Source organism: Halichoerus grypus, chromosome 4 (genome assembly GCF_964656455.1).
Source record: "Halichoerus grypus chromosome 4, mHalGry1.hap1.1, whole genome shotgun sequence".
NCBI classification, from domain to species: domain Eukaryota; kingdom Metazoa; phylum Chordata; class Mammalia; order Carnivora; family Phocidae; genus Halichoerus; species Halichoerus grypus.
In genome coordinates, this window is record NC_135715.1 from 186,870,851 (window position 1) to 187,155,253 (window position 284,403).

At 50.2% G+C, this 284,403-nt stretch overlaps 4 protein-coding genes and 1 long non-coding RNA gene across 12 annotated transcripts; 3 read left to right on the top strand and 2 right to left on the bottom strand.

Moving 5' to 3' along the window:
* The first annotated feature begins 6,146 nt into the window (after window positions 1–6,146).
* SNORC (secondary ossification center associated regulator of chondrocyte maturation) lies at window positions 6,147–12,700 on the top strand. Its single transcript, XM_036109579.2, has 3 exons — window positions 6,147–6,308; window positions 12,304–12,486; window positions 12,564–12,700. Exons 1-3 carry the CDS (start codon window positions 6,236–6,238, stop codon window positions 12,671–12,673), a joined length of 366 nt encoding a protein of 121 aa, XP_035965472.1. The 5' UTR covers window positions 6,147–6,235; the 3' UTR covers window positions 12,674–12,700.
* Window positions 12,701–14,604: 1,904 nt separating this feature from the next.
* NGEF (neuronal guanine nucleotide exchange factor) lies at window positions 14,605–52,922 on the bottom strand. Its single transcript, XM_036109561.2, has 13 exons — window positions 52,644–52,922; window positions 51,786–51,928; window positions 45,690–45,994; window positions 26,060–26,220; window positions 24,611–24,763; window positions 23,325–23,454; window positions 21,016–21,090; window positions 19,322–19,411; window positions 18,167–18,330; window positions 17,774–17,929; window positions 16,995–17,074; window positions 16,137–16,241; window positions 14,605–15,584 (listed from the first exon to the last, which is right to left on the bottom strand). The coding sequence occupies exons 1-13, from the start codon at window positions 52,748–52,750 to the stop codon at window positions 15,394–15,396; spliced, it is 1,860 nt and encodes a 619-aa protein (XP_035965454.2). The 5' UTR covers window positions 52,751–52,922; the 3' UTR covers window positions 14,605–15,393.
* A 366-nt stretch (window positions 52,923–53,288) lies between these two features.
* NEU2 (neuraminidase 2) lies at window positions 53,289–132,932 on the top strand. Of its 5 annotated transcripts, XM_036109562.2 has the most exons (10): window positions 53,289–53,711; window positions 55,776–55,858; window positions 84,924–84,989; window positions 113,920–113,992; window positions 115,480–115,660; window positions 118,840–118,941; window positions 122,410–122,551; window positions 124,830–125,124; window positions 129,608–129,812; window positions 131,133–132,932. In XM_036109562.2, exons 8-10 carry the CDS (start codon window positions 124,895–124,897, stop codon window positions 132,066–132,068), a joined length of 1,371 nt encoding a protein of 456 aa, XP_035965455.2. In that variant the 5' UTR covers window positions 53,289–53,711; window positions 55,776–55,858; window positions 84,924–84,989; window positions 113,920–113,992; window positions 115,480–115,660; window positions 118,840–118,941; window positions 122,410–122,551; window positions 124,830–124,894; the 3' UTR covers window positions 132,069–132,932. The 5 variants fall into 5 exon arrangements, with proteins under 5 accessions (XP_035965455.2, XP_035965459.2, XP_035965456.2 ...); XM_036109563.2 differs by lacking the exon at window positions 53,289–53,711 and having other exon boundaries at window positions 55,643–55,858; XM_036109566.2 differs by lacking the exons at window positions 113,920–113,992; window positions 115,480–115,660; window positions 118,840–118,941.
* Window positions 56,991–116,577, bottom strand: LOC118546682 (uncharacterized). Its single transcript, XR_013447432.1, has 4 exons — window positions 116,409–116,577; window positions 86,734–87,074; window positions 83,297–83,411; window positions 56,991–57,269 (listed from the first exon to the last, which is right to left on the bottom strand). It is a non-coding gene; the product is annotated as an uncharacterized LOC118546682 (long non-coding RNA).
* A 14,060-nt stretch (window positions 132,933–146,992) lies between the features above and the next one.
* Window positions 146,993–259,824, top strand: INPP5D (inositol polyphosphate-5-phosphatase D). Of its 4 annotated transcripts, none has more exons than XM_036109581.2 (27): window positions 146,993–147,247; window positions 162,627–162,690; window positions 193,931–194,081; window positions 196,332–196,503; window positions 199,978–200,118; window positions 209,852–209,939; window positions 214,246–214,326; window positions 214,492–214,563; window positions 215,566–215,689; window positions 221,976–222,082; window positions 224,491–224,593; window positions 226,649–226,845; window positions 227,306–227,423; window positions 230,351–230,447; window positions 230,976–231,114; window positions 232,359–232,467; window positions 232,628–232,716; window positions 236,443–236,524; window positions 240,189–240,278; window positions 242,575–242,688; window positions 243,873–243,955; window positions 246,760–246,847; window positions 249,205–249,354; window positions 251,176–251,272; window positions 252,991–253,257; window positions 257,235–257,841; window positions 258,681–259,824. In XM_036109581.2, the coding sequence occupies exons 1-27, from the start codon at window positions 147,114–147,116 to the stop codon at window positions 258,681–258,683; spliced, it is 3,567 nt and encodes a 1,188-aa protein (XP_035965474.1). In that variant the 5' UTR covers window positions 146,993–147,113; the 3' UTR covers window positions 258,684–259,824. The 4 variants fall into 4 exon arrangements, with proteins under 4 accessions (XP_035965474.1, XP_035965475.1, XP_077927594.1 ...); XM_036109582.2 differs by having other exon boundaries at window positions 147,001–147,247; window positions 196,335–196,503; XM_078071469.1 differs by lacking the exon at window positions 146,993–147,247 and adding an exon at window positions 154,786–154,804.
* The last annotated feature ends 24,579 nt before the right edge of the window (window positions 259,825–284,403 follow it).

Consider the following 284,403-nt stretch of genomic DNA (forward strand, 5'->3'; position numbering starts at 1 on the left):
AGGATGCCTTTTAAAAAAAGAAGAGAGTAGGGGCACCTGGGTGGCTTTTAGTCAGTTAAGCTGCTGCCTTCGGCTCGGGTCATGATCCCAGGGTCCTGGGATCGAGCCCCACATCAGGCTTCTTGCTCAGCGGGGAGCCTGCTTCTCCCTCTGCCTGCTGCTCCCCCTGCTTGTGCTCTCTCTCTCTCAAATAAAATCTTAAAAAAGAAAAAAAAAACTACATACAATTATCACATTAACAGTGTTGATAATACCTTAACCCAGTCCATATATGATTTTCTCAGATTGTCTTAAAGGTGTCTTTTTTTTTTTTTTTAAGATTTTTATTTATTTATTGAGAGAGATGATAGAGAGCATAAGAAGGGGGGAGAGTCAGGGGGAGAGTCAGAGGGAGAAGCAGACTCCCCGCTGAGCAGGGAGCCTGATGCGGGACTCGATCCCAGGACTCTGGGATCGTGACCTGAGCCGAAGGCAGTCGCTCAAACAACTGAGCCACCCAGGCGCCCTTAAAGGTGTCTTTTTACAAAAGTTTGAATCAAAATCAAAATGAAGCTCATGGATTGCATTTGGTGCAATCTAGTTCCTCCTCAAAAACAAAGTTGAAAAAACTGGGTCATTTATCCATGGAACATCCCGTATTTAGGGTTAGCAAGGAGCATCTTTATAGTGTCCATTTGTTTATGTCTCTCACGTTTTCTGTAAATTCGGAGTCAGATCTAGAGGCTTGACTACATTCAGATTCTCCCCTCCCCCTCCAGGAATACTCAGCTGCTTGCCTGGCGTACGTCCTGCTGTGTCGCGTCCGCAGGCGGTATTACCTGCCTGTCCCATTCTGACTTTCCCGTTATGACCGTTCTGTTGACCATTCATGTAGCAGTTTTAACATTCCTCAGTGGTCATTGTCTCGGTCCTATGATTGCATCTGTCATTGAAAAATAGTGACTTTTCAGGGGAAGAGGGGACCTTATTTTGAATAATTCAAGACTTAGAACTTGCAAGAACAGTAGAAAGAATTCCAACATGACTTTCACTCCCATCTGCTAACATCTTACCACATCTGCTTTATCAGTTTTTTTGGATAATCCGTTTTTCTCAATAAGGACTCTCCGTAACTATTTTTTATGAACCGTTTGGAAGCAAGCTGCAGACATTATATCCCTTGCTCCTAAACATTTCAGGGTGTGTTTCCTTGAAACAAGGACATTTTCTTACATAACCACAGTGTAATTATTAAAATTAGGAAATAAATGATGTAATACTAAATATTCAGGTTTCATTAATGTTTCACCAATTGTTCCCCTAATATTTAAAAAAAATTTTTTTTTTTTTAAGATTTTATTTATTTGACAGAGACACAGCGAGAGAGGGAACACAAGCAGGGGGGAGTGGGAGAGAGAGAAGCAGGCTTCCTGCTGAGCAGAGAGCCCGATGCGGGGCTCGATCCCAGGATCCCTGAGCCGAAGGCAGACGCTCAACGACTGAGCCACCCAGGCGCCCCCCGCTAATATTTTTTAAAAGGAGAAAACAAAAAGATGCAGGATGCCATCCATGATTATTTTTTGTATTTAGTTGTCATGTTCTTGAGTCTCCTCTAATCTGGAACAGTTCCTCTGTCTTTGTCTTTTCATATCTTGACACTTACGGGTGCAGGACAGTTGTTTTGTAGAATGCCCTCAATTTGGAGTTGTCTGGTGTTTTCTCAGGATTTGGTTGAGATTATGCAATTGGGCAGGAATAATACAGAAGTGATGTTACGTCCTCGATGTACCATATCATGATGGTGTTGGTTTGAACCATTACTGGTGATGTTAATTTTAATCACTTGATTAAGGTGGTGTCTTCCAGGTTTCTCCACTGTAATGATTTATTTTTTATTTTTATTTTTTTTTAAGATTTTATTTATTTATTCATAAGAGACAGAGAGAGAGAGAGAGGCAGAGGGAGAAGCAGGCTCCCCGCTGAGCAGGGAGCCCGATGCGGGACTCGATCCCAGGACTCCGGGATCATGACCTGAGCCGAAGGCAGACGCCTAACCATCTGAGCCACCCAGGCGCCCCTGATTTTTTTTTTTTTTAATGGGAGATACTTTGAGACTTTGTAAATATGCTTCATCAGACTTTTTTTAAAGATTTTATTTATTTAAATAAAGAGCATGAGTAGGGAGGAAGGGCAGAGGGAGAGGGAGCAGTTAGAAGCAGGCTCCCGGCTGATCAGGAGCCCAACATGGGGCTTGATCCTAGGACCTTGTGACTATGACCTGAGCCGAAGACAGACGCTGAACCGACTGAGCCACTCAAGTGCCACTCCTCATCAGACTTTTATCCACTAGTTTTAGCAGCCATTGATTCTTGCTTGAACAATTAATACTTGCCAAACTTTCCTTTTATATTTATTAGCACTCTAAGGAAGAGCTTTCCACACACACACGCACACACACACACACACTATCGGTTACAATCTGGTAATATTTTTCATGCACAGATTCTTCATTAGGTGCCCCTCCAAGTTGTCTTTTGTGTCCTTTCGCTATGTCCCCATCATTTTTTTGAGCACTTCCTTACTTTGGCATGAGATGTTCTAGGCTCATCATCTACTTTTCCTTTCCCAGATTTGGAATTAGCCATTTCTCTAAGGAGTCTGCTGCTTTTGCAGGGGAGGCCTGAGGATTTGTGAGTGGAAGAGTCAGATTTGTTTGAGTCTACCCAAATATCCCCATTCCACATCTCAATGTCTCACTCCTTTCCAATCAGTGCCATAGGCTTCACCTAAGAGAACTGGCACAGCTGTGAATTCAAGACTGTAGTTCTGCAGCTCACACAGACTTGGGGCCTGGTTTGCAGCCCTGTATCCACAAGAAATAAGAAATAAGATACCTTTTTTAAGACTGCCACAGAAGGACTCCAGTATTCTGATCATGACTTGGCTTTCAAATTTAAAGCCTGAACTTGTTGTTTTCTGTGAGCACCCGGTGAAGTAAAAAGTAGCCAATTCATTTCACTCTCCTGTTGATCATCATCACCACTAAAAACATCAAATGCATTATCTACTTGGTCTCTTAAGCCTTGTCTTCAATAGGCATTTCATGCAAAAACAACCACAAGTCTTAACATACGGCGTGCCATACATTTCCAGATCAGGTTTTCCACTGGCATGAGGTCTTTCCTGCCATTCAAGCTCAAACATGGTGGTGAACCAAGCTCAGAAACACATCTTTGAGGGCCTGTTTCTCAGGACGATTCCAGGGGCAAAGCTCTGTACAGGTCAGGATCTGACTGGGATACAGAGTTCACTCTAGGTATTTCAGACAGAAGAGATTTAGTGCAGGGATATGTTTTAGGATGTCTAAAGGACTAAAGGAGCAAAAAAGGGAAGGGAAGGTTGCTCATAAATTGACAACTGCACCTAGGCAACTGACATCAGCCAGGGCTGGAGAAAGATTCCTCAGAGGTCATAGCACTGTCGACTAAGGCTCCTGGCAAGGACCCAGAGCCTGGACTTCCAACTTGATGTGGCTGCCCTTGAAGCTGCCACCACATGACCCTGAGTCCCTGATGTTCTTACAGCTGTCAGAAAGGGTCACTTCTCCCCTCCCGCCTTGCATCTCACAAGAGCGCCTCCCATTGGCAGATGCTAACAGGAAGTCAGCTAGGACGGAAGTTTCAAGTGTCATGTGGGGATCTGACTAGTTATGCTGCTGCATTACACTGCAGGGCACAGAAAGTTGAGGATGGGGGACTGGGAGCAAAAAAGCAACACAAATGAATAAACAAGTGAGAAGATGCTCCCTGTTAACTCTATCCCAGAAATCCCAACTGATTGAATCCAAATATTGAGTTCCTGTTGCATACTGGACATGGTGGTGCTAGGTTTTAGAAATGCATTGGTGAATAAAACACAGCCCCTGCCGTCCTGGGATTTACAGTCACAGGGTGGGGATAGATAATCTACAAACGCTTCATCTAACGGCACCATTACTTATATCTGACAAAGGATGTTTATCTTCGATACACACACTAAACAAAATAAATGTAAAAAGACCACTCTAATAAATGGGCAAAGAAAACTGAGCAGACCATTCACAAAAGAGGATATTCCTTTGGTCACTAAATATGAAAAGGTGCTTAACTGTGTCAGTCATGGAAATGCATCTGCAATGAGACACCATTACATACCTATCAGGATGACTAGAAAACCAAAGACTCGCAATGCCCGGTGTGGGTGAGGATGCGGAGCACCTGGAACGCTCACGCTGCTTATAAAGTATAACCTTTATAAACGAACACTTGGGAAGACAGCTCGGCAGCATCTACAGAAGCTAAACTCTGCCTCCCCTCCGACCTCGCAATTCTGTCATTAGATTTATAACCAAGAGAAGCTAGTGGATATGTTCATCAAAAGACATGTTCAAGAATATTCACAGGAGCCGGATTCATAGAAGTTCTAGGAAGAACCCAAATAGACACAGATAAATGGCAAAATGGATAGAAGAATGATTAGGTTGTGACATAATTCATATAATTGAATACTATTCAGTAAAAACAAATGAGCATCTACATGCAGCAATGTGGATGAATCTTACAGAATGTTGAACAACAACAAAAAAAGCCAGAAACGAGTTCATATCCTATGATTCCATTTATTTGAAGTTCAGGAGTAGACCAAACTCCTCCATGGTGACAGAAGACAGAATCATGCTTTGGAGTTACTGACAGGATTGGGGGGCAGGAAGGATCCTACTGGTGTGCTGGAAATGTTCCATATTGATTTGGGTGATATTTGCCCTGGTGTATACACGCATAAAAGTTCCTCAAGCTGTAAACATAAGATTTGTGCTTTTCACAGTATATATGTTATTCCTCAGAAAATTCACCAAAAAAAAAAGAAAAAGAAAAAAGAAAGAAAGAAATGAGAGTTTTATGTAAATATAAGTGCCAAGAAGAAATTACGTGATGTGATGGGTAGATGGGAGGCTGACTGATCAGAGCTGAGACCTGAATGGTGATGAGGAGATAGCCACGTAATGAACTGAGGAACTGCTTTCTGGGAGATGGGACAGCAAGTGCAAAGGCCCTGCGACAGGACCACGTTTGGTGTGTTGGAGGAACCTAATCAAGACCAGTGGACTGGAACACTGTGAGCAGGACCAAGGCAAGCCTTTAAGGTGGCTTTTCTAAGAATGGGGGTGGGGGGTGGGGGGCACAAAGGGTGTGAGGTAAGGGGTGCTGGCAGTACTTTCTGAGAGGTTCGACGAGTGAGGGGGAGACAAACCTATGATAACTTTTAATTATGTGTCTAGGACATCTGGAAGGTCGGGGGCTGGGGTTCCACTGACTGAGCAGGACTAGGGAGGCATGGAGTCAAGGTCACTTTGGACACATTAAATTGGACATACTTTTTAGATACTCATGGAGCTTTTGGGGAGGCCGTGGGTGGTAGGGCTGAAGTTCTTCACCAGACCTACCTGGGCTGGACACAGATGCCAGGAGCACACAGGTGGTGTTTCAAGTCTCAGGCATCTGGGAGAACAGAGAGCAAGAAGAAACAGGGCATTTAATGACATGAACTTTTCTGGAAAGAGACTAGAGCTGCTGAGGGTTTGGATTGAAACTGCTTTAAAAGTGCTTCTGTTATTAACAAGGTCTGTTGAGTATTGTCTCCCCACCAGGCATCAAGAGCCCAAAAGTGAGCAGACTGTGCGGCGCTGACTGCCTGGGCTTCAGTCTCTTGAGCCAGGGCCATAGGTACTAAAATGCAGATCCTGGGCCTACCCATGGCCCTCGGATACAGAGTGCTGGAGGCATCTGTATTTTCCAAGTTCCCTGAGTGAGTCTTTTTGCACATTGAAGTTTGAGAATCTTACTTCCAGCGGCTGAGGAGCGTGTGTTTGGGGGGGCGGGGTAGAGACAGAGAGAGAGAGTGAGAGGGCTGGGGGCAGGGAGAGAGGGAAAGAGAGCAATTTCCTCTTTCTTTCCCTCTCTGAGGGTGGGGCTACTTTGGAGTTAGGAAAGCAGTCCGTTCTGTAAGCTCTGCTGTGTGTGTATGTGTGTGTGTGTGTGTGTGTGTGTGCGCGCGCACACTTATGTGTGGGGGGCGGGCACGGTGTCCCAGGAGGACAGAGTTTGCATTGATGAAAACCCTTCCCAGCCCTTTGATACCTCTTTCCCGCCGCTCTGAAGTTAACTAGCTCAGTCCTCGGTGCATCCCGTTCTCCAGCCGCGCTCCCTCACTGGCCAGGATGGCATTCCGTGTGGCCCTGCGCATGGCACTGCTGCTCCTTTCCGGGGCCCTGGCCCCTGCAGTGCTCACAGGTAAGGGTGCTCCCTTGACTGCTGCCACCAGCTGCCCGGGGCCAGGAAGCACCGTGTGGCCCACTGGGCAGAAGCCCTTCCCAGGAGACGGCCGCCGTTTGGGGTGATTCTGCGGAGGGCTCCTATGAGATTGGCTGCCAGGAGCCAAGTCGATGTCCTGGGACTTGCTAGCTGTGGGGACGATGGCCCCTGAAGCAGGGGGGTGATCTAGGGAGCAGGACCAGGGACATTAGCTGTCTGGGGGACACGGGGCTTACCCCAGCATGTTAAAATCTGAAGGCTTCCAGATCTGGGAGTCAGGAGGGGGCACTAGGCATAGGGCAAACAGCTGAAGGACCAGAGGCCCTGGGCTCCTAGACAGAAAACCCCAGAGCCCTGCTGTTTCACTTTTCAACCCTGTAAGCCCTTCTGTGCTGGCTTTCTGAAATGACCTTCCAGACTGAGGACCCAAGTACTATATTCCCAGCCCAGGAAAAATTCCAGAAAGAGCACAGGGCCTGAGACTCCTTGGCAAAACCGTGATGAGGACACTGGACTTAGCCTCAGTACTGAGGTCAAAATGGCTGGGTCTGGGGTCCGGTGAGAAGGAAGGTCCCAATAGGCTCAGGGTGGCAGGCTCCCTGGACCTCAGCCCCAGTCCTGGGCATGGCTCTAGGGCCCTCTGCTGGGAGGGGCTGGCCCAGTCCAGCTTCAAAGCCTGAGAGAGAAAAAGCTCAGACAGGTCGTGGATGGTCTTTCTCCAGAAGAAAGCAGTCTCTGTTGGCTGTGGGGTGGGCCAAAGGAGAAGTATTTCAGGGCCCCTGTGTGTACGTGTGTGTGTTGGGGGGGGTCCTGGGGCTGGAGAGAGGTGTGGGTGGGGAGACCCCAGGAGACCTTCTCTGCAGCATGGCTTTGGGGGAATGTCTGTGGATCTGTAGGGGTGGCACCTGGATGCCAGCCACCTGAGCATGGCCCTGGGGAGAGGTGCTGGGGGGTGTGAGGCCCGGTGGACAGCCACACACTCAGGCACAAACACCGGGAAGAAATGGGTGATGGTGAGCTGCTTGTGGGCATGCAGGCCCCTCCAGATGCCCTGGGGAGAAGCCGGGCTTTGCTTCTGTCTCTGTGTGCTAACCGTGTCTCAGCCTCTCTGTACCTCTCCTCATCTGTACGTGGTGATAACCGCAGTCAGGAGCTCTGCCTCCCTTGTGGGGGACTGCGGGCCTACCGACTTCAGACACATGAGCTTTCAGGGTGGGCCGGGCATCCTGGAGCGCTCAGTAAATGTTGGGGGAACCGTGAATAAATGTCCCCAGCCCCTCTGGGTGCAGGGTGGTCTTGGGGCAGAACCACCTCCCCGTATAGGCTGGGGAAGTGCCCAGCCCCCCTTTATGTGGGAGATGTGCCAGCTGGGCAAGACGAGGGGCTGATGGGATGCCCCAGGAATTGGGAAAGTGACCTGAGTGTCGGGTGGCATCTTCTATGGACTAGATCTTGGGACTGTGGTCCTTGCAGATCCCCCACTCCCCACCCCACGCCCCACTGCACCCCTGCCTGGTGGTCAAAGTGGGTAGAGGTGAAGGTGCTGGCGCCTGGCTGCCCAGGTTCTGGGGCCGCCTGGGGAGCTCTGTCCAGTTTCTCGTTCCCTGAGTAGCCAGCTCTTCCAGCCCAGGATGCTGGCCAGAGGCCCTGGATCAGACTGTGCATACACAGCCTGGGTGGGTGGGCTTTGTCCGCTGCCACAGGAATGTTTGGGGACGTGTTTGGCTCTCTAGGACCTCACCTGGCCTCACCTCCCTCCACGTGTCCTACCAAGAACAGGCAGGCCAACTCCACCCCGGAGTCTTTGGGGTTTTGGCTGGCTGTGGTTCTTCCTGCTGTTCTGGGAGGGAGGATGTTTGGGAGGCTCTCAGCCACCCCACTCTGGGCTAGAAGCTCTGAGCAGGTGTGTAGAAGGTCTGGCAGGCCCCCTGACCTTTGCTTGGTGGGCTGGGGTCCTGTAGCAGGCAGGCAGGGAAGGAGTGGCCCCGTGGCTGAGGTCCAGGCCCGGCCTGCTGCCCTCCCTGTCGGTTGCCTGTGGCTGCAGCTACTGGGGTAGGGGGAGCAGGCCAGGTTGAGCAGGCGGGAGGCCAGGGCAGGGATGAAAAGGCCCTTCATAGCTGGCACAAAGGCAGTCTGTGAGCACGGGTGCCTGGCCTCGGGGCCCCGCGGTCAGAGGGAGTGTTAAACAAACCTATTTACCGAAAGGCAGGGCGGCTGGAGGCGGCGGGCTGGGGAAGAGCCCACCGTGGCCCAGGCCTGTGGCAGTGTCACGGGCCCCCCACTTCTCCTGGTTTCCTTGGTCAGAGTCACAGGACGTTGCTAACTCTGGTCCTTGGACTTTAGGTCTATCACAGGTCCTCCTTGGTCCTACCCGCCTCTCTGTCCTCACCTAACATCCCCCTTGGGGCTCACAGCTCGCCTTCCATGCCCATGGGCTCCATCCTCCCTGACTTTGCTTGTGCTGCTCCCTCTGCCTGGCTTTCTTTCCTTCCCTCATCTTCACTCCTGCTCAGACGGGCCCTCCTGCTGGCAAACTCCCTGGCAACTGCTTCTTTTTAGGGCTCTCCAAGGCAGATTTTGGGGGGGAGGTGGGTTATTGCCTTTAAACTTTGTTTTCCCCTTTTATTACAGCAAATTGAGAAAATACAGAGACATGTAGATGAGGATCAGAAAAGCTTTGGCCTCTTCCCGGCACCTGCACCCCCTTGGCTGGAAGCTGGTGGCTGAGTCCAGGCTGCAGTTCTGGGCTGCATAAGCTGCAGGGAGCTGGCAGGCCTTTGGGGCCCTGGCTGTTTGGGTGCAGATGAGCCCTTGGGGGTCTCCCGTGATGGTCAGCTGCAGCAGATGCACAGCACACAGATCCAGCTGGCCTGTGTCCGGCTGGAGAGGCCCTGGGGCCGAGGCAGCAGCTCACGATGGCAGTGACAGCACAGTTACTACTTGTGGGCCGAGAGAGACATGGGCCACTCCCATTTCACAGGTTGGGAAGTAAAGTCGGGGAGGGTGGGAGCGAAGTCAGTCTGCTGGGGTCCTAGGGTGACAGCGTGACAGAGCCAGGCTTTGGACCCAGCCCTTTTGATTTGGAAGCCTGTGGGTTCAGCCCCTCAAGCTTTAGGGACTGGTTGAGTGTTGAAGGAGGGGTTAGAGGTGGGTACACACAGCAGGGATGAGGTGGCCTGCGCCACTGTGTCAGGCAGGGAAGATCCAGGCTTCTGTGGGGAGCAGCAGAGTAAGGCTGGGTCACGGCGGCGGGGGTAGAAGGGGAGAAGGCCTGGGTGCGCCCCCGACTGCCCTGCTCAGAGGGCGGCCCACTCTTCCCCAGAGATGGCTCCTGGGCTCTGGCAAAGGGCAGAAGTAGATGCTTACCTGGGCCCTGCTAGCTGCGGGCAGCTGATTCCCCAAATGCTACCCAGGTTGGCCCTGTGGTGGCCTCCTGCCGTGGGTGTATGGGGAGCGAGTGGGGGCCAGTGGCTTGTCCATTTACCTGGGAAGACAGGCAGTCTGTGAGCCCCAGACTCCAGGGCCCAGTAGCGGACATACTCAGGCTTTTTCTCTGGCCCAGCCCCTGGGAGCCTGAGGCAAGCACGTCTGGGGCCTGGCACTTTCCGTAGCAGCTATGAGGCTTGCAGACCCCTGCCTTCCCAGGCAGTGACAATGGAGGACAGGGTGGTCTTCGCAGTTGGTGGGGGGCCAGGGTGGCCCCCAGACACCAGCCTTTTGGTTCAGCTTCAGGCCCTACGAACAGAAAGCTTCACCTTTTGCCCGTGGGAGGCCTCCTTGCCAGGGCTGTTTGCTGAAAAGGGATGCCAGCTGGGGTAACCCTTGGGAAATAGGACAGGGGTCCCTGCCTGCAAGCTGAGCCTCAGAACTGATCCAGCCCAGGCCTGGGAGAGGCTGCAGGGGCAGGGCCTGAGGAGTCCTGTACAGTTTGATTGGGAAGAGATTCTAAGTTTACATCGAAGTTGCAAAAATAATCCGGTGAACTCCAGCAGACTCTTAGATTCACCTTTGCCATATTTGCTCTTCTTACTATCTCTGTCTACCCATTTGACCCATCTGAATGTTGATCACTTGAGAATAAGTTGTAGACATCATGCCTTTTGGCCCCTAAGTGTTTCTAAGAACAAGGATATTTACATAACCAGTCAGTTATCCAAATGAGGACATGGACATCGATATAGTACTGTTATCTAAGCTACATATTCATACTTCCCCAGTAAACCCCATAGCGCCCCCCATCCCCCATCCAGGAATACATGCTGCGTTCAACCTCCTAGGTCTCTAATCTGAAACAGTTCTTCAGCCTTTCTTTGTCTTTCTTGACCTGGATGTTTTTGAAAGCACAGTTATTTTAAGACTGACCCTGAATTTGGGTTTAGCTGATGTTTCCTCGTGATTTGCCCCAGGTGGGCACTGTTAGCAGGAAAGACCAGAAGTCCCTTTGTGTCTTCCCAGAACAGCCCCTCTCTGGAAGCCGGCGAGTCCGAAAGCAGCTTGGCTCTGGCTTGTCTGGGCCAGAGGGAGCTCTCAGGGGTGAAGCCTGTGGAGGGAAAGGTGCCCCAGGGACCTGTAGGCAGGCTGGCTAGAGCTGCAGGAACGACGCAACTTCCCTGGTGGTTTCTGGGGAAGTGTATCCTGCTACTTCATCGTCTGGGGGCTTTAGAGTCCCAGCAGCGCTCCTCCCAGTGCCCCCCCGCCCCAGTCTTGTTTTTCTCAACTCTGAGGCAGGGATACAAGAGTTCCTAGCAGCTGGAGTCAACAAGATGGTGTGTCATGATGCCCGCTGAGCCCATTCTAGGGACTGCGTGGGGGCTGAGCATCCTCGGATCACAATTGAGATTAGGCACTGGGGAGCCCTGACGCTGCTAAAGCCAATGGTCAGGGCCGGGGCGGGGGGCGGTGAGGGGTAGAGCCTGGAGACTGTCTGCCATTCTGGTCTTTAACTGGGTGGCTGGGACCTCCTGTCTGGGAAGGATGGATGGGTCCAGGGTTAGGGTAGTGCTGTGGGGCTCCTCAGACCAGGATCCTTGGTGGGGAGGGGAGTGGTGTGGGGCTGGGGTTATCAACACACAGTCCTCTCAGTCTTAGCCTGCCCCTATTCCCTGAGGTCCCTGGGTACTCCAAACCTTGCTAACTCCCAACCCATGAGCAGAAATGCAGAAAATGCTGCCCAGGGACTGATGTGCTGATTGAGCCCCAGCTTGTGGGGGCGGGGGGGGGGGCATCGTCCCTTTCTTGGGGCTTCCCTTACACTGACCATAGACACCCCTGCCCATCCCTCTGGCCCTGTTCTGTATGGAAGCAGCAATATGCTGGCATCACAGTTTCTTAGGATATAGAGTCCCCTTGGGGTTTAAGCCTCGGAACATGGATTATGTGTGGGTGCTGGACCCCACGTCCTGTGGGCTGTGTGGCTCTGCCCAGGTTAGGCCAAAGGAGGGGGACCAGAGGAGGAGTTTGCCTGTCCTCCCCACCTCCTGCAGCACTAGCCCCTCATGGGGCTCTGGGTAGGCAGGGACCCTGGTTCCTGAAGGGAGAGCTGCCTCACCTTCCTGGCCTCTTCTGCAGGCTGAAGGCTGCCCTGCCTGCCTTGCAGGGGAGGGGTCTCCGACAGGCGTCAGGTATCCCACCCAGGCCTGCAGAGCCCAGCAGTCCAGATGAGGGAGGGCGGGCCGGCCGGAGAGAAGTGCCCTGCCCCTGCCGGCCCGACGCTCTGCTGCCAGCGCAGGGTCCTCACAGTGTTTTCTGGGAGAAGCTGTTGGTCCCCCCGCTCCCCCATCAGTCTGTCTTCACTGGGCTCGGGAGCAGCCTGGCCACAGTAGGGGTCCTGGAGCCCCTGTGAAAGGGGAGGCCTGGCGCAGTGCTGACCCCAGAGGCCCGCACACAGCGCCACCTCCGCAGCCGGTTGACCGCGGGGGCCACGTCCCCGTCGGCCCTGCGGCCTGCGCCCCAGCGCCTGTCCTTGGCCTTGCAGCCGAGGGCCCGCAGGAGCCCGCGCCCACCCTGTGGAACGAGCCCGCCGAGCTGCCGTCGGGAGAGGGCCCCGTGGAGAGCACCAGCCCCGCCCGGGAGCCCGCGGCCACCGGCCCCCCGGCCCCCACGGCCGCGCCGAGCCCCGAGGACAGCACGGCGCGGGAGCGTCTGGACCAAGGCGGCGGTACGCGCGGGCCGGCCGGGCGGGGGGCGCGGGGCGGGCGGGGGCCGCGGGGCTGACCCGCCCTCCGTCCTCCGCAGGCTCGCTGGGGCCCGGCGCCATCGCGGCCATCGTCATCGCCGCCCTGCTGGCCACCTGCGTGGTGCTGGCGCTCGTGGTCGTCGCGCTGAGAAAGTTTTCCGCCTCCTGAAGCGAATAAAGGGGCCGCGCCCCCACCGCGGCGCGACTCGGCTGCACCCCGGGGGCGCCCCCGTGTCTCGAGTGTGTCCGCGCGTGCGTGTGTGGGCGAGCGGGGCGGGCGACAACTCGCAACACGTGCGCGCGGGGGCGCCAGCGGGAGCCGCGAGTGCGCGGGGTCCCCGCACGGCAGCCCACGCCCCTGTCCCCGAAGTGCCCAGGGCCCGCCCCCTGCGCTCGGGCGCAGACTAACGGGCGCAGGAGAGGCGGCCCGAGCCGTGGGGGCTCCCAACGAGAGTCTGCGTTATTTGCGGGGGGGGGGGTTAGGGGGGCGGCGGCGTCTTTGACTTGGTCAGCCAGGCCCCATCTGCCGCTCGGAGCGCCAGACCCGTCCCTCCAGCGCCCCCGGGAACCCCTCCACCCCAGGGAGCCCCAGGAGCAATCGGACCACAGGCCCAGGCAGCCTCCCTTCAACCCCGCGTTTGGCCCTGGCTCTCCTTTCTAGGTCATGTCTTTTGTTTTGCACACTTCCCGGGAAGCCTAGCTTTTACAATTGAGAGAGAGAGAGATTTAAAATAGTGGCTGAGCTGCTCAGGGCATGGCCGGGAAGAAGCCTGAACTGCATCCCTTTGGAGTGGAAAAGAAGACTGGAGACCTGGAGGAGGGACTGTCTGCACACCCCGTGATGGTTTGATACCCTGGGCCTAGGTGTGGGTGCTGGTGGAGGGAAGCTGTTCCTCTTCTTTCACTGTTTCTAGCAACTCTTTTGACCTCCTTAGCTTCCCTGAGCTCCTGACCACTCCTGCTCCAGCTAAGACCAGTTCTCTCCTCCTGCATACTCCAGATGAGCCCAAAACACACGAGGGTTAGAAGTCTCCACTTAGGAAGGGCTGTTCTAAAACTGACCAGTTCTCATGAAGCTGTTTAAATTACTTCATTCCACATAACCTCTGCTAACCAAAGCCCTAGTTAGAGCGATGATCCAAATCAGCATGCTGTTTACCAGCTTCAAAAAGATAAACTGGACAAGGGCCAGGACCAATGGTCACCCCCTCCCCTTTGTCCCAGAGTCGTCCCCCCCCCGCCACAAGAGCAGCATAGGGCTCAGGAATGGCCCCTCTCCCCCTGCCCCACTGCTGGGGGACTTAAGTATGGGTACTCCTCCTGGGGGTGTAGCACAGAGGCCCCATGAGCATCAGCCCCTCACTGTCGAGCCAGAGTGTTGCGCATGTATGCATCTTCCAGAAATCCATCCAATTCTCACAGGGTCTCAGGTCTCAAGAATGCCAGGAGCCATGTGGCCTGTGGGAAGATGCTACGAAGTCCCACTTGATCCAAATCCTGGGCTTCTAACGAAAGGCCTGTTCTGGCACGGAGAAAAGAGTGTCCTGGCAGAAAGAGTGTGGTCCCAAGCATGCAAGGCTGGGCAGGGTCAGATTCCAGACCCTCCACACTCCAGGACAGAATCAAGGGTGGGGGTGGGGTATCTGTGAGGGTTACCTGGCATGGGCGAGGAGCTGCAGTCTTTGGGTAACTTGCTAGCACCAGAAGTGGGACGAAGTGTCCAAGGTAAGAAGGTAGGAAGGCAGCCCCAGCCCCATGCCTGGTGTTAGATCTCCTGTGGGATCACCACCCACAGACAGCCTCTGTTGCACTGTGGTCTCCCCAACCTGCGTTCTCACTTCCACTGCAGCAGAAGGGTGTCCCCAGCTCCCTCAAAGAGCATCTTCTGTTTCTGGAATCCTTCCACAAGTTGAGGTCCAAATCTTCCACCCTGAGGTCCTAACTCTGGCTTTTTCCTGTCCTGGAAGCCACCTTAACCTCCTCCTTCAGGACATGCTACTCCCTTGGCCTTGAAAGGAGTTCCTCTTTCCCTGCCCAGAACCAAACACCTCATTCCTGTGTGCAGCAGAGCAATAAAGAAAGAACAGAGCTTCACCTCCGTTATTTTATACATGATGCTTCTTTTAATGCAGCCAAAAATGATATTTGCTTTTCTCGGAACCAAAACCGATACAGGATGCAGTGGCCAATTCATTCCTCACAACACCTGGGCTCCTGAAGGGGCCAGAAGACACAAGTTACATCCAGCTTGTCAGGGAGCCAGAGGTGGCATGGGCCCTCGGCCAAGCTCTGGTAGGCCTGCCATGAAGCAGGGCCTGGCCGTGCAGCCAGAGGCTGGCAGAGGCTTGGGGAGGGGGGAGGACAGAGGCATTTGGTCTCTCGGTCCTTTGAATCGGAGACCAAGGGCTGCTCAACAAGCTCAGGCAAGGGCGGTCCATCTGCACGCCTGGGGGATTCTAATGGCTTCCAGGGTAGAGAAGGACATGTGCAGGGGGTCATGACAATCCTTCCAGCCTGCCCTTGGCCAGGGACACCCCGGGGTCTGGGGCCTCTTCCAGTGCCTGGGAAGGCCCCTGGAGCATGCCAGTCCACTTCCACCCCCTCTAAGAGACAAGAGGGACAGGTGGGAGAATACTGTTTAAAATACCCTTTCTCGTTTATAAATGCAGCAGAGGAAAGACGTAGGCGCCCTTCCTCCAGTTTGCAAGCGAGGGGGCCAAGACACATGAGCACTCAGCACGCGGCAGGGAGAGCGGTGGGGGTGGCTCCTGCACGAGGCGCCTGCCTCCCCCCAGAGCCCCTCCACCGTTCGTCGGGGTTTGCCTGCCCGGAGCTGCTCTGGCCTGCCCACCCACGGCTTCCCGCCTGGCTGGTGACCCAGGCCGGGGGTCACTGCCGATTTCGGCTGCCCAGCTTCCTGCGATCCTTGTTCTGGCTGCGCTGAGGGTCGTCCATCTTGTGGACTCGGAAACATTCCTTGAGGTTCTGGGACCGGATCTTGGGATTCAAGATCTCCTCAGTCATGGAGCTGGGGAACCAGCCTCTCTCCTGGTCGTGCAGACGCTCGCCAAAGATCCACCCTGTGTAGGGGCGGGTCGGGGAGGGTCAGGCCGTGGGGGTGAGGGCTGAGGGCTGAGCCTCCGTCCTGGCCAGGGCTCCCATCTGTGCGGGGAGTAGAGGTGAGGGAGATGCAGGAGCCCCGCCGGCCTTTCCAGAGGGCACCTGCTTGAACAACTGCTACTGGACACACTTGGATTTTTTTCTCCCCAGGAGCCGGGAAAGCACTGCCCGGACCTCCTCCTGGGGAACGCGGTCCTGGGGCGCCACGGTGTGTCCCAAACGTATTGGCTTTGGAACCCATTCCTGAGCCCTTGGCAACTCTCTGCCTCTCAGCATGAAGCCAGGAGACCCCAAGGCCGCCCCCAAAAGGGAGAGGTATCCAAGCTGACCACCTGGAGTCTGGAATGCCACCATCACCCTCTTGCTGGGCAGCCTGTCTCTGAGCCTCAGCCTCGTGATGTCTGCTTCTGCCCATGGGGCTCAGGCACCCCCCATCCCTCAGACGGGTGCAGAGTCCTAGGGGTGGGGAAGGGGTGGTGCGAGTGGGAGAGGCGCCCAGCCCCAGGCCTCACCGTCTTCGGTCTTTTCCAGGATGTTCAGGATGTCGGCCAGCTCCAGGGTCAGCTCGTCCGGCTGCTGGGCCACATACGGGTGCACACACTGGACCTGGGGGCAGTCTGAGGGAGGGGAGAGGGAGGTGGCACGTCCTCATCCCCGTCGCCCGTCCTGCTACGGACCCGGCAAACCGTGGACACCCCCGGGTGAGCAGGGCAGGCACGCCTAACAGAGCAGTGCAAATTCCCACGGCAACTGGAAAGGGTCTGTTCGGAGAGGGGGGTGTGGTTGCAGAGAAAACGTGGTTAAAACCGCCAGGGGCGCTGAAGGAAAAACGATCTATGCATAAAGGGACGAAGAGGCTGGGAGGGGGGCTTATTTCCGACGTCAGAGGGCACTTCTCGGACCGGGATGTGGTGCTGGGAGCAGTTGTGGGAGGGCCAGGACTTGGAAAGCACATCAAGCCCATCAGCCTCTCTGGGAGGCAGGTGGGCCGGCACCCTTTTATAGTTTATAAGGTTTTCAGACAGCTGGCAACCCCAAAAGAACACTGGCGTTTGCCTTCTGGGCCCAAATTCCTCTTGGTTTCCTTGTGGGACCTGTCACTTAAGACCCAGTGACTTATTTCATTATTAAGCATCCACGTGTTTGTGAAGCTCAGTTACACTGATGTCGTCCATCCGGGTTGGTTCAAAGCCCCTCGGGCGGGGGAAGCCATGTGGCCGGTGGGACGGCTGGCTCGTAGGCACTACCCTGTCAGAGCGCAGAGAGCCCCCCCCCCCCCCCCCCGCCCCTGCCCTGCAGCGCCCCCGCCCCTGCCCTGCAGCGCCCCGCCCCGCCCTGCAGGCGGCCTCCCCCTCCCCGAGGGCACTTACCCAGCAGCCGGGAAGTGAAGGAAACAAACTTGGTTCTCCGGTTGGGGGCCAGTGAGGTCATCCAACGCTTCATCTCACTCCTGGGACATGGAGGAGGACACTGCCGAAACCACAGAGCGACCCCCCCACCCCGGCGTGGTGCCAGGCATCCCACAAGGCCACAGCAGGACAGCTAGGGGGTGCCCAGAATCCAAGGGAGAGGCATGGGGAGCCCTACAGAATCTCCTTGACACGCGTGAAGGTCCGCTGGTGAGGGAGAGCCCCCCCAGACACCCCAAACAGCCCTGAAGCCACAGGCTCTCAGACATGGAACCGGGGAAGGCTGTTGTCGTCCCCATCTGGGTGGTAGGAACTGGACCTAGATGGGGGGCGTGACCTGTGAGCTCCGTCCGGTGGGGACAAGTGCAGGGCACCCCACGGGGCTCCAGCACCTCTGTCCACACTGACCTTGGCTGTCCCTCACAGAGCCCTGGGGCTGCATGGCAGGTGGCCTGGCCGCTCAGAGGGGTGATAAGATGGCCCTGGGACCACCCAGTGGTGTGGGGCACTGGTCAGCGTGGCCCCAAGGGCTCTACATCTCATCAGGAAAGAGAGGCCCTTCCAGAGCCTGAGACCCAGACAGGACACACGCAGACACCACCCCCCCCAGTTGATGGCGGCCCTTGGCGGCCGGTGGGCCACCAGGTGTGTGCTGAGCCCCGGAGCCTTGCTCCACCTGGGACGGAGACTCGGAGGCGCCTCGGGCGTGAGGGGCAGGGCCGGCGGCGCGGGGCACTCACTGAGAGGACGCTTTCAGCATGTAGGTGGCCTCCCGGTCGTCCGCGTTCTCCAGCAGCCGCAGGATGAACACGTTCGCCAGCGTCTGGCCCTGGTCCTCCAGTTCCTCCACGCGGAGGAGGCCCCGCGGGGCCGAGTCAAACACTTGGTACTTGTCTCTGCGGGGACCCAGGATGGCAGGGTGAGTGTGTTGCTCCCAAGGAGGCCCCAGGGTCCCGGGGAACCCGCCACCCCCAGTCCTGCTGGCCCTCCTGTTCTGGCCACTCCTCACCTCCTCCTGGAAGCCCCCCACCTGAACACCGGTCCCCCCGGCCCCCCAGACTGCCGCCTCCCACGGTGACCGAGGGGCTAGCACTGACGCAGCCGCCAGGGCAGGGGCCCCCCCGCCTGCTCACCCCGGGATCTGCCGGCAGATCACCAGCAGGTCGTTGAAGAGGAAGAGGTAAATTTCCCGGAAGAGTTTCTTGGTCCGCAGGGTTCGGGACGTCTTGGGGCCGGACATCTGCTGCAGCTCACCCTGCTTCAGCAGCCAGCGGGAGTGGGAGATGATCGGCACCGACTGGCCGGGCGGGGGGCGGGGGGGGGGACGGCGTCAGGTCGGCTGTGTCCCTCCAGGCCCCGCCTCCCTCCCCAGGCTCCCCTGGCCTCACTGGCGTGCTAACCGGAGGAACGGCATGGGGGGCCGCACTGGGGGTGCGGTGGGGGGGACGGAGCGGTGCCGGGCAAGTGCGGAAGGGCGCGCGCGCGTGCATGAGGGTGCACACTCCCATGTGTGCGGGCATGCGTGCGGCCGTGTGCGCGCCTGGGTGCGGCCGTGCATTTGTCTGTTGTGTGTGCTTGCGTCTAAGTGTGTCTGTGTGGACTCATGTCTCTACACAGGTGTGTGTGTGTGTGGGGGGCCAAGTTCACAGGGGAGAGGGGAGAACCGGGTGCCATGGGACAAGCAGGCCAGTCTGCAGGCGCCCGCTGTGCGGCTCCGGGGGAGGCTCCTGGCACCCAGTGGTCGGCGCGGCAGGTGGAGACACGGGGGGAGCCCAGAAGGCCCCAGCTGGGGCTCAGTTCCTCAACACAGCAGGACCTCAGGGACCCTCAGTGGGCACGGTGTGCTCATGCGCTCACGTCACCAGAAACCAGGCCCCAGGGACCCTTGGGGCTCACTGATGCCTGAAGCTTGACATAAAGTCGGGGGAGGTCGGTCACTGCTTCAGATTTTCAGTCCACCCGCCCGCCCCCCATGTAAGAATCCCTGGAATGGTCCTTGTCACATGCTTCATGTCAACTAAGTGCTCAAGGTCACACAGCCAAGGAATGAGAGCAGGCAGCTCCAGGGTCCTTGCACACTCAGAAGATAAGCACAGGCCACTGCGATGGCATGTTCACGGCGGCGGGGGCGGGGGGGCAGGCAGGGGCAGCGAGGGGTGCCAGGAGAGGTGTCAACGAAAGTGCCACTGTACTGAGATGCGGGGTGGCCGATCACGGAACCTGACCAGGGACAGATGCCCCCGGCCAGCCCAGCTGGGCTGGGGACACATGGACGGGCGCAGGCTCACCTTGATCTTAAACTCCATCTTCTTCTGAATGCTGATCATCTGCTCCGTGCGGCTCATCTTCCTGACACCCTCGTTGCACGCTTTTACCACCTGGCATAAGAGGGGGGACACGTGAGGCCAGGGGCACCCAGCCGTTCCTGGCCACCGCCTCTGTCCACGCAGGCCCCAGAGTGCGCGGACGCTGCTTGCAGTGAGACCGGCCGGCCCGCTCCTCGCCGCGGCTCTCTGTTCTGGGGGAGATCGTTAAAAATTGCAATAATTTTACATGCACTAAAGTGGAGCGCAAAGCCAGCTTGGAAACCACAATCGCTTTTTGCAGAGATTACATGTATGAGCAGGTTTGCAAGGGCGGGACCCGGATGCCACCAGCGAGGTGTGTGAAAACTGGCCGTCTTTACCCTCTGCCTTTTACTTCTGGGCACTTGCTCAATTTTTTTTTTGTATTGAACATCATTTCTTTTACAAACTAAAAAAAATCCACCTTTATTTTTATTTATTTTTTATGGATTTTATTAAGTAATCTCTACACCCAAGAAGGGGCTTGAACCCACAACCCTGAGATCAAGAATCGCATGCTCTACCGACTGAGCTGGCCAGGTGCCCCTAAAAATCCACCTTTGTTACGAAAAAGGTAAGCTATGAGAAGCACAAGTAGAGCTTTTGTTAGACAAGAAAGAAAGGGAGGTGACAGCAGAGAAGAACTTAAGAAACAGAGAGCCTGGCCCCCGGCACATGGGCCTCTCGTGGGTGGAGACGGTCACTGGACTCACCCTCTGGGGCCCAGTGGGGGTCGGGGTGAACCCCCGCCTGATCAGGTGGCCAACTGGTAAGGGACAGGAGGAGGGGCCGGCCAGGGAGACAACTGTGAGAAGGAGCCCTCGTGGCTCCAAGTGGCTTAGAACTGCCATCCGATGGCTGCTGAGGCCAGTCCTTTCACTGAGCTGCTGCCTCCGGTACAAGAAGTGGAAAGGGCCCCCCAACCCCAGGCTCTCGCCCATCACAGTCACGGGCACGACAGAGCAGCCCCCGCCCCTCTGCCAAGAGCTGGCTCGCAGCGAGGACGGACACACCTGCTGACCCCCCGCACATCCCCTACTCTGCTGGCAACCCCCAGGAGGAACCGCCTCTCCAAGGGTGAGCCATGGACATGGCGTCTTCCCTCTTGGGCAGGAAAAGCCCAGGGCAGACAGGAGGGGAGCAGCCTGGGGTCGGGGAGAGGCGTGGGGAGGAAGGCACAGGGCTGGGCTATATCAGGGCACAAGAAGAGCCAGATCCAGCCCCCTCGGGCGTCACAGGAGGGAAGACACTGGAAGCAGGCAAGGACAAGCGTGGGGCCGCCGGTGGGGGGCAGCAGAGGTCACCACGGCTGTGGCCTGGGCGCACGGTGACATCTGCTCAGGCCACACCCGATCTGTTTTGGGAACTCAGTGATTTTTCTTTTCTTTTTTTTAAAGTAATCTTTACGCCCAACGAGGGGCTTGAACTCGCGACCCTGAGCTCAAGAGTCACCTGCTCCCCCGACCAAGCCAGCCAGGCGCCCCTCAATGACCTTTTTCGATTGCAAAAGCAGATATTAAAAATGAATTTGCAATTTCCAAAGACACAGCGACAGAGGAGGAGGCAGGACCAGAAGGCAGGTGTCCAGACAAGGAAAACAGTTCATTGGGAAGAAAGAAGGAGGAAGCACAGCTCACCATTTCCAGCTCTTTGTGGGCATCCAAGGCAGTGCACTCACGCTCAGACCTTTCTTCCACTCTCTTCAGAATGTTCTGAGCACAGGAAAATCTGCGTTAATTTGATCCTGTGTGGCGTTTCCTCCCCACCCCGCCCCCATGCAGCGGTGACACAATGAAGAGCCCAATGGGGCGCAGGAGAACCCACAGCAGGCCCAGGACCGAGCATCCTGACCCACAGGGGGGCCCAGCTCTAAAACGATGACCACAAGTCAGGCTCCTGCAGAGAGTTAACCATGAAGGCTAAGCTGCAGCCCGAGATTTCCCTGCCCCCCCGCCCCCGCCGGGGGCTCAACAAGGAGACCAGAGAGAAGCCGGTGGCCCCAGAGGGGGTACGGGCATGCGCAGGCCTGCCCTGGCCCCGTGGGGCGCACATCACTCATGGCAGGCACGGGGCAGGGGCGGGGGCGGGGTGGGGGGGCTTCCCTGCCTGGCCCCTAGGACTGCCGTTTGTAGCCGAGTCCCAGTGACCCTGAGACTTTGTTAATTCTGGTCTTACTGATGAAAATGCCTTTTTTCCAACTGTTTGATTTTCTTGAATTAACAAAATGAGGCTTTTGCTCACCTTTGCCTCAGACACGCTTCCTCGGACCACTTCCCTGACGGCTCCAGGCTGCCACCCCCTCCCCTCGCCCCCATGCTTCCTCAACACAACACTGAGCTAGGTCTTGATCTTACTTTCGTTGGTTTTCATTGTATAAAAATTAAGATTTTCATATAACCATATATGCGCTTTTGCTATGATTTCTTAAATGCTCCCCCCTCTGTCTTCTGTTTCAGTTTTTCCAAGTTAAAAAAAAAAAAACTCACACATCCCTTCATTGACCGGCGCCCTGTGACTTGGGTTCGTGCTCCCTGAGTTCTCGAATAGCGCCCTCTCGGGCTGTCCAGGGGGTGGGGGTTGCTTCCTCTGACGCCCCTCTCTTTGGTCTCAGGCCTCTGGGCCCGGTCCCCCCCTCCCCTGCTGGGACCTCTCCTCCTTACTCTGCTGCCAGGGACTAGCTAGCTGCCCCAGGACTTTGGTCTCTGCCCCGTCTGACCTCTGAGCTCCCCTAACTATGGCTCACAGGTCACCTGTCAGCTCATTGCCCACAGAACCACGGCCAGATCCACACCATCCACTCCCTCTGCCGGGTGGACCCAACCCCCCCCTTAGCCTGCGGCAGGCACGGGGTCCCCTTTCAGGAAATGTCCCCCTCTCCAGGCTTCCCTGGCCCCAGCCCTCCTGGGCTTCCTCCTTCCCCCTACTCCTCCTTGGGCACTGTGTCCCAGGGCTGGGTCTTGGGACCCCTTTCTCTCCTTCCCTGATGGTCTCTTTTACTAAATGCCACCTGGATGCCGAGAGGCTCTGTGCTGACTTCTCCCTTTAACTCTGCACTCGGAGATTCGCGGGCTCAGTCATCTCAAGCTCAGCGAGGTCACATGGAACCCTGATGCTCCCCAGCCTGTCTCCCCGCCTCGGCAGGGGCTGCGTCATCCCTCACGCTGCTCCAGCTCAGACTCTTCCTCCCTCTTCCCCGGAGTAGCAAGTGGGCATCTCAATTCTGATTTCCCTCCAGGATCTCCCCTCCTCCCACCTCCCACCCTCCCCACCTCTCCCCCAGGCCAAGCTGCCTTTCTCCCATAGCTTCCTGACCCCTTCTCCCATTTGCCCTCCTACTCTCCTGCCCATCACTCTGCACAGGCAGCGTTGTGTGCGCTCACCGAAGGCAGTCAGATCAGGCGACGCCCCGTCCTCCTGAAGAATGAAGCCAGCATCTTACCTGGTCCCTCGGGGCCTCAACTGGCCTCACCACGTCTCTGCACTCACTCCTGTCAAGTTCCCTCAGCTCACCACTGGCCCTCCTGCCTGTGAGCCTGGCTGCCCCAGGGCCTTTGCATAAGCAGTTACCTGTCACCTGAATGGCTCCTCTCTGTTAGCCAAGTCTCAGCTCAGATGTCACTTATCTAAGAGTCTTTCTTCACCACCCCCAACTGGCGGTGGCCAGGCAGTGACCCCCGATCATGTGCTCCCCCGTTTCACTGTCCTCACAGCCATGACCACTTCCCACTTGTGTGTGCTTGTCGATCTCTCTCCCAGACTATGGCTCACCGGGAATAGGGGCTGAGTCCCCCACTGCCTGGCACACAGTAGGAGCTTCGTTAGGGTTTGTGGAACAAATGGACTTCCTAGAAAGCTAGCAGAGAGCTAGAACGACCAAAGGAAACGGTCTGCAGCGGGAGAAGCATACGCAAGCCCGGTCCGCACGTCGGGTGGGAGAAGCTGGTACCTGGACCAACAGCTTGAGGCGCGTGATCCTCTGGAAAGGCAGGATGAGGAAGGAGGACAGGGGCAGCCCCCGGCACTTGGGGTCCAGCTCCAGCTGCGCAATCAGCTCCCGAAAGGCTGCCTTCTCCTGGCTGGGGGACACAGACATGAGAGTGGGTCTCTGGCTCGCAGGTGGCGTCAGTCGGAAGGAACCAGACAGCCCACAGGCCCGGAACACATGCCGAGTTCTTGTCTTTTAATGGAAAATCGACTGTTCATGTGCAAGCCAAATAACAATAGTGGCTTCCCATGCCCGGCCTGTGAAAACTTAGCAAAATATGTTGTGTGTGGGAAGGTAAGAATTCCTCGTGCGGCCAAGTCTATGACTCAGACGCGGCATTTGGTGATTTACCCAGCAGGGATCTGTGGCAAGGTGACCCCACATAGTGACAGCAGCGGCCACAGGCTGGGGACAACGGCTGCAGGGCCCAGCGCCGCTCCTGCCAGCAGACACAAGCCGGTGGCTCGGCAGTGGGGAGCGGGGGCCGCCGTCCCCTCGGGCCCAGACGCCCTGCGCTCGAGGGGCGCACCGTGCACCCTCGGCCCTGCAACGCCGGCATCCTGTCCTCCTGTCTGCTCGCTTGTCCTCAGAGCTAGCGTCCCGATTCCCTCGAGTCCCAGTTTTCAACCCCCGAATGGAAAACACCAAACCCCCGAATGCTCAAATTTTAAAACCTCCACAGTCAGCGATGAGGCTGGACGGCCAGGCCCGGGGGAGTGGAGCGTTCAGATGTCACTTCTCAGGGAGGCCTCTGGCGCTCCTGAGCGCAGCTAAGAACACATCCCGGGTTCGACTGTCACCGGAGCGTGGCACACACGTGTGAGGTAGGCAGAAGAGGCAAACTGATGGGAAAATCACTTCATCTACCCGAACCCCAGGGAGGCTGACAAGTGGGCAGATGAGTAAGGAAGTCAGGGTGTCGCTGGAACACCAGACACACCCCCCGCCCCATCCTTGCCTTTGGCTCTAGTTCAAACCATCCTCCCGACCTCCTGGGCCCCGAGGGGCCCTCCCGGCCTCAAACTCTCTTTTCTAAGCTCACAGAGCTCAGCCCAGCCGTTCCGGACACGGGTCCGGTGGGCGCCGTGGCTGGTGGTCTTGGGGTCAACATTCCTCTCGTGACCCCGCAGCCCCCGGAACGTGCCAGGCGTGGAGACTGTCCCAGGAAAGCAGAGGTCCCAGGACGGCGGCTTGGTGTCCCGGTGGGAGAAGCGACAGCCCGCAGCCGGGGAGGGGGGTGCACTCACAGCAGCTGTTTGTAGGTCCTCTCCTGGTAGGTCTGGTTGCTGACGTAAGTGATGTACACCGAGAAGTGGTTGGCCGCGTAATGGTACACGATGTCGCACACGTCCGAGATGACGATGTTCTCCTCCATCCGGCGCTCCAGCTCCAGGAGAAACCTGCGGCGGGGCAGCGGCTCGGGTTAAGGGTGCCTGGACAGGGACGCTCAGGACACACCGCCACCACCGGGCCTGGCTCGGGCAAAGCCACAGACGCGGCAGGACGTGATGCCCACACTGAGGGCGCGCTTGGTCACATCAGGGAATTACTCGTCCAGTGTTTTTAGGTGCGTAATAGCGTTAGGAGTGTTTGTCAAAAAGAGAGAAAGGGGCCTTATGTTTGACGTACATACTGATGTGCTCACGATGAGGTGACGACAGGGATTCGCTTCAGCGGGATCCCCCGGGCGGTGGGGAGGGTGGGGACGCGGGCAAACCCGGATGCCGGGCTGGCGGTGGGCTCGCCACTCTGGTGTCTCTACTTCCGCGTGTTTGGAATTCCCCACGAGAAAGTATAAGTAAATACATAAATAAAAAGACTCCCTTTCCCCCACGGGGTGAAGCGGCAGAGGCCGAGGGGTCTCTCAGCCACCGTGCACCCGAGCCCACTGGGTGGGGCTGCCGGGAGGAGGTGGGTGTCCGTGCGGAGGAGGAGGGGCCCACGGGGGGCCCACAGAGTGCCCGGGGCGCCCCAGGGGTGGAGGGGCCCCTCCTGCCACACCGCGGCTTCACATGTGAACGTGTGCGGTTGGACCAGCGCACCCATTGGCTGAGTTTTGCGCTTTGAGCCGCAGACTCCGTGGCCCAGCGGGAAATGGTCAGTGGAAGTTCTATCCTAAGAGTATGATTGGCGTCCCTTTCCTCTTTGCGAGAATCAGTGAATAGTTGTTTATTCCTCCTTCAGTTAAGCTCCTCCCATCCTTCACAGGCGAAACCTAAGCACGGTTCCAAAGCCACTGCCACAAATTATTGCAAACCCCATCTAATCGGAGGGAGAAGGCGTAAGGCCAGGACGGGGCTCTGCACTGGCCCCCAGACGGTCTTGGGGCCCTGCGCGTGCCAGGCCAGGGTTTTAGGACACCGGGATAAAGAGCAGCTCACACGGACCCCCCTGGACCTGGTCAGGATGCCCGCCACACACCTGCCTGATGGTGGGGGACACGTGGAGCACTTGTGCTGATGGGAAGGGTCTGCACGTAGCAGGCCTGTCCAGGGGGACGTGATCTGCCGCCCTGCTGGGAGGGGTGGCAGATGGTTGGGTTCACGTGTTTGTTTATATCTTACTACAGATAATTCCGAACACACACAAGCAGAGAAACCTGTGCAAGGAGCTCTTGCCACCAGCTTCAGCCATGCCCCAGGTGAGGAGAAGCTTCTAGAAGCTAGGCCCCACAAGGCCCAGAGCAGGTGGCTCACCGCTCACTGACGGCCATGACGTCCAGGACGTTGGAGAAGAGGATGTGAGCCTCGGACGGGTGCAGGATCTTCTTCAGACGCTCATTCTCCATGAAGTGAGACACGAGCAGGCTCAGGCTTTTATAGTAGGAGGCCTCGGAAGTGACCAGCTCGAACATGGCCTGTGTCGGGACAGACAGGCAAGAGGAGGGCCAGGGGTCACCTTGCAGGGGGGCGTCTACCGCGCTCCCAGTTAGAGACGCAGAGACAGGCAGGCCCGTGTGCGCGGGGGCGTGTGGAGTGAGGGCGCCTCCACACACTGGCAGCGAGCCCCCTCTGCACAAAAGGCAGAGAGAATGTGCTCATGGCTCCCTGTATCCAACACTGGAGACCACCCAACGCCCGAAACACAGAGCAGGTGAAAACCCAAGAGGTCAGTCATCTATGGGAGGCCCAGCAACTGCCTAGGGTGATGCAGATGGTGTCCTGGTGCAGGATGGGTGTGAAAATCCTTACGGAGGGACGCCCACCCTTACACGCCCCCAAGGCCGGCTGGAAGGACACGGGGGGCCACAATGTCAACCACACGTATCAGCAGGGGGAGCAACTTATATCTTTAACTTGTCTGAAAATTGAAAAACGAGCATCTATCATTTCTTTCACGGTCTAATTTTATAATGTAATCGATAAAACAATTTTTGTTTTGAAAAAGAAAAAGAAATCCAGAATTAATAAGCTTTTTGGAGGCACCCTTATTCTGTGTCATGACTGCTACCTGATCATTGAGCCTCTGTGCTCTCCGGTGAGGAGCTTCTCTGGAGTGAGGGCGCTAGCTTCCGGCTCACCTTCCTCCCTTGCTCACAAGCAAACCAACGACCCTTCCTGAGGGGGGGATTCAGGTCCCACAGTGGTTGCCCAGAAGGGACCGTGCAGTGGGGTGAACCATGGACCCCCCAAAAGCTCTGACACCTATGAATGTGAACTTATTTGGAAACAAGTACTTTACAGAAGGATGTCAAGGACATCGCTGGGGATCGGGAGTCTAAATCCAATGACAGGTGTCTTTAGAAGAGAGCCATCTGACACGTGAGGGACATGTGACGCGGAGGCATGGGGAGGAGGCCGTGTGAAGACAAGGCAGAGCTGGATATGCTGCCCCACGCCGAGGGCCACCTGCAGCTGCAGCTAGAAAGGGCAAGCGGCTCCCCGGAGCCCTCGGGGGCAGTGAGGCTCCCGCCACTAATTTGTTACAGTGGCCCCAGGAAACGATCACAGCCGGAGGAGGGGTGGAAGCAGGAGGGGGAGGAGCACCGGGACTCCGGTCCTCCTCGTGCCCCGACCACCCCACATCTCACTGCAACCCTCCCGCCACTGGCCAGAGCCAGATGCAGGGCTCGAGGCTCTAGCAATGCAAGCCGGAACTCCAGGCTCTGGGAGGCCGGGCGGGAGGAGACAGGGAGGGACTAGCATTTGTTCCAAACGCACCAGGAGTCCTCCCAGGTCCCCCAGGAAGGGGCATAGAGGAGCTCCCGTTTCACCACAGGAACCAGATGCAGGGGCAATGTAATGCCCCCCAAGGCACCCATGGATGATGGAAGAGCAGAGACTCAGCCCAAGGGTCTCCCGAGCACCACGCTGCCCCGTGAGAAAGAAGGGACATGTTTGTAAGTTGGGGTCACGCGGTAGCATAAACCTGCCCAGCAACAGTGACGAAGTTCACAGGGAAGTCACTCCAGGGGTCGTCCACCCATCACAGAGCCTGGGCCACCGCAGCAGAGAGTCCCCCAGGTGCCCTAGGCTGACGGGAGACGCATCCCCAAGTCACGGGGGCCTGGTCCCCTTAGCGGACGAAGCCACAGAAAGCACATCCCACCAGCCTCGCTGGCGGCCCCAGCGCTCGGCTGCCGACGGCTACGCACCGGGACGGGGCTGTCATCAAACCGCGTCCCCGCTGCTAAATTTAAGTTTCCTAAGAAAATGTCAAGCCATTGCAGCTTGCGAGCTCTAAGCAACTATAACTAAAAAACCCCCCTAAACTGAGTGTTGCAGAGAGGGCACAACACCGTGTCCAACCCGCGGCCCCGTCTCCCCGAGTGATGCGCGTCAGGCCCGCCCGGGGTTGCACCTGCAGCCCCAGGCCCACGGCATTTTGTCTGCGGGGGCTCAGGGGGCCGGGGGCAGCGGGGCCAAGGCAGCAGGGCCTTTCAGCGGCTCGGCCTGACTCGCTGCTCACGGACACCAGCTGAGCCCACCGCCCACTCCCCCTCCTCCGCTGACAGGCCATCAGTCGGCCCTGAATTCGGCTGTTTGTCTTCGTGTTATGTCACGTTATTTACTACATCACTATGCTTGCCTTTTCCTTATCGATACTCCTTTTACTCTCATTCAAGCCTCATGGTGGCAGCGCGGGGCTGACGGGGATCTGGGCCCTGTCTGCTCTCCAGACTCTCACTCACTCACTCACTCACTCATTCGTTCACTCACTCATTTGTTCACTCACTCATTCACTCACTCACTCACTCACTCACTCACTCACTCTCCCATCTGCACTGAGTGCCTGTTTAGGCCCCGGGCATTCAGTGGCGAGCGTGGCCAATTCCCTGCCACCATGGAGCTTGTGTCCAGGGGTGGGGACAGAGCAGACAGGAGTACAACACTTCTGGTCAGGCGGTGAGAAAGGCCACGGAGCAAACGGGGACAGGTGTGAGCATAAGAACGTGCATGTGAGTGTGTGTGTGTGTAAGAACGTGTACGTGTGTGTATGCGTGTATGAGAGTATGCATGTGTGTATGAATGAGCATAAGAACGTGCATGTGAGTGTGTGTGAGTGTGTGTAAGAACGTGTGTGTGTTGCTTACTGCAGGGCACTCCTTCCTGATAAAACCACTGCTCTGTGGCGGGGCTGGGTGAGACCCCCCTTGCCCACCACCCGGCTGAGACCCGTGGCCTCTGGGAACACTCAGCTACACTGACCTGAATTTTATCAATCACGGCTCGTCTCTCGATGGGTGCTCTTAGCGCTCAGTTCAATCAGTATTCTTTGATTTCTGCCAATATTCCTGTTACACTTCCAGTTTTTTCCAGCCCTGCCACTACCAAGCCCGCTCCTGCCTGGGTTCTTTTCAAGGGGTAAGAGCCGCTCAACTCTGGACGCTGCGTGGGAGGGGCTGGGCCATGTGCTTCTGCAGTTGGCTGGGACGGTGGTGGGCCTGGCGCCCGCCCCGGGCAGCTGAGCAGCGGAACAGTCAAGGCTTCTGCCTTGGAGTTAGCCAGACCTCGGCCATGAATGAGAATTGCTTTATCCAGCTAAGCCTGTTTCCATGCGCACAAAATGGGAACAACAGTCCCCAGCGGACAGTCCTCAGCCTGGAGCCCGCCCATCTCAAAGCACCTGCCGGACGCCCAGGGTCATTACCAAGCTGACATCAGGGCGCTGCCCTCACAGCCTGAGCTTCATGGGATGGAGCTCCGGCCAGAGGGGTTAAGAGGGGCTTGTACTAGGAGGTGACACGGGATGTGACAGCAAGCCCATTCCCAGGGGCGCAAATGTTCATGCAGAGAAGGATGTAGGCACCTGGTGGGACAGTGGGGCTGGTGGCCAGGCCACGAGAGAGGGCCACAGAGGAAAGAACAGGCTCCTGTGTGCATTTCTGAGTCTGTCCCCCTGCCTGCCGTATAGGCCAGAACCACACAGCCCTGTTTTCCAGTGTCCGGGAGGGCTGCTCCTGAGCTCTGAGTGTGTTCACACCATTTCTCAAGCTGGCCCGTGGATGAGAAGCCCTGTCCGGCTCCCTGCAGCCTAGCCCATCGCGCTTGGAAGGCACTGGGGCCTATCTTTCTCAGTAAATTCAGATCGTTCTCCAAAGAAAGGAAACGACAGAGAGAAATCATTGGTGTCCCAGCTGGGACCATCACGGTTCCATCTCACACGAGCCGGCCAGATTTAGCTTCAGCCGACAACATCTCCCCTCCCTGGGGCCGTCCAGAGACGTGTGAGACTGCGGCCCCCAGAGCAGCACTGCACCCCTCGGATACAAGACACTCCAGATGCACAAAGCCGGGACCCCCCTCTAATGCAGTGTGGGCCACGGGGTCTGCTTGGGGATCGCTGGGTGTGCAGGCTGTCTCAGCACGGGCCGGGGGGGCCCAGAGTTAGGACCACTGGCATGCTGTCCGAGCAATGCATTTGAAGAAACGAATGAGACCCCAGCCCAGCAAGGGGGATGAAAGGGGAGGCATGGATACCAAGAAAATCTGGGTGATTCCCTACCTTGGTCTTCACCTGCACCGTCTCCTTGTAAGTCAGGATGCTCAGTGGAACCCCCACGCGGTGCATTCTGTATGGCTCTGGATTGTTTTCAGCATCCCCTGACCTCAGTGTTCGTGAATCACAGCTGTCTGAGGCCCTCACCTTCCCTTTATCACGATGTGCTCATGGGACCTGAGTCTCCAGGGTGACCTCTGTGGAGGTCAGAGACTAAGGCCGCCTGTCTCCGCTGCCGTAGTTGTCTGGTGGGGCATCGGCACAGCCAGGACGCAGAAGCACCCCCCTCCGCCACAGTCCCAGGGTGGGGGTGGGGCTCGCGTCTTCCCAAGTCCCTCTTCCCAGGACAGGCTGTCCACAGCGGCCGGGTCTGAGCTCCCATCTGAGCGGGTGAAGGGAACAAAATGGATCTTCTTAGGTAGCCTGCGTCTTCCCTGTTATGGACTGAGTTGTGTCCCCCAAAACTCATATGTTGAAGCCCTAGCCCCCAGTATGACTGCATTTGGAGATGGGGCCTAGGAAGAAGTCATTAAGGTTAAATGTGGTCATAAGGGTGGGGCCCTGATCCAATATGACTGGTGTCCTTACGAGAAGAGACAGACCCCAGGGATGCAAGCCAAGGACAGGGGTCCCACGAGACACCAATGCGGCTTAATCGCGGACTTCCAGCCCCGGAGCTGTGAGAAATCCATGCCTGCTGTCCAGCCACCCAGTCTGGGGCAGTCGGTGAGTGCAGCCCAAGCTGGCCAAGCACCACCTGATTTCCCATCCAGCTCCAGGAACTCTGGTGCTCTCCATCCTCCGGGCCTCCCTCGCTCGCCATCTGACCCGACCTGGACCGGAGGCTGGGGCCAGGAGCCCCCTCCCGACACGGACACACACCTCTCAGGGAACCAGGGAAAGTCGGGCATTATTCCAAATCACCGGAGCGAGGCCTGGGACCAGAGTCAAGAGAAAGGAGACGACCTCTGCGTCACCAGGGCCACAAAGACCCGACAGATGACTCTTCACCGGTATTCTGTAACAGCCCGTACTTCTTCCCAAAAATCACACGGGAGAGAAAGTTCATTTTGCAAGAACTCAGGACGTTCCTGCTGCCGCTCCCTCGCCAGAATGAGGCATCTTTCTCTCTCTAAATCCAGGAAACGCCTGGCCACGCTTCTCTCTTAGTCACTACGCTTCTGCTCAGACACACAGGCGGGTGCAGCCCTCACCCAGTGAACGGAGGTCATGGATGTCCTTGTTCTCTCCACCTTGTCTGCGCAGGGTTAGCAGAGACAAATGGCCCCAGGGTGCTCGTCCAACACCCGACAGGTGCCTGTCACCTCACCCGGTCCTCACTAAAGCCCTGGAGGTCTCCCAGACTGTCCCCACCGGGCAGAGGCGGGTGCTAAGGTCACACGGCCTGTGAGCGGCGAGACCGAGGTTTGTCCTTTTGACTCCAGGGCCCCGTGCCTCCACCGCTCTGCTATGGGCCAAGGAGGCCTTCCACACAGACACCGAGGTTTCCCCACGAGCCCAGAGGCCAGTGGTGCCCGGCCAGCGCCCTGTCTCCTCGGAGGTGGGCCTGCTGTGATTTATAGAGGAGCCCCCTCCCTCCTACACTGGACTGCAGACTCTCTCCAGGTCCTTAATCATCTGCTTATTATGTGCTGCTTTCAAGTAGGTGCTTCATAAGACTGTTAAAGGAAAAAACCTCCAAACTACAACTCAAGCGTGAGCCAGTCCTGGTTTATGGGTGGGTTAGTAACGCCTGCCCACTGGTAACTTCCACCCAAAGGTTCTGCTCCCCAGGCTCCTTGCTCCCCATGTTCGGGGCAGCCTGCCTGTCTGTTTACAAGGACACCATTAGCCGCATCTTATGTTCATCCTTCTCTCTTGGCTCCTGCTGGCCTGGACGTCCAATGTCCGTCTCCTTTCCTGGACAGCTTCCTAAAGCGGCTTGTACAGAAAACTCAATGCTCCAGAAGTTTACTGACCACCTGCTATAAGCTGGGGGCCGCCAGACACTGGGGACCCCGAGATGACCAAGGCCACCCCCTGCCCCCTTGGAGACCCTCAGCCCAGGAGACCTCAACCGCGGGGGAGCCCAGCACCTCAGCTCACTTGTTCCACAAACATGTACCAAGAGCTACCTCCAGGATGTGCCTGGGCTCGATGCTGGGGACATAGAGAGACAGAGGCATGCTGTCACCAAGGATGCAGCCAGGGCACGGTCAATGACAGCTCAGCAGCGATCCTGACAGTGAAGTGGGAACACAGGGGAGGGGGCCTCGCCCCAGCAGTGGGGAGGGTTCTGGAAGGGGCTGAGTCAGAGAATAAGAGTTAGCCAGGCAAAAGGGGGGAAAAGCCAACATTTTTCAACCTGGTCCCCCGACCACAGGTGGTTGTGAAAATGCAGATCCCCAGGCCTCACCCTAGACCCACACACAACCTGTCCTGTAACAAGATACCCAGGTCCAGGGGCGCCTGGGTGGCTCAGTCGTTAAGCATCTGCCTTTGTCTCAGGTCATGATCCCAGGGTCCTGGGATCGAGCCCCGCATCGGGCTCCCTGCTCAGCGGGAAGTTTACTTCTCCCTCTCCCACTCCCCCTGCTTGTGTTCCCTCTCTCGCTGTGTCTCTCTCCATCAAATAAATAAAATCTTTAAAAAAAAAAAAAAAAGAAGTCCAGGTCCTTGTGAGGCATGGCAGTGACTGAGGGCGCTGGCCCCCAAAGCTTCCACAAGCACCTTTCTCTCTTACTGGTGCCTCGGAGTCCTAAGTGTCAGGGCACATGCCCGACGCCTCTTTCCCGTTAGTACATTTGCTTCTAGCTGGAAGGTGGGAGGGGACAGAGAGAAAGCTGGGCCATAATGCCAGGGGCTTGGGGTGTCCCTCCTGGAGCACCAGACTGCCGCAGAGGCTGTGGGCATGTAACCCATGGACAGCTTGGTTCAGACCCCACGGTCCAGGCTCCATGCCCCACAATGTGCCAGAGGGAGTTACGGTACCTTGTTCTGCCGAAGGCCGGGCCTTGTGCTCCAGACGCTCAGGCCCCGTGCACAGATGGCCACACACTTCCTCTCTCCTCGGGGAGTGCTGCAGGAGTCAGGAGAGGGGCGGCTAGGCCCTTCCGTCAGAGACCGCACCTGCTCTCGGCTTTGGGGCCTTCAGAGTAGCCACCCCGGGCAGATTCACCTCCACGCTCCAGGCTGGTCCCCGTGCCCCGTGATCCGACCGGAATGGCACAAGGCTTTGCTTACTTCTGTGGCTAGCGCAGTAATTCACACGTCACAGGCATTAAGGCGGCCGGAAGTGACTCAAAAAGGGCTCTTAGTCAAGAACAAGCCCCTAAGAGTGTCTCTTTCTTCCACGAATGATGACGAAGTCAGATTCCAGAGCCCACGCCTTGACCAGCTGCAGTAGGTCTGGTCCACGTGGGAAATACAAGGAGGGACAAGACTGAGGGAGATCACGGTGTTCTTGGGGGCCTAGGGCTCACATATGACATTTGAGCTTGTCTGCAGCCCCTGGGGGCCCAGAGTGCCCCCCACACCACCAGCAGTCCAATCCCAATCCTCTGCAAGCCCACACGTATCACAAGCGCCAATTGTTAACGTTTTCTCCAGATGACCTGGTTAGTAAGATGATTTATGAAAAAATTTATACTAGGGGCGCCTGGGTGGCTCAGTCGGTTAAGTGTCTGCCTTCGGCTCAGGTCATGATCCCAGGGTCCTGGGATCAAGCCCCACATTGTGTTCCCTGCTCAGCGGGGAACCTGCTTCTCCCTTGACCCCCACCCCCAGGCTCATGTGCTCTCTTTCTCTCTCTCAAGTAAATAAATAAAATCTTTAAAAAAAAAAAAAAAAAGATTTACACAAAAGTAGGTAAAAACTTAAAATTTGAAATGATGTTCAGCCTCACTCACAGTAAGAGAAATGCGAATTAAAACCACAAGATATCACTTATGATCTAGCACGTTGGTCAAGACAAAATGATCAACTAACGTACAGCGGTGATGCCGAGCCAGCTCCCTTACACCACAGTGTGAAGACAGTATCTTCCCCAAATCTAAAAAACAGGTAACTTTTTTAACTCCACAATTCCACTTGGCAATTCCCATGGTACTCCACTGTGAGGGTTTCAGTCTTAAATAATGCTGCACTGAATGTCCTTGATCCACATTTTTTTTTTTTTTTAAAGATTTTATTTATTTGAGAGAGAGAGTGAGAGGGAGAGAGATCACGAGCAGGGGGAGACGCAGAGGGAGAAGCAGGCTCCCCACTGAGCAGGGAGCCCGATCCCAGGATCCTAGGATCATGACCTGAGCTGAAGGCAGTCGCCCAACGACTGAGCCACCTAGGCGCCCTGATCCACAACATTTCTAATTGCAAATGCCCATCAATAGGGGGTTGGTTAAATAAATTATGGAACATCAAAGACAACAGAGATCCATAAAGCTAACAAAAAAAAAAAAAGAAAAAAAAAGAATGGGTGCTCCATTTGGGTTGATGTAGAAAGATTTTCAAAATGTTTTACCAAGTTAAAAAAGAAAGCACGGCACGTAACAATGTAACAGCAGGTTCACCATTTGTGTGACACATGGACACTAGTCCTGGAGGCCAGGCGTGGAGGAGACGTTTTTTACTGTAAATCCATTTTGCACTTTATATCAGGTACATAAATTATTTTTATTTTATTTATTTGACAGAGAGAGACACAGCGAGAGAGGGAACACCAGCAGGGGGAGTGGGAGAGGGAGAAGCAGGCTTCCCGCCGAGCAGAGAGCCCGATGCGGGGCTCGATCCCAGGACCCTGGGATCATGACCTGAGCTGAAGGCAGACGCCTAACGACTGAGCCACCCAGGTGTCCCTCAGGTACATAAATTATTTATCTAAAAGATTCCTTTTAAAAATGACAAATGCTAACGTCTCTCTGTTGGAAGAGTTACAGGTGTCTGTCCTAGGACAGGAGTTATGTGACGTTCTGTGTGAGGGCTACTGTCCATCTCAAACCGCAGGCCAAGTCCCTCCCCCTCCCGACTGGAGGCTCATTTGCTGAATGGTTAAGCTTTATCCTAAAGAGACAAGTATGTGGTTCAGTGCAGGTCGGTGAGCAGAATAACAATCACGATTTAATTTCTTGATAGAAGTACATCATATTAAAAACCCATAATTTTCTTCTAAAATGGGTAGTTAAAAAAAAAAAGTGTATTAAAATTCGAAGTTGTGAAAACAAAGAAAAAACCTGTCCTGTTTCCCAGGCTGAGCAGACTCAGATTGAGGTAGATCCTGACAGATCCCCTAGACGGCCCGCAACGGAGAACACTGGGTCCCCTCCCTTCTTGTCCCTGGCAGGACGGAGCTGAAGGTCCTGTCTGGCACGTCGGGGCTGTCCTGTTGCTGGTAAGGACCAGCCTGCGCAGGCTGCCCCACAGGAGTGTCTGTGTGACCCTATCTCCTTGGAGACACTCCAAGTATCCTTCCTTGCTTATTTTTCAAGCACACCCAGCTCACCAGGATCAGGGACCAGAGCAAGTCTGTCTTTTCTATTCCCTTTGCCTTGACAGGTTCCTGGTGCTCGCTGGGGACATGAGCCACACCAGTCGCGGGAGTGACCGCTTTACGTGGCATGCTGGGGACAGCCCCTGCAGGTTCTCCATTATTTCTCAGGACCCCGGCATCAGCCTGGTGAGAATCAAGTACTATCTGATGCTTCCTCCAGGGAGGTGCCTGTCCCCCCTCTCCAGTCCTGGTCCCTCCTCTTTGCTTTTGAGTCTCTTTTCAGGATCATTCCATGGTCCACCGCATTGCGGGGGCGGGGAGGCCCTGCCCTCCCCCCGTGAACGTCCTACCCCCTCACAGCCGCCTCCCACCCAACCTTGTAATTTGAATGTATGTCTGGTTATTTTCTCAAACTGTTGTGTTCTTGGACAGTAACTCCAACACCGTTCCAAATAGGAGCGTGGAAACCAAGAGCTTCAGAATAAGTTTAAAAAAACAAAATTGAAACCAAGAAAATCCTACCCGACGTCTAAGACAACGCATTCCAATTTCAGCTACCTAATTTTTACTTAGAAAAAGAGGAAAACATACAATTTTATTCTTAAATCCTGATTCTTCAATGACTAAGACTTGGGCCTACGAAAAGGCCATCACTTTGGGGTATTTTCCTTGTGCGAACGGTAGCTCATTGCAACCTGCTGCTTTTGTGGCTAAGGAGAAAAAGATGCTCCAGCAACAGATTGAGCTGGCGGTACGAGTTACCTGACTTGCTTCAATAAATGAGATCTACTGCAGAAGTCACTGACTTGGAAAAAAATCTGAAGATCTCACTGTTGTGTCCCTTGCCAAATATTAACAAAATAGACACTCACATTAAGCTTTTAAAAATAAATATGGAAAGTCAGACCAGGGGCACTTGGGTGGCTCAGTCAGTTAAACATCTGACTCTTGGTTTCGGCTCACGTCATGGCCTCAGGGTCCTGGGCTTGAGCCCTGTGACAGGGCTCTGCACTCAGCAGGGAGTCTGTCTGAGATTCTCTCCCTCTCCATCCGCTTCTTCCTCCTCCTTCCCCAAGAGCTCTTATATGCATGGTGGGGGCATGTGTGCGAGTCTCTCTCAAATAAGTAAGTAAATAAATAAACCCTAAAGACTCAGCGAGACCCATGGAAGCCTGTGTGCCCGTGTGATTTGCTATTGTATGTGACCACAGTATTTATTGTTAGGTCATCCTAGTTATTTAAATATCTCTATCAGATCCATTGGAAATGACAAAAATGTAATTTATTATGTCTCTTTATTTCCCATGCCAGTTCTACTATAGATGGAATGTTCTATCCTGCCTATTTTTTTTTATTTTTTTTTTAAAGATTTTTATTTATTTATTTGAGACAGAGAGAATGAGAGAGAGAGAGCACATGAGAGGGGGGAGGGTCAGAGGGAGAAGCAGACCCCCCGCCGAGCAGGGAGCCCGATGCGGGACTCGATCCAGGGACTCCAGGATCATGACCTGAGCCGAAGGCAGTCGCTTAACCAACTGAGCCACCCAGGCGCCCTATCCTGCCTATTTTTTAAAAAAATATTTTATTTGTTTGTTTTAGAGAGAGAGAGTAAGCACAAGCAGGGGGAGGGGCAGAGAGACAAGCAGACTCTGGGTAGCCCAGAGCCCGCCACCATGGAGCTCGAGCCTACGACCCAGAAATCATGACCTGAGCAGAAACCAAGAGTCAGACGCCCAACCAACTGCGCATCCAGGCGCCCCTCTACCCTGCCTTTTAAAAACTCAATGTGTCGTACATATTCACCCAGTCTATTCTCTGAGAACATGTTTTTTACATGTTTTGCCTTTGCACACTGTCTTACTAAGTAATTCCCCTATCATGGCACATTTCAGGTTCTTCCTGTCATTCTTCCCCTAATTTCTGCTGGAATGAACATCCTAATAAATAACTGTGCACATTTCTGATTATTTTTCAAGATAAATTTCTAGGAATAGTAATACTAGACCTGTGCAAACATCCCCTTGTAAGGGTTTGATACAAATATTGCTATTTTCTTCCTATCAGCTGTGTTTGAGAGTACTTATTGAAAAATCCCCCAACACCAGGTTCTAAATATATTTATATTTAAAAGTCTCTACCACTTGAAATGCTTATACCTCAATGTTGCTTTAATTTGGACCTCTGATTAAACCACTGAGTTTGATTCCCAACACCCCCCCGCCTTTTTTATTTAATCACTGGCCACTTGCAGTTTTCCTGAGAATTGTTTTGTCCATTTTTCTTTGGGATAATCATCTTTTTCTTATTGATAGAGCTCACTAATTGATCGAGGCCTGGGTTTTGCTGATATATACAAAAACAACTAAGTTTTACATGTTTATCTTAGAATCAGCCATCTCCCTGAAATGCCTAATAAAGATCCAGTACTTTCGACTCCCTCAAGATTTTTAAGTAGGCCGCCATCGTTGGCAGGTAAGGGTGTCTCTGACTGCCCTTCTTTATGGTTATCTCTTATTTCTTTCCTTGTTTTGCAGGACTGGCTAGAACTTCCAGACCAACATCAGCGTTTAGCAAGCTTCATTGTCTTGCCTTTATTGTCACCAACAATTCTTCATGAAATGTGATCTTGAACATAGACCTAAGATATTCTTGAACATAGACCTAAGATATTCCTTATAAATTTCAGAAAGTATCCTGAGTTTTGTATAGATGGAAATAAATGTGCTACTTCCCTTTTCAATGTCTTTGACGATCAGGGTATTCTCCTCCTCTGGTCTATTGATAATGAAAATTTTGGCCCCAAACTTTACACCATCTTTGCATTCATGCATAGGTCCTCGATGTATGTTCTTTTTTTTTCTTTTTTAAAGATTTTATTTATTTGAGAGCGCATGTGCGTGAGCACGAGTGTGGGGGAAGGGGAGGAAGGGCAGAGGGAGAGGGAGAAGCAGACTCCACATTGAGCCAGGAGCCCAACACAGGGCTCGATCCCAGGACCCTGGGATCATGACCTGAGCTGAAGGCAGACACTTAACCGCTTAACCAACCAAGCCACCCAGGCGCCCCTCAATGTATGCTACTCTTTTAATATATCTCCAGATTTGATTTTCTTGTGTTTTATGTAAGTTTTTGCCTTATGTCACAGTAGACAGATCTAGATTTTACTTTTTGGGGGGTGTGGGAAAGAGTGCTTATTTGATTAGGTTGAACAGAATGAGGACATTCAATCTGTTTCTTTTCCTTTTTTCTCCACTTTTATAGAAATGTTTTAGTTTTTAAATTAAAATGCAGTAAAACTGACTTTTGGAGGCACGATTCTATGAATCTTAACACAGGTATAGATTCTTATAACCAACACTGTCACCAGGACACACAATGGTTCTATCACTCCAGAAAAGTCCCCTGTGCTCTCCTGTTCTAGGCACACCCTCCCCGCCCTCATCCCTGGTGACCACTGATCTGGTCTCTGTCACTGTAACTTTGTCTGGTTCAGAAGGTCCTCGATCACGTGGTGTGCAACCTTTCTGATTTCTTTCGCTCAGCAACGTGCCTTTGACGTTGACCTCAGCTGTGTACATCAATAGATCTTTCCAGTACTAAGTCGCGTGCCATTGTACAGAGCTTCGAGTCTCCTTATCTGTCCGTTAAAGGATATGTGGGTTGTTCCCAGTTTTTGGCTATGATGAATAAAGCTACTATAAACATTCATGTGCAGGTTTTTGTATAAATTGTAAGTTTTTATTTCTATAGGACAGGGGTTCTCAACCAAGAACTACTTTTGCTCCCCAGGGGGACATTCTTCAGCTAGGTCTAGAGACTTCTGTGGTTGTCACAACTGGGGGTAGGAGTCTATTGCAATCTAGCAGCAGGGATGCTGCTAAACCTCTTACAATGCACAGGAGGAACCTCCCCCGCCCCCCCACCCCGCAACAAAGAATGATCCAGCTCCAGACGTCATAATGTCGCTCTTGAGACACTGCGCTAGGTAAACACCTACAATTGGGACCACTGGGCTGTACGGTGTCTGGTCACTTATGAGAAACTGCCAACTCTTCTCCAGAGCAGCCAGACCATGTTGCAATCCCACGAGCAATGTACGTGAATTCAAGCTATCCCACATCCACACCAGCACTTGGTATCGTATTTTAATTTTTTTTAAGCTAGTGTATATTATCATTATTAGTTTGAAGAGGGCTTTTTTTTTTTTTTGGTAGATTTCTTGATTTTTCTATATAGACAATCATCATATCATCTGCGAATAGGGACAGTTTATTTCTAACTTCCTGGCAGACTTTCTCTTCGACTCAGGGATTATTTAGAAATGTGCCCCTCGATTTCTAAGTGTTTGGAGATTTTCCTGTTATCTTTATGTCACAGATTTTCATTTTAATTCCATTATGACCAGAGAACATACTTTGTATGATTTGAATTCTTCTAAATTTGTAAAAGTGTGGTAAGGTCTACCTTGGTGAATGTTCTGTGTGCACTTGAAAAACAATGTGTACTCTGATAAGGTGTCGAGTGGAGCGTCCTAGAAACGTTATTAGTCCCAGTTGGTTGATGACACCCAACTCTTCTATATCTGACTGATTTCACGTCTCCTGGTCCCACTGATTACGAAGAGAGGGATGCTGAAGTCTATGAACTATGTGGATTTTGTTTTAATGTGTGTGTGCACTACTGGATCAGATTTGGTTGGTAATATTTTCACTTGATTTGTGTATTTCCCTCTTTTCCATGCTCTAGACCACAGGACAGCAAACCAGAGCCCATGGGCTGGCCAACTGTGAGCATAAAAAAAGTTTAACCCGGAATGTCCATCCCTTTACATGCTCTTTGCGGCTATGACATTATAACAGTGAGCCGAGTGGTTCTGAAAGAGGCTACAGGGCCCACAACACCTAAAATATTTACTATCTGGTCCTCTAAGAAAGGATGACCCCCACTCTAGATATTTCCTGACCAACACAGGAGACACCTGTGGCTCCTGAAAGGGAAGTTAGTTTTTTTTTTTTTTTTTAAAGATTTTATTTATTTATTTGAGACAGAGAGAATGAGAGAGAGAGAGAGAGAGCACATGAGAGCGGGGAGGGTCAGAGGGAGAAGCAGGCTCCCTGCTCGGCAGGGAGCCCGATGTGGGACTCCATCCAGGGACTCCAGGATCATGACCTGAGCCGAAGGCAGTCGCTTAACCAACTGAGCCACCCAGGCGCCCGGGAAGTTAGTTTAAATCACGCAGAATTAAACGTTCAGTTCCTCAGTTGCACCAACCATATTGCAAACACTCGGCAGCCACATGCAGCTGGTGACTTTGGGGGATGCAGCCATGTTCTAGACTAGCCCAAGGGACAAGAAACTTCTCTGTGCTTTGACCACTTGGCACAACTCAGCCATCTGGGTGCAACATCTCTTTTGTAGACTTTTTTGGTTACCTGGTATATTTTGGTGTTTAAAAAATTTTTAGTTCTGAGTCAGTTTTTGGTAGCTTCTATTTTCCTAGGAAGGCATGCATCTCATTACAACTTTACACGGTATCTTTTGATCTCCGCTCCATCTGCTTTCCTTAGGACTGCCTTTGTGTATTTCCCCCCGAATGTCTCAAAGCTGACCTCTGAGTTCAGTTAATTCTGTATTTATTCCTTATTTAATAATTAAAGCATGTAAGGTTGTGAATTTTTATCCAAATGCAGCTTTGGCAGCATTCCACATGTTCTTAAAATGTAGCATCCTCCTCATTATCTTTGAAATAATCTGTCAACATAAGATTTACTTTCTTATCTCAAAGGTTAGGAGCATTTTAAACATTTCTGATTTGAGGTTTTTACATTGTTTACATTTACTTTCTTGTTTCACTGCACTATAGCGAGTGATTATGACCAATACAGTTTTAATAAATATTTATTGAACTTTTTCTTATGGCTTAATATATGACCACTTTCTGGTGGTATTTATGGGCACTGGAAAATAAAAGATTGCTTCTCTTAAGAGCACTGCTGTCCAAAAGAAACAGAAGTCTCATACACAATTTTAAATTTCTTAGCAACCACTTAGTAACTATTAAAAAAGGTAAAAAGAAACAGGAAAATTTTTAACATATCTTATTTAATCTAATATATTCAGAATATTATATCAGCATGTAATAGAAAAATTATTAATAAGGTACTTTGCTTTCTTTTAATTTGTGCTAAGTCCTCAAAATTTGGTGTGTATTTTATACACATGCCACGTTTCCATGAGGATCAACCACGTTAAGAGTTCAGTAGCTACCAATGGCCTGTGGCCACTGCAGTGGGCTGCACATCCTCAGTGACTTCAAAGTTCCGTAAAAATATTTTAATCCACCTCATTACGTTTTGCAGATTGCTAATATCCATGGATGTCCTACTCTTACAGAAAATACTATAGCGTGGACGGCAACGTCTGCTCACGTTTCTACCAGAGTCCACTCTATCTGGCTGCCAGTTCATAACAGTTTGTAATATTACCTTTTCATTGTAAAGTGTACCTCTTAGGAATGGCTTTCCTAATCACAGACATAACGTCCAGGAGCCTAGGTTTCAAAAAAATAAAAAGCCTGGCAGATTTTCTATAAAAATGACCAAATGTTTTTATGTGGAAAAAAGATACCACAAAGCAGAAGCCACTTAAGCGCTCGATTGAGGTCGGTCTGTCCAGCTCTTTATCTTGCTAACTCATTTATCTTCACAACCCTGGGATGCAGGTACTAGGATGAGCCCAGTTTTACAGATAAGGAAACAAAAGCAAAGAGAGGTTTAGTAACTTGCCCAAGGTCACACAGCTAAGAAGCAGCAGAACTGAGACTCAAACCCATACTACATCACTTCTCCTGTACTACAGGATGGAAGAAAACATTTTAAACATATTAAAAGAATGTAAAAGCCAGAATGTATAAAAAGCTGCCATCCATCATGAAGAAAAATATAAACAACCCAACAGAAAAAAGGGCAAAGGATAAGAACAGGCAATTCATAGACAAGTGGAAACAGCATATGAAAAGATGCTCAATTTACAAGTCAGCAAGGACAGGCAGGTTAAAATGAGATAGGATTTTTCATCCAACAGATGGGCTGATGGGAGCAAACACCATGAAGTCTGCTAACAGGGCTGGGAGGCTGGGCGAAAATGGCGTCCCTCCCACCCCGTAGTAGCATGACATGTGTCCTGCCTTTCTGAATGGCAACTTGGCAGTGTCCACCACTTATTTTTTTGAGAGAGCGAGAGAGAGCGCATGCACGAATGGGAGGGGCAGAGGGAGAGAATCTCAAGCTGACGCCACACCGAGCATGGAGCCCTAAGTGGGGCTCGATCTCACGACCCTGAGATCATGAGCTGAGCCGAAACCAAGAGCCGGACGCCCAACTGACGGCACCACCCAGGCGTCCCTGTCCACCACTTAAACTGCACTTCTCTCCTGACCAGCCACAGTTTCCCTGCTTTACAAATCCCAGCTCACAAGTCCCCAGGGATGTCAAGTGGGCACACCGAAGCTCCCCCTAATCAGGGTCCCCACATGGCCACTTGCTGAGTCAATGGCACCGTTTCCCTGCAAAGTTGAGCGGGATCCGCTGAGTGCTCTGGGCAGCAGGCTACTCTCCAGGTCAGCTGCATGCTTCCTCTCCTCCCCCGCCCCACCGCGGGAGCCCCCTGTGTTCGTCCTTGCTCTCATTCAAGCCAGCGGCACTCAGGACACAGGGAGTTCTAAGCTAAAACTAAAACTAAGCTGAGGCTCTACGTTGCTAAAAACCAAAATCAAAATCAAACTGCTGTTGAACAGAACAAATATAAATATGGGGGGAAGCCTTATAAAGATTTGTAAGGATTTTGCACCTAAGAGTCTTCTTAAATGTATGAACCCCAAAACCAGATGGTGCATTATGACTATCCTTTATCAGGAGAGATAAGCCAGACACAGCCCGTCCTCCGGTGAGAAGCCGGGAGCCAAGGCCAGCACATGTTTGTGCTGCATTTTTTTAAACAATGAAAATCTATTAATGAGTAGCTTATTTAACTTTAAAACATTTAAAAATACAGCGATACCTTTATCAATGTGAAGGATACCTTGAATAACACAAAATGACCCGTTTCCTTCGTTAACTTATCCCAGATTCCATGCTGTCCCACAATATAATGGGTCTAGATTTCCAATCAATTGGAGGAGTTCTGTCTTTCCATGGAGGATGTAAGCAATTTACACTCACTGTAACTGATACGTTTGCTATTGACTCTGCCCCCTTATTTTATGCTATTTTGGGGGCTTTTTTTTTTACTGTTTGCTTTTACTACAAAGGCCCCCTTCTCTCTCTGCTTTTAGCTTTGCTTATGTCACAGAAGGCTTATATCATGTTTTAAGTTCTACTAGGGTTTATCTCCAAGCTTTCTAAAGGACTTAGAATCTTTACTTCTCTAATTATCAAGGTAAAAAAAGAAGTATTCCCCCAGAAACTGGTCTTTTTTCCTTGTTCTGGGGGCGAAAAAAAAGGCCCTGTGGTGGTGATACTGTGTGAAGGAAGCCAAATACAAAACAGTATTGCATAATTCCTTTCATATGGAAGTCAAAGTTAGGGACGGTGGCCCTACCAGTGGCTGGGGGGAGCCCCAAGGTAGGAGGGATGGACAACTGCAGGGGGATTTCTTCCACGTGCTTGCCTCAGTGGAGATATCCCCCACATGTGTCTTCATTTCTGACTGGGGGCAAGGGGCATCTTTATGTCTCCTCCAGTGTTTTTGTAGAAGCCGCATTGGGAACAGGTGACTACACGTTGTTTCCATCAGATGTTTCATTAGAAACTCCTGACACAGCCATTTACAAATCCCTGCTCACAAGTCCCCAGGGATGTCAAGCTGCAACCGATCCCTCCTGATCCTCCCAGACACAAATCCAGCCTCCCCAAGCCTCCCCCAGCAGCCAGCGAGCGCACCCTGGTTAGCAGTATCCTCAGTCCTGGTCGTGAGCGGTGCGCAGGTTACTTTGCCTTTTAAATACACGAGAGGAGCAAATGTTTCTCCAGACTCCAGCGCGGGAGGGAGGGGCGGGGGTTAAAGTGAGGCAGATCTGGGGCTAGAACAAGTTCAGGACAGGTCTGAAGGGGTGTGTGAGTATGGGGGACAGGACACGGATGAGGACATTGCACTGAACCAAATCTCTTCCTTTCCCCCTCTATCTCCATTTTTGAAATTTCACGGTGAACACACATGTGCACAATCACCAATCCTCCCCACCGTTCTCTCCCCTTGCCCTTGATCGGCCGCGCTCCCGTCCCTCTAGACCGCGGGCTTTCTCTCTCCACCTTCGCTCCACTGAAATGCACACGCCGATTTCTTAGCCCCGTGTTTCCGCATGTCCGTGACTGTGACTTTCTCATGGATCACTTCTCCCGCTAGCAATACACCGTTAGGCAACCCAGTGCTCTTGCCTCGGCCTAGCTGACGGGCAAGGTCTGCCTGGACCATCAAGAGGAGCCGGGAAGGCAGAGCCCTCCATTTCGGCACCATTTCGGCAGGGTTCATGGGACTCCGGAATAAAGCGGTGGACGTGAACCTCAGGGGACTGACTTCCTTCGCAGGCTCAGTGAGCTGGGTGTCACCGAGGGCACCAGGCTCACGTGTGCCCGGGGATACCCAACAGTCGCTCTCTCCTAATACAGCGACGCCCAAACACTCCCGACTGGGCTGAGCTCTCCTACAAGGTAACGAGCTATTTTTGGTTGCCTGTGAAATAATGTGAATTTCCCTGCCTGTTCTGGATGGCTAAACCCTGCCAGGGATTCTGGCGAGCTGGCGGGGGCGCCTCCCTCACGCAGGAAGCCTCAGCCGAGCGGGTTAAAACACCTGTACGTTCTGAACGGAGCTCCCCCCCCCCCCCCCCCGGGGTGGCCCTTTACCTCCTGCAGTTTGATCTCCTCGGGCTGGAGGATTTCCAGCACCCCGCTGCTCTGGATCTCCGGGAGGTCCTGCCAGAGGTTAAATCTCGAGTGGGGGTTACTGAGTAGGCAGATCTGGGGCAGAGCCTTCCTCTCAGGTGGGCTTGCTTTCTCGTCCTCCTCCTCCTCCTCCTCCTCCTCCTCTTCTGGAGTCTCCTCGCTGACCGGGGAGCTGTGGGCATTGGTGTGTATCTCTGCATCCTGCTGCCTCCTGGCTTCAATTTCTTGGAGTGTTGATTTATCTCGGTATTCCTGATACAGGAGTCCTGAAATCAAGTAGAGTTGTAATGAAGAAAAGGGGAAGATTTCAGAGGAAGCTCTTTCCCGATCACTAGGTCAAGACTTGGTCCTCTCATCAAGGGCAGATGCTGTGCCCAGGAGAACAGAAAGCAAGCCAGCCCGCCCACGCCTGTCCCCGCAAAGGGCTCTACCAGGCCCAATGAATGTCTTCATTCCTTGGGAATGATCAGCATATGGAAGTTCTTTCCAACAAATAAAGAAATCCCTGAACGCATTCAGAATCCAGTCACACAAATATACGCTTTCCGCGCACACACACTTGGCAAACGAGTCTAGAACTTGATGTGTTAATAACCAGTGTGCACAGTTGATGGAAATGTCCCGATTATGTTTCAATATCCCAACAGTATGCTTTCCCTAGCCTTAAATGCTTCAGTATTAAAACTCAAGTATGTTCATTTGTGAAATGGGAGTAGTTGTAAATTCTCATTTTGAAGGGAAAAACCAATAGTTCATCAACCTTATAATTCAAAAAGGAAACATTCCTTTTTTGCTTTTACAGTTTCAAACTTACTTCCCTGACCAACTGTACTTAAAATAAATGCATTCTAAGTCTTGGGGGCACATATGAATCAGCACAAATGTAGCATCTCCGGGGGGGGGGGACCCATTTCAGACATCCGGTTTTGGGGTGGAGGGACTGTCTTTTTACAGCAGGAAAGCCTCAGGGGGAAAAGGGGGGTCCTGGCCCCAGGCAGTGGGAGGAGGGGAGTGGGGGAGGAGTGGGGAGGGGGTCAGACCACTAAGGTCTTGTCTGCCTGCCATGCCATGGAGGTGGCAGTCTATTCCGTGGGCAAGAGGGAGGTCCCGAGAGACCTCAGGCAAGCAACTCTGGTCTCCATCTTTGGGTGGGTGTGGATAGGAAGAGAGAGGCTGTGTTAATTCCCCAAGGGGGTGATGATGGACGCCTGAACTGCAAGGGCGGGGGAGGGATGGAACCACGTGCCTGGTTCAGGGAACAGGGTTAAGGTAGAAGATGGGTCCTGGGGACTGCCTGGTGCTGGGGGGCGGGGGGAGCAGAGAGATCCAGGTGCTTCAGAGGGGCCCCCAGCTGGAGAGGTCCAGCAGGCAGCTAGCTGGACACACTGGTCTGGACAGCATTCGGGGCCCCTGGACATGTCTACTTATATAACGAAGAATTTTCCCAGGAAAATTCTAACTGGGATAAATGTACCACTTGTAAAGCACTCTCTCTTACAATGCAGACAAACGTTAGCGATTGTTCCTTTCTTATTGCATTGTTGAATGTATCTAAACAGGAGACAAAGGAAGGATAGAAAACCTGAATGTGGCCGGATCACGTATATTCATGAACGGGAGCCCCATAAATCCGCCCTGTGGAACTAATTAGTTGGCTTCCTATGCCCCATAACGCAAGATTATAAAGCCTTTATGGTAAGTACAGCATTTACTTTAAAAAATTAAGATCCTGTGATTTTGCAATGTTACCATCCAGCAGAATACAACAGGAAGGCAATCTGACAAAGGAACGAGAAAGAGAAAAGCGAAGTCTCTGTCAAATGCAATCCGGACTGAAGATCTATAAAGACAGAGGTTTAACGCCACTGCGTCCACCACCACCAGTCATGAGCGTAAGACACAACTGTTGTGCTGACCTTGAACCAACTGTTCTCCTGTGATTCTGATGCACGGTGTTTACAGAGGTTTAAAGAAACCAAGTTTCCACGAGTTGACTTGGATTCACTTTTCAGTGCGAATGAGCCTCCCACCCAGCAGGTACTCAAATATTTGTTGCATTGAACCCCTTTTAAAAATGCAGCTTTGGGGCGCCTGGCTGGCTCAGTCTGCAGAGCATCAGACTCTCGATCTCAGGGTTGTGTGTTCGAGCCCCACACTGGGTGTGGAGCCTACTTTAGGAAAAAAATGCAGTGTCGAAGCTTCGCCGAGGTGTCTAATTTGGCATCTTTTTGACAGTTCAGAAATCTGTCTTGTACATGCTATCATGGGCACATATGGGTAAGTACTATCTCCAGCGTCTCCGTGTGATACATATGGTGAAAAGAGACGGAAATATCAGCGTTGTGGGTAGCCGGGCTGGAAATATTAATTCTGAAATCACATTGTGGCAGACACTGTTGGCTGTCTCTCCTATATCCCTCACACCCCGGGTTCCCAGCTAGCAGGGGAGGGGTGTCCTCTGGGGGCTGACCCATTCGGTGCTCAGGGAAGTGGGTGAACGCTGACTGATCAAAACCCACTGTGACGTTATGTAGTACACGTGAAGCTACTGTTACACTGTATGTTAACTGGAATTAAAATAAAAAATTAAAAAAAAACTTTCTCCGGAGGGAAAACAAAAAGCAACAAAACAGAACAAAATAAACAAACAAAAAAGAAAATATTCTTTAGGGAGCTCTCAGTTGTCTCAGTGGTATAATGGCTTAGCCTTAGGGACTCCCTTGACAAGAGAAAAATCACAGAAATTAGACTCAAGACTTAGAAAATAAATGTCCACATCCAATGTAAATTTCCCTTAAAATCTGGCCTCATATGCCCTATAAAATTTACAGAGAGCACTCAGTCCTAATCTCTAGGTTCAAAGTGTATAGGTTGCTCATATATATGCTGAAAGCCAGGAAATAAATTTAACAGAAGCACTTGGAAAAAAAACCATACTTCCCTCCCTCTTGCCAGTGGTGGGTTCAGACATGAGCATGACACAACCTGGCCAAGGAAAGTAAGGGGACATTTTACATCCTTGAGAAGGGCTTCCCAGGGCGCCTGGGTGGCTCAGTAGGTTAAGCATCTGACTCTTAGCTCAGGTCTTGAGGGGTTGTGAGTTCAAGCCCAACACGGGGCTCCATGCTGGGCGTGGAGCATACTTAAAAAAAAAAGAGAGTGAAGGGCTTCCCAAAAAGACGTCCCTCTTCAGCAGACACCTGAAGAAAAACTTTTCTTTTTTGCATTTACATGTGGCTGCTTGGGGATGCCATGCCTGGAGCTGTGGCAGCCATTTTGTGACATGAAGCACAAAGGCCAAGAATGGTAGAAGGAAAGGAGCTGGGTAACTGCTTGGCTGAATGAACCAAATTCCAGAATTTTCTACCTCTAAATGAGAAAAAATACTGCCATTGTTTACGGTCATTTTTTGCCGGATATTCTGTTACTTTTAGCCAAGGACTCCCAACACAAGTAACTTTAGAATTTTCTTAAAACTCTTACTTCTTTCTGAAGTATTTAGAATATGAATTTAAATACCAGTTTTCCTGGAATTACTGTGACTACAAACAGTTATTTGACACACTGTGTAACCATTTTTCAATGCCTGTTTATTTTTATTGGTCTTAAAGTCAGACTAATAGCGTAGCTTTACCTGAGGAGCTACATGTTAGCTGATTAAATTTCTGTATTCATTGTTCTCTTAATATGTTTTCCTATCTTATATTTTGTACAGTCAGCAAGCACAACTTTATATGAAAATGAACTTTACTGGTAAAATCTTGCACCCGGTATAGTATATTCGTGCAGATATACAAGACCCAGTTCCCATCTTCCCTACTTAAAATGTTTTGTACCAGGCTGGGTGTACTGCCCTACAAAAGAGGGTAAGTCCCCAGCTCCTCTTGCCAAAGCCCCTGGAGTCATTCAAAAATCTCACTTTCTGAAGAGAATCATTTTTTTCTTTGAATCACTCAAACACAAACTTCCAAAGGGCGGGGGATTCATTTATTTTTTAGCAAGCACCTTCTATGTGCCAAGCATTTGTCAGGTCAGAGACAGCGACAGTGGGCACGGGCACACGAAACCAACGGCTGGGGCTCAGGGGCTGTGATCTGCAATGACAGCTGCGCACCGTATCGTGCACAGTCCCGGAGGAATTCTGTTCCGCCCTCCATGGGAGACACCGCAGACTCGAACACGGGGTCTGCAAATATGCCCATACGCGTTTCCTACTTTCTTCCCTGCTTCATTTTACTGTGGTTGTAGGAATTGGTCCTTTCCGGATAACCTTCATTTTACTGTGGTTGTAGGAATTGGTCCTTTCCGGATAACTTCCTTCCTAGAGCTAAAAGCAGGGAGGGCTGTTGTAGGACTCTGCTTAGCACAGTCCCCAAGTCCGTGACGAGGGAAGTGAGAAGGTGCTGACAGCTCTGGGCTGTCATCCGTCCGTCACAGCTGGTGAGCAACTACTATGGATCCAGCCCAGGAGCCAGGAAAAGATATTCACCGATTATACCAGCAGATACTGGAAGCGGGCAGTGGGAGAAAAGACTCAGAATGTCAGTCTCTACACTTTGCCAGACGAGGGATGGGAGGGCCAGCAGGTGTGCGGGCCAGAGCCCAGCTTCAAGCCTGTGCCACTAGCCTAACAGGACCAGCCGCCTCCAGGAGACGTGTCTCCACACGCCCCGATGCAGAGGAGAGCCTCTCTCTCTGGGCAAGGAGGTACGGAGCTCTCCACCCCCACTCTATGTCCTTCCCAGTTACGACACGGATGTGAGCCGTGGGAGATCCCTTCCAAGAGGGTGGAAGTCAAGGTTTTCAGCGTCTGCCAAGGCAGAGGGGGTTGTCCTCACCACAAAGGACAGCGTGGCAGAGAGGTGGGAGAAAAAGGTTTGAGTTTTTGTCTTCAGCTCAACCCCCCTCCGCTCCCCCAGCAAATAAAGGGCGAATCTGCCACCATCACGGCCACCAGCCAGCCTGACGCCAACCAAATTCCCGGAGTCAGCGCTTCGCGCGGCACAGCGGAGCGCCTCCACCCCCTTAGCTGTGCCCGGCTCGGCTCCTGTCTGGCTTCAGTCTGGAAAAACCCTCCCAGGGGAGAGGGGGCTGGCCCCAGAAGTCTCCGGAAGGCAGGGTCTCCTGGGGCAACAGAAGCTCTACTTCCACTTCCCATCTATCTGAACGTCTGGGATGGAGGACGATGGCGATGTATTTAGGGAAGCGAATTTCCAAACCTAGAATTTTAACTTAACGGATAAACCGTCTGCTGCACTGACAACACTTTAGAACGAAAAGCTTTTCTCAGCAGCTGGTACCATTTCCCAGGGAATGGAACCCACGTGACCCATTCACTACCACCTCTGGTGACTGTGATGGGAACTAGCTGGATGTCATTAGCAATTTTTGACTTTTAAATCCAAGTGCTCGGGTTCTTGGGACACCTTCTCAATCCGCTGTCTGCGTTCACACGGTACATGAGCCGCAGTGGCGGGGAAGGTGCGCACACAAGGCTGCGCCCCACACCTCCGGCCAGTTCCTGGAAAAGCAGGGGAAACCAGGCTTGCCTTCCTAACCCAGGGGCCTCTGGGGCGCCCACTTTCTCTCCACTTTCCCCTGTGCCAAGTCCCCCATGCCTCTTCTTGCTGAGCCTGGGTCTCTGCAGAAACCATTCTCAGACTTTGCTGTCCTGCAGGTCTTCCCAGGGCCCCTGGGGTGGGGGGGGCACTCAGGCAGCACCCCCTCCTGCAAGGCCCAGCACCTCACCCCTGGTCTTTTTGGCAAAAATGACAAGGGGACAGAGGGCCCTTCCCAGGAAGGGGCTGGGCAGGTACACCTCTTCGGAGAGCAGGACAGAAATCCATTTGCTGAAGCCCAATTATACAGCACTATTGAAATGTGGTGGTTTTGCCGATGGAACCATTTAGAGCCAAATATGTCAAAAACGTTCCTTAGTCACATCAGATACCTTTGCTCACCGAAATGCAACGACATCTCAGGAGCAGGGGGACCCTCAGAGTCCGCCAGAAACCCGCCTTTCCCCAGCGAAGCCCGGCTGCCGCCAGGGACACCCACCTATTTGTTCGATGAGGTTTCTCCAGGAGTCGGCGGGAATGGGGTGGATCATCTGCAGGGCCTCGGTGAGCGTGGTGGGGCTGTCGGCGAGCGCCGGGCACTCCTCGGGTGTGGCCCCATTTCCCGGGGTGGAGGACGACTCGCTGCCAGAGAGAAGGAGGGGCAGGGCCTGTTATTTTTAAGCAATGACACACCTTGGCCAGCTCGCGAGTGGCGTCCGCACAAAGGGCCCTGGCCAACTGGACCCTACCCGGGACGGTCCAGGCCGAGCGGCCGTCGCCCCTCCCGGCCAGGCGGGCCCCACAGACCCTTTTTGTCACCTCACCAGGGAGCGACCGGGTGATTCATTCCTGCACCAGCCCGCCCAAAACCTTCATGTTTTCGGAGCTCGCGGGCAGGCGTCGGAAACTTGGCGCGCCCTGCCTGCTCCGCGGCGCCGACCGGCCGCCCCGACGGGTCCGGCGGCCGAGATCCCAGCCGGCGCTGCTCACCCCGCGCCGTTCGATGTCACACGACCCCCGGCCCCCGACTCCCTTCGGGCTCCGATCCTCGCGTCCCAGGGCCACGCGGCGCGGGGAGGGGGGCGCCGAGCAGGACGCGCGCGCCTAGGGCGCTTTGGGAGGGAGCGCGGGAGGAGCCCGGGGCAGGGGTCCCGGCGTCGGCGGCCGGAGCCAGGGCGCACTCCCAGCCCCGGGCGCGGGGGCTGCACGACCCGTGCCGCGGGTGGGAGTGGGGGGCGGCGGAGCCGGGGGCGGGCGCTAGGCCGCGGGGGGTCGGCGTCTCCCGCCGGCGCGGGGGGGGGGGGGCAGAGGCGCGCGGGGGCGGCGCGCGGGGGTCGCGACGGCCGCTCGTTCTCACCTGCCCGGCAGGTGTCCCGACGCCGAGTCGCGCGCGTCGCTCTCCGAGGTGGAGCTGTCGTGGTCCACGGCGCAGGCGGCACTGAAGGCTGCGGCCAGCAGCTCCATGGGGGCCGGCGGCCGGGCGGGCGCTGGGGCCGGGTCGCGGGCCGTGCCGGGGGCTCGGAGCCGGGCCGGGGGCGACGAGTGGGCTCCAGAACCGGGTCGCAGCGCGCGCCGCCCGAGCCGGAGCTGCCGCCGCCGCCGCCGCCGCTGCCGAGCGCTCCCGCAGGCGGGCGGACCGGCGGGCGCGCGCCTGGAGGCTCCGGGTTGCCACGGCAACGGGGGAGGCGGGAGGGGCGCGCGCGGCGGGGGCGAGGCCGGGCGGCGGCGGAGCGGGGGAGCCCGGACTGGGTGCGACCCGGGCCCCGCGGGCGCCGACTGCAGCCCGGGCCTCCCTCCCGGCCCGCGCCTCCCTCCCCCGCCGCGGCCGCGCCCGGCCCAGGGAGACGGGCAGGATGGGTGGGGGCCGGCGACCAGCGCCTTCACCTCCCGCCCCCTCCTCGTCGTCTGGCGGCCCCCGCCCCGCCCCAGCTCGCACCGCGAACTTGGAAGGTACGGGTCACGTGACCCTCTGCCCCACGCCCCCTCGAACCTCCGCCCGGCCCACGCGGCGCATCCTCTGCTGCCCCCCCCACAGGCACCGGCCCGGGGACCCCCGCCTCTTATGCCCCGGACCCAGCTTTAGTGGAGTGCGTCCTCACTGGACGTCCTCACTCTGTCTGAGGGAGCCCGAGGTAGAGACTGGGGTCTTAAAGCGACCCTGCACCCCTGCTCCTGACAGACTATGGAAAGGGGGACCGCTGGAGGCCTCTTCCCTGCGGGGCTGGCCGCCCTCGGAAACCCCGAGGGTCTGGTGGCCGGGGTTGGGCATGGGGGAGCGAGAAGAGGACAAGTGCCCTCAAACTTCCACCCGGTTTCCCTGCCTGCTCACATTGACCCTTGCAATCTGCTCCTTCGGGTTAACTAGTTCAGTCCACTTCTGGATACACAAAACCAGCAAAAAGGGCTAACTGGAGTCGAGTGGAATGTGAGTGATCCGGTGTGATGGGGAAATCTAGAGGGATTTTCATCAAGCGAGACCACTGGCCTGGTCCTCGGTGTCCTTTTCTGAGACCAGCCTGCCCGCTTCCCCGGGTGGGACCTCGGTGACAGCGGCCAGCTTCTGCAGGCCAGGGCGGGTTCCTGGGGATGCCTGGGGGCGTGGGGAGTGGCGTGCAGAGCAAAGTGAAAAATCTTCCTCTGCACATTGCCCTGTACCTTCCACCCACTGGGCATTTATTTAAGTTAACCAATTCCTCCTTTTGGGATGCAAATAATCCTGGTGGGAGGGCTTTAGTTACTGGTTAGTAGGTTGGCTCTATTGGGTTCCTTAGCCAGCCAGCTTGAACACCGAGGTTGTGGTAAAAGGGAGAGTTTGGGGCGGAACGAAAGAAAGCAGCTTGAGGGGAGGCTTGTTGCCTGGAAGGGAACTCCCCTCCCCAGACACTAGCAGGAGAACCCCCATGGGCCTTCCCCCAGTTCTGACTCTGGGAAAAGGACTCAGGTTGACTGAATCCCAATCCCTAAAGCTGCCACTTCGCCCTTGGTCACCTCGAGGGGCCACGATGGAGGGGTCTGACTTCTTGCTCTTAAGGCCGCAAATTATTTGCATGACAACCACCTGCTCTTTTTCCAAGACAAACCCTTTCCTTCCTTGACTCATTCCACAGATCCCAGAAAACCCTCTCCTGAACTCCACATTTTCATCCGCTCTCTGGCCATATTTGCCGTGATGCCTCCTACACATTCCACTATGGCACACGCATGTCCCCACTGCTCTCAGCAGCCAAGCAGGAGACCAGGCAGAACCCCAGAGCTGGCCTCAACCTTCTTCCTGTCACCCCACGCCTCAGGGCCTTGCTGAGCCCCCTGGATCCCTAAAGTCCTTCAAAGTAGTACTCCTCACCCCCACCCCCTGCATTTGGACCTCTCCCCAGTCCATCCTTCTCTCTGCCCCTTTTCTAAATTATGGGTCTGCTTTGGTCCCTTTCCTGCTTAACAACCTGCATTGCAGTCCCATCACCACCAGCCCCCTGGCACAGTACCAGGCTCTTCAGCAGCATGCCACTCCTTTTCTGTTTCCTTGGGGCCACTGCCCTTGCCGGCTCCTCTGGGGCTTTAGCTTCACCACGTACTTTTCCAGGCTCTGGGCTTTGCAAGTGCTGTTCCCTCTGCTAGAACTCTGCTCCCCTGGTCAAGTCCTCACTCCTGCAGGTCGAGGCACACGGGGGCCTCCCCACCAGGCCCCTTCCCCTGAATAACCAGTGGCATTACCTGGCACCGTAATTCTCTGTGAATAGAGCCATCCTTACACTAAGCCATGGTTCCCTCCATGGCTCATTTTTCATCAGGGCCCAAGGAAGAGCACTGTGTGGACAGTCCGTACGACCTACCTCTTAGGATGGTTTCACCAGCCCTTAAATTTGATGTAACACTAAGCTGGAAGCTGTTACTTTCACACTTTGCTTCACCAAGGGGAAAAGATTCATTTTTTTTTTTAAATCAGAAAATACTCAAGCGAAATTACATATATTAAGATGAGCATAATAAAACCTTCCATAATAAAAAGAAGCTAAAAATATCCTCCTAATTATAAAATCGGTTTAGAAAGTCACTGAGTTCTGAAGGCATATAACTTTAAGCTAAATCCTGCACATTCTCTCTCCTGTCAGATTTAGTGCTCATCAGGCTATTACTAAAATCTCCATTTAACCAATATTTATTCAGGATCATTCACAAAATATAGATCAATATTTCAAATATTTATACCTGATTAGCACATGGTAGGTGCTCCATATGATTTGCTAAGATATTAATGGCATATTTTTCAAAAATATTCAGTTATTTTATATATGTAGCCTAAACATTGTTTATTTCTTCCTTTGCATTATAAAAGGTAAATATTGGAAACAAGGGGGATTCTTATTTATGTAGCAATCTCTGGTTTGAGGAACCCTCATTTAGATTTACAAATGTTACTTTATTCTGAGAAAGAATAGGGAAAACCAGAGGAAATTTAGAAACGATCTCATCCAACACTTTCATTTTACAGAAAAAGCAGCTGAACCCGAGGGTTAAAATGACAAGCCCAAGATGACACAGCTGGCTAATGGCAGAGTTTTGAAGTATATGCTAGTAAGTATGCTATATTGTGTGGACAAAGGAAGTGCACATTTCTATTGACTTATTCTAAGTGTTTTATAGGGTCACATGGCATGTCACCAGGCTCTCAAATGTTAAGACACATTTGCATTTTTAAATCTAGTAGGAAAACGACTTGGATTTTTTTTTTTTTTTTGGTAGTAAGAGGATAATCTTTACATATACATTGGAAACGTCAAGAAACAGGTGCTTGATAGCTTTTAATTAAGTTACCTGTATCTTCTAAAGCCATAAAGACAATAGTTTATTTTTGTCACCCTCTGAAGGCTTTTTACTTGCTTTGAAAATCAACACTTTTAAACCACACAGGCAGCCCCAGCAGTCAATCTGCAAGGGGTTACTGCCTCGAGGTTAACTGAACCCCCAAAATTCAGGGAGAGAGTTAGGAAAAGGACAAGATGTACCCTTCTCACTGTACTGCAGCTCCGAGAAACCTGGAAATCCATACCTGATGGATAGAAAGATTTCTCCGCTTCCGGAAGTCGATTATTCTGTTGGGTGGTTGGAAGTATTTTACTGGCGAGGTGGAGTTCTTTCCTTACTTTTGATCATGAAGATAAATCACAAATGTGGGGTTGTAAATGTTACAGAAATAAGTTAAAAGCAATCAATTTAGCTCTCTGTAGTGAAGAATTAATCTTACCCAAAGAGAGATTTAGCCTTTGCCTTGGGCTCCTGGGAGGTGATCTCTAAGCCACGGGGATGGCTTTTCTGATAAGAAGAGTGTCTTTGCTTTCCTGGAGACCTGGGACCAGATAAGGTGGGGGCTTTGGGCTGGGTGATATTAGCTCAACCTCCAGAGGGGCTGAAGACTGAGTGGCCAAACAGTTCTAGGTGACTGAGCCCCAATGAAAACTCTGGACACCAAGACTCAGGTGAGCTTTCCTGGCTGTCACACGTGTGAGTCCTGGTCAGAGCTCCACTGGGAGAAGACAACTGGAATTCCAAGTGGACCTTTTCTGGACTTTTCTGTCCATGCATCTCTTCCCTTGGTTGATTGAAATCCGTAGCCTTTTGTGGACTAAGCCATAACTGTGAGTATTACAGCTCTCAGTGACTTCTGAGTCCTTCTACTGAATTTTTGAACCTGAGTTAAGGGTGGGTTTGGAGACCCTCAAACTCTGCAGCTGGTGTCAGAAGTGAGGGTGGACTTGTAAGCTGTCCCCAAACATCACCAGCCTCTACTCTGTGTTCCCTAAACAGCCTACATGGATGTATCCTTGGTTCCAGTCCTCCTTCTACAGTTATTGAGTGTAGCATTGGCGTTCCCTGGTGGTACATCTTGTCCTTCTTTGACCAACAAAGATATTTCTTTAACTGACCTCCTTGGGAACTAGTGGGCTTCTGGGGTTGCTGCCTCAAGCTTGGAGGAGGTCGCTGTGACCTGTTTTGGTGTGTAAAAAAAAAAAGAAAGAAAGAAAAAACCACTTAGGCTGGATTCACTGTTTTGGTAAAGTGAGGAGTATTTTGTGTTTGTTCTTTTTCTTTGATATGGTTGCTATGGTGGACAGTTGTTACAGTTTTAGTTAAATAGGGAAAAACTCAGAGGGATGAAGAGATGCATATGAACCTTGGGCTGGTTTAAGGAGCTAGGCCAATACTGGATAGGTTTCAGCGATCCTGGGAAGCAGGCTTACTTGCTGGAGACTGATATTGCTGTGCTGAATTACATTTTCAGAATCAAAAATAGGTGGCCAAGCTTTGCTCCACGTCCAGATGTGGGAGGCAGCCTGGATGCTGTTGCTTGGCCCATGAAACGTTGGAATTTCCAAAACATTTTGATGGTTGATGTGTCCTTATAGTGTCCTTAAAAGGCTGGGACAAATGCTGGCCCTGTCTTCAATTATGAGATGCAGACAATTGTATGGCCTTGATAGAAATCTATTTCTCAAAGCTGGCTCCCTAAAATAACTCATGGATAAGAAGCTGTAATGCTTGTGTCTTTATCTGGAACTGTGGGAAATGAGAGGAGACCTGGGCTGTGAATTTCTTTGGAATATTCCTAACCAAGGAGCCTGGGACATATAGGGTCCAAGAATTTTGGCTGTGGGTGATGTCATGGGCTTTTGACCAATAGGAACATCCTGAATAAGGGGGAATCAAAAATACTGTTATTTTCAAGGTATGTGGAGGCTGAAATTTAGAGTAAATAGGGAGTTGCCCCAGTACACATAATTTACATTTTAGGTTGTGGCCATGGGGGTTTATACACTCTTTGCTGAAACTCAAACTGTAAAGGGATGACTAGCCCACCTCCTTCCACTTAAATTTATTCATTTTAAATTACTTTGTAAACTATATAGTTAGATCTAATTTAGTCATATATAGGGAGTGTAGTGTATTATACAAATAGGAATTAGTATTAGTATTATTAGTACTTAGGAAGCCTACATTTAGCACTAAAATACATTCACTGTTGTAATGAAGAGTTTATTGCTTTAACCATTAACCAAATGTAGCAAAATCGTGTAGGTACGAAATGAGAAAGAAAAAGATGTCCATTCATAAACAAAGTAGCTTTGAAGGAATGGCACATAGTTAACAAAATTAATAACGAGAAATTGTTCACAGACTGTTCCTTGAAAATTGCACGTAACTGGATTTCAGAGAAGTATTTTCCATAACAAGAAGTAAGGAGCATGGTAGCTTTTCATTTTCTGCTGAAATCAGTCACCTCAGCCTTAACACCCAGGAGAGAGAATGTTCTTTGTTAAGTCACCAGGAGTAAGCATAAGGATTTAGAGTCTCATGAAAAGGCCAATACATGTTTGCTGGGGATCGATCACTTTGCAAAAGCTGTTTTATGGATGAGAACAAGATATGCTGTCAGACCAAGTGCCCGGTCCTCCACTGCCCATCATCACGTTCACAGCCAAGCCTTTTCCCCCTGAAATTCAAAGGTTTTGACTACTTTTGATATTTCTATTTTGAGGACTCTAATAAGGGAACTGGCGACCACAGTGTACAAATTAGCACCAAATAAGTGGATGCGAGCATAAAGAGAAAGCAGATATTTCAAGAACCTATCAGATACACAGCAATCAAATCATTTTAAAAATGAACAGCTAGTGTTCGCCGAGGCTTGGAGACTGTCATTTGCCTCTGGGGGTGGGAGTGTGAATTGGTACAACTCTTCTGGAGGGCAACCTGGCAACCCAGAGCATAAACCTGCAAATGTTCATACTCTCTAGCGAAGAGATTCTATTTCTAGGAATATATCCTAATAAGCTGTAAGAATCTGTGTGGAAAAAATGAGCTATAAGAATGTTTATTGTCATGTTATTTTTAATAGGGAAACATTTGGAGCAACCTAAATGTCCAACGATAGGAGACTGACTATTCAAATTAGGACCTATCTCTGAAGCGGAGTATCATGAAAAACGATTTAGAAAATATTTAACAATCTGGAAAGATGTCCATAATATACTGAATGGAAAAGCAGATTCCCAAACTGGATGGTAGTATGATCTTATTTTGTTTATAAATAGACTTCTGGACATGGAACTTTAGGCATCCATATATATTTGAAGGACTGCGAGAATGATCGCAAAAACATTTCACAGTACTTGTAGTTGGTTGGATTCTCAGGGAATTTTCCTGTTTTTCTATTCGCCTGCTTAAAATTGTTTCTACAATAAATGTGTCACTTACGTAACAAGGGGAAAAAAGTTGTTTTCAAAAACAACATCAGTCCCTTAATGTGCATAAATTTAGAGCATGGGTTTAAGGCATTCACATAACTGTGGAGAATCCTGATGAACTTGAAAAAGAGGGCTGAGCTGTTGTGTGTTCTCTAGAATTACATGATGTGGGGGGGTGGGGGGTGGTGGGGAGGAGACACCTCAATTCATTACATAAATCTTGTAAAAAGCTCTTCGGTTTCCAAGGAATCATGAATTCAAATTTTACAGTAGATCACTTCCTGGCATCTCTAAAACTAAAGCACTTACCTGATAGTCTAATTGGCCTGGTTATAAAAATAGTCCCTTTTCCAGAAATTCCCCTCTCCTATAATTCCACAAGCACGACTTCTAACCAGGATGCTTTTCTGCCTTTTCAATTGAAGTCACGGTGTCATAAAGAAGTCATCAAAGAAATCACTGCCTCCTATCAAAGGCAGGTCTCCCTAAGGCCCAAAGCCCTTCCCTGCCCCTGCTGGGTGGCTACATCCCACCTGGGCTAGTTCAAATGCCGCCTCCTCCATGAAGCCCTCCCCCCATTCCATCCAATAGCTGGCTGTATTCTCTCACTCTTAGGCTCTCCTGGAGCACTTCACTGAGCTTCTCTTAAAGCTTGATTACTTTCTTGGAGAATTAATTCTCTGTCCTTTGGGACCATGCAAGGAGACAGGAGTCAGCCTGATTGATGTCACCTCCCTTGCTGTGTGGGCAGAGACCTTGTATACATCCTGGAGGCTCTGGACATCCACAAGCACACAGGCATGCTTTGGTATCATCCCAGTGCCTCAGGGTAAGTCACAGTCTTAGAAACATCTCGTGGATCCTTGTCCTTTACCCACTAACTACAGACCTTCACCTGCTACTCTCTAGAAAGTTAAGTGCACCTTCAGCTGGAGGGACCATTATTACCTGGGGGGAGCATCAGTTTACCAACAAAGAAATGAAATTTCACTTTTGTTTCTTTCCCTGTTTACTGTTTACCCTTCCTCTGAGCTGACCAGCTGATGCTTCTTTTCCTAATTTTAAACCCATGTCTCATTTTTTCCATGCAGTGAAGATTGCATGCTAAATTATCGCTATTGCTAAAATGTTACTCAGCCCTTGGAGTGGCTTTTATTTGTCACAGAGTCAGCAGTCAGCAGGATCTCTAGGCCTGTTGCTCTGTTAGGCTCAGGGTAAAAGACAGTCTTTAATAGTCTCTTCTTCTTAACCATGAGGATCTTTTGTAGGGGTCTCAGAGGAGGGTCTTAAGCTCGCCAGAAAGACATTCTTCCATTTGAAATTAGCATTCGTTCTTAAAAAAGAAAGAGACTCTAACCTGTCATCAGTTGAGTATTTTCTCTTAGAAGTGATGGATTCTTACCAGGAGAGAGGAAAGCCTCCTTGACACAGTGAGTCAGAGAAATGACAAAACAGAATGGAAAAATTCCTACCCTTGAGAACACCTTCAAATATATGATGTCCCTTCCTTAACCCAGCACTCTACCTCCTGTGAATCTCCATCAATGGTGCACTTGTCTTAAAGATGGAGCACTCTAAGTTTTCTGGATTAAATCCACTGTTATTATCAAACTGAAAATCTTCAGGGGAAACAGGCTTTCATATACGTTGCTGATGAGAGCAAAATTGCCCAATCTCATGTGGAAGGGAATTTGCCCGTAACTGACAGAAGCACAGATGGGCAGTGGACTGAATGTTTTTGTCCCCCCCCAATTCAGATGCTGAGATCCCAAACCTAAGGTGATGGCATTTGAGGGGGGGGACGCTTTGAGAGGTGATTAGGTCATAAGGATGGAGTCCATGTGAATGGGATTGGTGTCTTTATAAAAGAGACTCCAGAGAGATCCTTTGCCTTGGGTTTGGATTTCCCAGTTTCCAGAACTGTGGAAACTAAATTTTTTTTTTAAAGATTTTATTTATTTATTTCACAGAGAGAGACAGAGCGAGAGAGAGAGCACAAGCAGGGGGAGTGGGAGAGGGAAAAGCAGGCTTCCCGCCGAGCAGGGAGCCCGATGCGGGGTTTGATGCGGGGTTCGATCCCAGGACCCTGGGATCATGACCTGAGTTGAAGGCAGACGCTTAACGACTGAGCCACCTAGGCGCCCCCTAAATGTTCCTTATAAGGCTCCGAGACTTTGGTATTCTGTCACGGCAGCCTGATGGCACGGAGACAGTTTGCCCTTTGCCCCAACAATTGCATTTCTAAGAATTTACCCTGAACTATGAAACAAGATACGCACGAGGTTATTCGCTGTGTCATTATTTTTTTTATAGCAAAATACCGGAAAGAACCTACATACCCAGGAAAGTGGATAAATACGTTATGAGGAAGGCACACAGTGGAGTACTGTGCAGCTGGAGACATGAGCATGGGGAGGCATTCCTGACCCCACAGTGGGTGATTTCCAGCTTTGTGTAAAAGGAGCACGCTGTGAACAAGCCTACGAAGTATGTGAACTAAAGAAAGGGAAGTTACACAGGTCCACACGCAATTTTCTTGTTCTTATCTCAAGTAAGAAGTGCAGGAAGGAAAACAGAGAAACTAGGAAAGTTGGTTACTTCCAGAGGTGAGGCAGAGGGTAAGACTTTCCTGGGTATACCTTTTCATATAGTTTTGACTTGTAAACCATGTAGATGTTTTACATATTCAACGAATAAAGAAAAATCTGCAAGTCTGGGGGGGAAAACCAGACTCTGAAATTGAAAATAAACTGATATCAATGAACCTAAGTACTTATCAAATTGATAACATACCCACACAGAAAAAAAAATTCAAGGAATTTTTGAATATCATATTCTATACCATTACTGAGATCTATCTTTTCTGGGACTAAAAAAAGCAAAGAAAGTCTAAACTTCACTCAGTAGGTGGTGTGCGTTGAATTGTGTCCTCTGAAAAGATGTGCAGAAGTCCCAGCCTCTGGTACCTGTGAAGGTGACGTGACTTGGAAAGAGGGTCTTTGCAGAGGTAACAAAGCTAAGATGATGTCATACCGGATTAGGGTGGGCCCTGATCCAATAACGGGGGTCTTTATAAGGAGAGAGAAATTTGGACACAGAGACACAGAAACACAGGAGAATGCCATGTGAACACGTTGGCAGAGACTGTAATGATGCATCTCTTAAACTAAGGAAAGTCAAGGGTGCCAACAGCCTGCAGACCCTAGGAAAGACGTACACAGACCCTCCCCTGCAGCCCGCAGAGGGAGCATGGCCCTGCCAATGCTTTGATTTTGGACTTCTGCTCTCCAGAACTGAGAGAGAACACATGTCTATTGTTTTGAAGCCACTCAGGTTGTGGTACTTTGTTACAACAGCCCTAGGAAACGAATATGGTAGATTTGTTGTCGGTGATGGCGCAGAGTGACTGTGAAATTCTGTAATTGGAGAGTAGAGAAATATCCTACAATGTACTGATGTTGACGGCCAGGGTCCTCACTTTTAGGAAGGGGAGATGCCAACACAGAATGGGGAGAGTAAAGAAGAACGCCGTGTGTGGGATTGCAATCGAAGGTATCCATTTGAGCACGTGTGCACACCCACACACGTTTCCTAGCTGTGTGTCCTGCAAAGTCCTAGAGGCATTGACATGCCGGGAGTAATGAGCACACAGAGCCACCAGATGTTGGTTTCTAAATACTGTTCTGCACTGACAGGAACCAGGGCTCTTTGGAGAAGTGGCTGACTGCAGGTCTAGGATATAGAAAGTATAAGAAAGTATATAAAGGATCTTGCTCTGTCAGAAGGGAAGGAAATGCTCAATGATGGGAGGAGATATATCAAAGAGACATAGTAGCCAGCTTAAAGGGGCTCCTATTGGTTACATTTGTGACAGTTTGAGCATCAAGACTATGACAGTAATGGATTAAAAAGCACATTGAGGGGTGCCTGGGTGGCTCAGTCGTTGAGCGTCTGCCTTCGGCTCGGGTAATGATCCCAGGATCCTGGGATCGAGCCCCGCATCGGGCTCCCTGCTCCGCGGGAAGCCTGCTTCTCCCTCTCCCACTCTCCCTGCCTGTGTTCCCTCTCTCGCTGTGTCTCTCTCTGTCAAATAAATTTAAAAAAAAAAATCTAAAAAAATAAAAAATGAAAAGCACATTGAACTAAAAAAACCAGACCGAAAACAAACTCATTATGAATCCATACTGATACTCAAAAACAGAACAAAACAAATCAAAAAACAAAGGAGGAGTCCTCTTCATAGAAAATATCACCTAATATAAGTAGAAGGAACACTAGAACATTCCCATTTTGCAATTCCCAATGTAATGGTTAATTCAGGAAGGATCATTAACGGATGTTAAAAGCCACGGAGTTAACAGGTTATTAGAAAAGACAGTGTTTACATGGTTTCAAACTATCTCTCTACAGATGACTTAATAGTTGCCAAAGGAAAAATCGTACTTTTTCTTCAGAACAATCTGGCAGCTTCCACATTAACTAAATGATCAAACTTAGCATCAGGAGTAGTGGGTCAGCTGACACAAGTACCTCCTGATGGGATGCAATTTGAAGCACACATCACCTGGATGGCATTCTTGCTAAAAATGGTTAAGCTGCATCTAATGAAGCGTCTAGCCCTGACTTCCCCTTGAAAGATCATACAGGCAGAAAAGGAACAAGTTAAAACACCGCGTTAAGGAGGCAGTCACACAAATCCACAGTGGGGGCCACGCTGCAGTCAACAAGGCTGGATTCTCAAAAGGTCAGTCAGAAAAACAAAGTGGGGAGATGTTTTAGATTACAGGAGTCTGAAGAGAACAAACCGACGAATGCAGTGCTTGAAACTTGGTGAGATCTTGGTTCACAAATCCCAGCCGTGAAAGCCATTCTGGGGGGCCATCAGGAAAAACTTGAATAGAGATTGGATTTTAGATAGATTATGGAACGGTTGTGAATTTTCTTAGGTGTGATAATGGCATTCTGATTACGTAGAGGAACAGCCTTATTCTTAGAAGCTGTACTCCGGATTTTTAAAATGTGAAGTGTTATAATGCCTGCAATTTACTTTCATATGGTTTAGTGGAAATGGAGGAGGGAGAGAGAAAGCACAGGTATGCAGGCTGTTAAGTTTTTTGAATCTAGGCTGAGGGTATATGGGAGTTCATTGTACTATTCTTTCATTTATTCTGGTGTTTAAATTTTTTCTTTATAAAAAATTGGGGGAAAGGAAAAATATTTAGAGAAACAGCACATTTGGTTTAAAGAAATGTACGAACGATCAAGTTTAAATGTAGTCGGTTGTAAGATGGAGAATATTGACTTTGGGATGGTACAAAGGCCAAGGGAATGAAGTGGCATTTGCCAGTCACCTTGCCAAACTCGGGAGCTCTGGGGTGCCAGGACCCACTGGAATGTGAGCCCCACGAAGGCAGAGCTTTTGGTCCCTTGTTGTTCACTGCTAGACCCCCAGTTCCTAGAGCAAAGCCTGGATCATGGTAAATGCCCAAAAAACACCCACCTGATGAAATGAAATGTAGATAGCTCAGTGAGAAACATCTTTGTCTGATTCAGATAGACTCTTGGTCAAAGATTAGAACATTTTTAGTGCCTTTCACATATATTATGAAATTCCAAATGTTTATACTGGTTTACACCCAACTAGTGTCTCCCTCTGCATTCTTTTTAATAGCCAGTATTAGAATTTTAAACAGTTTGACAATTTCATACATGAAAAACAGTATATTGTTCTATTTTACATTTCTTTCTTTCCTAGTGAAGTTTTTGGTTTGTGATTTTTTTAGCATTGTTCTTTTGTGAATAATCTTTGTGTGTTTTTTGCTTGTTTGAATTTTAGGATGTATATGTTTTTCTAATGGATTTTAAATACAGTGTGCCATGTTGTTTATATGAGCTTAAAAAAAAAATGGCCCATTTTGTAGGAAAGATCAAAGAATCAGGGAGAACTGATGGATGCTGAGTGGAGGGTGGTGGGGTCGGCCCTGCAGCCACCCTCCCCGGCCTCCCTGGGAATCCTCGCTCTACTCTCCCACAGGAGATGAGGGGCTGGGGGGCAGAGAGAAGCCTCACAGGGTCAGCCCCTGCCTTGAGGCAGGCAAGATAATTGTATCACGATTTTATAGAAAAGATGTAGAAAAGACAACCAAGGGGGCACTGCCCCTCTCAGGACCATGTGGGTGGGGTGGGGCTCAGCATAGGCCCCTTAGTCCTGAACAGGCTGAGACCTCCAGTCACTTGCAGGAAGTCCCCTGACCACTGCCTGTGTCCCCCTACCTCTGTCTAAGGCAGTTTGATCTGAAACCGTCACCATCAAAACCAGACTTGCCTTGTCTGTCGGTTCAGTCTTTTTCTCACTAGCATATGATCAATTTCACCACATGCTTCCCAAAAAAATGCAAGGAAGAATAGCTGACGAATTTATATCAACTGCCAACTGTTCAGTAATTTATTTATTCCACAAGTGACTGTTGAGCATCCACTATCTACAAAGCCCTATAGACAGGCCTCAGCACCTGCTGTGACAGCCAACACGCGCATCTCTGGCTGTTACCGACCTTAATGATCGCTGTGTGAAATTCCAAAACCTCACACGAGAAAATACTGAGAATGTGACACCAACACATTATTTCATCTTTATGGTCTCCGAAGGATTTATTTCATTGTCTTTCACAGGATAGAGGCCTTGTAAATAATTTTTGAAAAATTGCTGGGTAAATGACATATTTAATGCTGTAAACTTAGAGTTTCTTTGTTTAAAAGTTATCTTAATGAATTATGGGCATGGAAGAATGTCTTTAAGAGTCTGATCACTTTAAGGGAAATTTCAGTAAGGTGTGATGTTTTTAATTTTCTTTTTTTGAGGAGGCTAGGTTTTCACAAGGGGTATCTTAGGTCAGGTTTCTTGGAGGGAAAGACTGGTGCAGATGATTTATTACGGTAGAGCTCCCGGGGAAAGTGCGCGGGAGCAGGGAAGCCAACCAGGGAGAGGAGAATGCCAAGCAAGGAAGTGCTTTCAGACAGGGCCCGGGTCCCAGCTGCCCCACAGGGGCTCTGGAGCATAAACTGCCCTTAGGGGTTTGGCCCCACTGTGACAAGGAAGCTGGAGTTTTATACTTCGGCAAAGTCATTGCCTAAGGGCTGTGTGCGTGTGTGTGTGTGTTGGGGGGCAGGCAAACCCTCAGGCTTAAAGTCAGGTGGGCTTAGAATGACTTGATGCCAAGCATTTTGCCCAGCATCTGATGTGTTTACATAGAATTTACCTTCTATCACAGTTTATAGAATGTTTCCAGTGAAGTAGTTATCTATTGCTGTGTAACAAACAGCCCCAAGACTTTGCAGCTTACAGCAGTGTTTATTCTCATGTAGCTTCTGAGAATCAGGAAGCCTGGGGCTCTGGCTCAGGGTCTCTCATGAGGCTGCAGTCCAGCTGCTGGCCAGGCAGGGAGGCTCCACTTCCAAGCTCATTCACGTGCTGTTGGCGGGAAGCCAACAGTTTCTTGCCACGTGGGCCCTTCCCGGGGCTGCCTTCTGAGTGTCCTCACAACATGGAGTGATGATCCCCGAGAGGGAGAGACTGATGCCCACTGCCCTTTGTGACCTTGACTTCAATTCACAGCCATTATGTCCACCTGTCAGGTGGAAATGGCCACTTGGTGGGAGGGTGTGAATACTGGGTGCTGGGGTTTGGGGGCCATCTTGGAGGTGGGCTCCCACACACTCCTTCAGCTTTTTGCCAGAAGAGTTCCAAGGACAACCAGGGTTGCCGCCTCATTTTGTGAGTTTGACACTTGCCAAAGCAGAAACTCCAAAGTGGACAGAGACACTGGGTCCTTCCTGCCTTCCCAGTGGGCCAGCCGTGTAGGACTGTCCATTCGTGCATCATCCCAGCTACTTCCTGTGGCCCTTGTTAGGCTGAGCAGTCTCTGTACAAGGAGCCACCTGGGATTTGCTCTTCTTCCTTGACCCCCCCCCCCCCCCATCCAGCCATCTCATCTCTTTTGCCCACACACAGGGCCTTAGCTCTCTGTCCCCAGTCCAGGGGTGACGGCCCTCTCTTGGCAGACACGTGACTTTGCAACCTGGGAAGATCTGACTCCTGGCATAATAATTAAACTTGGCCGAAATCGAGCTTGCTTTTATTCTACGGTGCAGAGTCAAGATCTTAATTTAGAGGTTTTATACGTGCCTGACTGGCAACATCAGGACTGAAGAGGCCCACAGCGCCAATTACCCTTGTCGGAGAGAAGAAAGGGAGCAGGTGGTTAAGGCTCCTGTTCAGGGCACGCATACCCACGGGGTGCTGAGGGCCACATCCCTCGCTCTTTGCTCTCTCTGTAGCCCGCCCCCCGCCCCCGCCCAATTCCCTGTGTGCAGTGGAAATCCCAGCAAATCGTTTCTGGGCAGAACAAGCCATCTCTCCCATGGATTCTCATGCTGTATGAAGGATGGCATGCTCAGTGGTATTGCTAGTCAGTGTAACAGGAAATTTTGAGCACCTCTTAAAGTGAGCCTGAGGCATGTTACTGAAAAAAGTGTCCATGGAGGTTTTGCTGCCAGAGCACAAGGGTGGAAGGAAAGCACGAAATGATCAGGTCCACACACTGTGGGTGAGGGCGCAGCCCGGGCATCCGGCCTGGATCACCAACAAAGCAGCTGCGCCTTCATCCTCTGTAAGGCCTTCACCGGCACCCCAGAAGGGCTCTGCTGGAGACAGCACAGGGCTCAAGCCGAGGACAGGGACCTGGGCTCTGTGTGCTGTGTGTGGTGATTAAAGCAGACCTTGAACAATAAAGCTGAGTGAACGTTCTCGAAACCGGAAACATGAATGTGAAGTCCAAGGACGATGCACAGGAATCATGCTGAAGTCGGAATTGCCGAGGGACCTCGAGCTCTCCAAACTCCCACAGGCGTTTATTTACCAAGGGCATGCTGTACAGCAAGCGCTGCTTCAAGTGTTACCTGTACCTTTTCCCGTGTATTTCTCACGATGCTGCGGATGGGGCATACTTCTAAATTTCAGAAACTTTTTTGATCAGTGGCATTCCCTGTGTTGTCTGGAACGCCGCTTTCTCCATCAGTCGGTATAAGTTCTAGGACTTTTGAAGATGATCTGTCAGAGCATCTAGTACAATTTTTTTTTTTTAAAGATTTTATTTATTTATTTGACAGAGAGAGACAGCGAGAGAGGGAACATAAGCAGGGGGAGCGGGAGAGGGAGAAGCAGGCTTCCCACAGAGCAGGGAGCCCGATGCGGGGCTCGATCCCAGGACCCTGGGATCATGACCTGAGCCGAAGGCAGACACTTAACGACTGAGCCACCCAGGCGCCCCGCATCTAGTACATTTTAATGGAGATCTTGATTGCTCTCACAGTGATCACTATGTTTTTCTAATTGTAAATTACAAGAAATAGTGTAATTTGCCAGATAACATTTCGGGACTTTGTGTTTTCTTACTTTGGCATCTTTTTGTTGGAAAGTCTTAGAAACGTGATCAATTGCTTTGATCACTCTATCTTTGAAAAGGGATTAGTGTATTTGCCTTTTGATATCGATAGTTTAAATTTGAGACAGCTACTCCTATACAACCAAGAGGCTCAACATGAATGAACAAACAAATGAATGAATGAATAAGTCCAGAGGATGGCTGCCATATACCCTTTTATGAAAATTAGGAAGTGGAACAAAATTCTCAGTATCCCTGTCCTCTGCTGGGGATGATCTGCCCAGAGCCAGCATCTTCCCTAAAAGAGCAGTTCCGGGTTTGCTCCAGGACATATGCTGTCAAGGCCACGGTCTCCTCCATGGAGCGTGGCTAAGGGGGTTGGGGCCTGGAAGCCTTTCCAAGCAAGAATGCATCAGGGCTACACAACTAAGGCCCAACAATGGGCTCCTGGACCATGGGTTTCAGGATGTTGGGGTTTTCTGGGAAGCTGCCAGGGGAAGTACTCGCTAAATGTCCCCCTGAGTCACCAAAGAAGGAGTTTTCTGATAGAAATCAGCACTCAGGACAGTGAAGGTCCTCAGTAAATATGCATTAAATGAACGTATAAATGAATGGGTTCCTACAGTTTGCATGGGTGAAACATCTATCAAAATGAGTGATTTTCGTTTTAGAGCAGCTAACCGCAAAAACAATTCATTCTTCCTGTTAATACATGGATGACAGAACAGATCATCTATGAAGGCAGCTATGTTCATTTGTGGTCAGCGCTGTTGTGTACAGTAGCTCAGGCTGTGCATTGCTCAACTCCAGGCTACCTTTTACATAGATGACAGTGGGAATGGTGCTTTCTAGAAGTGGGCCCTGGAATAACATCCACAACTTAAAAATGGGTACTTCATTCTGTATTCTCTGATCAGGGAGGCATGAATCTGAGTCATTCATTCATTTATTTATTCAACTGTCTTAGACCTGGGGATATGACCGTGAACAAAGATATCAGCCCAGCTTTCAAACTAGTCATCGTCTAAAAGAATAGACAAGTCGTGGGGAAATTATAAATTAGGATATATGATGGGGATATTATATGGTGCTATGAGAGCTCAAGAGAGGAGTTTCTAATACGGCCTAAAGCAGGAAGCTTGAGGGAGGGGTGGTGGGTCAGGGGAGGCTTTCTGGAAGAAGCTGAGACCTGAAGGATGAATAGAACTATCCAGGCAACATTGTGGAGAGTGGCGGGGAGGGGTTGGAGTGCAGCAGGTACAAATCATTGAGAAGTAATAACAGGTAACATGTGTGTTGGGTAACAATCATTGTTCTTGGCACTTAGATATTAATATAGATATTAACTTGTTTTATTCATAATACTTATAATGAGTTAAGCATTATTATTATCCCCAATTTAAAGACGAGTAAATTGAGGGAAAGCATGACTAAGTAACTTGCCTTGTAAATGAGGGAGCAAGAGTCAAGCCTGGGTGTCTAGATGTAGAACCTGGGAATCTTTTATTTTCCCTTAAGATATTTAAATTATTATCTTTTTTATATTTCAAAAGAATCTCAAAAGTTACAAGCCCAGTTGACCCTTGAACAACATGGGTTTGAACCCATGTAGGTCTGCTTCTCTGTGGATTTTTGTTTTTATTACAGTATAACAATGTAAATGTATTTTCTCTTCTTTATGATTTTCTTAATAACATTTTCTTTTCTCTATTTTATTGTAAGAATACAGTATATAGTATGTATACAAAATATGTGATAATCAACTACGTTATCAATAAGGCATCCAGCCAATGGTAGGCTATTCGAAGTTAATTTGGAGGGAGTCAAAAGTTAGATGTGAATTTTTTTTTTTTTTTTAAAGATTTTATTTATTTATTTGACAGAGAGACACAGTGAGAGAGGGAACACAAGCAGGGGGAGTGGGAGAGAGAGAAGCAGGCTTCCCGCGGAGCAGGGAGCCTGATGCGGGGCTCGATCCCAGGACCCTGGGATCATGACCTGAGCCGAAGGCAGACGCTTAACGACTGAGCCACCCAGGTGCCCCTAGATGTGAATTTTTAACTGCATGGGGGTTGGTGTCCCTAACTCCTGTCTTTTTCAAGGACCATTGGTATAGTACAAAGAACCTTTTTTGTACTTTTCCTGAACCATTAGAGAGTCAGGTGCTGACCTAATGTGTCATTGTCCTTAAACACTTTTAGTGTGTGTTTTCCACAACCAAAAACTAGTTCCTCTGTAATCAAAATGCAAACACCAAAATCAGGAAGTCAGCTTTGATACATTATTGGCAACTAATGCTCAGATTCCATTTGGATTTTGCGTGTTGTCCCAATAATGTCCTTTATGGCAAGAAGATCCAATCTAGTGTTACTCATTGCATTTAGGTGTCTGTCCTCCTTGGGTTCCACCAGTCTGGAAGTCTTTGCTCAGTTTTTATAACCCTGACACAGAAGATTTCAGGCCAGTTCTTTTGTAGAATGTTTTGTTGATTTGGATTTTTCTGATGTTTTCTATGATTAGACTTAGGTTTTGCATTTTGGGCAGCCTACCTTGTTTAGTTTGGCAGGTTCTGAATTTTACAAAAACAAAATCACGTGTCTGTGTTCTTCTAAGACCTTCTCTGACCTGTCCCAGGTTCAGAGGCAGTTGGTCACGTGCTTGTATGTGCTCGGCCTGTCCTGCGTTTTTCTCCTTGATGGTAGGAAGTGACTGAGGTGTGGGGGTAGGAAAGATTTATGTACCCAATGCCACATGCTGGTATGAGGGTGACCCAGGACTCAAATTCTCTGAGTCTTTCTGATCTTGCCTGTGTGGGGACCCCCCCCCCCCGGGCCTCTGAAGTTTAGAGAGGTCGAGTCTTGAAGCTCAGAGAAACAGACTTCCTGGGTCCCATCCCCCAGGCTTCCACATCCTCCCTAGAGCAGCCCGTAAGGTAAAAAATTTTAAATTAAGAATTCAAAAGAATTAGAAGAAAATCCACAAACAATAAGATACAAGATCATGACTAACAAAAGAAACAGAATAATTAACATTATGCATGAAGGATAGATTGAACCAATAAAATAATTTAAGAACCAAAATTAGGTTGCTGAAAAGTTAAGGTTATAATCAGTCAAGCGAACAAAAGGGCATATGAAGGATTATAGTTAAAAAGAAATTGGAAATAAAACAGTAAGTTAAAGCTAAGAAGCCCCGAGAGGCTTAGGGATTTAAATAGTAATATAAAAACAAAATAAAGGGAAAAAAAGGGATTTGGCATTAAAGCAAATCCAGAAGCCTTGAATTTGAATAGTGGTAATAATTATAAAAGTAAAACGTCAAAGGAAAACATTTTAAGGTGATTAAAATAGGGGGAAAATTAGAAGGAAGACAAAAGGGCAAAGTAAGGAAGTTTAAAAATGAAAAGAATCATAGCTAAGATAAACCAGAATAACCAAAATAAGGCAAAATTAACCCAAGTGGGCAATTTAATAAGTGGGAAGGTGTCCGCAGTTTAAAACACTAAAGATGTAATTATGAGTGGGTAAAACCCATGCTCCAAGCACAGCCCAAAGGCCATTATTATTATTGTTGTTATTCTTATTTTAAATGTTAAGGGAATCAACAAGTCCAAAAGACTGTCCGCTTGACCCCTTAAGATCTGAGCTCCTCGCTGCACCCTGGGCCTGTCCGTCACCTCTGGGCGGGGCGGGAGGAGGGAGGACAGGGGCCACGCCCACATCTAGCCCCGCCCCCCGCCTCTAGCCCCACAGCCCACACCCACAAGGCCTTGTGGGTAGGTGGAGGAGGGTACCCCTTCAACTTCCCCGTGGGGAAAAAAGTTTGGAACTGCTGAAAATAAGACATAGCTGTCAGAAGTATATGAAATTAGCAGCATAAACTGTGAAACATAAGCCATAGTTATATTTGTTCTGAGACAGTGTAAAAATAGAAACAATTTCAGAGATAGAAAATTCAAACTTCTTCAGTCACCACGTCCAAATGGCCTGAGATCCTTCAAAGGCTATCCTGCCCTTTGTTTATGGGCCGCAGACAGGGTGAGCAATCCCAGGGCCTCAGGCAGTGCCCAGGCTGGGGCAAGCCAGAGAGGAAATTAGCTACGAAGCTCTATTTGCATTTTTCATGCTGAGGGCGCTGGGCCTCCTCTCTTACTGGGGGAGGTGGGAAAGTGGGTTATTTCCAAAAGGCAGCTGGGCAGGCAAACCCCTCTGCGCTTTGCAAGAGCCTTAGTCTGCACATTCTTGGGCCACTGCTGGACTAGTCTGCACAGATGTGTCTTCAAGTTCCCGGTAGAAACCTCTGCCCAGGGCGTCTGCATTCATTCGTTCATTTATTCATCAATCTCCTCAGTCATTTGCAAATATGGAGTGCTTCTGATATGTCAGATATGTGCTAGGTACTCAGGAGGGAACAAAACTTGGCATGTCCTGCCTGCAAGGACCCTACAGTTAATGCCCCCCCCCCCACCAGGCCACTGTGACCAGCAGTGAGAGCTGATGATTCTGCCCAACCTTTTGGAAGAGGGGAGCTGGGTAGGGGGTGCGGTGGGGCTGAAGGGTCTCTTTACTTCAGCTCCTGCCTTTTTATTTTTTTAAAAAATAAACTTTCAAAAAATTAACGTAATAAAAATTAAACTTTTTATTATGGGAAATTTCAAACATATACTAAAGTAGACAGAAAGTATAATGACCCCCCCCTAAGGCGGGCTCAGCAGGGGAGTCTGCTTCTCCCTCTCCCTCTGCCCCTGCTCGAGTGCTCTCTCTCAAATAAATAAATAAAATCTTAAAAAAAGGTCTAAAAAAATAACCTCAATACCATTAACACACCTTTAAAAATTAACAGTAATTTCTTAGCATCACCAAATATCTGATCCGTGTTGAAATTTGCCTGATTGTTTTTGAAACTTTCCTTCCCAGAGTGTTTGTTTGAAACTGGATTCGAATAAGGTCTACATGTTGCAGTTGGTTAATATCCCTTTCTTGTTTTCTCCTTGCACCTTTGTTGAGAAATTGGGTCATTTGTCCCATTTTCCTGCTTGGATTTTGCTGAATGTATCTGTACTGTGTTCTTGTACCTGTTTCTCTCTTTCCTGTGTTTCTCGTAATTCGGTCATCTAGAGGCTGATTACAGTCAGGCTGCTTCTCTTCAGCTCCTATATTGCCTCAAATGACTGACTAATGGCAAAACTCGAAAAGAGTTTCCTTGAATAAAGGAAGCAGCCCCAAACCTGCAGTGACTCAATATTTATTTCTTGCATTTACAGATTTTGTAAAGACTATGAGACTCTCCTAGTAACAACCTGAACTAGCATTTATGAACATCTGACAAACTGCTCCCAGGGTTACGGTACATGGAACTTACACATTTCCATGGAAACATGTACAGTTTCTGATATGGAAACTGTTCCCTGCCTTACATCGGCATTCAAAGACTCACAGTGCCAGGCCTGAGTCTTTGGGGTCAGTGCAGGATTTCATGGCAATGACCATTTTGGAGATGGATCCAGGAATAGTAGTCACAATATTTAATAATCAGGAGGGTCCGGCTGAAGCACCTGGAGCAGAGTTGTTAACACTTAGTGAGGCCACCCCTGTCTGCTCCCTGAGTGTCAGCCCCTGGGGTACTCCAGGGTTAATGCAGGTTGACCCTCTGTGGAATAATGAACTCCTGCAATTCCCCCCAGCATTGCCAGGAAAAGCAAAGGTATTTTCAGTTGGACGGTCAGTGGACAAATATTTTAAGCCTCAGCCTGTTTAGTTCATGCAGAGAAATTGTCCAACATGAAATTTTATAATGCAGTTTAATTTTATGTAGAAATGTCCATTTATAAAAGCACATGTTTGAGTTCTGTTCTTTTTTTTCACATATATACATATTTATCAATTTGGGTTTTTTTTTTTTTAAAGATTTTATTTATTTATTTGACAGAGAGAGAGAGCACACAAGCAGGGGGAGCGGCAGACAGAGGGAGAGGGAGAAGCAGGCTCCCTGCTGAGCAAGGAGCCCGATTCGGGGCTCGATCCCAGGACCCTGAGATCATGACCTGAGCCGAAGGCAGCCACTTAACCGCCTGAGCCACCCCAGGTGACCCTCAGTTTGTTTTTTTGTGATATGAAATGGTTTCTGGGACTAGACCCCTGACTTATGACATTACCTCTGTAGTAAAGACCCAATGTGCAACACCTTGACTTGAGGTGACCCCTAAGGGACCGATCTGACAACAGACTAGGGTTAGGAGGCTCCCTGTGCCTCTGGGCTCTGCCTTTTGTGAGCAGCTTAACAGGAACACCCTCCTTCTCACAGCCAAGCTTACCTTAGGAATACCTTCATCTGGGGCAGCCTGGGAATGATCATGGGGTGTGGAGTCAGGGCCCCTGTATTCATGGTCTAGTTGTCTCACTAGCTGTACAACCTCAGGTAACCTAGTTACCAACTTTTGTTGAGTCTTAGTTTTCTTGTCTGTGAAATGGGGATAACCCTAAGAGAATTTAAAGAGATAGCGCACGTAAAGGCACTCAGCAGTTACGGTTCCCTTCCTGTACCCCTCTTTGTAGCACATCTGTCTACAGTAATTGTACTTCCCTCTTGTCCAGCAGCACTGTGACACCCCTGTTGCTGGCACATGGAAGAAGACTTTGCAGAACACACCTTGGGTGTGTTGTGGACAATTCTAGAATCTTTGGGGGCAGGTACTGACTACTAAGAACATTACAAACTCCAAAGCAGCACCACTCAAGCTTCTTATAAACTGGAGGACTGGTTCCTGGGTCATTATGGGTTTTGGGGAACCTCAATCTTCTATTCCAGTCCCTATTGCTCCTACTTGTATTCTGCTGTTTCTTACCTCACTCGTGTCCCCTTGGCATTTTCTTGTGCAGGAGACCCAGACTCTACTAGGTATGTTTTGAGTGCCTGGCTATCCTCCACATACATCTCAAAGATAGTCCCAAACATGGCTCCCACTGATGAAGTGGGAATGGTCCCATTAATCCTACTTTCTATTCTTTTGACCAGTTGGCCCAGAGATAAACACCTGGCCAACCAGATTCTTTTCTTTAGAAATTCTTTCTAAGAGACACAAAAGGAAGTATCCATTGGCTGTGGAAAACCAACCTGAAAGGTCATACTGTCTATGGTTGCCATGTGGGTCATGCACAAGTTGATAGGCAGTGAAAAGGAGCTGGTCTGAGGAGAGAGCAGGAGAATAGAACAGTCCATAGAGAGAAGTAGAGAGGAATAGAGCCCACAGCCTTCAAGAAGATGAGAAAGTGCTCGGGTTCCTGATGGTTTTTCCATCCCTGTCAAGCTGGGCTTCATCTCTTATTCTTGGATTCTTTGGGATTTCAGCATCCTTACAATATCCCTCTTTCACTTGAACAGGATGAAGTAGGCTTCTGATCTTTGTAATCAAAGCATTCTTGGCCAGGAACTAAAACAAGGTTATCTACTCACAGCACTATTCAGCCTTGTAATGGAAGTCTTTGCCAGTGCAATAAGGCAAGAAAAAAACAAGTAGAAGGCATGAAGACTGGGGAAAAAAGAACTAAAACTCTTTATTTACACATGGCAGGATTGTGTGCATAGAAAATTCAAAGAAATATACAAATAATTAGAACTAATAAGTGACTGTATCAAGGTCACAGGATACTAGGTGGCCATGCAAAAATGGTGTTTAAACATTATACCAATAAACAATTGAAAAGTGAAATTACAAAGCAGTGGCATTTAAAATAGGATCAAAAGCATGAAATACTGAGGCACAAATGTAATTAAAATATGTGTAAATCCTCTGTACTAAAAACTACAGATCATTGCTGGGTTAATTTAAGGAATATCTAAATAAACAGAAGGTTAGGACATAGTCATAGATTGAACAATTTATTTTTTTTAAATGTCCAAGCTTTTTTTTTTTTTTAAGATTTTATTTATTTATTTGACACACACAGAGAGAGCACAAGCACGGGGAGCAGCAGAGAGAAAGGGAGAAGCAGGTTCTCTGCTGAGCAGGGAGCCCGATGTGGGGCTCGATCCCAGGACCCTGGGATCATGACCTGAGTCAAAGGCAGATACTTAACCAACTGAGCCACCCAGGTGCCCCTACATTGAACAATTTAATGTGCTAATATTAAGCTGTCAGTGATATCCAAATTTATCTATAGAGACGATGCAATCTTAACCAAAATCCTAGCAGACATTTTTTGGAGTAGAAATTGACAAACTGATTCTAAAATTTATATGGAAATGCAAAGGACTTAAAATAGCCAAGACAATCTTTAAAAAGAACAAAGTGGGAGAGCTTGCATTACCAGATTTTAAGACTTAGCATAAAGCTACAGTATTTAAGTCAGTGTGATATTGGCATAAGGAAAGACACTCAGATCAATGAAACAGGATAAAAGTCCAAAGACCCACATGTCTGCAGTCAGTGGATTTGTGGGGAGGGGAAAGACCAAGGTAATTCACTGGGGGAAGAGAAGATCTTTTAATAAATGATGATAGAGCAACTTGTACGCATATAGACCATAGACCTAAATGGGAAAGCTAAAAGTATAAAGTTCTTATAAGAAAAACATAGGAGAGGGGTGCCTGGGTGGCTCAGTCGTTAAGTGTCTGCCTTCGGCTCAGGTCATGATCCCAGGGTCCTGGGATCAAGCCCCGCATCGGGCTTCCTGCTCAGCGGGAAGCCTGCTTCTCCCTCTCCCACTGCCCCTGCTTGTGTTCCCTCTCTTGCTATGTCTCTCTCTGTCAAATAAATAAATAAAATCTTAAAAAAAAAAAAGAAAAACATAGGAGAATATCTTTATGACTTTGAAGTAGTCAAGTATTTCTTAGATAGGTTGGAAAAGGAAGAACAAAGAAAATGATAAATTAGTGTTCATCAAAATAAACATTTCTGATCATTAAAAAACAGGAAGATTAAAAGAGAAGCCACACTGGTAGGACGTATTTGCAATGTATATATTTGACCATGGACTTGTATTCAAGATACAAATTAAAAAAAAATTAAAAATGGGCAAAAGACTTGAACAGGAACTTCACAAGAGAAGATACATGAAGGGCCAATAAGTATATGAAAAGGTTCTCAACGTGATTAGTCTTCAGGGAAATACAAATGAAAACCACAGTGAGAAACCACAATATGTTAGAACAGATGCAGGTACAAAGACTGACATTTCCCAGCATTGGCCAGGACCTGGAGTGACTGGCACTTTGATATCTTGCTGGTAGGAGTGTGGAATAGTACAACTGTTTTGAGAAATTATTTGGCCCTTCCTAATTCTATCAAGCATATACCTATCATAAGACTCAGCACTTCCACTCCTAGGCTCCTGGGTACACACTTGGAGAAATAAGTGCATATGCCCACAGGAAGACTGTCTTAGAATGCTCATAGTGACTTATTTATAATGGTCGAAAACTGGAAACAGTCCAAATATCCAACAGAAAGATGGATAAACAAATTGTGGTACTTTTCTTAGTAATAAAAAGAGTAATCTGATATACATACATTGATGAACCTCAAAAATATTATGTTCAGAAAAATAAGTCGGATAGAATAGAGTGCACACTGTGTGATCGATCCCACTTAACACAAAGTTCAAGAACCAGCAACACTAAGCTAATGGTGATGGAAGCAGAAGATGATTATGTCTGAGAGGGTTAGGTATTGACCAGAAAAAAGGGGTCATACGGAGCCTCATGGGGCAATGGAAATGTTCTGTTTCTTGGTCTGTTTAATGGTGTTAAAAAGTAAACCTGGCTAATGGTGTTAAAAAGTAAACCAATTCTCAACACCTCACCTAAGTACTGTCTCAACACCCCAGGAGTATAACTATACCTGTCAGTCAGGAATGTTCGGATCAGCACAGATAAGGTGATCTGTCACAGGGCCCCTCTTCATTCCCTAATGGAAGATGAGGTCATCCACCAACTAAAACCTTTTTGTCCCCAAATGAAGGTGACCTCCCCTGAAATAATCCTTTTTTTTTCTGTTTATGATATTCTTACATTGCCTTGAAAAACCTTTCCCTTTGTGTAGCCCTTCAGAGCTCCCCTCTACCTGCTAGATGAGATGCTGCCCGATTCGTGAATGGATCAATAAAACCAGTTAGATCTTTAAAATCACTCAGTTAAAATTTTCGTTATGTAACAATGATCAGGTGGGTGTATATGGATATACAAATTTATTGCTGCAGACTGAATTGTGCCCCCCTCTCAAATTCACATTTGGAGTCCTAACCCCCATGTGATGGTATTTGGAGGTGGGACCTTTGGAAGAGAATTAGGTTTAGATATGGTTGTGAGGGTCAGGCCCCTGTGAGGAGAAAAAGGCCAGAGCTTGCTTTCTCTCTCCGTCCACCATATGAGGATGCATGAGAAGGAGGCTGTCTGTAAGCCAGGCAGGGAGCCCTCCCAGAACGTGACTGTGCTGGCACCCTGATCTCCGATGTCCAGCTTCCAGAATGAGGAGAAAATAAAGGTCTGCTGCTTAAGCACCCAGTCTGTGGTATTCGTTATGGCCGCTGAGCTGACTAATACATTCATCATGCCCAAAATGTGTACATTTTGTTGTCATGTAAAATTTCCGTCAATGAATCCTTTTCAGATTACCTTGATGAAAACACTAACTATAGTGACAATGACAAAAGAGAGGGAGAGGCTATTTGGGGCCCTGCATGAGATGGACACTCTACATCGTCCTCAGTTGCTCCCAGTCTTTGTACCCTGGAGGGTTCTTTCCTTTCCTTTCCTTTCTTTTTCTGTTCTGTTCTGTTCTCTGTTAAATTTGGATCATGGAGCCTGCATTTCCATGCACAAATCTAGCAGACAGAATTATTTTCCCGACTTAGAGCAAAAGGCCTCTAGCAGGAATGGAGAGCTACGGGCCCTGGGAAAGTGACGATGGAAACTTAGCAAGAGATGCTTGGACTCAACCATGGCCCTCTGAATGAGGGACACAGCCCACGAAGATGGGGACACAGGATGTGGGCTGGAGCAGGGATTGCATTTCTTTACACAAATAGAGGTCTGAATACCGTGGTGCTGGCAAAAGGAGGCGTGAGCAGAGGAAGAGAAGAGAATGGATGCTCCATGTGCATGGGACACACTAATTGTACCCAGGCGTGTCACGTCAAACACACCCTGATGTACCGTGGCTCCTGCACTCCCAGGAGAAACTCATATTTTGGTTTTTACCTTAAAAAGCAATAGCTCGAAGCCCTGGGAGCCCAACAGCCCATCGGGAGGTTTTTCCTCTAGAAAACTTTTCCATAGCAGGTGTGTTGTGACTTAGCCTGCCATGGAAATCCAGTGCAGAAGACATAATAGAAACAATGATCACAGTGGGGATCCTAAGACTGACTTAAAGAAGCTCTCCAGAACTTCTGTCCTCACTAGGCCACAAGAGCAAAGTAAGCCCAGGGCCAGCTGGTCTGGGTGGGGTGCAGACAGGAAGGGGCTCCGGCCTTCCTGCCCCCTCCCCACTTGCACCTGCCTGCCTCTGGCACCACCTGCCCGGGCCGTGCGTGGGATCTCAGGCAGAACACACGCAGAGCTTTTCTGGTGACTCTTAGGTTACAGACGGCCTCTTTTGCTAGGTATTCAGAAGAGCGCCCTGAACTTGCTACCGAGTACCAGCACTCCTCCTCACCCAGCGCAGGCCTGCCACAGCTGGGAAGCCTCCACGTTCTGCTCTGTCACCTCCTGCCCCAGAGCTGTTTGGGTCCTCAGGGTGGGGCACCTGTGGGGGCTCCTCGGAGATACCTCGTGAGGGGGTCTCTGGCCACAGTTCTGTGGCATGTGCAAAGCTCTCAAGCCGGCCACTTTATGACTCCCCAAGTTTCTCAGCCACTTTCTGCCGAGGTCCACCTGGCCCCTAGTAGGAAGCTGTCTTGGGTGGTTCATGCTGGTTCCCTTCCTTGAGCTCCACCCTTGGCTCCAAGAAAACATGTGCCTCTGCCTTGCCTTTGGTGTGGATGCCCCTCACCCCCTGCTCAGCGCTCTCCCCTCCCCTCCCATGAGGCTGTCAGCCAGCTCATCTCTAGATGTTTCCAGGAGCAAGCCAGGTTCTGGTCCTTATGTCCTCCAGATTTCAGAGATTTCCAAGTAGATCTCTTGAAAACCCCCTCACTAGGGTGAAGATGGGGGATATGATGGTCAATTTCAGATGTCAACTTGGCTGGGCCATGATGCCTAGACGTTTGGTCAAATATTCTCCCTGTTTCTGTGTTTTTTGAGATTAACACTTTAATCAATGGGCTTTGGATAAAGCAGCATATCCACCATATGGTGGGTGGGCCTCATCCAAACAGTTGAAGGTTTTAATAGAACAAAGTCTAACCTCCCCCAGCAGAACAGAATTGTGTAGCTCTTCCCTAAGTGTCCAGCCACACGCCCATCCAGAGGATTCTGCACTCACCAAGCCTCCACAATTGTGAACCGGTTCCTTACGATGAGCTCCCCGCCCTGCTCCACATCCTGCTGGTTCTGTCTCTCTGGGGAACCCCCAAGGGAAGGAGTGGGCAGCTCACAGCACCCTGACAGTCACCCCCAAATAAAACAAAACCTGGTGGCCAGTCTCCATCTCCTTATCCTCTTTTTTATTGATTGTGAAAATATGGAAGCATTTGTATACTGGTTGGGAAATAGCCACTGTCCTGAGTCCTTTTCCCTTCCCTGCTTCCAGAGCCCTTCCTCTGCTCCTCTGGGACTCTCTCTAGAGTGTTGGGTCCTGCTTGTCAAATATTTGTACTGTCACTCCTGCTGACCCCTGGACATGAGGGATGAGCTAAGGGCGACTTCACCCACTGTCTCTTGGAACGTCCTGTGTAGGTAGGCAGATTACAGTGTTGTTCTTTGGCTCTTAAGCCAGAACAGAGGCAACAGGAAGCAACTGCCTTTAATATATAATTTCATGTAAGTGAACGAGGTCCTCGTTTATTTCTATACATAAATTCATTTTATTATTAAATTATATTATTTATTTAAATTATATTGTATTACATATTTTATTATTAAATTATATATAAAATATATAAGGTATATAAAAATTATATATATAAATATATAAAATCAAGGGCCTATGGTCAAAGTAGTATCAGGAAGCGATAGGATGCCTACCACCTGGTTCTGGGATGGGATGCTTAGCCCGTACTTCCCCAATACAAATATAGGAATACTATTTCCCTGCAACCATCCAGGGATTTGTAGAAAGTGTGAAGTTTCTAGGAGCTTAAGGAAATAATGAGAGACAGGTGTCAGGATTTTGCCACAGTGATACTTATCATAGTGTGGCTTACAAACCAGCAAAAAATCGAAACTCCCTTGGGTCAGAGATTGCTGTTGCCTCCCTATATCCATTCTCCTTTATTGCTTAGTATGGAACCAATTTACCAGGGGTGGAAGCAGACCTGGTTTGAAAGAGACATACATTTCCCAGCTTCCCTTGCAAGTGCAGGTGGCCACGTGACTCAGTCAGTTTGGGCCAATGAGATATAAGCACCAGTTATTGAGTGGGCTTCAGGGAAGCCCCTTAAAAGAAGAGCAGAATAGGCTGGCGTGTGCCCCCACCACCCTCTGCTTTCTTCCTTCCCACCACCTGAACGGTGGCCGTGATGGCCGGAGCTCTGGCAATCACCTTGACAGCTGAGTAGAAGGAGACTGGGTTCCTGGAGGTATAAAGGAGCTGCTCTCGCAACCCCCCAAGCTTCTTTCACTCAAGAGCCAAATAGATCTCTGTCTCATTAAGCTGTGTCATTTGGGTTTTTTGGTTACAAGCAGCTAAATTTAGTCCTAGCTGAAACAATACCCAAACGTCCAACAACAGTAGCATGATTAATGAATTACAGTCCAATCATACTATAGATTATTTTATAGCCATTGAACGATTGTGTAGAAAAATATTTGGTAACATACAGAAGTGTTTGTGACATACTATTAAGTAAGTCTGAAGACAGGATATATAGTAAGATCCCATTTTATGAAGAGAAAATAGGCATAAACCGTATAAGAAAAAAAGCTTTGCAACAGTTGTATTAAAACCTCTCTGGTGGTGGCGCAATACAGTGATTTTCCTTTTCTACTTTTTGAAATCTGTAATAGCCACAATTTCCTAGTTTTGTGACGGAAGAGTAACAATGGGTTATTTTTTTTAAAGAGGAGATTGTGGAGTGTTTTGTGTTTTGTTTTGTTTTGTTTTAACATGGGCAACAAAAAGTGCCTTTTTTAAAGAACCATGAGACACGCTTGCAGCCCTGTCAAGATTTGCCGCACTGGTCCCCGCCACCTCTGGTCGTGAACCGCCCCTCCTGCGGTTTGCTTCCTCTCACCTTGTTCTCTTGGCTCCTGGGTCTGGCTGTATTGGGATTCTCCACCGAGACATCCTGCTCTGGGGGGAATTCAAGGTCAGGGGCTCATTTACAGACTGTCCATTTTCCAGTGAATCTGTGACATTTAAGAAAGGCAGAGAGTTAGAAAGTGTGCATTTCCCCCCTTTCAGGCGGTTCTCTCTGTGACAAGGGACAGTGGCAAGTTCACCCGGGAGGGAAGGAGAGGAATGAAGAGGGGTGTTCTTCCTCTCATGCCCCTGGAGGGGAATTTGCCATGGCTTGCACGTATTTGGTGACCTGGGATGCCATCTGTACAAAAATTATAATTACGATGCAAGAAGCTTCATATGTATACAGACACAGTGGGAAAAGAATATTGGAAATGAGATTGCAACTTAGATATAAACCTGATTAATGCCTTAGAGCCCAATAAAACCAGAACTACCAGTGTTATTGTTCCTACTGGACTAAAATCATTTGCAATTTATCCAGTCTTTTAACATCTAACTTTACAATGTCCTAGTCCTAAGTGCTATTAAATAATAAGTCAAGCTCCCTCCCCTGGGCGTCAGGTCCCCTGTAGGTGGGTCGTCAATCCCTGATCTATGTGACTTTGAAAAGGCAGCCCTTTAGCAGAGTGAAGGCAGAGCACAAATCTTTTGTTGTTGGAGAGCGGGCCAGAGCAGCCTGACACCAGCTGATCCATTTTGTCTGCTCCTCCAAGGCAGAGCGTGGGGGGGAAAGTTTTCTCCTTGGACTCTGGATCAGGAGGCTCTGGGCTGTCTTGGGAGTTAACTCCAGGGAATTGCAGCAGGGAGTCACTTTAAAAATAAAACTCTGAGTCTGATGAAAATATTTATGGTCTGGACATCAATGGCATCTTTGAGGGTGGCAAGAAGTGAAGTGACCCTTGTTCTAGTCTACACTGGCGTCGGCGTTCTCAGCTCGGCTCGGGAAGCCACGCACTCTTTCCCCCTTGACGCGGTTTTCCTCTCCAGGCTCATCTCCAACCCAGCCCCACACCTGCCTTTGCTCCTGCTCAGAAAGACCCCCCAGCCCCCGACCATGGGCAGCTGTATCTGCTTTTCTGTCTGCTTTGCAATGCTCTAACCCTGCGAGATCCGGTAGGGCCCCTGCTAACCATGTGTGGCCAGTATGCGCTTGAAATGGGGCTAGTGTGACTCAGGAAGTGAATTCTTCATTTCTTTTCAACTCAATTTAAATTTAAATGTAAAAACCAATACTCAATTTAGTTACTGGAAAACTTTTAAGGCTATATGGAACAGTCTGGGTATGCAAATCTGCTTTTCTGACTGTACATTTTATGAAACCTAAATCCATATCAAATATTTCCAACAAAAATATTCCACGGATTTCAAAGACATAACTGTCAAAAAACAAATGCAGAATGTCTCATTACTAACTTTTTATATTGATTATTGACTACGTGATGGAACGATCATATTTTGGACGCATTGTGCTCAATACATGCATTGTTAGAATGCATTTTACCCATTTCTTTTTACTTTTGTTAATGTGGCCACTGGGAAATTTAAAATGACGTATGTGCCTTGCATCATATTTCTGTTAGAAAGAGCCTCCCTAACCCCCTTCTCCATCTGCACAGGCTTTGGGACTAGAAGGATCTGAACTCCAGTTCAAGCCAGGTCACTCACTAGCTGTGCAATTTGGGGTAAGTGACTCAATCTCTTTGCTTCAGTTGTTTATTTTTTAATCTGTAAAATGGGTGCAGTAAGGACACCCATAACACTAAGTACCTCCAAGTGCTCAGCCAAGCTAGCTCCTGTTGTCTCTCTGGCCATGTCCTCATGCACCCCTCAAGACTCATCTAAAGTATCATCTTCTTTGGGGAATCATTCCTAACCTCACTGGAAGGGTCTTGTTTTCTGCCTTTACCTTTCTTGTAAACTTTGAGGTGTTGCTTGCTGTAGAATGACATCATTACAATATTGCGGGTCCCTCAAGGGCAGAGACTCCAACTTTCTTTGTGTGGGAGTGTGTTTCTAACTTTCCACTTCATAAGGTTTTCAAACATACACAAAAGTTGGGAGGGTCATATAATAAAAATATAATACATTCACCCAGCTTCCACAAGTATAACATTTCCATCGTATTTCTCTTGCTCTTAATTCAGTGCTTGATGCATAATTTTGTTAGTGTTTGTAGATAGCAAACACCCACAGATTGCCACCCCTCCCATCAAGCGGTGGGGTTGGGTTGTCCATCCGCTTCTATCTGGGCTGGTGTGTGAGCTGCTTGGACCAGTAGAATGTGGTAGAAGTGGCTGTACAGGTCTGAGTCCAGGCCTCTTGAGAGTGGTTTCTGCTCCTGACCTCTGGGAACCCTGCTGCCTTGTGAACAAGCCCGAGCCAGCCTGCTGGAGGAAGAGCAGTCACAGAGAACAGAGACTGGTAGTCTCAGCTGAGGCCCACCTTGGCCAACCAGCTCACTAGCCACCAAGAGAGTCCAGCGGGGCTTCCTTGACCTTCCAATCCCAGATGGGCCACCAGCGGATGCAGAGGTCAGACAGACTGGTCCAGACAGAGCAACCACCCAATCAACCCCCAGAATCACAAGAAATAATAAATATTGTTGTTTTGTCTCTATATATTGAGGGTGGTTTACCATGTGGCAAAAGGCTCCCTGATACGGAGTTCAGTGAATGTCTCAAATGATTCATGAAGTCCCTGGATCTAAAGCAGGGGGTTGCCACTTCCAGCACACATAGGGTGGCAGACTGGTGGCAGGTGCTGTACCCCAGGGACCAAGAAACTAGCACCTACTCCACAGCCCTGGCATGCTGCCCACTCAGGCATGTGGGCAAGTCACAAAGAAAGGAATTTGCAGTTCTGACAGCTACCCCGCCAATTGTAAAACTTTCTGAACCTTATTCTGCTCAAGAAATATACTTGGAGCAGATAAGATGTGCTAGGGACTCATTGAAAAGATTAATGGATCCAGCTGCAAAGCTATTCCTGAGATATTCCTCTCAGATATTTCCAGTGTGGCAGAAACACTGGCCATCACAGCAACCGTGAGAGAACAAAGATAGGACCTCACAGCTCGGGAAACTCGTGTTCCCAGATATCCCCAAACGTGGACAGCTCCAAGCCTCCCTGCTAGAAGGCATGGACGTCTAGGGGTGTTTTGTTGAGTCCTAGAACAAGATGTTTCTTTTAAATAGAAGCCCGTCTTCTTGTACAATTTGGGTCAACACTTTCTCCTGAAGTACCCATATCATCATATTGCGGGAATTGAATCCTTTAGATAACAGCTTCAAAGTGTGTCATTTTATTGGACCTGTCCTTGATAATTTTCAAGGCCTTTTATTCTCTCATTTAATTAGGGCCGTTCAGCCCTGATGACTCCACCTGGCTATCAAGGGAACAGTGGTAGCAGCTGTCCCTGATACTGACCTGCCGGGTCAGGGGTGTTCTGTTCAGGAGCGTCTCTGGGTTTGCCTTTGCTTTTGCGTCTCACGGTGCGGTTGAAGATGGAGTTTCTATGAATTGGGGTGGAGCGGCGGGGTTCTCTGTCTTGCGTCTCTTGGTTGGCGTGGCGTGTTTTCTCATCTTCTGAGGGTAACTCAGGTCTCACCTTGTCCTGCACATCATCAGTCTCCTGTGACCCACTCACCGATTTCTTCCAGGGCTTTTCCAAACCTTCAGATCCCCTCGTCTCCATGGAAATTGGGCCAGTTGTTTCTCAGCAGAGTGACTGGAAATGGGTAACCTCTCCAGCTTCACCAGTTTGAGTGCTTTGGAATAGAAAGAGAACAATTTTCAGTTAGGGTCATCAGGCTAAATGTTCCATTCAGAGTCTGGTCTTCCACTCCCTTTCAGATTTGATGGAATTTGGAAGAGTTTGCACATCTGGGCGACCGCATCTTTGTCAATGAAAATTACAGTTTAACCACTGCAATTTGGATGCTTTCATGTATCATTTTATAATTGAAGTTTGTTTATTCTATTCATAGGATGCGCTTTGGGGAAAATGCTTTAAGTGGCTTGTATAACTAACTTTCAAGTAAACATCTTCTGAGTCATTCAAGAGAAAGAGTAACAAAAACAGGAGAACTTCATGAAACCAAAGTGAATAAAGGGAAGATGTACGGAAAGACACAAAAGTAAAGTCTGGGGGAGACTCAAAAGGGCTATCAGCGAATGACGGTCACACAACAGTAAATTCAGAAGAGGGAAGACTTGAATCCTGTGGGGACAAACCTCTTGCCATCCACTGGTGGCGAAGTGTAGTTGGTAGATTAGTGGCCTGTCTGATAGGATGATGTATGGCAGCTGTGGGAACAAGCCCTCCCCCACCCCACCAGCTGGCGTAACAGAATGGTCACCTCCCTCTGGGGTGACCATGGTGGATATCATTTGGACCAGGGCACTCTTCACAGGAAAAAGGCTGTAATCGAATTATACCAGGACTGTCCAGGCAAACCCCATTTTCTTCCCAACACGTGCCTTCCAGGGTACAGGCTCTTGGAGTGATGAGGGACATGGCGGATCCTTGAGTAGAATGTAAGCTGGGTAGGACAGCGTGCTAGACAGGAGAGCCATGCTAGGGTTCTCTGTGGCTTCCCACCCATCTGAGGGCTCAGAACCTGGGCTCCCATGGACTCTATGTAAGGGACACACAAATTGTAGGCAGAAGCTGTGTTTATGCGGATACATCTTTCTTGATTACAGGTATAGAACCTCTATCACGTTTTCAAAGAGTTTAAAGACTCAGGAAAGCTTTTCTTTTCTGCTTCTGTCTTCTTCTGTAAAAAAATGTAAAGAATGGGGGTCTGGACTTGAAGCACCCCTCCCCCTTTCCCACCGCACCCCTCTGCTTACAGCAGGTGCCCTGGCGACCCCAGGCATCACCCTCAGGTCCTCATGGGTGAGTTCCCAACCCCCTCCTCTTCCCCTCACCCCCGGCCAAACATATTTCAGGGCGGTTGGTCAGGTGACCTTAGAAAATTCAGGAAGGGTGACTTCCCTTGCTCTAGGCAGAGCATATCTTTGTTTATCTAAGGCAGGAATTAGGACTTTCTGGTCAGGGAGATTTGAGGACTAAGGACCACTCTGGTTCCTGGAACCAGCTACCTAATGACACAGATGCAGAAAGTTTGTCCTGGGATGTTGCTTCCTTTCCTACCTGCCTGCATGTCTGCTGGTATTCCATTGATGAACCTGCCTATAAATAATCAGCCAAGCAGAAACAAGTGTTAAGGTGTTAGAGGTCAGGGAGCGCTAAGACAAGGGCCTACCTTGGGGCAGCTTGGCCTGGCTTGTGAGGACCTGGGGAGCTCCTTCAGCACCATGGCCGGCTGTGGGACCCCAGCAAGCCCCTGGTAGTCCCAGCATCTGTGTCCTGGTCCACAAATGCTAGGGTGTGCCCTGTGAGATCTGTTGGAGAGACCCTGTCCTGCTGGCTAATGCTTTGCCTCAGAGAGTAAAGCTGTGATTTCAGGGGGCCAGAGATGACCATGTAGAGGCCAACAGGTCACATTTGGGGGGCATCCCTCCCAGGAGTACCTGGCAGTGCAAAGTTTATTATAAACGTGGCAAGGAACCCACAGCTCACAGGCAAGAGAGGTGGTTTCCACTCACATCAAGTTGAACCCCAGTCAGCAAGGGGATGAGAACGAGAGAGAGTGAGAGGTTTCTATCCTGGCCAGATGGAGGGGGGACCCTCTGCCCTACGCTCTGGTTAGGAACGGGGAGAGAAGACCCAGGAGGGCCAAGGTCAAGGTCATCACAAATCTGTTCTCTGGGGCCTGGGGCATGGAGGGGGTGGATTGAGGCCACAGGCAAGGACAGACTTCAGCTTTGGAGTTGAGAGGTGGCCAAAGGTGGGGCAGCTGCTGGGCGGGGGGGGGGGGGGGGGGGGGGGGGCAGTGAATTTCCCATCCCTGACAGTGTCCAGGCAGAAGCTGTTCATTTTAGGATTCAGTGACTCTGGCCTACCCACCAACATCCCCTTGTCTTCTCTTTCACTTGCCTTTATGCCTCCTAAGAGTACCGAGGCTGTTCTCAGCTTGATCTCGGGGCAGAGGGCAAGTGGGCAGAGGTCCTGTGGCCGCAGGGTGGGGCGGGTAATGCGGGAGTTAACTGTGTGTTGGGGCCAGTCTGTGGAGGTCTCTGAACCAGGTCAGGGAGTCCCTGTGGCATCCTTGATGACCGTGGGTGAGGAGGCAGCAGGATCCCGGAAGCTCTGGGCAGGCCGGGCTGGGGGCCCCAGGCCAGAGGGCAGGTGTCATCCAGGTATCACCCAGGTGTGGCAAGTAGGGGCTGGGGTGGGGAAGATGTGCAAGAGGAATGATAGGATCAGTGACACATGGTGGTTTGAGGCGGAGCACGGAGGGGCCGTCCCTGTGGTGGGCCAGGGCGACAGGGCAGGCCAACGCCACTCATGGTGGGTCAGGGAACCTCCTCGGGGTTGGAGCATGCTGATTTGAGGATGTGCAGTTGACAAACCTCCCAGGAGGAGTGTGTGCAGCTGGACATCCTTGACTGAAGCTGACTCTTCATCTCCCTGCTCATCTCCAAGGACTCCGTGTCATGGCCCTGAACACAGACTGGCTTTTGGCATTGAAGGTGATTATTACTATCATCACCATGTATTATTTTAGGTTGCTTTTTAAAAAATTGAGGTACAATTCACATGCAGTACAATTTGCTCTTGTTGGCATATGGTTCTGAGTTTTGACAAATGCAGTTGGTATAACCACCACCTTAATCGACATACAGGATATTCCAACACCCCCAAAATTCCCTGTGCGCTGCTGCAGTCAGCCCCTCCCACACCGTCTGGTGACCACCAATCTGTATACGTTCCTCGTTTGCCTTTTCCTGGCTGTCCTGCAGATGGAACAATGCAGCCTTCGGCATCTGGCTCCCTTTGGTTGGTGGGATCCACTTGAGATTCAGCCTGGTTGGGTCAGTGCTGATTGCCAATGTTCATTGGGCATTGTTGTGAGCTCATGGAAGCCTGCATGATGTATGGTAAAGGGTATTTGGCCAGGAGGCAGGGGACTTGGGTTTGAATATCCATTTTCTGCCACCTGTAATCACCTACTCACACTGGGCAAGTACGGGCCTCAGTGTCTCATGTAGAAAACATGGTGGTAGGTGGGTGTTCGTGGGGCGCCTAGCTAACTCTCAAATCTGAGATCTAGGGCAGCTCAGGGACCCGTCAGAGGGAAGCTCAGGGCATAACAAGTGCCCTGGGGTTGCTCTCAAACCATCCCTATCATTTTCTTTAAATGACAGGTCTCTGAAACCCTGAGAAAATGTATTCCATCTTTAAGACAGCGTGCACACACACACACACACACAATTTGTGAAACTCTCTGAAAAACAACTCTAATTCCACCTCAATTATTGCCTATTTCAGGCACCTGTGCTCTACATCTGAAATATTTTTATAATCACTTCAGTTCTTCTATATCCATTAACTGTTGGAGATCCCGGCAGCCCTCCTCCCATCGCCTCATGTTTTTCTTAAACTCCTCGGTAGCTTAAAGCCCATGTCTGTCTGTTGTGGGTGTGCTCTCCACGCCTGGCCCCTGTGGGCATGGCATACACGTCTCTGTTCCACGTCTGCCCCCAGTTCCTCCTCTGGAAGCTCCCGAAGGGCAAGACTGGGTCTCTCTTGTTTGGTGCTGTCTCTGGTGCTGGGCACACAATGGCGCTCTGTAGACATTGGCCGTTTGCAACAATGGACGAATGGATGAATGATCTCCCTGAGGTCCATGTGAAAATCACCACTATTTTCTAGATAAAGAAGCTGCAAGTCAGAGAGCTCTGTCAACTTGCCTGGGATCACACAGCTGGTAGATGGTTTGGTGAGGATCACACCTCATCTGTCGGATTTGTTTGTTGGGGGAAACCTGAAATCCATGATGTGGTTAAAAGATGCCGTTGTTAAGATTGGTTGAGGACTGGCAAGGATGAATCAGAGGCAGGATCTGGCGTGGGGGTGGGGGTTCTAGGCTGTTCTCTGTGTTAGCTCTGTGGCTTCAGGTGTATGAGCCAAGGGTGACTGTTAAACCTCCCAGCATTGGGCTGAGGGCCAGGGGGCCTCTCTGCATGAGTCAGTGGCCTGGGAGGTCAGGGCACATGGGAGAAGGTGCTGGGTAGGGGAGGGGAAAGCTGACTGCAAGCCCAGCTGTGGCGGCCCAAGCCAGCTGCTGGGGGCAGGGGGATGATGGCATGGGCACGGGGAGGTGCTTCCCCTAGACCAGGGCTTTTCAGATGTGCATGTGAGGAGTCACCTGGGGCTCTTGTTAAGACACAGATGCTGACTCAAGACATCCAGGGTGAGGCCCAGGATGCCAACCCTGTGAGTCTGTGGACCAGCCTTGAGCCGAATCCTTAGGGAGCAGAACCACAGCATCTTCAGCAGCTGTGGGAGCAGGGGCCACAGGGAGCTCAGCCCCATGCTGTCCCTTGCTTTGGCCAGGTTGGGTCATGTCTGCTGCTGGTCAGAGACAGAGTCTTGATGGAGAGCAGAGCTGTGGCAGGCAGGAGGAGGGGGTGTCAGGAGACAGGCTGGGGGGCGCTGAAGCAAGTGCTGTAGGGAAGAATCTTCCACAGGGCCTGAGGGCATGTAGTGAATCTAGATGAGCCGTCTGGGCACCTGCTCTGAAGCAGACCCCTGGGGGCTCCAGGGACAGCCTGTAAGACCAGGCCTGGCCTTCACATGGCTAATAGGACCACAGGAGGAAGCAATTACTACAAAGCAGAGAGGCAAATGATGAACAGGGAGGGCAGTGGAGGGTATTTGCAGGGAAGGGTTGGGGTGAGCAGCAGATCATGGGAGGGAGGAGGGGGATAGAAGTAACTGAGGGGGAGGGGGATAGAAGTAACTGAGGGGGAGGGGGATAGAAGTAACTGAGGGGGAGGGGGTAGAAGTAACTAAAGGGGAGGGAGATAGAAGTAGCTGAGGGAGGAGGGGGATAGAAGTAACTGAGGGAGGAGGGGGACAGAAGTAACTGAGGAGGGAGGGGGTAGAAGTAACTAAAGGGGAGGGGGATAGAAGTAACCGAGGGGGAGGGGGATAGAAGTAACTGAGGGAGGAAGGGGATAGAAGTAACTGAGGGAGGAGGGGGATAGAAGTAACTGAGGGGGGAGGGGGAGAAGTAACTAAAGGGGAGGGGGATAGAAGTAACTGAGGGGGAGGGGGATAGAAGTAACTGAAGAGAAGAGGGATAGAAGTAACTGAGGGAGGAGGGGGATAGAAGTAACTGAGGGGAGAGAGGGTAGAAGTAACTGAGGAGGGAGGGGGTAGAAGTAACTGAAGGGGAGGGGGATAGAAGTAACTGAGGGGGGAGGGGGTAGAAGTAACTGAGGGGGGAGGGGGTAGAAGTAACTGAAGGGGGAGGGGATAGAAGTAATTGAGGGAGGAGGGGCATAGAAGTAACTGAGGGGGGAGGGGGTAGAAGTGACTGAGGGAGGAGGGGGATAGAAGTAACTGAGGAGGAGGGGCATAGAAGTAACTGAGGGGGAGGGGGATAGAAGTAACTGAGGGAGGGGGGCATAGAAGTAACTGAGGGGGAGGGGGATAGAAGTAACTGAGAGGGACACCAAAGCAGTCTGGTACTGGCACAAAAACAGACACGTAGATCAATGAAACAGAGTAGACAGCCCAGAAATAAACCCATGCTTATATGGTAAATTAATCTTTGACAAAGGAGACAAGAATATACAGTGGGGAAAAGACCATCTCTTCAACAAATGGTGCTGGGAAAACTGGACAGCTCCATGCAAGAGGATGAAACTGGACCACTTCCTTTCACCACACACAAAAATAAACTCAAAATGGATTAAGGACCTAAATATGAGACCTGAAACCATAAAACTCCTAGAAAAAAACGTAAGCAGTAATTTCTTTGACATTGGCCATAGAAACATTTTTCTAGATTTGTCTCTTGAGGCAAGGGAAATAAAAGCAAAAATAAACTATTGGGACTACACCGAAATAAAAAGCTTTTGCATAGCAAAGTAAAATGTCAACAAAAGGACAAGGCAATCTACTGAATGAGAGAAGATATTTGCAAATGATATACCCGAAAAAGGGTTAGTATCCAAAATATGTAAAGAACTTATATACAACTCAACACCAAAAAAACAAATAATCTGATTAACATGGGCAGAAGACGAACAGACATTTCTCCGAAGAAGACATCCCGATGGCCAACAGACACATGAAAAGATGCTCAACATTGCTTATCATCAGGGAAATACATACAAATCAAAACCACAATGTGATATCACCTCACACCTGTCAGAATGGCGAGAAACAAGTCTTGGCGGGGACATGGAGGAAAAGGCACCCTCGTGCACCGTTGGTGAGAATGCACACTGGTGCAGCCTCTATGGAGAACAGAATGGAGGTTCCTTAAAAAATTAAAAATAGAACTACCCTATGATCCAGTAATTCCATGACTGGGTATTTACCTAAAGAAAATGAAAGCACTACTTTGAAAAGATGTAAGCACTTCTGTGTTTAATGCAGCATGATTTACAATAGCCAAGATATGGAAGCCGCCCAGGTGTGTAAGCTCTGTGACCCCCAGCAAGTGGGCATAGGGCCGGGGGATCTCGGGAACCTTCTCAGTCCTCCCCACCCACTCTCCCTGACTTTCACGTCCTGATTCCTTGCTGCCTGCTTACACTGACCACCTACTATGTGCAGAAATGGGGAGGCCCTCCAAATGATTCACTGGTGGGGAGGGGCTAGAAAGCACTGAGGGAGGGTGGGGGTGGGGGCGGGGGGAGGGTGCTCGGCTCCTTCGGGTGCTGTCTCCGAGAGGAAGGCCAGCAAACAGGGCCCTGAGGATGACAGGAGGCAGAACTTGCAAACTGGCCTTGCTGGCTTGCTTTGTCAAGAGGGTGAAAAGTAAAGATGAACCCCGGTTTTCCTTTAGGGCTGTTGACCTGATACAGTGGAAAAGGAAGCAGGAATGTGAGGGAGAAGTTGGGCCTGAGGTCGGGGGTGGGGGGACATTTGGCAGGAGGCTGGATTTGAACACGGTCCAATGCAGCAGGGTCTGACCCACCCAAACCCGGAAGGTTAGCTCCTGGTTACAGTAACAGCTCACTGAGCATCAACTGACCAATAAGTTTCTAATCCAAGCAACATCTCTTCAGAGACCAGAACATGGCGAGACAAGGAACATTCTCTAGGGCACGCAGCTGCTGAGTGCCAGCCAGGCCCTGAGTCCTCTGGAGCCACCATGAGAGGTACAGCCTGGCGGCCGGGGACACTCACGCAGAAGACAGGGAGGGGGTTAAACAGTGACAAAATTCACGCGCAAGACAGAATCGACTGTGGTAGATCCAGTGTGAACAGCACCCCTTTCCTGATGAGGCAACAGAAGTTAGTGAAATTCATTTTAAACCTGGGAACTAGACAGTGACGTAGAGGGGTTGAGCATGTTTCTTTTTCACAGAAAGGTGTTCAAATGCCAGAAAGTGTGGCATCCATCTATCTATCTATGTACCTGTCATCCATCTGTCTATCCATCTATGTATCTATCCACCGGTCCTCTATCTATCCACCTGTCATCTATCTATCTATCTATCTCTCTATCCACCTGTCATCTATCTATCTATCTATCTATCTATCTATCTATCTATCTATCTATCTACATAATCTGCAACATGAAGAAAGCCCATAAAAGAAGAAAGCCAGAGTCCAAAAGGACTAACTAGACATTCCTATTGGCAAAAAAAAAATCCCACAAACAAACAGCTCAGGACAAGTATCAGGGAGCAGCAGGACCATGAGTGGAGCCCAGATGGCAGAGACCACAGCATGACTGAGCTTTGGCAGTGGGGGTGATGGAGGACGGAGGAGGTCGTCTGTAAGGACCCCAGATGAAGGAGGCTGCAGGTGATGGCAGGCACCAGGGAGGGTGTAAAAACCTCAGATACTGGAAATTTAAAAACAATAAATAAACCTTTGACTTTAGATTTCTGGAAAAGTTGCAGGTGATGGAATTTTTAAAGCAGCTCTTCAAGGAACCAAAGGGCTCTGAGAACAAGAGTAAGTATTCAGTCATTTGGAGGGCCTCCCCATTTCTGCACGTAGCAGGTGTTCGGTGTGAGCAAGCAGCAAGGAATCAGGACGTGAAAGTCAGAGAGAGTGAGTGGGGAGGATTGAGAAGGCATCTGGGACCCCCAGCCTGGCCCCAATTGCTGGAGGGGCAGGGGCTTGCTGGGGTCACAGAGCTTACCTGGTCGGGAATAGAACCTTCCCCCTGGTCCTTGATGTCCACTCCACGTGCTCTTTCCTGCTCTCTGTCTGGCCCATGTGGGGAGTTTGGGCATTTGTCCTTTATCAGCTGAAGACCAGAGTGAACTCCTGGGTGAGGTGCCCTTAGCTTTCCGCTTCCCACAAAAATACCAGGGACAGCCACCCCTGCCCCAGAAGCTGAAATTAAGAATTGAGCTCATGGCAATACAAGCAGGCTCATCCACTAAGTATACTAATGAAGATTAAGAAGCATCACCGATGACTGACTTGTACTTTGAAGTTCTTGAAAAACCATGCACACCGTTTCTAAATCAAGAGGCAAAATGAGAAGGGAAATATATAAAGGGAAAAGCACAGAACGGGGAGTTGGAAGCATGGTAGGATGCAGAGCAGGGTTTTTCCTGTTACTCTGGAATTGCTGCAGAGGCAGCTTAGTTCTCTTCGAATTTCTGCTGTAGCTGGCGGTCAGCCAGCAACTGTGAGGGGTTCCTGAGGGAGGTGTGCCCCTCCCTGCACCCCGCCTGGATGAAATAAGAGGAAGAAGTGGGGAGGGGCTTGGCTTTTGGGGGGGGCAAAGAGGGCAGTGGTTCCCAGGGAGCCTTGGAGAAGCCCTGGGTTCCTGCAAGGTCGGGAGGCTCTGAGCCAGGAGGCACAGGGCTGTGGAACCCATAGGCCCACTCCCAGGTCTCCCGGGAGAGGGTTCTGAGAGCAGAGGGTTATGGTGCCTTGTCCTTTTTTTGCTCTCCTCCCCCATGTTTCCTGAGGCTAGGGGATACACTGAGCATGGGACCAGTGCTGGCTTCAGGTGGGAGGATTTCTGAAGGCAGGGGCCTGCTGGGGGCACTTCATGCTGTGGGCACGTTGACCTCATCTTTGTTGTCTGTGGCCTTCAGAGCAGCCCTTGCAAAGGAGACCCCAGAATGCCCTGGGGCTCAGAGGTAACAAGTGTTAGGGGTAGGGGGCTGCCCAGGTAGCCACTTGGTCAATCCACGGGCCGCCCAAGCTGGAGAAAGTGTTGGGAGCATGTATGAACCTCTAGGAGCAGAGGGAGAAGTGGTGCCCTCTTTGGGAGGGATGGTCTAGAGCAGGGGATGGAGGGAAAGGAGAAGAGGTGCAGATGAACACTAGCCCAGGACAACCTGAAATACCCATCAGAGAAGGCAGCCGAGCCAGGCTGAGCCAGAGGGATGCCTCCTACGGTGGACACATAGCCGGCCATGGAAGGACAGCTCCGCTTGCTGCTCCCTGCTCCCTCCCCCACCCTGAGGAAAGGGAGGAGGGGGAGACTTCTCCAGGCCAAGCCTCCCACCCCCCAAATATTCTATCCTGTGCTAGAGGGAGGGGAGAGGAACTTTGATTAGTGTGAGGTTGAACTTTGGAAAATTTAAACCTGACAAATGGGCAAAGGCTAAGAACAGTTCACAGAAAACGAAATATAGGTCACTCTCAACACCTGCGAAAGATGTTCAACGTCATGTCTCATAAGAGGAAGGGAAATCCAAACCACACTGGGGTCCTTTTTTTTTTTTTTTACTTATTGCATTGGTAAAAAATCAGAAGTTTGCTAAGTGATTGGTGAAGCTGAGAGGCAGGCCCCCCATCATTGCTGGCAATGTCTATCAAAGTAAAACGCAAATACGCTCTAGCTCAGCAATCCCACCTGCAGGAACCCGGTCCACAGATCTGCTTGCAGGTGTGAGCAGTGGTCTGTGTGTCTGAGAGCAAGCAGTTGAAGACACTACAATGTCTCTCCGTTAGGAACAGGTCAGGCCAACTAGAAACTCCTAAGCATTTGGGGCACCTGGGTGGCTCAGTCGGTTGAGCATCCAGCTCTTGATTTCGGCTCAGGTCATGATCTCAGGATCATGAGATCGAGCCCCTCTTTGGGCTACGCACTGAGCTTGGAGCCTGCTTGGGATTCACTCTCTCCCTCTGCCACCTCCCCGCTCGCATGCATGTGTGCGCGTTCTCTCCCTCTAAAAAAAAAAATTTCCTAAATATTTCCATCAATAGAATAAGATCCAGTTGTAAAAGCAAGAAAAAGCTCTAAATTCTGATCAAGAAAGAATCCTAGGATAGCTCAAGAAAACAAAAATAAGGGCAGAAGAGTATGTATTATGTTTCCATCAGGGTAAAAGGGGGAAACAGATGCAAATTTATTTGGACATGCCTAAAAACTTCTGGAAGGAGTTATGAGAAATGAGTATCAATAATCAGTTAGAGGGGGGACCTGGGGCAGATGGAGAATGGGAGTGGGAGGGAAGGAGACTTTAGTGTACCTAACTTTTCATATATATTTTTATTTTTTTAAAGCTATGTCAATGTATTAACCTATTCAAAAATTAAATAGATAAATCTTTTGAGAAAAAAATGAATAGGATATACCTTAAATGCTTCCAAGAGCCCTGCTATACAGCGGGGTAGTGAGTTTGGAGAGAGGTAACCATGTTGCAGAAGAAAAAGATGTTTATACCTTCAAAAAAATCCAGATTTTCCACCCAATAAATGAAGTACAGAAGAAGAATGAATTGTTAAATGAGATGTTTTAAATCTCTAATTAAAATGTTCTTGAAGAGAAATGCTCTTGGAGTGATTTAAAGGCAATCTCATAATCATTAAGTAATCTTAAAACAATATAGCACATCAGTGGGTTAGTGACAAAATTAAATACCAATCTCCAGGAAAGACCTTTAAAAGCGAGATGAAAAGGAAAACTTATCATGATAAAAAGTACTGTGCACATCAAAAATACAGTGATGTTGGAAAATCAGGCAGGATCCTGCTCTCTTCATTATTAACATGTTTTGTGGGGGTTGGCCAATGTCATGATACTTAATCGTAATTTGTGGGTGATATGATTTGTGTGCCTAGAAAACCCAAAAGAACCAATTGAAACTATTGGAATTACAGAGAATTCAGCATACGGCCAAAACCGGAGAGATTCACCACATGTCAACAATAGCAAGAAAGTAGAATTGAAATCATAGGAGTAGCAAAACCAGAAAACAAAGGGTAACCATATTAATAAACACAAACAACTTACATAAAAGAAAAACTTGAGAGATGAAAGGAGACTCACATCTTTAAAGAAGCATGGGTTTTTCTTGGATTGGAAAATTTAAAATATGTCAATTCTCATCAACTTAATATATAGTTTTAGTGACATTCCAATTAAAAACTATCAATGTGGAAAAAGGGGAACCCTCCTACACTGTTGGTGGGAATGCAAGCTGGTGCAGCCACTCTGGAAAACAGTGTGGAGGTTCCTCAAAAAGTTGAAAGTAGAGCTACCCTACGATCCAGCAATTGCACTACTGGGTATTTACCCCAAAGATACAAATGTAGTGATCTGAAGGGGTAGGTGCACCCCAATGTTTATAGCAGCAATGTCCACAATAGTCAAACTATGGAAAGAGCCAAGGTGTCCATCGACAGATGAATGGATAAAGAAGATGTGGTATATATATACAATGGAATATTATGCAGCCATCAAAAAACCCCAAAATCTTGCCATTTGCAATGACGTGGTTGGAACTAGAGGGTATTATCCTAAGCGAAGTAAGCCAATCAGAGAAAGACAAGTATATGATCTCACTGATAGGAGGAATTCTTAATCTCAGGAAACAAACAGAGGGTTGCTGGAGTGGAGGGGGGTGGGAGGGAAGGGGCAGCTGGGTGATAGACACTGGGGAGGGTATGTGCTATGGTGAGTGCTGTGAATTGTGTAAGACTGATGAATCACAGACTTGTACCTCTGAAACAAATAATACATTATATGTTGAAACAAATAATACATTATATGTTTAAAAAAAGTTGGTAGTAGGAAGGGAAAAATGAAGGGAGGGGATTCGCAGGGGGAGACGAACCATGAGAGACTATGGACTCTGAGAAACAAACTGAGGGTTCTAGAGGGGAGGGGGGTGGGGGGATGGGTTAGCCTGGTGATGGGTATTAAGGAAGGCATGTATTGAATGGAGCACTGGGTGTTACACACAAACAATGAATCATGGAACACTGCATCAAAAACTAATGATGTAATGCATGGTGATTAACATAACATAAAATAAAAAAAACTATCAAAAAACTCATCAGAATGTTTTGATAAAATGATTATGAGGTTCATCTGTAGGATAGACAGGGAAGATTAGCTCAGACTTTTTGAGTAATATATATAATGAAGAGTTTACTTCTTCTAAATATCATGAAATACTACAATAATACAAGGAATGTGATACTACCCCAGAAATAGATTCTTGTCTATAAAAATGTTATGTTCTGGAAGAGACATCACAAACATAAAAAATGGAGGGATAACAAAACCAGACAAAAACATCTCAAGAAAACTATACGCCAATATCTCTTATTAATATAGATGAAAAAGACCTAACAAAATGCCAGGAAACTGATCTATAAAAAGAATTATACACCATGACCAAATAGATTTATCTCAGGAATGCAAGGTTGGTTTAACATTGAAAAGTCAATTGGGACACCTGGGTGGCTCAGTCAGTTAAGCGTCTGCCTTCAGCTCAGGTCATGATCCCAGAGTCCTTGGACCGAGTCCCGCATCAGGCTCCTTGCTCAGAGGGGAGCCTGCTTCTCCCTCTGCCTGCCCCTCCCCCTGCTTGTGCTTTCTCTTTGACAAATAAATAAATAAAACCTTTAAAAAGAAAAAAAAATTCAAAAGTCAATTAATATGGGGTGCCTGGGTGGCTCAGTCAGTTAAGTGTCCAACTTTTGATTTTGGCTCAGGTCATGATCTTGGGGTGGTGGGATCGAGCCCTGAGTCAGGCTCTGTACCGTGAGGAGCCTGCTTGGGATTCTCTCTCTCCCTCTCCCTCTCCCCCTCCCCACCTATCCCCCCTTGCATGCATGTGTTCTCTCTCTAAAAAAATTAATATAATGCACTATACCAATGAAATAAAGGAGAAAATTATGTGATCATCTCAATAGACATTTGACATCAAATAGCATTTGGCAAAATTCAACACTCCTTCATGATAAAAGTACTCAACAAGCCAGGTATAGAAGAAAAGTTCTTCAACTAAATAAAGGACATCTATGAAAACTCCACAGCTAATATCATAATTATGAAAGACTGGATGTTTTCCTATAAAATCAGGAAGATGATAAGAATGCTTACTCTCACCAGTACTATTCAACACTGTAATGGAAGCTCTAGCCAGGGCAATTAATAAAGAAAAAGAAATAAAAGATTGGAAAGGAAGGAGTTAAACTCTATTTGCAGATGACATGATCTTGTATTTAGAAAATCCTAGGGAATCCCCTAAAAAACTGTTGGAAATAAACAAGTTCAGCAAGGCTTCAGGATATAAGATCAATATACAAAAATCAATTGTATTTCTACATGGTAAGAATGAGCATAGAAGTGGAATTAAGAAAAGAATTCCATTTATGATGTCAAAAATATTTAGGAATATATTTTAACCAAAAAAAGCACAAAACTTATATTCTGAAAACTGTAAAATAGTATTGAAAGAAATTTAAGAAGACCTAAATAAATGGAGAGACATACCATTTTCATGGATGAGAAGAGTTAATATTGTTAAGATGGTATTATTTCTCAAATTGATCTACATAATGAACACCATCCAAATCAAGATCCCAGCTGGCTTCTTTGCAGAAATTAATAAACTGATCATAAAATTCATATGGAAATTCTAGGGACCCATGCCAAAACAACACTGAAAAAGAATAAAGTTAGACTCGCATTTCCTGACTTCAAAACTCACTACAAAGCAACAATAATCAAGACTGACACAAGGTTAGACATATAGGTCAATGGAATAGAACTGAGAATCCATAAATCAACCCATACATCTATGGTCAATTGATTTTTGATAATAGATGCCAAGGGTGCCAAGGCCATTCATTGGGATAAGAATAGTCTTTTCAACAAATGGTACTGGGGCAACTGAGTATTCACATGTGAAAGAATGCATTTGGATCTCTGCCTCACACTGTACACAAAAATTAACTCAATATGGATCAAAGACCTAATTATAAGAGCTAAAACTATAAAACTTGTAGCAGAAAACATAGGTGTAAGTGTTCTTGACATCAGATTAGATGATGGTTTTTTAGATGACACCAAGGTATGGCAAAGGATCTGCGTAGACATTTCTCCGAAGAAGTTGTACAAATGGCACATGAAAATTTGCTCAACACCACTACTAATTAAAATGAGATACTGTTTCATATCCACTAGGATGGTGGTAATAATAAAGACAGATAATAACAAGCATTGGTGAAGATGTAGAGAAATTGGAACCCTCATATACTGCTGATGGGAATGTAAAATGGTGCAGGCATTTTTAAAAAGATTTTATTTATTTATTTGAGAGAGAGTGAGAGTAAGAGAGATCACAGAGGGAGAGGGAGAAGCAGACTTGCCACTGAGTGGAGAGCCCAATGTGGGGCTCGATCCCAGGACCCCGAGATCGTGACCTGAGCCAAAGGCAGATGCTTAACCAACTGAGCCACCCAGGCGCCTGGTGCAGGCATTTTGGAAAATAGTGTGGCACTTCCTGAAAAGGCTAAACATGGAATTACCAAATGACCTAGGAATTCCATTCCTGAGTGTATTCCCAAGAGAAATGCAAACATATGTCCACACAAAAAGTTGTACACAAATGTTCACAGCAACATTGTTCATAATTGGCAAAAGGTGAAAACAATCCAAATGTCTACCAACTGATGAACAGATAAATAAAATGTGGTATATCCATACAATGGAATGTTATTCAGCCCTAGAAAGAAATTAAATATTGATAGATGCTATAACATGAATGAACCATGAAGTAATTTTGCTAAGTGAAAAAAGCCAGTCATGAAAGACCATATATTGTCTAATTTCATGTATAAGAACTATCCAGAACAGGCAAATGCATAGAGGTGGAAAAAAGATCAGTGATTTCCTAAGGCTGGAAGTATTGAGGCATGGGGGGGTGAGGAACTGCTAATGGGGACAGGATTTCTTTTGGGGAGATGATGCAAATGTTCTAAAATTGTTTGTGGTGATGGTTGCACGACTCTGAGTATACTGAAAACCATTGAATTGCATACTCTAAAAGAGGTGAATTGGGTGGAAGGTGAATTATATCTCAATAAAATTGTTATTAAAAAAAGGAGGGGCATCAATAAAAGTTTGGAATGCTGGTAAGCAGCTTGGGAAAAATATTTGAGTTCAGAGCCTCAGAATAAATCCCCTAAATAAACAACAAAAGAATTAAAGCATTAAATATTTTCTTCAAACTATAGAACAACAACAACAAAAACACCTTACATATGGTTTTATTACTTTTTCCTCCCCTTAAAAAATGTGTTTTGGAAAATGTTGTATTTCGATGAACTAGGCATATACACCCCACTTTTATATTTGTGTAATATCCTCTAATGCATCATTTATATTTCCTATATTTTATTATTATTTAATTTGTTTTCACATTTTCTCTTAACTTTTAAGTTAGGCTCTTTTTTGGTTAGAGAAAGACATGATCATTCAGGTTACTTGAAGAGAAAGATACCAAGGCAGAAACTGGGCCAAGGCGTTGTGGGGACACGCCCCTCCACCTCTGTGTTATCCAACATAGCATAAATTAAAAAGAGGACACCAGAAAGAAGAACAAAAAGGTGGGGACCTAAAATTTAATGGGGGACAAGGTGAAAAAATTCCCATGACAAAGGCTTTTGGTATGGATGTGGTCAAATTATGCCTGAGCTTCCTAGTAGCCAACGTGGAAAGGGGAAATGGGTCAGTGACTCATTCTACTGCAGTCAGGGATAAAAACTGACCAAGTGCTCAGGAGAATTTGCATTAGGACTAAGACTAGCTAAGTGCTTTCTCTCAAGGGCTTTTATGGAAGAAGGAGCTTTAGTGCAGTGATTTTTAAACTTTTAAAGTGCAGTGATTTTTAAACTTTTAAGAGCTTGTTAAATATATGAATTCCCAGGATCCCATGCCCAGATTCTGGACTGAGTAAGGCTGAAGTGGATCCTGGGAATGTGCATGGTAGAGAGAATTCCAGGGGATGCCTGGACTCCAGTCTATTCAATCCAGTAGGGTGGTCTTTCTCCTTTACCCACAAGGCTCGCATGCGCACACACAGACACGCGTGTGTGAACAGATTTCTTAAGACTCTTCCTCTGTGCCTCCTTCAGCGCAAGCGGGTGGCTTCACACAAAAACACAACCAAGCACAGGTCATTCTGCAGGGTGACGTGGTGTAGGCTTCTGCCTGATCAGGGGAGGTCCTAGAGGGGTTTCGGAAGGAGATGTGGACTCTCCATCTTCTTCTTGGTGGAGTGTTTGGTGACGTTTTGGTGGGAACATCTTGAGATGGAGCTCCTAGCCAAGCACATAGCGGCGGCTTGTCTGTGTTGCCTGTTAGCTACCCACTCGGAGTAGACCGGCGGCTGGGGAGAACTGATGTACTTAAGGAAAATGAGCCCACAGTATCCCTCCAGGCGGGCCAAGATTTTCCTCATAGGGAACATTGTTGTGGATCTACTCTGGCCCATAGGAAGATAGGCAATGGAGCCATAAGGCTCCATTCTGTGGTGCCAAGGCCTTGAGACATCTGGCCTGGAAAATTCCTTGGCAGGTGAAGTGAGATTCTTCTTTAGCCTCCCCGCCCATCCCCAGCACTGGAATCAAACATCCCCAGAATGTCTTCCCCTTGTGCAATATTACTTCCCGGTATCCCCTCCAACATAAACTTTTTGTGAAATACCCACCAAATTAATTGAAAGAGGTGGCTTGTTCTCCGGATACGTTACCTCTAAACCCGAGACAAGGTGGGAGGAGCAGCATTTACCAAAAATGGCAGCGTTCGTTTGGAGGTGTTCTTTCTGGTTTTAATTAGCCTGCTTGTCCTGATGTCTGTTGAATTCATAAAAGTTGAATTAATAAAACCTTTTTGGCCAAGGATCAAAGAATGCCCAACTTTTTACTCTCCGGAGCAAAGGGACAGACCTCCTGGCCATCTCCAAGTGATTCCAACCAAGGATTAGGCTAGACGATGAGGAAGGTGGCATTTCTATTTTGTTCTTTCGTTTGGTTAAAAACAAATTTTTTTAATGTAAATATAGTAGGAGGCAGATAGCGCCCATATCGTAAGCGTACAGATTGCCCAAAGTTTACACCTTGTGGGAGCAGCACCCAGACCCGGAAGGAGAAGGTCACCACCACTCGGGAGAGTCTCTCCGCCCCTTCTCCTGCCCTGCCTCTGAGGGTAACCTCTGACCTCACAGCATGGATGACTCTTGGCCTGTTTTGGTACTTGATGGAAGAGTTCAGAATGTTCTCTTTTGTGTCTGACTTCTTCCCGTGACATTGGCTTGTGAGAGGCGGCTCCGCCGTTCCACATTGTTCCACGTTGTTCCATGTCCTTGTTGGAGCGTTTCTTCTCCGGGCTGTGAAGCAGTGGTCCTCACACGGGTGCGGGCCTCAGGGGGTTAAAGCACAGACTGCTGGGCCGCACCCTCAGAGCTCCTGTTGCAGGAGGGTTGGGGGGGCGGCGAGAGTTTATATTTCTAGCAGGTTCTCAGCCGCTGCTGCTGCTTCAGGTGCTCTGGAGAGCGCGCCTTGAGAACCACGTCTTTGGCCAGTCCCCTTTCCGGCTTCCAGAAATCGCCTGAGGGGCAACACTGACCCACAGGCGGGGTGGGGGTGGGGCAGTGTGGAGGCCAGAGCCGGCCTTTCCAGGACCAGCGTGGCACCCAGGCCCGTGTCCTGAGCTGACGCTGGCCTCTGTGGGTAGTTGGCTGCTGGGGTCGGAGAGGATTTAGCTTCTCTGCTCTCCTGTTCCCGACAGGGGCTGCTGCGACTGGGGCCCTTGTGGCCTGACCAGGGCTTCCTGGCTCCCTCAGGCGTGGGCAGGAGACGGTGGGGATTTCCGGAACATAAACCGGTCAGACACCGGCCAGAGGCCCCAGCGTCCAGCGTCCAGCTGTACACGGCACCAGAGGGCTCACTTTCTTCCCCTTCTTTCCAGTGTCTGCCACCCTTCCGGCTTCAGACGCATGTGGGCGAGGCCCCAGCGCCCTGCCCCTGCGGTGCCCCCCAGTCCCCGACCATGCATCACACCCACTGGTCTTTCAGCCTGGGTCCTCCGCCAGGCCTTCCCACTCCCTCTCTCAGGGCCTCATCTGCTTCGGGTTGCCCTGGTTGCCCTTCCCGGTCATGCCCTCCTCAGAGAAACTCAGGCACTTGCCTAAGATCTTACAGCTAGCTGGTAAGTGGCTGAGGCAGAATTCAAACCCGGGTCTTACAGGCCCCAGGGCCCTCCCCTGCTGCTGAGAGAAAAGAAATGGCTTCAGTGGACCCAGGGGAAGGCCAAGCACGTGCACGAAGCAGTGAGCAAAGATCAGACAGAGCACGTAGCAGGGGACAAAACCAGAAGCAAGGCCAGACCAGCCCTATTTTCTCTGGGGGCTGAGCCTGTTCGGCAAGCCCCTCCTTCCCCCTTCATGGGGTCCCCGGGGCAGTTAGGGGGCAGGGGCTCAAGCCAGGGGCAGGGGTCCTCCCCACAGTGGCTGTGGCCCTCAGTTACCCTGGTGAGAAGATGGCCAGGCCCAGGCATCTTAGTGAGTGGGGGTGCGTGGCCTCCTAGCAGCTCACTTCCTGTGCAGCCCAGCAAATATTGGGTGGCCTTCTTCCTTCCCTGAAGTCCAAGTCAGGCTGAAGCCATGGGACCTGGGAGCGGAGGGGATGACAGGGTGTGCCCTCCCAGCTCGCCCTTTCGGGGCTCTTGGGATAGGTCTCCTTGGGCCCCTGACACAGCCTTGATCCTCAGCCTCCCATCTGCAGGGGGGTGGGCTATATGTAGCTGACCCAGGGTAGAACTGGTCAGTCATGGCCTCGGTGGGTTTCATTTATTCACTCGTTGAGGGTGGTTCTGACTCTGAACGGGCCCCAGGGTCTGGAGACAGACGTGCCCCTTTGCTCAGAGTTCCAGCAGAGCAAGCAAGGTCCATTTCTGACATCTCCCATCATCCCAGACATGAGAGTACCCCTCCTCAGGCTTCTCTTTCCCTCCGGAAACCTCTCTCGTTTGTGCAGTGCTAGGACAAGGATTAAACAAGATTAGGGTGCCTGGCCCCACGTCAGCAAGTGATACTCCCTACTGTTTTTACTCTTTGCAAGTAATTAAATGATCCATTTGTTTAAATTGTTTCTACTTTTTATTTTTTAGTTTTTTTAAAAGATTTTATTTGAGAGAGAGAGAGAGCACGAGTAGGGGAGGAACAGAGGGAGAGGGACAAGCCGACTCCTCGCTGAGCACGGAGCCTGACTCTGGGCTCAATCCCACAACCCCGAGACCATGACCTGAGCCGAAATCAATAGTCGGAAGCTTAGCTGAGCCACCCAGGTGCCCCTGTTTTTACTTTTTAATGTAAAAAGAACCCAAGATTGTAAAATATGTATAATGCTCAATATAAAAAAGCAGGTATAAGGTTTGAAACAAAGGAATCAAGGGTCATCAGAGAACCTTGGCTCTGTCCCAGTGAGTGAAATCTATGCCTTGTCCACGGGGACTGGCTGGTGGCAGTTCCTGAGCGTCCTGTCCCCTCTGGGCATGTTGGTGACAGCCATCACTCTCAGCTGGATGGGGGAGGTGAGGGCTCAACCTACTTTCTCAAAGTGAAGCCTGAACTAGCTCCCGCAGTGTTTTCCCATCATTAAGAGAACTTTTACCTAATTAATGGAAGCTGACCCCCTTTCAGGTTTTCCAAATCCAGGCATTAGACAGGCTGTGAGCAGTAGGAGGGAGTGAGCTGGGGACAAGGACCACTCCTTCTGGGTGAGCGGCCTCAATTGGCCACCGCCCTTGGCAAGCTCCCGCCTGCCTGTGGGCCAAGGTCTGCTGGACCCAGCCCGAGCGAGGCCGGCCAGGGCAGCCCGGCTCCCAGTCACAGCACAAAACAGACACTACCTAAAAGTGGGCATGTTGTCTCCAGAGCCAAACAGGGATGTTTATATGCAGGGAGTTGCACACTCAACACTGGGTCTTTGTGGAGTTCCAGTTGTGGGGCCATTTGCATGTTGGAGTTGCTGTGAACTCATCTCTCAACCCACATTCTAGAGCATTTATAAAAAGGCCTGCTAAAAATGACAAGACCGGTATTGCTGTCTTAGTCAGCTCGGGCTGCCTTCACAAAATACCACAGAGCGGGTGGCTTCAACAACCGAGATTTATTCTCCCACAGCTCCGGAGGCTGGAAGTGTGAGATCGGGGAGCAGTATGGCGGGGTTCTGGGGAGGGCCCGCTTCCTGGCCCGCAGACAGCAGCCACCTTCTACGCATGTCCTCACATGGCCTCCCCTGGGGTGTGTGCACAGGAGAGCGAGCGGGAGGGGGGAGGAGAGAGGGAGAGGTCACTAGAAGGTTAGTAATCCCATCATAAGGACCCCAGCCTCTTGACCTCATCTGCCCTTACTCACTTCCCAGAGGCCCCATCTCCAAATACCATTACACTGGGGGTTTGAGCTTTAAACTCGAATTTGGGGGGAACGTGAATATTCAGTTCATAACAACTGGCGAAGGAATGAAAAGGGTACTTGCATTGCTGGTTGGGAATATCTCAATCCCAACCCGATTTCTCAAAATGGCTCTGGGGAACCAGTCCTTTTACCAGAAAGTGGCCATCCTTCCCTCCAGTTCTGGAACGCCTTCCTGGGAGTTCGCTCCATCCTCAGCCCTGGAAGGGGAAGGACCCAGAGTGCCCTTGGCCCCAGCCCCCTAGCCACAGCTGGCCGGAAGAGAGTGGACCTTTGACCCAGGAGGAATCAAGCTGGAGGCTGGGCTGAGCCAGCCGGATTCACTCTCCCAGAGATGACTGAGATGGGGATCGGGCCAGTTAGCAGGGGGATCTGGACTGGATGGCTATGGGGGTGGGAGAGGCATTCTTTTTTTTTAAAGACTTGATTTATTTATTTGAGAGAGGGAGCACAAGCAGAGGGAACGGCAGGGGGAGAGGGAGAAGTAGGCTCCCTACTGAGCAGGGAGCCCGATGAGAGGCTGCATCCCAGGACCCTGGGATCATGACCTGCGCCAAAGGCAGACGCTTAACTGAGCCACCCAGGCACCCCGGTGGAAGAGGCATTTTTAATTGGCCAGGACAATCCATGTATAGGTGGAGCCGTGCAGCCAGTGTGGAGAGACAGACAGAGAGACAAACAGCACACAAGCAGAAGAAGAAAGCCCAGGGAGGGAGAGAGGAAGAGAGAGAGAGAGATGTAGCTTTCCTGTCTCCCATTTCTGGTTCTCAGTCCTCCGCAGGCTGCTTGTATTTTTCCAATAATATTTCTTAAAACCTTTTTCTTATCCTAGCTTGAAGGGATTCCTGGGCATCTCTTCCCAGTGGTCCAACGCTGGCTTCCCTTATTTGTGGTGTCTCTAGGCTGTCAACTCTCTGGGTTAGGACATGAGGTTGACCTTGTTAGTTGTGGCCTTGTGTTCTGGGGGCTACTGTCCACCCACTCGTTGAACACGGGTGCGTCTGCTCTGGACTGGGCCCCGGGGCCCCCACAAGCAGGCAGGAGGGAATTCCCTGATGTGGCTCATCATCCCAAAGATGACTCCTCTGGCTTCTCTTGTCCTTCTAGAAACTTCTCTCGTCTGTGCAGCGCTAGAAGCATTCCAGTGCCTCTGCATGCCTCCTGGTGAGATCCTGTGATCTCTCAGAGGCCTGCAGGTGGGAGGGAGGTGACTCAGGCCCTGAGGAGGGTTTACCAAGGACGTTAGGTAAACTGAGGTTTACTGAGGCATGTGCTGTCAAGCTCAAGACCCGTAGCGTGTGCCGTGGTAGAGAGGAGACTAGAGCATCCAAGGAGAACAGAATGCCGGAGGGATATGGAAGGTGATAGAGCTGTGCGCTAATGGGCAGGAAGGCTAGGATGTCTGTGTTGGTTTTAATGAGTGAGTTATTCAGGAGGGGATATTTTTTATTTTTTTTTAAAGCTTTTTGTTTGAGAGAGAGAGTGCATGCAAGCAGGGGGAGGGGCAGAGGGAGAGGGAGAGAGAATCTCAAGCAGACTCCACACTGAGGGCAGAGCTGGACATGGGGCTTGATCCCACGACCCTGAGATCATGACCTGAGCTGAAATCAAGAGTCAGACACTTAACCGACTGAGCCACCCAGGTGCCCCAAGAGGGAGATTATTTTTTTTACAAAAACAGCAATAGTGGCAGAGAAGTTTAGGGGTGTTGGTTTCTTTCAACTGTCTCGCACCTAAAATATCCAGAGGATTGGAATGAATCTCCATGGTCCCCTGTTCTCCTTCCAGCTGCCTGGGATTTAAACCAGTGACTGCAAACCAATTTTTGGGAGCACTTCAAACATCAAAAAATTAATAGTTACATAGTTTATGTACTTTAGAAAAATTCCAATTAGCACATCAAACCTGCGATTTCATAGGTATTAATGCTTGGGGTGAAAAACTTTAGAAAAATTCCAATTAGCACATCAAACCTGCGATTTCATAGGTATTAATGCTTGGGGTGAAAATAAGTAGAGGATTTAATTTAAAGCCAATCTGTAGAAACTGTTAATAGCACCAGTGGTACATGGAAATGTCAAAAATTGTAAATGTGCAAAGTCAATGATCGACATTCCGGAAACGCTGAGTTGGAATCACCTGGATGAACCAGATAGCACAGAGTTCATTCCTCTTCCAAACTCAGGCTTTCTTCCCTCTCTATATGCCCGGGGTGTCCATACCATGGCTCACTTTGAGCAGCAACAATATCTGGGGGCTTTGAAGAAGTGCAGAATCCTGGGCTCTCCCCCAGAGCCACTCAGCCAGCAGCCCTGGGTAGGCGGGGGTGGGGATGGCGTCATGTTGTGACCAGCCCTCCAGGGGTTCTGACAAGTCCTGCTTCAGCTCAGCCTTCTGAGCCTGAACCTCAGAGAGGTGGAAAGTCTGCTGAAACCATGTGCAGGAGTGTGGGTAGGGGGTGGGGTGGGACCAGGGCCGTCCACGGCTGGCATCAGGCCCTAAGAGGGTAAAGACCACTGCTCTCTGAAGTTCCTGCCACCACGTTTCTCTGCCATTTATTGCTGTGTTCATGAATCCGTATGCTTTAACTATAAATAACCCAAACCTTGCCGGGCCATCAGCAGGGCACATCCAGTATGTACGAAATGGCTGGTGGGTGTCTGGGACCTCCCCACACCAACAAGACTCTCGATGACCCAGCTGGGGGCTGCCTAGCCCCCAGATCACAGCAGCTGTCTCCCCAGAGCCTGGATCTCTTCGTGTTTCTGACTCTTCCTGAGTCTGTGCTCTCTGCCCAGTGTGGCTCCTCCTTTCATTCCTCCTGACAGGGCTCCAACCGTGGCTTCCAGCTTAGACTGATGCTTGGGTCTGTGCTGGTGTCCCACCTGTGCCCCCCACCCCGCTCCTCAGCTCTCTGTCCTCCAGGGCTCCTCCCTGGAGGGCTGGGCCCACTCTGTCCACAGTGAAGTCCAGAGACTTCTGTTCATCCATTGACCCCTCCCTCTATCCAGCAAATACTGAGAACCCACATGCCCTTGGCCATGGGGTGATGGACGAGTGGGTCCGATGATCACAGCACCTGACTACATGACAAGTTGAGATGTCCTCGGGCTGCAGCTGGCCAGCCACCACTCCAAGCCCCACCTGGTGGGGTTCTCTGATCCTGCAGAACCTGGCGCTCATCACAGATGCTCAAGTCACAGGGTCAGGCCGGGGTCTCCAGTGTAATCACCAGGGTCCTTATAAGAGGGAGGCAGGAGGGTCAGAGAGATTGCAGGTACTACCGTTGCTGGCTTTGAAGATGGAAGAGGAGGCCACGAGGCAAGAAATGTGGGTGGCCTCTGGAAGTTGGAAAAGACAAGGAAACGTTTTCCCCCAGAGGCTCCAGAAGAAAAGTGGCCCAGCTAACACCTTGGTTTTAGTACAGGGAGACCCATTTTAGACTCTTGCCTTCCAGAACTGGAAGATGATGCGTCTGTGCTGTTTGAAGTCACTTAAGTACGTGCTCGTATGTTACAGCAGCAACGAGAAGCTAATACACTCTCCTTACAGATAGAGCCCTACGTCTAGGAGGTTCATCCATCATTGATTTCCTCAAATTCTTTCCATGCCAGCAGTGATCAGACTCGTTTTTAAAAATTGGAGCCCTGTGGTTTTGCCAGGAAAAAAACACCTTCACGTACCAAGAAATGTTCACTGGAGGGAAATAATCATCGGGTCCAACGTGCAGACACCTTGGGCATGTGTGCAGTCTCCCCAGCTGACGACTGGCAGACCTGAATGGCACCATGCAGGGAAAGGAGTTTCCCAAAGCTGGCCAGGCTCAGAGCGCCTGGAGCAGGTCGGATGAACTGGTCAGCGGAAGCCAGTTCTCTTTACACTTGAGGGTTCTATGTACACTTTCATGCTTAGTGCTCAATTTTCAATGTGAGCTGATAAATTCTCTACTACTTAAGGTCAATGTTTATCCTGGAAAAGAGGATCTATTTTTTATCCTCTAGGCCTACTGGGATAATAACAGTGAAAGCCAAGCCCTTTATATTCTTCATCTCATGGAACACCCAGGGCAATCCTAATGATCGTTACTGTCCTTGTGCCATTTCCCCCATTTGTACAATGGAGGACATAGAGGTTCAGAGAGGTTAACTGACTCAGCTCAGGTCACACAGCCAGCATGTGGTAGAGGCAGCGTGGCCCTGGCAGAGAGCATGATTTCTAAACTAGGGGTGAGGACCACCTTGAATTTAGGACATTCTGACTTAAAGCAAACAGCCTTTCCTGAGAAAACAGCCTTAGAAATCATAGACAATTCAGAGAGAGAGAAAAAGTAGACAGTGACTGAGCCTGGGGCCCGAGGTTAGATGTGTGCACATCTACCCATGCTCCTTTATTTTGACAATTTCTGTGATATTTCTCCAATGAATACACAAATCAACCATAATAATATTTTCCCAAACATAGCCTAGGTGGGTCTGTTTATCTTAGATTGAACATCATGATGGCTTCATCATGACCCTGAGCTAGAATCTCTCCATGTCTCACCCTTGACTTGGAACCCAAGTTCACCGACTGCGAGTGACTTTGATCTTGACTCTGAACAGGTTCCAAAGAGGCCAGAAACCCGTGGAAAGCATGTTCCAGAGACCGGCTCTGATATCTCGGGCACCAGGAAAAATTGTCCCTGTGCCAAATGCTTTTTTACTCCGGAAACAGAAAACCTTACAATCGTTTTAAAGTTCAAAGCTAACTTCCTAAAAAGGAACTTAGAGAAAAGAAGGCTTTCCTCCAGCATTCAGGAATCCACCAAGGAATGTTTTTATCACTCAGATGAGAGAAAAAAAAAAATCTTTATAGATATACTCACTTTCATGAGTGGATTTTAGCTCATTATGTCAGGGTTTAATGAAATTAAAATACTTGGAAGTTTTTTTGTCCCATTAGTGAGATTTAATGGGAATCTGTTTGGGCTCAGGGATGCCGAGTGAATCAGCTGTGAGTGAGAAATTGGGTTTTCCTAACCTACCTATTTGGACAGCAGTATGGGGGGTGGAGTGAACTGAGGGGCCTTGGGAAAGGGGCGGGGCGGGGGGTAGGTTGTCCATCTCATCACATCTTACCACTGCCCCGGGCAGGCGTGCAGCAAACACTGATTGGCTGGACAAGGTGAGAAGGAGTCAGCGTGCCAGGAGCTCAGTGTCGTGATGGATTGAAACCCCGACACAAGGAGGTCATATAAACTTGACTCAGGATTGAGCAATGCTTCCCGAGTCAACCCCAGGGAGCCACTTCCAGATAGGAACTGGAGGTCAAGGTCCTCAGACCAGCTTGCCTTCCTCCCTTCTCCCAGCTGGTCGCTACCCCAGAGGCTCCCAAGCGTTTCTGAGCCTTTGAAGGCATTATCCAAGCTGCTTCTTCTCTGGAGAGCCTGTTCTCTCTGGAGGAAACATACTCATTAAATAATAATGAATCAGCGCCCCATTTTTAAACTCATCAAAGATCCGGATAATAAATGGGCGGAGGTTCTAGCCATGGGAGACGCTGGTGCTGCTGCATGAGCCTCCAGTCAAAAGTGAAGGTGACCGAGGCAAAGCCAGCTACTGCTGGAGTACAGGAGTGCGGGGTGAGCTCCCCGTGGGGTAGGTTGGCCATACAGACCCCCACTGGGATCTCCAGGAGGCTTTGGGGTCCAGGCATCGTGGGTTGCAGGCCACCTCCCTCTCCCTTCCTTCTGCTCCAGCAAACCCATCCCATCAGCAACCTTTATACGGGCCTCATGCTTCACCTCACGGTCCACGTCTCTGCCTCTTCCATCCCCATGCCCTGCAGGGTTCCCACTCCACCTGCGAATACGCTCTCTGCGAAAGTGTGCTCTTTGAAGGACTTGGATCATTCAAATAGGGTAAGCGTGAAAATATTACCTTATTTTCAAGTTAGAGAGCCTTACTTTATAACACATAAAACCATACCCATTAGTTCTTCTCCTCTTGTAAACAATTAAGAAGTGATGTAAGATTGTTTAATGATGCTCAGCTCAAAGGCCACTTCCTTCGTGCAGGCCTCCCTGATACCCCTTTGATAATCGCCCCAACCTTCATTCGAACACGTGATTTTTCCCCCATCCCTAAGGCAAGGCCAGTGGAGGTAGAAAGATTGAGAGATGGCCTGATTCAGGTTCCCAGACACCCAGGTTCTTAATTAGCCACCTGAGCTCTTCTCCCAAAGAAACCCACTAAGGAACATTCCAGGCGGACGCCCCCTCTATAGTGCTTTGCCCTGACCCAGTGGGGTCTCCCAGGGACACTCAAGGACTGCTACCAACCAGGGAGAGGGGTGCAGGCTGCCATCTTCCTGTGGGCATTTCCTCTATGTCCAGAAGACCACAGCTCCAAAAGTGAGGGAAGGTGAACCCAAGGTGATGAGAAAAGTAATTCCTTCTGAGGCCCAGGCTGCTCTGCCCCAGCAGCTCCCTGAGACGCCAGGGGGAGCTCTGGAAAACAACGGCCGGGAGGCTCAGAGCTATAACCCCATGGCTCAGCCCGCCGAAGTGCCTCTAGGTCCCACAGTCCGTAACCATCCTTGGAGGGAGGAGGGGATTCTGTGCCCCCCTCATGGAGGAAGGGCCCCTAACCTGGCCTTGGGCTTCTGGTTCTCCTCTGCCACCCTGGTCCCATCTGTGCCCCCAGACTTTCTGCCAAGCCTCACTTGCCCAAGCTGCTCACAATTATTTGATGAAGGAATACAGGAAGGAATTGTGGCATTCTGTGGTGGTGCTGGGGAGTATCCTTACTTGGGGAGGCAACGCGCTCGTGGAGCTGGAGAAAGGGCCCTGAGGTAGGCGATGTTTGGTGTCAGGCTGGCAGGCTCGCGTGGGCTGTTAGAACTCGCCTCCTCTGAGCCTCTGGGCTGGTCTGTCCACTGGTGGAAGCCCCCTGGGCTGCCCCGCTGAGGCCAGAGAGGCCTCCCACAGGCAAGGGGGAGTTCTTTAAGCAATTGTCTTCCTCCATCTCTGGCCACGGGGAGAAAGGTGTGGCCCCTGACTCCCACCACCTTGCTGTCACCCTGCCTCTCCCATGGGGGTCCTCTGTAAGGGAGGGCTTTGCCAGACACAACACTTTGGACTCCAGGAAGGGGTGGGGTTGAGAGTGGGGTTGGGGAGATGGTCTGTTGTCTGATTTCCCAGAAAGCTTAAGACACCGCCGGAGACGCTGGTTCCTACCACTGCCAGGCTGTGTGATGCCAAGGGCACCAGAGAACGGGCAGCACTGAACACGGAAGAGAAATTCGGAGTGGCACACGGAGAGGGGAGGGGAGGACAGAGGTGTGACAGGGGCTTGGGCCATTCCCATCAACGGTCTTCCTGCCTTAACCTGAGCATTGTTCCAAAAGGCAAAACCGGGTGGGTCATCGGCAGAACATCATCGGCAGAACACGGCAGAACGGTCACAAATCCGGGAGCCCCAAGTCTACTTCTGCTCTGCCAGTGACTATGCAAACATCCCAGATTTTAAATCAAGATAGAAAAGAAGAGCCCACCCACCACCTCCAAGAGCAGCACGTCCCCCGACATGTGAGTCACACCATGCTTTGGCTTGATGCCAGGCAGGTGGATGCGTCTGGAAGGTTCAGAGGGGCCGGGCCTTTTGTCCTTTTGAGATGGGACCCTGAGGCGCAGGGGCAGTAGGAGGGGGCAGCACTGCGGGGGGCTGTCGCTCCAGGGCTGAGACGTCCGGTCCCCCGGTGTGCTTCCTGACCCCGAGGTTTGAGCCGTGGCACATGGTAATCACGGTTTGTTTGGCACTTTACAGTTTACATATATACGGTTTTTATTACGGCTGGAGCCATGGGCACACAGGACTCCGCGCTCAGAAGGGCCCCTCACTTGGTTTAATGCTCTGCTGTTGCCATTCTTAATACTTTTAAAATTCTTCATTCTTGAAATTTTCAACCAATTTCGAACAAAGGGCCTCACATGTTCAGTTTGCATGGGGCCCTGCCAATGATGTAGCCAGTCCTGTGTGTTATCTCACTGGTCCCCATAGCCTTGACAGGAGGGGGGCCTGGAAGGGATCATTACCCCACTTCACAGATGGGCAAACTGAGTCCCGGCAGGGAATGGTGAAACCAAGACTAGACTCAGGTCTCCACAGTGAAATTCTCTCTTGGGGCTCTTTCTCAATGAGTGGATGCGTGGTCTCAATTTTTGGAGACCCTTCTCCGTCACACACCTGCCTGGGGTCTTTCCAATCCGGCCGCAACCCCCATTCCCTCTCTTATTTCATCTTGTTTCATTAAGAATACCAAAACTGTTTGCTCACCTGCCAGTGAGGTGCTCCTGGGGGGTGGGGCCCCCCTGGACGATGCTTCTTCTCCTGTCCTCTGTCCTGTCCGGGGCCCCCCTGAGCAGGTCGCCGTGTCCCCAGCAAGATCTGCGCGCCCTCCACCCCGTCCCAGAGAGCCTGCAGCCAAGCACTTTGTCCTCTCCTAGAAAAGGCTCCCGGGGAAGCATTCCTGACCTTCAGACCCGTCTCGGCCCAGAGCTGGCCCCATGCCCATGACAATCACTTCCTGCCTGGGTGTTTACCTTCCTGGGCCCTATGGGCCCAGCCAGGGTGGAGGCTGCACGCACCTGACCCAGAGGCCATGCAGGAGTGAAGGAGCCACCCATGGTCAAGGCGGGGAATAGCTATTACCAAACCCCGGTGCAAGGTAACACTGATGGTCCCTTGGCACACCTGACCCCTCACCCCTCAGCACTGGCCAGGCAGCCACACAGCACTTGACTCTGAGGCTTGGGAACGGGTTTGGAGTCCTCTAGGGTTCCATGCACTTCTTGCACCTTGCCATCATGCCTCAGCTTGGTCACCTCCAGCTGTGGGACACCCGCTGCTCTGTGAGGGTGCTTGCCCCATTACTATGATTATTATTATTGCTAACACCTACCTTCTATTGGGTGACAGGTACCAGGCTAAGTACTTTATTTAAGCACTTTATGTAATCCTTGTGTAATCTCTGTGAGCAGAGAATTATACCCATTTTAAGAATACGGGAACAGAGGCTTAGAGAAGTTGATCATCCTGCCCAAGTTCACATAGCTAGTAAGTTGGGGACCCAGGATTCAAACTAGGCCAATTGGTATTAGAAGCTGGGTTCTTAACCACTACCATCGTTTGCCAAGCTTAATTACCAGAATGTTCATTTTTATAAACTCAAATCGGCCATTGTATTGGCTCTCTCTTGCTGGCCACAAATTAACCCCAGACATGGTAGCTTGAAACAGCACACATTTGTCATCTCACAGTTTCTGTGGGTCAGGAATTGGGGCACAGCTTAGATGGGTGCTCTACTCAGGGTCTCACACGGGCTGTAATCCAGGTCTCCTTCCAGGCTTATGAGATTGTTGGCAGCATTCAGTTCCTTATGGGCTGTTGGACTGAGGGCCTCAGCCCCTCACTGACTGTTGGCCTGAGGCCATCTCATGGGCCTCTGTACTGTGACATCTCATCACCAGGAAGATGGAAGTCACTGTCTTTTGTAGTCTACTCACAGAAGTAACGGCCCATCACTTTTGCTGCCCTCTACTTGCTAGGAGAAAGTCATCAGGTGCAGCCTACACTCAAAGGTAGGGGATTACACAAAGGCACGAATGCCAGGAGGTAGGGGTTGCTGAGGGCCGTCTTTGAAGAGCTGTCTACCGCAGCCACCCGATGGCCACAAAACACTCGTTTCAGTTTTGCCTCTAAAAGCCAGGTAGAAGTAGTCTCTTATCCATCTGTCATCCATCCATCTACCCATCCATCCAACCATCCATCCAACCATCCATCCATCCAAACATCCCTTCATTTATTTAACAAACATTTGAGCAGGATATTATAAGCCAGACCCCACATTAGGCTCAGAAGATACCAGAATAAATATAGTTATTCCCACTCGCCCTCCTCATCCCTCACCACCAAAGGCTCCCCGTTGAGCTTCCATAGATACCAGTGCTGCAGGGAGGGTCTGCGAAAGACCTGTTCTTCAGGAGCATCTTCCCTTCAACTGCTACACTCCCGCAATTCCTTCTCCTCCGCTCACTCTCCTTTCATTGTTGCACTCATTTAAAACCCGTATTTTAAGCAAGTCCTAAGTGCAAAGTGTTATGGTAGCTGGGGCACGTGTGCATGTGTGGGCATGAGTGTGTGTGTGTAGGGTTATATCTGATTTTCTTGGCATGCTTTCCCCCTTCCTCATTAGCAGTTTTCTTGTCTTCCCTTAGTTCCCAAGGGAAGTGGGCCCGAAGCTTTTTGGAGACGCTTCTCCTGCCACATAGACTCGCGGTGCCCAGCTCAGAGCCCTGCCTGTGGTAAAGCAGACTGTCGGAGAGGTGCCTGGTGGAGTGAGAGCAGGGGCTGAGCAGGAACAGGTTCCCCACTCCCGGATGGGCAGGGCCAGAGGAAAACAAGGGAAACGTGGGCCGCAGCCTTACCTGCCTGTGGACCCCATCTCCTGACCCTGCTCCCCAGAGCCCAGGGCTGAGTGAAGAGAGTTGACGGGGTCTGTGGGATTTACATCTTAAGGTGGCTAGTGGATGTCTTGGGAGAGGAATGGTCAAATCTTTCATATGGGAGACCATTTATTTCATGTCTTTGGTGAGCACCTAGTAGGTGTAGATACCGTGCTAGGCCCTGGGGGTGCCACTGGGAGCATCTCGAAGGTGAATCTAATTTCTTTTTTTCTCCTCCAGTCCATCTCACTGCTTTGGAATAGCCCTCCGGCAGTTCTTACCCTGACGAGAGCAACGGCCTCTAAACAGATCTCCTGGCTCAATTGCTTCCAGTCCTTCCCACTCCATCCCACTCAGTATGCCATGTGAGTCTGCTCACAGCCCTGATCTTGTCACTTTCTTGCTCAAAAACATTTTACATAACCTCCGCGAACAGTTTCGTGAGTATTGGTCTAGAAATGTTCTCTCTGTACCTCACCTCTCTCTCTCTCAATCTCGCTCTCTGTCTCACACACACATGCACGCACACCCCCCCCCCCCACCAACACACACCCGTGTATCTTCCTTAGGTGGGGCCACAGCTTGTATACACTGTTCTATGTTGTCTTGATGGTTTTCCAATTCTGCACACATTGGAGACCTGCACTCTTTAATGACCATCTACTGCTCTGCTGTAAGAATATTCTGGGATGATACTGACGGCCATGAACTGAATGTTTGTGTCCCCAAGATTCATATGTTGAAAACTAACCCCTAAAGTGATGGTCTTAGGAGCTGGGGTCTGTGGAAGGTGATTAGGTCATGAGAATTCTGCCTATGAGGGACTTACAGAGTCTTAACAAAGAGACCCTGGAGACCTCCCTTGCCCTTCCACTATGGCTGTCTATGAACCGTAGAGGGCTCTCACCAGACAGTGAATCTGCCAGCACCTTGATCTTGAACTTCCCAGCCTCCCCAACTGTGAGAAATAGATTTCCATTGTTTATAAGCCTCCCAGCCTATGATATTTTGTTATAGGAGCCCAAATGGATTAAGACACAGAGAAATCCCTTTCAAGACCTGGGATGTCCTTGACCAGAAGCTTTTGTGATGTTTTCTGGGTGATAATTTTTGATAGCTCATTAACAGACTTAATAATCATAAAACAAACATTTTAAAGTGACGATTATAAATGTGCATTGGCAGGAATTGAACACTGAAGTGTAGTAAGTTTAATTCCTTACAAGAGAATTTCTTTTAAGATTATCTAATAACTTCCTTTGTTGAGCTTGCTGTTGGGAGTGGGGAGAGGAGAAGAATTTCAATGTTTTAAATTTTAAAAAATTATAATTGTTATTTTAAAAATACATTTGATTTTTGTTTTAAGTAGGCTTCATGCCCAGCATGGAGCCCAATGTGGGGCTTAAACTCATGACCCTGAGATCAAAACCTGAGCTGAGATCAAGAGTCAGACCCTTAACTGAGTGAGCCACCAGGCACCCAAACAAACATTTGAAATATATAAAGGCCTGATCAAGAAAAAGGACTGATCAGAAGCATGAATAATTACCATGATATCTATTGGCCACCTCTGGGCCAGGCTCAGTTCTAAGCACTTTACACAAATTAGCTTGTTTATTCATCACTATGGTCTTACGATGAGAGAGCCAGGTATATAGAGATTCAGTAGCTTGCCCAAGGTCACGTGAAATTTCCTGAACACACAGAAATGCTGAAAAAAGTATATATATATTACATATATCAGATGATATATGTAATGTAAATATATATTTGCTCTCAAAAGTAAGACAGGTAAATCTCTAGGGTGCCATAATTTTATATCTACCCCGGTGAGCTAGTTTATTAGGGATTATACACATGTGGCCAGAAGATATGTTTGTTTTAAGTTCACAGCTATGGGGGAACAAGAATAAAAACTTTGGACCTGAACACAGCAGGAAGTTTGGAGAGGAATTATGGCAAATAATAAAGCAATTGTCCCAGGCCATAAGTAGAAAGAGAATCACCAATAAGAAAATAGAGAACAAGCTGGGTTTGTACATGGGGTCCAAAGTTTTGCTGCTCATGAAGCACAGAAACTCTAAGATAGAAGTTGAGGGAAGAAGTTGAGAAACTGTGAACCATTAAGATTGAGGTAGAAATGACTATGGGGAGGTGTCCACCCTCTGGGGCACTACTGGGGGCACCTCCATCACCACACCCTAAAGATTATTCCCAATGAGGATGAGCTCACACACAAAAATTATAAAACATTTGGGGAAGACCAATATGAAGGATATAAATTATTAAAACATTAGTATAACAAATCAAAACATTTGAGTAAGTCCAATATGAAGAAAAGCATTCCACGAAAATGGGAGGGTTGACATATGAGGAGATAGAAACAATAGAATAATATAAAAAGACACATTTAAAAAATAAGTCTGTTTCGGGCACCTGGGTGCTCAGTCGTTAAGCATCTGCCTTCGGCTCAGGTCATGATCCCAGGGTCCTGGGATCGAGCCCCGCATCGGGCTCCCTGCTCAGCGGGAAGCCTGCTTCTCCCTCTCCCACTCCCGCTGCTTGTTTTCCCTCTCTTGCTGTGTCTCTGTCAAATAAATAAATAAAATCTTAAAAAAAAAAAAAGTCTGTTTCAAGTGCTTCAAGAGGTAAAGTAGTAAAATATATGAAACAAGAATAAGAAATTAATTTTTAAAATTAAGACTTTATTTTTTAGAGCAGTTTTAGATTCATAGCAAAACTGAGAGGAAGATACAGAGGTTTCTCATTTACCCCCTGCCCCAACCCATGCACAGCCTCCCCCACTGTCAACATCCCCCACCAGGGTGGTATGCTTGTTACAATAAATGAATCTACATTGACACATCATTATTATCCAAAGTCCATAATTTACATTGGAGTTCACTCCTGGTGGGTTTGGATGAAGATGTAGTGATATATATCCATTATTATGGTACATTACAGAGTATTTTCACTGTACTAAAAATCATTTGTGTTTTCCCTACTCCCTCACCCCACCTCTATAACCCCTGGCAACCACTGATCTTTGTACTGTCTCCATTGTTCTGCCTTTACCAGAATGTCATAGAGTTGGAATCATACAGTATGGGGCCTTTTCAGATTGGTTCCTTTCACTTAGTAATGTGCTACAAGTCTTTTCATGGCTTGATAGCTCATTTGTTTTTAGGGCTGAGGAAAATAATTTTTTAAAAAAGTAGTTTCAGAGAAGAACTAAATAGAAATTGTAGAAATAAAAAAATATCGCACAAAAAAAAACTTAGCTACAGGGTGACTGGCTGGCTCAGTCAGTAGAGTGTACAACTCTTGATTTTGGGGTCATGAGTTTGAGCCCCATATTGGGTGTAGAGATTACTTAAAAATAAAATCTTAGACTGTTGAATCACAGACCTGTACCTCTGAAACCAATAATACATTATATGTTAAAAAAAAAAAAAGATAATAGAAGGAAAAATGAAGGGGGGGAAATCAGAGGGCAAGACGAACCATGAGAGACTATGGACTCTGAGAAACAAACTGAGGGTTCTAGAGGGGAGGGGGGTGGGGGGATGGGTTAGCCTGGTGATGGGTATTAAAGAGGGCACATACTGAATGGAGCACTGGGTGTTATATGCAAACAATGAATCATGGAACACTACATCAAAAACTAATGATGTAACGTATGGTGATTAATATAATAAAAAAAATGTAAAAAAAAAAATAAAATCTTGAAAAAAAAAAGCTTAGCTAAACACAACTTTCAATTTGGTCATTTGGGCAATATATTTACCTTCTCTGGCCTTTGTACCTTGTGTGCTTGTCTTTCTCTTCCACAGAAATAATCAGCACTTGGAGCTCTGGGACCTCATCCATGATCTCTCTCCATCTCCTCCCCAAGTTAGTATGGATATTCATTGAGTACGTTTGAAGAGTTAACCAATTGATCCCTTGGAGTCAAATATAAGTTAAATTTGTACGGTAAGTCAAGCCCATTTCTATAAGCTCTTTAGGCCCTTTTGAAACCATTATTTCCCCACTTAGTGATCTGGCCAGGATAGAGTTAATAGGTACCCTTAAGCCACATTTTAAAGCCTTTCATTGTATTACTAACCATTATTTTTAAAATAATACCTTTTTAAACTAATAATATTCATGTGCACCTAGAAAAATACAAAGGAGTCAGTAAATATCACTTGTAATCACACTAGTTAAAATTAATTAAAATTGGGGCATCTGGGTGGCACGGTCGATGGTTAAGCATCTGACTCTTGGTCTTAGCTTGGGTAGTGATCTCAGGGTCATGAGGTTGAGCCTTATGTTGGGCTCTGCACTCAGTGTGGAGTCTGCTCAAGATTCTCTCTCCCTGGGGAACCTGGGTGGTGCAGTCGGTTGAGCCTCTGAACTCGTAGTTTCCACTTGGATCCTGATCCCGACGTGGTGGGATAGAGTCCCCGGGTCAGGCTCCTCGTTCAGCGCTGAGTCTGCTTGGGACTCTCTCTCCCTCTGCCCTTCTTCCCCCAAGAATAAATAAATAAATCTTGAAAAAAAGTTTTTTCTCTCTCCTGGGGCACTTGGGTGGCTCAGTTGGTTAAGTGTCGGACTCTTGATTTCAGCTCAGGTCATGATCGCAGGGTTGTGAGATTGAGCCCTGCACAGGGCTCTGCACTGAGCGTGGAGCCTGCTTGGGATTCTCTCTCTCCCTCTGCCCCACCCCACCTCACGTGCTCTCTCTCTCTAAAATAACAAAATTAAGTTAATTAAAATTAATTAATTTTTTCCATACACTGTGCTAAGTTTTGGGGGTGTGGCAATGCATATTTTCATATAATTTTTGTTTGTCTTTTATTTATTTTTAAAGATTTTATTTATTTATTTGACAGAGAGAGAGAGAGAGAACACAAGCAGGGGGAGGGGTAGGCAGAGGCAGAGGGAGAAGCAGGCTCCCCAAGGAGCAGGGAACCCAATGCGGGGCTCAATCCCAGGACCCTGGGATCATGACCTGAGCCGAAGGCAGACGCTTAACGATTGAGCCACCCAGGGGCCCCCAATTTTTATTTATTTTTATATAGATTTTTGAGTGTATAATATACACATTTACAAAAGTGGGATCCTACCTTGTATACCATCATGTATCCTCCTTTTTAAACTTCAAACCATCCCAGCATTTTCTTGTGTATTATCTAGTCTTTGAAACATGATTTTAATTAATTGGTGCCTAATATTCCATTTTATGGATGAGTCACAATTTCTCTAACCAGCCACTTTATTTTTTAAAGATTTATTTATTTATTTGAGAGAGAGCAAGAGCATGGGGGGGAGGGGCAGAGGGAGAGGGAGAGTCTCAAGCTGATGCCACACAAGTGCAGAGCCTAATGGAGGGCTCAGTCTCATGACCCTGAGACCCCGACCTGAGCCAAAAAAAAAGAGAGAGAGAGATTTAGATGGGTTTATCTTGTAAGATCTTCACGGCATTGGCCCTGTCTGGGAAGACAGCCTTTATCCATGCACTCAATTGATGAGCATTGATGGAGCACTAATGATGTACCAGAAAATGCTCTTGATATTGGGTTGTAGTAGCAGATGAGGCGTAGAGTCTCTCTTCTCATGCAGCTTGGAGTCTACTGTGATATTTTTTCTCCCATTTTTTTCGGAGGAGGAAACTGGGATCTAAGAGGTCAAGAGAGTTGCCCTCCTTCCCCAGCTGGCCCTGGCAGAGCCAGGAAAGGAGCCGAGTCCAGCATGGCTCTTGCCCTCGCCCTTGCCCTCCCTCCCTCCCTCCGTCCCTGGGATTGTCCCAGGCCCCGGGAAGTTTGTTCCCTGCCATACACACATTTTGCTCGCTGCATCCATTTGAGAAGCAAGCTTGATTCAGGCTTCCCATGGCTCATTCTGATTCACTATGACTGTAGAGAGAGCTGGACAGTCTTCCTGTTGGTTAATGAGTACCAGCGTCCTAACTGGGCCGAGGCTGGGCTTGTATGTTGGCATCGCCCTGGAGCGTGTTGGCAGATGAGTGGGTGGCAGAAGTCGGGGCCTCCCTGAGATGTATATAGGCACTGGCAAGATAGAGGAGGGCCCTGAGACGCGCGGCTGGCCCAGAGGAATGCGGGAGCCCCACTGTTGTTCTAGAAGCTGGGTTCCCACTGCCTCTGCCACACACCCCGACTTCCCACCCAGGCACCAGGATCCCACTTGGAACACTCTCCCTGACGAACGGCTTCTCTTGGAATTGACCCACTTGTTCATTTGTTAACAGAAACAAGAGCTCTTCTGTACGAGGTAATTATGAAGTGATGGAGCGATATTGGGAATGTCTTAGACATGGCGGTTCTAAAGCGCGTGACAGCTCATCACCCTCAGCCCCCCGTCAGGGCACCCACTCTCTTCTTGGGGTGCCCAGAGTACCTGCTGAATGGGGAAGGATGTGGAGAAGGCTCCAGTTGGTCAGCTCAGGAAAACTGCTCATTCCACCCTCACGTTATTGCTGGTCTGAACTTCCAGGAGGCGGCTCCGTCATCCTGGACTGGCATGGGGATCAAGAAGCTCCTGGGGTAGGAATCCCCGCAAAGCACTGGGCCCATGCTGAGTTGTTGAGCCCATTGGAAATAGGGTTTTCTTGGGAAAAGAAGCTGCCCAAGCTTCAGGCTTGTTGCCCCACATGCTTGCTTTTGCTGCTCTTTGGAGAGGCGGCATTTCAACATGGTAGCCAACAGGCAAAAGTTCCACCCAAAACTAACCCCAAGAGCAAGGGCTGTTTCTCTCAGAAAAGCTGTGAAGTGTGCCTCTTTCTCCCTCTGCCCCTCCATGATTGGTTCTCACTTATTATTATAGGCTCCTGGAGGGCAGGGACCAGGGCTTATCTGTTTATCTGTTTCCTGGCACGTAGCAGGTGCTTAATGCAAATCTGTGAATTGCCAAAAGATTTTCTTGAAGTGGGCACATGGAAGCCTCTGGATTTGCAAGGTGCCCATAAGGTTGTGCTCCTAACAGGAGAGAGAGAGAAGACAGGCAGGACCGCTTGCCTTTTTTGAGAAAGCCATTCTGATGTGATCTCACCTCTGGGTCCTGTGGTGGGAGAGCCCAGTGGTTAGGGGTGTGGGTTCTGGAATTTGGCAGCTCTGAGCTCACACCTACCCACCTCCACCACCCACTCAAGGCAGTCACCTCCTGTCTCCCTGACCTACTTCTCAGTTTCCCCACATCTGAGATGGGAGTGCTACAGCCAGCCTATTGGGCTGGGTGGGGAGAAGTAAGCTTCCTTGGGGAAGATGCTTCGCTCTGGGCCTGGGCCCCACAAGACCACAAGCCATGGCACCTGCTGGTCGCCTTAGGTGGGACCATCTGAAACTGCTGCTATCCAACCATTTTTGACCTACAAAATGGTGGTTTCTCATGGTTCAACCTGACATTGTCACCCCATTGACCACCTGGATGCTGGCGCTAGAGGTGGGCTTGTGCTGAGGCCCCTGCCCACCCCTCCCCCAAGGAGTCATCCCCCATTGGAGACAGAAGTGCCTGCATGGTCACCCCTTACAGCTCTCTTCTTGCTAGGTGCGGAGACGGAAACCAGGGACGTAGGTTCTTGCCCAAAGATACACAAAGGGGACCTAGGACTGGAATCTGATTTTTTGACTCCTAATTCAGTTCTCTTCCCGCTGTGTTGGTCTCAAGCCGCTGCCATGGTGGGAGGCAGGGCTGGGTGCAGATGGGTCAGCTACCTACACAAGGTGCTAAAGCACCCCCAGAAATGTAACGAGGTGCGGGAAGATGGCATGTTCCAGAACTCCTTCCAGAGGCAGTACGGCAGGGAGTTAGAAGTGTCTTGAGTCCCAGCTCTGACACTTAAGTGTTAGTGAGCTCAGTTTCCTCATCTGTACCATGGGATTAAAAATAGTGTCTATTTTGTGGGGGTGTTGTGGGTATTAAATGAATACATATTTGTAATTTGTATTGTAAATATTAAAATGTATAAATACAATTTACAAAAAACTTTTAGAACTATAGTGGAGCACTTAAAAGAGTGCTGGCCGTTCGTAAAGGCCATGTAAGTGTTGGTTATGATGATTGTGAAGACATTTGGGGACGTTATTGTCAACGGGCGTGCCAGTCTGGGCCGGTGCTAAGTTGCTGAGAATAGAGAGGAGCCCTCGAGCTCACACACAGGTTCCTTTTCCTCTGCACCTGCCCTCCTTTGCCTGCTTTGGCTCAACATACACATGGGACAAATACTTAGACAAGCAGCCCGTGTGGGACTGGGTTACATGTGTCCACAGCCCCCCTCCCCTTGCATGCCAGCCTCTCTTCCACAGGGACATGGCTCTCAGCCAGGTTTTCAGAGGGCAGGGCATTTGTGAGGTCAAATAAGGCCATCCCTGTCGAGTGCTCAGACAGGTCCTGGTCCTAGTGAGCACTATTTGGTATTTGGCCATAAACTTAACTTCCCATCCCCACGTCCAGGGATCTTTCTTTTTTTTTTTTAAGGACTTTTTTTTTTTTTTTTTTAAGATTTTATTTATTTGCGAGAGAGAGAATGAGAGACAGAGAGCACGAGAGGGAGGAGGGTCAGAGAGAGAAGCAGAGTCCCTGCTGAGCAGGGAACCCGATGTGGGACTCGATCCCGGGACTCCAGGATCATGACCTGAGCCGAAGGCAGTTGCTTAACCAACTGAGCCACCCAGGCGCCCAGGGATCTTTCTTTTATTCATAAACTCCCCAAGTCCAGGGATCTTTCTTTTATTCACAAAGCATCCTGAGTGTCTAGAACAACACAGGGCATAAGGTAGGAACACAATAAACATTTGCTAAATGAATGACTACATTTGCCCCCACCCTAAAGGAGAACAGTGTCTCAGGAGGGAATCTGGAAAACAGCGACAGACACTATGGAAATCAATTCAGAATACTTTAAGCTGGGCATTCCCAGCTCCTCCCTAATTTGCCCTCCAAATTTAATTAATTTTGCTGTTTCCCCGTTTCTAAGAACCTGGCTCCTCTTTCAATTATTCTGTCTCTGCTTCATCCAGGCTTTTATTTTGTCTCACCTGGGAGCTTGCAACAGATTCATCTTCTGCCCACGCTCCCCTTCCCTGGAGCCAAAAGAGGGACTTCCTAAAAAATAAATCAGGTTAGATCACTCCCTTGCCTAAACAAATTTGAAACCTTCCCGTTGCCTCCAGGCTAACATCCAACTCTGATGGTCAGTGAGCATCACCAGCGTTAGTCATCCGGAAATGCAAATCAAAACCCCAGCGAGATGCCACTTCACACCCCGTAGGGTGGCTGTTATCAAAAAGACACAATATGCAGTGTTGATGCGGAGAGATTGGAACCTTTCTACAGGGCTGGCAAGAATGTAAAATGTTGCAGCTGATGTAGAAAACAGTCTGGCAGCTCCTCAAAAAGTTAAACATGGAAGTACCATATGACCCAGCAACTCGGCTCCTAGATAAACACCCAAGAGCTTAAATAAACTGTTGATCAGTTTTCTAGGGAACACTGTTAAACTGCCTCTTTCTCCCCCATTTCATTTTTATTTGTGATCATACTTGATTCTTTCCCATTACATTTCATAACAAAGTTTCAGCCTCGCTGCCACTATGTCTACTAACCTCCCACGTTCTTGAATTCCAGTTACCAGGTCTAGATCTTGCCATGAAGACAGTCCTTCCATCCAATTTGAGGCAAACACACGTTTTTACCTTGTGCAGCATTTGCCTTTCTTGATTGTATTTTGTCAGATTGGCCTAACAGTAATATTCATTATGGATTGAATAAAATACTGATAGATTGCACTAATTTCTCCAAAATGTTAAATTAAGTTTTAAATAGATAATACATGTCCACGGTAGGAAAAGAGGCAAGCAGGAGGAAGGGCATACAGAGGAGTGTGCTGCTTACTGCTCACCCCACTTTCCACTTCCCCTCCCCCACAGCCAGTTGCTGGCGGGGCTCCCCGGGAAGCAGGCTCTGGAACCAGGACAGGAGGTTGATGGGGGCACCTCCTGGGGTCAGCTCAGTGGGAGGGAGGGGAGGGCAGTAGGAGCGCGCAGAGGGAGTCTCTGGGAAGCCTCAGCTGAGCCCACGGGAGCCCTGGAGCTGGGCCGGCCCTTGAGAGCGTCCCAGGTAGGACAAGGGAGCCAGGTCTTTATGTTCTGGGCAGGCTCATCATCAGAGGCAGCCCTTCCTGGGGTATGGCCTTGGTGCTTTTCAGATGGCAGTCCTGTCCCTCCTCCTGTCCGTCTTCCTCTGCAGCCATCACTCCCTGAAGTGGGAACCAGCTGGCCCAGCATGGAGACCACTGTCATCCACAGTCCCCAAGTCATCTCCAGCTCTCCCTACCCTTTTTGGTCAAATGCTTATTTTTAATTTTTATTTTCTTATACATCCGGAAGACACTTCCAGCCCATGTGAGCTGTCAGGAGCCCCTCTCTTCTATCCCCAGCACCCCCTCTCTGCTCCAGGGGTGGAGCCCACATGGTGGGTGTAGCTGGGCCTTAGCTTCAGAGCCTTGAGAATCAAGGCTTTTTTTTTCCCCACCTTTTTTCCTTTTTTTCTAAGGCAACTTTCTAGGGCTCTGCAGTTATAAAAAAAAAAAACCTCCCATGTGTCATTTTCTGGCAGTTGGACAGATGCAGAGCACCACTCAGCAAGCACTCCTTTCCTACCCAAGGTTTAGCATTTGATTGATGAGTTGGGTTTAGAAAAGGCAGTTGAAGGTGATCACAAATCTGTTGTAAGAAGGTTTATTAATTTATAATAAGAATATAGCACAAAATACTCTTTTCCAAATACCTTCTCTCTGATGTCTCACGGACAGATTGCTGCCAAACTCCCTGGGACGCATGTGCACAATTGGTAGACAGGCTCTTGGAATGTAATAAAAGGGGATGAACCCCATGCAGCAAGAGGACAGGCCACCCCAACATTGGGTGGCTTGCCTATGGGGTGAGCAGCACTTGCCTGGGAGGATGGCTGTGGCCCCATCTCAGGATGTGACTGCAAGACTCATTTTCTTATCCTGTGCCCACCCCCAAGCCCCATGGCATCCTGCCCCGTCCTGCAGAAGGAGAGAGTGTTCCAGTCAGGAGCCCATGCCTACAGAATCCCCGCTCTGCTCTACCTGCCTCAGCAGAAGACACTGCTGGCCTTCGCAGAAAAGCGGATGAGCAAGAAGGACGAGCACGCAGAGCTGATTGTCCTGCGCAGAGGAAGCTATGATGCGTCCACCCACCACGTCCAGGTAAGGTAGGGTGAGGCTACAAGTGCTCCTCTGGGAGTACAGGGCCCATTCCATCCTTAGATGGCTGAGGTCTGAAGAACAGAGGGACAAAATACACTGAATCCCAAGAGGGACCCAGAGACCTATCAGGGGTGGGGCAGAGAAGGTGTCCCCAGGTGATCACCTAGATCTCACATGGGATCACCGTGAACAAGTCAGGTTGTCATGGCTACATCTGCTTTATTGCATGACGGGACAAGTCAGTCAGGAGACTGATGTTTGGAAAGCTTCCTACATCCCTGAAAACCTAAGGGAGGAGGAGTTTAGTATCACATAACTGGGGGTGGATTATATCCTTTTAGTAAAATTAACCTGGGGAGCAGGGTGAAGGTTGGAGTAATTTGCTTGTGTCTTGAGATTCCAGCATGTAGACCAAGTAGTTAATTTTGATTAACTACATCCAAGGCTGGCTTATCATATCTGAAGGGCTTAATATTATTATTATCATTACCTTGTGGTCATTATTGCACAGTAGCTATCCAGAGCATGGGGTCTGAAGCAGATGGACTTGGGATCAAGTCCTGGTTCCATCACTTACCAGAGGTATGGTGTTGGGCAACTTATCTACCACATCTAAGCCTCTCATTCTCCAGACATGAGATGGAGCCAGTAACACCCGTGCCCCAGGCGTTAGGGATTAGCTTTAGATGAGACAGCAGACGTCATGCTCTTGGCACAGTATCTACCCCTAGAATCATCCATCGGTGGAGAGCTATTAATGGATGGGGATGGACTACAGAAGCGCAGTATGTATGACTCAGACTCGGACTGTGGAAGCTCAGTGTGAGTCCTTGGTGTTGTGGTGCTGCCCCTCCTCGGCTGCATTAAGAGACTATGATGTGTAGAAATGGGAGGTGATTGTCTTCTTCTGCCCCACACTGGTCAGACTGTTGTAGTTACTCCAGGGCTTTACTTGTCAAGAATGGGAAGCTGGACTGGGCTGGTAGGTCGAGGGAACCAGGAAGAAGCTAGGAATGGCTCGTGTCTGAATCATCTTTGTATGCTGGGGTCTGGCACATGGCAGGTGCCCTGTAATGTATGGTGCTCTTCAAATGAAGAGGGCGCTGCCTCGGAGGGAGTGAGGGGGGCCCTGGCTCCCACCGCTCTGGGGAGGCGTTGTGCAGATGAATGAGTGCTGCATGGAGAGCTCTTTCCGGTGACCTTTGATTTTTACCCCCTGAGATACACCCCCTTCCCCCCACATTGCTGCTCCTGGCACCATCACTGCCACTGGCCATTTCAAAGTTGTTCTTCTCCTCCTTTCTGTCCCCTCACATTCAGTGGCATGCTCAGGAGGTGGTGGCCCAAGCCCAGCTGGAGGGCCACCGGTCCATGAACCCGAGCCCCTTGTATGACGAGAAGACGGGAACCCTCTTCCTCTTCTTCATTGCCATCCCCGGGCAGGTCTCCGAGCACCACCAGCTCCACACCAGGGTCAACGTGACGCGGCTGTGCCAGGTCACCAGCACGGACCACGGGAGGTCCTGGAGCCCTGCCAGAGACCTCACCGGCCCGGCCATCGGCGCGGCCCATGAGGAATGGGCCACTTTTGCGGTGGGTCCGGGGCACTGTCTGCAGCTTCACAACAAGACCCAGAGTCTGGTGGTGCCCGCCTATGCTTACCGGAACCTTCACTCCCTCCGGGGGCCTTCCCCATTTGCCTTCTGCTTTGTCAGCCACGACCACGGGCACACATGGAAGAGAGGAAACTTTGTGGCCCAGGACACCCTGGAGTGCCAAGTGGCTGAAGTAGGGGGTGCGGAGCAGACGGTGGTGTATCTGAATGCCAGAAGCCCCCTCGGAGCCAGGGTCCAGGCCGAGAGCACCAACGAGGGGCTCGACTTCAAGGAGGCCCGACCAGTGAAGAAGCTGGTGGAGCCTCCCCACGGCTGCCACGGGAGCATCATCAGTTTTCCCGACCCCCATGCGGGCTCAGGAGCCTCAGACAAATGGTTGCTCTACACCCACCCGACTGACCCGCAGCAGAGAGCCAACCTGGGAGTGTACCTCCACAGGCGGCCCCTGGGCCCCGAGGCCTGGTCGGAGCCCGCTCTGTTGGCCGCGGGGAGCTGTGCTTACTCAGACCTCCAGAGCATGGGCGCCGGCCCAGATGGGTCACCCCAGTTTGGGTGTCTGTATGAATCGGATGATTACGAAGAGGTGGTCTTCCTCATGTTCACCCTGAAACAAGTCTTCCCAGCTGAATTTTTGTCTTAGTGAGCCGGTTGTGTGGCCATCCAGGAAGGGCTCCCGACTGAGAGGCCCACGGTTTCCCCCCTGGGCTTTGGATGCCAGCTCTTGGTTCCCTTCACCGAGAGCGTGCGCAGACACCCGCCTCCTGCCTCTTTTCCTCCTTTGATGTTTCAGTCCTTCTAAGGGATTCAGTTTTGAGCCCAGAAGTTGAAGGAACCTGGCTTCCCACAGCCCCTCGACAGGGAAGGTGCGGAGAGCTGTCGCTCTGCATGGCTCAGCCTGCCTGCTGCCCGCCCCAGCTTTGTGCGGGTCTTGATAAATGATGGAGTCCAGCCCATTTCTTCTTGGTAAACGCTCATCATGTTCCTGGGGAAAGGCTGAGACAAAGCTGTAATAAATTAGCAGAGAGGTCTGTGTGTGCGTGTGTGTGTGCGTGTGCATGCACGCGCACGTGTGTTCTCAATGATGCTTTAGAGGAGACCTCACGGGAGACAGCTTTGCAGGGAGGTAAGGCAGGTCTAGGAAAATTAAGCTAATCTAAGTCATTGTGTCAGTTTCCCAGGGCTGCCGTAACAAATCAATACAAACTTGGTGGCTTAAAACAACAGAAATTTATTCTCTGACAGTTCTAGAGGCTGGAAGTCCAAAATCAAAGCATCAGCAGGACTGTACTCCCTCTGAAGGCCCCAGGAGAGAACCCCTCCTTGCCCTTGACCCCAGGCATTCCCCAGCTCATGGCTACCTACCTCCCTTTAATGCCTCTGTCTGTGAGTGGCTTTCTCCCCTTCTCCTGTGTTTTCTGTCTCTTACAAGACACCTGTCATTGGATTTCTGGCACACCCAGATAACCCAGGATAATCCTGCACTCAATTATATTTGCAAAGACTCTTTTCTTTTTTCTTAAATTTTATTTTATTTTATTATGTTGTTAATCACCATACAGTACATCATTAGTTTTTGATGTCGTGTTCCATGATTCATTGTTTTCAAAGACTCTTTTCTAAATGTCACCTTCACCGATTCTGAGGGTTAGGACATGGATTTATCTTTTGGAGCCACCGTTCAGCCCACTACAGGCATCAGAAGTGATTTTGGTACAGGTGATGTAGCCAAAGGTGGGAATGAAATTCAGATGAATCAGATAATTCAGAAGAATGAAGGGGGTAGGAGGGGCCGGGCTGCTGGATGTGCGTCTGTGGTACAGAGCTGCTCTGGGGCATCCGGTCTTTGCGGTGACAGGGATGCCACCATGTGGAGGTAAAGAGAGAGGGGCGAGGGTCCTGTGCTTGTGTAGTCCTTCCTGTATAGAAAGAGCAGGGAGAAGGCCACTCTCCGGTTGTCATGAGGGTGATAACCTGAGAGGGGAGCCCTGGGCGGATGGGGCTGACACTTCTCTGACCTCTGGGGTCTTCAGGAGCCTTTGTCATATGTCCCCGTGGAAACGTGGACTTGCTGCCTGCCCCCATCAGAGCCCCTCCTACCAATTGGATCAATCTAATAGTTTGATGGCAGCCATCAAGGACAACAGTTATGGGTTCTTGCAATTGAGCAGTTTCTCCATGTGGCCAGGCAGTGGTTAAATGGAATTTTCACAGTGAGGGGAGCTGGAGGTGTGGCTTTTGTTCTGGGTGTGTTTCCCGGCACTGGCCTCCTATCTGGGTGCTACCTCTCTCTGCGGGGTTTTATGAAATCCAGCTGGAAGGATAAAGAAGTAGGGCCTGGTTATTGCTGGGGTGGAAAGTAAGCCTTGGGGATGCCACCTGCTGTCTTCTAAACCCTGCAAAGTTAGCTATGCAGAGGCCAGAGGCCCAGCCAGGAGAGTGAGGACAAGGGCACATTGGCCAGGGGCAGCACACTGTCAAGAGGTTTAGAGGTAGGGTGGCCTGATCGCATATGATCCAAATCAGGACACTTTTGAGAGTGAAAAGAGGATGGTATTAATAATTATACCAAGCAATGGGCGTCACCCAGGACTGTCCCAGGCAAACTGAGAGCTTTAAGAGAAAAAGACCCACCAGGGATTGTATCAGGAGCTGGCCTCTGCTAACTACCCTGGGAGAGTCAACCAATTAAGGGTCTTTTTTTTTTTTTTTTTTTTTTAAAAATTTTATTTATTTGCGAGAGAGAGAATGAGAGACAGAGAGCATGAGAGGGAGGAGGGTCAGAGGGAGAAGCAGACTCCCCGCCGAGCAGGGAGCCCGATGTGGGACTCGATCCCGGGACTCCAGGATCATGACCTGAGCCGAAGGCAGTCGCGTAACCAACTGAGCCACCCAGGCGCCCCAACCAATTAAGGGTCTTGATGTGAGTTGGGAATAGGATAGGACATCTGGACATGCCAAGCTCAGAACATTATTTTCTTAGACCTTCACAGAGGTCAGTAGGTCTCAATTCTAACTGCTTGTTAGAATTTCCTGGGGAGCTTTTACACCATGATGATGCCTGGGCTCCACCCCTGACCAGCTGATTCAGAATCTCTGGTGATGGCAGCCAGGGATGAGTATTTTTTTATTTTTTCAAAAGCTCCTCAGGTTATTCTAGTGAGCATAAGGATCAAGAACTGCTGGCACAGATGGTCGCTAAAGTTCCTTCTACTTCTAAATGTATACAAATATCAAAGTCTTCGGATCTGAATGAAAAAAGCAACTGTTGATTTGGTTAGAGCTGAACTGATCTATTCATTGAAAAATTCCACTAAGAGAGTGAAAAGCCATAGATGGGGAGAAGATATTTATAACACATATATCTGACAAAGGACTTGTATCCAGAATATATAAAGAGTTCCTACAAACCAATAAGAAAAAGACAATGCAATAAAAATGGGCAAAAGGCTTGAACAGGCACTTCACAAAAGAGGATATCATAAAGGGTGCTAAACACATGGTCATCAGAGAAATGCAAATTAAAATCATGAGATACCCACTAGAATGATTACAATTAAAAAGACTGACAACAGCAAGTATTGGCAAGTATGTGAGGCAACCAGAACTCTCATGCATTTCTGGAGGAAGTGTAACTGGTATGAGCACTTTGGAAAGCTGTTTGGTAGTATCTACCAAAACTGAACATGCAAATACTCTATGACCCAACTCTTCTACTCTGCAGTACGCATCTAAGAGAAATGAATACATACAGCTGCCAGAGACGTATAAGAATGTCCATGGCAACTTCATTCCTAAGAGTCCCAAAGTGGAAACAATCCAAATGTCAGTTGAAAACAGAATAGATATCTGAATTGGGCAATATTCACTCAATGGAATATTTCACAATAATAAAAAAAATGGGCTCCTATTGCACACAAGAGCGTGGATGGTTTTCTAGACATTATATATCGAATGAAAGAAGCCAGATTCAAAAGACTACCTACTTGATGACTCTGTTCATATGAAGTTCAAGAACAGGCAAAATAAATCTATGGTGTATAAGTCGGGAGCGGCTATTTGTGGTGGAGGAGAGCTGTTCACAGAGAGCTGGAAGAAATCTTCTGGGTGCTGGAAACATTCTGTTGTTTGATCTGGTGCTGGTTAGGAGGGCGAATATATAGGTGAAAATTCAATAGGTTGTACACACAAGATTTGTGTACCTTACTGTGTGTACGCTATACCATGATGAAAAATAAAAGTTGAACTGAATAGATTTGCTAGTTAAACCTCCAAATCAATATATTATATTGGGTTGTAAAACTTTGGAACTGAATTTGTATAATAAAGTTTTTGGGGGAGAATCATTTTAGATTTACAGAAAAGTTACAAAGATAGTATGGAGTGTTCCCATATACCCTACACCCAGTTTCCCCTAATGTTAACATCGTATGTAACTCTGGTACATTTGTCAAAACTAAGAGATTAATATTGGTACACTACTATTAACTAAACTCTAGACTCTATTCGGATTTCACCAATGTTTCTACTAATGTCCTTTTACTGTTCTAGGATCCAATCCAGGATACATTTAGTACATTTAGTGAAACTGAATTTTTACTACAATTTGTGTCCATGGAGACACACACATACCCACAGATTGATACACAGTTCCAGGAGCCCCTCCGCTCGCATCATGAGGCCTGGGGCAAGTCCAGGGTGGTCGCCTTGGAAGGCCCAGAACCTGGCCCTGCAGAGAGGGCAGGTAGGGTGGTCTGCTAAGCCCAGTGGTGCTGATAGAGAAGATCTGACCCTCTCAGGAGAGACCCTCTCCCTGCACAGTGAGATTAACATGGTGGCCACAGAGAGTAACTGGAACTTGTCCATTCTTAGAGGTAAGGCTGCATGTCGTGAGATACAAAACGTTAGCCTGTAGAGATGGAAGTGAACTTGAAGTCTATTAAGTCCAGCCTCCTCCACTGAGGGGGATGAAAGCAGGTCCCATGAGGTGCAGTGACTTTCTCAAGGCCACACGGCCAGTGGCAGGGCCAGGAGAGCAACTGGGTTTTGGAGTCTTGACCAGTGTCCCCGCATCTGTTCTCAGTTGTCTCTACTGTCCCCATCTGACCATCCAAGAAGTACAAAGGGGTCTGTATGACGAGGTTCTGGGATGTGGAGTTCTGCTTGGCTGGTCCCTGGGGCCTGTGCCCTTAGCCCTGGGTCCCATGCCTCCCTGCGTGGCATGGCCTCTCCAGAGAGGGTGGGGAGAGGGCAGCTCGGGTGGCAGCGCTGGTCTGTGGACTCGCCAGCCGGGGTGTTCTAAGAAGGCAGCGACTCGTGCAGAGCCGAGAGGAGTCAGGAGAGCTCAGCGCTCCAAAGCCCTGCTCTGCTTTGTGAGATTTCAGTGCCGGGACCACACCACCGCCCGCACAAATCCCCATCCCGTGAAGAAGAGAGGAAGAAATCCAGTATTTAAATGTGATACTTTAATCACACTGCCCAAAAGGTGAGAAAGCTGACTGTACTTTTGGCAAGGTGTTTCTTTTTCAAATTCCATTTTTGTACTGTTTTTAGGGGAGGATTTCAGTGGAATAGATGCCAAACGTTTGGAAGTATAAAGAGGCAAGGAAAAAACACCCGTAATCCCACTAACCAGAGGCACATTTTCTTCTGGTCTTTTATCTGTGAAATTTGCTGAGATCATGCTGCAGAACCAATGTGGGATGGTGCTTCTTCTCCCCACTTGACATTATATCTGAAGCATCTCCTCCATGTTGTATTCTTGCAAAAGATACTATGCCAAAGGAACATACCATGAATTATGTAATCATTCCTGAGTATTTGAAAGTGAAGTTACTTTTGCTTTTTTTCTGTTCTACAAACACTGAGATGAACATCTTTGTGAGTAAATCTTGGTCCTCATCTGTGACTCTTCGGTAAACTGAATCTTCTAAGAGGAATTACTGAATCAAAGATGAACATTTGAAATCTCTTGAAATGTGTTGTTTGCAAATATAAAGTACAACTCTCCGTTGTGAATCAAGGTGTCTTGAAATGGCTTTCTTCTTTTATAATTTTTAAACACCTGAGCTCCTAGAAAAATTGATTAAGTCATGCGTTTGTTCCTTAATTCATAAGCCATGCTTCCTGCTTTCTCCCTATGTGATTGTAGTGGCCATGTATCAGAGAGGGGATGAGACAGGGTGGGAAGGAGGAAAGCCGAGAGCTGCAGGGAGCAGTCAGAATTCCAGAAAGGTGGCATGCCACAGCGAGAATGCTGGGAGAAGGGGATCTTGACAAGAAAGTTTGAGTGGGAAGCAGTCACTTTCACAGTGAGGACAGTTCATTCAAAAGGACCATCAGTTGAGGCGAATGCCCCCCCAGAAGGAAGCAGGTGGGGTCCTGGTTCTCAGGCTTGGCTGCCTGCTGGACTAGCCAGGGGGTGTCCAGGCCCTCCAGAGAGATTTCCTTTTTTTAAAAAGATTACTTATTTAATTATTTATTTAGAGTGAGCACAAGTGGGGGAGGGGAAGAGGGAGAAGCAGACTGCCCACTGAGAAGGGAGCCCGATGCAGGACTCGATCCTGGGACTCCAGGATCATGACCTGAGCCGAAGGCAGTTACTTAACCAACTGAGCCAGCCAGGCACCCCCTCTCCTTCTTTTTTTAAAGATTTTATTTATTTGAGAGAGAATGAGAAAGAGAGAGAGTTGATTTTTTTTTTAAGATGGAAAAATCTTAAGCTTCCTTGTGGGGCGAGGGGGAGGAGAGGGAGAAAATCCAGGTAGGTCAGGGTGGCTTCAGGACCTGTCCCAGCAAGATGATTTGGGAACCCAGAAGAACAGTGGGGATAGAGGTCGACATAGTTGCATTTGAGGGTGGCCTGGGAGACCCGTCTACTGTTTGTGGGAGAAAAGGGAGGGGTTTATTTTTTGATGGCTTCTGGCTTCTGCGTGAGCTGCTCTGAGGAGCTTGGGGAGGTGAGGAAGGCCAATGGGGACAAGGCAGGCTCTGGTGTGGCAGCTGGCTCGGTGAGGCAGAGGGCGTGTCTACAAGAGCCTGGCCGCCAGGCGGGTTGGGAGCTGTGGGCTTGTCCAGCCTCAGCTGCCTGGTACGGTGTTTCCCTGGTGAAGGTCTGCACCCCATCTGAAGGAGGAGCCTGGCTGGAGGTTTTGGCGGGGAGGGGGGTGCGGGGGGAGGGTGCGGGGAGAGGAGTCAAGGGTGGAGAGTGGCCTGTGATGGGGGCTGTGAGTGTGGAGGTGAGGAAGGGAAGGAGGGGCTTCTTGTGAACAAAAGAAGGGAGGGAGGTGGTGGTCTGAGGGGTGGAGTGAGAGATCCGAAGATCAAGATTTGGGGTGCGCACATTCCAAGAGCTGCCACTACAATGGGCAGACGTGAGAGTAGATGCCCCTCCAGAGGTGGGGTAAGGAGCCCTCCTGCCAAGTCCCCAAGGGTGGGATGGGGAAGAAGAAGGGAGGCAGGCTCATCTGGTGGCCAGATTAGTCTTTACAAGTACAGGATCTGGGGCTTTGTACTAGGGGCAGCCAGGAGCTGTTGGAATATTTTCAGTAGGGAAGTGGCAAACCAAAGCCAGGCTTTAAGAAGATGAACCTGGACGTTCTTTGCAGTCTGCATTGCAAACCAGGCTTGGAATTGCAGATTTGGGAGATCAACTAGGTCTCTGCTGCAAGGAGAACGAGGGCCTCCCAGTGGGAAGGGATTTGCAGGGTGACAGGTTCGACAAGCAGCCGAGGCCCCTGTCCCCCTCGGCCACACGGTGACCAGGTGGTCGTCACGCCCTACTTGAGTTCACAATAAGAAACCTGGAGGGTAGGGTAAGAACCATACTCTGTTCCACTGGGAACCTGGTCGAATTCTGAAACTCTTGTGGACAGGGGACCAGCACCCATGCCTGGAACCCAGCTCTTCCTTCATCTGTGCCACTTCCAACAAAGGGGGCCCAAGAGGCTTCCAGAGAGAAGCAGGGGAGCATTTAGGTGAATGGCACAGAGACTCTGGCCTAAGAATTTCAGGGTCCAGCACAGAATTCTGGTCTCATCTAACTCAAAGTGTGTCGCATGCGTAGTGGTTCTGGGGTCAAGCAGACATGAGCTAGAATCTCAGATCTGCCACTAACTTAAAGATGAATTATTTCTTTAAGGTCTCTGGTTCTTGATCTCTCTGCCAGTAAAATGGAGATAGTAATAAGACGCTCTTATGGGGCATCGTGAGGATTGAATGAGGCGATTCTTGCCAAGAGCTTAGCACAGTGTCTCACACACACTAGCTGATAGGTAGATACTAGCTTCTGTTATGATTCAGCACGTATTTAGTACGTACTGCTATGGACCGCATTATTTCCCCTCCAAGGTCACCTGTTGCAGCCCTAACCCCCAGTGACTGTATTTGGAGATACGGTAATTAAGGTTAAGTGAGTTCATAAGGATGAGGTCCTAATCCTCTAAGGTTGGTAGCCTTATAAGAAGAGGAAGAGGGAGAAATCGCTCTCTGCTCCCCGTCCTCCCCCCCCCCCCCCCCCCGCCCCGCTGCTGCATACAGGTAAGAAGAAAAGCCACGTAGGAGGCAGCAAGAAGGCAGCCATCGGTGAGCCAGGGAGAAGGTCCTCAGTAGAACTCGACCACCCTGATCCCCTGATCTTGGGCTTCCAGCCTGCAGAGCTGTGAGAAAATGTCTATTGTCGAAGCCCCCGAGTCTGTGCTATTTTGTTGTGGCCGCTGAGGAGACCATGTCCTACATGGCAATGTGGGCTGGATGCTGCATCCTCAAGGGTGCCGGGAGGTGATGATCTAATGAGGAGATAGGAGAGGTGCCAGTCGTGATGGGAAAACACTCTGAGCGAAGAGCGGGCAAAATTGTGCCTCCTGAGGGGGGCCAGCGCCAAGAGGAGGGATGATACTCTGCGGGAGGGTCAGGAAAAGACCATGCTTCCGCAGCCTGGAGGCTGGCCCATCCCAGGGAGGGTGAGGCCATGGGGGAGGGCAGTGTCGGGGTGGGCGGCATTTCCAAGGCGACGTTCACGCAGCTTGGGAAGCCCATCAGGGAGCCCACTGGGGAGGAGGGATGTGGTCAGCAAAACGCAGAGCTTCCCGACACCCGGGGCCGGCCACGCAGGAGGAAGTCCACAAGAGGACAGCGAGCCGAGGATCCCGATGGGATTGAAGCTGGAACCAACAGCGTGGTTTTGCTTTTCGTTTTGGCGCATTCGTTAGGAGAACCGCTGGCCATGGAGGCAAAGAGGAAGGGGAAGAGAAGACGAGGCTGGGAAGGAGTTGACGTATAATCGCCACGGAAAGCTAGTGCTCTCGGCAGAAAATGCACTTAGGAAATGATGCAGTAACAGGCCCAGCCGAGGGAGGGTTGGGGTGTGCGCGGGGCCAGCTCAGAGGCTGGAGGCCGCCCAGCGGCGGCAGTGGCCTCCCCATCACGCGTCAGTGGCAGCCGGGTGGCCTCAGCAGGCTGCCCGTGCTGGTCCATGTCTTGGCTCAGAGCCCCAGAGTTGCTGGCTCCAGAGTTTGGCAAATCTGACCCTGGGGGCAGAGAGCCAGGGAGGGGTGTTTGCCCCCGCCACGCGGTCACCTGAAGGAGATCACTGGTGTACTTTGCTTTACACACAAGGTGTGGCTCGGTGTCACAGGGATGCAAAGGCGCAAGGGCCTCCAAGGCTGTGGGCCAGCCCTTCCCACATTCATGTTCATTGCAGGAAACACACCCAGGCAGCTTTCTGGGAAAGGGAGCATACAAGTTTTTTTAAAAAAATTCAAATCATATTACAAATGCAGAGGGACAGTTCTTTTTTTAAATGAATCCTGTGATGAAAGTCAAGAAGCACTTTGAAACGCAAGTCACCAAGGGCTGTTGTTAAAAAGCTATTTCATAAGTAGGATCCATGTCACTTTCTTAAAATGGGACACCAGAATTGCCCCTCTGGGCTGGAGGAAATATGAAGACCCAATTCCCATACACCGTAGGTATGTCAGTTGGCGCAACCTCTTTAGAAGACAGTATGGCATCATTAACCCAAACAAAAAGTGTGCACAGCCTTTGGACCCTGGTCGCCCTTCTAGGGACCTCTCTGGCAGGTACATCTACTCTGCTTTGTAATAGCAAACGTTGGAAACAATCTCAGCGTCCACCAGTAGGAGATTGGTACAATGCATGATGCTATGGCATGTGATAGTAGGCTGGCTTTTAAAAGAATGTGGTAGATACCAAAAAGCTCCATGAAATGTTCAGAAATACTGTGAAGTGAAAAAAAGTAAGCTGTACAACAAGGTTTTTAAAAAAATGAGGCCTTGCAAAATTATGCTTGCACAAGCATAGAAAGTGTTGCAAGAATATAAAGATGCTGGCCCTGGGGCGATGGGGCTGGGGGCCCGGGGTGGCAGGAATACTTACACTCTTGGTTGAATTTTTACTATGGGCGTGTATTACTTTTTTCACTTAAAAAAAAAGATTAAAGAAAAAAAGTCCGTCTCTTCCTTATGAATCCAGAGGGCCGTGCGCTGGAGGGGGTATCTCCAGGGATGCAACCAGCCCTCCACAAAAAGCCAAGCCTTCCCGAAAGATTTCACCCGCGCCTTCTGGAACCCGAGTTGTCTTTTTATTTATTTAATTTTTATTACAGAAAAGTAGTATGTGGTCGCAAAGGAAATCCGGGAAAGTAGAAGGAGGAAAAAGATTGCTCGTGGATCTGCTACCTAACTCACCACCCTTCGTATTTGGTGATTTCCCAGGATAACTTTTTTTTTTCCGTAGCTGGATTCATACTGTAGCCTCAAATTGGTTTCCTGATGTTTTTCTTTTCTTTTTTTTTAAAATTTACCAGTGTATTTTGAATATGTTCCTGCGTCCTTAACAATCTTGGCAAAAGACACAAGTTATTTTTGTGGATGTGATTTTCTCCCTTATCCAATTCTTCCCCAAATCGAGCCCCGTTCTCCTGGTTGCACTTCAGGTCTATTTGATTTCCTGGCAAGGGGAGAGCTGTGCGCTGCCAGGCCTCTGGTATCCGAAGGAAATCCTTGGGCACAGTTATGGACTCGGTGAGCCCTGGGAGGGGGGGCCCGCCTCCATCCCTGAAGGTGTGGGTACCATGGGAACAGGAGAGGCGGGGCCCTTGGAAAGTGGCGGCCCCAGCGCAGGGTCACACAGGAACTCAGGGCCAGAGGCAAGAGTTGGAGGCTCCCCCTGGTGGTGGGGAGTCACAAGGCTCCGAATCTGACCCATTTTAGGTTATTTTTAGTTGTAGGTGAAGAGCACTTTTATAGAATCCTGTCCTCTTTCAGACCAGGGTCGTTAAACCAATGGCCAGTGTCATTGACACTGGCCGCTGGCTGGAGCCCCGCCCCCCCAGGCTCTGTCGTCCAGGCACCGGTCAGGAGGGCCACCTTGGGGACCTGCCTCATCTAGAGCACCCACCTCACACCAGACACTTAGCAACCTCACAAACACCCTTCAGCAGAGATATTACTACCCCCTTCACAGAGACGCAAACGAGGATCGGATGCTAGATCTTGGGGCAGAGCTGGGACTCAGATCGAGTCTCGCTCCCGTGTGTGTGACTCAGGGTCCGATCTCCAGCTCTGAAACCAGACATTGCAGGGGAAAGAGTGTGTGCTTGTTGTGAGCGGAGGAGGTCCTGCCTTCCCACTCTTCATGGTGCTCCAGGCTCCGGGAGGCTTAAGCCCAGGGCCTGTGAGAAGCCCGGCCGAGCACTTAGGACTGCTGAGCCGAATTCGTGTCCTCAGGGATCTGGAGAGAGGATCTAGAAAGGCCACGTGAAGATGCCCGGGCACAAGTGGAGCAGGGACTCACCGCGAGAAGGCAGGCAGGTGGAGCCAGGCATCCTGGCAGCCCTCGAAAATCACGGGGGTGAGGCTGGGACAGAGTGGGCTGAAGCGGGAGGGACCGGACCCTTCCTTCCCGACCGAGGGTTGGGGATATGATGATCCTTGCTATGTCTGGAGGTGTCCCAGCTCTCAGGAGAGCTCCGCTGGGTGGGCTACTTACACCCTGGTCAGAGAGTGAGCCCCTTCCCCCATCTCAATAACATTATTAAGGTCCTTGACCTTTGATTTGGGAGGGGCCCATGGGGGCAGGGTAAATTCTCAGAACAGAAGAGATGAGGGGGGCGACCCACCTGCCCTGGGCCCCCTGACACTGGGAGCAGTGCTGCTTGATGACAGGAGGCTCAGGCCTCTTGGTCCTACCCTGGTTCTCTGTGAGTGGCTGCTCGCTCCCCTTCTTCAGCCCAAGACGCCTTTTTATCAGGTCTGGGGGGCAGGGGGACGTTCACTCCTGATGACACCAGCCAGTGAGCAGCTTTCAAACATTTCCTCCTGGGTTAGTCAGGGTTCTCCAGAGCCACAGTGCCGACAGGATGTGTGTGCGTGTGGATATAGATGAGAGAGATTTATTTTGTAAGCAATTGTCTCGTGTGATTATGGAAACTGACAAGTCCAGAATCTGCAGGGTGGGCAGGCAGGCTGGAGACCCAGGGAGGAGCTGAGGCTACGGTTCAAGCTGGAGGCAGTCTGCTGACGGAATTCCCTCTTCTTGGGGCACCTCGGTCTTTTCTATTAAGGCCTTCAACTGACTGTATGAGGCCCATCGCAATATCTGCTTTACTCAGAGTTTACTGATTTAAATACTGATCTCATCTAAAAATATCTTCACAGAGACAACTAGAATAATGTTTGACTAAATATCTATGTACTTGGCCTCTCCAAGTTGCACAGAAAATTGACTATCACAGCTCCCTTTGCTTTTGGTGACTCAGGGAGTAAACACTTGGATTCCCTCATTCTCCAATAGGAGTGGGTAGGTGACACCTATCTATCTGCCCAGGCTGGTGGGCCATGGGGAGCCCTGGGGTCCAGCAAAGGGCTTCCATGAACACAAGACAATAAAAAACGGGATCTGAACAGGAAGCAAGAGCCTGGACATCACGAAGACTCTTCCAGTGCACTGATTGGACATTGAACATAATCACCTCTTCTCTAGCCATTATTCTAAATCTTTATTGATAAATCACTATACCCCACATGGGTCCACGAATTTTATAATGCAAGTTTTTAGTACTTTGTGTATATAGACAGGGGCCCTGCAAAAACTATTTACCCGGGCCCCACCCACCATAAGGGCAGTCCTGATCTAAATGTTGCCAGGCACCCGGGGGCTCAGTTGGTTAAACGTCCCACTCTTGATCTCGGTTTGGGTCTTGATCTCGGTTTGGGTCTTGATCTCAGGGTGGTGAGATCGAGCCCCTTGTTAGGGCTCTGTGCTCAGTGTGGAGTCTGCTTAGGACTCTTTCTCCCACTCCTTCTGCCCCACGTGTGCGTGCTCTCTCTCTCTTAAATAAATAAATCTTTAAAAAAATATTTCAGTTTTATGGGACGCCTGGGTGGCTCAGTTGGTTAAGCGACTGCCTTCGGCTCAGGTCATGATCCTGGAGTCCCGGGATCGAGTCCCGCATCGGGCTCCCTGCTCGGCAGGGAGTCTGCTTCTCCCTCTGACCCTCCCCCCTCTCATGCTCTCTCTCTATCTCATTCTCTCTCAAATAAATAAATAAAATCTTTAAAAAAAAAAAATATTTCAGTTTTTCGAATATGGGGAGCAGAAGGGGGACCAGGAAGCTGACCGTGTCAGATGGCTCAGGCAACTGGGTTAGGTGGCAGTAGAGATGGAATGGGCCCTAAAAATTAGGGAAACGTGTGTGTCCCAGGGAAATCACAGTGGAGTCGAAGGACAAGGGCAGTCCCACTGGCCACCCAACTCTGCTGAGAGGCAGGACTTGGTGGGGATAGAGGCCTGAGAGAGGGAAGGCAGGAAGGTAATTATAAGTGCAAAAGTCTTGGACGTGGTGGATGAATTGGTCAAGGTACTAAGGGGCCAGGATTGCAGATGGATCTTCCTGATGGGCCCTAGAGAGACCAGGGGGCTTCGAGGCTGAAACCAATGAGGAGGTTGGTGGAGGTTAACAGGGAGGCAAGAAGGGTGCTAAGTGGGTGATGGGAGGATCCGCTGGCTTCCTGAAGGCCAGAGTGTGGAGGCCAGCTCTTGTCCCCATCATTTCCCCACGCCTAGCTCAGGGCCTGCCTAGAGGACCCTCGCTTCCTAGGCTTCTTATGTTCTGAGGGTTTGGGAGTTGAGTCATTGGTCCAGGGGAAGGAGCGGGGGAGGGGCAGCAGTCAGGGGAGAGGAAGCTCAGAGCGGCTTGGGGAGGTGGGAGAGAAGACTGGGGAGTTCACTGGGGGTGGAGTTTCCAAAAGGAACTTCACCTGGAGCCCAGGGGCCACACTCTGGGCCTCAGATTCAGGATGTGCTTGTTCAGAATCACCCGTTGTGTGCGAGTACCTCCGTGCAGGTGGGAGGGGCTGGGGGCCCCTCAGCACACGTGAGCTCCTTTAGGAGCTACTTTCTTCAAGGTAGGAAAGAGGAAACTGGGGCTGAGAGAGAGAAGTCTGATCAGCTCCTGCAGCTCAGATGTAGATGTAGAGCTGTGGGTTTCGGATGCTCCGGCCTGTGGAGGGAGGTCTCTTGTCATGTCTCGGGGGGCGAGGTCTGGGTGTGGGATTGGGGGGCACCACACCTTGTGCAATAGGTCACAGTGCCCCTTCACCCTGGTGGGCTTGACCCAAGAACTGAGTGCACCCCAGGAGTGGGTGTCCGCTTTGGAGCCCTCAGAATCCGCTGGTCTGGGATGATGGCCGCGTGGAGGCAGCTCTCCGCTGAGCCGTGGGCACGTGCAGCCAAGCCCAGCCTCGGAAGAGCCGCCGCCCTGCTGGCCACCCTGACTCTGCGGAGACAAAGGACACTGGGAGACCCGTTCCTTATCCTTGCCCAGGTGGCCAGCCTGGAGAGAAGTGTGGTTTCCCACGTGTCCTGGAAAGACCCAGAGGTGCAAACCCAGCCTGCATTCGCCCCGAGCAATGTCCATGTCCCCAGCCCTCCACACCCTTCCTGTGTCACTAAGCGGGGCTGCCTTGGAGAGCAGGGCTCCTTCACACCCACAGGCTCCTGGGATGAGGGTAAAGGTGTCACAGAGCTGTCGCCTGAGCCCTTGGAGGCCTCAGGTGGTGTCACCCAAGGTCCTCCCAGCACCCGGGGCCGTGCGGTGCCCTGAGTCTCTCACGTGGGGCTGGGGCTCAACTGTGCTCCCACCCCTCAGTTTTGCTCGGCCCCGGGGTGGGCCGGCCGTGGTCCCAGGGGAGAAGCTCTGGGGTAGGGTGGGCCCGAAGGCGGAGGGATGTGGCCAGGGCGTGGCCACCCCACGTGAGCCGCGGGACGGGCCTCCAATGGCCCCTGCTTTGGCCGGTCCACACCGGCTAGGCCACGCTTCTTCAGAAGCCGGCCGTGGGCCTCCTGGGCCCGAAGCAGCTGACACCCCCAGGAGGCCTCGTGGGGGGGGGAGCGGGAGGGGCGGCTTGCGGGTGGGCGGGGTGGGAAGGTGGAGCACGGCCGCCCGGCGGGTCTCCGCAATGAGGAAGTCCTCGGGCCGCTGCTGGCTTCCTTTCCCTCGCTGAGCTCCTGAAACAGGAAGTCGGCCAGGGAGCTGGTGGCAGCAGCGGGGCCACCGAGCGGGGCCAGACGGACGGCGGCGCCGGCTCGCAGTGCAGGGGCCTCGGCTCCCCTCGGTGGCGCGTCGGTCCTGGGGTGGCCGCCGGCCCCGGGAAGGCCCGTGGCCGCCATGGTCCCCTGCTGGAACCATGGCAACATCACCCGCGCCAAGGCCGAGGAGCTGCTGTCCAGGACGGGCAAGGACGGGAGCTTCCTCGTGCGCGCCAGCGAGTCCATCTCCCGGGCCTACGCGCTGTGTGTGCTGTAAGTGCGCGGCCCCCGCCCGGCCCCCGCCGCCCGCCGCCGCCCCGGGGAGGGGAGGCCAGCTCGGGCCTCGCGCCCACGCGGGCACAGGTTGTCTTCATGTCGTGGGATGCATGGACCCGTCTTGCGTGTTGCCCAGATTTGTTGGTGGGTCCAGCCGACGCCCACTGTGGGCCCCGCTGGGCCTTGGAGCCCAGGTTTTTCGGCCCCTGGGAGCTCCCCAGGGCCTCCCGGGGCCTGGTCACCCTTGCGGCTGCCTGGGAGCGGTGGTGCCAGGGGCCAGGAAGGGGGGGCCGTGTCCACACTCTGGGAGGCAGGCAGAAGCTCAGGGCTCCAGAGCGGGGCGGGTGTTAGAAAGTGGCTCGGTCAGTTCAGGTGTGGCTCAGACATGCCCAGCTTGGAAACCTTCGTGGAAGGACAGATGTGGCAAGAGAGGACCTTTCTGGAGCCTAGGCTTTGGGCCCGTGGAGGAAGCTGTAGTTCGGGGAGTCAGAATATGGGGAGGGTTCACCCAAGAAAGAGCTTTCAGTTCACCCAGAAGTTGCATTCGGGGCCCTGAGAGCAGAGGAAGTCACCATCACTGACAGCCGGAGCCTCTTCTCTCCCCACCTCGGCACTGGGCTGTGTCCCCCACACATTTTGGCCTCTCAGCCGCCACCAACTGCCCCCCCACCCCCACTTCACCCCACTCCCAGCTCTGGGATATTGCTGAAACCTCCAGTTGTCTTAACAACGGAGGAAACAGCCACTTGCTGAAGGTTCCTTTTTAAAACACCCTTGTTCGACCCATGTCTGAAAAAGGCCCTCACGCCGGCAGCCCTGCCATCTAACCACCCCTGCCAGGCTCGGGGCAGTGCCAGGGCACCGGGGGGGACAGGCTGTCCCCCTGCACCTCTCAGGTAGCATGTGTGGCCTTGCAGAAAGTTCCCCCTGACCAGGCAGGAGGGGAAGTAGGTCACTGAACACAGACCTGTTCGGAGCATTTGTCTTGGGGTTATCCCATTTTATCCTCCGGCGACCTGAAATGCAGGTCCCACTATCAGTCCCCTTTGCAGATGAGGAAACTGAGGCTCGAATGGGTTCAGAGACTGACGACAGTCAAAGCCTGGGCCATCTGCCCCCAGAGGCTGCACCCAGACAGCCGGACCCTTGCCGCCCCACTCCGAGCCCTGTCAGGCCGAGTGTGAGCATAGGTTCCAGGGGACAGCAAGGGAAGCCAGGGTGCTGACAAGGACGCAGCTGGCCAATGGGCCCGAGCGCTGACTGCACCAGAGGCCCACCTCCCGAGGCCAACTAGCCCCCCCCCACCCCCGACTCTCACACTCAGGGGAAGGGACCAGGACTTCCCCACGGGCACTGCCCTCCCCCCGGGCACCCGCCAACAGGGCCTTGGAAAGGATGGGAAGATGCCACACTGACTGCACTGGGCCCACATGGCTCTCTCTCCTGCCCCATGGACCGTAGTGGAAGGCCGACGCTGTTGGGTGTTGGCCGTGTGCTGAGCCTCCCGCTGAGAGCTTCCAGGACCCTCCCAGCGGCCCTTCGGTCAGGGTGCTCGGGTTGTGCGCAGGTGACAGACGTGGTCTCTGACTCCGCACGGGCGGATGGCAGGCTAGAGCCGGGGCTACGCCTAGAGGCAGGCCCTCGGGAACCTCTCGTCCCACGCCCCGGACTGCGGTGAGTGGAAGGAGCTCTGGGAGGGGGAGGCCTTTGGCTCCACTGCCCTGCTGGCTGGTGGCAAGCTGGGGTCCAGGCCTGGTTTCCCCTGTTCCTTCCTCCGCCTCTCCTCCGCTCTGCTCATCTGCACTGAATCACTCGCAGGGCTGCAGCGGATGTCCAGGGTCCCCTTCTTAGAGGGGGCGCCCATAGTGCCCACAGATGTCCGCTCTTCTCATCAAGCTCCCGTCCTCCAAGCCCTTTTAGGTCCAGGCCCCAGGGCTTGGATTCCTCCCCGGGGACCCCGCCCTTTGGCCAGGCCCAGGGCTCCCCTTTCCCCTCTGCTCTTTGAGGGAAGCCACCCTTCCTTCAGGGTCAGGAGCCACTAAAGGCTGCGGGACAGGGTGGGCCACCAAACTTTCCCCAAACCTGGGAGACTTAACCCCGCCGCCACCTTTCATTTCGCCAACCAAGGAGATTTAAGAATGAAAAACTTAGAATGAATGACAACTATCTGCCACCTTCCAAAGGCTCATTTCATGGAAGAAAACATCCTCGAATACCAAAAAAGCAGGAAAAGCGTACTCTTAAAAAAAAAACAAAAAACCAGTCCTTTAAATCAAATTAGATTTAACTTCCCTGTGGCCTAGTGCAGACCTTGCCCCCACGCCATCTGGGTCCACGGCCTGGTGCTGGGAGCCCTGACGGGGTGCAAAGCGGCTGGGCTTCCCTCCGTTTCACAAGCGCTGTCTGTCTGGAAGTCAGCTGGGAGTGCAGGGACCCCGGGCTGGGGGGTGTGCAGCTGCGGGGTCAGGGCTCTCAGAGTGAGCCGGGCCTGCAGAAGGAAGCCACCAAGACTTGCCCTCCTGCTCTAGAAATATCCGGGGGAAAAGGCCTCCTGGCCGGACACGCCAAGACCTCCTGCCTGTGCCCAGTGGCCGGAGCCTGTCCCCGTGCCCTCCGGTGAGTGAGGGGACAGCAGAGAAGCTCAGCTGCTGGGTTAGGCGGCTGCGCTGGGAGCACGAGGAACTGCGTACACCTTCTCCCCGGTGGCCTTGGTGCCCGGGAAAGAGAACAGGATTTGACTATTTAAATGAAACGAGAGAGGGGGTGAGGGCGACACCAAAAGACAAGGCTGCAATTCAGGGCCGCCCACGTGATGAGAGCGCGCAGTCACCCCGGCCTCGCGAACCCGCATTTCCTCTCGAGAGGTCAGCCCTGCCACCTGCCCCTGGGCAGGAAAGCTCAGCCCTCTCCTCGGCAGCTCAGAGAGCCCTGCTTGAGGGAGACCCCGGAGGCTCTTCTTGGGCGCAGAGAGCTGGAGGGGGAAGACCCCCCAGGCAGCTGGCCACGCTGTTTGAGTCCAGCTCTGCCATCTTATGGCAGGGGGCTTGAAAACATGCGGCCACAGGGCCTGCGTCATCCTCCCCTGACCTGACTCAACCCCGCCACAGGGGTCCCTGCAGGGGGCGTCCGGCCCATCTTGGATGGGGTCGCTAAGAGCCTATCAAGCTCACACCCTCCTCTCCTGCCAGGATGGCACGTCCACGTGGGGCCAGGGTGCTTGTCGGGTGCTTTATGCTGCAGAAAGGAGATGCACCTTTGGGGGAGGGGGTCCCTCCATGGAAGGGGCCAGGAGTCGGCAGGACCAGCCTCTCCCTGCTCAGGCCGCACACGCAGAGCTAGAACAATGGGCCAGCATCGCTGGGCGTACAAGCTGCCCGCCCCCCGAAGCGCACTAGGCAGGGTTGGCTCCCCTCCTGGGGGAGGGGCAGGTGCGTGCCGCCTTTGGTTCAGGTACCGGTGCCCCGTCCGGCCAGCCGTGGCAGGGACGTAGCCTTGGTTTCCCCAGGACACAGCCTCCCTGCCCCCCCGCCGAGCTACCCAGGCACACCCACGGTCTCCTTCGCAGGGACAGTGTCCCGGGCAGCCTGGACTCTGGCCTTGCCAGCGCAGTCCCAAAGATGAAGAAGCACAAGTAGGACATTGAGCCACCAGAAGTTCCCTCGGAGAAGGCATTCTTCTTGTTAGGACGATAGAGTGTGATAGGCCACTTGAGGTAGAGTAAGCCTTAAGCCTTGTTCCCCTAACAGAAGGTGGTTGCTAACCTGTTCTGTCTAAAAATAACCCAAAAGACTCACGAAGTCTTACTGTGTGCCAGGCTCCCCATTCTGGGCTCTTTACATGGATTAACTCACTGTCCCCCACGGCCTTTGGAGGAAGGACTGTCATTATCCCCCACTTTACAGATGAGGAAGCTGAGACCCAGAGAGGTTAAGGGGCGTGACGCGCTTATAGGACGGATAAATGGCAGGGTGAGGACTTGAACTCAGGCCGTTCTCGGGAGGGAGAAAGAGAGAGGAGCCAGCCAGCCTGGGTGTGTGTGGGGTCGGGGAGGCCTGGAAGGGGGAGGCGCAGAGAAGGGACTTGGGAGGGCAGCAATGTCCAGGAGAGGTGTAAAGCCATTTCCTGTGGTGCGAACACGTGGATAGAGCCCCCTTCCTCCAGTCCCCTTCCAACGTTTAAGGCAGGTTTGCACTGCTCATTGATTATTTTTGTGCAATGCAAAGAAATACTGGTTTTCGTATCTGGTGTTCACAGAAAGTGGGGACAAACGCTGGTCCACACAGTAGCCAGCAGCCAGAGCTGGAGGACCACGGGCTCTTGAAATCCGGTTTACGTAAGAGCTTGTCCAAGGGCAACTCTTCGGAGTCTTCTTTCCGGGTGCACGACAGGAGAGAGTGGTGTGCCTGTGAAGGCCTGTGTGTTGAACGGATCACTGGCATCTTCTGTCTGAAGTGACTCAGAACAACCTGGTAAAGTTGAGTGTGTCCAGGCTTTCTGTGCCCGTGCCCAGCGCTCCAGAACACCCCTTCCAGAACCAACGGAGGCTCTGGCTTTGGTGTGTTTTACAAGCTGGCCTACCTGACGGGTTACATTCACGGTGGTGCTTCTCCGTTGAACGGTCCCCTCTCCTGGAGTCTGAGCCCAAGCATAGGGAAGAAATGGCAGGGGTGCCCCTGGCCAGGCCTTCCTCCTTGCCCCAGCGATGGAGTGAGGAGAGGCCCGCCCTTCCTGCCCAAATCCCTGCCATGCAACACAGTCCTTAGAGGTGAGCCCTCTGTGGTTGGCTACATCTGATGTGAGTTCTAACGTTCTCGAGACACTAACCTCCCTGTGCCCACCCGGCATCCTCACTGGTGAGAAGCCCAGTCCCTGGGTTATAAATGGAATCCTATATAATATGTGGCCTCCTGTATCCGGCTTTTTTCACATGATGCTTTTGAGGTTCATCTATTTGCAGCCTGAGCGTTCCTTTTTATGGCTAAATAGTAGTCTGTTGTGTGGAAAGACCGCATTTTGTGTGTCCTTTCGTCAGTTGATGGACTTGTGGGTTGTTTCCACTTTGGGGCTATTGTGAACAACGCTGCTGTGAACATTCGTGTACAAGTTTTTGTGTGAACATGTGTTTTCAGCGGTCTTGGGTGGAACTGCTGGGTCCTACAGTAATTCCCAGTCTTTGTGGAACTGTCACCCTGCTTTCCACAGAAGCAGCTCCATTTTGTATCCCCATCAGCCACGTGTGAGGATTCTGATTCTCCCGCATCCTCACCAAGCCTTGTTGTTATCTTTCTGGTAATAACCATCCCAGGGGGTGTGAAGTGGCCTCTTAGGGTGACTTTGAGTTGTGTTTCTGTAATGACTAATGATGTTGAGCTTCTTTTCATGTGTTGATTGGCTATTTCCCTATCTTATTTGGAGAAACGTGTATTCAGATCCTCTGCCCATTTAAAAAATCGGATTATTTGTCTGTCTGTTGTCATTGGATTATTGAGAGGGTAAAACGAGAGAATGTGGGCAACACGTGTGACCCAAGGCTAGGCGCGCAGTAAGCAGCCGTTAACACTGGCCATTATTTTGTACAAGTTATAAAGTGAGCGGTGACATCTCAGACTCAGGGGAGCATGGGCCTGTCTGTGAAGAAGATTCCACAGCAGAAGGAAAGAGGAGAGCTCGGGCAGACTGTCACTTTGAGAACTTCCTGGAGGCCTGTAAGAGCCTCCGGGAGACAGTGAGCTGTCATGCGGGGCCTCCTCAGAGGAAGTGCTCAAAGAGATAAGGCAGGAAGAGCACTTGAATGGTGCATGAGTGTCCAGTGGCCGCGGGAGCCAGGGTTGAGCGCCCGGAAGCTTGAGGGAGAGAGGGGTCTGGGGGCACGGATGCCAGGAAGAACCACCAGGTAGATGGAAGATAAAGTCAAGAAGGAATGGCGGCCATCTTAAGAGTGACTGACTAGTTCCCATTTAGGAGGGAGATACTGAGGGGACAGAAGCCCTAAGGCTCTGAGGAGGGAGCCCAGCATGTGGACGGGGTGGGGATCAGTGCTGGGAGCTGCAGCAGGCCTCGGAGGGAAGTGGGGAGACCAAGCCCGCAGTTCTGGGGACCAGATCTTTCCTTTCTCCCATGCTCGTGTCACACCCCCTTTGTCCATTAATTAGAAAAACATCGTATTAACAATACCAGCACCCAAACAGTTTGGGTTCAGTTACTTTTTAAAAATGACCCCAGGCAGGGCTGGTTCCGAAAGGGTCAGCTGATCCAGCCCCTTCACTTGCCAGCCAGGAACCTGGCCTCCAGAGAGGAGAGGCCTGTGAGGCCATCCCAGGTGTTGGTGGCCACATAGAACTAGATCTGCTGATAAGCACTGCCGTGTTCTTTCAAGGAACTTAAAAAAATACAGTATTGGGGCGCCTGGGTGGCTCAGTCGTTAAGCGTCTGCCTTCGGCTCAGGTCGTGATCCCAGGACCCTGGGATCGAGCCCCACATCGGGCTCCCTGCTCCGCGGGGAAGCCTGCTTCTCCCTCTCCTACTCCCCCTGCTTGTGTTCCCTCTCTTGCTATGTCTCTCTCTGTCAAATAAATAAATAAAATTTAAAAAAAAAATACAGTATTAAGTATAATGTACAAAGAGTACAAAGAGTAAAGAAGGAAAATAATCACCCAATTGCTGAGAGACCAACATAAATACTGTTAATTTGTAGGTGTATGTTCTCACTCTTTCTTTGCTCCTCTTTCTCCATAGATAGATAAATCTCTGTACTATATATATAACTATAACCATGTAATTTTGGTCTGTGTTTTTTAGCAACGTTAACATTTCCCGGTTAGTTAAAATTTTTTTCCCTTAAATATCATATTTAACGGGTGCCAAAATTCTAGTACATGATGTGCCGCAATTTATGAAGTGATTCTTGTATTGTCAGACGTTTTGAGTTACCAGTAGTGTTTTGTTGTTATAAACATGATGGTGATGAAGGTCTTTGTGCAGAAATGTGACATTTCTGGTTACAGATTCCCAGGGGTGGAATTACAGGATCAAAGGATTGAAAAGTTTTTTAGGCTTTGATACAGAAAGACAAATCGCTTTCCAGAAATTTTGTTCCAATTTATTCTCCGGTCGGCTGTACGAGAAGAGTGCTCACCTCATTCCAGGCTCCCTATTCTGAATATTTGCACTTAAAAAAAAAAATTAAGTTGCAAGGTGAAAGGGGTTTAATTTCTGTTCCTTTTTCTTTGCATTTCTTTTTTTTTTTTTTTAAAGATTTTATTTATTTATTTGAGAGAGAGAGAATGAGAGACAGAGAGCACGAGAGGGAAGAGGGTCAGAGGGAGAAGCAGACCCCCAGCTGAGCAGGGAGCCCGATGTGGGACTCGATCCCAGGACTCCAGGATCATGACCTGAACCGAAGGCAGTCGCTTAACCAACTGAGCCACCCAGGCGCCCCTTCTTTGCATTTCTTGATTGCAGTCATAGTAAACTTGTTTGATAGGACTGTTGACCTTCATAATTCCTCTTCGGTGAATGATCCTGTCCATCCTGTTTGCCATTTTTCTTTTGAAGGTGAGGTTTTTCTGTTATCTATTTACATGAAGTCCTTAGATCACTTTTGTTGTAAATATTTTCACTGTGGTTTGCCTTTAAACTTTGTGATTTCTTTGACATTCAGAGATTGTAAATTTTCATGAAGTCTGTCAATCTTTTTCCTTTGTGATTTTTTTCTCCTTTGCTTTTCAATGTAGAGAGTCCCTCTGCACATGGATATTCTGTTTTTGTTTTTTCTTTTTTTCCCCAGTGAGAGGTGGGAGGGTTAGGACAGGGCCTGTGGAACTTGATAGACTCAGGCTAAGGATGACTGTGCCTGTCCAACCTCCAGATTCTGTGGGGCCTTGGTTTCCTCATCTGAAAACCAGGGCTAAGAATACCTATGTAGTAGTGTTAGTGGGTGGATTGAACAAATGTGTATATCACATGCAAGGTATTTGGCAAAAACAGATGGAGAAATGATAAGTTTTTTCGGTTTTATTTCTGTTTTGTTTTGTTGGGTTTTTTTTACATTGAACACTTTAATCTTTCTGGAATTAATTCAGTGGATGGTGTAAGACAAAGGTGTATGTATATTTTTTTGAGTAACCAATCATCTTTCTCAAAAACTTTTATTGAATGATTTGCTCCTTTTCTGATTCCTCTTTCCCTGTATATTAAGTCTTATATATCTCTTTCTTGCCTGTTTACCCTGCTCCACGTATGTCTGGTTTTCTTATACCAAATGCGTCACCACAATTTTATAAACTATTTTATTTTAGGATTTTCATATCTGTTGTTTTCAAGTATTCTTCCAGGTGAACCAGCTAATAATTTTGCCAAATTAGAAAAAATACAATTGGGACTTCAATTCAAATTGCAGGAAATCTATAACATAACTTGTGAAAAAGAATATTTTAGTATTTGTCTTTTTTTTTTTTTAAGATTTTATTTATTTGTCGGAGAGAGAGAGAGATCACAAGCAGGGCGAGTGGCAGGTGGAGGGAGAAGCAGGCTCCCTGCTGAAGGAGGCTGATTCAGGACTCGATCCTAGAACCCTGGGATCATGAACTCAGCCGAAGGCAGACGCTTAACTGACTGAGCTACCCAGGCGTCCCCGGAACATTTTAGTATTAGTCTTAGTGAAAAGTGTACCTTCCCCTCTTTAAAATCTTGTAATTTTCTTCCTATAGATCCTTCCTATTTCTTGTTATGATTACTTCTGATTACTTTATAATTTTGTTACTTTTGTAAATGATACCTTTTCTCCACCAGTTACCCTTTTGTGGTAACTGATGACATACAGGGAAGTTATAGGTTTTATAAATTTACCTTTTATTCTATCACTTGACTTACTTCTCTTTATTTCAAATTGTTTTTCATTTGCTTCTCTTGGATTTTCTTTAGAGGCAATCATGTTATATATAAATTATGATCATTTTGTGGTCTACTTTCCAAATACTTGTAACTCTGATTTAGATTTAATAGTTTATTACATTGGCCAGTATTTCTCAAACATTGCAGTGGAGGATATTGGCAAGAGAACAGATCTACCTCAGGAAGTTCTGTGAGAGTCAAACATGACACTGACTGGGAAGGACTTGATACGATATTCACACGAAGTTAGCGCGTGATGAAAGTTAGTTGTTGTTCTTTGTCATGTCAAACAAGGACCCATCTTTTCCTAGTTTTATAAAGTTTTGAACGACTAAGTATTTAATTTTATCGAATGCCTTTTTAATATCTATTGAGATGATTATGTTGTTTCCCTCATTTCATTTACGGGCATAACAGCTTAATTTTATAAATTCCCTAACATTAACCATTTTTGCACGATTAAAATGAACTGTTCTTGATTATGTTAATTTTTTATTGTACTCTGAATTTTATTTAGGATTTTTGTATATATGCTCATAGGTGAGATTGAGTTATATGATTTTGGTCAAGTTATGGTTTAAGAGTCGTGGAAACTATAAAATATGGACACATTTATGTGGCATCATCATTATCTGATTTTTTTGAAATATTAAAAGAAGTTCGGCAGAGGTGCTTTTCCTCAGAGCCACAAAATAATTTTTATTTTATTTATTTATTTATTTATTTTTAAACTTAATTCTTAAGTAATCTCCACACCCAACATGGGCCTCTAACTCACAGCCTCGAGATCAAGAGTTGCATGCTCCACTGACTGAGCCAGCCAGGTGCCCCAGAGATAATTTTCAAATATTTGCTTCAGTTTCTTCTTTGGTGTCGATTGATTCTTGTTTTCTACCTCTTGTTTCACTTTCGGTAAGTTATCTATATTTTTCAGAAAACAGCCCATTTTTTGAGCTTTTCAAATTTTCTGGCACACAATTATGCATAGTTTTTTGTAATTTTCAGGTTTCTCTTTTATTACTGTTCTTTCTTCTTTTTCTCTTTTTGATTTTGTTTCCTTCTTGTGTTGGCTGGGCTCCCAGCAGGGAATAGATGGCCTAATCCAAAGGGATGACAGGATAGGGAAGGCCACACAGCCTAGAGCTAGCAACCTTGGGAAGCCCTTCCCACACCTGAAGAGCCAGGGGACAGGCTATCACCAGGCCCTCCGACTGGAGCTGTGGCCTCTGCTGGAGGCAGGGTGGGGTCAGGGGACCGAATGCACCCCTCCTGTGCTCCTCTCACTCTGTCTGTGCCAGACCTGGGTGAGGCAGCCCACACAGGTCCATCCCCCAGACACAGGGCAGGTGGAGAAGGATGGAGCCGGTCTAGATGGCGGGTAAGAAGAAGGTGAAGCATTTTTTTCTTTCCTTTATTCAATTTGCCAGAGGGTTGGCCATTTAATTTTCTGCTTTTCAAGTCATAAGCTCTTAGATTTATTCCCTGTTTTGCTTTTTATTTTTATTTAAAAAATTATCTGTGCTTTCAGAAACCCCTACTTATGTATGTATGAGGACAGAGATCTGTCTTCTCTATTTCTCACGTTTCCTCCGTGTCTTTTCTTTCTGTACTGACTTTCTCGAGTTTTTCTTCCTCGTTAGCATTCTCCAGGACATGAGCTGCTGTTTACCTCCTCTCTTGTGGTGTTTCTTGCTGACTCGTGAACTCCTGGGTTTTCCCATCCGATCACTTTTCCTTGTCTCACGCTGCTCAGTCTTTACAATCGATCTCTCCCGTGCTGGAGATGCAATTGTGGACTGAGTTCACAAGTCAGATTTCACCAGAATGTCTTTTATTCTTTGTGCAGTGATTCTGTGAAAAATGGAAGTAACACCTTTGAGTCCTTAGAAAAATGATGCCCTTCTTTGGCGTGGTGCAATGTTTTCATAGGTGTGGTGATTTTTCTTTTCTGACAAAGAACTGTCAGGAAAAGTTGGGACAGATTCTTTTGGAGAGCAGAGTGGGTTTCTGCCCAAATCCTTTTCCCAGACAAAAAAGGACCAGCAGGGATGGGGGTGGGAGCCCCGATCGGAGATCCAGCTGTTGGGGGTAAGAGCCAGGGGTCTCATACAAGGAACAATGTGCTGGACCCCTAGCTGCTGGGGCAGGGCGCTCAGCAGACCCCCAACAGCACTCTGGCTGCCTCCCCTCCACCTTTTACTTGGCCACATGGCCTCCTCTCACCTTCTTTCTTCTGAACTAATGGCCTCTTGTAATTCATCCATTTTCTGACTCTCTGGCTGGATTCTTTGAGGTTTTGGTGGTGAATAGCGAACACCCTTGGTTGCTAGGGCTGACGTACATTTTCCCTTGTCTCTATATCGGTCCAAGGGGCTTTTTTGAATGCAGGGTGTCCACCCCTTGTTCCCCCACCCCATCTTGTCCAGAAGTCTACAACATTTAAGCAAGAAAAAAAAATGTACAAAGCAACACTAGAAATTAGAACTGATATATAATAAGAATTACAAAGGGGCTTAAAAACAATTATAGAGCACACTAAGCCGATTGGCATCGCGAGACAGGGATGCTAATGAGGTTCTTGAATTTTAGAGTTTGATTTCTCTGTCCCATCCTACCCCTGCCCCCCATGGGGCTCAGCATGGTAGAGGATGTTTCTGGGCATGCTTGTCAGTGTTCACTTGGCTGGGAGTAGACATGCAGAAATAGTAATATTTATCTGAGAGAATAAAAATGCCACGGTGTTGCTTTCTGCTTCTGCTGGCTTGTCCTCTTGCATTCAAGTAAAACTTCCCAAACCATATTAGGATTGATCTGGAAATGCCCTGCCCAGAGGAAGCATCTTCCCACTTAGGACAGGGTGGGCACCTGCTGTCATCAGGCAGCAGTTCAGAGTCACGTGGGACATTTGCTCTAAGCCCCATTTCACTGGAGAGTAGATCAGCGGCCCACGTACCTGGCCCAGCACCGTCCCCACCTGGGTCTCCAGTGGGGCTATTCCTGACACGATTGCCCTCAAATGCACCCCAGTCACTGGAAAGAGTAGCAGCCAACGACCTAAGGGGTTAGCACCCTAAACTGTTACTAAATCCCCACAAAGAGCTGGGAAGGGCTGGACGAGACGGTCATGGCGCGTTGTCTGGATTACGTTCTAGTGCAGTTGCTGTCAAAGAGGATTTCGTCGTGGAATCCTCACTAACCATTTCACGTGTCAGATTGTGCGCCTGTGTGTGTACACGTAGGTTACGGATCTGTATGTGTGTATGCACGTGTGTGGACATATATACATGCGTGTTCTCTGTGTACACGTTCATGCATCTGGGACCAGAGTGAAGTACAGCTGCCGAGGATTGGGGGAGGCCAGGGAGCGCCCCCCTCCACCTGCCTGCAGAGCCCCCATTCCTCCCTGGCATGCAGTCTGGACCAGCTGATCTCCTGTGGGCTGGGGGTGGCGGCGGCGGAGGGGGGGTGGTGGTGGAGGTGGTGGTGACCTTGTACATTTTCCCTCAAAGACCTGAACTGACCCAGCTCCGGGGACGTGGGTCGGGCCCCCTGTGTGGCCGCTGCTGAGATATCCCTGTCTAAGGGGGAGTGTCCTCTCTTCCTATTGTACTCGCTTTTGGATTCTGATCTGTTTGAGTCACACGGAACTGCTTCTGCATTTCAGCGTTCCTAGAACTTCTTTAAAAAGCCAGAAGGGCTGGTCTGCCACACTTGATGAACGAAAGGGCCTTCCTGTTCCGTGCAGCTCTCTCTGCCCCTCTCCTGGTGACCCTCTTCTGTCTGTTGACAGGCTGATGTTTGGGGCCTGCTCAACTGCTTCCACATATTAGCTGCCCTCCCCCGAATAAGACCGTTCGGGCCCCGGTCTCATTTGCATATCTGCGGGAGGAAGTGTCACGAGAACAGCAGTGAGAGATAAGAGCCTAGCAGAGTGGGGCTGCCCCTCAGGCTCCGCAGGGGGGGCTGCGGAGGGGGGCAGTGGGGCCGGGGTGCTGGGGCGGCTCTCCGTTTCTGGGACATCTCCGGGAGGTGAGGTGACAGCAGCCGAGAGAGTCATCCTTGCCTGTTGTGGTATCAGCTCGGGCTCTGGAGGCAGGACAGGGCGGGGGGCGATGAGCATTCAGAGGTGAGGGAAAGGGAGAAACGAGAAACTTCCCTGTGAGAAGTGAAGAGCCGGGTGGAAGTGAAATTACCCAAACCGTTCTCCAAAACTTTCTTAAAACAGCCATTGGCTCACAAGCCAAAAAGAGATTGTAAAACTTGACCACATAAAGTCGTAAAACCTCTACACAGCTTAAAAAGAAAAAAAATTCCATAAGCACCGTCAACAATAAGTAACTCCAAGGGGCGCCTGGGTGGCTCAGTCATTAAGATCCTGGGGTCCTGGGATCGAGCCCCGCATCGGGCTCCCTGCTCGGCGGGAAGCCTGCTTCTCCCTCTCCCGCTCCCTCTGCTTGTGTTCCCTCTCTCGCTGTGTCTCCCTCTGTCAAATAAATAAAATAAAAATCTTAAAAAACAACAACAACAACAACAACAAAAACAATAACTCCAAAATATATTGTGGCACGTATCAAAGTCTTACAGATAAATAAGCAAAAGATGATTAAGAAAAAAAAAAGGCAAGCCAAACACATGAAAAGAAATTTGCAGAAAAAGAAAGACGAATAGTGAAACATGGGAACACGGTCAACCTTTCTCATAAAGAAAGGCAGATTAAAGTGAGTACTCATTTTTCTTTAACCTCTCAGATTTGCAAAGATGAAAATGTCTGATAGCAGCCTGTTGGCAGGGTGTGGGGAAATAGACATATCCGGTTAGTGGGAGAGAAAAGTGACACAGCCTCGCTGGGAGGCGATCGTCAGTCTCTCTCAAAATACAAAGCCCGCGTCTCTCCTGCGGCTCTCCTCCTGGTGGTGATCCCCCCGCGGCCACTAATAAATGTCAGCACGTGCAGTGTCCAGCGTGTCCCGGGCGCTGCTGTAAATGCTCTTCCTAAGTTAACTCACTTAGTTGGTGCCGTGGCAGGTGACCGGTGTTGTTCTGGTCCCCATGGCACTGACAGGCTGGATCTGTGCCTTTACCAGTCACACAAGGTGTAGGCACGGAGATGCTCACTGCAGCACCGTTGAGGAGAATAAAAAGCTGAAAGTAACTACCCGTCCGTCATCACGGGCTGGTCAAATAAATGATCATACAACCACGTGGTGGAACGTGAGTTGGGAGGACCTGTAACATATGTTTTTTGGTGAGGAAAGCAAATTTCAGAACAACATATATACTGTGATATTATGTGCATTTAAAAAGATGTGTAGGGTGCCTGGGTGGCTCAGTTGGTTAAGCGACTGCCTTCGGCTCAGGTCATGATCCTGGAGTCCCCGGATCGAGTCCCGCATCGGGCTCCCTGCTCAGCAGGGAGTCTGCTTCTCCCTCTGACCCTCCTCCCTCTCATGCTCTCTGTCTCTCATTCTCTCTCTCTCAAATAAATAAATAAAATCTTTAAAAATAAAAAATAAATAAATAAATAAATAAAAAATAAAGAGATGTGTATATTTAAGTCTGTACATTTAAGAGTTCTGGAGTGATTTACAAAAAGGAGTAGTAACTCGGAGAAGCGGGGCTCAGCAGGAGGGGGGGAAGGAGACATTTCTTTTTCATCTTTTATCTTTCTTTATGTTTTAAATTGTTTAGTGTATAATTTTATTTTTTTAAGTTTTTAAAAAGATTTTATTTATTTGAGAGAGAGTGTGAGCAAGAGTTGGGGGGAGGGGCAGAGAGAGAGGGAGAGCACAAGCAGGGGGAGCAGCAGAGGGAGAGGGAGAAGCAGGCTCCCAAGGAGCAGGGAGCCCAATGCGGGACTCCATCCCAGGACCCTGAGATCATGACCTGAGCTGAAGGCAGATGCTTAACCAACTGAGCTACCCAGGCGCCCTTAAACTAGTATATAACTTTAAATACTAGTTAAACAGGGGTGCCTGGTTGGCTCTGTCAGTTAAACATCTGACTCTTGATCTCAGGGTCGAGAGTTCAAGACCCACATTGGGCTCCATGCTGGGCGTGGAGCCTACTTAAAAAATAATAATAATAAAATAAGATAAAATCTAGTTAAACAACACATACAAATGTTGAGCGAAGTGCCAGGCACCCAGGAGGGGCTAAATACTCTTGTAATGAAGTTATGTCTTGAGGGTGGATTCCTTTAAATCAGACCACGTAGCTGTCAAGTGCCAATGTAAATCATGCCCAGAAGACCCCACATGCCTTTTCCTGGAGCTTCCTGAGTGGAGGGTGGGGGGGCGGAGGGAAGGGGGCTCAGTCCAGGACTGCTTGATGTCAAGGCCGATCTTCACCTCAGAATGGTCAGCTCCAAAGTTCAGAGACGTCATGCCCAGGTTCCTTGAGCCATGTCAGGAATTCCTGTCTTTTCAGTTCCCAGAGAAATGAATTCCCTCGCATGGGTTCTAACGAAGCCTTTGGTCTATTTCAGGTACCGGAATTGTGTTTACACGTACAGGATTCTGCCCAATGAAGATGATAAATTCACTGTCCAGGTAAGCCCTTTATCAACCTGGACATCTGACCCTGAGTGGAGCCGGAGTCGGCAGAGAAAGTGACAAAGATGAAGAAGAGAGGAAAGAAAGCTTGTGCCCCAAACGGCCTGGACGTGAGGGCCTGGCTGAGCCTCTTTCTCCCCAGAAGTCTGGGGGTGGGGGTTGCTTGGAGGGTAAGCTGTGACCCCGCTCCGTTGGGAAGGATGCCCAGAGACAACGGAAAGGGACTGTAGCTTGTTGATTATTTTCTTCAGTGAGCTCAGCTGAGTGAGGGTCGGTGGGCTGGGAAGGAGAGGAGGGGAACTTACAGGAGAGCAGACCAGTTTTTTCTGAGGGACTAGATGATCGCCCGACAGGTTAGCACAAAACAGTACCTTTCCATTTGTAGACACCTCTTCTGCCAAAGGCTGAGGCTCATGGCACCTGGTGGCACCGTCTAGAGTCCAAGTGTGTAAAACTTGCCATTAAACGTTAAGAATCAGCTGCAGCAAGTCTTTCCAAGTCCAAGTCTGGAAAGCCCGCCCCCCACATAGTTTGCATGACAAACACCACGGGCTCTGTGTGACCACAATGCATGTCAACCAAGTGGTGTGGAGGCCAGGGGAGCTATTTTTATCTGGCTGCATTAAGAGAGCAGGGGGGTGGTCTGAACAAAGGAGGTGTCCTCAGGAGGGGCAGAGGAGTCATGACCGTGGTAAGAGGCACCAACAAATGGCGTGCACCCACGTGGGCACCAGAGAGGAGGGATAGACCAGGGTCGGGACGCCATGTCACGGAGGAGCAGCAACAGAGTCTGTGGGGTTTAGCGGAAAAGAAAGTAAAAGTGGAGGAAAGGTGGGGCATGATCACTGATTCCAAAACGTGAAGGGAAGGACGCATTTTGTCCAGAGCTAGCATGTCGTTGAGGGCAGGACAACAGGCAGGTGCCAGGGGCACCGTGCGGTCACTGGAAATGTGTCAAGTGGGAGAAGGTGTGTGGAGTAGAACGCCTCTGGGAAGATGGTGGGGGTCAAAGGAATCACTTCAATGAGCCACTCGGTCAGAGAGTGAGACCCTAAGGGGGTGCTTGAACCAGCCCAGGGGCTCTCGAAGAACCTAAAGAATATCCATTTGAATGTTTCTAGCGCGTCTGGGTCGCTCGCACATCTCGGCCTGGTCACCAGGGATGAATGGCAGCACCCCTCGTATCAGACTGTCCTTTCAGGTCCTTGGCAGCTGCTTATCGTGGGCATGGTGGTCTCTCCCGAGGGGAGGCCCGTGTGGGGCAGACAGTGGACTCCGCGGCCCCCACAGGGTTTTGTGAGTCTAGGACAGTGTGAGCTTTCCTGGCCGGGCTGGCATCCTTGATAGGTGGTTTGCTGAAAGGAGTCTCAACTCTCTTAAGTTAAAAGTTGGTCAATGCTTTTGATCTTTTTTCCCCTTGTGGTTTCTTCTATTCCTTCAAAGTGAAGACGACTTCAAGTATGACTAGGCCTTAAGCTGGAAAAGACATGACTCTGTGGCTTCTCGTACACGTGGCTGTACCCACGGCCCGTAAACTCATCGGCCGCGTCTGGCACGTCCCCCTCTCACCTTCGTACCCTTGCCGTCGTGGCCGTGCGCCCTCCTGGGAGTTGCTGCCTGTCCCGCAGCGGTTTCAGGATCTGGGGCCTCGTCAGGCTTTGGGGGTGTCAAACAATGGAGACTCACTTTGGCTGAGCCCTATAAGGAGTGGGCGGCCCGTGAGGGAGAAGGCCGGGCCTGGGACCAGACGGCTGGGGGCCCTGCACCGGGGCGCGCCCTGCCACGCCTCAGCTGTCCTCTGCCCGTCTGCTCTTGTCCCAGAGACAGGTGTCCTCAGTTACCAGTCCCCAGAGGGGATCTGGGTGGCTCAAACATCAACAGCTTTCTCTGCCCGGGCCACTCAGGGGCCACAGGCAGGCGTGTCAACCAGATGTCTGAGCAGCTGCTCCCCCCCCTCCACCCCCACAGTCAGAGCGTGGGGCCATGGGCAGGCAGGCTTCCTAGAAGAGCTGGGGCCCTGCTGGACTGGTGGGCTGCTGACCCCAGCACTGGGTGGCCCACAGCAGGTAATCAGGGTGCAGGGATCTGTGGGGCCCGGGCGGCCTGCGAAACTTTCTGCTCCAAAGGATACACCTTCCTGCGATCACAAGAGTAGTTGGCTTCCGAGGAGCACGTTGAGGCATGTGTGCAAGGAGATGAAATCAGAGATCTACCAGTTCTCAGTCCTGACCCATTACTGCTTATTTTAACCCTGGTTCCTCTTTTCATGTCGAGGCAAAACCTCATACTCTTTTCTGAGCCGAGCCACAGTTTCTAAATAACTCATTCCTTACACCTGAGCCTGCTTAGTGCCACCAGAATGTGAGGCTCCTAAAATAAGAATCCAGCCTGAAAAACTTGGCCAAGTGAAGCACCCGAGGCTCAACTCGCTTTCTTACTTTAGTTCCCTCTGCTCTTCTCACTGGGCTTCTGTCTTTTTGGACAAAACCAAAGGGCCACCCCACCTCCGTTCTTTGCAGAGGGACCTCAGGTGGTGGGTCCGTGCATCGTGGCGCATGACCGCCCCATTTGGGTCAGGAAGAGGAGCGATCCTCACACTCTAGGACCTTGCTCTCTTTCCACCTTTCTCAGACTTCCAGAAAATCAGAGAGGGGAGGGAAGGCTGTAACTTCATTCCACTCCCCTGCTGTGAGCATGAAGGTAGCTGAGGACTACAGAAGGTGGAACTCACACCCGGGCCTCCACCCCAGAAAGTGTGTCCAGACCTGGCTGGGTGTTGGACCCCTGGGAAGGGTGGACTCCACCCGAGGAGGATGCAGAGGCAGGGCGGTGTAACCTCTCAGGGAGAGAGGCCCCTTTTCCTTCCCACAGTTGTCAATGGAGTCTGATCATAAATGGCATCTGGCCCTTGTGGTTAATCAACCTGGAACGCAGGCAGGAAAGCCTACAACATGTAAAACACCCACCCGGGTGAGTGCTGGCATGGGGGAGCCCCCACCTCTGCCACTGCTGTCTTTCTTTGCTGGGAGGGAACAGACATCGAACAAAACAACCACATCTGCTAGCCGACATAAGTCAGTTCTAACCTCCTGCTCAGGGGAGGGAGGGAAGGAAAAATGGAGGACAAGGAGATGGACGGAGGGGGAGGAAGACCACGGAGAGAGAGGAAAGAAGGAAAGAGAAATGAATGAGAAGAGAAAGAGGAAGGAGGGAAGATGGAGGAGTAGAGGTGGGTGAGGGTGGAGGGCAGTATTCTAGAAGGTTCTAGGCAGTAGTGCCTGGGGGTGGCGGGAAGGGGGCAGGTGTCGTGGTGCTCAGTCTCTCTCAGCTGTGTCCCTTGGGCTGTGGATTTCTGTACCTCAGTTACCTCAGGAGCCCACAGAATTGTCGTCGCGGGGGGGGGTGGGTCAACAGCTCTCTGGCCCCCCGATCCTGAGAAGCTTCTGGTCCTCGGGGGTGAGTAGCGCTCCGAGCCCGGTGTGAGGCCAGAGGAAGGCAGGTCAGCTCCACCCCTCAGGCCTGAGTCTCCCATGCTCACAGGTGGGTCTCTTGTAAACTCCCTTTCTGCCTTGGAAGGGGACGTGCCCCTCCTCTGAGGGCCTGGCTCCAGAAGGGGCTGTTAGGCTTCTGTGCCTTTCCGAAATGGCCCTCCTCCCTGGGAGGTTAAGGACCAGTTGGAAACAGTAGGAGCAGAGCCGATGGGCCAGCCTGAGCGTGAGCAAGGGGGGGGCCGGAGGCTCCAGACGTGTCACCGAAATGGCTGCCCCAAGGCCAGCGCCACAGTCCACGTTGACAGGGCCCTTGGGCCGGATTCCTACAACCCCTCAACCCTTGCTCTCTTTCTGACATCCTTCCTACCAAGAAGAACAAAGCAGGACAAAAAAGCTGCCCCTGGTCCCCGTCACGTCAGTATTCGCCGTGAACTTCCTGTCTTTTGCTCCTGGCTGAGCCTGTGGCCAGGATGCTGGGTGTTCCAGACGGGCACACGCTCAAGCCCGCGTGCAAGGTGCGGCGGACAGCGAGTTTGGAACCGTCTGCCTTGGCCACTCCCGGTCTTCTCTGCCCGTTTGGAAGAAAAGCCCAGCGGCTCAAGCCACCCGGGTGAGAGGCTCAGGGCTCAGTTCCTGGTCCCTGACAGTGGCCGGTGGTAGTTGTCCTGTCGCTTGGGGCAGTGTGGCTTTTGGAGACAGAAAACAAAACTTTCTAAAAGCCGTTCGTCACAAGTGTCCCGGAGGGTAAACGGTTGAGCCATTGTTATTAAGTTCAGGAAGAGGGTGGCAGCTATTATTGTTCTGAGTGGTCACCCAGTGAAGCAGAGATTCCGTCTGAGCCGCCCGGGCGAAGGATGTGGCTCTCACACACTTCCTGACATTGCACAACGGGACGGAGCAGAAGGTGCGGGCGAGAGGCGACGCGCAGGGCCGCCCTGCACCACCGCTCGGCCGTGGGGGGCGGGGGGCCGGGGACCTGGCGGTCCCTTCAGGCCCTGACGACCACGTTCTAGAAGCCTGCATTTTTTTAAAATTAAATTAATTTTATTTTATTTTATTTTTTTAATTGTATCTGCTGTTGAACACGGGCAGCTCAAAACATCCCCCAGTTTGCCTTTACCTTCAAAAGGGAATTGGATGGGGATAAAATTTTTGAGGACCACGGTTTTTTTTGTTTTTGTTTTTGTTTTTCAAAATTCTATAGAGGCATTGTTCTACTGCCTTCCAAAATGCGCTATTACACATAGCCCCGAAGACAAAATCCAAGGCCAACCTGGTGCTGGTTCCAATATAGGGAACCAGGTTTTTTTTCTTTTTCTGATTTGAAGCTGGTAGTTGTTTTTTTTGTTGTTTTTTTTTTCTACCCCTGTCGTTTTCCCTTTGTTGGTAGTTCCTGAAATGGGTTCAGCCTGTTCCGTCTGCAAATTTGGGTCTTTCTTTGGCTCAGACTTCTCTTCTGTTTGGTCTTTGAGTACATTTTTATCCCAGCTCTTCCGACTTTTGTCATCCCCACCTCCTGATGACTGTCTTTGCTTTCTCTGCCCGCCCCCCCACCCCGCCCCCATGCATCTTGTCCGTGCCTCTCATGCTCCAAGCCTTCTGGTCCACCTTGCCCCCCCATGGATGCATTTCCTCTTAGCCGCCCAAAGCAGAGCTCACGTGGGGCCGACACCAGCTGTGGTTGGTGGGCTTGGGCGCGGGAATAGGATGCAGTTGTAACCAAGGAGATATGAAGGGAAGCACTGTGTGGGGCTTCTGGGAAAGGTTTATTTGTCTTAGAAAGAGATACAAGGATGGCGTCTGCCTTCGGCTCAGGTCATGATCCCAGGGTCCTGGAGTCGAGCCCCACATCAGGCTCCCTGCTCTACCGGGAGCCTGCTTCTCCCTCTGCCTGCTTCTCCCTCTGTTTGTGCTCTCTCTCTCGGTCAAATAAATAAATGAAATCTTTAAAAAAAAAAAGAGATACAAGGATGAAATGGTCCCTTTTCTACCTTTGGAAGCTGTCATAGTGTATAATAGCTGGGGCTGAGGCTCCCATCTTGCAAGCAAGAGGGGAGGTAGCTGGGGAGTGAGGCCGATATGTAGAGGGCAGAGCAGAAAGGTACAATGAACTCAGGTCCCCGATGACACCACTGAATTAACTGAACAGAATTAACCAACCTGGTCACCGCCTTGCCTCTCGTCTTCCTGTTTGTGAGATCATTCCTTTTTGTTCAAGTAACTGAATTAGGGTTTTCTGTCACCTGCAGCTCCAAGTATTCTAACATGCAGAGGTTTGGGCTGTCCTAGGGGAATCTCAAAGCAGAAAATGAAAACTTTAAATTGAACATCAAGTTTCATGGCCCCCAAAGCCCACAAGCCATGATCCGACCCCTGTGGTCTCTGACTCTTCCCTCTCCCTAGCTCCGGCCTGCACCATGTTGCTGGACCCACTCCCACCCCCACCCCGCCCCTGACATTCCCTGACCCACGTCACCATGCCAGACATCCTGGAGTTCAGTATCTCTTTGTCCAACTGTAACCACAGAAAGCACAAAAACCAATCCATATTTCAGCCATTTCTGCCCTGGGAAGTTACCTCCATTACTTGCTTACTATAGATGGTTTAGCCGCTGTGCTCGGCGTTGCCTTTCAAGATGAGGTTCTGGGTCTAGCTTTCACATATGCAAGAGGACGCTTAAAGTCACCCAACAGAAGGGAGTCTTTCCTCTAAGAAAATACCCCCCCTACAGAGGCCTTCCCTGATGACTCCATAAAAATGTCTACCCACCCCCACCTGTCGCCCCAACCCCATATCCTGCTTTATCTTCCCTGTGGCACTTGTAATTGCCCGCTTTACTTGATTTACTTATTGTCTGTCCTCGAATGGTCCCTGGCATGTGGTGGCCACTTGGTAAATATATCAAACGACTGATGTCTGCTGCCGCCCGTAAGAATATGGAAGGAACTGCATGTTTCAGCTACAATGGTGACTTGGGTGGCGCTCGCCACACTTAACAGCTCTCCACTGGGTGTCCATGGGATGCGCCTGATCTGTTTGTTGACTCCTCACCCTTGCTTTTCACGCCTTGACCAGTTTCCTCTGCATTCTGGGCAGGGAAGTTTCCCTGCTCCCCAGTCTCGGTTTTGCTCTCACCCCCTCCGATGTGGATTTGAATTCCACCACTGAGTTTTTCATTCTGCTGCAAGCCGGCCTGATCTGACTGGTCTCCCTCTTTAACTGGCCCTGTTTGTTTGTTCATCTTTCCTGTTCTCTTCTCGTGAGGAGAAGGAGGTGCCGAGTCTGGGCTTCTCTGTCCTGTCTTGATGGGGACCTGTTCGAGAACTGTTATGGTCTTATGGCTGCTCACTGGGCTCCTGTCACTCCAGCTTTGGAGAAGTGGGAGGACAGAAGGAGGAGGTCAGGGCAGGGGCTGGTGGCTGGGGTCCCATGAGGCAGCAGGAAGAGAGAGCCTTGGGGATACTGGAGGGGTCAGAGGGAGGGTCCCCTAACTCCCCCTGGGCCCTACACCCTCATCCCTCCTCACCATTGCCCCCATTTATTGAGCCCTTCCTGGAGCCAACCACTTGATATATGACCTTTAATTGAATCCTGGAAGGGAGTATCATTATCATTATTCCCATTTGAAATACAAGGAAACTAAGGGGCTAACATTATTTGCTTGGTTCATACAACTAGTCAGTGATAGGATAGGGATGTTATTTGATCTGCCATGCTCTGGCTTAAGGGCCAGGCCACCCTCCCTCTCCTTGGCTTGGCTCTTAGTCACCAAGGCGCCTTGTAGTCTGGGCGCCTGGCTGGAAGGCCAGATTGAGTCTGATGCTGCCGCCATGTTTGGCTACTGACCTCTGCTTTCCTGGCCACCCAAGGTTGGCCCCGGCAATGGAACCAGCTGCGAACTGTATGGCACTTGAACCTTTAACCTTCTTGAATGAGGCTCAAGATGACCCTACTCTTAAGCCGAGTCCAGTCAGCTCTATAGCCATATCTCCTGACCATATTCCTTAATGACTTGTCGTTCCAGAATGACTTAGCTCAGAGATTCCCCATTTGTTCATCTGCTTGTTCATTCAGCAAATTCTGCTTAGGGCACTGGGGGTACGGTAGTTAGTCAACCTTGTACACATAGTCCTTGCCCTTATGGGATGGATGTTCGCTTTAGAGACTGATGACAACCAATTACCAAGATTATCTCCTGGGCCCCAGATTTGTATACCTTGCAGTAGAGGTGTGTCAGGTGTCTTCATAGCAAAAGGAGCTTCCCTCAAATGGGAGGAAATGAATGACCCAACCAATCCCTCCAAAAAATCATCACTCCCTTTCTGTGCTCCCCTAGCACTTCCCCTCTTCCTGCTACCATGCCCTTCCCATGTGGGTGGCCCTCAGCTCTGTGTCTGTCTCCCCCCACCTCTCCACCCCTGTGAGCTGTGGGTGCCTCGGGAACACAAGTGAGGGTTCGTTTGCTTCTTGTGTGCTCTAGAGCCTGGCACAGGACAGAGAATTCACAACCGTTCATTGAACGAAAGGCCCATTTGGACTTGGCTTGAAGATGGTGCCTCTGTTTACCACTCAGTGCTCACAAACCCTTTGAGGTTAACCTTAATCCCCCTGTTCTTGGCAGAGGTGTGCCCCACTTGGAGCAACCCCGAGATGGAAAAATCCAAATTTCTTCCCAAGTATTCAATGAATTAGTAGGTAATCCGTTAGTCATTTTTACAAAGACATTCACTGTTAGAGAGTAGGAAGTTCTCAAAGTCCCTTCATTGAAGCTGCCCCTGACTGTCCAAGTCAAGGGTCCCTGGAGGGCGGATGGCCATCAGAGTGCCTGCCTGTCTCTCTACCACATTTATGCTCCTTCATGACTTGGGGGAAAATGTTCTGAAGTTTTGAAATGAAGAACTGTGTTTTCCAAAATCCAATATTTCTGGCAAATACACTCTGAAGACCCTGGAAAGAGGCCATAGCACCTCATACTGACAAGGACAGGACACAAGGACATAGTCCCAGGCTTTAAAGAGGGAAACCGTACATTCACAACAAGTAGATTTCAAGGTTACTCAGAAGTCTGCAAGAAAAACTGTTGACTGCTCGGGAAACCAAACAACAGAATGGCTCTCCCTTTGTGGGAAGGCATCGAGGAGATAGTTACTCCTAACGACAGCAAGCTCCTCCCTGCCCCAGGATCTTTGCACTTGCCCTGCCCTCTGTCTGGGACTCTATCCCTCTAGATTACCACATAGCTAACTGCCCCAAAGTTACTCCCAGGTCTCCCCATCTAAAGCCATGCCCTGCCCTGACAGTCATTCTGCTATGACCCTGTTTTATTTTTCTTCATAGCTCTTATCACTGTCAGCAACCATATTAGTTTTCTTTTGCTGCTGTGATGAATTACTGCAAATGTAGTGATTTAGAAACAACACAGATGTGGGGCGCCTGGCTGCTCGGTTGGTAGAGCGTGTGACTCTTAATCTCAGGGTTGTAAGTTTGAGTCCCACGTTGGGGGTAGAGATTAGTTAAAAATAAAATCTTAAAAAAAAAACCCCACAAATGTATTATCTTACAGTTTTGGGGGTTGGTAGTCTGAAATGGATTTCACTGGGCTAACATCAAGGTGTTGGCAGGACTGTGGTCCTTTCTGGAAACTAGGGGATAAATCTGTCTTCTTGCCTTTTCCACTTCCTAGGGGTCCCCCGCGTTTCTTGGCTCATAGCCCATTTTTCCATCTTCAGAGCCAGCAAAAGGCAGGGGGAGAAAGGGCCTTTCTCCCCTTGCCACATCTCTGGTTCTGACTCTCCTCTTTCCCTTATGAGGACCCTCGGGATTTGATTGAGCCCACCTGAATAATTCAGAACGCTCTCCCTATCTCAAGGTCAATACATTAGCAATCCTTAATTCCTTCTGCATCTTAATTCCCCCCCCCCCATGCTGTGCAACAAAACATATCTCTGGGATTCAGGTATCAGGACGTGGACTTCTTTGAGGGGGTTCTGCCCACCACAGTGACTCTCTGTTATTTATCGACTCACTCATTTGTCATTTATCTCCGCTATGAGGATGTGAAACCCAGGGGTGCTAAGACCTTGTCTTTCTTGCTCACTGCTGCGTCTGCCGCTGTTAGAAGAGCATGTGACACATGGCAGCTTCTCCTTTGCTAAACGGTTGAATGAAGAGGTAAATTTGTACTATGAGTGAGGGAGGAAAGGCCTCCATTTCTTTACGTCTACAAGGAGGGGAGTGTAGTAGAGACCTCCAAAGGCCTCTGCGCTCTAGAATTTTACAGTTCCTTCCATGACAATGACATTGACCAAGGTTTAGGAGAGGGGCGTGCTCCGAGCAGCTGTTTGGGATCTGCAGCAAGAGCGGCAGGAACCGGGTCTGGGACGAAGGGAAGGCAGCCGGGGAGCTTGGGGGTGAGCAGCAGAGTTAATCCGGGAGCTGCCCCAGGCTGCATCTTCCCGAGGCAGCTCCTCTCCAGGCTGAGGACACAGGCTTGTCTGCCAGCTGTCATTTCTGTCTCCCACCAAGTACCTTGAGAGTTTCACAGAGAGAAATGAAGCAAGCTAGAAAGAAGAGCATCTCAGGGATGTGTAATTAAGGATAAAAATATCCCTCCCAGGCTCCCAGCAATGGGGAGGCAGAAAATGCCCCTGATCTGGGGACCAGGGGAACCATGAAGGGTTTTGAAAGATAATGATTGGTACAGGTTTTTAGTATGGATAAGCTTGCACAATTAGAAACACCATCTATATCCGAACAGCACCAAAAGACACGTGGTTACATTCTTGACAGGGAGGAGTTCAAAGCGTGCAGCTTTGTTAAATACAGAACCTTTGCTTGGGGCGAGAGAAAAGGGGAAACGGACATAGAGAAGGAGAAGATGGGCTTCCTTCTTTTGGTGCAGCAGAGGGAAATGACGATTCTGGAGGCAAATGTTGAATACTGGAGGTGGAGGAGGACCTAGAGGCTCCTGACAACACCCCCTGCCCCCCATCTCCCCTCCCTTCCATCTTGAGCTGGACAGAACCAGGACACAGAGCCCATGACTGTCTCACCGCCCCCCCCCCCCCGGGCCCCCATCCCCCACTCCAGTCCTCTGCACTCCTCAGCCCCACCCCACGCTTCCCACCTCAAGGATGTATTCCTGCTGGAAGGTGTGAACACATTTCGACCCCATGGTGCAAATGGTTACCCAGGAAGGAGCAGAAAGATAAATCACATGGCCTGAGAGAGATGGGAAAATACGTAGCCTCTCCATCTGAGTGCAGCGAGCGTGAGGCCCCGCAGCTTACCTAGCCCGGCTGGGCCCACTCACTCCCTCACTCTTTTGGCTAACTTTTCTTTTCTTTTTTTGCCTTAAGAGGGATTCTTGCAGGTCAGTATTTGTTATCTCTGCTTTTTCTCTTAGCAAACTAGTAAATGGGGGTGAGGAAGTTCAAACTGAAAATACTCAGCAGAGAGAAAATCCCCGGCCACCGGGACCTGCCTTGCTTCTGGGGAAACTGTCCATGTAAATAGGTTTCTCTAAAATTTAACTTTAGAACCTGTAACATACTTGCCATCGCAAAAATAGTCTTAAAGACCTTATGGGAAGTACTTGGAATGCTCATTATGGCATTCTTTAAATGTCGACTCTGATATCTGGGGGAGAGATTTGCAAAAATTTGGCAACGGGTAGCATCGTGCCTGGTCAGCTAGAGCTAAGTGTGCACGCTTTTCGGCATGCTGTGGTTCCCTTTAAAAATGAAAGTGGTCAAAAGGTACAAACTTCCCCTTATAAAATCAGTAAGTCCTGGGGATGTAATGTACAACACGGTAGCTGTAGTTAATGATAGGGTATTGTATATTTGAAAATTGCTAAAAGAGTAGGTAGATAGCAAAAAGCTCTGACTACAAGAAGAAATACTTTGTAGCTGCGCGGTGATAGATGTTAATTAAACAGGTCCCGGTGATCATTTTGCAGTATATACATGCCTATATCGAATCATTATGTTGTACCCTGGAAGCTAATATAATGTTGTATGTCAGTTATATCTCAATTTTTTTCATGTAAAAAGCAAAGTTTATTGGAAATGTTACCTGGGAAGAGAGAGGAGTAATAATATTAATAATAGCATCATCGCTCGGAGTCCTCGTGCCATCCAGAGCTCCCTCCTGCTGCCAGCGCTGAGCAGGCTTCAGACTGCACCCGCTTTGGCCAACGAATGTTCTCACTGGTGCCTCCCGAGTGCCCCTCTTCTGCCTCCACCCCGTTTGCCCCGTGCTGCTCCCTGGGGTCTAGAAACAGATGATGCCCTGGTTCTCTCGCTGGTAGAGCCCAGGAGATTCTCTAGCTCTGGGGAATGAGGCGGCCACTGGCCACATGTGGACAAGTACTTGGGTTGCAGTTAGTCTGACCGTTTTTAATTGTTTTAACCATGGCTGAGGTGTCACTTTGGTAATAATTATTTTCCTTTTAAATATTTCACTTCTTATCTTTATTTTACCATTATTGCTACAGGAAATGGGATCGTCTCAGAAAATCTGGGGCTCAGAAACGCTGTAGCTTCGGGTCCCACACAGGAGTCCCCACAGAGACTGGGGGAAGGAAGCCTGAGGCCTGATTGAGGAAGAGCTGGACCCTAGGCTGGGGAGTTCAGAGACTGTTCTGCGGGAGCAGTAGGGAGCCACGGAGGGTTGTGTGTAACACAAAATGAACCGTTTTCAAATGAACAACTCTGTGACATCTCGCAGGTTCACAGTGTTGCGTGATCACCACCTCTGTGTAGTTCCCACACATCGTGATCATCCCAACATAAAACCCCAGACACATATAATAATAATTTTGAAGTTAGTTGTTTTTTTTTTTAATTACCTTTTATTCCTTATGCTCCTTTCCCTGGGTGTCAAGACCCATGTAGAGAGTTGCTCCTGTTCTCTCCCCCTTCCCTTTCTTTCTTGTTTTCCTGTCTTTTTCTTTTCTTGCTTTCTCTTTTTTATTTTTTTATTTTTTATTTTTTTGCTTTCTCTTTTTTTAAAATATTTCATTTATTTATTCAAGAAAGAGAGACAGAGAGCGTGAGCGGGGAGGAAAGGGAGAAGCAGGCTCCCCGCTGAGCAGGACCCCTGGATCATGACCTGAGCTGGAGGCAGACGCTTAACCGACTGAGCCACCCAGGCGCCCCGGCTTGCTTTCTTTTCAACCCAAGTGAAATGTGAACATGCCCCTTCAAGGGTTCCAACAAAAAGCACGGAGAGTAGAAAGCAAAAGTCTGCCCTCAGCATCCCCGCACCCCTCTCTCCTCGGTGGGGGCAGCCACTGCTAGGCATGTGGCATTTGCCATTTGGGTGTACATTTACACAGAGGTGGGAGCTGGTACACACATATAGGGATTTTGTAAAAAACAAACGGGATTATGCTGTCCATATTGTTCCACAATTTGCTTTCTTCTCTTAGCAGTTTGTCTTTGAGATTTATCCAAGTCAGTTCACATACCTCTGTGCCTCTCAGCCATTGTTACCATACAGTTCATCTTCCCACGGATCATCATTTAGACCGCGTCCTTGTTGTTAGCACAAAAAACCAACACTGCAATCAGCAGGCTCGTGCGGGCCTCTGTCACACGTGCTGCAAGTTCTCTTCAAGATGGTATTAGTAGGGTAAAGGAACGCATGTTCTTATCCTACATACACAGCCTTTTCATCCTGCCAAAAACCCCTTCCAAGTGGCCCTCCCACCCGGTGTCGCTTGGGGCCCACCAACCATGTCCCCACATCCTCTCAATACTAGACATCGTCAGGGTCTATAATTTTCACCAAGCAGTGGGTGAAACATGCAATCTCAATATTTTATTTTACATTTCCTTCATTATAAACATTTTTTCCTATGTTCACTGGCCTTTTGTATTTCTTTTCCTGTGAATTGCCTATTTATAGTCTTTGTCAGTTTTTTCCCTTTTAAAAAATCTTTCTGGTTTTAAAAAAAGCTCTTTATATGTTTTGTGTGTTAATTTTTGGGAGGTTAGTTAGTTATGACATAAATATTTTCTCCCAACCTGTCATGTTTTAAAAACTTTGTTTATGGTTTGTCATGTGGAATTTTAGCAGTGTTTATGTGGTCAAATGTTTTCATTTATGGATTCTGGGTTTTATGAATTATTCATCTCAATATTATTTATCCAGGGAAAATGTTATTTTTTTCCTAACACTTTCACGATAAGCTTTTATCTCTTTATGTTTACATTTGATATAAAATAGGGATTATAAGCTCATCCTCCAAATGGAAAGCCACACTGTATGTTGAAACATCCTTCGCAACGGCCACCTTATCACACACTAAATTCCTACCTGGTGCTAATCTGCTTTTGGGCTCTTCCTTCTGATGCATGGACTGATGAGTTTATTGTTGCCCTGATTCCATTACATCCTTACTATGTGGCTTTGTCGTGTGTGTTCCCATCCGGTGGCCTAAGTTCCTATTGATCGCTCTTCTCTTCATTCCTTGGGGTTTTCATGCATTTTCTTTTCCAGGTGAATTTTATAATCAGCTTGCAAAGTTCTTTTAAAAAATCCGTTGGAGTTTGTATGTATACATTGAATGTATAAATTCATTAGAAAAGAAGTTACATCCTTACACTATCCTTACATAGCATCCCTTTTGTTTGCTCAGATTTCCTTTATATATATATATATATATATATTTTTTTTTTTTTTAAGATTTTATTTATTTGTCAGAGAGAGAGAGCACAAGCAGGGGGAGCGGCAGGCAAGGCTGAACAAGGAGCCCGATGCGGGACTCGATCCCAGGACCCCGAGATCATGACCTGAGCCGAAGACAGACGCTTAACCGCCTGAGCTACCCAGGCATCTCTCAGATTTCCTTTTATGTCTGTTTTATGCTGTCTTTTATATTTTCTCAATATAGTTCTTATATCTTACATTCTTACATGTGATGGAGTTTAGTTACGTTGGCAGACAGAATCTCTTTTCCAGGACATTTTCTGATTGGGCTTTGTTGATGTCTTGGGAAGTTGCGGTGTTTGGGGCTGCTCTCACCTATGTTTCTGAATTATCTCGTGAGTTTTCATTGTTTCTTTAATGTATTCTTTGGCTTCTAGAGAGGCCACACGATTGAAGTACACCATCTTGTCTGCAAATAATGATAGATGCGTCTCTTCTTTTCAAGAGGACTGATTGCGGGTGAGGGGAGTCGTTTTGGGTGTCTTCTGCTGGCAGGGACCCGCAGTGATGCCCATCGGGGGCAATGGCGTTTGCTGGTATCTTGCTTCTGATTTCCGAGGATATTTCTCCTCCGGATGGAGGATGCAAATCAAAGACAAGGAGTAAAATGGGAATGCCCAGAGGAGGGATCCACCAAACAGGGCCCAAACTGGAGTGGCAGAGTGGATGGGCAGCTGAGTAAAGCCAAGTTGTCAGTGCCCAGTGGATCTTCCATCTGACTCACCCACTGCTCCACATCATGGAGCTCTGCTTCCACCCGCTTCTGTTCGGCACCCAGCATAATTGGGACGGACGCCTGCTAGCTTGGAGGTAGCCACACATGGGTGAGCCCACCTCCTGGATCCTAATCTGAATCACTGGTGTAAATGAGAGGGAGAGCCCAGCGGCACCAGAGGCCACGTCCAGGTTGACTGATGGTGGCATACTGTCCTCCTCACCCATATTCCTCCATGCAGTTCTCGACCAAAAAAAAAAAAAAATCATGGATGAATATGACAAAATGCTTTATTGAAACTATGTATATTATATCAAAGACCACAAACTGGCACTCCTCCCCTCCCCCCCGTGTTGGATTTCCTGTTCTCTTTGCCTGACATATGTTTTTAAAAATGATGAACCAGCTAAGAGCATTTTTAGAAATTCCAAGATTTTATAAAATGTTCTGAATTTTTTAGCATCCCTTGAAAAATTTGAAGACCTGATAAGCTTAGACCTGCTTCACCCCAGGGTAAGCCTCCCCCTTTCGGTGTGGCATTTCCCTTTGATGGGACGGAGTCCCCACCTCTCCCTACTGCTTCACTCCCAACCTGTTCCACTTGTTTCCACCACGTGCCTGGCCTCCGCAGGCAGCTGATTGCTATCAGATACAACAAATGAGCTAATTCATCAGGCTAGCAAACGTACATCGGCCTTCTGTGTAAATAAAATAAGAAAACTAGGTTCACCTGCCTTGGGCTGTTCCTGATGAACTCCTGCTAGTTCCCAGGACTGCCACTTGCTTTGGTACCTCTTACAAACCATGCTGTTAGTCATCTGATCTAGAATCTTGCCGGAAATGGACACAAAGCTCACTAAAATGTCAACGACAGAAGAAGCCGCCTGACCCATCGTGAAAATCACAGCCCGCCTGGCCTGCCCGCAGGCATCTGGCCGCCCCCTCTGCTCTGCCCTCCCATGGTTGAGTTCCCACGCAGAGTGCTCTTCCTCCCCTGGGGGAGGCTTGGATTCTATAGAAACAGGTATGGCTGTATTCCCCTTTTCTGTCTGGGGCTTCGGGCCACGGGGGAGGGGGGCTTCTGTCAGTTCCTCGGAGCAGCATGAACCTGCAAACGGTGACTTTCAGTTCCTCTGCAGAGCAGGATGTTTACCTCGAGCTGCCCGTCCCCTGCTGTCTACTGCACTGAGCCTCTCACCCCCCGAAAGGGGACACTGGCGGCTTCATTCCTCACTGTGTCTTGCCAACCAGAACATGTCGCTACCGTCCTTTCCAGACAATCCTACGGACCCAGTAGGCAGGCGGGAGGCTTCCTGATTTGATCTGGGCCTCTGTCTTTACGTGAAAAAGTGCTTTTCCTCGCTGAACGGTAACCTCCCTCCACGCCCCCCGTCCCCCAACGAATCACTAACCATCTTGTGGCAACGGTATTTTTTCCTGACCCAGTGTTGCTTCCAGAGGCTGGGGCCGTGCAGAGGGAAAGGCAAGCATGTTCATGAGGCCTCTCAGAATGAAAGGGACGATTTTGCCGAAGTCGTAAGTGTCGCTGGGCCCCATGCAGTGGCAAACATTTGACGCCAAGTTCTCCAGCGGAGAAAGCAAGGCCCTCGTGTTGCAGTGTTTGCCAATTCCTGTGGTATAAATACTCTCACCAGGCCTCCCACCACAGCGGCCACATTTAGTAACCAGCTCTCAGGGTTCCGGAAGAATTGGGTTTTGGGCCAGTATGGGTTAGCACAGTTGGCGCGAGCCGACCGCAGTCGCATACGTCTGGCCCGCGTATTATAAATGCATGCTTGTTACCGCTCCGGCGAAGTCTGCGTGCCTCTCCGACAGTAGGCGTCCTTATTCGAGACGCCTGTGGCTTGTTAGGGCTCAGCCAGATTAATAATCACCTCTGCTTTACCCAGAGCCCTTTTTATCCCCAAACCCTTATTTATCAGTTTTACCCATTCCTTTTTTTAAAATCACATTTGGGGAAGGTATGTTTTTTTTCCTACCTGACTTTTCTACTTAATTTTACCACTCCTCTGAGCTTCAGTTTACCCATCTGAAAAATGGGAGTTGATAATATATTAGCATATTCAACCCAGAGCAGGTTTTCCATGATGATGATAAGGGCTCTTACTGACAGAGCCATGCCCTGGGCTTGTATTAGCTCATTTCAATGCCTGGCCGGGGAGATCTTAGAATCTTCATTTATGGCCAAGGACATTGGCTTAGATTGGAAAGTTAAATGCCGTATCCCAGGTCATACAACTATTTGGTGGTGGAACTAAGATTTGAATTTGTGGCTGACGGTGTTTTTAAAAAAAATGAGTCGCAAGCATTAAAAAATCTGAGACTTCATGCAAGAGTCTGGATTTTTACCTTCCCTTGAATATTCTGAAGTTCTGGCAACCTTGGGCCTGTGTTACCCCATGGGGATATAATTGGATATAAGTGAAGCTGATCCCTTCAAAGGGACATTTTTCCAATGTGCCACAGTCCCCACCTCTCCCTAGTGCCTCCCACCCTGCCTGCTTCACTCACAGCAGGCTCCAGATTTTGTGCTTTTTACTTACAGGCCACATTGCTTTCTAACTAACAGTTAATTCCCCTTGCCACTTCTTCCTCCACTTGACCAAGAGAAAAACTGAGACATAGGAGATTTGGGTAATTAATTCAGGTCAAATCAGAAAGGCCGCAACACAGCAAAGAACCTATCTCTTGCTATCAGGCTACATGATCAAAACCACAGTGCATTCTCACTCTACAGTAATGCCTTACCCACTGCCTTGGTCCTTTCTTACCCTTTATGCACTTGCATACCCTTCCTTTAATAGGGCAACCACCTGAGTGGGTGTCTTTTTATTTGAATGTGTTCTTACAAAATGTCCATTGTTGTTTATGTGCAATTTTAATTCGCTGAAATGATACCATAGCTCTCTATTTTCTACTTTCTTCACCAAAGGATCTTGTGAAGATCCTTCCATGTTGCGTCTTACACGTCAAGTCTTTGCTTTTGGCTGCTGCGTGATGCCCCGTGTATACCTCGACTGCCCTTTGCCTGTCCGCTCTCCCAGTGATGGGCACCCAGACCTCTGCCACCACGAAGTTGTGATGGCCATCCGAGTAGGTGGCCCAGTGTGAGCCTTAGGGCATATACGCAGGGGTGAAAATGCTGGGTCATAGACTACACACGTATACTTTGCCTAAATTGTGTCTGATGGTTCTCCAGAAGTCTGCATGGTCTACTTGATTCTTTATATAACACAGATGTTGAAGGAGAGTGGAGGGAGAGAGGGCTTATAGATATATAATATCCATTAGGAAATAAGTTCCTTTGGATGGAGTTCAAAACAGACTTGCCTCCTACCAAAGGTCCCAGAACACACAGGCAGAAAAGTTGGAGGACAGCCCCCTTTCGGAGTCTAAGAGCCCAGAACCTAGAGTAAGGGACCCGAGGCCTGGTTCAGGTCCTGTGCTGCCACTTACAGGGCAGGGCATTTGGCCCTTTTGAGCCTCAGTTTCTTCCTCTGTAAAATGGGAAGACCAGCAGAAACTCAAGGAAATTTGTTTGGGTGCTCAAAACACATTCGTCCTTCCTGCCTTCATTCTCAGCACTCAGGTAAATACGTGATGCATTTTGTCACCTAAATGCTGAGTTTCTGAGTACACTCAGTCTCAATAAGGAATTTAGTCTTGCTGGCTCAGGGACTCACAGGACCAGAGGCCCAGCTGCCTGAGTGGGTTTTGGACTAGTCTATGCAGAAGGTGAGGCAGGATATGCACTGAGAGTGTGCTGAGCCCGAGGGAGGTGAGGAGGGAGGAAGCAGAGAGGGATGGTGGTGGACCTCATGGGTGGCCATGTTTGTGGGGGTAAGAGGAAGTTACGGGCTTCGAGTCTGATCAGTTCCTTCATAAAGTGGGGGGGGGGCGGTCCAAATTCTTTGCTGTTGGTGAGGGACTTGGGTAGAGGGCTTGAGGGAGAATTCTTGGATCAGTTGTAAGGGAAGGCTCAAGATGAACAAGGACCGGTTTGGGGGAGTTGAGCATCACAGGTCAAGATCTTCCAGAAGCTGACGCTGAGCTTGAGTACTCAATTCACTCAAGCAAAGCTCCCGGGAGAAGCCTATACGGGGCTGGGAGATGCAGGCCAGAGAAGGGTGAAGCCAAGCAAAGGTGCAGTGCAGGTGAAGTCTCAGACCCAGCCTGATCCCACAAGGAGCTCTGGAGTGTGAGTTAGACCTCAGGGTTTGTCCTGCATGGAGGCAGAGTTGGGCTTTTGCATATATGCTCCAGGCACGCATTGGCACCTTTGGAGGGCGCAGGGAACGTAGAGCTCCCGGTCTCTCCTGAATGTCTGTAGGAGTGAGGCGGCTCCACGGCCCAAGGAGAATCATGTGAGGTTGCAGGGTCGAGCCTTCAGCAGCAAGGCACAGAGTCCCCCGAAGAGCGGGGCTGGGAGCATAGAATGGGGAAGGGATCCGAGGAGAACCGGGCAGGACACCAGCAGCACTCCATGCAAGGACCTAGCTGTGATTTGAAACTGTAATTTATAGGGACACCGATACTTTGTGTCAGCCTCTCCCTCTGCCTGCCATGATGTTTCCCTCTCTTTGCCTGATCCGCTGCTACCTGTCCTTTGTACCTCAGCTGAGGTGTCGCTGCTCTGACAAATAATTCCTGACCTGCCAAAGTCTCTTCGTAAGACCCAGGGCACCGTCTTCTCCTTACTGCTTCTGCACCGTGGGATTATCAACTGAATTGTTTATTGTACTCTATCTCACTTCTTCACTAGACTGTGGCCAAGCCCTGGGTGGGGGCACCTGGTAAGAGGTCAGTAACTGTGTGGGCTGCCTGCTGGCTCGATGGCCTCCTGGCCCTGGCTGACTCCAGCCCTGATCAGATGCAGAAGGTGGTTGGGGAACTGAGCCTGGACAGGGGCTTCCACGGGCAGGGCCTGCGGACGTGCAGACTGGGGGTGGGAGTGGTCCCGTGGAGATGGGAGCTCTGGTGACCACGGAGGGGTCTTGTTGGAAAGATGGTGGGGCCCAGAGGGGCCTGAAGGCCTACACAGAGGACAGGCTTGGAAGCCGGAGAGCAGACATAGTGGGAATGAGGGCGTCAACTGGAGGATTTGTCCCTTGTGGCAGATGCTGGTGACAAAACAAGGTGTGTTTTATCAACTTCCTCATGGGTAAGTGGAGATAGTTCTGTCATGAAGTTTCAGTTAAGAGAAAGGCTCTCAGGAAAAGTTCGTTCTTCCCTTCAGACTTGTTAATCTGTCAGTGTTTGCCGTGTGACAAGCTCAAAAATCTCAGTGGTTCACAACAACAAACATCTCTTTTCCTGTCCTGGGCCTGCACGTTGGCTAGTTGGCTGATCTAGGCTGGGTTCTCCTAGACTCAGCTACGCAGGGCTGGACTCCACGGTTCTGGTCAGGTCTGGGTCTGACCTTCATGCCTCTGTTCTTGGCCCACATTGAAGGGCCAGAGGCTCCCTGGGGCATCTCTTCTCACGGCAGATTGCAGGGGTCCAGGAGGGGCGAGCAGAACCCCACATTGTCCATTAAGCCCTGAGCTTAGAACTGGCACTTTTGCCCACATTGCATTGGCCGAGGCAAGTCGTGTGGCCAAACCCAACATCCGTGGGCAGAGAAGTAAATTCTTCACACACTAGTGCAAGATGTTGTGAGACGCCATGAGGAGGGCTGCTCCCCTCCCCCGAGTCTGAAGTCTGGGCTTCTGTTTGTGTGAGCTCTTGGAGAAAGCAGGAAACCTTGCCCATAGTACCTGACAACCTTGCTAGGCTGCTGGGTGTGATGCCTAGTTTCTAGCTGTCAGCTGTGACCATTGACGAAGGACCCATCCTGGCCCAGGGCCTTCACTGTGGGCTTGCAGTCCCCAGACGGGGATGCCGCCATCCGGGCGCCCAGACCACATGCTGGCAGATGGAGCGCCTGAGCCCTGTTTCCCGCTGTAGTGGCGCCAGCAGAACCCTCCGACGATGCATCTAGAGCTGTCATTTCAGTACCAGCCCGAGGTGTCAGTTTCTCTGCCCTCTAGCCTGCAGCTCCTTTGATGTGAGAGGTTCAAAGCGCTCTCTGAGCCACTCAAGTCTGTGAGGAGAGCTCCGCGCGTCCTCCCCTGCACGGATAGCGGAGAGTGAAAGGCAGAGATTTGCGACCTCACGATCTCAAGTCCCAGTGGGGATCCCAGCTCACAAGTGATGAAGCCGAACAAGCTGCGGAATGTGGTGGGGGTGGGGTTTGACCTGGCATCTGAGTTTTCCCTGGCAGGAGAGCACAGGACGCAGGACGGCTGGTTCCGTGGGCGGGGGTGCGGGGCAGTCTGGGAGGGGCCACAGGAGCAGTATGGGGGCACTGGACCGGTGGAGGGTTACAAGCCCAGGGAAGGGGCATGGGTTGAGAAATGGAGACATTGGCTCTGAGCATCGGGGAGGGATGTGGATTTAGAAGTAAGTGCAGACTGGCAGTGAGCAGAACCCATGCCAAGTCGTTCTGGGAAGTCTGCCCAAAACAAGGCAAGAGAAAAGCCAAAGAACCCAGTTTCAGGAAGTGGGGACTGGTTAGAACAAGGTAGATGGGAGGTCCCAGCCTGCTGGCTGGGAGTAGGACAGAGTACCGCCCCCCACCCCAACCCGTCCAGGCCCACCTGACCCAGTGGACAGCCTGGTGCTTGCCGGGGAGCTGGGGATGAGCATGGCGTGAGCATGGTATGAGCTGGGAGCACTGATGTCCTGCTGGCTACAGCTGGTGGGTGGGGCCGGGGCAGGCTTGGCAATCGCCACTTTTCTTCCTTTGAGCTCCATATCTCCTCCCGTAGCTGCCACATCATTGCCTTCTGCACGTGTGAGACTCTGAACCGGCCTAGTGTCGGCTTTCATGCTTTCCGCACCCTCAAACATGTGACTTGGGGGACCCTGCCAGGGGGCAGGCCAGTGGAGACAAGACCGTACCCACAGATAACAAATACCAGCCTCCCCACCCCCATCCCCACCCACCGCAGCTCGGAGGGCAGTCCTGCTGCCACCCGGGATTCAAGCTTCTCCCGCGTGCCGGGTTTCACACCACCCAACCCACCCACTGAGCCGCTGGAGGCTGAAGTCTGCCGGAGAATCTCTAACCACCTGGTTCCACCCCGAGTTGGCGGCTCCCTGCGTCTGGTATCCTCCCTCCTGTCTAGCTAGAAAGTCCGTGGGTCCCCACCCACCACCTCCCATCCTCTCGCTCATCTTGAAGCGTGCCCTTGGGTGCTGCTCTTCTGACAGCGTCGCGGAGCACCCGAGACTCCGTTTTCTCCGCCGTAAAATAGAGCAGTAGCACCAGCTGTGATATCAGATCCACTGTGCAGCAGAGAGCAGACCCAGCACCCCTGGCCCAGCTCAGTTTCTTCCATTTGGGGAGTGGGGTCGTCACCTAAGAAGAGCCAGAGAGGTTCCAGGAGACCCCTCCTCAGAGGGACCCCTCGCCTGCCCCCGGCACAGGACACGCCGCGGGGAACTGTGTTCTTGCCACCTCGAACCTGTCTCCCCAGGGGCCGACACACGGACTGTTCAGTGTTACAAAACAAGGAAAGGTGGAGCAGACCCGCTGCCCTGGACCTGGAGAGCCCACGTTCCCCACCCTCCCAGTGCCACGCACAGCTCACGGCCCTCCAAGTCCCTTGAACCCACAACACCAGGCTGTTTCCGAGACAGGGCGGTCCAGCTTCCTGCTGCCTGACTGCCAGAAAGGGGCCCCTCCAAAAGGTCCCACAAAGAGTTCTGAGACATCCCGGAGGACCCCTCAATGTGCCTCGGCCAGCACTGAGCGCTGTCCCTTTCCCCGTCAGCTCCCAGTCCTGAGGGGCTGCGGCAGGGGAGACCCTTGGAGAAGCTTCGTGCTGCCCATTGGGCACCCCGAGGTCGGCAGGGTCCCTGCCCCTGCCTCCTCCATCCGCTTGGGCCGCGTGACCCTCTGCGGTTGTCTGTATATTCTTGGTACGTTAGTATCATTACAGTTATCTGAGCATCAAAGATGTTTCCCAGATGCAGCCTTAGTACAGCAACCGACAGAAGCACAGAGACCAGGAACGTTTTTAAACAACTTTTTAAAAAAATCTGACACTCTCAGACAAGATGCCTTGGAAGCCCCTCTCCTCTGTGTGTGTATCCTTGTGTGTACGTGTGCGTGTTAATTACACGGGCTAGGTTGCATAAGCTCCTTTTTAAAACTTTTTAATTGCTGGGTATAGCTCAAAAACGTGTTTATGTGTAGCCGCCGTGCAGATGAAGGTAAATTAATCTGAAGTTGTAAAGTCCCTATCTTTCCCTATAAAATGACTGTTTTGTGGGGGGACATTCTGAGACTCGTAGACAGCCCGCTCCTCCTCCGCCACCCCCGGCTGGTGTCCGCGTCTTTAGCATCTGTCCACGCTTGCCTGAATCCCTTGTTGCTGTGACAGTTGGCTATAGCGACGACGTCCGTCTTTCCTCCGACGGTTATTAGTTGGCGTTCTCCTGTGAGGAAGAGCGCTCTCTTACTTGCATTTGTTTACATCGGAATGGACTCATCAGTTGCTCGTTTATTCCGTGAATTATAATTATTGTTATTATTCATCTGGATGCTCAAATGGTGCTCTCATAAACGTCATCATTTTCTGAGCATTTCCTTACTTCCTGGGCCAACAGATGTTCTAGGCCTGCCGGATACCTTTCCCGCCCGGCCCCAGAATCAGCCTCCTCGCCCAGGTGCCTGGGTCTTCTTAGCGATGAGTGGTATTTAGCAACCAAGACCTGAGCTCTGAGTGTACTCATGGGGGCATCTGTTGTTCACACGCTGTGTCAGCAGAGCTAGGACACACGCGTGTGGGGACACACGTGGGGACCCACATGCACACTCACACGTGCATCAGTGTTTGCCTGGATACAGGTGAATGCACCTTGCGTGCCCCCTGATACGCCCCCGTCCAATACGACCCTACAGACAGTTCGTTCTTGCCTGACTGGTTTCACAGTGTGAAGCCTGGCTCCCATTGCTCCTTATTTCTCAGCATTTGCCCGTTTCCCCGGATGTAGCCAGTCTCCCGCTCTGCTGCCCCTGGGCCCCTGGGTCAGGCCTCCTTCTAAGGTGCCGCCTGCGTCTTCTGCCTGCTGATCACCTCCTTGGCCCCAGCCCCCAAAGCCCCATTGCCTTCAAAGGAAGAGCAGGGAAAGGAAGCAAAACAATAAATAGGTTTTGAAGAGAAGAGGGGAAGGGGAGGGAAGGACAGGGACGGGCTGATCGGCCTTTAAAGAGACACATCCTGGGGTCCCTCCTAGGCCTTATAGCTGAAGAGGGATTTCTAGATCTCAAGTTGGCCTCCAAAGCTCTCCCCAAGCCTGCCTGTCCCCTGCTGTCTCTCCCATTAACCGAGTTACTAAAACCAGAGATCTGGAGTGTCCTTCCTGGCCCCTGGCCCCTCCCTGGCTGTTCAGTCCAGCTCTGGCTCCATCCTGCCCCCCTTCCTCCACTGCACCTCCCCAGTGCAAGCACCAGAGTGGGGTTGCCAGCACTCCCCCACACTTCTATCCTGCCCTACACAATAGCCAAAGTGATAATTCCAAAAAAGCAAATCTGATCGAATCACATACATACACACGCATGCATGCACACACGCGTACGCACACACACACGTGCACGCACTCACACTTTGAAATGTCTTTAGTGGCTCCAAGTCTCTCTTAGAACAAAATCCAAACTTGGCAAGGCCCCAAAGGCCCAAGAGACCCATGATCTGGTCTCTTCCCTTCTCCCTTCTTCACCCAAGTTGGGGTCTGCAATTCTTAGGAAGAGGTTTTGGAAGAAGGTGGAAAGGATTGAGAACGACCTCAAAGGCAGAAGGGGAGCCAAGCAAAGAATTTCAGGGGCTGGCAGGGAGAGGGGAGGGCTGAGGCAGGGCCAGAAGGAGGTGGGTCCCCTCGGCAGTGTGCAGAGGACAGGACGGGGGCATCCAGCCCCTGCGGAGCTGATGTCTAAGTGGAGGGAACAGTGCTGGACCTCAGGAGCTTCAGAGCTCTGGGGGTGGGAGGTGAGGTTCCAGAACACAGAGCCTGGGCCTGGACATGACCTCTGACTCTGCTCCATAGCGCGGTGCCTCAGTGGATATGTGGGAGCCCCAGGTCTGGGGGCTCCAAGGCCTGGGCTGAATCCAGCTCTGCCCCCACCACCACCCCTGAGGCCTCTCCACCCTCCACGGGAAAATGGGAACAGTGACACCAGCCACCCCAAGGCCCTCCCGGCCATTTCTTCACAGTAGCCAAATGCCGTGGTCACCCTGCTTCAGACCTTCTAGTGACTTTCTCATTGAACTTACATGAAATGCTTTGCTGCAGTGGAATAATGAGCATGGTTTGGGGTTTGTTTTTTTTTCCCACTTCTTAATACCTTTTCATCATTCGTGAAATTTCCACAATGATTGTATACACTCGTTCATTTAACACACGGACTGGTAGAAGCTTGAGGAGGGGGTGCCTTGCAGCAGCGGCTTCCTGCCCACCCTCCACAACCCGCCGCCCCCCCAGCTCCCACTCGGCTCTCCCTCTCCTCCTGTGCCTAGACCTCTTTCAGTTCCCCATTTAGATCCCAGACAGTGCTGAAGTTACACTTACCCCCTGGGAAAGTTGAGCCTGTCCAGCGCTCTGGCCTCCCTGCCCTGCTTGCTCTTCCTCTGGAGGGTGTCTGAAAGTCACAGCTATTTCTGGAAATACCCCATTTCTCAGAGTGCACAGCCCTGAGCCTCCAGCAGACCAGACACTCAGCTGCCCTTTGTTGTAAAGACCCTGGTGGTGGTATCTTCCCGAACCCTGGGGCTAGGGCCGGGGCCGGCCCTCTTCCCTTGCTCTGACTTTCCCCAGGAGTGTAGTACCTGGGTAAGCTCAGGTGCCATGCGATAGGGTGAAGGGGCCCTTCCTTCAACTTTTCTAATGTGAGGCCTGTTGCATTGTGCCCGTTTCCCAGAACAGGGGTGGGGCCACTCACTACCCTTGAAAGGGTTTCAGGGACCATATGAGGCAGAGCCAAGCAGGGTCCCTTTCCTTCTGGGACTTAGAAACTTGTGGGAAGGCAGACACCGCAGGGAGCAGTGGGGAGGGCTTTGTGGAAATGGTAGTGCTGGAAAGCGCCTGGAACTTTCCATACACCTGGAGATCTTAATGGAGACAGAAGAGAAAGGTCTTCTGTTTCACAATCTGAACTAACCCCTCCCATGTTTTTTTTTTCTGTGTGACTTTTTTGTGGGATTCACGTCGATCCCACAAATTTCAAAGGGCCGTCCGCTCTGGGCCCACCCATCCTAAGTTGACAGGCTGACTTAACAGAGGAAATGCTGCTCCTTGCTTTTTCAAAATCGAGCTGTCTGTGACGTGCTCTAGGTATCCGCTAAAGAGAGAGGGAGCTCATTCCTGATGGTAGGAGAGTTGGCGCGGAGCGGAAATCCAGCCGTCCGCAGGCCCTACCCCGGGGAGGGTCTCTCATCGCGTGGGGCTCATGTTCCCGGTGCAAGTGCAACGTGGGGCTGCAGGGTTTCTCTGTTTCAAAATGACTCGATAAATCTCTTCAGGAAGGTAGTGGCCGCGGAATGAGGAACAAAGTCTGGAGGCCCCAACCGTTAAGGATGGAGGGCAGCCCCCCTTCCCCGGGAGCGTGGCCAGTTCTCCCTCCGGGTGTGAGCGCCTCCTTAGCAGGCAGAGTCCCCAGGCCTGCCTTCCCGCAGCTTCCGGAGCCCCCTAGCCACGCCGCCACCACGATGCCCTGAGGGTCCTCCAGGAGAGCCCACCTTCCCTCACTCCCCTAGTTTCCAGCTGGGTTTGGCGGGTGGGAGGCAGTGAGGAGAGGGTGGAGGACGTGAGGGTGCAGGACCTCCTGCCCCGGCCACGGAAGGCCCCGGGCTCCTGCCAGACAGCCCTCCTGGGGTTCCCGTGCCTGCTCCCAGGCTGGTAACTGCTCTCCTGTTGCTAGCTCTGGAATGCTGCTCCCCTCTTACTGGGATCCCTACATGCCGTCCACGAGATGCTCCCCAAATCCCCTGGTGTAACGTGACATCTGGTTCCTGCCAGGACCTGACTGATACATACCACAATCTTCTTGTCGACATTTTGCATTTGAAAGTTGTTGAAAAGGCACCACTTTTGAGGGCTGGGATCCAGGCTGGTGGAGGGCTGGTCCCCCTACTGCCAACACTCCTCCACGCTGTTTCTTTGCATCGCCCATCCCAGACCTGCATAGCGTCCTCTCTGACCATCTCTCCTGACTCTCATCCTGACTCCCCACAGCGAGTCCATCCAGCTGCTCATTGCTGAGCACCTCCAATTGTCAGGCCCCACAGCCCCATTTGGGGGTACAGCACTAAGCAGAGCTGGCCCCTGACCCCAGGGTACATAGTAATGTGGATACGGACTTGACCAGGCCCCTACCCCCAAGGGACCTCGGTGTTCCTGCTGACCAACGGTCAAGGCCCCGTTCCCTTGGAAGCCCCGACCCCCGACTCCCTACTCCTGGCATTGGCTTGGCCGGGTTTGTGAGGTCACCGCCAAGTATGGCTGCCCTTTGAGCAGCCCCGCCCCCTTCCTGGCCACCCCACCCTGCCTTCCTGGCCACCCCGCCTTAACAGAGAGCCTTTCTCCGTCCAGCTTAGGAATGAGGACACCACAGCTGGGCTGCTCCTTTCTGTGCTGGCCAGGTGGGACCTCCCACCACCCATCTGAACAATCCTCACCCCCTCACCCCACCCCAAGCTTGGGCCAGCTCAAGAGCTTATATAATCCCGGGCACCCTGACCTTTTTCTGTTCTAGAATGTGCTTTGAACATAAGTTCTTAAAGGCATCTCTGTGAACCCCTTCAAATCTTAGTACCAAGAGCAAATACTGATGAGAAGAGCTCCTCCAAAGAGACCCTAACTTTGGCTAATTGGCACCCTGCCTTCCCCGTCTCCTCTGCGTCTCTATGTGCTGCCTCTTGAGACACACTTCTCCCTGTTGACCCGCACGTGTGCAGTGAGTCTTCCCTCCAGGTGGGATCTGCCACATGTAGACCTGCCTTCTGGAGAGCGCCCCGTCATTTCCTGGGTGCATCCCTCTCATGAGCGGTGGGGGAGGTGCAGGAAGGGGTCACCCCCCAAGCAACGCCTTTCAGTAGCTGGCCATTCATTGGCTTGCCGGCCCATCCCCCCAAGACAGGCTGCTCCACCATCCTTGAGGTTTGGACTCCACCCTCACCGTCTACCTTCCTGGGACCCTGGACCACCGGGGCACCCAGCAGCCTTGGTTTGCTAGGCCCCGCCTCCCTGGCCTCTGCGAACAGTCCAAGCACAAGCAGGATCCAGCAGCTTTGTCTTGCCAACAGCGCCCAGCACCTGCTTCTGGCTCCCAGGTCCCCCGCCCACCTCCTGCCTCGCTGGATCTGTAGGGATTAGATTCATGTTTGAGTGTCCTGTTCCTCTGCATGCTTAAGACACTGCAGATTTCATCAGTTCGAAGATGCTTATTTTTTCACACTTAACCTCTCTGAAATAAAATGTGTCCACACTTAGTGGTGGATCATAGTCTATGCTTTAGCTTTTCAGGGCTACGTGTAATAACGTGTGTCTTAGCATTAGTGGATCTTAAATTCCCACGTCCAACATGCCCCCTTAAACACACATTCCCGGCTGAGAACCCTCTTCCAGACTCACACATGAGCTGTTTCACTTTGACTTTCTTTGATAGTTTTATATCTTTTTCCCATATGCCTAATGGCTTGTCATTCATTAACTGTAAATTCTTTGACAAGATGACATTTATCACAGCTGCTTTAATGGAATTGAGTTCATCGATCTTGTGTCACGTCAAATTATTTTTGTTATTCTGCTCACTTTTAGTTTTGAACCTGTTCTGGTTACTTTTGAGAAGGCCTAGCTGCTGCTGCTCAGATATTTCTGGTTCAATAATGCTTGAAAGAGATCGCTTAACATGGGGCTTTGCGACAACAGGGAACTTATTGGAAAGAATTTTAAAAAAAAGTTGTTAAACTCTATACATTTACTAAATAGCTTAAACCCCACAGTCAAACACACATACATAGCCTCATGTAGAGATTTACATGTGTGCAGTGCATATGCACACACAAACACATTTTGGAGAGACGGGGGCTGAGTGGAGAGCCCTGAGTCAAGGTGAAAGTCAGGTGGATTCTCGTTGAAGGCAAATGCATCCTCACTACAACTTGGGGTCAACCACCAGGAACAGGGGCTCAGGGACAGGTCTGAGTCCTGGTCTGTTCCCACATGTCTGGGTCTGTCCCAGTCTGGGTCATCCTGCCTCGTTTGCTGTCCCAGTCCCACTTACCTGGAGCCCTGAAGACCTGCAGACCAAGGCCCCACCCCAGCCTCCCTCGTCAATCCTAACCAAGCTGGAGCAACGGGTGCCTGACTTCAAGATGGGCAAGTCAGGACGGTCCAGCCACACTAGGCCCACACCGTGTGTGTTCAGCGACCTGGTAGACTGTCCAACCCCCATCCTGTGGTGGCTGTTGGCCTTCTTTCCCACATGTGATCATCCCCGCCCCTTCAGCAAGAAGGCGGCTGGCAGCTCCCAGGGGAGTGGTTGGACCCCTGGCTTCCAACTCCAATGATGGCACCTTTTCAACCCATTTTAAAATTACATGACTGCCGGGGCGCCTGGCTGGCTTAGTCGGTGGAGCATGTGACTCTTGATCTTGGGGTTGTGAGTTCGAGCCCCAAGTTGGGTGTAGAGATCACTTTAAAAAACAAATAAAATAAAGAAAAAATAAAATTACATGACTGCCATTGGTGAGATGGTTGTGATGATAATGCTGGTGAATCACAGGCACTTAGTGTCAGGACCAGGATTGCTGCGCTCTGAGGCCGAGGAAGCCCCACCCAGAAGGGGGGTCCTTTTGTACCATCCCTGTACCCACCAACAGCCTGATCCCTTTCTCCTGTCTAGCTGCCCCAGGCTCACTGCTCCTCCCCGGAACCCAGCTACGATTTCCTCTGGCATCTAGGGCTGCCACCCCACTCAATCCCTTAGCTGGATCCAGAACACCTGCCTCACACTGTCCACCTTTGCCCTCTGTGCCAGAGGGAAGGTTTCTGCCTAGGCCAGTGGGGAAATGATGGTACCATTCCTCGAGACAGGGAACACGAGGAGAAGCAGGTGAGGTACTAGACAGGGAAGATGGATAGGACTTTGGGGCATGTTGGGTTAGGAGATGTAGGGTACAGGATTAATGAGGTGAGTCTCCTCCTTGCAGTTCTCCCATCCTGCCCCGCTGCTTGATAGCCCCTCGGTGTGGGCGGGGCCTCGGTGGGCGGGGCCTCGGTGGGTGGAGCCTCAGTGAGGTGAGGCTGGCTGCCAGGGCCCCCCCTTGAATTTCTTGCTGTAGCTAATGGACAAGCTGATGGAGACCTGGCCCCAGGGCATTTGAACAGCACTGCGCAATGACCTGCAGGCTCCTCTGTCATCAGCAACAGAGATACAAATCAGGGAAAAATATTGTGCTGCCTCACCATTTTCTGAGTTCTGATAAAACAGAATTTTAACAAATAAAAAAAAATAAAAGCAAAACAATTGCTACAATAGATTTCCTTGTGTTTAAAAACAAATTATCTTGGGGAGTGGGGAGAAATAAAAATAATTACCCCATCTCACACACACACATACACACAGTCTAGAAAACCTGATTCTCATATATTAAAAATAGGTCTCTTGGGGTTTGGGACTACAGGTGACTTCTTTTTAAAAAAAAATTCTGTATTTTCTAATTTTGCCATGAGAAAAATATAGTACTTGTATAATAAAATGCTTTTTAAAATACAAGTTAAAAATGGGGGGTGCCTGGGTGGCTTAGTCGTTAAGCGTCTGCCTTCAGCTCGGGTCATGGTCCCAGGGTCCTGGGATCGAGCCCCATGTCAGGCTCCCTGCTCAGTGGGGAGCCTGCTTCTCCCTCTCCCTCTGCTGCTCCCCCTGCTTGTGCTTACATGCACTCTCTTTCTCTCAAATAAATAAATAAAAATCTTTTAAAAAATAAAAATAAGAGTTAAAAAAAAAAGGAAAAGAATCTTTAAAACTGTCCCATTTGTGCCTTGTGCAGACCGGTGCTCGGGGCTGCTGGCTTGGCTACAGGATGTGAGGGTGTGGGTGTGGTGGACAGACACTGCGTAGGAGCCCAGGGCTTTTTCTGGATCGAGGTCACTCCCTCAGCCTCGTTGGTCTCCGCTGCAGATGGCCTTTGTGGTTAGGTGGAGGCCTGGCCGGTTGAAATGTACTTCAGTTTGGGGTTCTGTCCTCAGGCATCCGAAGGTGTCCCCATGAAGTTCTTCACCAAGCTGGACCAGCTCATCGAGTTCTACAAGAAAGAAAACATGGGTCTGGTGACCCCCCTGCAGTATCCTGTGCCCCTGGAGGAGGAGGATGCAGGTGATGAGCCAGAGGATGAGACAGGTAGGAAGGGGTGGAAGGGAAGGCAGGAGGGGGGCACTAAGGGGAAGAAGTCCTGGGGCGTTTCTTTTGCCACAAGTGCTTGTAGATTAGGTGGGTCCGATTATCAGAGGGAGAGAGGGTAACATGGTGACCAAGGACAAGTTAGGAAAGCAGGCTCTGGGATCAGACAGACCTGGATCGGACTTCCTGCTCCTCGGCTTCTTAGCTGTGTGACCTTGGGTAAATTGCTTAACCTCTCTGAATCACAGACTTCTCTTAAAGAGACACTAAAAATAATATCTGCCTCTCAGGGTGTCATCACAGGAGGCAATGACTGTAGAGCCTAGAGCCTAGCACACAAGAAGCACTCAATAAATGCAGCTACCATCCTCATCAAAATAATCAGCTGCATTTCGCTGTAAAGAGAATGAAGGAGGAAATGCTTGTACCTAACTGGAAGGGGGAGAGCAGCGTTTCTTTATATCATCTTTAAAAGGAAAATAAAAAGTACAGCCCCTAGAAAGTATGTGAGAGTCCAGCCTCCCCTTAAAACAGTGGGGGGGGGCACAGAGCAATCAAACGGGTCCGACAGAGGAGGGCACGGTAGCACGGACCCTCCTGGACGGCGCCCTTCTTCTCCCCTCAGAAGTTCACTTCCTAACAGAAAACCTAAGATACGGAATTGAGCCTCTCCCCTGGTCAGAGCTCCTCCTAAATCCCAGGGCCTGGAAACAATTAGGTTCCCCCCGGGGTCGCCCCCAGACATGCTGAGGTCCCTGGACTGGCACCTGCCTTTCCCTATGGGCTGCTCCAGCCAGGTGCACCCCGCAAGCCGGCTTGTGGGCCACTGGCCCACCTTCCGCCCACCTTCCCGGAGGCCCCTTCTGAGTGGCTGCGCAGCTCACTGGCTGCTGGGGCGGAGGGGGAACGCTGACAAGCAGACTTCTCTGTAGAGGAGGTGAGGGCCAGGCAGAGTGTTTCAAAAGGACCGCAGCTTCATGGAGGCTGAGAGGGACCTAGGCAGCCCATGCCCCTTCTCACCGCTCATCAGAAATAGCAAGAGCTGACGGGTCCCCACGGGAGCCCGGGTCACTCACCGGCTCTGTGCCGTGGCCACGTGCCCCCCAGCTGTCCCCAGGTGCCGGAGCTTTGGCCTTGACGCCAAGGAGCCGTCCTTCAGAGATGCCCTTCACACACTGTGGCCTCCCCTCCCTCACACCTGGTGGCCTGGCTCTTCTGCCTTTCTGGATGACCATCTGGAGAAAGCCCCCGGCACCTTCCGTAACAGCCGGCAAGAGAAACCCAGTCTGTGACTGCTGGCTTCACTTCCCCGAAGGAGGCGCAGTTGTCGGCTTGAACCTGAGCAGTGTGGCCTTCACCCCCACCGCCCCCCACCTTGGTCCAAGGGGTCTGATTTGGCTCAGGTCTTCTCAAGGTGCTGCCGTTCCCACAGGGCTCAAAACACACTCATACCATCGCAAGAACCTCAGGCCAGGGGAGGATGTGAAGAGCTTGTCCTTAAAGAGAACATCCCATGCAGCTCTGTGGCGGGGGCCCTGGCGTGGCCATTTGGTGTGGGAAGAGGCTCGGGTAGGAGGTCGTGGACCCAAGAGGCTCAGCACCCTCCCCATTTGTCGTGTGTGCGGGACAGAAGTTCTCCTGAAGGCAGACGGGCAGGAGTCCCTTCTCCCGGGGCCGAATTCAGTTGTTTGTTTTCTATTGCAGTTCTCTTCGTGAAGGGGGCCCTTCACGTTCTTTTATTTGTCTCCTAGGGCCTGGGGGCAGAGAGAAAGATCAGCAGAGGCTGGAGGGAAAGCAGAGGAAAGGGAGGTCAGGGTGGGAGAGAGAGGAGCAGCATGGCCCAGGCCTGCCTGCTCCCCACCCTTGCTCCCCCTGTCCTGGGAACCGGGCCTCTGCCCCATCCAGGGCCCCTGCCTCAGCCCTGAAAGCTGGCCATCCTTCTGGGGCTGTGGGCTCCACCTGTCCAAGGTTGTCCAAGGTTGCTGAGCACCTCCGAGGGACAAACGAAACCCCAGGGTTAAAGACCACCAAGACGAGGTTCCTGCCATCAGCAGGCTCCCCGTGCAGTCAGGGAGTGGAGACAGGAGGGACAGCGCAGGCACAGATGGGGTCCGTAACTGGGCACCGTGGCCTGGATGGACCTCGTGGGTCGGGGAGGGGTCACTCCACAGGGGAGCCCTCTGTAGGTGGGTGATTCTGAGAGAAGCTAGTGCGTAGACCAGATGGCATTATTGCTCTTCTCTTGGGTAGAAGGTGTCCTGTCTCCACCCGAGCTGCCACCGAGGAACATCCCTGTATCTGCCGGGCCATGTGAGGCCAAGGAGGTCCCTCTGTCGAGCGAGAATCTGAGAGCCACCGAGGTCAGCAGGCCAAGCCTTTCGGAGACATTGTTTCAGCGGCTGCAGGCCATGGACACTAGTGGGTGAGTCCCTGCCTGGCGGGCCTCTCAGAGGCAGCTCCCTCTGTGCTCACTGCTGAGGGTGCCACCTCCACTCAAGGACAGCTTGCTCTGGAGCCCCCCACCCTGCCCCCCGGCTCCCAACGGCAGGTCTGAGGAAGCCCGGGTCACCCCTCCGCTGCCTGGGCACGGGGTGGTCGGCTCAGCTGCTCTGTCCCCACGGAGCCCGGCTGCCTGGCAGGAGCTGGTTCTGGAATGACATAGAGTTCTCCGCTGCAGAGGCGTGGCCCTGCTCCGGGACTTAGGGGCCTCTGCTCGGATCCCCTTCCCGGGGCTTGCCATAAACTCCACATGACATCCTTCCCCATCATGGATGTCTCTACTGCCGTGGGGTCTCCTGAGGCAAGTGGTCCAAGGCGAGGAGTTGCCTACACTGCAGCCTGGACCTGCCTCTCGGCCCTTTCCTGCTCTGGGCCCACCGCCAGGGGGGGTGGGGGGCACCTTCCTGTCACCAGTAAATAGGCCAGGCCGTGTGTGGTATAGACCATGGTCTACACCGCATGGCGCTCCTTTCTTCGAGGGAGACAGTCATTCTACCACTATAGGTTTTCCTCACTCTGATCCCAAGCTCTCAGGATCTCCACGCTTAGGTAGGCCCACCCTGGCTCCTGTTGGTCCCCGCCCGGGAGGTCAGGCTCGTACTCCTGTTTCTATCCGAGCAGGCCCAACACTGCCCTGGCTGGATGGTGGCAAGTGGGAGTGTCACCCGGGAGGGGTGTTAGTTGTCTTGCAAACCACCAGCCCTGACTACTGACTACGAGAGACAGGCCAGGGGGATGGGCTCAACCGGAAGGAAGCTCCGTGAGTGGAACTGCATCCCAGCGCCCAGCATGTCCCCCACCAGATGTGTGTTGAATGACTTAATAAGTTAGTACGCAGTGAATTCCATGCCTTAAAAATTTTTAAAGATTCTTTTATTTGTTTCTTTGTGAGAAAAAGTCCCCCCCAAAGGATATCCTAACGGCAGGGCTAATGCAATATCTCTAGCTCGAAGGATCAGTTTGAGGGCTTCTCTCCTACCATCCAATTTGGTGAAATACAAAGGAAGGTACCCACAAGCCACCTGGTTGCTAAGATACCTGGGGTTTTTATAATTCCACTTGGAATATCCTTTGATGCTTCTCCAGGCCCACCGGGTTGTATTCTATACACACTCCTTGCATTACTTGGGTTGTTTATCAAATAGCTAAGTATCCAGTGTTTTGCATACATCGGTATGTTATCATGACTACCCCATAGACATGTGTAAATAACAAATACTTATTGAAGTATTCCCATTGTTCAATTTCCTTGAGTTTCCATCTCTCTCCATGGGTAGGTGCTGGATGGAGTGAGCTCCTTGGGGAACTAAGCAAAGATGCCCAGTTGATGCCACCATCTGCCCATTCGTCCCGACTCCCCGGCATCTCCTCATCAGTCCTTCCTCTCTAGGGACAGGTGTTCTCTTGGGCCTCCGGGCCCCAGTGGAGCAGGATGACGTATGCAGCCAAGCCTCTTAGCAGCCTCATGAGAGGGGCAGAGGGGCGGCTGGGGGCTTGTGTGCTCTCTCTGTTTTGGCTTCTCAGCTAGCATATGACAGTGGAACCCTCCTAAAACCTCTCCTTGGAGCTGGGGATAAGTAAATGGAGCATGGTGGCCGAATAAGGGAAGCAGTGACACAGTGCTTGTCTTCGGGCTTTTCTGGGCTCCGACAAACCGAGATACTGCCTTGTGTTTGAAAGTCCATCTATTTTGCGTGTAACATAGCTTTTTATACGAAGGACTGCCTTTAGATTCTTCTTTTTTTTTTTTAAGATTTTATTTATGTAAGAGAGAGAGCAGGTGAGAGAGAGAGAGAGAGCACTCATGTGTGTGCAAGTGGGGGGAGGGGCAGAGGGAGAAGCAGACTCCCCAGTGAGCAGGGAGCTTGAAGGGGTGCGGGGGGCCTTGATCCCAGAACCCTGGGATCATGACCTTAGCTGAAGGCAGACGCTTAACCAACTGAGCCACCCAGGGGCCCCTAGATAATTCTTAATTATAAGACAACCTGCCCAATCTTTTGTGCAAGTTGATTAGATCCAATCAGTAGGCCGTAGTTAATAGTTATTACAAGACTGCTGAAGGAAATCAAGCTTCTCTGATGAACAGAGTTCACATCTTTATGTTACCACTCTCCTACAGCGAACATCTTAACAAAGATAGCTTCCTATGACAAGCCCTCGTGGTTTCAGAGTTATGAGTCAACAGTCATTAGAACCATTAAAATACATATTTTAATACCACAGGGGCGATTTTGTCCTTTTCAGAAACAGACTTGGGCAGAAGCTGGATTTTTAAGATGTCAAGACCCAGAAGGAATGTAGATTAACATTCAGTGTTAGGACAACGGGCATGCAAATCATTTTCAATCTAAAGAAGTCAAAATGGCCAATGGCCCTTCTCCTTTGAGAGCAGGAGCTTTTCATGCTTTCAAAGATCCTGCAGAAAAAAAACCTGTGCCCTCCAGCTCCAACTTGATTATATATCAAGGCTGGAACAAAGATTTTTAAGGCTTGTAATAATTTTTTCACCCAGGTAAATCAACAACCTTCCTGCTCATTTTGCTCATTTGTAAAATAGGAAGGATCATAACAGCTGTGTCCTAACATTGGTTTGGGGACCAAAGAGGAACTGGGCATTAAGTGCTTAGCAGAGTGAGTGCAGTGTTATGCCAGGAGATACTTGCTCTGATTTTAATGACTATAGGAACAAAGACTCACAGGTTACCCAGGAAAAAAAAGAAAGAAAACGGTCTGGGCAAGAGAATGTAGAGGGACCATGAGACCTCCGTGATAGCCCTGGTGCCACCCAGCCTGGGCTCTGCCTCCACACCCGGGAACTGAAGGGGCTGGGCCAGAGCCCGGAGGGTGAGGGCAGGGCACCTGGGCCCACTACCATATTACCAGCCCATCACTCACCACACAGACTTCCCCATGGACCCCAGGACAGCTCAGAATGTCCTCAGCACAGAGCTCCAGGTGGCCTTCGGCCATGAATTTGGAGTTGGTATGTGAGCTAGAGCCATTTGCCATCTCTCCACTAAGCATCCCTTAGCCCCCAGATGCTGTCTTTAGAAGTAAATGAGGTCGGGAAACAAGTCTGCTGACCGTTTCTCAAGTTGCTTTGTCTCCTTTGTAAAATACAAGCATTTCCAGCCGGTTCCTTCCTTCCAAGTATGGGCTTGGGAAAAAGCCTTTATGGGTGGGTTCAGAGACATCCTCCCTCCCCCATCCTTTAATCTTGCTCAGACCCGCTTCTCTAGCCCTCGGTCAGACCAAGGGCCCTATCCAGGAGTGTGCCCATGGTCTCCTGAAGGACAGTGTCTCAGCCGGAGACTCTTGATAATGAAGATTTCTTTTACAGTTGGTGTTTGTGGCCAAAGGAACAGAAGAAGCATGTTTCTCTTTCTATTATTTTCAGGCTTCCAGAAGAGCATCTTAAAGCCATCCAAGATTATTTAAACACTCAGCTCGCCCTGGATTCTGACTTTGTGAAGACGGGCTCCAGCAGCCTCCCTCATCTGAAGAAACTGACCATGCTGCTCTGCAAGGAGCTCTATGGGTAATGACTCTGTGGGTGAGGTGGCCCCCGGGGGCGGGGGGGCGGGACAGGGGACAGTCCCCAGGGAGAGAAGCAGCTCATTAGAGTGACCCCTGCCCTCTGCCTGGCTCTCCAGCTATCTCTGCTGTACTCAGAATAATGGGGCAGTTGGCAGGGCTTAGAAATCTTTGTGGTCGTTTCAAGTTTTGTCTTCATGGTATTCGAACTGTGGCTTTTTTTTTTTTTTAAACTAAAGTTAATTTGAGGCCCGTTGCTGTGGGAAGGGGTGAGTGGGAGGACACGGCTGGCCCTTTCACACTCGCTCGGGATCGAGCAGTAAGACTTTTGCTGCTGGTCTTTCTCCTTGCTGCACCCGGCACATTGGACAAGCGCATAAGGGCTCCAAGAGAAAATAAATTCCAGTCAGACTGTTTTCTGCATGGCTGGCTGATGCCAGGGACGCCAGTTTGTTAAAGCAAGCCCAATGCACCAAAACCTTCGTTTTCCGGTACTGAATTCATTGAAAGACCGATTGGTAAAAATTTTGATTTCCTTCAGATTTTTAGAATTTTACATTTTACCTTCATTAATGCTAATATTAATTTCAAGTTCAATTACATTTTAACTGTTAGAAGGGCAAAATTAAGGCTGCAGTGCTATTGAAGAATTGACAAAAGGCTACTTTAAATGCTTGAAGGGGCGCCTGGGTGGCTCAGTCGTTAAGCGTCTGCCTTCGGCTCAGGTCATGATTCTCGGGGTCCTGGGATCGAGCCCCCTGCATCGGGCTCCCTGCTCCGCGGGAAGCCTGCTTCTCCCTCTCCCACTCCCCCTGCTTGTGTTCCTGCTCTCGCTCTCTCTCTCTCTCTGTCAAATAAATAAATAAAATCTAAAAATAAAATAAAATAAAATAAATAAATGCTTGAAAAAATAGAAAACACCATTCCAAAGGCATCTGAGAGAAATGCTAAGGAGCCAAAAGAATCCCATCATAAATGAAAGGTCAACATTTTGGTTGGAAAAATAGCATTTTCTGTGGGCGAGGCTTTCTCGGACTATCTACCATTTTGTATTTTATTATAAACACACGGCAGCTTCAGAACTCCCTTGTCAATTTCTCTGGGGCCATATCCATCTTGGCTTAGTTAATATGCAGAAAAGAATCTTTCATCATCAGTAATCAAATTGAACTTTCCTCATAAAGGCTCTTAAAAAGCGCAATCAGTGCATTTGGTAAATTTAACAAATAATTTCCTTGACAAATGGAGCACTCATCAAATTGGCCAGTCAGGTCTCATTTCAATGAATTGGCTTTCAACTAATGCAGTTTCAGCCAATTGGATGGAGAGCCATCATTTTTAGAGATTTCCTTGGAGAGCTATTTTTCCATTTGATGCTGTTGTTATAAATCATGTATCACTAGGGAAAACACACATACACCTGGCACTTTCTTTTTAAGAGACACGGTTTCATGAAGACTGGGCATAAGCTATTTGTGTTCTGATGGGGGTCCTGTTCTTTGCTGCTTCCTTGTCCGGGAGGAAATACCCCTCTCAGTCTCTCCACTGGCCTCCCCCAGTCACCAGGTGCTTCTGCAGCCCTCCCCCCGCCCCCCCCGGACTTTCCTGGATCTGGGTCACCTTCCTTTATGGACACAGCAGCTTCCCCAGTGTGCGGACTTCTCTGTGCTCATGGGAAAGGCTTCCTTTGGCTTGCATCTCTTCCACATCTCTGTTTACGGGATAGTTAACTTCTAGCTACAATTAGGGACACTGTAATGTCCCCTGCACATTTGTGTGTCCTCACCCTCATAGGCAAAAGCATAGCTCGGCTTGGAGACTTGGTTAACTGGGGGCTGGAATTTTAGAAGATCTTACATAAAAACGGTCATGTTTCCCAATCCCTAACTATGAACTTGTTGTTTTCAAACTGCTTTATTTGGAACAGGGGTTCGGTTCATTCATTCATTCATTCATCCATTCATTCATTCAATTATTTACTTAACAGATATGTATGGAGGGCCTCCTCTGAACTCTGTTCTGGGTACTGGGATACAGTCATGAACACAGTGCTCAAGATTTCTGCTCTTTTAGACCTTGATGGAGCAGACGTCTTAATGAAGGGCACAGCAGTAGATTAAGTCTGTAAATAAAGATAATTTTAATAAGCATTATGACAAAATAAAACAGGCAAAAGTGACAGAGACATTGGGTGGGAGGGTCCCAGTGTCCTCTGTAGGTTAAGGAGGCCTCTCTGAGGTGGTGATGGAGCTGGGACCTTGGTGATAGGAGGAGCTAGCCATCCAGCACTTTAGCAGACAGATGTCAAGAAGAAAGGTCCTGAAGCAGGAATGAGGCCAGCCTGCAAGGAACAGAAAGTCTGTATGGCTGGAGCATAATGAGGGAAGGAAAGTGTTAGGAGCAGAGGTCGGGGAGAGGCAGGCATAGGGTGGGCCAGACCCAGGATGAATTTTGGTTCAGTCTGAATTTTAGATAAATCACAAATACTTTTTTAGGGTAAGTATATCCCATGCAATGCTGGGATATACTTACACTAGTAGATTATCCATCATTTATCTGAAATACAAATTCAACTGGGTGTCCCGTGTTTTATCTGGCAATGTCAGGCAGGAGCCACAGCATGTATACCTCACAAGACTCTGTAGAGGTTTTAGAGGATCATGCCATGATCTGAGCTCTGGCTGTGGAGCATGGAATTCAGGAGGCTGACCCAAAGCGGGCGAGCAGTTCCGAGCCCGGGGGTTGTGATGTGTGGGCGGCTCATGAGCAGGGAAGGCAGGGATCTGTGTCTGTTCCTCTTCCTGCCAAATCCCAGGTTTGGGGACAATGCCTGGCACGTGGGAGTGGCTGATAGATCTTAGTTAAATGTGACGACCCAAGGGCGTGGGGGCGTGGGGGCGCTAAGAGTGGTGTGGCTGGGGTATGTGTGGGTGGTAGAGCGGGCACACTCGCTGCCTGGGGAAGAGGAATGGAGGATGACGCCTCGGTTTTGGGGAGCAGCTGAGTGGATGATGATGCCAGTTACTGAAAAAGTGGGAGTCGAGAAGGAGGGTGTGGAGCTGGGGGGAGGTCTTCCTCTGAGCTATTAGGCATCTCACCAGCTGAACCACCAACCACAGTTATGCTAGAACTTTCGAGCCCTGGAGACCTCAGAGCTGGGTCTCCATTTGGGACTCATCAGCCTGCAGTTGGCACTTCAAGCCGAGAGACAAGTAGGGTGAGGTCACCGCAGGGGGAGAGTGAAAGGAGAAGGGGGCCCAGGCTGGACGTTTCGATGTGGGGTGCAGGAGGAGGAGCTAGAAGAGGTGACTGGGTCCATCCACTCAGACCACCTGGCCCGACAAGAACGTCCCTAAGTGGGAAGGTCACAGAGAACCGAGGAGTGAGAAACAGTGCAAGAGCCTCGCCTGCAAAATGTCACACCGAGTGTGTGTGTCTGAATGTCTGCAGCACAAAGGCTCAACCAAGATTTGGAACCCCAAGTTAGATTCTCTAGAACCAGACAGAAACCTTTCCGGAGAAAAAAGAATAGAGAAGAAAGTCACCAGAGTCTGGAAATATTTGATAACCCTTGAAATGGAGAAATGAGAAGAACCCCAAGTGGAATTTTAAAGTAAAATGTCCCAAGTATGGAAGAGGGTACTTTATTTATTAATGAGAGTGGGGTTAAGATTTTTTTTCCTGACAGAGAGCGCTCTCGCATGCAACGGGGGTGGGGGGCAGAGGGAGAGAGAGAATCCCAAGCAGGCTCCCCACCCAGCACAGAGGCGATGCAGGGCTCGATCTCATGACCCTGAGATCCTGACCTGAGCTGAAACCAAAAGTCAGACGCTTAACCGACTGAGCCACCCAGGCACCCCGTGGTTACGATTTTAATAGACAAATAAACCCAAAACAAAAATATTTCACCGGCATTATAACTGATTCATTGGAGGCCATAAAAATAAACCCATAGTTTTCAAATCAAATCTGAAAATTAAATCACAAAACAGAGCAGAATGTCAGGGAAGTATATATAGAAAACACCGTAGAGCTAACTAAGCATAGGTGAAGAACGTGTGATTAAAAAAATGGATAGTTTTTGGAAAGACGGCAAAGAGATTCAACTAAGATCTGGTAGGTGGGCTCTCAAAGAAGCAGGAAAACAATGATGCATAATTGATGGGAAATATATAAAAGAAAACATTTTCCCCAGACTTATTATAAAGGACCTAAATCCAGGTATTGAGAAGCCCCATAAAGATCCAATTAGCAGAATAATCAAATAGCACCATCTAAATCTCTTCTTGTAAAGTTTCTAAAACACAAGGTAAGGTGACTTCAGGAAGTAAATAATTACAAACAGCAGCATTTCTTTGAAAAATTACAATATTTAATATTATTAATAATATAATTAATAATTAATAATTAATATTATTCACACGGCCTGATGATATCAAGCAGGTATCTCCAAGAAGACTACGGACCTGGGATTAACTGAACCTAGATGCCACTCGAGCACACGGAGTCTTTGCAGATTTAAAAAAAAAATGTGAAAATGTTCTAATCACATGGGTTTACTTGAATAAGGATCCAAGAATTTTTTTTCCCTGAAATCTTAGAGTGCTGGTGATCTTAAAAAGAAGAACCCAGCAGCTTCCTGAGCAGCTGGATATGAATACACCCAAAGCAAAAGTGTTCATTTCTATGCTTCCAGAACACAATGTGATGAAAATAGAAATAAATAAGAAAACTAGTCACAACCACCCAACCACCTGGATGCTTTTAGATCGCCTCCTAAATCACAGCTGAATTAAAGAAGGAACTGACAGGAGGAGAGCCTACAAGGATAGGTGTGGGGGGGTTGGGCACAGAGTAATCAAACCTCTGTCAGTCAGAGCTCTGTGTGATGCAGCCAAAGCACCATTTGGAGGAAAAGCCATAGCTTGAAATGCTCTGTTATGGAAAAGGGAGTACAATAATGAGTCAGACACACAAACGGAATCCAGACTGTGAGTCTCTTGAAGGTATCATGGGTCATGTCCTAATCGCCTTGATATTTCCCACACCCAGCAAAGTATCCGAAACATTTTGTTTACTCAGTATTCACACACGGAGATTGAACATGTGCCGGATTCGTGCTGCCACGCACTATTCCAGAGGCTGGAGATACAGCAGTGAACAAAACAGAGTCTTTAAGACATCTCTGTTGAGCAAATAAACAAGAACAACAATAGGCAAAGAAAAGAACGGGGGGGGGGGGGATTGGTAAAAATAAAACCAGAAATAAGGAAAAAAGTAAATTACAATTTTATTTTATTTTTATTTTTATTTTTTAAAGATTTTGTTTATTTATTTGACAGAGAGAGAGTGAGAGAAGGAACACAAAGGGGGAGTGGGAGAGGGAGAAGCGGGCTTCCGACGGAGCAGGGAGCCCCATGTGGGGCTCGATCCCAGGACCCTGGGATCATGACCTGAGCCGAACGCAGATGCTTAACTGACTGACCCACCCAGGCACCCCTTATTTTATTTTATTTTTTAAGATTTATTGATTTATTTTAGAGGGTACACAAGCGGGAGGAGGGCAGAGGGAGGGGGGAGGGGAAGCAGACTCCACCCTGAGCCAGGAGCCCTAGGCGGGGCTTGATCTCATGACCCTAGATCACAACCTGAGCCAAAACCAAGAGTCAATGCTTAGCTGACTGAGCCACCCAGGTACCCCTACAATTTTAAATATTAGAATGTAAGAGATTTAATAATCTGCATTAAAGACTTGCAAATCAAAGGCACAGTGCACAATGACATGGTTACAGATCTTCAAATTATAGTTAAATGGAACAGATGTTTTACATACAATATGAAAATTGCCATGAGTGCCCTCCTTTGAAGTCTCAAGAACCAAGTAATGACCATAATCTATAAATTATTCCTGAATGAAAAAATCACCTAATTCAATCTTCAAGAAAAATACGATTCAAATACAAAATTTTACCTAATCAAGATAATAGCCTGAAGTAAAACTTCATCCAGTTTCATTTGTTAGTATCAATGTTTAATATTTCAGCAATGTTTTAGTAAATATAATTTAGTAATATGAAAAATGGAGACTGGGGCACCTGGGTGGCTCAGTTAAGTGTCTGACTCTCTCTTTTTTTTTTAAAGATTTTATTTATTTGACACAGAGAGAGAAAGCATAAGCAGAGGGAGAGGGAGGCAGAGAAGGGAGAGGGAGAAGCAGGCTCCCTGCCGAGCAAGGAGCTGGATCCCAGCACCCAGAATCGTGACCTGAGCTGAAGGCAGATGCTTAACTGGCTGAGCCACCCAGGTGCCCCATAAGTGTCTGAATCTTGATCTTTGCTCAGGTCTTGATCTTAGGGTCGTGAGTTCAAGCCTCGTGTTGGGCTCCGCCCTGGGCATGGAGCCTACTTAAAAAAAAAAAAAAAAAATGGAGGCTTTATCTAAGAACTCACTTCAAAGAAGAGTCAACATAAAGAAAACACCATAATTTAGTAGATTAAAAGATGAAAAAAATTATTTGCATAGGCATCCTAACTGATATGTGATTAAAGAAAGAAGTCATTTCTTTTTTTTTTTTTAGAGAAGGGAGGGAGGGGCAGAGGGAGAGGGAGAATCTCCAGCAGACTCCCCACTGAGCGCAGAGCCTGACCCAGGGCTCCATCCCACGACCCTGAGATCATGACCTGAGTCGAGATCAAGAGTCGGCCGCTTAACTGAGCCACCCAGGCGCCTCCCAAAAAAACGTCATTTCTAATTTTTATTTTTATTTTTATTTTTTTTAAAAGATTTTATTTATTTGACAGAGAGAGAGATAGCCAGAGCAGGAACACAAGCAGGGGGAGTGGGAGAGGGAGAAGCAGGCTTCCCGCCGAGCAGGGAGCCCGATGTGGGACTCGATTCCGGGACCCCGGGAATCATGACCTGAGCCGAAGGCAGACGCTTAACGACTGAGCCACCCAGGCGCCCCAAACGTCATTTCTAATTTTTAAAAAAGCCTTTAAAAAAAAAAAAAAGGATAGAAGGGTACCTCCTTACTAAATGCAATAGGTGTCAATGTAAAACCTGTTACACCTAACAGGGAAACAATACAATCATTCCATTAAACATTTTAACAAAAGAAAAAGAGACGCCCTTTACCACCTGATTTCCTGCTGTGTGGGAATTTTTTGCCAAAGGAAGACGAGAAAAGGAAGAAAAGAATAGAGAAAGCAAAAGTTAAGAAAACAACATCGCATCAGAGCATTCCTTCTGCGCCTGGAGGTCTGGGTTGGGTGACATCGGATGTGCTGTCCCGATACTGAATGAGAATCTTGGGGAAATGAACCAACTTGCTGAGAACAGGACAGAGGCGGTGCTCCCTCTGGGAAGGCTTGGGCAGGGGGTCTGAGCCCCTAATGAGCTGTCTCTGGGGCGTGACCTACCCCAGGACCGCAGCCCTCTCGGGCTTGGCCCCCTGGCTTCCCTTGAGCTGGTGACCTGACGCTGGACAAGTTTTCCAGGGACCCTGCCGATGGTTTCTATGTCCCCAGACAAATCCTTTCTGTATGACAAGGCCAGTCCTTCTTAAGCTGAAGTCACAATGTGTCATTGGTCCTTCTGACCCTAACCAACACTTCCAGACACATCCGGGAGCCAGTCAGTTTTCTCAAAATCTTACAGTTTAAAAATACAAGGAAAGCCAGCGTCCCTCTTAGAAAACCCTAAGGATTCAGCTTGTGTATGTGTATTTGTGTTTTTAGGATAACATTTGAAAAAGGAGAATGGTGAGAGAGATCTATTTGATGTTAAAGCAAGTTCTGAATTAGTGCCTTGGAATTTTTTTTTTTTTAACCCAGAATTCTTTTCTGACAATGACAGTTGATAGGGAATATCACTGCGTGAACGGATGCTGGAGCTCTGGCGGAGGGGGTGGGGAAACCCAGAACTCAGTTGTGCCCTACACTCCCCCTGCCCTACAAGTCAGCTCCCTCCACCCCATCCTTGGTCCCCGAAGGAGAGCCACGTGTGACCCCCTTCAAAGCCAGAAGGCTACAACACCATCCCCAGAAACTGTGAGACTTTGTAAATCTGAGATCATGACTTTGCGCGGTTCACGCTGGGAGCTCTGGATTTTTAGTTAAATGAATGATATGGAGCCTGGAAACAAATTCTACCATATTCAAGAAGAGCTCGTGCAATGGACTAGCCCAAGGGAACAATGGAAAAAAAAGCAAGTGCTCTTGAGTGAGACTGAATAGTGGTACAGAGAAAGATGAACTTAATTCCACCACATATTAAAAAAAAAAAATTCTAGATGAGGAATGAAGAATGTATACTATCAACAAGAAAAACCCATTCATAATATAACTCTAAAAAAAGCAAGTGAGAAGCCAACTTAAAATGAGCAAATAATTGCTTACTAGTAAATACTGATGATACATTTTTAACTAAGGTAAGCAAAGAATTACCAAGGAAAAAATGAAAAATAGAACAATAAAAAATTATAAAGTGCTTCACAATGAAATCGAACCCACCTAGGATGACAATAACAGAACGGAAAAAAATCCTTACAGCATCTAGATTAAATAAAAAGCAAAGCGGTGTATAAAGAGTTTACACCAATGTCTAAAAATTCTAACAAAATTTCCAACAAGAAACTGACAGTTCATACAAAGAGAACAGTTTATACAAAGAGAACCAACCATGCAGAAAAATATTTAATGACAATAAATTAAAGACAGGCAATCAGTGTATCAATATTGAAATGCAATGTTATACCCACTAAAAGAGAGGGAAAAGTCATAGAAAGAACGCAGACAACACCTCGAATGAGCAGGCTCCAGCAGGACCTGTGGCCAGTAATGGGCACCATCACTCAGAGGCTCAGCAGTTTTGATCAAGAGCCATAATCTCTGCTTATCATAAAATTGTAATTGAAAATAAGAAAAACGATAGAAACAGTCTGTTCAGAGCAGCCTTTATTTGTAATCACCAAGATCTCAAAATAACCCAAATATCTAGCAATTCATCTTGGCACATTTTCTCTATAGAATATTTGGAAACCATTAGAATGTGAAACAGGTGAAGACATGAAGTTTTGGGTGAAATAGTAAGTGAAAAATAGAACTCAAAATTGTCTGCACCGTGCTTAAAACAAATAGCGAAAACAATAGAGAAAGACAGAAGGCAACAAAGCATGGGTAAAGCTCTGGTGTAGGAGTTGTGGATGAATTAGACATTGAAAAATCTCTCCAGGCATGCACCTCAGCAGCGAGGGGCGATTTGAACCAGAATGCTCAGACCGCCAGCACAGGAAGCCCCTGGGGCATGCATTTAAAATGCAGATTCCAGACCAAATCTGGTTGGGGCCCAGAAATTTGCATTTTTAACACTCCGGTGTGTTTGCCATTCTTATAAACACTAAAGGTTGGGAGCCATGGCTTACTCAGTGATTTCAAAGTAGTTTGGTGATTCTAGATTCCAGTTATCTGCAGGCCACGAGTCTGGCTAACCAGAGGTAAATTGGGTCTGTGCATCACGACTCCAGTTCAGTCCGGGGTGGGGGACAGGAAGAAGTGGGGTTCTCGAGGGGTGGGGGGTGGGCCAGCACTGGCAGGCCTGGATCTTTGCCCGGGCTTGTCCTTCTCGGGAGGATCTCTGCCTTTGCCAGATCGTGTGTGACCGAGCCTCTAGCTAAAGCCTGCGATGCCTCATCCAGGTCCTCACTAATCCTTGACCTTCACCTTGTCCCCTGCTCCCAGCGAAGTCCTCCGGACCCTCCCCTCCCTGGAGTCTCTGCAAAGGTTGTTTGACCAGCAGCTCTCCCCTGGCCTCCGTCCACGGCCTCAGGTAAAGGCTTTGGGGTTGGAAGGATGAGATTGATCAACCGGGGTGGGGGGTGAGGGGTGGGGGATAAGGTGGCGGGCGTCCCGAGGGCTCAGAAGGGAGCCCCCCACCCACTCCTGCCCGGAGTTGGCTAGACCACCAGAGCACAGGATCGGGGGTGGGAGCCTCAGGACTCTGTTCCTCCAGTAAGGCATTTCCCCCGCTGCCTGATTTTGATTTAAGGAATAAGGATTTCAAATTACGCACCCATCAGCAGAACTAATTAGTGCTGAATAGGGAAGCAAGGCACGGCCTTTTTTTAAGTAATAGCTCACTGCAAACTATTGGAAAGAAGAACATGACATGCCTAAGTGCTGGATACCGCCTCTTGCCCCAAAAAGAGCAGGGTGAAGGTGCTCCCTGCCCCCCATGCCCCCCCACACTGGCTCGCAGTCTGTCAGGGGCCAAGGCCAGGTCATCCACTGAGGAAAGGTGTGTGTATTGAAAGGTGTCATCAGCAAAGGTAAAAAGCAAAAGCAGTCTCTTCAAAGAGAGTACTTGCAACAAATATAAGGGACAAAGGATTAATATGTTAACAACAAACCTCCTCCAAATAATTAAGGAAAAACAATCCAAGTTTTAAAATGCGGAGAGGTTATAAAGAAAGTCTGTCTTACTGGAGAGGGATGGGAATGACCAATATATATATATGAAAAGAAGTTTAACCTTACCTCATTAGTAACTGGAAAATGACAGCCATAGCGGGGAAATCTCTTGCCTATCAGATGGGCAAAAAGCTGGTTGGTCAAATCAGGGCTTGGCTCGGGTTTTGGGGTCAGGGGCTCACATAGATAGGTTCACCCCTCTGCTCTGCAGCTGGGAGAGGAAAGAAAAATGGGTTTTCTGAAAGGCCCTTTGTCCACCTGCAATGACAATGTTAAATGCACACATCCTTCAAGCAAGCAGTTCTATATGTAGGCATCTGTCTTAGGGACAGAGATGTTTATTGTTTATTGTGGCTTTATCTCTAAAAACAAAAAAACATTGGAAACCACCCAAACGTAGAGTTGGTTAAAGTATGCCACAGAATTCTGTTCTAAGGTGGGTACGCTGATGTGGACAGATTCCCCAAGGCATACTGTTGGGCGGAAAAATGCAAATGGCAGAACAATCTATAAATGATGATATACGTGTGGAAATCAGACCAGAAGGATTTAAACCCAAAGGGCCACTCTGGTCACCACGTGGGGGGATGGGACGAGGGAGAAGGGGCTGGGCCAAGGGGGGCTTCAGGCTTGACCAGACTGTTTGCTCGAGTTGTTTTTTGTGTTTTTTTTTTTTTAACTGAGAAAATGTCTGTGTGCTATTTGTACAACTTAAAAATTTGCCCAGAAATTAAAAAGGTAATTTTGCTTTCCTTGAAGTGAACGATGAGATGTTAATTTCTGGGAAAGTAAAAGCAAATCTAGGCAAATCAGGGGCCCTGCCAGACACTAACATTTAAATAGTTTGAACAGAAGACCACACACCCACATCCTTGAAATAGAACAGAAGAGGGCGAGGCCTCCAGAGAGTTAAGCCCACTGACCTACCCGACCGGCCTACCCGACTAAACCAGCCAGCGGGTGTGACCGGCCAGCCTGTGTTTATGTTCAGTGACAGGACAGAGCAGGGACTGGCTGGAGGGTGGCATCAGACATGGATGGAGAGAAACGGTTCTCCTTCCACTCTCCCTTACGAGACCCTGACTCGTCAAGAAAACGCAGAGAGGTCAGTCTTGATGCCTTCAGAAATTCATAGATCGAGGAGGAAGTGACAAGGTAGATCAGAAACAGCTGAGCCCAGTATCTGACCCGCCCCCACTGGTCCTTGTTTTCCCCATCTGTGAAATGGGCAGAGCGTGTCTGCCACTGCAGGGTTCTGTGAAGGAGTAAGTGAAATCACCTGTGTGAGACATCGGGCGGCCCTGCTCCGCTGACATGTGGCCCTTCCCCTCGGGTCGGCGACACAGGCTGGGGACCCCCCTGGTTCCCACGTGGACTTTGAGAACTGATGGGAGGTGCAAAATGCAACATTATCAAAAACGACTGCGGACCTCAAGGGCTGGGAGAGACCTGGCTCTGCCCCATGTGAGAAAGGAGAGTCGTTAACCTTAGAACCCACATCCTCCCTTTAAAAGGGCAACTACAAAGCAAAGTAAAATAACTGGGCCAGTTTATGGGAACTCACAGGTGTCACTCAGGCCAATCCGCTCACTTCTAGGCTAAGCTGTGAATTCTGCCCTCAGCCTTGACGTGAGTGACATTTGGGGCCAAATTATTCTTGGTTGTGGGGGACTGTCCTGTGCATCATAGGATGTTAACACCTCTTTGTTTCTACTGGCTAGATGCCACTAGCATCCCCCCAGTCGTGACAACCCAAAATGTCTCCAGACGTTGTCAGATGCCCTTTGGCGGGCAAAATCGCCATCAGCTGAGAACCACGGGGCTAGATCTACATTCAAGTCTGAGGTCTACACTGGCTGTGTGACCTTGGACACGCTGACTCACCACTCTGACTCCATTTCCCCTCGGCAAAACAAGGGTTAGAAGGATCTGTTCATGCAAGGATTAGATGAATGGATGCATTTAAAACGTGCTTGGCATCAGGGAAGAACTCATCCCGTTCTGCATGTTCTGCCTGCTGGGAGGCAGAAGTGCAGGGAAAGCTCCAGGATGGTGCTAACACCTTTGGTTCCAGGAACAAACTCCCCGTTTGTCAATAACTTCATTTACACTTCGTAAGTTTTTGCCAAACCTGCCTCATAAGACACAGATTTCAAAGAAAGGAAGACACCAGCCTCAAACTGCAAGGTAGCAGGCAGGTCATTAATTCCAAGTGTCTGAGAGGGACAAGAAGAGGTTGAATCTGATCTTTTCTATTCTTTATGAGGAAAACCACCCAAAGCCAAGGGATCCTGAATTGCCCCACCGCTGACCAGCCGGTCTGCCCCACCCCCACCCTCCATTCCATATCTCGGGTTCTTTCCAGACCTTGAGGCTTTCCCCTCATTGATGAGATAAGCACAGGCTGATTGTGAGCTTTGTTAAGGAGCAGGGCAAAACCAAAATAATCAGAGAAAATGTTGACAAGTAGGATGTGTTTGAAGTGTTGATAAAGCTAGGATGGTTGTGGGGGGGTGTGATGGGTGGTGGTGCTGGTACCAGTAGTCCATTCAAGTGGCGGGGGAGGGGGCGGAAATTTGAGGGCGAAAGCAAGTGTAGCTTGGCTGACTTACTAAGCAAGGGGTGGGGTAAAGGGACTTCACCTGGTCGGCGAGACCTCATTCCATTCCATACACTTGTCTGATTTTATCATCCAGCTTCTGAAAGGCACAGATGGTATCATTAACTCCACCCGTGTGCCCACCCATCTGGCACGGAGTAGATGCTTGGGAGATAGTGGTTCTGGGAATAAACGCTTGAGACTGTGGACCGGGTCTCAAGACGGCCACGGATTCATGTTCTCTGGCATTCACCAGCTGTGTGACTTCAGACAAGTAACTTCAGCTCTCTGGGCCTCCTCCTGTGTGGGTTGAACTTGACTGAGCACCTTCTTGGCCAGGCGCTGTTCCAAGCACCCAGGTCACAGCACTGAACACCGTCCTCACGGTCCCAGTTCTTACAGAGCTCAAGTTCTAGCAGGGAAGACACAATGAACAAATACATGACCAAGGTGATTGATAAGGAACAAAGCAGGATGGTTTGATAGAGATGCCCTGGTGGCTACTTTAGCTAGCATGGTCCAGGAGCACCTCTTTGTGGATCTGAGACCCGAGTCATGAGCAGGCCTACCCAGGTGACCTCCGTGTCTCTGGGAATCCCTCAGGGAGTAAAGCTCAAGGCCACGGGCAGGTCGGAGGGGAGGATGGGGGTGGCTGGGGAGGAGGGGTCATTATACAGAGTCCTGGAGGGCAGGGTAAGGAGTCTGGATAATTTTCTCCTAGTAGTGGGTTTCCAGCAGTAAGATGGCCATGTTTTGGAAGCATGAGGAGCAGCCCTGGAGTAGAGGTAGGGGGAGCACAATCCTAGAATTTTGTCGAAGCAACGGAGTGGATGAGGTACGAAGCAGTTGGAGAAGCAGGTTTGAGAGGGGAGATGAAATGAAGGTTTACTTTTTAGCCATGATAATCTTGAGGTGATTATGAAAAGTTCTGATTTTCTTGTCTGCAAAGGGGGATAATCATAGTACTGAGGGGGTGAAATGAGACGGAGGGTGGAAAGGGCCCAGCGGAATGGCTCTCCATGGCTGACACTCTGGGACTACTGTCCTTACTTACTCTTTTCCTCAGGTGCCTGGTGAGGCCAATCCAATCAACATGGTGGCCAAGCTCAGCCAACTGACAAGTCTACTGTCCTCCATTGAAGACAAGGTACTGGGGGATCCTGCAGCTTCTCTTGGCTTCTCTGTGGTCCTCTCTTTGCTTAGAGAATGCCCGGGTGTGCAGGCTCCAGGCTTCCTTTGACCCTGTCCCCAAAGGAGGCTGCCTTCCCTGCACCTCTCCCCCCTGAAGGGCCTTGTGCGTTTACACCCACAGGTCAAGGCCTTGCTGCATGAAGGCGCCGAGTCTCCCCACCGGCGGTCCCTCATCCCTCCGGTCACCTTTGAGGTAAGAGGCTGTGCCCTTGTGTTCTGCGGTTGGTCCCTCTGGAAGGACAGCTTTTGGCTCAGCTGTACGAGGGCAAGGAACCCAACACTGAGCGTGGGGGTTGGCAGAACCACCTGTGGAGATGGTCACGTTAGAATGGACACCCCGACAGGTCTGTGGAACCTCCTTCGGGGGGGCTCCCCAGAGAAGAGCTTCTCAGCTTCAGATGCTGTACACTGTGTCCTTCTCCAAATGGGCGCAGTGAGTGACATCAAACAGGGGTCCCCCCATTCCCCTCCCCAGAAGCTGGCTGCAAAGTAGTACCTCAGGGGAGAAGTAGGAAAAATGTGTAATTCCCGTGATTTCCCTAAGAGTGACTGAGTTAGAACCTCCAAGCTCAGGCCCAGAAATTTGTTTTTCTTAATGATCCACAGAGATCCTGGTGCAGCCAGCCCAGCCCTGGTCCCACGTTCAGAAACACAGGACAAGATGCCCCCTACGCAAAGGCCTTTCTGGCCCTGATGATAATTCTGTATTTATATCTCCAGCTTCTGAGCATGCCTAGGCAATTGTCTTTTTCCTAATTATTGCCAGTAAACAAATGTTCAGCTGTTGTTAACAAGGCCCAGGAGCCGAAATCTGTTCTTAACATCCTTTCTGGAGTAGATGGCACATCAGATTAATAAGTGTTGTCAGATTAAGGCATGAATGAATTTTTTTCCAGCCGTTCACCTGTTCCCTCCACCAAACCTGTTGGCAGAACAGCTGATGGGCGCACGAGGCACAGCCGGGGTCTTTCGCACATCTGAGCGGTTCTCGGGGGGCTGCCCGTGGAAACGTGGACTTGGGCCTCTGGGGCGAGGGAAGCTCTGAGTTTGAAGCCCGATGGCACCACCTGGGACACCAGGGCTGGAATGGCCAGGGACTGCCCAGCCCCACAGACAAGGGGCTCCTGGGCTGGCCCCCAGGGCCCACACAGAGAGAGCATGACCACATCTCCCCTCCCCCCTCTCCTCCTCACAGGTGAAGTCAGAGTCTCTGGGGATTCCTCAGAAACTGCAGCTCAAAGTCGATGTTGAGTCTGGGAAACTGATAATTAAGAAGTCCAAGGACGGTTCTGAGGACAAGTTCTACACCCACAATAAAAGTAAGACCCGCTCCCCCCCACGCCGCTCTCATTCTGCTGGTGCTGTTTCTCATGACCGGCCCGTAGCAGAACAGCTGGGAAAGAAGTCCACAGGCACATCCGCTCCTGTGCTAGGACCTCACCCCCCACCCCCTCACCCTGCCTGTGGGACCCCGAGCCAGCTCTAAGGCCCACCTCACACACCCCTCCTTCACGAGGCCTTCCCTGTACGTTCGCCTCCTTCCACCAAACCCTGGGTAAGTGAGCTTAAACGCATGGCTCTGGGGGGCCGTTCTCTGTGAATATGTGCCTCCCCACTAGGAGCCACCTCACAGTCCCCGGACAGAGCCCTGCACACAGAGTGGCTGCCGGCCTAGTCAGGTAGCGTCTGTCTTGGGCGTAGCATGGACTGAGAGCCGGTTTAGCACGGTGCTCAAGACTGAACTGTCTAAATTCGTATCCCAGCCCCGCCACTTGGCGGCTGTGCGAACCTGGACACATTGCTTAACTGCTCTGGGCCTCAGAGTAGGCACCAGGAGAGATGGCTGATGGCAGCATTTCACAGCATGTCTCTTGTGGATCTCCAGGGCCCAAGGCACGCGCCACCACCTTACCCCGTCGAGAACACTCACCTGAGCTGTCTATTCAGATGGCAGCTCTTGGCTTGACAGCCAAGCCCTACAAATAATATCCACTATGGTTGGACCTCCAGAGGGGCGGGAAGGGAGATTATATATTCAGTGCCAGCTGTGCTGGGCGCCATGCGGGGTAAGCGTGCGGGTAGACCCTGGGGCTGGCCTGCCCAGGTCAGATGTAGGCTCTGCCACTCGCCAGCAGGATTGTGTTGCCCTGCTTACTTAAGCTCTCTGTGCCTCATTTTCCCCATCTATGAAATGGGGATAATAATAATAATGGATTTCTCCTAGGCTTGTTGTGAGAAGTAGATGAGCTAATGCATGCGAGAACTCCTCTTCTGTGCCCAGCAGCGGCACCAGCCCCTGGCAAAGTGCCCAGGCAGAGACCGGGGGCGGGAGGTCTACCCCGTATGGGCCTGCAACCTCCTGCTGCCAAGTCCCGTCTGGGTGGTGGCACCAAAGTCCTTGGGATGCTCTCAGGGCAGCAGATGGAGTGGGAGATGTTCTATGGCATGGACAGCGCTGACGGGTTGACCACCTAGAGGGGTGAATATACCCCTTTGTGGAATTCTGGACAGTGTGAAAGTTGACATCAGATCAGGGACGGGTGAAAGAGCCAAGCTGGTAAAGAGGCGCCCTGAGAGACCCCAGCTCGAGTCGAGATACACTGTGACAGTGGAGTTCACGAGCCCTTGAAAAGAGAAGCATGGATGCCTGGAGCCCGCTAACCCAGACATTCTGCAGGCTACTCTCGCTTGCTTCCTGTCCTCCCTCCAGGGCCTGGAGCCCAGCTCACCCTCTGCCATGGCCTCTGTCACATCAGGACACAATTACTTGTTCCCAAGTCCCCTCCCCGACGAGGGCCGGGTCGTGATCTTACACACTGCCATCTGCAGGCCCAGCACAGGACCTGGTACTCAGCAGGTGCATACTCAGGGATTGCCGATTGACTAGGCACTTACAGTGTCACTCATAAATCCCCACCTCCCCCCACCAAAAACATGGGGCCTCCACAGAGGCCAGGAAGTGGGGCTTTTTTGTTTACTGCTAAATCAATCCCCAGAGTTGAGAACAGCACTTGGACAGAGTAAGTGATCAGTCAATACGTACTGAGCAAATCCATGAATGAATGAATGAACAAATGAGTTCAAGGCCAGTGCAGTAACGCAGTTCATGTGGATGCGTGTTTGGGTGCCCTCTTTATAACCAGCACGGGAAGCAGTGTGCTTCTGCGGTGAGGGGCTCTGGGTAAACTGGATTCCCGTACTGGTTTCAGAGCTTGATAATTCCCTCGCTCCATGGCTTGATCATGGTGTGACCTTAAATTAGTGACTTACCTACTCAAAGCCTCCGTGTCCACATCCATAAAACGGATTCCTATAGGGTCCTCGCGAGCGCTGGTGGCGTAAGGCATGTCTTTAGCCTGTCCTAGCACAATCAGTTTCCAGTCATGGTTATTGTAAAGTGCTAATCATATGGAGGAAATCTTTGATTGCAGGTGTTGGGAGTTCCTTGCCCTGCTCCGGTCCCTGTGTTCTTGAATAGCTTTGGCACTGAGGTCTTCTATGCATAGGAAAAGCCGGTGGCTGTCTGAGGAAATCATAATGTATTCACTTACTGAGCAGTCATGATGTGCCAGGCGCTGGGGATGCAAAGGTGAACAAGCCAGGAGGGGTCCTGGCTCTCGGGGAGGTTCCACGCAAGTGAGAGTCAAGGAGAAAATAACCAAGTACACAAATACGTAAACCAGGAAAGTGTCAGGGAGTGACGAGCTCTAGGCTGGGAATGTAAATAGGATGTTATGACAATAATGGAGGACTGCCATTTGAGCTGGCACCTGCGTGTCACAAACGTGCTGGCCACGCAAAAACCACAGAAAAACCCTTGGGCAGAGGTTCCGAGATGGGAGCAAGCTTGTCATGTGAGCAAGCCTGGAGTGGTCGGAGCACGGGTGGTGCAGAGATTGGGCACCTGTCCTGGGCTTGGTGAGCCCGGAGTATGTTCTAACGTGCAGTGAACCACTGTTTGGAGATTTTAAGCAAGGGAGTGGTATGATCCCACTTTAAAATGAACTCTGGCCGCCGTGCTGAGAATAAATTATGGCAGGGAGTGGGGAGACAGACCAATTAGGAGACCTTGAGATGGGGAAGGATGGACATTGGGAATGTCTTGAAGGTCAAACTGCTCATACCCGCTCATGGGTGAGATGGAGAGTTGCAAGGAAAAGAACCACAAAGAGCTAGTTTTATTTAGCTGGGTGTGAGGACAAGTGGGCCTCTTACTAGCCTTGGTAGAATACTAATCCTAATCAAGCAAGATGTCACATCTTGCAAGCAGCCTCACAGTCCCGCAAATGGGGGTCAAGGAAAAACCAGAAGTTCAGAAGGACAGAGACATAGCCTCATAGTAGCAGATGAGCAAAAGTCTCAGGGCACCCCTGTTGCCAGCAGTAAGAATCACACCATGGGCTATTTACTGCTGCTGACAAGGGCAATAGGCTTTCTGAGCACACAGGACATCCACGATCTCCCTTGGGTAAGATTTCCAGTGAAGATGGCAGTTGAACATACACACTTGTCAGTTCCCTTCTTAAAAGCAAAACTCACAGGAACCAAGAGCCTGAGGTGGCAACAAAATTCTAAGTGCTGAAAAGCAGATGGATAATGATAACCAACTTAAAAAGGCTCAATTTTAAGCATGTAGTAGGAAAAATTGAGACACCTGACTCATACCACAGAACCCACAAAGAGTACAGGAATTGATACTGTTAGGGGCCCCTAGGAGTGGTGAAGGGGAGGTTATAAACATCAGGATTGGGTGAACATCTATTTTAAAAGAGACCCACCAGATCTTTCTTACTCCTCACAGCCTACCCTCTGTTTCCCCTCACTCATTATACACAAGGATGTTAGTTTTCTGGAGAAGCTAAAGGGCTGGGGGGACACCAGGCCTGGTAAGGATGGAGGAACTCACTGGAAACAGGACAAAATAACAGTTACTTCTGAATGTTGATACCACAACCTTCATCACTGCCCGGCCAGGATGCTGCCAGCCAGGCCCACACCCTCCAGGCAGGAGGTTGGAAGAGTCTTCTCTGGAGCACGTGACCAGCCCAGGGGCAAAAATCAGCCTGTGGGTTTCCCTGTGAGTCAGCCCATGAGACCACCCATTGCAGAAGCGTTGCTTGACAGACCCCCACTGTCACTGTTGGAACACATAGCCAAGGATCACCAGACATTGAAGGGAAGCCTGGGATATAGGCAGTGAGACTCAAGGCAAAAAAGAAACAAAAAGGCAAAAAAATTGGAGGGAGCAAATTATGAAGGTTAAAAGAAATTGGACCGTGAAACAAGAACAGAATGCTATTTTAAAATGAACATTCAGAGAACAAAATAGAAATGAAAAAGGAGGAAAGAAGAAAGGGGAAGAAGAAGATAGGGAAGGGGAAATTAAAACATTACAGCAGAAATTTTTTAAAAATAAAAACAGAATGGAAGGGTGACAAGATAAAGTTGAAGAAGGCTCCCAGATGGTAGAACAAAAGGATAAAGGGAGGGAAAATAGGAGAGAAGAGATTATTTAAAATTAGAAGACCAGTCTAAGACATCTAATACCAAAATAAGGCAGTAAGAGAAAATGGAAACAATGAGAGAGACTCTCAGAACCAAACAACACCAGTTTCCAAATTGAAAATAGCCGACAAAGTGCCCAGCACGACAGAGGAACATTGCTCCTCCCTGAGGCACACACAACACTGGAAAGTCTTACAACATTGGTGCCAAAGAAAAGATCCTAAAATCTTCAAAGCAAAAGATAGATTACAGACTGTCAGGGCTCCCCAAGACTATCTCAGCAATTCACCAAGGAGAACTCCCAGGACTCGGCATAAAGTCATACAGCTATGATGTATTCCAGTGAAAGGATGCAAAGCAAAATCAGAAGGAAAAGGCATATGGGAGGAATTCCATGGGGGAAATCAAGCACAGCCTTCCAGGAGTCCTCTCCCAGTGCAGTCACACGGGGCATGCTTGATTGCTCCCCCAATGAGTTGTGACAACACATGTGAAATGTTGTCTACCAGGGAAGCTCATTAGAGAGTCAGCACCCAGGGATTTTTAATGGGGACTGGTCACATAGGCACCCTCTGCCTGTCACATACCCAAATTCCAGACTTCCAGGAGGAAAGCAGATGTTCAGCACAAACCACACTGTTAGTATAAATAGTTTAGGGGTATCAAGCTGCTTTTACCAGTTCAGGACAGGCTGGGGACCCTCCCCAAATCCAAGTTCCCAGATGACAACCAACGACCACCTTGCAAGCATCTTTTCCAAGGATGGCAGTCAGGCTTTCCAGGTTAACTCTTCTGCAGGCAGGTAGATCAAAATGACATTGAGTTTCTCAGCAGCAGTGCCAAAAACTAGAGATGATGGAGCAAGTTTTCCCAAGGAAGGGTCTTGAGGAAAATAATTCCAAACTGTCAGTGAAATGTGAGGGTAGGGTTTTCAGACATGCAAGGCCTCCAAAATATGTTACCCATTCCTGTTTCTTGAAAAACGACTAGAGACGTGGCTCTACCAAAATTTGGGCATAAAACAAGAAAGAGGAAGACAATAACTGAGAAATTGGATCCAGTACAAGAGAAAGTAGTGAATTGATTCCTGAATGATGGAGAGGGAAGGTCCTAAGGTAATGGCTGTGCGTGAGACCTAGAGGTCACCAGCTCAGAGAAGAGAGGGCCCAGAGGCTCTGGGAGAGGCTTCCTCAGGATGGTAAAACTGATGAAAGTGCTTGATTCTACAGAAAAGACAGTTATAAACTAAGAGAGTTAGGACCAATGAAAAAGCATGGCAATTATTAACTCCAGGAAAAACCAAAAAGTTGTGTAAGAAAAGGGAAGCAATCGAGGCTTATCAGTAGCATTTCCATAGTCATAACACTGAATACTTACCTGATCAAAATGGTGATATAATTACTGGAAGATGATGATGGGACCGAAATTATGCATTGGTAGGGAGCGAGGAGTGGTGAGAGTACAACCTGTGTGGAAGAGGACTAAACCTCCACCTTCTGTAGTGGGAAGTCGATACATAATAGGAAATATCTAAAACTGAAACACCAGGAAGAAGTAATAGAAGCATGTTATTTAGAGACACAGTAAAATTCCCAAAGAACCCATTAAAGGAGTTAAACGTAATTGCCTATAGGTAGAAGGACATTGGAGAGGTGGAGTTGGGGGGATACTATTGTTCGTAAAAAATCTTGTAGAACAGCTTGAGTCTTGATTGTTGATAGAAGTAAACAGTTTTGATTTAGATATGAATTAAAAGCAAAGTAAAAGAGGGAAGAGAAAGGAAGTAATTGAGGTAGGGGGGAGGAGGAGGAGAGAAAGCAAGGGAGAGAGGGAGGAAGATGAAAAGGTGACAGTTCACACTGTCTCTGCTCTGGCCAGGCCACCTCTTGCTTATTCCAGGCACCACCCTTCCCAAGCATGAGTCCCTTTCTGGTATTACAGCCAGGAGCAAAGGGATCTAGGCGACTAGGCACAAATTGGGTGCTCACCTGGGGATGGGAAGTCAGGATTGTTGCTGATCAAGTGCCAGAATATAGCATACGCTCTACATATTGGGTGATAAGTGGATGAATGAATAAATGAACTTTCATTGCTCTTAAGTCCTACAGCTCATCAAGTCTCAGAAGTTTCTGAACAAGTTGGTGATTTTGGTGGAAACCGAGAGGGAGAAGACCGTGCGGAAGGAATATGTTTTTGCTGACTCCAAAGTAAGTGAGGACAGAGTACTTAGAGGGGTCAGGAGGGGAGTGGGGGACACATGTCTTTGGAGGCTTGTGTGTGCCTGGAAATTTGCACCGTTAGCTTGCTCAATTCTCACCACTCATTTCCCATCTGGGAAAACCAGTCCCAGGAAATTAGGGGACACATTCCAGGTTGGCGGGGATTTGAACAGCTGCAGGTCCATCCTTCCCACTCTTGCCACATTCCCTGCCCCCAAGAGGGTCCATCCTTTATCACTTGTGTCTCATCCAGCCCTGATCCCCACTGGGAGACTTTTTAGCTTCTCTGGGCTGGACTCAGAAGTCCTCTGGGGCATCTCAGATTTAAATCTGAATACCAACCAGCACTCCTTCTGTGGCCACCTTTTGCCCCACTCTGCAGGAGTAAGATGCCCCACCAGGACTGGCTCCTGGAGCAGGAGGTGGTGTGGGCCAATGGAAATACTCAGGGTCTTTGGGCATTGCACTGGGCCTCTGTTTAGCCAGAGGCAGGGTTCTCTGTGATCTGATCACTCCCCTCTGACGTGCCAACCAGGGCCTGAGACCCTCTATCTTGGCCTTACTCTTTATCCGGTAGTACATGGCTCACACGAGGCAGGGCACAAAGAGCTTTCATCACATCAACTGTTGGCTGACCAGGCATTAGCACCATGGCAAGGCTGAGGGACCAGGGCTCCCAGCTCAGGCGTACAAGGACAGTCCCCACCAAGTGCCAGAACCTTCCTTCTTTCACCTGCCCCATAGATGATGTGTCAGCGGGTGTGGGGGGAGTGCTGGTGGGAGGGCAGCAGGAGGCCAGGCGGTGCCCAGAACTGGCGGAGAGGGTGGGACAAACTCGGAGGAATGACAGAGAAAGGGCTGGGAGAAACAAAGATGCAGGGGGCAGACAGGCGGGGGGAAAATGGAGAGAAGGAACGTCTGGCTGGACCTCATTCTGGGTACATGGACATAGATCTAAAAACCAATTCTGCCCATTGCTGCAGGCTCAGAAGGATTGAGACACGGCAGTAAACTGAGGCACCACATTTTGAGCCATCCCGAACTAAAGGCAGGTTTCCATAACGACAGTCAGCATAACATCTTTGTGAGCAGGTTTCTTCAGAGGGGATTGATTAACTGAGATTTGCAATTTTTTAGGTTGAATCATACGAAATTGCCATCTCTGTAGGTGCGAAACAGCTAAATGCTGGTAATTTCATGTGGTACAACCTAAAATTGGTGTGTGTGCTTGGGTGGTCAGCCTGCCCTTGACGGTCTGCTCTGCTTTGTGCCCCCTGCACACCCAGGGACCCGGGACAAGTCAGGGAGGACTCTTCAGGAGTCTCTGACAGTCTTCATGTATTCTCTTCTTTTTGCTTTCTTAGATCTAAATTTTCTTTCATTAAATAACTATTCTCATTGGTGAAAAAGTAATAAATACAAATAAAAAGTTTAAAATGGAAGCATCCATATGCTGCTAGTAGACTTTGGACTCTCAGGATGTTTTTGTTTTGTTTTGTTTAAAGATTTTATTTATTTATTTGAGAGAGAGACACAGAGAGCACGAGCAGGGGGAAGGGGCAGAGGGAGAGAAAGAAGCAGACTCCCCGCTGAGCAGGGAGCCCCACGCGGGGCTCTATCCCAGGACCCCGAGATCATGACCTGAGCCAAAGTCAGACGCTTAACCGACTGAGCCACCCAGGCGCCCCATGTGTGTGTATGTGTGTTTTTTTTTTTTTTTAAGATTTTATTTATGTTTTTGACAGAGACACAGCGAGAGCAGGAACACAAGCAGGGGGAGTGGGAGAGGGAGAAGCAGGCTTCCCGCTGAGCAGGGAGCCTGATGCGGGGCTCGATCCCAGGACCCTGGGATCATGACCTGAGCTGAAGGCAGACGCTTAATGACTGAGCCACCCAGGCGCCCCTCCTTGTTTGTGTTTTTAATAAAAATGCAACAATGCTATTTATACTGTTTTGTCAACTGGCTTTTTGCACGTAACAACGTAGTTTGGACATCTGTCCTTGTTGAGAAAGTATTTCTGCAGCAGAACTTGTGAACCCTACAGTATTCTGGCATGTGGATGACCCATACTACAGTTATTAACTTGCTTCCTAGGATTGGACATTAAGGTTGTTTCTAGTTTTTTTCTATATTGACGTGCATACTGCAGTCCCCGTGCTGTGGCTGGGTCTTTGTGCGGTTCCTGGTGTCTTAGAGTCAGATCCTTGCAGAGGATTGGCAGGGTCAAAGAGAAGCCACTTCCTTGAGACTTCGGACCCTCTTTCCAGATGCTCTCCTGCAAGTTCGTACTGATTTGCGCTGCTCTCAGTTTTCTTGAAGCTGACCAAGCCCTTTGAAAGTGTAATGTGCAGGGAGGCGGAGGCCTTTCTGAGTCTGTCTGCCCTTCAATCCCTAGAAGAGAGAAGGCTTCTGCCAGCTTCTTCAGCAGATGAAGAACAAGCACTCGGAGCAGCCGGAACCAGACATGATCACCATCTTCATCGGCACCTGGAACATGGGTAGGTTCATATGTGCCCCCGCACACTCCCTCCCACCACCTCCTGACTTGGGTTCTGCTTTGCTGCCTCAGACATCTGCAAATGGATGGGGGGGGCATCTCTCTTCCTCCCACCCCCCACCCCCCAGCCTATCTGCACAGCCCCCTTTCTAGGGAATTCTATACTTTTGCTGAGACAATGGATAAGAGAAATGAGCTCTGGGATTCTCATACCGCAGTAGCAGCTGGGCTGGGTTACTCTGCATGTCTAAAATGGAAAGTTGTAGATACAGTCTGGATAGATAGGTGAAGAGGCTTTTGTGCACCTGCCAGCCTTAGGCAGCTCTCCAAGGGGGCCTCAGGCCTGGAAGAAAGAACTCCCTCCCTGGGTGGGGTTGCCAGATTTATTGAGAGGGAAAGAGAGTGAGATGATGCCCAGTTACATTTGAATTTCATGTAAACGGCAAAGTTTTTTTTAGTATTGGTACCTAGCTAGAAATGATTCTGCTAAATATATACTACATGTATTTATATACTAATCTATATAACATGCTAATATATGTTGTACTGAATATAAGTTGTAGCAAACAGTGTAACTATTCAGCTAAAAATAAGTCCTAAATCTACACCAAATATATACTGTACCAACCATGTACTGTGTACTTATATACTAATACATATTTATATACTAGATATATCACACTAAATATAAATTATACTAAATAATTATTTCATGGAAGTATTTAGCTAGGAAAAAAATAAGTAGATACAGGATGTCTAGTTCACTTGAATTTTAGTTAAACGGATACTGCACGGGGCATACCTTTTGTAACAGTTCTCTGTTGTTTATCTGAAACTTGAATTTAACTGGGTGTCCTTCTAACCCCACATTGTCCAGAGCAGAGTCAGGCTCACCCACCCTCTGACCCAACAGATAGCCAGCCAGCAGTTGGAGGGGGTGGTGAGCAGCAGCCCTTCGAGGAGGGGCAGGGGGTGATCTGGAAATGAGAACATAATTTGCTCCTCCTGGCCTATGGGCTGAATGGAGAGTGGGCCAGAGCACCTGAGCCCAATTCCACAAGCCACCAGCCCTCCACAGGCATTCAGGCCCCGATATTGCAGGGGGCACGGCAGTACTGAAGTTGAACTCTGGCCCATGCTTGGGGTCCCATGTCCTCTTCTGTCCTCTCTTGTGTTTTTTACTGGCCACCTGATTTCATCAACTCACTCTCAGGGGTTCATGCACGGGGGTACGCTGCCCCTGTTTTTCCCTCTGTGAGCATGGGGGGCTTAGATTCGGCTGGACCTGGTGAAGTCCATCCTGGAGGGGGCGCTGTTCACACAGAAGGCAGTGCAGAAGGAGCTGGCTGGGTGGCTGGGTGGGGTCTCCCCAAGCAGAGACCACCAGCCCCTAGGGCTTACGCTCCCACTGTGAACCATAGTGGGGAGCAGAATGGCCGCCGTCAAGTTACTTGGGTTCTTGGCCAAGAAGGTTATCTCTCTGGGGGAAAAGTTTACTCAACCTTGAAGGGGTGTTTCGAGGAGAAATAAATCCTTCATCATGTCTTTATTAAGCTACTTTGACTCATTTTTCGAAATGAGAATGGAGGAGGTCTCCACGCTCCTCCTGTCTCTTCGGCTCTCAGTTTGCAGCTGAGATCTCTCTGGTTTGCAAGGAAGTCCCTGTTGTCTCCCAAACCTGTCAGCCTGCTGGGCCGTCCTTGCCAACAGGAGGTAAACTCCTCGAGGACTGTCTCAGTTACTCAGTCAGCCCCAAAGGCTAGGACGGTGTTTGACGTCTCGTGCAACTAGTTCAAGTCACCCTACGGAATCTTCGGTTATTTCCAGTCTCTGAAACTTCATGTTCTCTTTACAGAGAGACTTAACTGTGCTCTGACCCCACCTGACATCCTGGGGGTAATAGTACCTAATTCTCCAGCTGTGGCATTTCGTGGGGTGGCCCGAGTGGTTTTCAGTGGCTGGGTGAAGCTCCTGCCCCACACACTTTGCCCCACCTGTGTTTTGAACTCTCCTGATGTACCTTTGACTCACTTGGTGTTGGGTTTTGCTGTTGAAGGTAACGCCCCCCCTCCCAAGAAGATCACGTCCTGGTTTCTCTCCAAGGGGCAGGGAAAGACGCGGGATGACTCTGCTGATTACATCCCCCATGACATCTACGTGATCGGCACCCAGGAGGACCCCCTGGGAGAGAAGGAGTGGCTGGAGATACTCAGACACTCCCTGCAGGAAATCACCAGCATGACTTTTAAAACAGTGAGTAGCTGGCCAGGGCGCTGGGTGGAACTCCGGGGCAGTGGGCTTTGTGAGGCTGGCCAGAAGCATCCAGATGCAAGGGTGGGCTCGGCCTGTGAGCTCTCAACTTCCAAAGATGCCCGTTTGCTCAGTGGTCACTCCCCACCACCACCTCTACCTTCCAGGGCCAGAGGGGAGCACCTCTATTCTGAAATTGGTGTTGCTGAAAATCACTGGGGCCCTCCCTCGTCCTTGTCCCTGCTTGTAGATCATCCTTACTTCATTGAAATCTTGCCGGTCCTGGCTCTCATCTTTAATATACTTTGTTTCATCTGCAGGGCATCGTTAGATGCTCCCCCGAAGTTTAGGGATTACAGATAGGGTCCCCCATCTTGGAGGTCAGGGCTGGGGGGCAGATCTCTTGCCCTGTGGTCAAGCACCGTGCCCTGGCCAAGGGTGACCGTGTTGTCCACCCCCCCAGATTGCCATCCACACCCTCTGGAACATCCGAATTGTGGTGCTGGCCAAGCCGGAGCATGAGAACCGCATCAGTCACATCTGCACTGACAATGTGAAGACAGGCATCGCCAACACGCTGGGTGAGCAGGGAGGGGGCTGCGCTCATGTGGTCGTCCCACCCGAGCCGACCGGGACATCCCTGTGTCTCACTTCCTGGCCTCCCCTCAGTCCTGGGTAAGCGGGTTGGTGGGTTCCCCAGCCTCCACCCGGGGTCTACACCAGTGCTGCTGGGGATCTGGCTACAATGCGGGTTCTGACTCGGCAGGTAGCAGGTGGAAACTGACGTTCTGAGTTTCCAACTAGCTAGCGGGGGGGTCATGCTGCTGGCCCGCAGGCCCCACCTAGAGAACCAAGGACCTAGGACAGGAGTTGACAGACTTTCTGTAAAGGGCCACATGGTAAATATTTTAGGCTCTGTGGGCCGGGTGCCATGACACGAAAGGAACTACAGATTGCACAAACGGGAACGCGAGTGGCTGTGTTCCAGAAAGCTTTGCTCGCAGACATAGGTGGGGGCTGGATTTGGCCCGCAGGCTTTCTGTTGACAACCCCTGGTGTGGATCGAGAACGACTCAGGTTGGGTGCGGAAATGCTGGTATTAGCGGTGAGCCAAGGGGGACCAGTCAGGGCACCTTCGGGAATTGAATTCAGAGCAGAGGACGACCGGAGTGCATCTGTGAGTGTGAGTCTGTGTGTGGGTGTGGATGTGAGTGCTCGTGTGTCTGTATGTGTGAGTCTGTGAGTGTGTGTGGGTCTACACGCAAATCCGAGTACGCGTGTCTGTGTACATGCAGGTGCGTATGTTCGAGTCCGAGGGCGTGAGTCTGTGTGAGCGCGTGCGGGCAGGTGCACCCACGCGGGCCGTGGGCGGGGTTGAGGGCGAGGCCAGTGGTTTCTGGTGGTTGGAGTCGGGGACAGGACAGAGTCCCCGAGACAACAGGAAACAGAAGAATTGCTGCAATCGAATGTGAAGAACTCGCTCAGCTTTTCTGCTGACAAACCACACATTGCCCACGTCCACACCCACTTGACCCCTTCCTTCCTGTCTCCGGAGCTGCCCTGTCAAAGCCCACGCCCTTCTGCTGCCCAGGAACCTCTCTCTGTCCTTGCTGCGGCCTGCCTGGGCTGCCCACCCGCCTGCCACCGGCCCCTTCCCAATACACGTGAGGTAGTCAGACCTCCGGTACGAGCTAAAACCACACCTCAGCCAGGCCGCGCCTCCGGCTGTGGTCCCAGCTCTCATTCCTCATGACAGAGCCACCCGTGTGTCCCCCCAACATGGTGCTGGGCACTGGACAAGGGACTGTGCGCACAGCAGCCTGCTCACATCCCATGCACCTGCTCCTCCCTTCCCCCGACCCTGGGGCTGGCCTCTTTCCCCTCTTCTCCCCCCAAATGACTCCCAGCCGTGGTTAACGTGGAACAGAGCCCAGTGAATGCTGGTTGGCTAATGCTGGTGGACATCGTCCCTAGAAGAACTAAGGCCTTTTTGAGAACATACATGTGCACGGCCGAGAGCTAAATGCTCTAGGAGTATTATCCCATTTACTAGAAACGCCCCGTGGGGGGCAAGGACCGTTGTTGACCCCATTCACAGACAAGATGCTGGAGGTGACAGTGATGTTCCTTAGCCTGTCCCAGGTCCAGTGGCAAGAAAGTGGTGGGCAGGGATTTAAACCAGGTCACATTGCAGGATGGGGAGAAAGCTGGAAGGAGAGGCCCCCCCACCCGCTGGGGCAGGGGAGCAGGGCCACCCATCGTCGATAGGTGGATGATCTTTGAGGTCCTTCCACTTAGGCTCCACCCAGTGCTGTCCAGCTCCCACAGAGGGAGAGCCACATAGGTGGCTACGGATTTTCTAGGAGCCACATTCAAGAAAGTTAAAGGAAACAGGTGAAGTCGGTTTTCATAACATTTAATCAAACATCATTCATTCAAAAGATTACCATTTCAGTAGGTATGCAATATAAAAATTATTAAATATTTTACATTCTGTTTTTCTTGCTGAGGCTTATAATTCTGGTGCATCTATATACTTACAGTCCTCCTCAGTTGGGACCAGCCGCATTTCAAGGGCCCGATACGTACAGCTCAAGCCGTTGACTAGAGCAGGCTCTCAGACTTCTGCATGCGTCAGAATGCTCTGGAAAAGGGGTTGGCAAATTTTGTCTCTAAAAGGCCAGCCAGGAAATATTTCAGCCTCTGCAGGTCATGCAGCCTCTCTTGCAACTACTCAACTCTGTGGGCGTAGCTGTGTTCCAATAAAATGTTATTTATGGGCTCCTATTTGAATTTCATACCATTTTAATGTGTCACAAAACCTTCTTTTGATTTTTTCCCCCAACTATTTAAAAATGTAAAAATTCTCTTCACCTGACCTGACATCGGGCCTGCGTTTTGCCCACCCCTGACCTACAGGGCTTGTTTCACCCACATTCCTGGGCCCCGCCTCCAGAATTTCTGATTTGGCAGGGCCAGGGCGGGGCCTGAGAATTTGCACTTCAACAGTTCCCAGGTGCTGCTGCTGCTGTTCTTTGGGGAACACACTTTGAGAACCACTAGTCTAGAATAGGTTGAAACTCAGAATAAGAGGTGGCCTCAATGAGGGTTTTGGTCCCACCAGGAGCCTGATTAGCTGGGGGAATGTCAGCCTACCCAGCCCCGGGTTCCTTTGTCTTTAAATCTTCCCCAGGCTTCTGGCTGCTTTCGGTGGTCTTGCCTGCTTGGCCTGTGGGGTAACGATGAGTCCCCGGGAGGGGGATAGCTGGATGGCTTAGGCCTGCTGAGGACTCGCAAGGCCAGAGGCCATTCACCCTGTTTTCTTCTGGCCCTGGAGGAATGCCCCCCTCCCCGCCGAGTCCCTGCCCCTCCTGAGTCTCCCACTCCAGATGAAGCTGTTGTGCTTTTCTCGCTCTCCCCTTGAGGAGTGACATTGCTCCACCTTGATCTCCCGCCACCTGCCAAGGTTGCCTGTTGTGCTGACTTCTTGCTTCTCCCCTCCCTTTAGGGAACAAGGGAGCCGTGGGGGTGTCCTTTATGTTCAACGGAACCTCTTTGGGATTTGTTAACAGCCACTTGACTTCCGGAAGCGAAAAGAAACTCAGGTAATAGAGCTCATTGCCTGAGAGCGTGTCACGGGGTTATCTGCCCAGACAGACCTCACATCCCCACACACCACAACCACTGTGCAGCCCCCGGCTTTCCCCGTCCCTGTGGCACAAGAGCGACCTCTCGTGTGGATGAATCTTGTCGGGAGGACAGGACACACGTTTCCATATGTCATCGATCTCCTAGATGCCTAAATACCACTCCATTTCTAAAGGGAAGGACCTCCTCCGGGCACCCTTACAGATCAAAGCCCGTTGGGCCCAGTCATGAAGACCTCTATCTAGAATAATCATGATTCCAGTCCCTGCTGAACGGAAGCTCTGGGGGCCCCTGCACTGTGCCCCCGTTTCCACCTGAAAGGCCCTTTGCACCCTGTGTCTCACCTGCACACAGAGGGGGTCTGCTGCAGCCGGGGCCCCAGAATTACGTCTCCGTCCCCCCAGGCTCCCTCCGCCTTTCTGCCACGGTGGTGAAGTAGGGAACCAGTGACCCCATGCAAGACGGCTACTTTTTCATTTAAATAGGCGAAACCAGAACTACATGAGCATTCTCCGGTTTCTGGCTCTGGGGGACAAGAAGCTAAGCCCTTTCAACATCACTCACCGCTTCACCCACCTCTTCTGGCTCGGGGATCTGAACTACCGCGTGGAGCTGCCCACCTGGGTAAGGGGCTGCCCACCCGGGGCGGGGGCTGCACGGGACCACGGAGGAGCCGCTACGCCCCCTCGGGGACTCGATGCCGTTCTGTTGTGGAACCCCTCGCCTTTACAGTCCCTCTGCTCACACTGGGTCCCCACATACCTGAGGAGACCAGCCCAATTTTCTGTCCATATGGCGGGTCACTGGGCAGCTAAGGAAGATGTTGCTTGCGTCGGATGCCCAGGCTTGGTCCACCGAGGAGCAGTCCGAAGGGCCACTTGGCAGACATGGCCCTGCTCACTGAGGGAGAGCAGAGGGTTCCCAGGAAGGGGGTGGACAGTCCTGGGAGCAGAGCCGTGTGGTCTGCGCAGACACCTTGGTTTGTCTTGTACGTCCCTAACCAGGGTGTGGAACCTTCACTTTGCGTCCCCTGTGGGGGGAAGGGAGGACGGCAGAAACTGAGGGGCGAGAACCCTGGGGCACAATCAGGCTAAGGAATGGCCTGGGGTCGGCTGCAGATCCCGGACAGTCGGGCTGGAACCCAGACCTCCTCTCCTTCCCACCTGTTTTCCCAAGCAGCCCGCCCCTCGCTTTTGCTGCCCCAGCCACGCTGCAGAGACCGAGGAAGAGCTTAGGGCCCGTTTGTGCCCCTCCCACCTCCCCACCACTCCCTCCCTCACTAGAGGCTCCCCGCAGCCGATCGGAGAGGGCTGGACACGGACCCCACAAATCCCGACCCTTCACAGTCGGAGGGGCTGTCCCGGCGTTCCCTCACCAGGAGGTCGGCCAAGGGCGTTTGCCAGAGCAGAGGGAGCAGTCTCGGGAGGGAGGACCGCTGGGTTCCAGGCTGCCGGCGCATCCTGCTGATGCCCACGGATTCACGGGGCTGGGATTTCAGATCCTTCCACGGCCTCACAACAAGCTGCCTCGGTTCCTACAGAGAACAAGAGAAACATATCTACCTGCTAATGAAGTGTTGATAAAAACAATACTAAAAGTCAGAGTGAGAAAGTAAAAGGTCCCTCTGCAAATCTGGAACAGCCAAAATTTGTATTATCATAGGTTGATGTTTGACGACCTTTGCAGGGTTTTCCTTATAAAACAGTTGAGCGCTAAGACACACCAGCTGGGCAGCCCTGGGACCAGGGTCTGGTGCAGCCTCGGGGGCTCCGGGTCCCTGGCGGCGGGCAGGCGGGTGGTGATGGGCCTCCTGATGTTGGCGAAGGCGGGGGGGTCTCACCGGGGGCCTGGCCGTGTCCTTGCTCCAGGAGGCAGAAGCCATTGTCCAGAAGATCAAGCAGCAGCAGTACGCAGACCTCCTGTCCCACGACCAGCTGCTCATGGAGAGGAAGGAGCAGAAGGTCTTCCTGCATTTTGGTAAGAACTGTGGCCCTCTGCTCCTGGGTCCCCTCCAGCCATCGCTGTCTCCTCTTTTCCCTGAATATCCTCGGGGTTGGGGGAGGGGAAGGACTATGGCCGCAGAAGAAGGAAACATGGGGGAATCAGAGCAAAAACCAAGGTTTTGTTTGGTTTTCAGAGGAGGAAGAAATCACGTTTGCGCCCACCTACCGTTTTGAAAGACTGACTCGGGACAAGTATGCCTACACTAAGCAGAAAGCCACAGGGGTGAGTTCTCTTCATAGCCATCACCCTGGCCCCCCATCTCCACCCCCCTGCACATCTCACCCCTCTTGTGTCCAATCTCAGAAAGGCAAATGGGGAGTGAAGAGCATCTTCATCCACTAGGCAATGGAAAAAAAGGAAGGAAAATTAGAGATCACGTGTTGATTTGCACCATTGAGCAAAAAAACCTCTTCTAAGGAGAGGCTGGGCAGCCATGCTTGCCCACGACAATTAACTAGACTCTGACACAGGATTTACCTTCTGTCCAGAGAGTCTAAGAGTGGTTCTGAAGCTCTTTTTTTTTTTTTTTTAAGTCCTGTGATGAAATCTATTTGCTAATCTACCAAATGAATCATCATTAAGCAAGCTTCCTTACTGCAGGACTTATCAGAGCCTTTACAGGTTTATGAGCATTATGGTTCTCCATAAGGAAATTTCTGGCCAAACTCAGTTACTCATGGAATACCAGTGATTACCTTATGAGGTCCCTTGGGTTCCAAGGAACAGTGTTTGGGGGAAGCTGCAATAAAGCTTTCATTCATTCTTACTCAGCAGGTATTACTGATGACCTGTGATGGACTAGATATTCTCCTAGGTGGTAGGAGATCAAAGATGAGCCCAATGTTTGCCCCCAAGGAGTTTATAGAAGGAAAGATGACGCAAACACACAGCTAACTAACCAGAGATGGAATCGGAGGTTGCCAAATACACTGAGGAGCCATCAGAGAGGGACATGACGATTAGGGGAAGGAAAGATCAGGAGAGGGTTGTCAAAGAGGTCCCACTCGTGGTGCTGTGAGGAACAGCTTGGCTATCAACAAGAGGACAGGACAAGGGCTGAGGGGGGCTGATCCATTTCCAGTTGGAAGAATTGCTAGAATAGATATGGAGGTAGGAAATTCTGGCCTCCGTCACCTTCTGGGGCTCAACCCAGGAAAGCCAGGCCCTGAGGCTTAGAGGTGTGGAATGGTGAGCTTCTGGGGCTGCTGGAGGCCTAAGGAAATGGAGAACGGTTCAGAACATTGCCTGAGGGCTCAGGGCAAGCGGAGAAGTGCAGGAGGGATGGTAAGGCCAAGCATGGGGGTGATCCCAGAACAAGGCAGGAGCTAATAGAGAAAACCAGACAGAGGAGGAGAGAAGATCCAGGTCTGCTGTGGAGGAAAGAGGCTGAGACACCCCCCTCCCCCAGGGCAAGACACCTGCCGGGGAGGCGTCCACGGGCTGCTGTTAGCTGCGGTCCTCTGGGCAGGTCCACGGGGGCATGTGGGGACAGTGAGGGCATGTCCAGGTTGACTCGAGTATCAGGAGAAATAGGGGCTGAGCTGAGGGGAGGGAGGTCCTAGATGCCAGGGTAAGGTTTTAACCTATCGGTGGGCAATAGGAAGCCACTGAAAGTTCTGCTGGGGGTTGACAGCACAGCAGTGATGCACAGAGAAGGCCGGTCTGCATCTGTGCAGAGGATGGGGAGGGTGCAGGGGATCCCTGAAGAGGCCGTGTGCTGTGTCCCACTGAGAAACTGCGGCCTGAGTCAGAACTGGGAACAAACAACGAAGGCAGAAGCAAAGGAGAGCAGGACGTGCTGGTAGATCTGATTGCCATGGATAAAAATGCGAATCGGAAGGCAGAGCTGGCTTGGAGGGGAGTCTAGAGCTTGTCTTCAGACTTACTGTATAATATTGGCGGAAGACCTCAGACGAAACATCCAGAAGGCAATTGAAAATATTAGGTGACACCAGGGCTGGGTCATAGATTTATGAGTTGCACGTGCCAAGAACACGGACACCCCCATGGGGTAGGTGACGTTGGCAGGGAGTGAGTGGAAGAGGCGAAGAGAAGGGCTATGGGCAGATTTGGGGGCATCCACGTTCAGAGGCGAGAGGAAGAAGCAAACACAACAAAAGAGACAGGCCACGAGTGCTCGTGTAGGTGGTGAGGGGACCAACCAGGCATTTCGGCATCACAGAAGCCGGGGGTGAGAGACCCGTCAGGATTAGCGGTGGCCAGCGTGGAATGTGAGTCTAGGAAAACATGTTCTCTGTGTGTGAACCCTGCACGAGGAGCTGGATTTGTGGTCCAAAGTCGGTGGACTTTGAAAGAGCAGTTCACGGAGTCCTGGGGGTGAAATCCAGCCTGGGGGAGGACGGGAGTGGCTCTTTACCAGGTGTGTGCAGATGAGTCGGGTAAAGCTTTCTAGAAATACGGATGTCCAGGCCTCATCCCCAGAGGCTCTAATGCAAGAGACCTGGGGCCGTGCCTTCTGTATCTTTGTAAAGCTCACTGGTAATTCTTGGGGCAGCCAGTGCTGAGAACTGCAGCATTACGAGTAACAGGTTGGCAGCATCGTGCACCTACCCTGTGACCCAGGAATTCCACTTTGGGGTAGCCCCAGAGACATTAGTACATGTGTTCACCAAAAGGGAGAGACGAGAATTTTTACTGCAGCTTTGTGCACAATGTCCAAAAACGGGGAGGAGCCCTGCTTCCGTCAACGGTAGGCTAGATAAATGAGGTATGTGTGTACAATGGACTACAACCACAGCCAGCCAGTGAATGAACTTCTACAGGGAACAACATGGGTGAAAGAAGCCAGACCTCAAACTATATATACTGGGCGAGTCCATTTATAAGTTCAAGGTTAGGCGAAATGCATATGTAGAGGCATTAGGCAGGATCGTGTTCACCTCTACAAGTTGGAGGTATGAACACAGAGGAACATAAGGGAGCCTTTTGAGATGAAGGAGATTTTCTCTATCTCCGTCTGGGTTAAATGAGTGTGTACAAATAACTCCTCAAGCTGTCTACTTAAGATGAGTACACTTTACTATACGTAAGTTGCACCTCAAGTTTAAAAAACGAAATGGGTGGTCCAAAAGTAGAGGCAATGAAAATAGAACATTCTGGAAAGAAAATTGGTAAAAAGAGAAAAGTAACTGCAGGAGATGGCAGGGGTAGGCTCTTCTAGGGTGAGTACCTTTACATTTATAGGCAGAAGAGAAAGAGCTAGAACTTAAAGGGATAAAGGATATTGCCAGTTTGCCTTGTCTATCACCCCCAGTGGGCATCTTGCTCACCAGTGTAGCCTGGAGAGGGCTTGTCTTAATACATATTGTTTGAGTGGTTGGATGGGTAGATGGATATGCAGATGGGTGGGTGAATGGATGGATGGATGGATGGATGGATGGATGGATGGATGGATGGGCGGGCAGGTGGGTGGGTAGGTGGATGGATGGATGGATGGATGGATGGATGGATGGATGGATGGATGTGCAGGTAGGTGAGTGAATAAATAGATGGTTGGCTGGCTGGATCAGTAGATAGGTGGGTGGCTGTGTGAATGGGAGTGGGTGGGTGGAGTGTTGTTACTAAAGTAAGTAGCTGGAGAAGATAAGCAAAGATTGGGTTGAAAATACAAGTTGTGGGGTTCACCTGAGTCAGAAAAAAAGTAAGAGGATGGAAGAACAAGAATTCAGAAATAGTGAGGATGATAGGTACAGTCCCATAGCTAGGTGAGTCGATCTTCCAAAGCAGGAACGCAAGGTGTGCACTCAGCAGTGGACTCAGGGCTTCAGGCAAATGAAAAGGGTTGAAGGCCACCTATGGGGCAAATCTATAAAGACCCAACAGCACATGAATTCAAGGATTACAGGGTTCACGAGTCAACCTCTTATACTGATTTCTATATATAAAAAATTGGCATGCATTTACAAAGCTCGTGACTTTGATTTACAGATGAAGTACAACCTGCCGTCCTGGTGTGACCGAGTCCTCTGGAAGTCTTACCCACTGGTGCATGTGGTGTGTCAGTCATATGGTGAGTCTGGGGGATTCGGGTGCCCGGAACTAACGGGCTCCAGTCTGTCTTATCTGTAAAATGGGAAAAGTCCCAGCAACCCCGGTCAGGTGACCTGGAGGCGTTGATGCATCATCCTCTCCTGTCTTGAGGCTGCAGCATGAGAAGTGTCTTCTGGATGGGGAAACATTGGAATTATGGGGCCCTTTTAATATTTTTTTTTATTTATTCATTTGAGACACAGAGATACAGAGAGAGAGCATGAGCAGGGGAGAGGCAGAGGGAGAGGGAGAAGCAGGCTCCCCGCTGAGCCAGGAGCCCGATGTGGGGCTCGATCCCAGCACCCTGGGATCATGACCCGAGCCGAAGGCAGACGCTTAACGACTGAGCCACCCAGGCGCCCCTATGGGGCCCTTTTAAAAAGAAGTCCAGACTTATTTCTTTTGAAAAGAGCATATTAGGTTTGAACCACATGAAAGTGGTGTTTTCATAGGTCAAATACAGTCAAATATGCATATGGGTAAACCTAACATATACCATGAATATATGCACATATATTTATGGAGATTTAAAGATAAATTGAGGGGGCACCTGGGTGGCTCAGTTGGTTAAGCATCCGGCTCTTGATTTCGGCTCGGGTTGTGATCTTGGGGTTGTGAGATTAAGCCGTGTGTTGGGCTTTGCGCTCAGCACAGAGTCTCCTTACCCCTCTACCTCTGCTCCTCTCTCTCTCTCAAATAAATAAATAAATAAAAATCTTTTTTAAATAAAAAAATAAAGATAAATTGAGTTAAATTGAAGAAAAAGCCATAAACGCAATATTAAAATAAATAATTATGGAAAAGTTGTCAGAAGGAATTCTTAATTGCCCAAGTGCTTATGCTTAAAAGCTACTTCTTAAATCCCATTATTTGGAATTTTCTGCACTGTGTACTTAAAAATTCAGAGCAGAATTACCTTGAACATTCCTGACCGAGAATCGTGGTATTATTTTTAAAACATTGCGATTCCCAGACGATGACATCCGAAGGAGAGCCACCCACATTCCCATCATGACCCTCATGTGACCAAGTCACAGGCCCGGGACCTCAGCCCTCCCCCACCCACTCCAAGAGGGGCCTTGTTGCTGCCCAGTGGCCACCTTTGGGGCTCCCGTCCTCTCTCTGGGGCCTGGCAAATCCCCACATTTAACTCAGGTCCCATCAAGTTGAACTGCTGTCCATTCCTTTTTCTTGTGCATACCTCCTGCTGCTTAGAAGGATCCAGAGCAAGTGCCCTGGGAAGGCACGCACCTGCACTCCCCTAGCACCGGAGCTCTGTCTCCCAGAAGTGACTTCCCAAGACAAACATCACACCTTTAGATGTGCAGAAAGGCATCCCACCCCCCTAGCCACAGCCTTCAAGACCTACGAAGGCCCATATCCCACCCACCATTAACCACCATTTCTCAGTGATGCCTTTCTTTCCCACATCCTGCAACTCCATGAGTCCTGCCAAGTCTCGTCTCTAGGAAGATGCCCCCGTCTGCCTTCTGCAGCAGGCCTCTGCAGAGATTCAGGAGCAAGTGCTGGCTTGTTCCGTTACTGCCTTTTGAACCTAAACTTGGCATTCACAACAGCTCTATAGTGAAGGTTTTTAGGAAAACAGAGGGAGATTGCTCTGGAAGTGGCATTGAGGAGCAGGGAGGACACACCTTCCCACTCTGGACCCACCTAGGAGGGAGGGAGCAGAAAATCAGCCCTCCCTCGAGAGGCTGCAGTATCTTCCAGGAAAGACCAGGTATAGAACGTGAAGGGAAAGTTGAAAATATAGGGAATTTTGCTAATGATATTTCACTGAATGCTGGGGGTGCAGTGGAGGGTTTAATGAGTTGGCGGTGAGCAAGAAATTGGGAAAGAAAAGGGGATGAATGTCCAGAGCTCAGGAAATAGGGTAAACTAAGAGCTTGAGTCTTATAGTGATTGGCATAAATAGGATGTATCAGTTACCTATTGCTGCATAACAAATAACCCTGAAACTCGACATCTTACAATTCTCTGGGCCAAACTTGGGATCTGTTCATCTGTGTTCTGCTTGGTGTTGGCTGGGCACACTCAGACCAGGAGCCCCCCCCAGATGGGGGGTTGGCCGGCTGGTTGGCCGGCTGTCAGCAGGGGCGATGGTGGTAACTTGACTGTGTAATTCATCACCCAGCAGACTAGTCCAGGATTCTTGCAGGTTCCAGGGATCCCACATCTGCAAGTCCCAGATGTGGAAAAGCTTTTTGAGTCTCTGCTTGCTTCACATTTGCAAATGTCCTACTGGCCAAAGGAGGTCACATAGCTAAGCCCAGACTCAACTGTGGGAGGGCGACGTACAGGGTGTGCTTACAGAGGGACCATCCAGGTCCCTGTCGCCTTCCTCGTGTTTAGGGCACAGGCACCGTAGTGCTAGTGCTGTATGTTTGACACATATATAAAATATCGTTAAGAACATTTTTAAAACCCTGGTTGTCCACCTGTTAACTTCTCGCTGGAACACCCCCTCTTCCATTGCCCCCCCCACACTCAGCCTGACTCCCTCCACCCTGGTCCTCTCCTGTTTCACACAGCACTGGACCCTCCCTGACTTCTTCCTGCCCACATCCCAACATGACTTAGGCTGGTGCCCCTCCTACCTTTTGCCCTCCTGTCTCAGAGAAGGGGTGTCCTCCTCCTCCTCTCCCGGCTAACCTTTTCACCTGGGCCCTCTACTCTAGCCCCTCCTCCTCCCCCAGGCACCCCACTTTGCCTCTTCTTCTTGTTCTCCTTCATTCTGTCTCCATGTTTCAATTGTCTCTCTGATGGTCATGAGCAAGTGAGCATTTTTTTTCCATGTTTCTTAGCCATCTGTATTTCTTTTGGAATTTTCTACCTATATCCTTTGGTTGGTTGAAGCTGGATGTTTACCTTTCTCTTGCTGATCTGTAAAAGCTTTATAGAAAATTATGTCAATTGTCTTACTGCCTTCTTGGTCTCCTCTGCTGTTTCTCTTTGCCCCGTATTGGCCAGTGTGGCCTGGATTTGCATCCCGTGTGCCTCCCCTGGGGAGCCCAGACATCCTATGGCTTCTGCTTCCACCTAACATCGTGACTCCAAACCTCAAGAGAAATCTCCAGCCCTGAGTACCCAGCCAGACACTTAGAACTCAGTATCTCTAGAACTCTGTGCTTTCCCTTCCGCCCTCCATACATGCCCTGCCGCCTTCCCTCTAAGCCCCATGTTCCTTAAAAGAGGTGTCTACACTCAGTGTCTACACTTCATCACCTTCTACTGTCTCCCAATCCTGAGGCATTGTGGGATGGGGGGAGGTGCCATCTCTGTCACTGAGGAGCTCAGTGACCTAAGTCCCCACCCCACTTTGGGCCATGAGCTAATCAGTGCAACGAAGTGCTGAGACCAGAAAAGTGTCCACAGTTCACACCCCATGATCTATTTAAAACCTCGTGTGTCTCTAAGAAAAACTAGCACAGGCACATTTTCACCGTGGAGGAGAGGGTGGTAACACACTTCCACTGAGTCTTTCAAGCGTGGTTGTGGAAGGTCAGCGGAACGGCAGGTGCAAAACCGTGAAACTTCTGGAGGCTTCCATCAATAGAGGTTGATTTCTGCCATGGGTTTGCCATCCTTGGCTTGACCAGAAGGGTTTCTCCTTCCCTGCCCCGCAGGGAGCACCAGTGACATCATGACCAGTGACCACAGCCCGGTTTTCGCCACATTTGAGGCGGGAGTCACCTCCCAGTTCGTCTCCAAGAACGGTAAGTGGGGCGCGGCGTCTGTCCCTCTGTCCTCCACGAAGACAGGAGGCCTTGGGCGCTCGCCTTCTGGTTGCAGCAATCCGTTGTCTGCGGTACATGGAGGCTCACCTTCCAGGCTCGTCCACACTCCGTCCAGGGGGCCTCCTCGCCTCTAAACCACATCACGGTTTCCGTGCAGAGCGCGTTCTTGCTCTCTTTGGCAAATATGTCAGCTTTTTAAGCCTCGGTTTTAACTCGGTCTTTAAAGTCGAGTAAATGAGTGTTTGTCCAAGGTGTGGTTTGTATGTGCCACAGTTCTGGGGGGCACGTGGGTGAACCTTGATCAGTAATGCATTTACTTTTAATATGTTTCACATTTGTCTCTTCTGTGTAAGGCAAGCAATGCTGGTTTTCCACTTAGTCTTGTGATGTGCTTTCTTATTTAAATACGATTAGTTAAGTTTAGAAAGTGAGTCTATTTTATTTAACAAAAATATTAAGTGAGTATTAGGGCGGGTGCGTGGTAGGTGGAGATGGCAAACATTGTAAGGATGGGATGGCTGACTGAGTTTGGGAAATGCTGATGTAAATACTACTTAGATTTGCAGGTATGTTTTCAAATAATCTAGCTCAGCCCTGCTCACCAGGCCATCCTCGTCCCAGCAAGGGCCTGGTGTTCCCTGTGGCGTGCCCAGCCTGGGTCTGGGTGACTGGGGAGCCATATTGTCACCTCCTCTGTTCACCCCCCACTTCTGTGCTCAGCAGACAGTTCAGGCTACTTTAGGAAGGTTGAGTGGGGGGCCCAACTGAGGCAGGAAAAGCCCATATTGCTGTGTCCTTCGTGCCCTGAGGTTTGCAGGGGAGGCTGGAATACTGTCTTCTGGGACATTCTTCTCCACACTGTTGGGTCTATCGTCTGCTCTAGTAATGTGACCTCCCCTCTCCACATAACCCTCAATCCAGCACCCTCGCTCTATCCTAGCTCTGGGCACTGTCTTTCTAGAACCTTCCGTCTCTCCCTGGGCTCCCACCGATCTCCCCTTTCTCGGAGTTCCTGCAGCATCGATGGGATGACTCATGCCATCACACCCTCCGTGAGGACGCTCAGCACATCCTCAGTGTCAGGCTTGCCTTCCCTCCACTAGGACTCTGCCCAGACGATGCTCATAAATACCAATTACCTGGATTGAGTGTTGGTTGAATGTCGTCCTAAGGGGAACCTGGCCTCTGTGCTGTGGGGTTTAAGGAAATGAAGGAAAGCTGAGTGAAATAAGCTAGACAGAAAAAATATCATAGGTGTATGGTATCATCTATATGTGGGATCTTGGAAAAAACTGCCAATTTCATAGAAACAGAAGAGAATGGCGGCTGCCAGGGACTGAGGGGAGCCAGAAATGGGGAGATGGAGGTCAAAGGGTACAAACTTTCAGTTATAAGATGAATCAGTTCTGGGGATCTAACAGTCTGCTTGATGACCATGGGTAATAATATAGTATTTGCTGGGAGCAGATCTTAAGTGTTGTCACCACACCAAAAAAACAAAACAAAACAAAACAAAACAAACCAGTTAATTATGTGGGTGACGGATGTGTTAATTATCTTGATCTTGGTAAGCATTTCACAGTGTACATGCGTATCAAATCATCACGTTGTAAACTTTAAATATGTACGATTACATTTGCCAGTTATTTCTCAGTAAAGCCGGAGAAAAGGAGAAGGGAAAGAAGGAAAGGCAGGGTGGGAGGGAGGCCGGGAATGTCTGTCCTTGCTCTCGCATGGCTCAGAATTCACATGGAAGGCCGGAACTTGCTCACGGCGAGCCTGAGGACGCCTGCAAACTCGTCATGCTGGTGAATACCACGACGGGCCAGCCACCAGGGTGGGAACGAGGGTGAATAAGGAGCGGAGGGAAGTCAGCCTAAGGAAGGAAGAGCCAGTCTCCCTTGCTACTTGAACTTAGAAACGAGACAGATTTGGGTATTGAGCCACTGAGCCTTTATACAAGCTCTCTTGGCCAGAACAAATGGGGACACTGAGGCACGGAGGTTAAAGGCGTTGCCAGGGCTGTGCTTATTCAATGGCAAAGCTGAGAGTCGGGCTCTTGGCTCCCTGAAGTCTTCGCTCTTCCCACCCTGCTCTCCGTGGCCTGTGAGGACGTTCCCATCGTCGGGGATGCTTAGTGCGGGTGGCAGGATTCAGGGAAAACCTCTTCTTCTCCTGGACCTCACCTTCCCCGGAGCCTGGTGTTGGGGGCTGATTCAAAATGCTCCATGTCTGGGCACATCGTGGAGTCAAGTCTCTTTCTCACCTGCTCCAGGCCCCGGGACTGTCGACAGCCAAGGGCAGATTGAGTTTCTCCGGTGCTTCGCCACGCTGAAGACCAAGTCCCAGACCAAATTCTACCTGGAGTTCCACTCGAGCTGCTTAGAGAGTAAGTGGGCCTTGAGCTACCTTTGGCCAGGCAGCCTTTTCATCAACGGCGCTTTGCCCCACCTCTCTCTCTCTCTCTGGGAAGGATTCACAGATGGGCCTCAAGGGCGCCTGTGGGTGGGGGAGCCCTCAGGGGTTCAGTTACCCCTGAGTCTAGGTGACTGGATCCTGGGCCACTGGACCCTCTCCTTGCCCCTCAGGGCAGAGTGTAATGCACTCAGGGGTCCCCTCCCGCCACAAGCTGGGGCTCTGACTCAACCAGAGGGTCCTGGGCGAAGGTCCAGAGCCCGAGGAGGCCAGTGGGGGCCCTGTTCTTCCCCAGGGTCCTCTGCTCTTTCCTATGGGACGGGGCATCTTTCTCAGGTGGTCTGGGGCATCCCCAAACGAGCTCAAGATGGACAGCCTCCTCCCAGCCAGCAGCAGTTAGCACAAACTGTTTAGCAAACACCCTTTCTGGGTGACATTTCTAGGCATATTGTCTAAAGCTGTTCCATGGCGAGATCTATGTGGTTTCCAGCTCCCTTCGCTGAGATGGTCTGGAGGTGGGGGTGCAGGGCAGAATCAACTCCACCCAAGGAGGCATTTTGTGACGGGATGACAGCTGCTTCCAGAAATCCAGAAGATGTATTGCCCTCCCCCCTCCTTCTCCCACTCAGCCCGGGCTCAGTCTTGGTGACAGACCCACCTTTTCCTTGAAGTTTCTAGGGCCCGGGTAACCAAGCAGGGGCAAGGCACTTCCAAAATGAGGAGGATCTTCATTGCGGGTGTTTTTAATAAACTATCGAGACATTTGCATACATTTCTATGGAAACAGCATATTAGGAAGCTCAAATTAGCATTTCAAAAGGCTGCTATCTTGAGTGGCGTGGGATGAGCTGTCATGTTTCCTAATCTCCTTGCCTGTGATGTGATGATTTCTTTGTTGCCTGGTTTGTTGCAAAAAAAAGAGCTGAAAAGGAGGGGAATCTCTTTGATTTTCCTAAAAATAATTCAACCATATTGGCAAATGACCATCCCCTGCACCAAAACAGAATCCCCCACAAGCCTGACTCCTGAACGCGGCTGTGGCCCCACAGATAGAAGAGGGAAAATATCTTCATTGGTCCAGGTGGGGTGACCCTAGGAGGCTTTTCCGTCTGGCTCTCGTTCTGTCTTCTGAAAACCGGCCTTCTTGTCCTATGACAGGTTTTGTCAAGAGTCAGGAAGGAGAAAATGAAGAAGGAAGTGAAGGGGAGTTGGTGGTGAAGTTTGGCGAGACCCTTCCAAAGGTAAATCAAGAACAGGATGTAGCCAGGGAGAACTTGGCCCCGGGGGCCTCAGGATTCCTCGATGGATTTCAGTTCCCGTCATGGAACACGGAAGAGATCTAGAGATGGGCTTGTTGACCACTTGACTTTGCAAAGAGGGAAACTGAGGCAGATCCCAGCGAGGTTGGTTCACCATCACACAGCTGCAGTGACAGACACAGGCTAGAGGCCCCAGGCCCTGATGCCCCCCGCAGTGCCCTGTCACCTGCTCAGCCCCAGCTTGGAGGATCAGGTGAAGGGGCAGAGGGGGGAGTCCATTGGCTCCTACCCAGACACTGGGCTCAGAAAGAACTTGATGTGTCCATGACCCCATGAGAGCAGCGGGGGGAATTGAAAACACATAGGCAGGGCGCCTGGGTGGCTCAGTTGGTTGAGCGACTGCCTTCGGCTCAGGTCATGATCCTGGAGTCCCGGGATCGAGTCCCGCATCGGGCTCCCTGCTCGGCAGGGAGTCTGCTTCTCCCTCTCCCACTCCCCCCTCTTGTGCTCTCTCTCTCTCTCACTCTCTCTCTCAAATAAAAAAAAAAAAAAAAAGAAAACACATAGGCAGACCTTAGTGGGAACACATTCGTCCTTCTTGCAGAAAAGAAAATGGCTTTCCCCCAGGACCCAGAACAGCTTTTATGATGTTGAATTGATGGTGGGCCTCCCTGAGTGCTCATGCTGGGTGCGCAGTGGGGTAGGGCTTTGTTTCTTTATCACATAATGAGGGAATGGTACGCAGACGAGAGTCCAGGGCCAGGCAGATCTGTCACACATCCAGGAGTCCCAGGGGCTCTCCTGGAAGGTTCCCTCGGAGGGGACCCCCAAGCGGAGCTTTAAAAATGGCCTTAAACAGGTAGAAGGACCCATCCTCTGCTAAGGCTGGGGTGGTACATGGGCAGTTTTGGGGGGCTGGGCTACCCACACTGGCACTGTTGATTGGAACCTGTGCTTGGGCCACACACGAGAAGGCAGATACCTACATCACACATCACAGAGTCTCCTAATGTGGGAACACTTCTGACTGGGGTCCTCCACAAGGCCAGGGCGTAGGTCAGAAGTCCCCGTCCTGGGGCTCTTTTCAGGTACCTGCATCCTGGTGGCTTTGGGCTCCAATGTGACATCCCGCCTCACCCACCCACCCACCCTACCCTTCGGTTCCTCCCCTCCCGGTGGCCCCACACAGCAACCAAATGGCTTGTTTGCTCCTCGGGTCAACTTGGGAAAGATGCCAGCCTCCCAGTCCACATTGTGCATGTACCCCAGGCTGGTTCAGGAGACTCTAGGGTACCCCCGACCTACAGCCTCACCGCTGCCTACACCTGCTTCTCCTCCTGCCTCTGTCCCTCCTCTTCACCCCACTGCTACCTCCCAGGGGTCTCCATCCCGCCTGCCTTCTTGCTGAGGCATCCTGAAGCCTGACGGATCTTTCTAGGATGCCTGTTTGATCCTGGCATCCCCCTCTTTATCTGGTCGACTCCCTGCTGTTAACATGAAATAAGCCCAAGCTCCTCAGCTCCCAGGCCCCCCCTCACTCCTGCTTCACATGCTGCCCCCACAGCACCTGAGAGGTCTTTACTCCCTCCTGCTCCCTGATCCTCCACGCACCTCTGTCACCTGACAGCACCCTCTTTGTACCCTCTTTAATCCCCCCAAAGCACCCTGACAGAGGCTCCCTTCCCTCTACCCTCAGCCCCCCATGGTGATTGTGTCCCTCACAGACATTCTCTGGTCAGATATCCACCACCCCGCTCTCACTGCTGCCCGAGAGGGCGGGGTCTTCCTGCATCTGCGGCACCCAGCCCGGGTCTAACTTTGAGTCCATCATCACTACAAGTCTGAACTGAGCATTTGCTGTGGCTCTGGAACCCGAGAGTGCCCTTGAGCACCTGCTGTGATTTCCGGTCATTTGTTCTGGAACTTTCTGAATGGAGATAGAGTCCATCCTGTCGGGCAACATGGCGCCCAGAAGCTTGCACAAGGGGTCTCTCGGCATCTGGATGGGAAGGAGGGGGGCAGCCTGGAGCGGTGTATGGCCTCTTTATCAGGCCCCTCCGTGTTGGTGTCAGCGTGAGAACGAGCCTTAGCTGGTGCACACAGAACGCTCCTCCCTGTGCTTGCACGGATGTGGCCTACACTGCTGAGGTTCGGGTTCTCCCCACGTGCAGAGCCTGCCACAGCCGTGCCCCGAGCCGGACCAGCAGGGCAGCTGGGAGCCAGCAGTCCCTCGCTGCAGCAGGAAGAGGGGGACAGGGCTGGAACTCAGGATCTGTGCCTGTCATTTGCTGAGCTACCCTCCGACAACCCGCAGGACACTCCAGGGGGCTCCCCTGCAGGGAGACCCTGTCCAGATGGAGGGCAGGCCTTGTGTGCCACCTGCTGGGGGGAAGCCTGCGGTGGGGAGTGGGGTGCATTTGGACCCGGTTCCTGGTCCCATTACCACTTTTGTGTCAGCCTGGCCCCCACCCGCATGATGCTGGGGTATGCAAGGGAGGGGAAAGAAGGGAAGGGAAGCAGGGGATGTGGGGCACACTTGGGGTCCAGCTCTCTCCTGGGGTGCGGTATGATTGGGGGGAGACAGGGACAGAAGTGAACCCCGCATGCTGGAGAGGGTGGACGTGTGGTTCCTTCCTACTATCTTGAACATGAAAAGCAGAAATTCAAATTTGACTAATAAGAACACCTGTAGTCCTGTTTGCTCAGGCACGCCCCTCATCTGGGCTGGCAGCCTCCCCCCAGCTGTCCCCCGGTGGGCAGCTCTAACCCTGTGCCCTTCTCTGCAGCTGAAGCCCATCATCTCTGACCCCGAGTACCTGCTAGACCAGCACATCCTGATTAGCATTAAATCTTCCGACAGCGACGAATCCTACGGTAAGCGTCCCAGGACACGTGCTGCCGGCACCTCACCTGCTCTTAGCTGGTGGCCTATGATGTAAGGGAGGCGGCAGCGTCTACATCGAGGGAAGCCCACCATCCTGCTCTCATGCCACTCCTCTCCCGCTCCCAGGGCTGCCAGAGGGACAAATAACTGGTAAACCATCCTTCCTGCCCCGTCGGGCTTCTGGGAGGAAGAGCCAGCAGCCACAATCCCTCTCGTTTATTGGGTCTTTCCTCTGTCAGATTCTGTGCCAGGTGCTTTGCAGGAATTATTTAATCCTAACAAGATCTTATAAAGCAGATACTGTTCTCCCAATCAGTAGGTGAGTAAACTGAGGCTCAGAGAAGTTATGGGACTGTGCCCAAGCCACAGGGAGTAACTGACTGAGCCCTAATTTGAACCCAGGTCTGTCTGGCATTGCTCAGGGCCCCTACTGGGCAGACACCAGCCATCCTACTAGGGAGACATCATCTTCTGTGACATTGTCTTCAGCCAGTCCGTGGCTCCAGCCCAATGTCAGGTTCACCCTGGACCGTGATACATTCAGTGTGGCTAGAACGCAAGGGTGAGAGGGGCAGGTGGCCAGAGAGAGTTAGAGGCAGGAGCCAGATCAAGCAGCTCCTTTCACGAGACAGGCAAGAATGTGATCTGGGTCCGGGGAGGGTGTTTGTTTTCAGTGGAAGGAATCTGAAGGTGCTTAATGCTGATCCAGGGAAGCCAGGACACGGAAAAAGGCTGTAGACACAAAAAGTGTCCATGTGTGTCGACTGCCCACTGTTCAGGCTCTGCCCAAAGCCCCGGGATACACGTACAATTGCTACACTCATCGCACAGGCGAGGAAATGAAGTGACTTGAACGAGGTCACATGGCCACTGAGGTGGCCTTGGACTGGAACCCAGGCAACCCAGCTCCAGAATCCTGCCCTCCACCCTCTCCTAGTCAGCACCAGAAAGAGGGTCTCTGAGCCCGGGCAGGGGTGGCCAGAGCCTAAGGATGGCGCTGACCTTGGATGGGGAGGTCCTGTCCGTCGTGCTGGGCAGAACAGAGGGATCCGTGTGGAGTCACAGTGTTTGAAGCTTCGGTGGTAGGCCACAGACACACAGGAAGGATGGTTCTGTGTTCTTGTTCAAATACTGCCTTCTTCCTCTGTTTCTTCGTCCTGGTATTCATACAAACAGCATTTCACAATAATAACAGGAAAAAAAGTCAACCCACAGTCTCGTCCCCTACTTACAGCCACCATTTTTATTTCGGTCTCATACTTCCTCATACAAGGCATACATAGATTTCTGTATTTATAACCATCTTAGGGATACCATTTTCTATGCTGCTTCCCTCACCCAGTGAGAGACAGGTTAAGTGAGACACATTTTCCAGGATCTTCCTCCCACACAGCCTCCATGATTACTGCATTTAATGGCTCCCTAATATCCCATGGGTTTCCTTCTACTTGTTTCTGTTCATGTTATCAATAATGCTGAGATGGATCTCTTCGTGAACATTCTTTATCTTCCTTTAGCTACATCTTTTATTCTTTTGGATCATCTCTTGATAAGTTCCCATGTGTGCTGGGTCAAAGGGTATAAATAGGTCGGTGATTCTTGACACTCGGTATCCAACTGATTGCCATAAAGGCTGTGTCCTGCCATGGTGACCTTGCCACATCCAAGTGAGCAGGTGTCCCCAGATCCTTGCTGGCACCGGGTATCCTTTTCCTTCCTTCCATTTTGTGCTAATTTCCTATCTGTGAGAGAGTCCCTTAGTGCTGCCTTAATTTGCATTTTTGATGGCTAGGAAGACTGAACTAGTTTCCATGTATTGAAATCAACCAGCTACAGTTCTTTTTGTGTGAAATATCTGCTTGGGTTACCTGCCCAGTCATCTGCTGGGATTTGATTTTGAGGCGTTCCTCATGGTGTTCAGGTAAAATACCCTCTTTGTGAAGCCATCAGTCTCTCCCATTTTCCTTTTGTCCTCTGTGCAGAAGTTTTAAGCTTTTATATCCTCTTATCTGTCAGTCTGTTTTGTCATTTCTTACATTGCTCCAAACCCTGGGAAGTTATCATTCCCTCTCGCAATCAGATTAGTATTTAAGTCTAGCTTTTCTGCTGGATTTTCTATGATTTAAATTTTTTTTTTTGTATCAACTAATCCACATGAAGTTCATTTCACTGTAAGGTTTGAAATGTTTTCCCCAAGTTGTTCCAAAAGGTTTATTCGATAATCCCTGCCTTGGACATTGTTTCGAAGGATCATCTTTGGGCGGTGGAGCTAGATCTGCAGGCTGAATGCAGTTTCTCCTGTGAAATGGCAGGCTCTTGACCTGACTCTTGTCCCCACCCTCCCCAGGCGAGGGCTGCATTGCTCTACGGTTAGAAGCCACGGAAACTCAGCTCCCCATCTACACACCTCTCACCCACCATGGAGAAATGACGGGCCACTTCCGGGGGGAGATTAAGCTGCAGACCTCCCAAGGCAAGATGAGGGAGAAGCTCTACGGTAAGTGGGTGCGACTACTCCCTTGCCCCCTTTTCAGTGCTGCCGGGAGAGGGACACGAATGAGGTGTCTCTCAGCCCAGCCATTGACTATTCTCTCTGCTGTGGCCTCCGAACAGAAATCTAGCATCAGAAGGGCTATGAGAGGGGCGCCTGGGTAGCTCAGTCGTTAAGCGACTGCCTTTGGCTCAGGTCATGGTCCAGGGTCGTGGGATCGAGCCCCACACCAGGCTCCCTGCTCAGCGGGAAGCCTGCTTCTCCCTCTCCCACTCCCCCTGCTTGTGTTCCCTCTCTCGCAGTGTCTCTCTCTGTCAAATAAATAAATAAAGTCTTTAAAAAAAAAAGAAAGGATATGAGAGGCAATCTGGCCCAATTCTGAGTTGATTCCAGAATTTCCCTATAGAACCCACGATTTGCACATCATCCTTCCCTGACCCCAGTCACCTTCCATCTGTTAGGATGTGAAGCTTGTGAATGTTCCAGGTGCTCTGTTCTTGTCTTAGATTAGGCTCTTAGGCCTTGTCACTCCCTGTTAGCGCCTCCACTAGAAGGACCAAGATGACACAAGAAACCTGCCTAATCCTGAATAGCTCTTTCTAGGCTACAGGTCTTCACCACAGCTCAGCACTGGCTGCAGCTGAGATTTAGAATTTCCCGAATTTCCCGTGTGACCCGTTCTTCCTTGTGGCCGCGTGGTGTGCAGCTCACACACACACACACACACACACGTGTCCACACCCTGCCCTCATGGCTCATGGTGCCTCCCAGGGCTTCTGGGCCTTCTAGGCTGTTCCACACACCGTACACACCAGTAAGCCCCCCATCCTCATTCTTGCACATCCCCTTGGCTTTTCGCTACCGTCCAAAATGGCAGCATTTTGGGGTCTTCTCTTCCCTGGCAGGGTCCCCCAGTACCTCTTCCAGCTTGACCTCAGAGCTTTGTGTCCTGAAAAACGACACCTGCTTCCTTCTGCTGGCTGTTGGGAGGAGGCATCTGTCGTGGCTCTCAGGAATGACACCAGTGTAGCCACGCTTGGGAACAAACACTCATTGGAGGTGTTTCCTTACCCCTGTGCAATCCCAGCCCTGGGGAGTCATCTCCTGTCTGCCCCCAAAGGAGACCCTGCTGATTCCCAGTAGGCAACTATAGACGTCTTATCTCTTAGATAAGACCCGTCACTGCCCCTCTGGGAAATACTAAAACACGGCCCAGAGACCATGCTAATAGGGAACACGAGGAGGTGTCTAGACTCTAATTTTCTTAGAATCCTGCCTAAAATTTTAAAACTTGGAAATGAACGTGTCGTCTTCAATAGTATCCATGACATTAAAGCCTCTCTGCTTGAGGGCCGCCTGGGTGGCGCAGCTGGTTAAGCGTCCGACTCTCGGTTTCAGCTCAGGTCACGATCTCAGGGTTGTTGTGGGATCAAGCCCTGTGTTAGGCTTCGTGCTCTGCGAGGAGTCTGCTCAAGATTCTTCCCCCTCCCTTTAAACTGGGTGGGCTTTGGTATCCAATGCTCTTGTGGAGCCACCTTGTTCTATTGGTTTTATTTGGATCTGCCAAGAAATATTTGCCTGTCCCTTGTGACACCAACAAGCTGAAAATGTCCCATGAAATGATAACTCTGGGTCGCACATGCCAACTCTTCCTCCCTCTGCAACCATGACAGACATAACAAGTCAATCACTGAACGTGCGTGAGGCATCAGAATCTTGCTTAGCCCACCGCCCAGCCAGCCATTAGTCACTGTCCAGCTTCGGCTGCCATCTTGCCCAGACTGGGCGCCAGGCCTCACGTGCTCTTCCCTGGCTCTTTCCTTGCAGACTTTGTGAAGACTGAGCGAGATGAGTCCAGTGGGCCCAAGTCCCTGAAGAGCCTCACCAGCCACGACCCCATGAAGCAGTGGGAACCTGCCAACAGGTAGAGCAGGGGCTGCTGCCAGGGTTTCCCTACAAACTAGCGTGGTTTTGCAGACCCAGGACCCAGGAGAGGGTGAGTGGAGCACAGAGAAGCCAAGGACAGGGAGGAAACAGAAGCTCAGGCCCAGGAGCGGCGCTGTCCTGCTGCCCACTCTGGGGAGGCGGGTGTGCCCGTGCAAGGCCTGGGGGCGCCTGCGTGTCAGAAAGCAGCTCAAGGGGCACCTGCGTGGCTCAGTCGGTTGAGCGTCTGACTCTTGATTTCAGCTCACGTCGTGATCTCAGGGTCAGGATATCGAGCCCTGCGTCGGGCTCTGTGCTAGGTGCGGAGCCTGCTTACGATTCTCTCTCTCCCTCTGCCTCTCCCCTGTCTCGCTCGCTCTCTCTTAAAAAAAAAAAAAGTTCAATTCACTGACATTGGCTGAGCACTTGGCGTGTGTCAGATTCTAGAGAAACCAAGGCAAAGTTGGTGCAGCCCCCGACTTAGGAACTCTCAGCCTAGCAGAAAGACGCGGTCCAGGGGGAAGCCGCTGCAGGGAGGGAATGGCTCCCGTGTCTCCTGGGGACCAGGGACAGCAGCAGGCATGGCTCGGTGGTCAAGGAGCGCCATCCTGTTACTAAAGGGGAAAAAAAATCATTGAGGAAAATGCACACAGGTCGCTCTTGGAAGAGCCTGGACTGGGAATAATGCAGACATTAAAGTCTCTATGACTAGGGGGCAGCAGTCCCCAATAGTCACCTTGGCTCACTGATGTGCTCCCAGGTCCTAGAGTCAAGCCAGGTGGCGGGGTCACGGTCTCCGTGCCAGCTTGCCTGCTGAGGGGGCAGAGTGGTGCCGGTTCGCCGAAGCGAAATCCCAAACGCTGCTGTAGAGCCCAGCTTCCTCCCCTCCTTTGGGTCCTCAGACGACCTGTCTGGCCAGCCTTCGCCGTCACGCCTGCCCCACCCCTTGCACCCAACTCCTGTCACCTCAGCCAGGGCCAGGCCATCCCCTCCACAGTGTTGGGTTAACCGCCCCCCCCAACATTCAAGGTTCTAGCCTTGACTTCTGTGACCTCCCACTCACCTTTCCAAGTGCCTGCATGGCCGTCTCCAGTTTGATGCCTCACACAGACGTGCAAGCCGACATATCCCAGATGGAGCCCTTCATTCCTCATTCAGCCTGGCCTCACCAGCCTCTTATCCATTCTCCCCGCTTGCTCCTAGGCCTTCAGACTCTCCTGAAGCAGGTCAAGCCCCTCCTAACAGGGCCTTTGTCCGTTCTCACCCGTCTCCCTTCCCTTCCTTATCTGCCTCCTCAGGCAGGCCTTCTCTGGCCACCCTGTGCCCCGTGGGTCCCAGCCCTCCTGCTGGTCTGTCTCTGCCTCCTTGGTTACTCTCAGACTTCAGCACTGTGTGAGCACCGTGTTTCCTAGCCACTGTGCTTGCTTTGTTTTCTCTCCTGTCTGATGTGGGTCCTATGGGAACAGAGACGGGGCCACCTTGTTCACGCCCACATTCCCTTCTGGCCCAAGGCCTGGGGCTTACTAGGCACCCAGTAGCTATTTTGTTGTATGAATCAATCAATCAATCAATCAATCAATCCACTGTCCAAAAAGTGAAGGAGTAGCAGAGGGCCTGGGGGGCCCCAGGGGACCTCAAAGGACACTGTCCTCGTGTGGTGCTGACCTGGAGGAGGGAAGGGAGCCCTGGGGTGTGACTTCAGGTGCCTCTCCCCTGCAGGGTCCTTCCATGTGGCAGCTCCAGCGTCACTGAAATCATCAACCCCAACTACATGGGGGTGCTGCCCTTTGGGCACATGAAGCAGTCCCTGTCCCCTGACCAGCAGCCCACAGCCTGGAGCTATGACCAGCCGCTCAAGGACTCCTCCCTGGGGCCCGGAAGGGGAGAGAGTCCCCCGACACCACCCTCCCAGCCACCCGTATCCCCGAAGAAGTTTTCATCCTCGATAGCAACGCGGGGCCCCTGCCCCAGGACGCAGGAGTCAAGGTGAGTGTCCTCTTCATCAAGCCCTCTCCCTTCTCTGGGTTTTCACCACCAGAGAACCCGACCCTAGAATAGAAGCTGCATGAGCGTAGTAGGGTTGTGTGTCCACTGTGACTGTCGACTCCACCTCAGGGCCTGGAACACAGCAGGCACTCGAGAAATGCCTATGGAATCTCCACGTCCTACCCTATCGGTATAAGTTTGATAAAAAATAGAAGATTTCTGGAGCGCCTGGGTGGCTCAGTCGTTAAGCGTCTGCCTTCAGCTCAGGTCATGATTCCAGGGTCCTGGAATCAAGCCCTGCATCTGGCTCCCTGCTCCACGGGGAGCCTGCTTCTCCCTCTCCCACTCCCCCCTGCTTGTGTTCCCTCTCTCGCTGTGTCTCTGTCAAAATAAATAAATAAAATTCTTTAAAAAAATAAAATAAAAATTAGAAGATATTAAAGATACTGCCCCCCCCCCCAAAACAGCTTCCCGTAAAAACTACATTTATTGGAAAATACGTTTCTATAACTAGCGAACCTTCATGCAGTCTCTCAAGGAACATGTGGGGATTTCCTCCTTCCCCAGCTCTGAGTTCCGCTGCCTTTTCAGCCACAAGGTTCCCGTTCCCATCCACAGCCTTTCCGTCCCTCCTTGAGAGGCCAGTCAGAAGACGCAGCAGCCATGGGGGAGTGCGAAGGGCAGGAGAGCAGGTGGCCTGCAGGAGGAGGGGTTTGGCCGAGAAACTTGGGGAAAGGCCAGGAGCCCAGAGAAAGCCGACCTGCATCTAGAACCGGTCAGGGCAGCACGGGCCAGGACGGAGCCGGGAGGGGCCCAGGCCGGGCAGCCAAAGCCACAGCCCCTTCTCACGGGGTGCCGCATCCCAAGTGAACCCATCCGTGAGCACCTTGTGGAAAGGCCACGTAGGGAGCCCTGTGAATTTTCCAGTAAGCACAGCGTGCCCGGGAAATAAAAGTGCAGATCCCAATAAACAGTGATTGGACATGTAGCAAATATAATGAGCATCATCTTTCCTTGGTGGCGGTCTTTGGAATGACTGCAGGGGGGCTGCTCTGGACCTCGCTTCCCATCTGTGAGGTCACTGTGTTCCTCAGTGCTGGTGTCCGTCTTGTCGGAGGGGCCAGGGAGGGGAGCACAGTCAAATGTCATTCTTTTTTTTTTTTTAAGATTTTTTAATTTATTTGAGAGCGAGAGAGAGAGCGTGAGCAGGGTGAGGGTCAGAGGGAGAAGCAGGCTCCCGGCTGAGTGGGGACCCCGATGCGGGGCTCGATCCCCGGACCCTGGGATCATTACCTGAGCCGAAGGCAGACGCTTCACCGACTGAGCCCCCCAGGCATCATTCTTATCTCATGCCACGTTTGGCCTCTGCACCTGGCCTGGCTGGAGTTTCCTGTGGACTGAGGGGCACAGACGAATGGAGGGGAGGAGGATGTGTAGGACAGGGTTGATGACAAGGCCTGCCCGAGCCTCCACCCTGTCTGTCTCGGTGCCTCTAGCTTTCAGAGTTTGTCCATAATGGTTTTGTACTCCGGTCGCTCCGAAAGAAGCTTGGGAGAAGGGGAAACAGCCTCCATTTCCTCCCCTGGGAAAATGAGGACAAAAACCACCGTGCGGAGGGTGCCAAGGTGCCTCTTCGGCAGCCCTGGGAAACGGAGCTGTAAACAACCTCAAAGAACAAGGAGATTCTTGAAGTGAAATGCTTTTAACTTCCCAGAGTCAGCGTATCTCTGTGCTGAACAACTTGCACACAGCACATGGCGTGGACCTGAGTGGGACTCTGGTTCCACAGTGACAGCCTCAGAGCGGGGACATTCGTAGGCAAGAGGCCCCCAGGGTGAGATTCGAAGCTGTAGAAAGGAAGCCTGGAATCTGAGAAGGGAGGTTATTTTACCGGAGGAATGAACTCCGTGCCCCGGATATTGGTGCACTCATTCCACAACCATGGCCCTCCTATGGCACTTGGTTTCTTGTTACCTGTGGTCAGGGGCTTTTTAAATTTTGTGTGGTTTTCCCCGGTCTCCCCCACCCCCACCAAGACTTCCCCTCTCTAGCAGTGACAGAATTTCCCTCTCAGAAGAGATAACTTGCTTCCATCTCCCTGCTCTTTTCCCAGAGAAGGAGCTTTGGAATCACCAAAATGCTTGGACCCAGGGGCCTCTTCCTGGCGCTGCCCCAAATCCTCCTGTCTCAGTCACGGGGCTGCCAGGAATCAGGCCATGCATTTTTCTTTCCTACTTCTCACTCTTCATCAGAAACTTCTGGTCAATGCCGCTTGGACCTACTTGCACCTTCCTCCCCGCACTAATTCATAGCAAAGATCTTTGAGGATCCAGACAGGGGTGCAGAGGGTGGCCTGAGGTGGAGGGGCAGCTTTCCAAAGTCTTCGTTCAAGGCCCCAACATTTCTGGTTATACAGCTGCTTCTAGGTCTTTCCAAAGAGTAATGAGCAAAAAAGCGAGTCTACAGTCAAGCCCCCTTTGGCATGTCCCCGAGGCTCGCCTCCCCTCCCCTGAGCCCACGCCTATTCCCTAAAGAGTCGATTAGCCTCGGCAGGTTGGCAACTTTGGAAGAGTGTTTCAGCATACATTCCATCAGTAAGAGGCGTCACAACCTGAACACTTCAGTGGGTTCCAAGGGACCTGCTTCCCTTTTTTTCTGTAGAAAGCAGAAGCCGGAACACTCCCCCAGGAGATTGTGCTGTTGGCCAGAAAGTAAAATGTGTTCCCATTCCTGGTTATAATTCGCTCAGCAGGAAATCACCTCACCTCCGAGCAGCAGTAATTCAGGAACCACAAAAATAAAGGCAGGTCTCATGTCCTGTGAGTTGCAGCGTGAAGTCCCTGCGCTGCCCAGCGTCAGGCCTGTTGGCTCACCACTGGCTTCTCTCCCTGGCTCACATCTCTCCAGGCTCCCTCGGATTTTCAGCATGACCACCATTTTTTTCTTTCCCACTCCAAGTGAGGACCTGAAGGAAAGCACGCTCACCAGGAGCTCTCCAGGGAGAGGACTGTGTGAAGAATACCGTGTGAATTGGGAGCATGGGGCCCCTGAGCACAGATTTTGTCTGGTTCGTGGCCCCCTCCTGTGCCTGGGACAGCATCTCACACATATAGAGGGGCCCCTACATGTCTGTTAAATGGGGCTCCTTGGGCTGGGGCCCTCACAGAGCACATGGTCCCTGAGGGGGTCTGGTCCCCTGCAGGCTTCTGTTCTCCTGAGAGTCAGGATAGAATTTGCTAGAGACAATATAGAGGCTGCGGATTCCTTCGAGGGGAGTCCAGGAGAGGAGGTCTTTTGGGCAGCTGTGAGGGGCGGGGGCAATGGAGGGCAGGCTTCTCTGACAAGGACTGAAGAGGTGGTTTTGGTACTGGGCGGGCCATGTAAGTGGGCTCCTTATTCCCTTTCTCCTACGAATCCTTCAGTGAAGTCCCCCTTGCTCACTAGTGCTCTGGTGTGAACAGTTTTTATGGTGGAAACGGTCAAGGCAAGGAGTGGGCTTACCTGTGAGATCATCATTTGAGCAACACAGTACTTGCTCCTCCCATCCTCTATTTTTGTTTAGTTGAAGTGAAATTCCCATAACAAAATTGAAGGAAATCTTTTATATGAAACTCCAGGAAAATCACTATTAGATGCTTTTCCCCCCCCACTTTTTAAATACTAGTTAGTTAACATGTTGATAGTGTAATACTGGTTTCAGGAGTCGTTATTTAGTGATTCATCACTTACCTATAACACCCAGTGCTCAACACAAGTGCCCTCCTTAATACTCATCACCCTTCTTGCCCATCCCCCTGCTCCAAAATTAACCCTTTTAAAGTGAACAGTTAAGTGGCACTCGGTACAATCACAAAGTTGGGCAACCCCCACCTCCATCTGGCTCCGCACGTTCTGATCACCCCAAAAGAAAACCCCCTCGGGCTTAAGCAGCCGTTCGTCAAATGTGCTTCTTTGTGTCTCCTCTCTGCCGCCCTCAGGCCCTGCGACTTGGGCAAGAACTCCGCAGAACCTTCCCCTCAAGAGGACGCGCAGCTGACCAAGCCCGAGATGTTTGAGAACCCGCTTTATGGGTCTGTGAGTTCTTTCCCTAAGCTGCTTCCCAGGAAAGAGCAGGAATCGCCCAAAATGCTGAGGAAGGAGCCCCTGCCCTGCCCGGACCCAGGAATCTTGTCGCCCAGCATCCTGCTCCCCAAAGCCCAGGAGGCCGAGGGCACCAAGGGGACAGGCAAGCCGGCGCCCACGCCCTTCCTCAGCCCCACGCCCCGGCTGCGCTCCTTCACCTGCTCGTCCTCCGCCGAGGGCCGGCCGGCGGGCGGGGACAAGAGCCAGGGGAAGGCCAAGGGCGCCGCCAGCCTCCAAGCCCAGGTGCCCGCCAAGAGGCCCGTCAAGCCCTCGCGGTCGGAACTGAGCCAGCAGGCCCCGCCCCCGCCCCCTGCGGCGCAGCGGCCGCCCCTCCCGGTCAAGAGCCCCGCCGTCCTGCACCTGCAGCACTCCAAGGGCCGGGACTACCGCGAGAACGCAGAGCTGCCCCACCACGGCAAGCACCGGCCCGAGGACGCGCCGCTCAGCCGGGCGGCCATGCAGGTGCGCTGGGGGCACGTGCGCCTGAGCCCCCGCTGGCCCGGGGGGGGGGTACATGCGCGTGGCACCCCGTGCGCCCTGGGGCTTACACTGGGCGCGTGCGTGCGTGTGATACGACAGCCGGGTCCCGTTCAGATCCCAGGATTTGAACCCACGCCTGTCTGTCCCCGAAGGCGCTGCTCCTACACTGAAAGGGTTAAATGAGGCGCTGGGGATAAACTCCGAGCCCTCCTGTGCCTGCCCTGTAGGAACTCCGGGCTCCGTAAATAAAAAGAGCCCAGATCGTTTACATTGCGTTATCATCATCATCAGTGTTAGTACTTAAAATTTTCCCGGTATTTTAGAGACTTCAGACACACTGTCCCCTTCCTTCCTATAAAATAGATTTCTTTTTGAGCAAAACTAATAGTGTTTACGAACTGCCTCTGGAGCCAGACTGTCTTGGGTTTGAATCCCAGCTCTCCCACCTCCTGGCTCTGTGTCTTGAGCCTTAGTTTACTCATCTGTAAAAAGGGGACTATTAATGGAATCTGCCTCATAGGTTTATAGGGAGGATGAAATTTTATTATATATTATTACTATGTTATAACCTACATATAAACTATATGTTCTACATTGTTTATTTTATTTCCCATACACTGTAATTACCACATATGCATATGACCTATGTGCATATATATTGGAATATATGGTAAGTACTTAGAACAGTGTGTTGGCTCTTTTCACCACCGTGTTGAAGGAAGCCTGATCTAGCCCACGGCGTGTAGGGACGTTGGCACCTTTAGTTAGATCTGGCCTCGTGGAGAATTCAGCACTGACGGTCTTCTGTTCTTGTCCCACAGTAAAGCCCCTGGTGAGCTGCCAGCAAGACAGGAGCCCAGAGGAGCAGCATGAAGCCACTCGGACCTTCTCCCAGGACCCCCTGCTGGCTCCTCCTACCTAGCTTCCTGCGCAGGGCTTCCTGTTTTTCAGGAGAGCGCCTAGTTTCTGTGTGGTCAGCAGAGTGCCCTGACTGCGACACTTGGCACCAAGTGCTAAGGGTGGAAGAGAAAGTGTACCTGGGCCCCCAGCTTGATCTTGGTACTTGGGACCCATGAGCCTCGTTCCGGTCATCATTTTGAAGAAAGGAACTAAAGCGCTGATTTGTAGGTGGAGATATAAAATAATAATAATAATATTAATAATAATAATTGCTGCGTGTATGGAGCACTCACCACGTGCCAGGTCCTGTGCTAAGTGCTTTATAAGCATGAGTTAAGTCTTCTTCAGCTGACCAAAACCACATTCCAGACGCCCAGTTCGGAACATGTGTGCCCTGAGCGGTTTGGACAAAGCATTAAAAATTAAGGCCGGTGCCTTGCTGGAGTGAGACAGGGCTTGGGCTTTAGGGAGCTGAAGAGTGAGTGGTTCACTTAGGGTACAACAAACCTGGCTTTGTCTAGCTTCAGTGATGCCAACTGCTTTCGCTAAAGCCCCGGGCTGCAGCAGAGCTGGCCCAGAGAAGGGATCTCTCTCTGTCTTAGTTCTTTAGTCGGAAGGAGAAGGAAAATCAGCTCCTACTCCAGGGTAGAGATTCGGCTTCAACTCGTGCTAGAGGTGCCCGGGCCCCCCTCAAGGTGGGTAGCCATCACCAGGCCACGGTTGGAGCCGAACCCCCCGACACTTATCTCATTGTGCTCATAGAAGAGTCTCTGCTGTCGCTCCTGAAAGCCAAGCTCCCCTGCCTGGCTGCCAGGGAGGTGAGCCTCTCGGTTCCGGCTCTCAGAATAGTGCAGGCATTTCTCTCTGACCCCCGTGGCTTTTGGCCCTGCTTCCTTGGTTACTAGGAGAGTAGATTGGCCGTGTCTTTTCTTGTGTTGCTTTTTGACATACAGAATTAGCATAGGAAACCAAATCCAGAAGTGTGAGTGCAGGAGAATGGGTACGCACCCCACGTCCCCGTGTGTGTCCGTCTGCGTGACCAATAAATTGTGCCTTTCTCACTCAGCTCGCAGCTGTGTGGCAGTTTTTTCCTGACGTTCAGCCGCAGACGACGCTTCTAGGCTGTTGGGTTGCAGAGCTGCAGGAGGGGAGGAGGGGTTGTTGACTTTCGTCGGTGATGGGCCACTGGTCCCCTGACTAGAGGGGACTTCGTGGAACCGCTTACAGGTTGGCATAGCCCAGGAACAGCAGTAAATGGCCCCCCGGCTTCGGGGACTCCAGGCACCGCGCGGCCAGCCAACTTGCGCCGATGTCATCACCCCCACACGCACACGCCACCACCACCTGCCGGCCTACAGCCCCACGTTCCTCCTGGCTTTTCTAAGTGCTCGTCGCTAAGCTCCAGAGACACTGAACACATGTAAACAACACCCGCGCTGTGGGCCTCCAGCTCCCGGCACTCAGGAGCCACACATACTGCTCGAAGGCCAGTGTGGGGGCTGCTTGGCCCCCCTTCCAGGGCACTTCGGCCCAGGCTGCTGTTCCCGCCAGCTCAGGCGGCTCAGCCTCTGCCCCGCTTCATGGGCACCAGGCCTGCACTGTGGGCAGAGCTGGAGGGACTGGTGTGTTTAGCAGCCACGGAGTGAACCACTCACTGCCCTGCAGCGGTGTGGCTCGTGGACACGCAGGGGTGAGGCTGAAAGCCCACCGTGACCACAGCTCCTCACCGCACTCAGGCGGGGCCCCCTCACCCTGCAGGCGCACTTCCTGCTCCTCACACAGGAACACCCGCGTCCCCAGGTACCAGCCTTCTGCCTCGCTGGGCCAGGGGCCAGGGGGGAAGGACAGCTGGAGACACCCAGACATCCTCTTGGGCACCCCTCCCCCCGTAGCCATCACCGCACGGCTGAAGACCTGGGCACGATACTCGGGGCTCCTGGGGAGCCCACTGGCTGCCAGCATGGGGTGGCCCCCTGGGCGCTACCTGTAATGGCCCACTCACAGGAAGAGTCTAGAGCTGGCGCCAACACCCCCCACCCAGGATGGACATCCAGACCCTCCCCACCACTTCTGAGGGTTCCCAGGAGAACTGAGTTGAGGACCAGCACTGTGAGGTGCACCTTGGGCTCCGCATCATCTTTTGCTCTGAGTTCTAGTGGTCGGAGCAAGTACAGTGCCCCTCGTGGGTTTCCTCCAAGCCCGACCCCGGGCTGTGTGAGCACCAACCAGGCTGTCAGATGATGGGTAACAGCCCCACTGGGATGTCTGGAACTGAAAACTGAAATGTAAGAGCCTTGTCCTCTCAGCTGCTCAGCCCCACACCCCCCTTCCCCCCTCGAGGTCCCTGACCCCCTTCCCCCGGGCTCCGGCCTGCCACCACTCTTGGGGTGAGCTCTCTCTGCTGCGTCTGCTGTGCTTGCAATCCTGCCTCCCAAATAGCCGCCCCCCTCCTATGGGAGGATGACATGGGGACCCAGAAACCCCCACCTCTTTATCACTTAGGTAATTTTCCTCTGCTTTGTGTCAGTTAGTCTTCCCCAGGCTCCCTAAGCGAGAAGGCGGATCGATTAACACGCTTTCCTACAAAAGTGCCCCCTGCCCTGAAGATGAATTCCGTCGCCCTCTGAGATGGCAGAAGCTGCTGCAGCCCCTTTTTCTAAGTAAATTTTTCCTCCTTTGCATGGTTACATGAACGCTGGTTGAATGCAGCAGATTCGATGCCGATGGGAAGGTGTAATCGCGGTGGATGTTCCCTAAGGGCGGGTCACCCCCAGCGCGGGTGGGGGGCCAGGGGGCACCTGCTGTCGCTGCTCCATCCCATTCCCCCAGGGAGGGGGTCAGCCCTGCCGCTCCTCCTTTTTCCTGGGTTTCCGGTTTTCTTGCCGTGCCATTTGTTTCCCCACCTCGATAGGAGGGAACTTAGTGAGTCATTCAGAAAAGCTCTCTCCCACTGCTACCTTCCCTAACCCCAGCCTACAGGTTCTCATCTTCGCTTGTCCTCAAAATAGCTCCTTTCTCCCTGCAAACTAATTTCCATGGAGATCCAGCCATCTGAAGGCCTGGAAGCTTTCTGCAAGGCAGCAGAGAGCAGCTCCCAGCCAGCACTCCAGTGGAAAGAGACCTTTATAATGCAAATGCCTGGTCTCACCCCCACAGACGCCCCCACCCACCGTCCAAGAAGGACATCTCCCACCCAAAAAGGTCCCATTTTGGGAAATCCACGCTGTTCCAGAACAGCGCTGGCAGGTGGTTTCCTGTTCTTCTCTGATTAGGTGGCTGGTCTGCGCTGACCGCCTCTCTCAGGTCACTGCAGACCAGTCCCTGGGTGTGCCCAGCTCAGTCCTTCCCTCAGCCACATAGGTGTTGATGGCATGTGCCGGGCCTTGGGGGCCAGCACGCTTATGAAGGCGGACGTTAAAGAGGAAAGGTGGCCTATCCTGGGCTGTGGGGTCAGACGGAATGGAGTTTAAATGTCTTGTCTCTCATTTCCTAAAAGTGTAATCTCATACTGGGCACTTAGCTTTTCTGAACCTTGGTCTCCTTGTCTCCAAAATGGGGAGAAGGACGCCTTCTGCGTGGTGGGGTGGTTGAGCAGATTTGTGAGCTCAGCTCGCAGAGACTCAGGGCCTGGTCCAGTGTAGGCTTCCCTGAACATTAGCAGGAGCCTCTCCCTCTCTCTGGGAGGCCAGACAGTGTGGGAGGGCCCTGGGGAGATCACCCTGAGAAAGCTGGAGGGAAAAGGCCCAGGTCGGGGTGAGGGAAGGTGCTGAGTTGGGCCTTCTGGGACTGTAGGAATGTCCTGGAAGGTGGTGGGTAAAAAGCTCCCCAGCTGTGGGCAAGAGAATGACTGAACGAGGCCCAGGAACGAGGGGCAGGTGGGGGATGGGAAAGCCTTGCCAACAGGGGCCTGGCTGCAGGCAGCTGGGCTAGATGAAGCCAAGGAAGGGCTAGTTGAGGCCAGGGGGACTGGTGGAGTCTGGGGGGAGGGGGAACTAGTTGAGGCAGAGGAACTAGTGGAGGCTGGGGGGAATTAGTTGAGGCCAGCGATCCAGCTGGGTTGCTTGAGCTACACGGCCCAGAGTTGCTCAGACTGCCTAAGCCAGTGGAGCAGGCCTCAAGGACAAGAGGAAGTCCTTGTGCCGGCAGCCGGCCATAGCTCCCAGGGCAGTGCTGGCCAGCCCCCCTCTCCATCTGGGACCTGTCGGCAGTCCCAGTCACCACAGAGCAGCCTGGGCCCCACAGCAGTTCTGGATCGCCCTGTCCAATGTAAGACTCAGCTCCAGCACTTCTGTTTCTTCCCCAGTTGGCTTCTTCCTCCTTCTCTAACCAAGGAAAATGACTCACAGCCCCTGCTTCCTTCTGCAGGCCCGGGGGGGGGGGGGAGGGGAGGGGGCAAGGACTGAAGCAGACAGTGACACGCTCGTGTTTTTAGGCAGGTCAAGAATACAGGGGGGCAAGTGAGGTGCCGGGGAGCAAAGGGTGAGGGGCATTCGCTCTCAGGAGCCCACCTGAACTTGCACCACCTTGAATGTAGTCCCCCCATGCCTCCCTTGCCTCTCCTGGGCCCCAGCCTGCAGATCAGGTGGTGCAGGGACGGGGGGCAGGTTGCGAGCACTGCCACTAGATGCCAGGAGGAGTGACAGTCAGCCATGCTCCCAACTGTCGTGCTGGCAGGGACCCCGGGAAGGAGAGGGAAGGGGTAGCGGCGCAGGGAGGAGAGGCCGTCCTTGGAATTCTGTGGAGTCATGTTTCAGTACATGACATGTCAATAGAATTTTCCTGTCTCGTTTTGAGCATATCCCCAGACAGGGTTTGTCATGCTTCAGTTATTTTAAAATAGTATTCAGTATGGGTAGTAGCTAAGAGCCCAGACTCTGGAGCCGCACTGCCGAGATGGGCCCAAAATGGGCCAGGCTGTGAGGCCCCCTGAAGAATAAGGTAATGCTCCCAGCTTCAGGTGCGTGAACCACAGGCCCGGGCGACGAATCTCCTTCAGGAGTTAGCTGGGGAGACCTTGTATGACAGCATTTAGAAAGGCCATAACCATGGCGGTGAGGATCTTGGGCTCTGGGGTCAGACCGCTTGGGTTTAGCCCCCAGTCCCCCCCAGCTGACCCACCATATGACCTTGGCTAAGCACTTCACCTGGCATTGCCTCAGTTTCCCCATCCGTAAAAAGAGGAGAATAATGGCATGAGCCTCAGGGGGTGCCTGTGAGGACTGAAAGACCCACAGGGGTATGTAACCTTGGCTATGCACACACCCTCGACAAATGTCACTGGCAGCCAAGGTGAGGATCTGACAAAAACACGTAGTTCATGTTTCCATTTCAACCTCCCCTTCTCCCGGGTGACTCCTTCATGCCCGGGTTCTGGGGCCGGGTCCTGGCTCCAGATCTGACAACCTGCACGGCTTTGGCCTGGTCGCTCCCGCGGGCCGCACCCGTGACAGCCGGGACAGGAGAACAGTGGCCCGTGCCCGTCAGGAGTGGCCGCTCCAGCGCCCGGGGCCCGCGAGGCTCCATCCACAGCAGCCTCTCTCGTTCTCTCCCCCGGTCCTCCTCCGCTCTCTCCACTCCCCTTCGGCCATGGATGGCGCAGACAAAGCAAGATCAGCCCTGGCCCGAGCAAGCCCCCACTTGCAGGTTACCTCCTGGGGAAACTAACCCAGAAAGAACCACAAAGAAACACAAAGGCTGCTCGCCAGAAGGCAGTTTCTCAGCCTTGACACTATTGACATTTGGGGCCGAGTCATTCTTTGTTGTGGGGCCATCCTGTGCGTTGTAGGATGGTTAGCAGCATCCCTGGCCTCTGCCCACCAGATGCCAGGGCTCCCCGCCCCCCAACACCACCAAATGTCCTGGGGAGGGGAGTGGGAGGGGTGAAATCATCCCCGGAAGTGAAAAACTGCCATCCCACACTTCCCCAGAGAAAGAGGCTCTCCCCACAAATCTGTCAAAATATCACCAGGCCAGTCAGGCTTCTTCCGTTTCAAGGGACAAAGAGGTGGGTGTCACCTCGGGATGGTGTCTGTCACCAAGTGCTTGGCAAGTAAGGAAGATTCACAGCTGTGCCTTGGGGAATGGGAAGAGTAGCCCCTCAGCAGTCGGGTGCAAGCCCCACGTGAGCCCAGGTTCAGTCCTGGGGCCCCGTGAGATGCCAGCCACCACGCTCACCACCCCGCTGCTTCTTGTCTCTACTTGGTCCACAGTCCTAGCCCCTCGCTCGGTATGCCCTACATTTAAAACTTCCAGGGAGCTCAATTTGGGGTCAGCTAATCTCCGCCTGTCTTATTACTTTGGGTTCCCCAGAAACAGGCTCTGGGACAAAGTCGGGAATTGAGAAGAGAAGGAAGCCAATAAAGGATGCCCTAAGAGTAGGTAGCCCCTGGGGCCAACTGGGGCTTAAACTGTCTCCAAAGGGGTGAGAGCTGCGTGCTGACACACCAGCTCGCACGAGCCACGGTGAAGGGCAGCCTCTGGGGTGTGTTAATTCCTCAGCTCCTCTGGCCCATCGGCAAAGACAGCTCCATTGGCCAGAGACAGCGTGACATGGGGGGGTGGGTGGGGGGCACCAACGTGCCATTCCACCAGCCTGTAGGGTTAGCACCGCGGGGCAAAGTGCCAGAACCCAGCCAGCCCAGTGGCCACTGGTCTCTCCCGTTTCTACTCTGCGCTTTTGGACTGACATTCCTGGGTGCTCAGAGAGACATCTCTGAAGAGATACTTAGTGTAAGTATGTCCCAAATAATATAATGAGAGACTGCCAATACAGACAGTGGTCAGACCATATATAGAAGTAGAACTCTAACCCACAGCCTGCCAGGAAACCAAGCCCTCATCCATAGTAACCGGCCCAGGAAGGCAGCCTGCTGTCTTCTTCTGACCGTCGAGGCAGCCAAACGACAACCTCCGTAACAACTGGCCCCAAAGAGCCAGGACTTGATTAATGATTGGCAGCTTCCCTAATTTTTGTCCCTGCTTCCAACTTAGGACCAACCAGAGAGAGTCAAATATGTCCTCCCACCCAGTCACATAGACATCCCACTCCTAGGTAGCCCTCTTCCAGCTTCCCCAGGCCCCAGGCTCCCATCAGGGCACACCCGAAGCCTCCCCGTTTTCCCCCCAAGCTCCCCCACTCCTCTGCCTGCCTCAGAGGTTCTGCTATAAAGCAAATGACAGTTATCACAAGCTCTGAATAGATAACCCTGCCTTTTCTCATTCACTCTGTCTTCACTTATATCTACAGTAAGTCGTCTCAAATAATTTACACTAAAAATTTATGGGTTTTTAAAATCTGATATTAAAATTTAACAGGGTGTCTTGAATTTTTTCTGGCAATGGTAAAGCTGTTCCATCTATCCAGGGACCCAGGTCAAGACTCCATCCCCCGGAGCTGGAGAACTACCGTGCTCCCACAGCTGGAAGGAGGCATCTCAAATCTCTACGGTACAAGCCTGTAACAAGCAAAGAGCAGTAACAACAAATAACACTCATTGCAGACTGGACTGTAAGTTCTGGTTTCCCATCAAAGAGAACCAAATCAAAGTTAAGGGAGTGCTTGTTTTAGGGTAGAAGTTTTAAGCATAGACGAAAATTTAGAGAAGTGGGATGCCTGGGTGGCTCAGTCGGTTAAGCATCTGCCTTCGGCTCAGGTCATGATCCCAGGGTCCTGGGATCGAGCCCCACATCAGGCTCCTTGGTCAGCGGGGAGCCTGCTTCTCCCTCTCCCTCTGCATGCTGCTCCCCCTGCTTGTGTTCTCTCTCTCCCTCTCTCAAATAAATAAATAAATCTTTAAAAAATTTAGAGAAGTAAATATCCCCTGTCAAAGTTATATTTTGCTCTTAAGGTATCTAAAGCTAGCTACCTGTTAGCTGGATTACCTTGGCCAAGCTATTCAACACCTCAGGAGGGACAGAATTGCAATGTTAGTTTACCCACACCACCTGCCCCCAAAACATACTGACTAACCCGAACAGTCCCACTCCTCAGAGGAACAGAATAGAATTCTGAGAATCCACAGTTTATTGCTTAGATTATCAGGATACGTCATTCACAATGTTCGGGACCCTTTTCAAAATTACTTTATATAAAGGAATCTGCAAAATGTGACCCATCTCAAAAGAAAAGATAAGCAGCAGAGGTCAATCCCATTCCATATGTTAGAATTAGCAAAGATGTTAAAGCAGCGAGGAAACTACACCGCAGGACCTTAAGAAAAATACTCCTGAAGTATAGATATAGATAGAGATATATAATATCTCTAAAGTATATATTTATTACATATACTTGCAGAATATGTATACACTTTAGGAAATAAATATCTTTATATATATATATCTATATAGTATCTTTATAAAGTGTATATATATAATATATATATTTAGGAGTATTATACATCTCTATCTCTATATCTATCTATCTATCATCTATCTATCATCTATAATCTCAGCAGAGAAATAGACATTTTAAAAAGTCAACCCCAGAATTCTAGTCCTGGTCAAAAGATCCTTCAAAAATTAGGTGAAATAAAGACATTTTCAGATAAAAGAAAACTTCGTTCTAAGATCTCCTACAAAAAAAATGCTAAGGGAATTTCTTGAGGCCGATGGGTTATGACAACAGGTAGAAACTCAGATCTTTAGGAGGGAATGAAAAGCATTGGAAGTGATAAATATGTGGATAAGTAGAAAAGACCCTTCTTTTCTCTTAATTTCTTTAAAATATGACTATGTAAAGCAATAATCATAACATTCTATTGTAGTGGTTGTAATGGATGTAGAGGAAAGACTTATGACCACAAATCATAAAGGATAGACGAGGGTAGGAAACAGCTATGTAACTGCGAATTTTAGACATTTTACTTGAAGTGGGGCAATACTAACCCTAAATAGACTGTGAGGTGTTAAAGAAGTGTATTTTCATCTCTAGAGTAACCACCAAAGAAGGAGATTCTTGGGGAGCTTCTTCCAGCGGCTTACGGTCCCACCTCCATATTTCCTACATATTTCTTGTCTTTTGACCCTTTTCTGTCCCATGCTGGACCCTGCCCTGATTCTTTCACTCCATCAAACAGCACCAAGGGAAGTCCTCATGTAAGACCGACTTCGGGGAAAATGTGGGGCAATGAATGATTGCTCCATCACAGAATGTCACGGCCAAAAACTTACAAATAACTATTAAACACGTTTGTTCTTAAAATTCTTCAGTCACCTAGCCAGTTTTTCTGTGATCTACTTTCTCTGGGACCCCCTGCCCTCCACACTTGCCCTCACTCTCCATGATCTTCTCGCTTTGTCCTACTGGACAATGTGGCCCTGCATCTCCTTCAAAGCCCATCCTGGCCGTGCCTTGGGGGTCAGCTCCCAATAGCCATGATCCTCCAAAATGTTCTGCTACAAAAAGATAGTTTTCTCTCTGAAAAATTCCACTACTAGCTTTTAAACCCATTTTCCCTCCTTCCTACATATAGATAACACCGTGGAGACGTCTCCTGCCTCCCTTCTCTAGTAAACTGAGCAAATGAGCTCCAACGCAAATTTGCATCTTCCACTCATCCAGGTTCTGAGCCAAACAAGTGCCTTAGAAACATCAAAACCCACCTTAATGGCTATTGTTACTGAAGTATCCCCCCTGGGATCCCACTCCCCATCTGGCTTATTTGCTCATCCAAAATATAAATTTCTGAAGCACCTCCTACATGCTAGGCACCCAGCGCTTGTCATGTTACATATACAACTCTCCCTAAGAAGGGTTTTTCAGAAAGCTCCTTAGAATATAAAAAAATTCTAGTGTTTGGTATTTCTCTGTACCATCTCCTTGTCACTGGTAAACATAAGGCCACCTGAAGGCCAGCTTAATCCACACAAGTCTAACCATAAAAGCTTTGTGCCAGGGGTGCCTGGGTGGTGAAGTCAGTTAAGCGTCCGACTCTTGGTTTCGGCTCAGGTCCTGAACTCAGGGTCATGAGATCGAGCCCCTCGTTGGGTTAAGTGCTCAGTGTGGAGTCTGCTTAAAGCTGTCTCTCCCTCTGCCCCTCACCACCCCCGCAAATAAATCAATCTTTTTTTAAAAACCCAAAAAACAAAACAAAAAACCTTTGTGCCAGCCATCTATTGTTGCATAACAAACCACCCCAAAACTTAGTGGCTTTAAACAACAATACTCATTTTACTCGCAGATCGGCAATTTGGGGAGAGCTTGTTGGAAACAGCTTGTCCCGGCTTCCACCACCATTACTGGGTGAGCTTGAAGGCCGGGCTGGGGGCTGGGACCATTGCAGTATCATTCGTTCACAGGCCTGGTGGCTGATGCTCGCTGTCAGCTGGGACCTCAGTGGTGGCAGGAACACCTATGGTCCAGCCTCTGGAGTCCTGCAGAATCACTGTGCTGTGTTCCGTTCTCAGTAAGCCCACATTCCAGGAGAAGAGAATTAGACTCCACCTTTTGTGTTTTTTTGTTTTGTTTTTTGTGTTTTTTTTTTTAAATAAAGATTTTATTTTTTTATTTGACCCAGAGAGAAAAAGGAAGAGAGCAAGCACAAGCAGGGGGAGCGGCAGGCAGGGGAGAAGCAGGCTTCCCGCCGAGCAGGGAGCCCGATGCGGGGCTCGATCCCAGGACGCTGGGATCACAACCTGAGCCGAAGGCAGACGCTTAACGACTGAGCCACCCAGGCGCCCCTAGACTCCACCTTTTGATGGGAAGTGTCCAAGAACTCACAGGCATGTTTTAAAACCCCATGGCCTTAGAAGAACCATGAGAGACGATGGACTCTGAAAAACAAACTAAGGGTTCTAGAGGGGAGGGGGGTGGGAGGATGGGTTAGCCTGGTGATGGGTATTGAGGAGGGCACATTCTGCAGGGAGCACTGGGTGTTATGCACAAACAATGAATCATGGAACACTATATCTAAAACTAATGATGTAATGTATGGGGATTAACATAACAATAAAAAAATAAAAAAAATGTTAAAAAAAAAAAAAACCCATGGCCTTGAAGAGAAATGTTGCTCATAATTGAGCCTCATAATCCACAGGAAGCTTCCTCAACATCCTCCTTGCCAGTTTTCTCCAAAGATCGGGGCATCCTGCTGCTTATCTCTCCCTCCCCTCCTCCCTCCCCCTTCTCCCTCCCCCTCTTCCCTTCCCCTCCACCCTCCCCCTTCCTCCACCCAGACAGATGTCCGGTCTTCCTCACTCTGCTCACTTGGTTCTGGCACCTGCAGTCCCTTTTACATCAAGTTACACTTAGACGCTCATGTGTTCCCTTCCCCTGTGCTCCATTCCTGTCAGTTTCCTCAATGGAACCGACAAAGTCTTCCCACCCAGGGAAGGTGGGGGACGGGTCGGTTGTCCCTCTTTAATATTTCTCATGCTGACCCCTGAACTGCGTGGGTCCGCTTAAACGTGGATTTTCTTTTTCTGAATACAGTAGAGTACCGTAAACGTATTTTCTGTTTCTTATGATTTTTAGTATCATTTTCTTTTCTCTAGCTGACTTTACTGTAAGAAGACGGTATGTAATACATGAAACATGCAAAATAGGTGTTAATCGATTGTTTATGTAAGGCTTCCGCTCAACAGTTTTGAGGGGAGCCAAAAGTTACCCGTGGTTTTTCTTTTTCAAGATTTTATTTATTTATTTATTTGAGAGAGAGAGCGAGAGAGAGAACAAGCGGGGAGGAGGGGCAGAGGGAGAGGGAGAAGCAGGCTTCCCGCCGAGCAGGGAGCCCGATGCGGGGCTCGACCCCAGGACCCTGGGATCATGACCTGAGCCGAAGGCAGACACTTAACTGAGCCACCCAGGCGCCCCTACCTGTGGACTTCTGACTGCGTGAGGGGGTTTGGTCCTCCAACCCCTGCGTTGTTCGAGAGCTAGCTGTATATATATGTGTGTGTATATATATATATTTAACACATTTATATATTTGAAAATAAACCCAAGAGTTCACACAGTAATTATATTTGCAAGTTGAGCCAGTATCCTGGATAGACTAGACATCTTTGTACACACACAACCCGTGAATGTAAATAAATGCACCCGAACGTATAGGGAAAGGGCACACCCAAGGGAGACGTTAATGAAGACCCTGTTTACAGAGGCTCAGGCAGAGTGGAGAGAACCAGCGAAGGATGTTGAGACGCCCAGGGACCGGTCACAGCAAGAAGCTACCACCTCCCTGAGCTCACTTGTTATCCAAGGCAGTGAGAGTCGGAGCCAGAAAGAGGGGCCCCTGCTAGACACTGCGGCCATAAAAGGAACCAGGAACAGCAGAGAAGGGCAGGCCTTAAAGGCGCCTCTACCTCCCTCGTCTCCTCTTTTCTTCCCCACTAGTTGTCCCATTGCCCAAACCAAGCAGAGGCCAGAGGGCAAGGGAGGCCCTTGGCCCAGGAGGCGGCAATGTCCATAGGGGTCAGCTTCCAGACATGGGACACACTGAGAAGGGCAGAGAACGGAGGGGCAAGAGAGTGGGCAAAGCAGCAAAATCAATACAATTTGTTACAAAAATGAATAAGATCACTTTTTGACGGCAACTCTTTCACACTATACATACATCGGGAGTAAAAGATGGTGGGGCCACATATGCAAACAATTAAGAAAAATAGACATTGACAGTCATGGGCTGACAGCCGCTCTTAATTACATGAGCTAATGGAGTGGGATTCCTGGCATGACTTACTCCAAAGTAATTTATATTTGGCTTGGAAAACAGAATGGTTTTTATAACAGATTTTTTTAATTATGTTTTGCTTATGTTAATATGAGGATTTGATTCCTCAAGTAAATACCACCTGATCACAAAGCAGGATGGCTCAAAAGCACACTGAGCGCCAGGTGGAAGACAGGCTGGGATTTCACAATTTGCTGCAAACGATGCAAAAGTAAATGGAAGGTTTTGCTTTGGTTTCCTGGGGGCTGCGCTCTCCAGCTGGTGTGTAGAGGCATGAAGGGCAGCTCCTCTATCTCATGCTTCCTCTGGATTCATCAAAAATAATAGCACTCAAACTGCTATGGATAAGGATCACCTGTAGAAGCTGCGAGAATGCATATTCATATGCCTGCCGGAGCACCGGGTTCCCTTGGTCGGGAAGGTGCCCGGGAATCGGAATTCCAGCAAACATTCCAGATCAACGTGATGCCAGTGGGTAAGACATCACATCTGGGGAAACGCTGTTCAAAGTGTGGGACATGTTCATGCATAAAGGAAGCAAAGTGGCGTAACAAAGCGGGGAATGGTTTGGGGTCAGAGCTGGGTTCAAATCTCAACTTTGCTGTTCGTTAGTTGAGGCCAGTTTCCTTCTCCATCATTTGCAAGAAGGCTATTAAATATACATAAGGGTACGCTTGGAAATCATAAATGAAAAGTGAAGATCATGACTGATTCATAGTGGCGCTCACTATTTGTACCCAGAAGCTTCTTGATTGAGCCTTTCTCAAGATAATTGGGTTTTGGAAGACCCAGGAACACAGCACCCATGAGGTGTGCCGGGTCGGATGCCCCGCGCTGGGTCCTTGTGCTCACTGAGCACCGCCCTGAGATAGTAGATTTCATACAGTCCATGGTTTTCAAGGCGCTCTCTCTCCTTGTTTCCACCCAGGAAATTATTATTCATCCTGCAGCATATGGACAACAGGTTTTTACCCATTCTCTCTCGCTGGCATCGCACCATCCAACAATATGGTGTTAACAAAAAATATTAAAACTAGCCATCTTAAATTTTTGGTTCTGGTTCATAATGTAACACAACGAAAGGGAAAATCTTTCGCACAGTCCCAGTGGTGCAGAAACATTTAGAAAAGATTCTAAATATAGACTCCCAGATGACAGAGGGGTTGTTTTATGTCATTCTGTGATTTCTTTTTCACAGCATGTTCTATGTGCTGGCATAAAAAATTTTAATGAAGTCAGAATGCTAAATTTAAGTGAACTTTTGCTCTCGTTCATTGCAAAATACAGCTCGTTGCCATTTAATTGGCTGTGCATCTTGGCATCAGACCGGCAAGCAGCAAAACAAAAATCAGACCTCATAATGCAACAATTTTGATTATGCCCTGATTCTAACTACCACTGTGGGTCTTTCCTAATCTTTTATGTAATTGACCTTCAGTGAATACATGCAAAAAGTGTTTTCAATTGTTCCTCTTAAATCACCCTAATTGGGCAGGAGTATGTGAAAATATATGACTTGAGGAATAGTTTACATAATCTAATTACTAATCCTTATTGATATATGATAAGTTCCAATTATTTTTTGGTCAATAAATTGCCTATGAATACTGCTTATTATGGGGAATAAATTTATACCGCAAGCTGTTCTAAGCAAGCCATTCAAAATGTTCACTTATAACTTAGGTACGAAATCTACAGTAACCTGTTAGTGACTATACAATCAGAAGTAGCTCTACTAGAACTACGCTTCTCAAACTTCGGGGTACATAGGGACGCCTGGGTGGCTCAGTTGATTAAGTGTCATGATCCCAGAGTCCTGGGATCGAGTCCCACATCAGGCCCCCTGCTCAGCGGGGAGCCTGCTACTCCCCCTGCTTGTGTGTGCTCTCTCTCTCTGACAAATAAATAAATAAAATCTTCAAGAAAAAAAAAAAACAAACTTAAGGGTACAAAAAGATCACCTGAGGAAACCCCTTCAAAATGCAGGCCCTGGGGCCAACCACAGAGAATCTAGGGCAAGGGAGAGATGAAAACAGAAACATGCAGGTCAATCAACTTCCCAGGTGATACTGATATAGCCAGTTGAGGACCTGCCCGTTTTCCTGGAGGACCTGCCCATTCCCTCACCTATGGGCAGACTCCCAACCTTGGCATCCTCCCCTGGCTGGAGGCAGGCGTGTGTCTAGGATTAAGGAAAGTTCTTTCAGCTCTTGAACTTCTCTTGGCCTGACCCCATGACAGTCTAATCACAAACTGGGTAAGTTCATGAAAATCCAGCAGGTTACCTATCTCAAGGATTGCTCAGAGAGGTTAATCCTAGATGCCTTCAGGGCCAAATAAAAATGCACTGTTATATGTGTTCTTTGCTTGATCCTCACTACTCCGTAGAGTGAGTCTTACCCATATTTTATAGAGAAAGAAACTGAGGTTCAAGGGAAGGCAGGGCACTTGGCAAAGCACACAGAAGACAGGTGGAAAACCAAGCCTCCGAGCCGTGTCTTCAGTCTTCAAATGCTTTCTTTCCAGCTCCTTGTCAGGAGTTCGGTTGTATTGCCAGGATATGTGGAGGTGGGTTAAGCATTTTACATAAGAAATAAACTAATTACCTCTCGGAATTAATTTTCTATGTGAGAGGAGAGTTCTCTGCATTCACAGAACAGCAGCTACACAGGAAATGATTAAAATTCTAAGAAGACTTTTCCTCTGTCTCTATCTTCAGACCTTTTACAGTGCTTCCATCTTTTGGTTAGGTGTGAAAATAGAAAAGCAAGTTGAGTCCTGAGTTACCTCCGATTTTCAAGCCCTCTATCAAAGGCCCAGAGTCCCCTGGCTTGGCTCCTGGAGCTGGGCAGAGTTGCTGTGGGAACTGTTCCCCAAAGGATCACAAGAGTGATCCTCACAAACCTAACCCTAGAATTTCCTTTTGACTTTTGCAGTTTGGATGGTTTTGTAATTTTGATGGTCTGCTCAGGCTGTCATAAGAAAATACCATACCGTTGTTTCCGGTGAGAGCCCACTTCCTGGTTCGCAGAGAGCCGTTTTCTGGGTGTCTTCACATGCATGGCACAGAGAGGGAAAGAGGTCTCTCTCCTCTTCCTCTTTTTATAAGGCCGATATTCCTATCGGATTAGGGCCCCACACTGATGACCTCATTTAACTTTGTCTCCTAAAAGCCCTTCTCCACTTACAGTCACTTAATCCCTTGGGGGTTAGGCATTCAACACATGAATTTTGAGGGGGACACAATTCAGTTGATAGGAGATGGAGTCAGTAATTTTCCAGGAAAGCAACTTTGGAAAGAGGCAAGTGGGCAGTTTTCCTAACTGAAGACAGAAAGTTCTGTGTGAGAAGGTACCCTCCTGACCCTTTCGTGGAGAAAGGGATGGTGTATCAAGAAGTCAACGTGTAGGGTTACCAGCCCTTAGGCAGGGCACGAGAAATACTATGGCTCTGAATCTCGTTCCATAGTGTCTCAGGCAGAGTTTTAGGTCAATATGTCTGTATTTGTACATTTCCTGGGGAGGTTTGCTTTAGCCACAATGGCTTCCCTGATGGTTTTCAGACATATCAGGCAAGTTCTGGCCTTAGGGCTGCCTTAGGCTGGGTTTCCTAGAAGCAGAGGCTGAGACTGGGATTCTCATGCAAGGGATTTATTGAGGAAATACTCCAAGCATCAGGAGAGGTGTTGAGGGAATCAGGATAGGTCAGAGGAAGAAGTTAGGCAACTGCAGTTTTAGAAGAAGTCTAGCCTAAGCCTGTCCCATGGGGAGCTTGGGAAGGAACGTACGTTGCATCATGGTGATTGTCCTGCGCGAGGTTAGGGCATTGGGCACCTATGCCCCCTCCTACCAGTCAGTCATGGACCACCTCCCAGGCATCTCTAAGAAGGGAGGTTGGCCTAGGGTCCAGAGAAGGGGACATGTGTGAACCTTTAGGAGCCAACACACGCTACAACAGGGGGCTCGGTGCACTGGCCACTCCAGAGCATTGGCTGGGCTCCAGCTGGACCTGCTACCGAGCCCGCTCTAGCTGAGCCCTCTGCCCGAACGCTCTCCCCCCCAAATAACCTCTTAGCTAACTCTCACCTCCTTCTGGTCTTTGCTAAAATCTCACCTTCTCAGTGAGGTCCATCCCAGCCACCCTATCGATGTGCAAACTGTACCCAAACCCCCTCACCATCACCCTTACTCTGGTCCACTTTTTCGTTTCATCCATAGCTCTCGTCGCCCACACACATACATAATTTGCTTCTTTAGTATGCTCAGTCTTTTTGGCTTGTCTCTCCCCATTAGAATGGAAACTCTTTAAGGATAGAAATACTGGTCTAGCCTTAGCACTTGGAAAAATGCCTGGCATATGTTAGGCATTTAATAAATGCTTGCTGAATTAATTAAGTCTCAAAGGGGTCCTGACACAAAGAAGAGAGGAGGTCAAGAGCTTAAAGAAACAGATGATATCCAAGGGTTCTAGCCAATCCTTTGGGCATGTAGGCCCTATACCTCTACATCCCTATACCCACTGGGTCCTACAGGAGGGCTACCCTTACCTCCAGGAATACATGGATGATACCATTTTAGGATCCAAATGAATGTAAAGTCATCATTACAATGTGCTCTGTGTCCCACCCAACACAGCTGCTGTGCTGGAGGACTTAAACTTCTACTTGCCCTTCTTTTTTTTTTTAAGATTTTATTTATTTGCGAGAGAGAGAATGAGAGACAGAGAGCATGAGAGGGAGGAGGGTCAGAGGGAGAAGCAGACTCCCTGCTGAGCAGGGAGCCCGATGTGGGACTCGATCCAGGGACTCCAGGATCATGACCTGAGCCGAAGGCAGTCGCTTAACCAACTGAGCCACCCAGGCGCCCTCTACTTGCCCTTCTGAAATAACTTGGTCTTTACTCTCCCTCAGGAGTCTCAACTTCGGAAAACCGTGCCCCACCCCCACCCCCCCATGATTATACCTTACTTAGCAGAGCTTCTCATTCAAAGATACGTACTGCATCATAAACAGGAAGTGAGGCATTGTCACAGCTTCCTGGCAGGATGCTTCCTAATGCATGCACTCAGAAGTGGAGTGACCAGGTCATCGATACCCACATTCTACCTGCCTGACAAAAAAGGTATCTTGGGCAAATCCCGAAAAACATATTTTTTAAAAAATCAAGTCTTCCTAGCCATCCCCCCAAACAACACACAGGAAATTGTTTACTCCTCGCCTGGACAAAATGGACAGAGAATGTAGACAGATAGAGTACCCAAAGAGAATGGATGATGAATACACAAATAGATGAGAAAATGTTCAATTTTACCAAAGAAATGTAAAGTAAAACAACAGTCAGATATGATGATCAGCTATCAAACTAGTGAACTTTTTTTTTCCTATTGTACTACCCAAACTGGTGAAGATACGGTCACAAAGAACATTCTACACACAAGGAACATTCTACAGCGCGGGTGGAAGGTACAGGGGTGACGGCTGATGGAAAGTGTGTGGCCAGCTCTTTTCAGAGACTTTGCTATCTTCATCATCTTTGACCTGCTAGAGTTAGAATTCTACAGAACCCCGTCCTACCAAAATAACCTGAAATTCAGGGAAGGGAGGTCTTTTGAAACCAGCCCTATGGGGTTTTTGTTTTTTAATATTTAGCAGGAACCCTGCCTACAAGGTTGCTGGCCGTTTCCAGGTTTTGAAGGTGGTGCTTCTGCAGCACAGGCCTTCCCTTACTACCCCATAAAAATATCCACCCAGACTTCATTTGCTTTGGAAAAATTAACCGAAATGTGCTGTTTAGTCACGGGAAGGTAAAGCAAATCCCTACCTATGCATTGATCTCAAGGATGCTGTGAAATCACCACAAATGGGAATACAGGATCGCTGGGGGGAGAGGTGGAGAAGGTTCCACCCACTCACTCCCATGCAGGAGACCTGCCCTCTTGGCCTTGTCTGAGAGGTCACCCTAGGGTGTGGCCCAGAGGGCAGCCAGTGCCCCCACACTGCAGCGTGATGGGCTGTCACCTCCACGGTCATGAGTCAGGGCCTGAGAAAGGGCACAGAGAGGGTCCTTTCCCTCTGCCAGTAGTCCTCCCCACACACTCACCACCATCTAGGACCTGGAGTAGCACTCTGCGCTTCTTCCAGGACACACAGTGGCTCGTTTCTTCAGATCCTGGCAAAGGTGAGCAGGACAGGGCGGGCATTTTCTGCTCTCAGTCTCTGTAATGGAATGACATCTAAGGGGTTTTCCTGCTCTAAAGTTCTAAATTTCCATTTTAGTCAAGGCTCTCTGCTTACAAGAAGAGAAACTAGCTGAGGAAGAAGAGACCCTGGCACTGGGGAACAGGGCTGTCAGGGGGAGGGCAGCTCCATCCTGGGCCCTGCTCTCTCTGGACACTTCCTCTACCCACCTCTTCCTTGTTCCTGTCCACAGATGGCTCTTCTGCCCATTCCTGGCCTCCCTGGCTTCTCCCTCAGCTCCAGACGCTGAGGTCCAGCTCCCCACACCCAAACCCCTGGAAATGAAATATGGCCCCTCTTGGGTCAAGTGTGCATGGCTGGTCCAAAGAGTGGAGTGGTAGAAGGGTCCAGTGATGTGGTAGAATCATAGCCACCAGACCCCTGATCTTATCAGAGGGAAAGAGAAGTGGACTTGGGGAGGGGAAGGACCCCTCAAATGTCTCCAGCAGAGTTGGCGGCTCCTTCCTTCCCCAGCCTTCTCCTGATACTTGGGTTCCCCTCCTGGTTCCCTGAACAGCACAAGACAAGGAGGACTAGACATGAGAAATGTATTGAGGGAGAGGCCTGTAGGGGAAGATGGGAGGGGCGCTGGACAAGGCTGGTCCTTTCAGGGCCAACGGGTGTCTATCTTCGTCATCTCGGGCTGCAATAACAGGATACCATAGACTGGGGGGGGAGGGGGCTTAAATAATAGTCATTTATTTCTTGTAGCTCTGGAGCCTGGGAAGTCTAAGATCAAGGTTCCAGAGATTCTATGTCTGGCAAGAGCCTTCTTCCTGGTTTGCAGACAGCCATGGGGAGAGAGAGATCATCTCTCAGGTGTCCCTTCTTTTTTTTTTTTTTTCCAATATTTTTTTTAAGTTTTATTTAAGTAATCTCTACACCCTATGTAGGGCTCAAACTCACGACCTCGAGATTAAGAGTCACATGCTCCTCTGACTGAGCCTGCCAGGCGCCCCCCTCAGGTGTCCCTTCTTAAAGGGCAGTAATCCCACTCAAGAGGGCTCCACCCTCATGATCTTCCAAAGGCCCCGCCACCAAATACCATCACAATGGGGGTTAGGGCTTTAACGCACGAATTTCAGGAGTATGTATTCAGTCCATGACCGCACCCTGGAAGCAAAGTCAGAAGAGGAGTCTCCCGGGTCTCAGGAGCTCCCCTGCGGTGCTCGGTCACTGGCTGGGGCATCTGAGGGTGGCATGGACACTTTGGATGTGGTGGTGGATTGGGAGCACAGCTGCTGGGGTTGTAAGTCGATTACTCTTCCCCAGTAGGAGAGCTGAGAGGCACAAGTTCAAAGGCCAACACCCAACCACTTCTTTAGTTTAAAAATGCAAAAATTCCTTTGCTTGAAGGCTGTACAAAAACAGAAGGCAAGCTAGGTTTGGCGGGTAGGCCATATTTTGCCGATCCCTGGTTTAAATTGCAGGTTAAGTTTTCTGTTGCTTGCAGTTGAAATCCTAACTTCCACAAGAGGCAAGTATGGTTGACTCCAGAATGCCGACTTAAGGTTGCTTGTCCTTCTAATTCCCAGTGTAAATTAGGACTTGACGCTCAGGCTTACAAATCTGCAGACCATACTTTACTTCTTGCGTGTATAAGCTGGTAACTTAAGGATAAAGTAGCAGGTGTGGAGTGGGGGCAGGGCTTCTGTAATAGACCTGCGAGGACAAAGATACCCTTATAGTTTAACAAGTCACAGGAGAGTCCCTAGCAAGAATCAAAGATCTGTCTGTGAGGTACTTCCCCACTACCCCAGTCCCCAGCACATTGCAGAGGGGTCCCTTACTCTTGCCTCCAACACACATACACTCCTAAGTGAGGAGCTGAGAGTGGTTGAAAAACAACCTTCATGGAGGTGGAGATCAAGTTGGACTCAAGGAGATGGGGCTTTGAGAAAAAAAGAGGTAAAGAGAATTAAAGAAACTGTTAGGAGGGAGGGAGAGTAAGAGACAGAGACAGAGGGAGAGAGTGACACAGAGAGAGAGAGAGAGAGACACTGTGGACGAGACGGTGTGGGCCACCCCCAAGGTCTAGGGCAGGGCCTGGGGCCCACGGGAGATCTCAGAGACAAGTTGGAAAGACCAGAGGAGACCTTTCCGAATCTTCAGCTCCTGGAAGACTGCACGAGCTGAACTAGATCACTGGACCCTGCAGGGAAGGACAATGGAACATTTTCCACGATCCTGCATGGCTTTCCCAGGCTCGATTGTTCTGCCCTGGACTGGACTGCCCCACACCTCCTGGGAAGCAAGGGTGGTGCTGGGGTTACCCAGGTGGTTGGAGAAGCCATTTGTCCACATGCAGTCTTTGACAAGACTAAGGGAGCTCTGCAATTCAATTGTGGGAAAGCTTAAGAGCTCGAGGTCCAGTGCACATGATGGGATAGAAAAATTTCCTTATTGAAAAGAAGAGGTGCAGGACAAAATGCTGGAATGCATGTGAGTCACACACCACAGAGTGGCCAGTCCTGCGCCCTGTCCCTGTTGGACTCTGTGTTCCTGGCTGGTTCCTCCTTATTTGGGGATCTGCCTCCCAGAGGAAGTGCCTGGACCCTGGGATTTGCAGAACAGACTGCTATTTCGACTTAGGTCTTTTTAAAGACAAAAGGTCCACTTGCTACCTCAGCAAAGATCCATATCTCATGACATGCAATATTTACTGATTTACTTTGTCAGAATCCTACTCCGCCGTGCTTTCTCCGTGGTTCCACTGCATGAGAAGGTAGTGTTGGGAGGGGCTCTGCACAGCTATTAATACCCCGTGAGTCACTCCAACGGTGCCATTTGAAATGGTGTCCCTTTACTTTCTGTTGAGGGGGAAGAGAAAATAGTTCTAACATATGGCAACCGTATTTTCCCATATTCCAGGTCTATTCTAATATTTCTAATTGTAACTTTTGGGTTAGGAACATTTTCTCTCACAGACAAATACTATCATTTAGAACAGAGATTAACTCACTCAGAAGCTCAGGAGATTTCTGATCGAGACAATTTTCCCTGAAAGTCTGGAAACGGGGTGCTGATTAACACCAGAAGTGCATGGTGAGAAAAGCAGTGTATTTGTCAAGATTGTAAAGGGGAAAGCCCTGGATTCGTGCCCATCTGTGGGGGCCCTACCGTTTTGCCCACCCAGCCCTAATCTTTTCTTGGGCTTGTCTGATGTATTAATCAGGGTTCTTGGATGACAAGCGGAAATAAAAACCCAATGTAGGGGCACCTGGGTGGCTCAGTCAGTTAAGCATCCAATTCTTGATATCGGCTCAGGTCAAAATGATCTTGGGGTCATGAGGTCGAGCCCCGAATTGGGCTCCGCACTGGGCATGGAGCCTGCTTGGGATTCTCTCTCTCCCTCTCCCTCTGCCTCCTGCTTGCACACTCCCTCTCTCTCTCGCTCTCTCTCTCTGGAAAAAAAAAATTAAAAAAAAACAAAACAAAACAATGTAAACCAGCTTTAGTGAAATGTAGTAATGTATTGGTTCAAGTAATCAGACTGGGAGGAGAATAGGGCCGGGTTAGTTTCAGGAGTGGCTGGAACCAGGGACTCCAATGCCATCAAGACCCTTGGTTTCTCATCTCTTCTTCTCCTTGTGTGATTGCCCCGTTTTCTTTTCAGACCAAACTTTTCATGAGACATGGGAGGGGACATGGCGACCAGTGGAACCTGATGCATATCCTCAGACTTCCTACCCAAAGGACAAAAGAGCCCCTCCCCTCTCTTCCAGATCCAGTTTAAAAGTTCCTGTGCAGAACAGTGATTGGCAAGTGTTTCTATGCTCATTCCTGGGGCCAATTTGTGGCATGAAGGGACAGGGAAATGCCATGAATGTAGTCAGGAGGGCAGAATCTGTTCATAAAAGAATAGGGGGCTGGGCTGTCTGAACAGAAGTTGTGTCCTATGTCTCCCTTCTTCTGAGAACTGTCCCTTCCCTTCCATCTTGGGGGAACCATCCTGGAAGGCTGATGCTGCCCCTTTGCCCCATCGATTGTTGGACATGGGCATCTGCTAGCCCACCAGCGTCTGCTCCCAGGAGTTTAGAACTGGGGCTCGGAGGTGCCAGAGCAGTCTGCGGCTTGCTTGTACTGAAAGGCCCTTAGAGGGGCCACGTCTTCACCATCTGGGTGGGAGGACTGAGAAACAAAAGAAGCCCAGCCGCCAGACAAGAGGAAAAGGAAGCAGAAACTTATGGAGGGACGTAGATGCCAAGGGCTGAGCATTCTGATGGGATTTGCATCCTGGTTCCACTGATTCCTGGTGTCCAGCCACATCCCCACCCACTGCCAGCTCTATGCAACACCCTGGATCTGCATATTCCCCCCCTCCCTTAAGGAAGCTCAAATTGCACTTTTATTTATTTATTTATTTATTTATTTATTTATTGACAGAGAGAGAGACAGCGAGAGAGGGAACACAAGCAGGGGGAGTGGGAGAGGGAGAAGCAGGCTTCCCGCCGAGCAGGGAGCCCAATATGGGGCTCAATCCCAGGACCCTGGGATCATGACCTGAGCTGAAGGCAGATGCTTAACGACTGAGCCACCCAGGTGCCCCCAAATTGCATTTCTATTGCTTGTCATTAAAAGCATTCTGGGGTACCTGTGTGGCTCAGTCGGTTAAGTGTCCGACTCTTGGTTTCGGCTCAGGTCGTGATCTCAGAGTCCTTGAATCAAGCCCTGCATTGGACTCCACGCTCAGCAGGGAGCCTGCTTGAGGATTCTCTCTCCCTTTTTCCTCTGCCCCTCCCCTCCTCTAAAATACATACATAAATCTTAAAAAAAAAAGTCTTCTGATACTCTATTCATCCTAAAAAAACAGCCACAACCCTAATGTGCTGACACGCAGCACGGCAGCATGGTTAAATGGGCGGGGGGGGGGGGGCGCTGTTTGTTCTGGTGTTAAGGTGTCCGTTTTCCTCGAACGAATCCGAGCTCTGCCTCTTCCTAACTCCATGACATGCACAAGCTACTTGACCTCTGTATGTCAGTTTCAAACCTGTAAAAGGAAAGATTAACAGCACCTGCTTTGTGTAGGGTGAGAAAGAAAGAAGTTAAACCAAGTAGAGCCCAGTCTCTGGTATGTAGAAATCACTCAATAAAGTTTGGCTGTTATTCACAGCAGGAGATGGCAGGAGTGTCTGGGAGAAATTTAAACGTCTGGGTGGCTCAGTGTTAAGTGTCTGCCTTCGGCTCAGGTCATGATCCCAGGGTCCTGGGATCAAGCCCTACACTGGGCTCCCTGCTCTGCCGGGAGCCTGCTTCTCCCTCCCCCACTCCCCCTGCTTGTGTTCCCTCTCTCGCTGTGTCTTTCTCTGTCAAATAAATAAATAAAATCTTAAAAAAAAAAAAAAGATCAAAGAAGCAAACCAAGGGAGCTAAGTCCCCACAGACACACTCTCCAGCCAGGGCTCATACTCCCAGCTTGTTAGAGGTGCCATGCCGAACCCTCCAGCCACCGTTCCAGTACTTGGCTGCCAATATAGAGGAGGGATAACAAGGACTTCCTCTAGGAAAATATAGCTTTGCTATAATGCTTGTGTTGGGCTACAAGGCTAATACCTACCTCAAACACTGTCGTTAAAATATGAAATCTCATTTTTACTTTATATTCCTTAAATAATTCACATTCAGATCTCCCTTCCTGAAAAGTGAGCTCTGTGATCAGGATCCAAGCCTGGGCCATCTGTCTTCCACATAGGGCTCACCCCTGTGCCAGACCCACATTAGGACCCAATTGTTTACACTTGCTGATTGAAAGATAAAGGGAATCAGAAAGACCTAAAGGGGAGGGGCGCCTGGGTGGCTCAGTCGTTAGGCGTCTGCCTTCGGCTCAGGTCATGGTCCCAGGGTCCTGGGATCAAGCCCCGCATCGGGCTCCCTGCTCCGCGGGAAGCCTGCTTCTCCCTCTCCCGCTCCCCCTGCTTGTGTTCCCTCTCTGGCTGTCTTTCTCTCTGTCAAATAAAAAAAAAAAAAAAAAAAATCTTAAAAAAAAAAAAAAAGACCTAAAGGGGAAGGACCAGAGTAAACAGGACAGTTGTCTGAAAGTTGGACTTGGAGTCCACTGAATTGGAGCATGTTATGTTAAATCTGGTTATACTTTGTTTCAGTGATACTAAACTTTGCACAAAGAGAGTTCTTTGTTGAGTGATGCTTCTTCCATTCCTCTGTGAGCAAATCTGCACTGCTTAACACACTATTACAAGAATGTTGGGATATTTTACTTACACCTTACATCCATTAGAGGCAGTCAGAATCCATTTCATAGATGTTGCTTTCCAGCAAAGCATGCTGAATCCTTTAAACACTCATTACTAACCAGAGCAAAACCAAAAACTTTTCTCTTAAGCCTCATTATCTGTCTCCAGAATATTCAGACAACCTCATTTCCTCCTCCTTCCTATTACTCATCCCCATCCAGCCATTCCCGTCAAGGTCCTGGGAGTACACCTGAGGCCTCCACATCAGACGTTGCTCTTCACCAGGACGCCTTCCCTTTTGTCTAATTTAGGAATTAACTACGTATCATTTCAAATTATTCTCTGTTTTACGTATTCTAGTCGAGCCAAACTGTAGTATCAGCTGGAAGAGACCTGACGATGGAGTACAGTGGGTAAGGGCTGCTGGAGTCAGGAGCCTGTGTGTGAGCCCTGGTCTTGCCACCGACTAGCTAGGTGTCCTCAAGCAAGTTATTTAGCCTCTCCGTGCTTCAGGTTCCTTATCTGTAAATAAGGATGAAGAAGGTAACAG

Excerpts from the sequence above, each read along its gene's own strand:
- SNORC (XM_036109579.2), top strand. The coding sequence starts at position 6,236 with ATGGCATTCCGTGTGGCCCTGCGCATGGCACTGCTGCTCCTTTCCGGG. Across the intron at positions 6,309-12,303 it reads GGCCCCTGCAGTGCTCACAG|CCGAGGGCCCGCAGGAGCCC; the intron begins GTAAGGGTGCTC and ends TTGGCCTTGCAG. Across the intron at positions 12,487-12,563 it reads GCGTCTGGACCAAGGCGGCG|GCTCGCTGGGGCCCGGCGCC; the intron begins GTACGCGCGGGC and ends CGTCCTCCGCAG.
- NGEF (XM_036109561.2), bottom strand. The coding sequence starts at position 52,750 with ATGGAGCTGCTGGCCGCAGCCTTCAGTGCCGCCTGCGCCGTGGACCAC. Across the intron at positions 51,929-52,643 it reads TCGGGACACCTGCCGGGCAG|CGAGTCGTCCTCCACCCCGG; the intron begins GTGAGAACGAGC and ends TCTCTCTGGCAG. Across the intron at positions 23,455-24,610 it reads AGGACCTACAAACAGCTGCT|CCAGGAGAAGGCAGCCTTTC; the intron begins GTGAGTGCACCC and ends TGTGTCCCCCAG.
- NEU2 (XM_036109562.2), top strand. The coding sequence starts at position 124,895 with ATGGCGGTTCTAAAGCGCGTGACAGCTCATCACCCTCAGCCCCCCGTC. Across the intron at positions 125,125-129,607 it reads GGGATCAAGAAGCTCCTGGG|CCCCATGGCATCCTGCCCCG; the intron begins GTAGGAATCCCC and ends CCCACCCCCAAG. Across the intron at positions 129,813-131,132 it reads CGTCCACCCACCACGTCCAG|TGGCATGCTCAGGAGGTGGT; the intron begins GTAAGGTAGGGT and ends CCTCACATTCAG.
- INPP5D (XM_036109581.2), top strand. The coding sequence starts at position 147,114 with ATGGTCCCCTGCTGGAACCATGGCAACATCACCCGCGCCAAGGCCGAG. Across the intron at positions 226,846-227,305 it reads CCAGCATGACTTTTAAAACA|ATTGCCATCCACACCCTCTG; the intron begins GTGAGTAGCTGG and ends CCACCCCCCCAG. Across the intron at positions 240,279-242,574 it reads CCAGTTCGTCTCCAAGAACG|GCCCCGGGACTGTCGACAGC; the intron begins GTAAGTGGGGCG and ends CACCTGCTCCAG.